This window comes from Cotesia glomerata, linkage group LG3, assembly GCF_020080835.1.
Source record: "Cotesia glomerata isolate CgM1 linkage group LG3, MPM_Cglom_v2.3, whole genome shotgun sequence".
NCBI classification, from domain to species: Eukaryota; Metazoa; Arthropoda; class Insecta; order Hymenoptera; family Braconidae; genus Cotesia; species Cotesia glomerata.
Genome location: NC_058160.1, coordinates 28,879,124 through 29,092,257, shown reverse-complemented (window position 1 = coordinate 29,092,257; position 213,134 = coordinate 28,879,124). Strand labels below are relative to the sequence as shown.

At 28.1% G+C, this 213,134-nt stretch overlaps 25 protein-coding genes across 60 annotated transcripts; 13 read left to right on the top strand and 12 right to left on the bottom strand.

Annotated features, from left to right (window-relative positions):
* Positions 1-560: 560 nt before the first annotated feature.
* On the bottom strand, positions 561-11,641 carry LOC123260490 (neuralized-like protein 4). Of its 4 annotated transcripts, none has more exons than XM_044721606.1 (10): positions 11,563-11,635; positions 10,972-11,507; positions 10,592-10,819; positions 7,873-9,317; positions 7,598-7,791; positions 6,101-6,390; positions 4,148-6,007; positions 3,342-4,048; positions 1,452-1,601; positions 561-1,372 (listed from the first exon to the last, which is right to left on the bottom strand). In XM_044721606.1, the coding sequence occupies exons 2-10, from the start codon at positions 11,116-11,118 to the stop codon at positions 1,180-1,182; spliced, it is 5,214 nt and encodes a 1,737-aa protein (XP_044577541.1). In that variant the 5' UTR covers positions 11,119-11,507; positions 11,563-11,635; the 3' UTR covers positions 561-1,179. The 4 variants fall into 4 exon arrangements, with proteins under 4 accessions (XP_044577541.1, XP_044577540.1, XP_044577538.1 ...); XM_044721605.1 differs by having other exon boundaries at positions 3,342-6,007; positions 10,972-11,096; positions 11,162-11,507; XM_044721603.1 differs by having other exon boundaries at positions 3,342-6,007; positions 11,563-11,641.
* A 131-nt stretch (positions 11,642-11,772) lies between these two features.
* Positions 11,773-16,465, top strand: LOC123261225 (phosphatidylinositol N-acetylglucosaminyltransferase subunit A). Of its 2 annotated transcripts, none has more exons than XM_044722771.1 (7): positions 11,773-11,921; positions 12,070-12,226; positions 12,841-13,020; positions 14,058-14,292; positions 14,381-14,678; positions 14,752-15,112; positions 16,022-16,465. In XM_044722771.1, exons 1-7 carry the CDS (start codon positions 11,896-11,898, stop codon positions 16,091-16,093), a joined length of 1,329 nt encoding a protein of 442 aa, XP_044578706.1. In that variant the 5' UTR covers positions 11,773-11,895; the 3' UTR covers positions 16,094-16,465. The 2 variants fall into 2 exon arrangements, with proteins under 2 accessions (XP_044578706.1, XP_044578707.1); XM_044722772.1 differs by having other exon boundaries at positions 11,901-11,938.
* A 1,753-nt stretch (positions 16,466-18,218) lies between these two features.
* On the bottom strand, positions 18,219-27,502 carry LOC123261617 (GIGYF family protein Gyf-like). Of its 4 annotated transcripts, XM_044723314.1 has the most exons (11): positions 27,364-27,502; positions 26,509-26,550; positions 25,713-25,944; positions 24,370-24,763; positions 24,064-24,283; positions 21,698-23,474; positions 21,175-21,267; positions 19,974-21,092; positions 19,709-19,910; positions 18,468-18,697; positions 18,219-18,388 (listed from the first exon to the last, which is right to left on the bottom strand). In XM_044723314.1, exons 2-11 carry the CDS (start codon positions 26,538-26,540, stop codon positions 18,263-18,265), a joined length of 4,425 nt encoding a protein of 1,474 aa, XP_044579249.1. In that variant the 5' UTR covers positions 26,541-26,550; positions 27,364-27,502; the 3' UTR covers positions 18,219-18,262. The 4 variants fall into 4 exon arrangements, with proteins under 4 accessions (XP_044579249.1, XP_044579246.1, XP_044579247.1 ...); XM_044723311.1 differs by having other exon boundaries at positions 19,709-21,092; XM_044723312.1 differs by lacking the exon at positions 27,364-27,502 and adding an exon at positions 27,125-27,310 and having other exon boundaries at positions 19,709-21,092.
* Positions 27,503-27,867: 365 nt separating this feature from the next.
* Positions 27,868-30,104, bottom strand: LOC123261616 (transcription initiation factor TFIID subunit 10-like). The gene is made up of 4 exons (XM_044723310.1): positions 29,953-30,104; positions 29,666-29,784; positions 29,436-29,500; positions 27,868-28,100 (listed from the first exon to the last, which is right to left on the bottom strand). The coding sequence occupies exons 2-4, from the start codon at positions 29,771-29,773 to the stop codon at positions 27,899-27,901; spliced, it is 375 nt and encodes a 124-aa protein (XP_044579245.1). The 5' UTR covers positions 29,774-29,784; positions 29,953-30,104; the 3' UTR covers positions 27,868-27,898.
* Positions 30,105-30,559: 455 nt separating this feature from the next.
* LOC123261615 (dynamin-like 120 kDa protein, mitochondrial) lies at positions 30,560-37,610 on the top strand. Of its 2 annotated transcripts, XM_044723308.1 has the most exons (14): positions 30,560-30,836; positions 31,050-31,296; positions 31,364-31,499; positions 32,014-32,148; positions 32,440-32,484; positions 32,840-32,923; positions 33,005-33,162; positions 33,540-33,703; positions 33,768-34,032; positions 34,108-34,299; positions 34,765-35,772; positions 36,454-36,654; positions 36,743-36,947; positions 37,020-37,610. In XM_044723308.1, exons 1-14 carry the CDS (start codon positions 30,808-30,810, stop codon positions 37,082-37,084), a joined length of 2,934 nt encoding a protein of 977 aa, XP_044579243.1. In that variant the 5' UTR covers positions 30,560-30,807; the 3' UTR covers positions 37,085-37,610. The 2 variants fall into 2 exon arrangements, with proteins under 2 accessions (XP_044579243.1, XP_044579244.1); XM_044723309.1 differs by lacking the exon at positions 32,440-32,484.
* Positions 37,611-38,427: 817 nt separating this feature from the next.
* On the top strand, positions 38,428-61,075 carry LOC123261614. 6 transcript variants are annotated; one of them, XR_006508699.1, is made up of 9 exons: positions 38,428-38,792; positions 44,800-44,925; positions 45,225-48,233; positions 48,969-49,265; positions 49,366-49,401; positions 50,523-50,695; positions 54,923-59,165; positions 60,826-60,969; positions 61,000-61,075. XR_006508699.1 is itself a non-coding variant. In XM_044723303.1 (9 exons), the coding sequence occupies exons 3-9, from the start codon at positions 44,828-44,830 to the stop codon at positions 60,896-60,898; spliced, it is 7,929 nt and encodes a 2,642-aa protein (XP_044579238.1). In that variant the 5' UTR covers positions 42,279-42,414; positions 42,600-42,848; positions 44,800-44,827; the 3' UTR covers positions 60,899-61,059. The 6 variants fall into 6 exon arrangements, 5 of the variants coding, with proteins under 5 accessions (XP_044579236.1, XP_044579242.1, XP_044579238.1 ...); XM_044723303.1 differs by lacking the exon at positions 38,428-38,792 and adding exons at positions 42,279-42,414; positions 42,600-42,848 and having other exon boundaries at positions 60,826-61,059; XM_044723302.1 differs by lacking the exon at positions 38,428-38,792 and adding exons at positions 42,279-42,522; positions 42,600-42,848 and having other exon boundaries at positions 60,826-61,059.
* A 1,150-nt stretch (positions 61,076-62,225) lies between these two features.
* Positions 62,226-63,631, top strand: LOC123260861. Its single transcript, XM_044722196.1, has 2 exons — positions 62,226-62,473; positions 63,261-63,631. The coding sequence occupies exons 1-2, from the start codon at positions 62,226-62,228 to the stop codon at positions 63,415-63,417; spliced, it is 405 nt and encodes a 134-aa protein (XP_044578131.1). The 3' UTR covers positions 63,418-63,631.
* A 128-nt stretch (positions 63,632-63,759) lies between these two features.
* LOC123260858 lies at positions 63,760-66,372 on the top strand. The gene is made up of 6 exons (XM_044722193.1): positions 63,760-63,808; positions 63,900-64,259; positions 64,322-64,438; positions 64,498-64,595; positions 65,783-66,127; positions 66,206-66,372. Exons 1-6 carry the CDS (start codon positions 63,761-63,763, stop codon positions 66,255-66,257), a joined length of 1,020 nt encoding a protein of 339 aa, XP_044578128.1. The 5' UTR covers position 63,760; the 3' UTR covers positions 66,258-66,372.
* A 1,607-nt stretch (positions 66,373-67,979) lies between these two features.
* Positions 67,980-70,956, bottom strand: LOC123260860 (ras-related protein Rab-30-like). Its single transcript, XM_044722195.1, has 5 exons — positions 70,345-70,956; positions 70,196-70,279; positions 69,644-69,827; positions 69,413-69,564; positions 67,980-68,471 (listed from the first exon to the last, which is right to left on the bottom strand). The coding sequence occupies exons 1-5, from the start codon at positions 70,429-70,431 to the stop codon at positions 68,361-68,363; spliced, it is 618 nt and encodes a 205-aa protein (XP_044578130.1). The 5' UTR covers positions 70,432-70,956; the 3' UTR covers positions 67,980-68,360.
* An 86-nt stretch (positions 70,957-71,042) lies between these two features.
* LOC123260859 (DNA-directed RNA polymerases I, II, and III subunit RPABC1) lies at positions 71,043-72,927 on the top strand. The gene is made up of 3 exons (XM_044722194.1): positions 71,043-71,204; positions 71,944-72,247; positions 72,509-72,927. Exons 2-3 carry the CDS (start codon positions 71,946-71,948, stop codon positions 72,837-72,839), a joined length of 633 nt encoding a protein of 210 aa, XP_044578129.1. The 5' UTR covers positions 71,043-71,204; positions 71,944-71,945; the 3' UTR covers positions 72,840-72,927.
* A 5,099-nt stretch (positions 72,928-78,026) lies between these two features.
* LOC123261152 (pre-mRNA-processing factor 19) lies at positions 78,027-82,264 on the top strand. Its single transcript, XM_044722667.1, has 5 exons — positions 78,027-78,185; positions 78,368-78,517; positions 79,977-80,836; positions 81,534-81,868; positions 81,951-82,264. Exons 1-5 carry the CDS (start codon positions 78,167-78,169, stop codon positions 82,093-82,095), a joined length of 1,509 nt encoding a protein of 502 aa, XP_044578602.1. The 5' UTR covers positions 78,027-78,166; the 3' UTR covers positions 82,096-82,264.
* Positions 82,265-83,344: 1,080 nt separating this feature from the next.
* On the top strand, positions 83,345-97,846 carry LOC123260376. 3 transcript variants are annotated; one of them, XM_044721436.1, is made up of 13 exons: positions 83,345-83,520; positions 84,359-84,605; positions 86,619-86,744; positions 87,071-87,250; positions 88,082-88,312; positions 88,398-88,487; positions 88,796-90,029; positions 90,163-90,283; positions 91,082-93,492; positions 93,978-94,219; positions 94,435-94,449; positions 94,658-95,168; positions 96,017-97,846. In XM_044721436.1, the coding sequence occupies exons 2-13, from the start codon at positions 84,432-84,434 to the stop codon at positions 96,352-96,354; spliced, it is 5,673 nt and encodes a 1,890-aa protein (XP_044577371.1). In that variant the 5' UTR covers positions 83,345-83,520; positions 84,359-84,431; the 3' UTR covers positions 96,355-97,846. The 3 variants fall into 3 exon arrangements, with proteins under 3 accessions (XP_044577371.1, XP_044577373.1, XP_044577372.1); XM_044721437.1 differs by lacking the exon at positions 83,345-83,520 and adding an exon at positions 83,555-83,775; XM_044721438.1 differs by lacking the exon at positions 94,435-94,449.
* Positions 97,847-98,106: 260 nt separating this feature from the next.
* On the bottom strand, positions 98,107-100,619 carry LOC123260381 (probable asparagine--tRNA ligase, mitochondrial). The gene is made up of 4 exons (XM_044721442.1): positions 100,394-100,619; positions 99,561-100,135; positions 98,493-98,940; positions 98,107-98,403 (listed from the first exon to the last, which is right to left on the bottom strand). The coding sequence occupies exons 1-4, from the start codon at positions 100,520-100,522 to the stop codon at positions 98,143-98,145; spliced, it is 1,413 nt and encodes a 470-aa protein (XP_044577377.1). The 5' UTR covers positions 100,523-100,619; the 3' UTR covers positions 98,107-98,142.
* Positions 100,620-100,638: 19 nt separating this feature from the next.
* On the bottom strand, positions 100,639-103,368 carry LOC123260384. Of its 4 annotated transcripts, XM_044721451.1 has the most exons (5): positions 102,345-102,464; positions 101,860-101,914; positions 101,609-101,762; positions 101,393-101,519; positions 100,639-101,129 (listed from the first exon to the last, which is right to left on the bottom strand). In XM_044721451.1, exons 3-5 carry the CDS (start codon positions 101,739-101,741, stop codon positions 100,811-100,813), a joined length of 579 nt encoding a protein of 192 aa, XP_044577386.1. In that variant the 5' UTR covers positions 101,742-101,762; positions 101,860-101,914; positions 102,345-102,464; the 3' UTR covers positions 100,639-100,810. The 4 variants fall into 4 exon arrangements, with proteins under 4 accessions (XP_044577386.1, XP_044577389.1, XP_044577388.1 ...); XM_044721454.1 differs by lacking the exons at positions 101,860-101,914; positions 102,345-102,464 and adding an exon at positions 103,345-103,368; XM_044721453.1 differs by lacking the exon at positions 101,860-101,914.
* LOC123260372 (protocadherin-like wing polarity protein stan) lies at positions 102,709-122,275 on the top strand. 4 transcript variants are annotated; one of them, XM_044721424.1, is made up of 5 exons: positions 102,709-102,798; positions 103,135-103,252; positions 110,047-120,228; positions 121,547-121,553; positions 121,646-122,275. In XM_044721424.1, exons 3-5 carry the CDS (start codon positions 110,207-110,209, stop codon positions 121,766-121,768), a joined length of 10,152 nt encoding a protein of 3,383 aa, XP_044577359.1. In that variant the 5' UTR covers positions 102,709-102,798; positions 103,135-103,252; positions 110,047-110,206; the 3' UTR covers positions 121,769-122,275. The 4 variants fall into 4 exon arrangements, with proteins under 4 accessions (XP_044577359.1, XP_044577358.1, XP_044577361.1 ...); XM_044721423.1 differs by having other exon boundaries at positions 102,742-103,044; XM_044721426.1 differs by having other exon boundaries at positions 102,743-103,044; positions 121,665-122,274.
* Positions 122,276-122,570: 295 nt separating this feature from the next.
* LOC123260375 (dedicator of cytokinesis protein 3) lies at positions 122,571-145,946 on the bottom strand. Of its 2 annotated transcripts, XM_044721434.1 has the most exons (15): positions 145,757-145,946; positions 142,926-143,009; positions 142,366-142,559; positions 141,836-141,984; positions 131,914-131,998; positions 131,372-131,830; positions 130,956-131,255; positions 129,796-130,000; positions 127,795-129,706; positions 127,681-127,698; positions 126,798-126,960; positions 126,084-126,521; positions 125,406-125,547; positions 123,753-125,320; positions 122,571-123,025 (listed from the first exon to the last, which is right to left on the bottom strand). In XM_044721434.1, exons 1-15 carry the CDS (start codon positions 145,791-145,793, stop codon positions 122,855-122,857), a joined length of 5,925 nt encoding a protein of 1,974 aa, XP_044577369.1. In that variant the 5' UTR covers positions 145,794-145,946; the 3' UTR covers positions 122,571-122,854. The 2 variants fall into 2 exon arrangements, with proteins under 2 accessions (XP_044577369.1, XP_044577370.1); XM_044721435.1 differs by lacking the exon at positions 127,681-127,698.
* On the top strand, positions 136,028-140,053 carry LOC123260382 (innexin inx3). Of its 3 annotated transcripts, none has more exons than XM_044721443.1 (5): positions 136,028-136,049; positions 137,924-138,093; positions 138,156-138,580; positions 139,296-139,691; positions 139,759-140,053. In XM_044721443.1, the coding sequence occupies exons 2-5, from the start codon at positions 137,931-137,933 to the stop codon at positions 139,963-139,965; spliced, it is 1,191 nt and encodes a 396-aa protein (XP_044577378.1). In that variant the 5' UTR covers positions 136,028-136,049; positions 137,924-137,930; the 3' UTR covers positions 139,966-140,053. The 3 variants fall into 3 exon arrangements, with proteins under 3 accessions (XP_044577378.1, XP_044577379.1, XP_044577380.1); XM_044721444.1 differs by lacking the exon at positions 136,028-136,049 and adding an exon at positions 136,418-136,436; XM_044721445.1 differs by lacking the exon at positions 136,028-136,049 and adding an exon at positions 137,436-137,454.
* Positions 145,138-160,017, top strand: LOC123260383 (putative protein TPRXL). Of its 4 annotated transcripts, none has more exons than XM_044721449.1 (7): positions 145,138-145,261; positions 150,476-150,496; positions 151,092-151,420; positions 157,013-157,073; positions 159,055-159,211; positions 159,290-159,458; positions 159,540-160,017. In XM_044721449.1, the coding sequence occupies exons 1-7, from the start codon at positions 145,153-145,155 to the stop codon at positions 159,618-159,620; spliced, it is 927 nt and encodes a 308-aa protein (XP_044577384.1). In that variant the 5' UTR covers positions 145,138-145,152; the 3' UTR covers positions 159,621-160,017. The 4 variants fall into 4 exon arrangements, with proteins under 4 accessions (XP_044577384.1, XP_044577383.1, XP_044577385.1 ...); XM_044721448.1 differs by having other exon boundaries at positions 145,138-145,264; XM_044721450.1 differs by lacking the exon at positions 145,138-145,261 and having other exon boundaries at positions 150,261-150,714; positions 150,791-151,231.
* Positions 146,501-149,848, bottom strand: LOC123260378 (dihydrolipoyl dehydrogenase, mitochondrial). Its single transcript, XM_044721440.1, has 7 exons — positions 149,687-149,848; positions 149,202-149,490; positions 148,517-148,883; positions 148,106-148,450; positions 147,912-148,003; positions 146,931-147,256; positions 146,501-146,843 (listed from the first exon to the last, which is right to left on the bottom strand). The coding sequence occupies exons 1-7, from the start codon at positions 149,723-149,725 to the stop codon at positions 146,778-146,780; spliced, it is 1,524 nt and encodes a 507-aa protein (XP_044577375.1). The 5' UTR covers positions 149,726-149,848; the 3' UTR covers positions 146,501-146,777.
* A 685-nt stretch (positions 160,018-160,702) lies between the features above and the next one.
* Positions 160,703-164,170, bottom strand: LOC123260379 (methionine aminopeptidase 2). Its single transcript, XM_044721441.1, has 4 exons — positions 163,919-164,170; positions 163,585-163,650; positions 161,777-162,778; positions 160,703-160,978 (listed from the first exon to the last, which is right to left on the bottom strand). Exons 1-4 carry the CDS (start codon positions 164,061-164,063, stop codon positions 160,773-160,775), a joined length of 1,419 nt encoding a protein of 472 aa, XP_044577376.1. The 5' UTR covers positions 164,064-164,170; the 3' UTR covers positions 160,703-160,772.
* A 740-nt stretch (positions 164,171-164,910) lies between these two features.
* Positions 164,911-169,106, bottom strand: LOC123260377 (coatomer subunit gamma). The gene is made up of 3 exons (XM_044721439.1): positions 168,917-169,106; positions 166,546-168,755; positions 164,911-165,478 (listed from the first exon to the last, which is right to left on the bottom strand). The coding sequence occupies exons 1-3, from the start codon at positions 168,954-168,956 to the stop codon at positions 165,092-165,094; spliced, it is 2,637 nt and encodes an 878-aa protein (XP_044577374.1). The 5' UTR covers positions 168,957-169,106; the 3' UTR covers positions 164,911-165,091.
* A 1,377-nt stretch (positions 169,107-170,483) lies between these two features.
* LOC123260385 (cytochrome c oxidase subunit 6B1-like) lies at positions 170,484-171,262 on the top strand. The gene is made up of 2 exons (XM_044721456.1): positions 170,484-170,731; positions 170,794-171,262. Exons 1-2 carry the CDS (start codon positions 170,628-170,630, stop codon positions 171,032-171,034), a joined length of 345 nt encoding a protein of 114 aa, XP_044577391.1. The 5' UTR covers positions 170,484-170,627; the 3' UTR covers positions 171,035-171,262.
* Positions 171,089-182,238, bottom strand: LOC123260373 (protein PF14_0175-like). 6 transcript variants are annotated; one of them, XM_044721430.1, is made up of 9 exons: positions 182,124-182,237; positions 181,615-181,755; positions 178,071-179,722; positions 176,541-178,037; positions 175,060-176,483; positions 174,208-174,486; positions 173,136-174,137; positions 171,923-172,070; positions 171,089-171,682 (listed from the first exon to the last, which is right to left on the bottom strand). In XM_044721430.1, the coding sequence occupies exons 2-8, from the start codon at positions 181,748-181,750 to the stop codon at positions 171,968-171,970; spliced, it is 6,093 nt and encodes a 2,030-aa protein (XP_044577365.1). In that variant the 5' UTR covers positions 181,751-181,755; positions 182,124-182,237; the 3' UTR covers positions 171,089-171,682; positions 171,923-171,967. The 6 variants fall into 6 exon arrangements, with proteins under 6 accessions (XP_044577365.1, XP_044577364.1, XP_044577362.1 ...); XM_044721429.1 differs by having other exon boundaries at positions 176,541-179,716; positions 182,124-182,238; XM_044721427.1 differs by having other exon boundaries at positions 176,541-179,722.
* A 4,851-nt stretch (positions 182,239-187,089) lies between these two features.
* On the bottom strand, positions 187,090-188,552 carry LOC123261070. The gene is made up of 2 exons (XM_044722546.1): positions 187,897-188,552; positions 187,090-187,825 (listed from the first exon to the last, which is right to left on the bottom strand). The coding sequence occupies exons 1-2, from the start codon at positions 188,424-188,426 to the stop codon at positions 187,651-187,653; spliced, it is 705 nt and encodes a 234-aa protein (XP_044578481.1). The 5' UTR covers positions 188,427-188,552; the 3' UTR covers positions 187,090-187,650.
* Positions 188,553-199,958: 11,406 nt separating this feature from the next.
* Positions 199,959-207,927, top strand: LOC123260660 (E3 ubiquitin-protein ligase SH3RF3). Of its 4 annotated transcripts, none has more exons than XM_044721894.1 (9): positions 199,959-200,526; positions 200,831-200,945; positions 201,033-201,131; positions 202,502-203,708; positions 204,829-205,019; positions 205,110-205,261; positions 205,573-205,740; positions 207,064-207,171; positions 207,333-207,927. In XM_044721894.1, the coding sequence occupies exons 1-9, from the start codon at positions 200,066-200,068 to the stop codon at positions 207,514-207,516; spliced, it is 2,685 nt and encodes an 894-aa protein (XP_044577829.1). In that variant the 5' UTR covers positions 199,959-200,065; the 3' UTR covers positions 207,517-207,927. The 4 variants fall into 4 exon arrangements, with proteins under 4 accessions (XP_044577829.1, XP_044577830.1, XP_044577831.1 ...); XM_044721893.1 differs by having other exon boundaries at positions 199,960-200,526; positions 204,829-205,025; XM_044721895.1 differs by lacking the exon at positions 205,573-205,740 and having other exon boundaries at positions 204,829-205,025.
* The last annotated feature ends 5,207 nt before the right edge of the window (positions 207,928-213,134 follow it).

Genomic DNA, 213,134 nt, shown 5'->3' with positions numbered 1-213,134 from the left:
TGGATAATCATTTAATAATATTAATAATATTATTAATATTTAATATTAAATATTTAATATTAAACATTTAATACTAAATATTAATAATATTTAAATAACATTAATATTAATAATAATAATTTATTAAATATGCCTTCTATCTACTGACAATATTTAATATTTTTATTAAAAAGTAATTCTATCTAATCGTAAGTAGCGGCTTAATCACATTTTCTTCTCATAAAAATGTCATTTAGTCCACAGGCCAATTTACATTTTTTTTTTATCAATTAATCCATTAATTATTAAATGAAAATATTAAAAAAATTAAATTACTTTTTACAATACTTAAAAATATATTTCAATGGAATTTATCTTTATCGTAATACATATTTTATTTAAATTAACTAGTTAATTAATTAGATGACTAGAAATGAGATTAATCTATAATTAAAATAGTTAAAATAAATGTACTCAGTTTTTTTTGTTGCATTGCAACGGCGGTACGAAGCACTTGATGCTATTTTTTTTTAAATTACATAATTTGAAAACTAAAAAGAATTTTGTTCGTATAAAAAAAGCAAAGTATAAATAAAATAGATTAATAATTAATACGATGATAAATAAAAATTTTATATCGTATAAATGGACCACAGTACGCTTGGCAAATGCGTTTGTTTTATTTTTTATTTTTATAATTAAATTATTTATCCGCGCTGTAATAAAAAGTATCACAGAAAAATACGTACAAAGTTAATAATCGACCGATTTTTTATATTAATTTTTTTTTTCAAAAGTATACTTATATGTATGTACATATTATATATTTTGGATTATTAAGATAAATAAAATTTCTTTTTCAAAGAAATACAAATATTTACTTTGCTATTTTTTTTTGTTCATGTTCCTACTTTTAGTGATAATTTTTTAGCAAAATAATCACAGATGTGTTTTCAAAATTGCATTGTTGTCTTATCCAAGGTTATATATTTAAATTTAACTTTACAATTGAGTGTATGTGTATGTTCATAATCATCTTTTATGAAACCAAAATAAAGCAAATTTTTTTTTTATTAATTGCCGTGTAAAAATAGTGACAATTAATCGTGTCGATGATTAACTTTACCAGCGATAATTAAAGATCAAGAGATTTTTAATTTAGATCATCTCAATAAGTTAGATAGTTATTGGTATTATAGATTAAAACTCATCGAGATTAATAAGAAGAGCTATGATAACTGTGGCACCAGCTTCTTTAGTAGCCCATTCCATAGGTTCAACTCCGTCTGCTCCGTGCTGTTTGTCTGAACCCATCGTGTAAGATCCAGGTCTCACTAGTAATTGAAACGCCGTTGAAGCATTTAATTTTTTATTTGATTGAGTGTCAATGTACCTAAAATAAAATAAAACATTTTTAATTATAAAAATCTTCATTATAAAAAAGGCTTAAAAAAAAATAATTTAAAACTTACGGATATTTTTTAATGCCTTCAGAAGCCACGTATTTGATATTCGGCGAGAATACAACCTGTGGATTTTGATCTTCACTATCGATAATTGTTGTTAAATTACTGGTATCCAATTGTTCCATGGGTAATAACTCTCCGCGATCGAGAATCCATCTTAAATAATTAGAAAAAAAATAATATAGTAAATAAACTAGCAACCTGCAGTCACTATGCGACTGCCGAGATTTATGAATTATGAATAAGAAAATTTATTTATTTATCTGGTAAGGAATTCTATCGAGGTGTAAAGACACCTGTGTATAGAACCAGTACAAAAATAACAATTTTATAATACATATACTTTTTACAAAATATTTGTCGATAATACATTGCAAAGAGATAATAAGTACAAAAAGTAATAAATTTATAGAGAAAGAAATACGAAATTATAAATAATTATCAGAAAAAGAAATATCCAATCAAATACTCGCATTTTCCATTACATTTTTTCAGCATGTAAACCATTAAGGTTTCTTATCCAGTAACTTGACTTTTTTTTTAACAATTTTTTACTACAGTCTATAGTTTTCATATCAGCAGGGAGTTTGTTATAATTTTGGATCAATGATTTTTTTATAATCACACTAATAGTTTGGGGACTTTTTAAATAAATTTAAAAAATACTAGTGCTGTCACAGGATCAATTAAAAATAATTTAATGGACAAATGTGACCGTAAAAATTTACAGAACCAAAAAACTATTAATAACTCCTCCAAAAACTTAACATAAAAAATTGACTAAAAAATATATAAAACCAAAAGGCACTAATTCTCATCAGGACCTTTCTCATGATACCAAATTAAACTATAAAAATTTCTTTAAAAATAATAATATGCTCGTCACAAAATTTTCCTTTCTCTCTCAATTTAAATCATAAATAACTACCGCTAAAAAATATCAAACCCAATTTACGATAAAGATATACCCGTTACTAAATTTTTCTCAGTCTCTTAATTATATAAATTAATTTTTGACATATTACCACATTGACTTGTACAAAACAAAATAAATAAATAAACAAATTTTGTTTATCGCTAAATTCGAATCTATTTATAACTACTTCGAAAACTTATCATAATAAATAAACTATTTTAGAAAAGCATATGAAACATTGAAAAGGCACAACTTCAGGTCTCGATCTTTCCAAAGATATCAAATTTACCCATAAAACCCCGTTTTATCATATAAATATACACTGGCCACTAAATTTCGCTTTATTAAATAATGACTTTTGTTAAATTACACTGTACTTTTTTAACTATTGACATTTTTAAAGATATAAGCTCATTCCGATGTTATACTCATCAAGACCTTTCATTTGAGTACCCACATGCATTTTGATATATTTTTCATATATACATATATATATTATATATAAAATATATGAAATATATGAAAAATTGATGTGGGTACTCAAATGAAAGGTCTTGATGAGTGTAACATCGAGATGAACTTATATCTTAAAAAATGTCAATAGTTAAAAAGGTACAGTGTATTAACAAATATCTTAGAACTATTGACATTTTTAAAGATACAAGCTCATTCCGATGTTATACTCATCAAGAGCTTTCATTTAAGTACCCACATGCATTTTGATATATTTTTCATGTATACATATATATATATATAATATATATAAATATATGAAAAATTGATGTAGGTACTCAAATGAAAGGTCTTGATGAGTGTAACATCGAGATGAGCTTATATCTTTAAAAATGTCAATAGTTGACAAGATACAAGTCCATTTCTTAATTATGTATCGAGAGATAGAGCATTTTCGAATACATCCTAAATATTCTCTTAATCACATAGATTAATAAGCAGAAAAAATAATATAATATAATTTTCACCTTATTGAGTCCAAACGTGTTCCGTAGTAAGCAACATGCCACTTATCAGTAGTACTCTGAGGAATTTGATTAGCATTGATTGTCTGCTTAAGAGGGAACCTAACCCACCCAATAGGAACCGCAAATTCTGCCGGAGGATCTCCTTTTTTACAAATAGCTCCATCACTGTCTACTTTATAACACGAATTGCAATAACAAGTAATTTCATCAAGCGAAAAAAATTCATCTGGCAGAACAAGCGACTTCTTCAATCTCTTACAAGCTTTTAAATATTCACATTTTTTCGAGGGTGATAAAATAATAGTCGAGTTCAACGGCGTAGGTGGTGAAGACGATGTCCTCGTAGAACTTAACGTAGATTGTTGCGAATTATGACTTGAAATTTGATTTTGATTGGGTAGTATGGCACTATTGGAATTTTGTTTACTCTGATGCTGCTGACGATTGATCGATTGGGATTCTTGAGACTGCAAAGTAATAGATGTATTGAACGACGTAGCAGCTAAATTACTCATAAGATTGCATTGAGAATTGTTATCCTGATTAATATTATTAAGATTAACATTGACATTTAAATTATTAGAATTTTGATGAAAACCAGGAATATTATTTAATTGGCCGTTAGACGCGATACTTTCATTAATTGCATTGTTGGCATTCATAGAATTAATAGCAGTATTTAAGCTAGACATATTGCTAGACGTAGCAGCTGAACCATTTTTAATATTTATATTCGTTGCATTGTTTATCTCTACATTTGTACAGTCATTATTTCTCAAGCCGCTCATCATCATGCCATTAGAAACTTGTTCATCTTGATTATCATTATCATTATCCAAATCGTTGTTAGACATAGTATTATTGTCATACGAATCATCTGGATGATTAATATTATTTTTAAATTTAAAACACTCTAGACCAGCAACAGCAGCACCAGCAGCAGCAGTATTAACAAGTGATGGTTCATTAGTAATTTCCAATTCACTTGTTGAATTATTGCTGTCAGAATTACAGCTGCTGGTCATCGACTTGCCAGGTAGATCATTATTAAAATGCGCAATATTATCAATTGATGCAGTTGAAGGGGCGGCTATATTAGCAGTAGCATTTTCTAACAAATTCCCCCGGGATGAAGTTGTCTGTATGGCGTTGAAGTTGGTCAATTCATCTTGAACAACCTGAATATTTAAAGGTAGACTGGACGGAATTTCAAGGACATTTTCCTTCTCATGACACTCTAGGTCAGCTTTTTCTCTGGAATTTTCAACGTCCTCAATTTCATCACTAACACGCTCAACATTATTGGCAATCGCCAAATTAATAGCGTCGTTGTTAGTAAGAACAGCTTCAGCAACAGGACCAATTATCGAAACTTGTTCAACCTGGCCATAAAGATCAATAACTCCGTAAACATACGGCGGAAGATCAGTAGCTGCTACTCCTTGATCAGATCCATTAACATAAAGATGCAATCTTGAATCTTCATCAATTAGCAAGCCTACAGTCGAGCCAGCTTGAACACTTTCCAAATTTCCACCGTAGCGAGTCTTAACTTTAGTGCCGTTGTGAGACATCCAGTCACTGCAAATAATCCACGAGTATTTTTTGAACCCCAAAGCCGTCAAAGGAAACGAAGCTTTCTCAGGCGAGATACAAGTTACGCCACATAGAATCCCAGACACCCAACGGTCGTTAACTTTCTCAATTTCCACTTGAAATATTTTCCCCTTTATTAACGGCCGGTTGGTCATCACAACGCCTTGATTGTAACTAGCGACTCTACGAGCTACAGTTTGACCTTCTAGTTCAACATTTCTTCCATGATTCTCGTGAAATTCGTAACACCAGTCCGTCTCACCGGTAGAGGTGACAATCGGTTGGGTAGGAGTTAGAATAATTTCCTGGAGTTTAGCTTCTGAAGCGTCGATTGACGTGTCCATTCCTCCGTCGTTTCTCATAGTTAGTGGTATTGGGTCCAGCAGAAGTTCCAGCGAGTCTTGCAGTCTTAAACTGGCATTAGGAGAAATTGCTGGAAGCTGCTGCTTGCTGCTGGTGATACTAACAGCTACTGTGCTTCCAAATAGTTCAACTACCACCCAAACCATCTCAGGAACATTAACTGCAGCAACTCCCATGTCTTCTCCGTTGATGTAAAATTTTAAATTGCCCTCGTGGCTCCTTTTTACACCTACTTTATCACCGACTCTTAGCCAGTCCAAACTGGGACAGTAATTAGAGCTGAGAACATTGCCCTTGTACCTGACTTCATTCCCGGTTAGGTACCAAGCGTCTATTGGAATTGAAGTCATTCCTGGAACTAAGTCCATCGAGGTCAGCCAATTTCCATTTGGATTTTCTACAACTCCTATTTTTAGCGAGCCACTCCATTCGCAAGCTACTTCTTGAATGGCTATTTCAAACAGTTCATTGTTTTCGAGGCCACTCTCACTCAATAAAACGGCATTATTGTACTCGCGACAACGCGCAGCGATAACTCGATCTGTGTTCAGTTGAATATTGAGCCCCACTGACTCGTGGAACTTGTGAGTGATCTCCATGGGAGCTTGCGGTTGTATCACCGAGGTCGGTTGCTGACTGATACTGTTCTCCGACGGCAAGTACTGCTGGGTTATCGTATCCCGTCGCTCCGGCTGAACAATGGTGACCTGTGATGGAATAATTTTTTTAAAAACGGTCATTGATCTTTGAAAGTGTTGTTGATAGGTGGTTAAATAATTTTTGGAGCCGGAAGCTCATACCTGAGCGCACTGCGCATACAAATCAATCACTGGGTAGACGTGAGGCGGAAGACCACTGCACGCAGTACCTTGGTCGACTCCGTCGAGGTAATAGTGGAGGCTTGAGTCTGCACATCGCATCATACCGATCCTATTTCCTTCGACGAGCTTATCTAGATCGCAGGAATAATGGTGGCGAAGAGTCACGCCGTCTCGCATCACTGTTGAGCCTGATAACATCCATGTGTCGTGGTCTATGTCGGTCATTGTTGATGGGAATTCTAATTCGTCTGGTCTTATTGCTGTCACGCCTGTTTTAGTGATTAATTATTGAATTATTAAATGGTTAATGTTAATTTAAAACCTTACACAAAAAAAAGCTTGATTTTTTTTGTTTTAAATAAATTTTACTTGATTCAAGAATTTTTTGTTTTAATTAAAAAAAAAAATGAAATTCTTCAAAAATTATTTGGTAAATATTTACAAGTTTAATTTTCAATTTTTGAACGAAATTTCTACTTGATTTTATTGATATATTTTTTTTTAAATACATGAAAAAATGAACAATTAAAAAAAAAAAAGTTTGTCACAATTTTAACAAATTTTAAAAACTTTAAAAAAAATTTTTTAGAAAATTTTGATATTCAAATTTTTTTTTTTTAATTATTCGTTTTTTTATGTATTTTTTAAAAAATATATAACAAAAATATCAAAAAAAGATAAAGTAGAAATTTTATCCAAAAAACATGAAAGCTAAAATTTTTTATAATTTTTGAAAATAAAAAAGCTATCGAAATCTTTATTTTTTTTTTCACAACATTTTTTATCATAAATGCGCCGTAAAAACAAGCAGAATCAAAAAAATTAAAAAATGTTAATTTTTCACTTATATATGGCCAAAAATAGAGATCCCACTTGTAAATAATAACCAAATTTTACTTGATTCAAGAATTTTTTGTCTTGATTCAAAAAAATGTAACTCCAAAAATTATTTGGTAAATATTTACAAGTGGGGTCAACCATTTTAATTTTCATTTTTTTGAACGAAATTTCTATTTGATTTTATTGATATATTTTTTTTGAGAAATACGTAAAAAAATGAACAATTAAAAAAAAAAAAAGGTTGATTATCACAACTTTAACAAATTTTCAAACAAATTTATCAATTTTTTAGAAAATTGTGATATTCAACTTTTCTTTTTAATTGTTCGTTTTTTTATGTACTTTTCAAAAAAAAAAAATATATCAAAAAAAGATAAAATATAAATTTTATCCAAAAACATGAAAGCCAAAATTTTTTCAAACTTTTCCAACAAGCAGAATCAAAAAAAAAAAAAAAATTAAAATTATTATTGTGGTGTTTTATTTGCATAACTTTATAATTTTATTTAATTGCCAGAAAAATGTTTAAACTAAAAAATTTTTCTTGTTTTAAGTAAATTTTACTTGATTAAAGAATTTTTCGTTTTGAATCAAATTAATTTTTTTTTTCTGTATAAAAAACGATATTTTAATTACCAGCTTCGATAGCACCAGACCACCGTCCAACCATTTTGTCAATAGAAACTTCAAAAAGTTCTCCATCACGTAAAGGTCGATTAGCGATCACGATAGCCTCATTAAATTCCCCCAAAGCTCGTATTCTCGAGGCTGTCAGTCCATTATTTGAAATCCTCGCGTGCTTGCCATGTACATGATGAAATCGTAAATCGCTTTAAAAAAAAAAAAACTAAATTAGCCAAGGCTCAACCAATTAAATTACCTAAAAAAAAAAGTAAATCATAAACTCTCACCTATACAAAGTCGTGTTGCTAAAACTAGAATTATTAGTAGTAGGACTGTAAAAATCAGTGTTATCAACAATAGTAGCCTGAGTAGCTTGGCCATACAAATCAATAACCCCGTAGACTCTTTCCGGGACACCAACAGCAGCAGCCCCCTGGTCCGTGCCATTAACAAAAAAATGCAGCGTCCCAGTGTCCTTTCTCATGACTCCAACACGATCACCAACTTGGAGGCGATCAAGATTCTGGCCATACTGATCAATAATAGACGTTCCGTTGTGCATAACTCCATTGCCAGTCATGATCCACGTGCCAGAGCGTACATTGGTCATCGTAAACGGAAATTCAAGTTCAGTCGGTGAGTGTGTGGTCACACCAATCTCAATAGAGCCCGCCCACTTGGTAACTATTTTATCCAGCCTCACTTCAAACAATTCGTTCGGTCTCAATGGTCTCATTGTAAGTACCACACCATTATTGAAGTCGTCCATAGCATTAGGCCGGTGTGCAGTACGCCCATTGTTTATTACATCCGCGTGAGTGCCACAGCACGGATGAAAGGTCAACCGGTCAAGAGTCTCCTCTTCTTCAACTTCTGTTAATCCCTGCAAATGTAAATTATTCCTCCGAGTAACAAGATTTTGTTCTTCGCGCTCGTCCCGATCAACAATTGTTACTTTTACAGTCATCCCGTAAAGCTCGACGACTCCCCAGATCCCAGGGGGTACTTTAGCAGCTACACCTTGGTCCAGACCATTTATTAAATAATGTAAATTACCATTGCACCTTCTAATCATTCCAACTCTGTCGCCTTCTCGTAGCTCATCTAAATTAATATCTCCGTACTCTCTTTGAATTCCCTTTCCGTTGGTTAGAATCCCGCAGCCGGACATCATCGTAGTGCCCGACCGCATATTCGTCATGGTCGCTGGAAATTTAAGCCCCGTTGGACTGTGGGTGGTTACGCCGACTTCAATGCTGCCCGACCACTTGTCCACCAATCTGTCAATACGGATTTCAAACAGCTCATTGTCTCTCAGCGGCCTGTGAGTCATCACCACTCCGTTGTTGAACTCATCTAATGGCCTGCGTCTTTCAGCGGTCCGAGCGTTGTTTGATAATTTTACCAAAGATCCAACGCGCTCGTGAAATCTCAGACGGTCCTCACGGATGGCAGCTGGGCTCGGATTTTTCGGTAAATTTACGTTCATATTGACATTAAGATTGACATTTAAATTAGCGACCATACTCGTAGACGTTCCTTCGCCCATTGAAAAATCATTGTTGATCTCCATCTCGTCTTTCGGCTCATTTGTTAAAAGTAATGGCTTTGGGTTTGTTATAGTTACTTGGACAAAGTCGAAGAACATTGCAACTACGGTGTACAAACGGGTTGGTACATTTGTTGCTGCTAGTCCTTGAGATACTCCGTTGATAAAAAATATCAGCTCGCTCTAAAAAAAATTTTATTTTACTTTTAAGTAATAAGTATGTACTAGCTATGTGACTGCTACGACTTGTGAACTATAAATAAGATTTTGCTTTATTGAATAATGAATTTTGTTAAATTGCACCGCACTTTCTTAAATATTGACGTTTTTCAAGATATAAGCTCATCCCGATATTACACTCATCAAGAGCTTTTATTTGAGTACCCACATGCATTTTCATATATACATATATATAATATATATAAATATATGAAAAATTGATGTGGGTACTCAAATGAAAGGTCTCGATGAGTGTGATGTCGGGATGAGCTTATCGACGGTCTAATTAGCAATTTGTCTAACTCCTTATTTTTTAGAGGGTGATTTTTTAACATTTTGATGTAGCCATAATCCAATTATAAATTATTTCAATGATTCAAACCTGAATATTATATCTCTATTAGATATTAATGATATTAAATGGTTTTTAAAGTGATAATAAATTTCGAACTAATTGTTTTTTTCGGACAAATAGGAGATTTTCTAAAATGGAGTTAGACAATTTGCTAATTAGAACGTCGTTATATCTTTAAAAATGTCAATAATTTACAAGGTATTTGTTAAATTGCACTGTACTTTCTTAAATATTGACATTTTTAAAGATATAAGCTCATCCTGATGTTACACTCATCAAGAGCTTTCATTTGAGTACCCACATGCATTTTGACATATTTTTTATATATACATATATATAAATATATAAAATATATGAAAAATTGATGTGGGTACTCAAATGAAAGGTCTCGATGAATGTAATGTCGAGATGAGCTTATATTTTTAAAAATATCAATAATTGACGAAATATTTGTTAAATTGCATTGTACTTTCGTAAATATTGACGTTTTTAAATACATAAGCTCATCCTGATGTTACAATCATCAAGAGCTTTCATTTGAGTACCCACATGCATTTTGATATATTTTTCATATTTACATATATGTAATATATATAAATATATGAAAAATTGATGTGGGTACTCAAATGAAAAGTCTCGATGAGAGTAACATCGGGATGAGCTTATATCTTTAAAAATTTCAATAGCTCACAAGATATAAGGTCATTTCTTATGTATCTAGAGATAGAGTATTTTCAAATGCAGCCTAAATACTTATCATTATATAAATTGACTATCGGTGAGAATGATATCTAATTTTGAAAATGCATAAATTCAAATTAAGACCTTTGCAATGACACTAAATTTAACTAAAAATATAGATTAGTTAATTAATAGGACTTACATTAGACGTTCTCATTACTCCAAGAGTGTGTCCCTCTTCCAAAGTATCAAGTGTACTTCCGTAAGTAGGTTCTGAAATAAGATGCTCCTTCAAATCATTAGTCGTGTGTATAATCCCAGCATTTGTCATCATCCAGATTTGCAAACTAGGTGTCCAACCCACTGTCCTCATTGTCTCCGGGTCATTTGTACATACTCCTATTTCAATCTTTCCGTATCGAGATCGTATCTAGGACATATCAAATTCAATTAATATTATTGTGGATTATTCACTCTTATTCAACTAACTACTAACTAATTTATAATTTATAATTAAATTACTTAATTACAGAGAGGGTTCATTCAGCTGTAGAGAAAAATATTCAATAAAATATTAAATACCTTTTTATCAATCCTGATCTCAAATAACTCGTCATCTTTGAGAGCTTCTGAACTCATGACACGTCCCTCGTCGGACATGGAGCAAATTCTCGACGCGGTGGAGTTGTTGTTCAACAAAATCACTCCTTCCCCACATATTTGAAACATCTCGACAATTAATGTTTTTTTTTTTTTTTTTTTTAATATTTACATAAAAGCAGTGAATAAAAATCGCTAGGCTGGATGATAAAAGTTTTCACCAGAAAACTTGGGTGTCTTGTTCACTTAAATGTAAGACCTTCACTAGGTCCTAAATAAAATAGTAACACAAAATGAAAATAGATTTCAGATAACTTCTTCGAGAGGCAAACTTGCCACTCCGTTTTGGAGCATCATCCGCTTGGAATAACTTGGAATAAACCTGTATGTAGTGTATGTTGATAATTGCTCATGCGCTTTTGGATATTTACAAATCTATAGCTTTTATAGATAAATATTAATCATGGCGTCAGAATTCAAACTTTAACCACTGATTTTTATTTTTTTATAATTTACACCTGAAAAATAAATATGTCTCATTAATTTATAAATATAAATACTTACTAACCTTACACTTGTTCATTCTCGTTTGACGTTTCAGATTATCAACATAAAATAACTTCAATTTTGATTTAAAAAATTATTTAAATAAAAATCACAACAAATTTTATAAAAGATATTTTAATATAATTAAAAATGTTTATTTTTTTTTTTTTTATTAATAATATTAATATTAATATATGTAATAAAAAAAGTAGAGATTAGAGAGGATCGATTTAATTTTATCTCATTTTAAAAATGGCGTGATCTAAGTCGCGGTGACAACAACAACTCTGTTATTAAAATGAATATATTTAACTGAAAATTATTCATTTTAATGATAAATATATTATTACTTTAATAAAAATGAACCAAGTGAAACATAAAATATGGTAAATAATTTGTGTTGGTAAAATTTAAAGTTTTTTATTTATATTTTTCATTCTTAACCTATCAAAGATTTTTTTCAATTTAAATTATTTAAATAAATTGTGATAATTTATAAAATTTATATATTAATTACTGTGTATATTTTTTCAGTATGGTGTCCGATTTTTTTTACCCTAATATGGGAGGCGTTGAGGAACATATATTTAATTTATCACAGTGTTTACTTGGTCGTGGACATAAAGTTGTGGTGATGACACATTCCTATGGAGATAGAGTTGGCATTCGTTATATGACCAACGGTCTCAAGGTATTTATCAAAATTTTTATTATTTTTTTATTAAAAATAAAATTTGACATGCAGAAAATTTTAAAAATTTCAACTGTAATTTTTAAAAAATTTATTTATAATTTTTAAAAAATTTATTTATAATTTTTAAAAAATTTATTTATAATTTTTAAAAAATTTATTTATAATTTTTAAAAAATTTATTTATAATTTTTAAAAAATTTATTTATAATTTTTAAAAAATTTATTTATAATTTTTAAAAAATTTATTTATAATTTTTAAAAAATTTATTTATAATTTTTAAAAAATTTATTTATAATTTTTATTAATTAAAAAATCAAAAATTGCCAAATGTCTGCTAATTTATGGAAATTAATTCAGCATATAATCAATATTTTTAAGAATTTTATAAAAAATAAATTATGGCAAAAAAAAATTGACATGTAGAAATTTTGAAAAATAAAAAATGCAATTTTTTAAAAATAATTTTTTGGAGCAGATTTTTTTGCCAAATAAAATTAAAAAATGCCAAAATGACTGCTAACTTTAACGTCATGCTAATTTTAGTATGATAAATTTTTAGAATTTTTTTTTTAATGATACTTAAAATTAAAAAATTTATTGTTTTTTCTAGGTGTACTATTTGCCAATAAAAGTATTTTATAATCAATGCGTTCTTCCAACAATGATATGCTCACTTCCATTGATAAGATATATATTTATAAGAGAACAAATTGAAATAGTCCACGGACATTCAGCATTTTCAGCTTTAGCACACGAAGGAATGCTTATTGGAAGACTTTTAGGTTTAAAAGTAAGTAAATTTATTTTAATAATTTTTATTTGTGTATTTTACTAATTCAATAATCATGAATGGATTTATTTATTTATTTATTTAACAATTTAGACCCTGAAGCCTAAGCTCCCTAAGGGCCTTACAATAGATGTACAAATAGTCTTAACATTTATAGCATTATATACTCTACAAGACAAAGAAGTATTTAATATTAATAAAAATTATTACAAAATGACAATCATATGGATTTATGATGGAACCTTATAGCTAAAGTCATTTAATAATTGTTTAATATATGATACTGAAATTGAGAAACATCTGATCATTTTTAGAATTCTTTTAACAAACAAATTATAGCAAGAAACTTTTATTTAAAAACTTCATCTTTAAAAGCTCCGAAAAATTATAAATGAGATTTTTATAAATAATTTTCTATGCCTAGTTTATTTTTAAAAAAGAATTAAAAAATTGTCAAGTGTCTGCTAACTTCAGTCTTATTTTAATATTGTTTTACTCTATTGTATAAAAATTTGGTATTTATTTTGGAGGGCCGCAAGGAGTCTTGACTCAATGGCCTTGATAAACAAATAAATAATAATAATAATAATAATTAAAGAGTTCTATATTTCAAAGCCATTATCCCCGATCCAAATTGATGTTAGACTAATTTTAAATTTTACATTAAATTTTTATTTATTAAATTTATTTTCTGAGTTATTATTTTTTCGGTGACCGAAAAAGTTTCACTGAGTAAAAAATTAACTTCTTTGCTTAATCTTAATTAAAAATAAAAAATTTTTAATTATTAGATATATACATCCGAATATGGTATTGAGTGCTCATACCAACAATAAAAGTGGTGAAAATAAATTTAATAAATAAAAATTTAATGTAAAATTTAAAATTAGTCTAACATCAATTTGGATCGCGGATAATGGCTTTGAAATATAGAACTCTTTAATTAGTAAAAACACCGATCTTCGGAAAAAATCGTAAATAATAATAATAATAATAATAATAATAATAATAATAATAAGCGGTTCTTCAACTTGTAGACAGTATTTACGGACCATTCCCTGTTTGGTTTTGCTGATACTTCAGCGGTATTGACAAATAAATGTCTTCAAATATCGCTAGCTGACTGCAATCATTGTATTTGTGTATCACACACTGGAAAGGAGAACACTGTCCTACGTGCCAAAGTTCACAAGGATAGGGTCTCAGTAATTCCAAATGCCGTCGACACGGCACTTTTTACTCCAGACATCAGCAAGAGGAAAAGTAATTGCAGTAAGTTGCATCATTCTTGTAAATAACAATAAAAATTACCAACAAGTCTTTGTAATTTAATGGATTAATTTTATTTTTTTATTTATAGTTACAATAGTCGTGGTATCTCGGCTGGTTTATCGCAAAGGTGTTGATTTATTAGCACAGATAATACCTAGAATTTGTTCGCGGCATCAAGACGTGCAATTTTTAATCGGCGGTGATGGTCCTAAACGCTGGCTTATTGAAGAGATAAGAGAACGTAATTTATTGCAGCATCGAGTTACTTTGTTAGGAAGCTTAGAACACTCTCAAGTGCGTCATGTTTTAAATAAAGGGCATATTTTTTTAAATACTAGTCTTACTGAGGCTTATTGTATGGCAATCGTTGAAGCTGCTTCGTGTGGGTAAGTATTTTTTTTTTTTTTTTTTTGTTGAGAAATTTTCTATCACGAAATAATTTAATAAATTTTATTAAAGGCTGCAAGTTGTATCAACAAAAGTCGGCGGAATACCAGAAGTATTACCGCCAGAATTAATTTATCTAGTCGAACCAAAGGTAGACGCTCTTGTGGAGGCTCTGGAACAAGCTATCAGTGACTACAGAACTGGCAATATAATTTGCCCTTATCAAGTACACGATAAAATTGTTTCTATTTATAATTGGTTCAATATTACCAAGAGAACAGAGATTATTTACGACTCAGTTCAGCAGGAGAGTAAAAAGACTATTGGCGAACAGTTGGCTAATTATTTATCAAGTGGAGTACTGCCGTATTTACTGATGGTCTCATTATGTTATATTGCGTTGCAAATATTAGAATACATCGTACCGAGAAAGGTAAGAAAAAAAATAGGTGAATATTTACAAGTGGGGTCAGCATTTTAATTTTAATTATTTGAACGAAATTTCTATTCGATTTTACTGATATATTTTTTTTTTTTAAATACATTAAAAAAAAAAAAAGTTTATTACCTAAAACTAAATTTAATTGATGTAAATCTAATTTATAAAGCTGATTGGCATTTGAATAAATAAATAAATAAATAAATTATCACAATTTTAACAAATTTTCAAAAAAATTTATAAATTTTTTAGAAAATTGTGATATTTAATTTTTTTTTTTAATTGTTTGTTTTTTCATGTACTTTAAAAAAAAAAAAAATATAAAAATAAAATAAAATAGAAATTTTTTCCAACTTTTGAAGGCAAAAAAACTATCGAAATCTTTATTTTTTTCTTTCACGACATTTTTTATCATAAAAAAAAACTAATTATTTATATAAAAACATTGTAAGAATAAAAAATAAGCATTGTTATAATACCAGATATGGCTGTTCAATTAATATAGCGCCAACCCGCACTCATTCGGCGGAAAAAAATAGTGTATAATGGTTTTGATTACTATAATAAATTGTCCGAAGCGATTACGAAAGAAAATAGATTAATAAGCTTTAAAAGAGTTTTGAAAGAATATATAAAAGAAAAAAATACTGACTAATTATTCATACGTAATTATAATTGAAAAAGATGTATTAATATTGATTCAATGTATAAAAAAATAGCTTGATGCTAATCAATAAAGATTATTATTATTATTATAAATGCGCCGTAAAAAAAGAAAAATAAAAAAATTTTTATTTTTCACTTAAATATGGCCAAAAATAGTTTTGACCTCACTTGTAAATAATTATACAAAAATAAATTAATTTTTTTATTTTATACTCATCTTCATTATTAATTTTTCAGTACATCGATATAGCGACCGATTACAACCGACCCGAGCCAAGTTTGAAGAATAAAAAAAATAGAAATACTTAATGATTATTAATCATTAATTTAGCAAATTTTAGGAAATTGTACATTGTTAATTTTTTTTTTTAGGCAAATCAACGGATCGAGCGTTTGTAATGATGTATATACTTGACGATTGAATTGTAATATTTGTTTTTACAAAAATTATTGCGATTGTTAGTTATTAATGATGCCATAAATGAACTTCTGATGAGTAGCTCTCATGGCTTATATCAACTGTTAAATACGCGACAAATTTTATACGTTAAAATAAGACAATATTTGAGTCTATTTAAAGATTTATCTGATTGAATTATTAGTAAAATTATTCAAAATTTTCGATTTTTAATAGGTAAAGTTTGTATTGAAGAGAATATTACGAGTATTATAAATTGTTAATCTAATACTGATCGTATTTTATTTACAGAAAAAATTAATGAGAAATAGAAATGTATACAATAATTATTATTATTAATTGATTCAGTATAATAGTGACTAATTAATTAAACTAATTAATTTAATTTATATACAATGCATATCTTAACTCTAATAATTATAATTAAAATTATAATAAATGTATTTTTTTCTCCATTTTTTTTTTGTAATTCAGCACAACTTTAATATTAAATTATTTACCAAAGATGTAATTATAATCACTGATAATGTTTGTATATAATTTATATTCATTTTAAAATTAATACTTTGTATTTAAATAATTTATCAAGCTTGTACGTACAATTGAGCTTAAAAATATGAGTTTGAATAATTAAAATTTGTAATAACGATTTATAAATATCTTAATAATTAATAATTGAATAATAATTAATGTGAAGAATATCATGCAGTATAAAATGTTGAAAAAATAAAATTTATGCGTCTCTATGTGCCTCGAAAATGTTAACAAAATTGTAAAGAAATAAAAATTTTATTAATAAATAATTCGATCAATTGAAAATATAATTACTTTTATTTTTTATCAATGTACGTTTTAATACAATAGTAGTCATACTGAATATCAACCAGCTGAATTATTGTACATTTATTTTAATTAATATTAATAAAACTTTCATTCAATTTCCCTGCAATAAAAACAAATTTTAGAATCATTTAAAAAAATTTTACGACAGTTAAAATATTTTTTATAATTTTTAATAATTGAGATTTAATTAACTACTGAACTATTTGAGCACTAAGATATTATTTTTATTTTTTAGAGTAATAAACAAGTAGAAAAAATTTTAATAAAATTTATCAACCAGTTAATTAAATCCTTAATAATTTTTTTTTAGTAAAAAAAATTTTAATTACATTTTTATTAAAGTTGAACTGAAGCGAATTATTTTAAAATGCTTAAAAAAAATTGTCAGAATATAAAAATATATCTGAATAATATTAAGGGGAAAAGAATAAAGGTATAAATAATAATATCTAATTTATTAATTGTTTGCTTTGTAATTTTGTATTTATCAAATTACCGAATTAATAATTGTGTTGGGTCCCTGCTGAAATAAGATGTCCATTGTTTAATTAATAACAATGTCACAAAATATTCTTACGTTCACTTATATGTATTTATAAATAATTGTGTGAACAATTTAAAATTATAAACTTGGTTTAATTTTAAAATTAATTCAATAATAAACGGGCCAAAAAATATAATAGGCAATTGTGAATAAAAAGAAAAGAACGATTAATATAACTTTAAACTGTGAAACGTTTTTTTTTTCTTTTCATTAACAGTGAGAAATACATATCCATATTATTATTATTATTATTGTTTAAGATCCTTATTCTTAAATTATATTTACATACATTTCATTCAATTATCATGCTTCCTCTTTATTTAAAACCACGCAACAATTTTTAACGTACGTAAGAATATATTTATATTTATATTTAATATAAATATTATTGCTAAACGCACAGTGTTTAATTATTGCGATTTCTGGTAATATTATTAAAGATCCGTGACAATTATAATCAAGTATTTTGGGAATTCACTTGCTGATGATATATATAATGAAAAATATATAAATAGCGAACCAATTGTTATAATTCAATTCGATAAATTTAGTGAATTCCAAATCTTTCTCTCCTCATAAATAATATTGTTTCAATTACTCGTTTTGTTTTTGTCTTGTTATTGATTTTCATTTTTATTGTTATTATTTACGTTTAAGAGCAAAGTAAAAAGATTCAGACGCCTTCTCCGTAATCACGGTCCCCAACATTAATACGATCGGTAGCAGCCGTTACACTGAAGCCAAGGATTCTGTTATCAACTTTGAACATTTTTCCTTTTTTCGGTTTCTTTGATTTGCCCTAAAAGCAAATGAAATATTTAATAAATATTTTTGTTAAACAATTAAATTTTTAATTAAAAAAAAAAAGTAAAATTTACCTTAACTTCTTGAAATTCAGTAGGAGCATTTGGATTAACAGCCGGAGCTGGCTTACAAAGATCATCGGCTTCAGTTTGTGGTCGTTGTGATGATCGCCACTTACTACGTTTTTCTAAAAATTGTTTTGCAAATTCTGTACACTGTTTATTATCACCCAAATACAATTTAATGTACTCTTTAACTTCGTATGCTGATTCGATGTCTCTTAAAAATCCAACAAACGTAGGAACTAAAAAAAAAAAAATTATAAATTATAAAATATTTAATATAAATAATAAATATTTATAATTTTTAAACCTATTTTAATAAAAATCTATATTATTAAGAGAATAAGCAAAATTTTGTTACTAGGATAGTGTGATATGATAAAATCGTTTTTTTTAGTAAATTTAGTATCATTGCAACGGTCTTGATTTGAATGTGTGCCTTTTCAAAGTTTCATATCATTCTCACCGATAGTCAATTTATTATAATAAGTATTTAGGCTGCATTTGAAAATACTCTATCTCTAGATAGATAATTAAGAAATGAGCCTGTATTTCGTGAACTATTGACATTTGTAAAGATATAAGCTCATCCCGATGTTACACTCATCGAGACCTTTCATTTGAGTACCCATATCAATTTTTCATATATTTTATATATTTATATATGAAAAATATATGAAAATGCATGTGGGTACTCAAATGAAAGCTCTTGATGAGTGTAACATCGGGATGAGTTTATATCTTTAAAAATATCAATAGTTAAGAAAGTACAGTGCAATTAAACAAATATCGTGTGAATTATTGACATTTTTTAAAGATATAAGCTCATCCCGATGTCACGTTCATCGAGACCTTTCATTTGAGTACCCACGTCAATTTTTCATATATTTATATATATTACATATATCTATATATGAAAAATATATCAAAAATGCATGTGGGTACTCAAATGAGAGCTCCTGATGAGCGTAACATCGGAATGAGCTTATATTTTTAAAATATATATTATATATGTATATATGAAAAATATATCAAAAATGCATGTGGGTACTCAAATGAAAGCTGTTGATGAGTGTAACATTAAGATGAGCTTATATCTTCAAAAACGTCAATATTTAAGAAAGTATAGTGCAATTTAACAAAATTCATTATTTAATGAAGCAAAATTTTTTTTTATTTTTAGTTCACGTCACGTCAACCACATAGTGACTGCAAGGTTGCTAGCAATATATAAAAATAAAAATAATAATTACCATCCACGGACACTTGAAGTCCAGACAATGTACGATTACACCACTGAGTAAAGTCATCCGTCTTGGCAGTGTTATTCTCGAAAAGTTTTTTCACAGTCTCTTCTTCCTTCTTAGCTTTGTTTTTAGTTGTTTTATTATTTTGCTGTTGCTGTTGTTGTTGTTGTTGTTGTTGTTGTTGTTGTTGTTGTTGTTGTTGTTGCTGCTGCTGCTGCTGTTGCTGCTGCTGTTGCTGTTGTTGTTGCTGATGCTGTTGCTGTTGTTGTTGATGCGACTGTTGCTGCTGATTTTGATTGGCAGTCTTGTTGACAGTCGTTGAATTTTTAGCGGGCTGTTTAACAGACGCAGCAGGTTTAACTGTAACAGGCTCATCCCAAAAACCACTGCCAGTCCAAGTTTTGGAGCTAAATTTAAAGGCATCACCAACTGAATTGACATTGGTAGTCCAATTGAGAGACTGGGATGCGCTGCCCCAGATACCAGCATTTTGCATAACAACTGCAGCTTCTTTTTGGCTAGTTTTTTCACTGCGTTCTTTTTCTTGCTGTTTAACTTTAACAATTCGTTCCTGCTCTTCTTGCTGAATTTGCGCCAAACTTTTAACCGGCTGACTAATAGTAGGAGCAGCTTTCTCAGCCCACTTGAAAGTTAGTCGTTTGTTAGATTCCGCAACAACCGCCGCTTCTTCAGCGACTTTAAGGGCTTTTTGCTGAGCCAGTTGTTGCTGCATTAATTGTTGAAGACGTAACTCCTCGGCTTTCTTTTCACGCTCTAGCCGCTGAATCTCAGCCAGAGAAGCATGAGTTGTCGGAGGAGGTGCGTGTGGAGCTTGTGCCCATGGAGCTTTACTTTTTTCTTGGAGTTTCTTTAAAGCCTCAGCTTCACGGCGCCGCTGCTCATTCCGTCTTGCTTGTTCTTCGGCCTCCGCTTTTTTACGAGCTTCTTCTTCTTCTTCTTCTCTTTTAAGTCTCTCTTCCTCGAGACGTTTCTGCTCCTCTTCAGCTTTCTTACGTTTTTCTTCTTCTTTTCTCAGCTTTTCTTCCTGTCTTTTGGCTTCCTCTCGCTTCTTTTTCTCCTCTTCCTGTTTCTTTTTATTATTTTCTTCATCCAGCTTGCGCTTTTCTTCCCGCTTTCTCTCTTCTTCCTTTCGTTTTTTATCCTCTTTCTTTTTTAATTCCTCCTCAATCTTGCGCTTTTCTTCCATCTTTAGTCTTTTTTCTTCTTCCTTTCGTTTTCGTTCCTCTTCTTTACGTTGTGCTTCTGCTAATTTTTTATTTTGTTCTTCTTCGAGTTTTCGTTTATTACTCGCGTCTTCAGCTTGCCTTTTCAATTCTTCTTGCTTACGAAGTTCTTCTTTTCGTTCTTGTATCCTAATATTTTGCTCTTCCTATTTAAAAAAAAAAAATCAATCAATAAAATAATTATTTTTTTCTTTAAATATTAAATTTTAATCTTTAAAAAATACGTACTAATATCTGTTGTTCAGTCTTAATGTCTTTAGTATGTAAATCCCACAATGAATTAGGCATTTGGCCTGGAGGCATTGCAGGCAATGGTCCGACCTGAAAACGAATTGTTAAAAATTATTGATCAATTAATTAACCGATTCATCTACATTGTTAAGAAAATAAGAAAAATTTTGTTTTTCTCTATCTCTAGATATATAATTGACATTTCTAAATATATAAGCTCATCCCGATGTTACACTCATCAAGACCTTTCATTTGAGTACCCACATCAATTTTTCATATATTTTATATATTTGTATATATGAATATATGAAAAATATATCAAAAATGCATGTGGGTACTCAAATGAAAGCTCTTGATGAGTGTAACATCAGGATGAGCTTATATCGTCAATATTTAAGAAAGCTTTAAAAACGTCAATATTTAAGAAAGTACAGTGCAATTTAACAAAAGTAATTATTCAATAAAGCAAAATTTTAATTTTTTGCTAGTAATAAAATAAAAATAATAAAAAGAAATTAACCTGAGCCAACCAATTTTGGGCATTGAACTGAGGGTTAATTTGTGGAGGTGGTTGCGGCCAGATAGAATCCATTTGATGCGATTGTGAATGTCCATTGGCGTTTATATGAAGTTGCCGTAATAATGACTTAATAGGATCTTCTTCAGGAGTCGATTGTTGTTGTTGTGGCTGTTGTTGTTGTTGTTGCATCGGCGAGGGATTAATACTAGGTTGCGGTCCAGGTAAATTTTGAATACCACCCATCTGCTGTATAAGCTGTTGAATAGGATCCAAAGCTGGGTTATGAACTGGTGGTGGTACCGAATGAGGATTTGACGGTAAATGACTGACGGTATCACTTTGAACCTTAGCCTGTTGCATTTGATTGAACAATTGCATAACTGGATTGGTTGCTGGGGGTGGAGGAGCAGCAAGTGGCGTCACAAAGGGATTTGTCGCTAATGATAAATCTCTGACCTCGGAATTTTGCATAACACATTGCATAACTAATTGATTTTGCTCAATAGGAGACAAACTAGACCAACTATCAGACTGTGAAAGTTTAGCAATTGCCGAATTTTTCATTTGTCGTAACAGTAATTGCTGATTTTGGATCATTTGCAATTGCTGATACTGTAGCAATAACAGCGGGTCTTCTATTCCTGGTTTGGGTAAGGCACTGCCAGGTAGTCCTGTGGGTACTGGAGGTGGTATGGTCGGTAACACCGGCTCCGATAGCTTCAACGGTGGGATCGGTGGACCCGGTGTGAATGGCACTCTACCACAGATTTTCATGAGATCTCCGAGAGTTGCGTATCTCTCGTCGCATGTTCTTCTTACCAATAAATTAGGCGTAAAATAACCAGCTTTACACCATTCAGCCATCTCACTAGCAATAAATGGTCCTTGGACCTCTCCTTGAGGATCTCGGTAGTACCATTTTTCCTGTGAAGTGGCATTGGCTAACGGTGGAACGTGATTTACCACCGATGGAAGCACATGACCCGTTTCTTCGCGGTGGCTCTCCTCATCAGCCATAAGCTTCGCCACTAAACTCTGCATGTCAGCTTCTTCTTTAAATCTCTCCAAATCATCATCAACTTTCTGCGGCGCCATAGCTCGTTGAGAAGTTGATATCGTAGCTTTTGTAGAAGCAATTGTTACGGTAGTATTTTTCATATTTTCTTGCAGTAAATCACTTTTTTGAATCGAGGCGTTGTTGGATCGAGAAACTGGATTTGTCTGCTGAGAATTAATAGGATGATTATTGTTACGGCTACTATTATTTTTACTCGGTAATTCTACGAAAGACTTTGAGCGTTGTGGAAGCTGAACTCTCTCCGACTCAGAATCTATTTTCGTTGGATTAATGGCGACGTTTGACACTTTTTTACCAGCTGCATTATTTAACGATGACATTGTTGTAGATTTAGATAATGGACTGTTGGTATTGTTACTGGATACAACCGATTGTTTTGAAGGCGAGTCAGTGCGACCTTGTTCGCCAGAATTATCTTTTTCAAAGGGATGAAGAGATTTAGGTCTCTCTCTGGATACCGTATGGCTTACAGAATCATTAATCATTTGCCGATGAGCATTCTGATTGATATTATTGCTATAGGACATCGATTTATTAGATTTAATGTTTGTACTGTTGGTGCCTTCGGATACACGTCGAGTACGATTACTCGAGTTATTACCACCTGTACCATCATCGTCGTCGTCAGAAAACATGCCACCGTGAAAGGCACCCGAGGCATCAAAACTTCCTCCACTCTCTGCGGGATTCTCGGTTACCCTAATTAAAAAAAAAAAGAAAAATTGTAATGGTTATTAATACGCCACAGGGAAATTAAGTTAATTTAATAATAAACTTACAAAATATTTTATGAAAGGATAAATAAATTAGTAATAAAAAAAAATAGACCCCGAAATAATTTTAAAGTTATGAAAAATTCATATGGTTTCATTAAAATTATTATAAAATAAAAATTATAATACTAATAATTTATCACTCCCACAATTTTCCTGAAAGATAAGTGATGTTACAAAAATAAATAATGTTACAAAAAAAAACATTATTATTATTATTATTATCATCATCATCATCATCATCATGATCATCATTATCATCATCATCATCATCATCATCATCATCATTTTATTACTATTACTATTACTATTATTATTATTATTATTATTATTATTATTATTATTATTATTGTTTCCGAATAATAATACTAATAATAATAATAATAATAATTATTATTATTATTTTTTTTTTTTATTTTAAAATAATTTTAATGAAATAATATGATTTTTTCATGACTTTAAAATTTTTTCCCGAATTCAAATAAATTAATGTATAATATTTAAATAATAATCACCATTCTGGTAAGTTATCATGATTGTCATGGTGATTAGAATCCCAAGTTCGAGCAGTACGGGTAGGATGAGGATGATGATGATGATGAGCCGAGTCATGAGAGGATCTATGACTTGTTCGAGCTTCCCAGCGTCCACTGATCCGATTATCATCCCCATCAGCATCCACTCTATCCAATCTATCTCTGTCCGAGCCACCCCCATCGCGCCAACTGCCCCGTACTAAAACACCAACAAATTTCCATGTAATTTACTTACTTATTTATTTATTTAAAAAATATATTAGATTATCTAAAAAATGAACTTACTCCACTTTTCACTGCGAGTGCTGTTAGATCTCCATCCGTCCTCGTCATCACCAGCACCCCGATGCCGTCTCCAATTACTTTCCATCAGAGAACTCCCACTGGGACCACGACTAAGCTCCTTACGGGGACTGGTCGAGCCGTTCCAGTCATTTGCGTCAATATTACCGTTCCGCTCGGACCAACCCCGCTCACTTTGTGACCTGTCGAAATTACGGTTTCTTCCTGGATAAGACTGTGCGTCGAGTCTACTCCCACCCTCGCCGGATTCGTCAAAACCACGTGAAAAATGAGACGTATACATTCCTCCACGTCCAGTTCTAATACGTCCACGATCGACACTTCCACCACGTCCACGTCCTCCAGCAGTGTTACTTAATCCACTGCTTCGTAAACGCTGAAATAATTTAAAAAAATAATCGTACATTTATTATCTTGTTGCCTTACGCTTACATATATTATTCTTTATGTTGACTTATGACTTTAATTTACTTCTTTGTAATGAAAATTAATTTAGCAAATAATTGATAATTTTTGTAACTAATAAACTTCAGCAAAAAAAATTGACATGTAGAAATTTTAAAAAAATAAAAAATGCAATTTTTTTAAAATAATTTTTTGGAACAAATTTATTTGTTAAAAAAAACTAAAAAAATAATCAAGTGACTGCTAACTTTAATATGAAAATTAATTTAGCATATATTTAGTAATTTTAAGAATTTTATAACAAATAAATTATGGCAAAAAAAATTGACATGTAGAAATTTTAAAAAATTAAAAATGCAATTTTTTAAAAACCATTTTTTGGAAGAAATTTTTTTGTTAAATAAAATTAAAAAATTGTGAAGTGACTGGTAACTTTAATGTCATTTTTTTGTATTAAATAAAATACCTCTATTTTATTAAAATTAAAAATTAAATTTGATTGTAAACCTCTAATTAATTAATTAAGTAATTTTTTTACTGAGTTACATTATAAAAAAGCAAACCAATGCATTAAATATCGATGGCTCTGAGGGAGATTACGTTCCAGAGTCAAATAAAATTTTCTATCTATCTATCCACACATATTCAAAACAATAACAATATTTACACATATATGTGTATCAATAAAATTAGTAATGCTAACAAGTCTGGCACAGGAGTGCTAAAATAGTATTATTTATAGATCAAAACTATCTATGACACACTTTCTACTATAAAACGCAACGCGATTATAATAACACATCCAATAGTTGTTGTATAATATTGTACAATTAACAGACAGCTAGCACGTGTTCTCGTCGCCGATGAGAATCGTGGCTCGATGTATAAACAAAAAAAAATCTTATTAATTAATTAGTTACCGTTTCATCTTCTGTTTCTGGTATAAACGCAAGTGGTAGTTGAGTCTTTTCAACGTAGAACATTTGCTGACCGATTATACTCTCCGGTGGCTTGCAATTACGGTCGAAGAGAGCCAACATCTCTTCCCGGCCGTATCTATGCTCCGCTAACTGATACCGGGGTGTAATCAGGTTTGCCGTCCCTCCACCGCTTCCTCCCGAATTGCAACTGTCTCCAGCTAGATTGCGCAACCTTGAGAAATTTCATTTTATTGTTTATGTAAACATAAATATTATTATACACTATATTTATTTTTATTTCTTAATCAACAATATTTTGCATTGTTGTTTTATACCAACAGTACTCTTTTTTATGAAAATTAAGTTAGCCGACACTAAAAAATTTTTTATTTTTTTTATTAATTAAAAATTAGAACTAAAAAACTATTTTTAAAAAATTCCACGTATAATTTTAAAAATTTTCTATTTGTGAAAATTTTTGTTTTAATTTATTAAAAATTATTTTTCAATAAAATAAATTATAATAATTTTTAAATGTCGGCTAATTTAATTTTCATTTCTTTTTTTATTATGATAATTGTTCCAATTAAATTAGAACAAAAAAATTATTTTTTAAAAATTGTACTCACAGTTTTTCAAGTTTCAAGTACTCACAGTTTAACAAATGACAATTTTTTTTCTTTTTTTTTGTGGTCATTTTTTCAATAAAAAAAAATCTTTTCAATTTTTAAATGTCGGCTAACTTAATTTTAATTTTTTTATTTATTAAAATTATTATTTATTTTAATTTACTCACCACTCAGGACCGAATTTCATGGAGTCCGTCATTCTGCACTATCTGTTGATAAAAATAAAACTTTTAGAATTTTTAAATTAAGTACAATTGAATCAACAAGTCAAAAAAATAACAGGAAAATTCTAAAGGCACGTTTATTGATAATTCACAAATTGTGCGACTTATTATATAAATAATGTAAAATAAAATGAATGTATATACTTTTGTTCTCAAGTACACGATGCAATGAAAGTTATTGAAGCAAATAAAAAAAAGTTCTACGTAATGAAGTTTAAATGTCGAATTAAATTTTTTAGTTTTTTTAACTGTTTAGAAAAATCATGAAAACAAAAATTCTTGGAAAACAATGAAGAAAAAAAATTTACACGAGTATAAACTAACACAAATGCTTATAATAATAATAATAATAATTAATTAGATAGATAGACAAAATGTGAACTATTCATGTGAACGTAAAACGAGATAAAGGAATGCGGATAGTGTCCAACAGACGGTAGACAAAGTAGCAATAAAATAATACTTAACAAATACTGTAATTGTTATTTAACACAATTGAAGCAGCAACAATTAGTTAAATAATTTAGATAATTAAATAAAACAATGGAATTATTATTACAATTGAAGATAGATCAGTCTTTTCTTTATTTACGACACACGTTTTTTTTAACGGGACTTTGAGTATAATAGCTCTCACTGACCAAAGACTGACGATATTAACCAAACATTTAGCATACGCGTTTGTCATTAATTATCAATCCAAGGCCTTAATTGATGACTTGTATTTTTATTCAGTTTTATTTATTATTTTATTTAGATACCCTTCACCATTAAACATTATTCTAATTTATAAAATACCTTATTTAACTTGAGAAATTACTGAGCGAACAATACAACACACCAATATGGCCGATGATTTTTTTTTAAGATGAAACGCATGCGAATTATTTGTGGTTGTGTTTCTGTGTTTTTTAAGCTACCAACCACTAGTGGCGCTACTTTATTACTAAAGTCCCTAAATTTTATCATAAACTTGTAAATTGTGTTTCTAAAAATTATTTCAATACTTAAATTTTATTTATTTAATTTAATTCATGGGATCTAAATTTTATGACTTAAATAACATGATACTGAAATTAAAAGACATCTGGTAATTTTTAGAATATATTTAATAAATCAATAAATTAATTATAGCAAGAAAAATTTTTAAAAAAAATTTCATCTGTAAAAAATTATAATTGCAATTTCTTAAAAATATTTTTCTAGACGTAGTTTTTTTTTAACAAAAAAAAAATTGTCAAGTGTCTGCTAATTTCAGTGCTATTAAATAACTTGTTATAACTTATTATTACTTAAATAAACAAAATAATGGGAAAAAAAGCATAAATTTTTTTTATACAAAATAATGCGGCTTTTTGACCACGATTCCATATTCAGCTACTGCAGGAATTAAATCTTCCATAGTCAGGGTGTACCGGCGATCTTTTCCCTTTGATTTTGTATTTTGATTTGCCCCTCGAGTTTTACAATGCTGAAGAGCGTCATTAGCTATCTCAGATATGAATTTCTGAGCAGCTAAAGATATCAATCGTACACTGAAACATTATACATTGGTTAAAATAATTACTGAATAATTTGTGTATTTATTGATACTAAAATTAGCCGACGTTCATAAATTTTTTTCAACAATTGGATTGCAAGTAAAAAAATTATTAAAAAAAAGTAAAAAAATTACTCAACTCTGCGACATACTGTACTCAATAAAAATAATCGAAAAACTTAAAAAAAAAAGACAACTTTACTCAATTCTTTCATTACTCTATGCTAACTTTATTCAACGCTAACTTTACTCAGTTCCAACTGTATTTCATGAAATCTTTATTCAATGGTATTTTATATGTGATAGCGCGCTTTAAACATCTCTATTCAATTATTTTTTGTTTAATAATATGTTTACTTTAAATAAGTTAAAAAAAAACTTTACTTAACAATTTTATTCTTAAAAAGTAAAATTCTATTGTTTTACAAACTTTATTCAATGTCAACTTTACTCAATTACATATAATTTATATATCTATATATAGTAAAAAAATTTTTTTTTAATTTATTAAATTATTTTATTGGAGTACAGATTGCACGGAGCTGAGAAATTTGGAGTAGTTTTGTTTTTGCCGAATAAAATATTATTAAATAAAAAAATATTGAATAGAGATTTTTAAAAGCGTGCTATCACTTATAAAATATTATTGAGTAAAGATTTCATTAAATAAAGTTGGAACTGAGTAAACTTAGCGTTGAGTAAAGTTAGCATTGAGTAGTGAATGAATTGAATAAAGTTTTTTTTTTTTTTTTGAAAGTTATTCAATTTTTTATTTTATTTATTTATTTATTTATTTATTTACTGATCATGGAGATAATTCTCCTTTTGACCACAAATCCAAATAATTACAAAATTGTTGAAAATACATAGGTAGTAAGAAACTGATATAATAATAATAACAATAATAATAAAACTATAAACAAAGTAATATTAGTGCAAAAGTAGCAAGTAATCACAGACATTTTCTTCGCATTCAAAATCAAAATCAGGTTTACAATCAAGTGCTTAAATCATACTGACTCTTTTCTAACTCTAACAAATACAAATAACATTTATGACGGAAATTATCTAGAGTCTCAGCTGATGTAATAACAACTGGTAGATTATTCCAAAAATTATTTTGAGTACAGTATGTCGCCGAGTTGAGTAATTTGGAGTAAAGATGTGTAACTGCCAAAAAATTATTTAAAAAAAAATTGCACGTTTAATTTTTAAAATCTTCTACATATAAAATTTTTTCTTTTATTTTTTTTTTGTGATATTTTTTCAATAAAAATAATTATAAAAATTTTCAGGTGTCGGCTAATTTAATTTGAATGTTATTACTTACATCCTTGGGTCTGCTGTGTTAAATCCTGCTGTCCGTAAATAATGTTCACTTACTGCATCAGGAATCTGTAAAAATAATTAAAAAAAAAAATACAGTTAATACACATTAAATTAATTGACAATTTAGTGAAGAATAAACTAATAATTATGCAATGACTTTGAGTAAAATGATGATAATAATAAATAATAAAATAATTATTTTAAATAAGTTATTAGGAGAGCATGACGTACCGTGGGTGTGTAATCTTCTAGTTGGAGAAGAAAGTCTGACAAAGGTTGTCCCGCAGTTTTGATCTCCTCATCATTAATCATTTCCATGTCATTGTTTTTTTGCGCCATTTTTTAATTATCTATCAAAAGATTTAACGATTAATAAATTATTTATTTTACAAGTGTAAGAACATAACCTATATGATTTGTATTTGTATATTTATCAAATTTATCAATGTTAAAAATAAAAAATCATTTTATTGACGAACTGACCAACAGTTTTAGACTAAAATTAATTTATTACTTACATTTGTTTGTTGGTGTTGTTATTAATGATAAATATTTAATATTCGGAGTAAATACGACGCAACAGTAGTAAGTTTGGCTGAGTTTGATTGATGGTCTTGAGCTTGATACTTGAGTGAAATGATACTGAAGTTAGCTGACACTTGTGATTTTTTTATTTTTTTTAATTTTTACAAAAAATCAAACAATAAAAAAAATTCTTTTAAAAGTTTGCACTAATAGTTTTTTTAAATTTTCACATGTGGAATTTTTTTTAAATAATTTTATTGCTATAAAATTATAAAAAAATTTACTAAGTCAGTTAACTTCAGTCTTTTGAGTGAATTATCAAAAAAATATGGCTTCCGATTTCTTATTGGTTTAAATTACGTATCACCTGTAGCGCGCAATTTAAATCTGCAAATAAATATAAAGATATTAGCACTTATTTGATATTTTTATTATTTATAAATAAACTTGAAAAAAAAATTTTGGATTCAAATAATTTGAAAAAAAATATTTAATCGCACAGTTTTTGTTGTTTTATTAAAGTTCGTTCAAATTCTGTCTGCGAACAGTAATAACTTAAATGATGACATGGTGGCGCTCAATCCAGTGAAAAAAATTTATGTAGCAAAATGCGTGCGGTTGATATGAGAGCATGAGCTATATAATATGAGCTAAATATTAAATAATGTGATCTGAAAAAGTAACTTCAATTATATATGCAATAAATAATTAATTGAAACACTTGTTACTCAAATATGAATTTACTGTCATAAATATTTTATAATTGTGATTTAATTTATTGTGTGGGTGCCATTGTGTTTAGATAGAAATTTTTTAAATAATTTATTTAGCCTAACTATTGAAATATCATGGAACAAATTTTACGAGGCAGATTTGGGTAATTTTTTATTATATATTAATTCTTTTAATTAATTTTATCTAGTTAATTATAAAGATTAATTAGCGTATGTTACAAAATTCTATCTAGGTTATTTTTTACAGTACTCCAAAAACTCCAATTTATTTTAACATTATTATTTAATTCTTCACCAGTCAAATAATAAATTAATTATAAATGTTTATAATTAATTTATAATTATTTTACTTTCAGCCACAGTGTCTTCATCATATCCAAGACCTACCGGCATCCAGTGTCTATGATAAATACCAGGAGTTTGATGACAAAAAAACTCAGTGTAATCTATCGACCTTTATTGTCAAATCCTCACACCCGGTATTTTATAAATCCATCTCGTGGAGCTCATCTCATGGTAATTGGTAAAGTTTTAAGAGGAGTTTTAAAAATACGTTACCTTTTACTTGGTGGCGCACTTGGAGGCGGTATATCGCTTCAAAAGGTATTGAATATACTTACAATTTACAATTTAATTTATTTAATTCCTTACTCTTATTTTTTAATTAAAGAAATATGAGGACTGGAAAGAAGGCTTACCAGGAACTGAGTGGATTAGAGATCTTATACCAAGTGATCAACAGTGGCAGGAATTTCGGAGTACTTTAATTGATTTTAAGGATACTTTTGCTAATAATTTAGAGCTTGGTAAGTTATCTTTAATCTTAAAATCTTGATCACGCCCAGAAAATGTAAATAACTTAAAGTTGGTCACAGGAATTCAGGACAATAATTTCAAACTATGATATTTTGATTCTAGTTGAACGTTTTGTCCTTTTATTAGGACTTCCTCAGCAACTAATCATACTCGTTCACAGTTTAAAATATATTATTGTTGAAACATATAAAGTATCAGTATGCATCTTATAAAAAATTTTTAAAAAAATTAACAACTTAAATTTTCTACCAATTATCACAGAATAATTCACTACATTCATAACGACATCAGCTGTCATACTTTACTATAATACAATAATATATTTAAAACTGTGAACTAGTATAATGAGTTGCTGAGGGAGTCCTAATAAAAGGACGAAACGTTCAACTAAAATCAATACATAGTTTGAAATTATTGTCCTGAATTCCTGTAACCAATTTTAAGTTATCTTTAATTTTTTTATCAAAAAGATTCAATAATTAATTATAACAACAAATTTATTAGATCCTCGGATTAAAGAATACGGCGAAGCTAAATTTAATGAGTATAAGTCGTGGCTTAGCCAAAGACTCGATGATGCAATCCAAGTCGCTGAAATTAGGCGATTAGAAGAAGAAGAAGATAATGGTGATTCTAAGAGTAAGTTAACAAGCTTAGAAGAGTCGATGCTTGATTATTAAATTTCTATTAATATTTCTTTCACAATGAGTCATTAATTTAGCTAGAAGATTCATCAACCTGCTTTATTTTTTTGTTTGTATTTTTTTCTCTTAATCAAACTGTATTTATTTATTTTTATAAGTAGACTTTTTAACTATTTATGAAAAAAATTTTTGACGGTTCATTAATCAAAAAGAAATTAAGGATTTGATGATAATTAACGGAAGTTGAGACCCCTTAATGATTTATGATTTGGTCTGTTCTGTTCAGGTGTATTCGAAGCAATCACAGCCGTTGCAAACCAAGTATATTCAGGTGTGTAATGAACAAAAAATACAAAAACATACGTCAGTCTGTCCATTCAGCATTTTTCCGTAGATTTTATCTGTAAATTTATTTTTATTTTGCCTTATTTTATATTTTTATTTATGTTTGAAATACTTTATTTAAGTCAGCATCGGCGATTAAATTTAGAATACTGAATGGAACAGATCGTTTTATTTAATTATTAAATTAAATTATTGGAATAGCGCGTTATTTCCTTATGAAAGTTAGAATTTTTCTCTTCAAGTTATTCATGGCGTTTTAATTATATCAAAGCACATTTCAAGCTTTTATTATATGGTTTAAGGGGTAATTTTTTATCAAAATTTTGATTTCTTTTTAAAAGATACAAAACACGGATTGACAAAACAAACAGTCGTATTTGCCCGTCCCTTGTCTAACGAATATGAAGAAGAAAGAAGAAAAGCTCGTACGTATATTTATTTCTTTTTTTTTTCCATTATTCAGTCAATGTTAGAAATATTTAAGTTAAAATTATTTATTTCTTAAGAATCATCGAAAGAACGTATGGATGCGATGCAGGAAGAAATGATGCAAACTCAAATGAAATATCAGCGTGAACTGGAGAGGCTGGAGCGTGAGAATAAAGAGCTTAGAAAACAAATGTTACTTCGAGGCAATCAGAAAGTCCAAAGTCGTAAAATTAAAGTATACAAATATTATTTTATTATAATTAAATTAATTTTTAATAAAATAATTACATTACAATAATTAATACAATAATACATTACAATAATTAATTAATACAATAATTAATTACAATTATTAATTAGTACAATAATTATCAATAATAATATTATTAATAAATATTACAATAATTAATTACAACAATCACATTGATAATTTCATAAAATAAAAGAGTTTATAAATGTCTATGAGATTGCTTATAATAATTATAAAATTGTTTTTATTAATATTTCTGAATTAGTAATTAAATGTATTTTTATTTTTTCTTGCCATTTAGCCATCAGGCTTTGGCATAAATAAATAAATAATCTAATCTAATTTGTAATTTTTGTTTACAGAAATCACTTATCGACATGTATAGCGATGTGTTGGATGAACTAAATGATTATGATAGTGCTTATTCGACGGCAGACCATTTACCTCGAGTTATCGTCGTAGGAGATCAAAGTTCTGGCAAAACCTCAGTGTTAGAAATGATTGCTCAAGCTAGAATATTCCCCAGGTATCTTCTTATAGTTTAAATAGTATTTAATTATTACTTTACTTAAAATTTATAAATTTTACAGAGGTGGTGGTGAAATGATGACTCGAGCACCAGTAAAAGTAACTTTAAGCGAGGGTCCTTATCATATTGCTCAGTTTAAAGACAGCTCTCGTGAATTTGATTTGACAAAAGAGTCTGAATTGGTGGACTTGAGACACGAAGTTGAGTTACGGATGAAAAATAGTGTAAAAAATGGAAAGACTGTTAGTCAGGATGTTATTTCAATGACAGTTAAAGGTCCAGGACTTCAGCGTATGGTTCTTGTTGATCTTCCTGGCATAATCAGCGTAAGCTTTTAATTATTTATATTTTATATTCAAAGTTAAATAATGTGCTAATAATAATTATTTAATCAATAACAGACAGTAACTGTAGACATGGCTGAAGATACTCGAGACGCTATTCGACAAATGACCCAACAGTACATGAGTAATCCAAATGCAATTATTCTTTGCATTCAAGATGGTTCAGTTGATGCTGAAAGGAGTAATGTAACTGATTTAGTTTCCCAAATGGACCCAAGTGGTAAACGAACAATATTCGTCCTCACAAAGGTTTAATTTTAATTAACAATTATTTTTATTCATAAATAATACACTGAATATTTTAAATTTATAAATATTTAAATAACTTAATCATGGGAATTTGGACAATAAATGAAGATGTTAAATTATAAGAATTGCAACGTTTCGCTGATTTATTTCAGCTTCATCAGGCGAATCTTATGGTTAGCATCCTCGTCTAGTTCTCACCAAGTCAATAGATGTAATAGAATTAAACAGCATATTCATAATCTCAAACATTTTTATCAACTTACAATATTGACAACTTGTTTGGATTTCTCTCAAATACTATTCAAATTAATTAATTAATAAATTAATAAGATAAAACAAAATTCAACAATTCCCAAAACAATTCAAACAAAATTCCCAAGATTAAGTTATTTAAATATTTTAAATATGGACGAGAATTTAAATATTAATTTTAAATTTATATTTGAATGTTAATTTTATTTACAGGTGGATATGGCTGAAGAAAATTTAACTAATCCAGAGAGAGTTAAAAAAATTTTATCTGGTCAATTGTTTCCAATGAAAGCTCTAGGATACTTTGCCGTAGTTACTGGACGTGGTAGAAAAGATGATAGTATTGAGACGATAAAACAGTACGAGGAGAAGTTTTTTAAAAACTCAAAATTATTTAAAGATGGTCTGGTAATGTCTGGACAAGTTACAACGAGAAATTTAAGTTTGGCAGTAGCTGATTGCTTTTGGAAAATGGTACGCGAAACAGTCGAGCAGCAAGCGGACGCATTTAAAGCTACGAGGTTCAATCTTGAGACTGAGTGGAAAAATAATTTTCCAAGGTTGCGTGAATTAGACCGTGATGAGTTGTTTGAGAAAGCACGTGGTGAAATACTCGATGAAATTGTCAATTTATCTCAATTATCACCACGTTATTGGGAAGAAACATTGATGAATAAAATTTGGGATAAAGTCAGTATGCATGTGTTTGAAAATATTTATCTACCAGCAGCTCAAACTGGCGATCAAGGTACCTTTAATACTGCAGTAGATATTAAATTGAAACAATGGGCTGAACAGCAATTACCGGCAAAGAGCGTTGAAAGTGGTTGGGAAACTTTGAAGCAAGAGCTTGAAAATTTTATGAAACAAGCTAAAAAGAGTCCTGATCATGATGATATTTTTGATGATCTTAAAAGTTCTGTAGTAAACGAAGCGGTTCGACGGCATTCTTGGGAAGATAAAGCATCGCAAATGTTACGAGTGATACAGTTAAATGCGCTAGAAGACAGGAATGTTAATGACAAGCGTGATTGGGACGAGGCTGTTAAATTTTTAGAGAATTCAGTTAAAGATAAATTACAGAGTACTGAACAAATTCTTTATGAAATGCTTGGACCTGGTAGAAAAGAGCGTATACTCTACTGGAAGTATCAGACTGATGAACAGAAAAAACGGATGGCTGTTAAGAATGAGCTGGATAAAATTTTATACGCTGACAAGGTACGAAATTTGAAATTAATTTTTATTCAAATTAATTAATTAACTAGCAACTTTGCAGTCACTTTGTGACTACCGTGTTTTTAAATATTGACGTTTTTAAAAGATATAAACTCATCCCGTTGTTACACTCATCAAGAGCTTTCATTTGAGTACCCACATGTGTTTTGATATATTTTTCATATATACATATTTATATAATATATAAATATATAAAAAATTGATGTGGGTACTCAAATGAAAGGTCTCGATGAGTGTAATGTCAGGGTGAGCTTATATCTTTAAAAATGTCAATATTTCACAAGATATTTGTTAAATTGCACTGTACTTTTTTAACTATTGACATTTTTTAAGATATAAGCTCATCCCGATGTTACACTCATCAAGAGCTTTCATTTGAGTACTCACATGCATTTTGACATATTTTTCATATATACATGTATATAAATATATGAAAAATTGATGTGGGTACTCAAATGAAAAGTCTTGATGAGTGTAACATCGGGATGAGCTTATATCTTTAAAAATGTCAATAGTTCACAAGATACAAGATCATTTCTTAATTATATATCTAGTGATAGAGCATTTTCGAATGCAGCTTAAATACTTATTATATAACTATCCCTGACACAAATTTTTTCTTATTCTCTTAATAATATAGATTATTTAATTTTACTATTGTAGAAGCATCCACCAACATTATCACAAGATGAATCAACTACAGTAAGGAAAAATTTACAACGTCATAATTACGACGTCGATAATGATTTTATTCGCACTACATGGCATCCTGTCTACAGAAGGTTCTTTTTACAGCAGAGCTTAGTGAAAGCTTATGACTGTAAAAAAGCATTTTACATGTATCACAATGGCCATGAAAGTGAGGTAAATTGATCATTTTATATTATTTATTTTACTGGATATGTCATTATTTATTATAAAAATTACTTATTATTTACTGTAATTTTTTTAGACTGAGTGTAATGACATAGTTCTTTTCTGGAGGATCCAACAAATGTTAAAAGTAACATCGAAAGCTCTGAGACAGCAAATAATGAATCGTGAAGCTCGTCGACTAGATAAAGAAATAAAAGAAGTCTTAGAAGATTATAGTCAAGATAATGAAGTAAAGCAAAAATTAATAACCGGAAGAAGAGTAGAATTAGCCGAAGAATTAAGTAAGTTTTTTTTTAACTATCAATTAAATTTTATAAAATATAAATATTCATATTTTTTTTAATTAATTACAGAGCGTGTCAGACAGATACAAGAAAAACTCGAGGAATTTATTCAAGCTCTCAATAAAGAAAAGTGAATAGAATAACCGGTGAATTGTGTGGAAAAAAATCTTATACCAAACAATTCTAAATAAATAAATAATTAGAAAACAATACTAAGTGATCGATTGTTTGACTCTTGTGCCTGTGTATTCATACTTGACACTTTAATTGAATTATATCCATGATGAGACCTGAAATAAATTCATTGAATGTGTCCTTGACATGTTGAAGTGAATCGTGTAAAAAGTATCCAACAGACATAACTTCAGTTTATTGTTAATAACGGTTAATAGACATTAAGTATCTAATTCGAATTTATTTAACAACTTAATACAGTTAGTGTGATATGGTGTTCACATCTAGATGATAAATTAAATAAAATCATTCTGGCGAATACACTGCGGGCAGTGCACTAATATTGTGCTGAGCTAAATTACAAATTGTATCATACCACGACGAACGTAGATATCTAATAAAAACATGTTTATTTTACTTTATTGTTTCTCATACGCACTTTGTTTTTAGAGAAGCTAACCAAATAAATAAAATTTTTCTTCAAAACTTTTCTTCACTTTTAATCCTATCAATTCATCAAACTAAAATTAGCCCACAGCGAAAAATTTTTATTAATTAAATTAGCAATAAAAAAATATTTTTAAAAAATTGCACTTATAGTTATTTTAATTTTATACAAGTGCAATTTTTTTGTAATAATTTTATTAATAAAAAAAATCTGAAAATTGTCAGCTGCTAATTTTATTTTCATTCATTTATGAAACTAAGTTAGCCGACAGTGAAAAATTTATTTTTATTAATTGAATTAGCAATAAAAAAATATTTTTAAAAAATTGCACTTATAGTTCTTTTAATTTTATACAAGTGCAATTTTTTCTTTTAATTTTTTTGTAATAATTTTATTAATAAAAAAAATTCTGAAAACTGTCAGCTGTTAGCTAATTTTATTTTCATTTATTTATGAAACTAAGTTAGCCGACGATGAAAATTTTTTTTTTATTAATTAAATTAGCAATAAAAAAATATTTTTAAAAAATTGCACTTATAGTTTTTTTGATTTTATATAAGTGCAATTTTTTCTTTTAATTTTTTTGTAATAATTTTATTAATAAAAAAAATTCTAAAAATTGTCAGTTGCTAATTTTATTTTCATATCAAGTCCTAAAAAATTTTTTACATTTATATTTAAATTGTTTTTTAAAAAAGAATTTTCTTCAGAATTTGCCGGCAGAAATTTGAATTGAAAAAATTAATTCGCGCTCCTTCTTGATAAAAGAGAGAGACAGCTAGAGATAAATTTCTCTCTCTCTCCCTCTCAGTTGCCTTCCTTCTTTCTCTGCGGACGTTCCTTTTTTAGTGATCCAAATTTAGTAAATAAAGATGGCGGCAAAGACGAAGTCGTGTTGTAGATCGCTCTCGTTGATAATTTCAATAAAATGATATTAAAAGGTGTAAAAAAATTATAAATTACCCTTAAAACACGGGTGTCGGATACCTGCTGTTTATTATTTATTTAAATAAAGAGTACTTTCAGTGTAAATACTGTGATTTTATAAATATATATCGGGTGTACCATATATTTAGTGGTCTGAAGAAAAAAAGGCATCTCGGGTAGAGTGAGGAAAAAAATAAAATAAAATTTATAAAAAGAAGAGAACGAGAGAGATAGAAGAGGAAGAAACGAGCAACTAAGACGAATAAGAAAATAATTTAGCTCCAGAGTTCACGGTAAGGATATAAATCTGTAACTATTTTTAGTTAAATATTTGAAAATTAATTTACCAGATATTTCATCATTTTTAGAACTTTTTTAACAAATAAATTATTTAAAAAATTGACCTGAAGAAATTTTAAAAAATTATAAATTTTTTAAAAATAATTTGTTAAAACTTAAAAAATGGTCGAGTTACTGCTAACTTTAATGTCATATATTTATAAAAATTAATTTACTAGAAATTTGATCATTTTTAGAATTTTTTAACAAATAAATTATACAAAAAAAAATTGAAGAAATTTTAAAAAATTATAAATGCAATTTTTTAAAAATAATTTTTTTGTTAAATAAACTTAAAAAATGGTCGAGTGACTGCTAACTTTAATGTCATTAAATAGGAGTGCCGACTAGATACTATTTTTATTTAAATTACTCTTCTGAGATCAAGATTAAAAACTCCTGGAGTATATTAATTATTTTTGCAATAATAATTTTTTATTGCCTAATAAAATTATGAAAATTAAGTTAGCCGATATTTAAAAACTTTTAGAATTTTTTTTATTAAAAAAAATCTTACAAAAAAAAGAAAATAAAAAATTTAATTCACAAAAAACTTTAAAGACTATAAGTGCAATTTTTTAAAAATATTTTTTAGTTCTTATTTAATAAATGACAAAAATTCAAACCGTCGGCTAACTTTAGTATTATAATAAAATTTGGGCTTTTCATCTGCTTTCAGTTCAAAATCTGTATTACAATTAAATTTCCATACATAAATATGTATATATCTTCTTTACATATAGGTTTTGAGAAAATTTAATTGCAACAGCAGCCGCGGAGGTAAAACGTCTTCTCTCTGTATGATAAAGTATATCTTGTCTCTCTGTTTCTGAGACATTGCCACCGGTAAAGGCTCAACCAAACTAAATATCAGAATGCTATTTTTATCCTCAAGAACCTACATACCAATCTTCACCGTCTTGTGTACTAACTGCAGCCTCAACTCATCATTAATTCACTCAAATAATTGACAGATTAATTTTTTAATCAATTTTTCAGAAGAGATAATGAATTATTCACTTGCTAAATAACTATCATCAAGCTTAAGCTTACAATTCAAAAACAAGATAAATCCAGACACGAATGAGCAATGTGTTATGCTTTTAAAATAAAACAGTACAAGCTTAAGCTGAGTACAATTGAAATTGTTGGACGACGTTCCAATTGTTCGCTTCAAGATCCTGCTGCTGCTGCTGCTGCTAAGTATTGGAGTAAAAAAAAAAGAAGGGATAAAAAAAAAGTCCCACATGTTTAATTTTATTTTATTTGATCAAGAGTGAGAATTCCAGTGTAATAATAACACGTGAATCATTACTACCTGACCGTTATGTATGACGTTTAGTCGGTGATGTCACAAATTATACTGACTCTTTGGGTTTCGTCATGCTTTAAGATAGAAGAGAGGACTGACCGGGTAGAGTATTGAGCAACCTTTAAATACGCCTTCTATTCTCCGTAGAGTAATGTCGTGTGCTCTACCATCAGCGCAATGCCAAAGAGATGACGTTTAATTAACAAAAGTTAAGTCTGTCAGTTAATTGGTAGCTTTGTGATGGGCTATTTCGATTTATTTGTAAAGCTAGATTTTATTTATTTTATTCTCAGAAAGTTTGCGGGCAAACTCCGTCGCAGTTGTTTAATAAATTGACTGACAGGTCCAGCGTATAAGAAAAACAGTTTAAGTCGATGACTTGAGACTGACGAGTGATCATTCATGACGGCTAAAACATCTGTACCGAGAATTTAAAATGCATCTGTCTTAAATGGAGTATATTTGCAAAAAAAAATATTGTACTGAAATTGAGAGACATTTGATCATTTAAAAAAATTTTTTAAGAGATGAATTATAGCAAGAAAAATTTATCTAAATAATTTCATTTTTAGAAGCTCTAAAAAATTATTTATTTATTCAAACGCTTTTAGGTTTACATACAAGTAAATTTTAGCTTTAGGCGAAAAAAAGGAAAAACAAAGCATTAACATTTTGTTAGAGTTTAATTAAAATTAAATTAATTTCATTTACTTTATAACTTTAACTTAGTAACAGTATAGAAACAATATTTTTGAGAGTAATTATTACAAAATGCAATTCGGTAATTATTTACAAGTGGGATCAACCCTATTTTTGACCATATCTAGGTGAAAAATTAACATTTACAAATTTTTTTTTATTCTGCTTGTTTTTACGGCGAATTTATGATGAAAAATGTCGTGAAAGAAAAAAATAAAGATTTTGATAGCTTTTTTGCCTTCGAAAATTGGAAAAAATTTTGGATCTCATGTTTTTAGATAAAATTTCTATTTTATCTTTTTTTAATATTTTTTTTTTGACAAGTACATAAAAAAACGAACAATTTAAAAAAAAAAGTTGAATATTACAATTTTCTAAAAAATTTATAAATTTTTTTTTTAATTGTTCATTTTTTCATGTATTTTTCAAAAAAAAAATTTATATCATTAAAATCAAATAAAAATTTCGTTTAAAAAAATGAAAATTAAAATAGTTGACCCTACTTGTAAATATTTACGGCTATTTTTTTAAATATATTTTTCTAGACCTAGTTTATTTAAAAAAAAAAATTGTCAAGTGTCTGCTAATTTCAATGTCAAAAAAAATTGTCAATTTATATTTTACATACGTCGAACTTTCTTAATCGAGAAAGCTCCAATTGTATTTCTATTCTCTTTATTTATGCCAAAAACAAAGTAAAGAGAAGAATTGAATACAAATGAACGCTAAGTAATAATTAACAATATATAAGAGGCTCGAATTTAACGTGATTCGTATTATTATGGTGAGACACACACGTTGCTCTAAAAATATCGACTACGATCAAATATCGAGTATACTACATACTTAAATAGATGTATTGTACATAAATATATATTTATTAATGTATGTAATACATGTAAGCATAGAAAACAAGATGTGCGCTACATGTGTCTATCCATTCGCGACGCGGAAAATGTTGCCAGGAAGCGATTGATCACAATCCCACGATCTCAGATATTAATCTCTTACGTAGAACGTCATACTTCTGGAACAAAGGCGCTAAATTGAGACAGAATTTTATTTCTTTTTTATAACCCAGAAAAATAAAGTAAATAAATATTGATTTGATTGACAGTCCAATAATAAAATTTATTAAATAAATTAAAGCAATAATACTAATTACAGTGACGTTTAATATGTTGATGAATGCTCAAGTTTTTTTAAAAAGTACCAACAGAAATATGTCTTCAATAAAACAGCTGCGAAGCCATATAATGTATTGTACATGTGCGTGCATAGCGCCTACTAGTATAGACTTTTAAAAAAATATTTCGAGCTCAAATCACACTCGGTAGACACGTAAAAATCGCAGACGAGTGAGAAATGTGAGACGTCTGGTTATTTTATATTTTTTACAGCTTTTTATATACGCTTTTAACGTTTTTAGTTTGAGAATGGCTTCCAGAAGATGTGGGAGTGAAAACTCGCGGATATAAAAGAAAAAATATCAAAAAGAAAATCAACTGAATGTTGTAGCTAAGAGCTATTGAGTGCAGCGTGGTTTCAATAATGAAGACTAGCATGTATGTGCTTTAAAATTTTTTTTATTTTATTTTCCGTAACCCGAGACACTTAAGTATTTTATTCATACGATGTAGAGAATTAAATGGAGTACTTAGAAGATGATAATGGTGATGTGATGATGATTATAATTATTATAGCAACTTTTTTTCTTGTATTTATTTATTTATTTATTTATAATTTGCAGATATGAGTAATTTGAGATGATAAAAAAAAGATGGCCTGGTTTTTGTAGTAGTGGGAGGATTAACTGCAAGCTGTTACGATAAGCAAAGCTATTAATGCCATTGCACTTTGAATACACACGTGCTCAATCTGAGGAAGTTGAGAGAGCTCAAGCGGGTCATGAGTGAGAGCAAGAAAGAAACGGATGGATAAAGGAAGAAATACTCATGTCAAGGAAGAAAAAAATAACCTGATGAATAAATTCTAGAAAGTAATAAGCAATAAAGATTACGATTTGGTAGCCGGTAGTATTTAAGCTACGGTCAAAAAGGGGTGAATGAAGCATAAGTTGGTTCATAATCATGCACGAGGCTGACTCATATTTTTCGAGTCAATGTCTCTTGAATACTAAATTACCACGCTTTATTTTACTACAATGAATATAAAAGTAATGAGGCTATTCAAAAAACTTAAACAATAATCGTGTTTATTTTATATTCATACTTCATTTTTGAGCGTAATTGTAAGCTTGCATCACTACTTCAGTTGTGCGGTCAAGTATTATATTTTTTAGCGGCTAGAGATTAAATTTTGTATTTGAGGAACAAATATTCCAAGGTTGGCCATTTGCCTTGGGCTTCAGCGTCATACTATTTCCGTTATTATCAAATGTGTATTGCTAAATATTCAATTTGTAAGCTGAAAAGTAATTTACGCTATTAATTATTTTTTTTGGTAAATATTTACAAGTGTAGTCAATAATTTTCATTTTCATTTTTTTGAACAAAATTTCTATTTGATTTTTTTGATATATTTTTTTTAAATACATAAAAAAATGAACAATTAAAAAAAAAAGAAAAAAAGTTGTTTATCACAATTTTAACAAATTTATAAATTTTTTAGAAAATTGTGATATTCAACTTTTTTTTTTTAAATTGTTCGTTTTTTTTTGTTTTTTTCAAAAAAAAAATATATTAAAAAAAGATAAAATAGAAATTTTATCTAAAAACATAAGAGTCAAAATTTTTTCCAACTTTTGAAGGCAAAAAAGCTATCGAAATCTTTATTTTGTTCTTTCACGACATTTTTTATCATAAACGCACCGTAAAAACAAGCAGAGTAAAAAAAATTAAAAAATTTTAATTTTTCATCTTGTTATGGCCCAAAATGGGGTTGACTCAGCTTGTAAATAATTACCATAATGGTAAATAATTACAAGTAGGGTCTACCATTTTAATTTTCATTTTTTTGAACAAAATTTTTATTTGATTTTTTTGATATATATTTTTTTTTTGAAAAATACATAAAAAAATGAACAAAAAAAAAGTTAATTTTCACAATTTTAACAAATTTTCAAAAAAATTTATAAGTTTTTTAGAAAATTGTGATATTCAACTTTTTTTTTTTTTAAACTGTTCGTTTTTTTATGTACTTTTAAAAAAAAAATATATCCAAAAAAGATAAAATAGAAATTTTATCCAAAAACATAAGAGCCAAAATTTTTTCCAACTTTTGAAGGCAAAAAAGCTATCAAAATCTTTATTTTTTCTTTCACGACATTTTGTATCATAAATACGCCGTAAAAACAAGCAAAATCAAAAAAAAAATTTGAAAACGGTTTACTTGTAAATAATTACCTATTTTTTTTATATCGAAATGATATCGATAGGTGTATATTATTAATTCATTCAAGAATTAGCGATAGCTTTAAAAAGGCTTCAGAGAATAGTAATAAAGTCTGTGAAGCTTAGAGTATGTGCTGAGATGTAAATGAAATAATAATTATTGTTGTTGTTGTGGTGTGTTGCATTGATGTTCTGTTTAACTAGCGGTTACTAGAATAAGTGAGAGAATTATCTGAGTTAGTGTGCTCGCGTAAGGAGTAGCGACAGTGTGGAAAAGCTGAAGACAGGGCGACACTCAGTGTTTTCAAGCCCAAAATAAACTTCGCCGCATTCTCGTTCTCTTTTCATCTATTCTTTATATACGATTAGAGTTACTCTTGTCCGGCATCGTGTTCCCAAAGTCGAATAAGTCAAGAGTGAGATGAAATCAGTTTAACAGTGGATTTAATAAAATAATTTATTTTATTTTTTAAAATAATAAAAATAGGAATTTGTCAAGCGTGTGTTCTTTTATTTTATAGCTCTAGATTAAAATTTTTAGAGTATACTACTTAAAAATTTATTTTTAATAGTATTTTTTTTTCTTTTCCGTTACAGATAGAAGAAAGTAATAAAATATTTAAAAATGGTTGTCGGAGAGCCAAGTATCCACAATATTATGAGTGGGATGGAGAGTACAGGAGGTGTACGACTGCACAATCACAAACGGAAATTGAAACAAAGGTAATATATTAAATATATTATATGACAATATTGATAATAAAATAACGTAAATTTAAAAGACCTATGACCCTCGGCTAATTTGACGTTGACATTCGGTCAAGTGGTTTTAATTCTAAGCCAAAATCATTAATTTGGCGCCTTCCTGTTGGCACGTCACATGTCTACTGATACAGTTTGAATATAAACGAAAAAAAAAACCAGTTGTAGTGGACTAACATAGACGATTTTACATTTAAACATACTAAAATAAACATAAAACCGTTGCCTAGATATTTAACAGAGGTTTGTTTTTGTATCAGGTTTGATATTATCAAGAAACTGGGTCAAGGTACCTACGGGAAAGTACAATTGGGAATAAACAAAGAGACTGGACAAGAGGTAGCTATTAAAACAATTAAAAAATGCAAAATTGAAACAGAAGCTGATCTGATAAGGATAAGACGTGAAATTCAAATTATGTCGAGTGTTCAGCACCCAAACATTATTCACATTTACGAAGTATTTGAGAATCGTGAGAAGATGGTACTTGTAATGGAGTATGCAGCAGGTGGTGAGCTTTACGACTACCTAAGTGAACGTAAAGTGCTCTCTGAGGAAGAAGCCCGTCGGATATTCCGTCAAATTTCAATAGCGGTGTTCTATTGTCATAAACATAAAATTTGTCACCGTGATTTAAAGTTAGAAAATATTCTATTGGATCATTTGGGGAATGCTAAAATTGCAGACTTTGGTTTGTCGAATGTTTTTGATGAACAACGACTGTTGAATACTTTTTGCGGTAGCCCTCTTTACGCTAGTCCTGAGATAGTTAAAGGTACACCGTACCACGGTCCAGAAGTTGACTGCTGGAGTCTCGGTGTTTTACTTTACACGCTAGTCTACGGTGCTATGCCGTTTGATGGTTCTAATTTCAAAAGACTTACAAGACAAATATCTGCATCTGATTATTTTGAGCCGAAAAATCCATCACCAGCTTCACCTTTAATCAGAGATATGTTAACTAAGTGTCCTGCTAGGAGGGCTGATATTGAAAGGATATGCTGTCATTGGTGGGTTAATGAGGGATATGAGCAAAATTGTCTTGATATTGCTGAAGATTTAGCCGCCCAGACGCCAGTTAGACTCGATTTATTGCTATCCTTGGTACCGCAATCGGCTAGCGCTGACAAATTAGTCGTCACGAATGATCAATCGCCTGAGACTGGTAGAAATATCGGCACGGACACGATACCGCCTACTCGGTGTCTTTCTGTTGGCAGCCTCATGGATCTCGATAGAAATAATTCGGATCGGATTCGAGAGATGGTGGCTGAAGAGGAATCTCCGAGGACAAATGCTAATGACACTAAGAGGAAATTGGAGAACACGCCTTCAATGGAAGAAAATGTTGAAGCAGGTGTTAAGAAGAAAGATCGGTCGAGAAGAAAAGAACGGACTGATGATAGAGAGCCAAGATCTTATAAGTCTACTTCAAGACATCATTCCGCTCCCATAACTAATGCTATTACTGAAGAGGCTATGGAAGTTGAACCCAGTGTTGAGTTGGATCTTCGAGACCCGGCTGCTGCTGCTGCTTGTTTAGAACTTATTCGTGAAGCTCAGTCGAAGTCGCCGAGCAAGGAACGAAGTAGAACTCCTGTTCCGTTGGAAGAAAAAGTTCAAACGAGTGAGCAACAAGTTTTTAAGGAAAATTTCAATGATAGTAATCAAGATGTTAAGCCAATTGCTAATAAATTGGATAATGTAGCGGATAATTCTGGAGAAAAACAATCTGTTGATCAGGTAATAAATAAAACTCAGGTTAAAAATAAGTCAGTAAAATCTAAAACTAATGATGTAGTGAAGAATATTAATGATAATGCTTCCAAACAAGATGTGCCAAGTAAAGACACTGAATTAACACAGAAAATAAATTCAGAAGGTGGTGAAAAAATTTCTACTCCTACGGAGGAAAAAGCTGAGATGAAGAATGAGAATAAAAAATTGAAACAAAAAGCACAGTCACTTGATGAAGAAGCGGTTGCTCCGACTAAGCCAACGGAAAGGAGACGTTCTAAAATATTTGAGACAGCTGAAAAGTTCAATCAACTTTTGTCAGGCAGTGAATCAGAAAAACCAAAGAAGATTTTTATACCTGGTGTTAACGTAGGTGGTGCTAAGCGAGCATTTGAGCGTAAAGCGAGTCTCTCTTCCGTTACAGTTCCACAGCCCGTTAAGTCAAATGCGTCTAAGGTAATAATAGATGTGCCTAATGATAAAAATGATAAAAAAAATGACAAGGAAGAAAAATTAACGACTGTAACCAAGTCAGAGTCTTCCTTGACAAAGAATGAAGAGGAGCGTCGCCGGGATGAAGAAAAGAAACGAGCTGTTGATATTATCACTGGTGCCTTAGGTAAACCTCCAGTCCAGAAAAAAGTCAATGGGTCGCCTCCAATGACTCCCCAGAGTCAAGAGTCGAAAAATCTTGGTCTGAAGATTCAATTGGGACCAAATGACTTGAGAAATGCTACGGTATCAGTGTCTACTCCCGTAGACACTAAGTATCCAGACTTTGAATCTTCTCCAGTGAAACCTGCTGCTGTAGCAAATTCAGTGCCAACTACTCCCGAGTCAAAGAGTGTCAATAATTCGTTCTCCGACGAGCCAACAATGTCAAGTAAGATGGAGATAAAACTCAAGAGTGCGACATTACCTCGACCGAGAAAGACTAGCAAAGCAGAAATTACATTGGCGGGAGTTAAAGCACCTGAGCCAGCATTCAAGTCGGAAGTTGAGGCCAAGATCGATGCTTTCCATCCTCAAAAATTGAGGACTCAAAAGTCTGAAGTCGCGTTCCCTGTAGCTGCGGTTACTTCTCAGGCAAACCGAAGCTCCAGCTTGGAGCCTGAAAGCAGTAAATCAAAGATTCTCGGAAAGGAGAGAATAATACCGATACACGTGGAGCCAGGTCATCAAATTCAGAACTCAGCGACTCCTCCGAAGCCACCGATGCCCCAGCGGTCCATGTCTCAGCGCTCGAATTCGTTATCGCGTCAGTCTACTGCAGATTCAGACACTGACAGCGCTCTTGGCTCAACGGTTGGCCCCGAGCCGATCAGAAAAAGTCCCAGGGAATATATTATTCCGATTGCCGTCGAAGGAGGTGGATATGTCACTCCAAGATCTGGCAGTGTAGAGCCCGAGAGTAAAACAAGCACACCAACCAGCACAAATCCACCACGAGCGAGGTTCGGAAGAGGCAGAAGAATGGGCTCTTTGCTTTCAGACGCCAGTGAAGACGAGTCGCCATTCTCTACACTCCATCGGTATGATTATAAATTATAATTCATGTTTCTGTAAAATTTTTAATCCATGATGTATATATTCTTGTCTTATTAATACTTTAATTCTTAGTGGGAAATAAGGACTACAATTTCTTTTTATTTTATCACCAACATTTTGTCAGTAATTCCTGACTTCTTCAGGGCTCAAAATTCAAAATTACTCTACAATTCGGCTGCCCAATTTTAAAACACAGTAACTGCAAAATTTTTATACCTAATTTTTTTTTTTAATATTGCTCCATTTTTTATAACTTTTAGATCTTAATGTCAAGTATTTTTTCTTAAAAATATTTATATTCAAGTATTTTCAATTCATAAATCAAATTTTTCATCAATTTGGCAGGCAAACTTTTTTTTAATAAGAAAAATTTTAAAAAATTTTTAAATGTTAGTTACTGTGTTTTGAAATTGGGCAGCCGAATTTTCATCAATGCAAATCTTAAAATGACCAGAATACAATTTTATACTGATAAATAAAAAATTACTTTGTAAAAACCTTATTGTAAACATACATACACACATTACTCAACTCAGTTATAATAATGAATTTTGAGCCCTGAAGAAGTCAGCAATTACTAACGAAACGTTGGCGATGAAATAAAAAATAGTCCACAAGAAATTGTAGTCCTTATTTCCCACTAAGAATTAAAGTATTAAAATTTTTAATATTTTACTTCCTGAAATTTTATTATTTTTTATTTTTTATTCTATCTCTAGGGACAGCGATGATTTACTCCAAAGACACATGCATCGGCTAAGAAGTTCAAGACCCTCTAGACAAGCTCCAGAGCATGCAGACAGTCTGTCATCCGGTGAGGATGACGATGATGATGGCTTTGAGCTTTTGACCGCTGAAAATTTATTCTCAACGCTTTTGTCGAGAGTTCGTAGTCTGACCCAACGGCTAAATGTTGATGATAATCGAGGAACTGGATTTCCTCGCAGCCGATTGTTGGATAGACTAGGTTCTAATTCCTCTCAAGGATTCTGGGGAATGTCCGAACCTCTTTCAAGGTATATTTAATAATAGTTTTCATAATTTTATTGTAAATTTAATTTTATTAAAAATGAATCTAGTTTAATTAATATTCTAATATTTGGCTCTTTGTGCAAGCTACGAGAGCCACGTTGAAACACAGACGATAACAACGTGAGTCCAGTCGTAAGAAAAAATCCACGAGTTTTTAGTTCTTTAATTAGTAATCTTGCTTACCACAATTGCCATAATTTATAAATCCACTCTTAAATTTGCACCGTTTAGATAACTACTGTAAATAATATATTTCTTTATTCTATATCTTTTAAATAATTATCTCAAGTATTACACTCGTATAAATCCTATTAGAACGTTAAATACATTACTTTGAGCACCTAATATCGAACAAGTGGTACAAAAATAATTTATACCTAAAATAAATTAAATGGCACACTTATATTCCTTTTATTTAGCACTGTTGCTAATAATTTATTTTTATTTAAGGGGTTACATGGGAAAAAATGGCCTATTTTCAACAATTTTTTTTAATATAAAAAATGAAATATTTTATTCAAACTTTTTACTGTCTTAAAGATACATGTTTAATAAGGGATTACTGAAATTAAAAAAAAAAATATTAAAAACTCTGCTAATGTGACGTAATTTCCGGCAAGCCTTCGGAAAAAAGATGTTTCCGCGTGGACAGCAGAACTCCTAGCAGGATTTTTTGAAGTAAAAAAAAAAATATGTGCTTTAGTTAAGACTTCAAACTAGGTCTTGAACGAAGGAAAAAGGAAAAAAATAAAAATTGGATTTTTGGCCGAGGTTTTTACAAAAAAATTAAAAATTTGGCTAAAATTTCACGAAATTTTTTTTTTTAATAGTTGTAATTAAAAAAGAAAAAAATCCTTCGTTCAAGACCTTGTAAATTATATCTCGAAGACCTGTCTAAAATTTCATCAAGATCGGTTGAGTAGTTCTCGAGAAATCTTGACCACCGTATTTGAAAACATAGTTTTGAGAAAAACGCATTTAAAGTTTTGCGCCTTGAGCGCGCAACTTTTTAAAACTATATCTCCGAAACTATTATTCGGATCGATTTTAAATTTTAGGACAATATTCTAGAGATGTTGTAGAATTTAATAAAACATTAAAAAAAAAAAAAAAAAAAAACGATTTTTTAAAACCCATGTAACCCCTTAACTTAAATTAGCTAGAATTTATTTTTTTTTTATTTGCTTTATCGTTAGTCAACAATACCAGTGATTAATTTTTGTAATAAAAATTTATTTTAGGCGATTGGCAGAGTCACCATTCAGACGATCTCTCAGTCGCGATACAGACCGATTTGGACGTAAGGATTCAGCAATGTCATCAAATCCTGGAACACCCACGAGCCTTGGAGCTCGAACTACGCCATCACATGAAAGTATTTTTGAATTAGGCAGCAGTAATACTTTACCACGAGGTAAGAATAAATAATAAATAAATTTATTTATAAATATTAGTAGTAATAATATTAATAATAAATTATACAAAGGAAAAACAAGAAACCAAAAAAAAAAAACACACACACACTTAATGTTGTATTGTGTTGATACACGCATTCGCAGAAGCTTAAAACTATTTTGTAGGCAGTAGTAAAATGCTTGGCATATGTTACAGACAATTGAACAAATCAATAACAAATAATAAATAAATTAATTAATTAATTAATAAAATTGATGAAAGAAAGACAGATCAAAAAGAAGCTTCTGCAGAGTCGTGAATGATCTTTTTCTTTCTTCTCTATCTCTAATCTGTCAACTCGGCGTTTTATTATCGTGTTTAATAAACTAACAAAGTTATTGCTCCATAAACACGTTAATACAACGTCGAAATATTTTAAATATGCATCTCCTAGTACACCTATAGCTGTTGTCGAGTCGTTGATAGACAAAGCACAATTTTCTTCCGTACTCTTTTAGTGGTTTACCTCTTTTACAACTTTATTTATTTATTTACTTATGTAATATTTATTTTTATTATTTATCTTTATAATAAATAATTACGTAAATTACTTCTTGCCTGACGGTGTTTTGCAACCTTTTTTTTATTTTTTACTAACGCATTACTTTTATTCCTGTTGAGACAGGTGGGTTAATCTTATATTAAATAAATTATTTTTTTGTCACCCACTCGAATTATATAAATATTTATAATATTAAATTTATAAGTAGTGTTTTAGAAAGCACTGAGTCACTTTTAAGCATGCACGTGATTGCACGTCGCGTTATCATGAGAATGCTCTATTTACTATTTTTAATGTTCAATGATTGGTATTGTCATAAATTAAGATACAAAGTATTAATTTAAAAATCTACAAATAAATTAAAAATAACACGATTAAGCTTGCTGAGAGATCTACTTGTAGACCCCTAGAATAATTAGATACACAATTAATTTTAAATTGGGAGTTAACCAATGAATCGCATATTTTTTCGGTTTTTTTTTTTAATTCTTTTCCTAGTAACTTATTATATAACAAAGTAGAATTCCTACTATTTAAAACCTAGCATTGAATATTTAGAGCATGAAAACACGTCCATATACAAAAATTCATCTAAAAAATATTTAAAAAAAATTATTAATAATAATAACGTATTTATAAAATTAAAAAACCACCTCTTGAATGATAAATTAATAAAAATTTAAATATCTATCTAAAGTCTATCGTCGACTCTTCAATCAGTTAAAAAGTCGATCGCTGTCTGATAATTTATGATTATATTTTCGGTAATTTTTTTTTAATAAATAAATAAATATATAAATAATCGCTTAAGCATTTATTATAGCTTGGCTTTTTAGTAATTAAATATAACAATAGTCTAATATTAAAAAAAAAATTTGTTTAATTAAAACAAAGTCTTCTTATTATTTTCTAAATTTAATTTATGTAAATAATTATAAAGGAGGCTTTGGGTTTTAATTATATTTTTTAAACAAACTAATACAAAAAAAAAAAAAAGCAACAAAAGTTGTGAAAAAAAAATACCGAAAATATTTTCAATAATTATCGCCGGCGCCGCTATTATTTTTGCAAAAAATAAATAATGTAAAAAAATAAAAATAATACGGTCTTTTATGACGGTTGTTGCAGCGACCGTGCGAGTGACTCTTCGTAGGCGGGCCGACGGTAATCCCCAGTAAAATAAAAATCTAATAAATCCAAATAAAGTTAGGTATTATTATATGGCTAATTAATCACCTGTCAACACTCAGCCATTTAAATCACTCAATTATATTAATACTCAATTGATTAATTATTTATAATAAATTATAATATTCAAGAGGCCATACTTCCATAAATATAAATCATTGTTAATAATCATTTGTAAATCATTTTAGTTTTAAAAATTTATGTAAAGAAGAAAACAAATCGATAGATAATAACTACTCAATATTTTTCATTTTTATTTAAATTCATCGATTTTTTGTTTACATCATTTTTTTTATTAAACTAAATTAATTGAATTAATATAAAAAAATAACGCTAGTTTGCTAATAAAGTGTGAATTAGTGTAGAAGCGCGATCAGTGTCAGGTTTAATTATTAATAAGTATGATTTATTGTTAATAATAAATTTTAATTTATTTGTATTTTGTCTTTATAACAATTGCTTATTAAATGAAGTTAAAAATTTTTTTTTAATAAAAAAAAAAATAGTAAATAATAAATAAATCATACTAAACCTGCTTTATAATAAAATAAAATAAAAAGCTGTTTGTTTTCTTGTATATAAGCTAATTGCGGTGTCTTGTCAAGTAAAACCAACTTTGTTATATGACAATTTTTGTATATGACGACGTTAGTGAGAATGATTTTTAAAATAAATAAAGAACACTCATAGTTTTTTACAATGCAGTAATTTGTATTAAACAGACAAAAAGTAAATTAATAATAATAATAATAATAAGCAAATACAATCAAAGACTAACCCGTGCCCGAAATGAACTAAGATTTGTTGTGTTTTGAAAGTTTAAATAACAAATTTTATATATTAAAAGAAAAATTAAAAGAAAAAACAATTATGTATAATAAATTTTTGTTCTTACTCGTGTGCGCTCGTTTTTGTCACGGAATGCTTTGTTTTTGCTATAATTGTACCTTAATATAATTGGTAATAATTAAAAATTAATCAAGATTAATAAATATAAAATAAATGCCTTTGGCATAAATTTTAGGTTTGCTCATTTAATAAATCTCATAAATTATAAAGCGAGCAGTAGTTAATGCTAAAAATATAACTTGATACTTTGGATTAAAAGTAAATACGTAATATTAATATTAATAAAATTGAAAGTGTTAATTATAAAGCATGGTAATTATTTAACGAATTAATGATGTAATGAAATTGTTAAATGAGTGTACCTTTATATTTTTCTGTTTCTTCTTAATAATTAATTTTATTGTATCTCTGGTAACTACTCGTGTCATTTAGATGTAGCGTAGCAAGTCTATGTGCTATCCCTGTAGTAAATTACAAATAATTGTATTAATCTTATCAATCATTCATTAAAATATGTCAAAATATATAAATTATTACAATTAATACAAGAGATCATTTCGTTGTAAAATTTTTTAAAAAACAAAATTGTCACTTACTAGAGTCCAGTAATTATTTTTTTTTTATTTTTTACTTTCAATATAATCTATATTATTAAGAGAATAAGCAAAATTTTGTGGCCAGTGTATTTATATAATAAGTATTTAGGCTGCATTCGATAATGCTCTATCTCTAAATACATAATTAAGAAATGACCTTTTATCTCGTGAACTATTGACATTTTTAAAGATATAAGCTCATCCAGATGTTACACTCATCAAGACCTTTTATTTGAGTACCCACATCAATTTTTCATATATTTATATATATTATATATATGTATATATGAAAAATATATCAAAATGCATGTGGGTACTCAAATGAAAGCTCTTGATGAATGTAACATCGGGATGACCTTATATCCTTAAAAATGTCAATAGTTAAGAAAGTACAGTGCAATTTAACATAATTAAGAAACGACCTTATATCTTGTGAAATATTGACATTTTTAAAGATATAAGCTCACCCCGACATTACACTCATCGAGACCTTTCATTTAAGTACCCACATCAATTTTTCATATATTTATATATATTATATATATGTATATATGAAAAATATATCAAAATGCATGTGGGTACTCAAATGAAAGCTCTTGATGAATGTAACATCAGGATGAGCTTATATCTTTAAAAACGTCAATAGGTAAAAAAGAACAGTGCAATTTAACAAAATTCATTATTTTATGAAGCAAAATTTTACTTATTTAAATTGACAAACAACGAAATGGACTCTAGAAAAATTAATACAGCTAAATCTTCCATTATATTAAGTCATAAAAACACATTTACAATTTACACACGTTACCTGCATATAAAATTTATTATTTATATCAGAATAATAATTTTTTCCATAAAAAACATTTTATACAATAAAAAAAAAAAATGATTAATAATTATGTAAAAAAAAAAAATTCAAATGAGTGTATAAATTTCTGAATTATAAAAAATAAATAAAAAAATAAAAATTAGATACCGAATATAATTATAAAAATTTCAAGCGCAGGTGGTGGCCCACCAAAAATTTTGGTTTGCCTAAATTATTTTCCAGATAAATCCCACGAGGTCGAACCACCGGAGTCACGAAAAAAGGATCAAGAGTCTGATTCGCGTCCCAATCCCTCAACAAGTAGCACCCGCGATAGCTTCACTCCAAGTCTTGCGCGTCGCCTCAGCAGACAGTTTATTGAACAAACAAGACAATCATTGCCAAGGTCACCGTCAATACCGCGCGACCGACTCTACAGGTCTTCGACAGAGGAGCCAGATTCTTTGTCATCGCTGCTGCCAGATCGTTCGATGTACCGCAGCAAGTCAAGCGATAGAAGCTTGAGAAGAACTAACAGTTTATTGGAGAACGATCGAGGGGAGAGACCTGAGCTTCGATGCAGGCGTAGCGTCAGTTTATTCGAAGATGATGATGATGAGACACTTCCACCGCTTCCTAGGCAAGTTATGACTCTTGGACGGAAGTACCGAGACACTGTCAAGGCTGCTGTTAATGGAATTCGCCGGGATAATATTTGCTTGGCTGAGAAAATCCAAGAGGAGCCTACTGATGAGCTGACATCACCTAAAAAAAATTCAATCCAAGTTCCTGAACAAGCTTCACCTTCTGAAGGAACTTCAGTCTGCAATTCTGCGACTAATTTAGGAGATACCACTTCTAGTTTGTCGACTAAGTCACAAGAAACTTCACCGGGAGATTCTTCATCAAATATCCAGCAGCAAGAAGAAGCTTTGAACTCTTTTCGCGCTGATGCTAAAGAATTTGAGTCCCGGCTTCTAGCTGCTGAGAATTTAATTAAAGAGTCAAAATTACGCAACCTGGGACTCAATAAATTTGACCCTAATTTGAGTTCTAGTTACAAAGAAACTGAAAAGTGTGATAAACAGTTACTGGGGTCTATGACTGATTTAACAAGTGGTGTTTTAAATAAACGACGTAGCTGCATACCGAGTTTAAGATTGCGCTCTGGGTCTTTGACTCGAGAAGCTATGGGTCGCAGGAGCACTTTGACTTCTCCTGAACCGGTTGATATTCGCGCTGCAACTCCTGAGAGATCTTTACTTAGTAAACTTTTCCGCTCTGGAAGTGTGAGTCGTGAGCGAGACTCTGAGAGTAAGGACAAGTCTCCTAAAACTAAGCGAAGGATTTCAAGATTTTTGAGGCCTGACTTTTTTGATACTCCTAGGGAAGAAAGTCAGTATGTTAAGGATAAGGAAGCTCAGAAGGCGGCTGAAAATGAAAGAAGAAAATCGAGGTTTATGAAGAGAAAGGAGAATAAAGATGTTGAAGATGTTAAAGAGAAAGAAGAAAAGCCTGAGAAAGAATTGAAGAATCAAGCTAATGAAATTACGAGGGATCAAAGTGATTTGATTAATTTTAATAAGATGAATAATTCTAATGTTGATAATTCAAGCGCGGATAAATTAGAAAGACAAAATTCTAAAAATAGTTTCTTCCAGACTTTAGAGAAGAAATTAGAAAAGCTTAGATCTAATGATGAGTCACAAAAGGTGGAAAGTGAGCCTTTGAAGGTACAAATAGAGGATGATTTGCAGAAAATTAATGGTGATGTTAAAGAAGAAATAAATAACGTTGTGGAGAATGTAAGTGAAGAAGTTATAAAAAAAGTAGCAAGTATGGAAGATTTAACGAGTGAGCCGGCTCCTGCGGTGAAATCAAAAGTTTCAAGTGTGCTGGGGCTTTTTAGAAATGATTCTAAGTCTGCAGTCAATGGGGGAAGACAACAAACTTTGCTGAGCAAGCTGAAGAAAAATGTTTATCGCGGGTCACGTTCTGACAGTGTATTGACTTCTGAAGCTTCTAGTAAAATTCCCAAGGCTAAAGCTGAAGTTAAAGCTGGAGAAATCAAGCCTAGGAGAAGTTTAGAGCTCAAAAGATCGCCTGAGAAAGTTGGGGATAAAAAATCTCCTCCGAAGGATAAGGAGAAGGATAAGGTTAAGGAAAAAAGTCCGGCTGAGAGAGCTAGTGTAGAGCGAAAGTCGCTTGAGAAGCAAATAAAGTCTCCGAAGAAATTGACTCCGGAAAAGTCGATTGAGATTGTTAAAACAGAGAAGACAAATTTACCGGAGAAGGAGGTGAGGAAGTCGAAATCTCCGGAAATTAAAGTTGATAAAACTTTGTCGAGTTCAAAGTTAGCTAAGAAAATATCTCCGGATAAGGTTGTTGATAATAAGAAAGTCGAGGGGAAGAGTATTGAAGCTGATGAGAAGAAATTGAAGAAGAAGAGTGTTAAGTCATTGAGTTCGGCTACGAAAAATGGGTCAGTTAAATTGGAGAAAGTTGACAAAGATGAGGATAAAAAATCTGATAAAGTTAAAAAGGTCGTGAAGAAAGAAGTCATTGAGAAAGATGCAGATGGAACTAAGAAGAAGAAAATAGTTAGGGTTGTTAAAAAGGTTGTTAAAAAATCAGAAAGTTCTTCTGAGAAACCTGAAGAAAAGGAAAAAGATAAAGAGAAGAAAACTTTGTTGAAAAAAATTACTTCGAGTGTGAAAAAAGAAACTAGTCCTGAAGCGGATAAAGGGAAGAAAATGGAAAATATTGATTCAGGATTGATAAATTGTGAAACTTCTTCAAATTGTCTTGAAAATCTTTCTAATAATATTAGTTCTGTAATTCCAAGCGTTAAAGATCACAGTGAGCAAGATAATTCTAAGATATCTTCTAATGATTTAAATCCAAACATTTCTAACAATTTAGATGGGAAGATACCCGTTAATAACATAGATAGCAAAATAATTAGCAAAAACTTTGATACAAAGTCGCTTAACAAAGATTTAGACCTAAATAGATGCGAAGAAAATACAAAAGTAATTGAGAAAAGTCCTGATTTAAAAGTTTCTAGCAAAGATTTGGATACAAAAATATTTTCTAATGATCAGGATACAAAAATAATAAGTCAGGATTGTAATATTAAGACACCTAGTGAAGTTTTGAATATAAATATTCCTAGTAATGGCTTGGATGTGATAATATCTAGTAATAATTTGGAAGAAGAAATGCTAAATAATGATTTAGTAAAAAAAATTTCTAATGATCAGGAAGAAATTAAAGATTTGGATAGCAAAGCACGAGCAAATAGAAGTAATTTGAAGCTGGATTTATCTAAAATACCTCAACATTCATTTAAAAATGGCGCTGCAAAAAAGGACATCAAGGATCCTGAATTTTCAGAAAAACCAGATAATTCTTTGAAGATTCAGTCTATTGTAGCGAAAGAAAAAGTTGTTACTGAAAAGCCACCTAAAGGAGCAGATTTTGTTCGCCAGCTGAGTTCCATTCGGCCTGAAGAAGACCCTAAGGTGGCTTTGAAGCCTGAGACTGAAAGAACAAAGCAAGAAAATTCAATTACATCAACTTATCCAACTGAAGACATTTTGTCGCCGATGGACGACGTGGAGAGCTTTGACTCCTGGTCAATCTGTTCCAACGACATGAATCACCGAAGCAGTTTAGACTTGTGTTCGCCTACTTCGCCGGTTTATTCTCCGTCAGTTCGCAGCGAGCATTCAGAGTCAATAATTGACCGAATTCGCAGAAAAAGTTTCTACTCCCGATTTAACGAGCGGAAACGCAAGAGTTCTTTGTCTGTACCTTCATCAGGACTTTCGCCGAGTTCAACTCTGCCTCGCAAATTTAGCTTCCACTCTCGAGATAGTAAAAATTTGAGCTACTCCTCGCCTTCGAGAAGAAATCCGGAGAGGACTCACAGTTTGTACAACGAAGACTTGCCCAGTATGAGAAAGTCGCCCGTAGAACGCGATAGGTACTCGGATGGTGCTTATCCCAGTGATTTAAAGTCTCCCGTAGATCATTACAATACTTCTTCTTCTTTGTACTATGATCCTCTGAGACGTTATAGAATGTCTCCTGGTAATTCGGCTAATCGAAAGTACCAGAGCACTGATTATGGGCTTGATAATGACTTGAATATGTACAAAAATCCTCAGAGCACTTCTTCTTCTTCCTCTTCAACTTTAAATGATGTCAGCGACTATCGCAGTAGTACCCTGAGAAAATACGGGAAAAATCAACACAAAACTGCTGATTATTATGAAGATCTTCTTGCTCCATCAAGGATTGACTATCTTTCAGCCCGAAAAACATCTCCTTTACCAACAGAATCACTGGGAAGAAATGAAAACGGACATTACAACGGGCATTTTCATCAGACATCAGATTCTGACAAATGGAGATACTCGGATAAAATTAGCAGTCCTGATTCTCCTGAAAACAGTGATAAAAGTTGCGGAGATGATCTTAAGTAAGTTTATAAAAGCTTTTTTGGTAATTATTTACAAGTAGTGGGGTCCATTATTTTAATTTTCATTTTTTTTAACAAAATTTTTTGTTGAAAATTTTGATATATTTTTTTTTTGAAAAATAAAAAAAAAAGTTGTTTATCAAAATTTTCAAAAAAATTTATAAATTTTTTAGAAAATTATGGTATTCTTTTTTTTTTTTAATTGTTCATTTTTTACATACTTTAAAAAAAAAAATTTATCAAAAAGTGATTATAAATCATAAATTATCAATTATCAATTATTAAAAATGAAAAAAATTTTTTTTTTATTTTTCTTTTCTCTTAAATCTCTTAAATTTATCTTCTCTTTGCAGATGTTATTTAATGTATATAAATATTAACTAAACATTCTACACATGAAAATGTAATCTATTGTTGTAAATTACCGAGAACGTTTCGTTTCAAATAAATAAAAAAAAAACATGAAAAAAAAGATAAAATAGAAATTTTATCCAAAAACATGAGAGCCAAAATTTTTTCCAACAATTTAAGGCAAAAAAGCAATCGAAATCTTTATTTTTTTCTTTCACGATATTTTTTATCATAAATGCGCCGTAAAAACAATCAGAATAAAAAAAATGCCATTCGGCCTCACCCGAAATGGAAGGTAGATTTCATGTGATATGAGATTTTCTTTATTCATGTTATTTTATTTGTTGAATAAAAAATGTTTATGTAATTTTTAAATTTTCAATCCGAAATAACTTTTAAACGAGTTAACCGATTATCACGTAGTTGACAACAGTCTATGCAGTTTTTTTTAATTCTATGATGAATTTCAAACCGTGAATTGATCAGATAAAAAATTTCGGAATTTGTTAAAAAAAAAAAAACGCTTTTTTCAATTTTTTTCGTCAACGATATCTCACAAACGAATCAAGCGATTTTGACCAGTCCAGCGGCGATCGACGTAATTTTTTTATGTTAAGAGCTGATTAGTTTTTGAAATCGGTCGGTAAAGCTGTTTAAAAGTCATTCTAAAAAAACGACATTTGAAAAAAAGTTTTCATTATTTTAATATTTTTGAATGGTCCATAAAATTAATAAAAATCTTCATAAAGTATAAGTGTTATAGGTCAAATTGAAGGTAATATAATCAGCTTTACCATAAAGTTTCCAGAAATGATCTCTTTTCTTTCAGTCAAAAGTTATTCACGGTTAAAGTTACAAAACTTGAAATTTACAAAATTTTGAAAAAATTTTAAATGACCGCCATTTCTAAACTAATTAACCGATTTTGCTCATCTTCGAACTTGACCTCGGTAATTACCCAAAGAATATGTGTACCAAGTTTCATCAAGATCGGTTGAAAACTTTTCGAGATATCCTGATGACAAGGCTGGTCATATTACATATATATAAATTTTTTAACCAATGGTGTTTTTGGAACTTATTTGACTAATTATGACATATGATAGCAAAATCAGGTGAAAATTTCACCATGAGGACTAATGCAATAGTTAGATTTCTAACAAAATCTACCTAAAAATAAAAAAATGTTAATTTTTCACCTAGATATGGCCAAAAATAGGGTGGACTCCACTTGTAAATAATTGACGCTTTTTTTTATCTTTATACTGATTAATAATGAAATTTTTATTTTAAAAATTATTTATTGCAGGAGTAATAGTCAAACAATTGAAGAATCTAAAGAATTATCAGCAGCTTGTCCTGACGCTGAGACAACGACTTAAAGAAGAAATGATAATTTATAAAACTCGTGCCAAAAAATCTAAACTAAGGCTTTAATTGCTTGCTACATAAAATTACCGATTATAATAAAATGATTATTATTATTTACGATAAATCAAATGGTGAAAAAAATCAAAAAGGACATTTTTTTCTATGTACTTAAAAGAAGAAACAAAAAATAAGTTATAGGAAAAAGATTTTTAAAAAGGCCTGAATAGATGAAAATATTGAATTAATTTTAAAAATAGTTATAAATAAATATATACATAAGTTTTTTTATACACATATATAAAAATATAAACAGAGTAATATTAATGGTAAATAATTATAATTGCAACGATAAAAAATACTGTTGTGCCTAGTCAATGGTAGATATACGTGATAATTCAATCTAATCATTTAATTATCAATATATAAAATAAAAATAAATATATGTATACATATAAAAATATGAGTTGAGAATAGAAATTTTTTTACATCGCGACTGAAAGAGTTTAATTGTTTTGCCTGCAAAGAGTGTATTATTTATAATTTTCTTTTCAATTAAAAAACAATCCAGTTTTTGTGCATTTTAATGCAGCTAGTCAGCCATAGTGTAGATTTATTATTATTATTATTATTATTATTATTATCAATGACTCAAATGGTTTGTATCATTATAAACTTTTTAATTTTGTAGTCATTGAAAATTTATATATTATAAATTATAAATAATTGTTAACAGCTAGACCAAGGTATAGAAAATATTTAAAAATAAATTAAGAAGAAATATAAATGCCAAAATGGTGCAAAAATAAAATACAATAATTAATTAATCAATAATGGTGCTTTTATTTTGAATTATGCGTTTATGCTTCCAGTTTGTCAGTCAATGAGCTTCCGGTATTTTGTTAAATAATTACAAAGCTTTTCCTTTATGGATTGGATTTTTTTTATAATTATAAATATTGCAATACATTAATGAAATATTTAGAAATGTATAAATATTATTTCGTTGCAAATGAAGATATTTAATTAATTTTATTAATAAGAGTAAATGGTAATGATTATAATATAAGATAATTGAGGTTTTATTTATTTGTAACAATATTGCCTTATTAAAAAATAGAATTTTGAAGGAAATGAAAAATGAGTAAAAGAAGAAAAGAAAGTTATTGAAAGTGAGCGATGCTCAATTTTTATTAAATCTCAATTTAACCAATATTTATCGTCATGTTATGTATGTGTTTTCTATTCATATACATATTTTAAAATAAAATATTAAAATTTACATTACTCTGATTTTTTTATTTATTTTATTAAAAACCTACCTTTAGAAGATTATAAATTATGGATTATAATAAATTACTTTTTTACACTGAAAAATATAACAAAGACAATAAAAATGTTAAAATTTTTGAGAATTTTGTTCCAGTGATAAAAGAAAAACCTATTACAGGTAAATTTTATTCAAAATATGACTCCTCTGAAGTTGATAGTTCAAAAGTTAAAGAAGAATATATTAAATTTATTGAAAGACGTACGGAGATGCTACCAAAAGATATTTATTCATACAAACCTCCTACTGTTAATATGGAGTGAGTATATTCAGATAAAATAAAAATTGTTTTATTAAAATAAATGTGAAAATTAATTTAGCAGTTATTTTATAATTTTAAGAATTTTTTCAACAAACAAATTATGTCAAAGAAAATGAGAAAAAAAAATTGACATTTAGAAAATTAAAAGAATAAAATATGCAATTTTTTAGAAATAATTTTTCGGAGCAACTTTATTTATAAAAAAAAAATTAAAAAATGGTCAAGCGACTGCTAACTTTAGTATCATTGAAAATTAAGTTAGCAGACGTCTAAAAATTTTTGATTTTTTTTTTTAAATTAAATTACAACTAAAAAAATTACACTTGTAGTTTTTCAAGTATTTTACATGTGAATTTTTTTTTTAATTGTTTAATTGAAATTTCTTCAATAAAAAATTTCTCAAAATTTTGAAATGTCAGCTAATTTCATTTTCATTTTTTTTTTGCAAAAAATTATTATAAAAAAATTTTCACTCGTAAAAAACTTGAAAAACTTTAAGTGCAATTTTAAATAAATATTTTTTTGTTCTAATTTAATAAATTAAAAAAAATTAGAAACGTTGACTAACTTTAGTATTATAAATAAATTGGTTAATTTTATGTTAGCTAACAGCTGTCAATTTTTTTTAATTTCATAACAATTCAATTACAATAAAAAAAATACTTCTAAAAATTTCCACTAATAATTTTTTTTAATTTTCACATGTGGAAATTTTTAATAAAATTTATTTTATTTTTATAAAGTTCTAAAAAAATTTTGTAATGTCTGTCAATTTAATTTTTAGGTACGGATGGTTTTCAGAGCCACTTGTACCGAGGTCAGAGGATCCGACACTGTACTTTCCATTGAAACAAAGTGACGTCGTTAAAATTGAAATGAGAATACGTGAAATAGATAAAAATTGGGACAAATGTCGCAGAAATACTTTTAAAAAAATTTGATATTTCTTCTTTTAAATTTTAACTATTTATTTTATTAAAATTTTTTAATTATTTATTTAATTTATATTATATAAAATATATAAGTGGAATAAATCAATTATCCGTCAGACAATTTATTCTTTGCACTGAAAGCACGTGTTATGACATTTGGTATCCAGGCAACAGATTTAATACAAGTCTTATTAAAAAATAAAGCACAAAGAATAAAATTCACCTATCATTTATTTATTTACATTAATGAATATAAATATAAATATAAATTTGTATTTTTAAAGTTAAAAATGAAGAAAATTAAATTTAAAATAAAATAATTATTAATTTTATTTAATAAAAAAATTAAAAGATGACAAGTAAAGGATTTTGTGTCAAAATTTATTTTGATCTTCACATTGTAAGTTATTTAAAATTAAATATTGAATTACTAAAGAAGAAATAAAATTTTTTCAATATTAATTTAATTAATTTAATTATATAAATTTTAGATAAATTGTCCAGGTGTTTGGTTGTGTCCGAATGGAACAGTAGCGTTGCAAATAAACAGCCTTAACTCTCACATAGAATCTCGAAAAGTCACACCAAGTTTTCCGCTTGTGCTTGACGAAAAGTTTCTCTTCAAAAAAATATTTACTGAAGTCGGTACACTGACGGAGCTCGAGTGTTGCCTAGAAAAGGAATTTTTTTACGCTGAGCTGATCCAATGGCCCTCTTCAGAGGACAAAGGAGTCATTTTAGCGACGTTTGAAACTAATCTGGTTGATCTTCTTTACCCAGCTCCTTGCTACAGGGGATTAATGTCTGGTGTTGACGTTGACTTACTCATGGAACCGACTAAATTTTTTCCTGCAAGTTTTAATCACTATTAATAAATTTTATTATAATTTATAGGAGTGAATTTTTTTTCCAGGGAATTATAGCGCCTAAGATAGAAGTTTCTACGCGGACAGTGATAGAAGAAATAGGAATCTGTGGAGTAGATGTTGCGAAGAATCATATTATCAATCCGAAATTAATAAATTCAAAAGTACTTACTGATTTTACTGTCTTGGAAATTGTAAAAAAAATAATAATTAATTTTCACAGGGAAGACCGTGTATTCACCGAAAACGACCTACTGAAGGTATTCTTCGCCAGAAGAAAGTTTGTCACACTCAGGGAAGAATAAAATCACCGACGCAGCTGTAAATAAAAATTTTTTTATTTTCTCTAGATACCTAATTAAGAAATTACCTTGTATCTTGTGAAATATTGACGTTTTTGAAGATATAAGCTCATCCTGGTATTACACTCATCAAGAGTTTTCATTTGAGTACCCACATCAATTTTTCATATATTTATATATTTATATATATGTATATTTGAAAAATATATGAAAATGCATGTGGGTACTCAAATGAAAGCTCTTGATGAGTGTAACGTCAGGATGAGCTTATATCTTTAAAAATTTCAATAGCTAAGAAAGTACAATGAAATTTAAGAAATATCTTGTGAAATATTGACATTTTTAAAGATATAAGCTCACCCTGGTGTTACATTTATCAAGAGCTTTCATTTGAGTACCCACATCAATTTTTCATATATTTTATATATTTATATATATGTATATATAAAAAATATGTCAAAATGCATGTGGGTACTCAAATGAAAGCTCTTGATGAGTGTAACATCGGAATGAGCTTATATCTTTAAAAATGTCAATAGTTAAGAAAATACAGTTAAATTTAAGAAATATCTTGTGAAATATTGATATTTTTAAAGATATAAGCTCATCCTGATGTTACACTCATCGAGACCTTTCATTTGAGTACCCACATCAATTTTTCATATATTTTATATATTTATATATATGTATATATAAAAAATATGTCAAAATGCAGGTGGGTACTCAAATGAAAGCTCTCGATGAGTGTAACATCGGGATGAGCTTATATCTTTAAAAACGTCAATATTTACGAAAGTACAGTGCAATTTAACAAATATCTTGTGAAATATTGACATTTCTAAAGATATAAGCTCACCTCGAGATTACACACATCGAGACCTTTCATTTGAGTACCTACATCAATTTTTCATATATTTATATATATATATATATATATATATATATATATATATATATATATATATATATATATATATATATATATATATGCTATATATATATATATATTTATATATATATATATATGTATATATGAAAAATATATCAAAAATGCATGTGGGTACTCAAATGAAAGCTCTTAATGAGTGTAACATCGGGATGAGCTTATATCTTCAAAAATGTCAATAGTTAAGATATTACAGTGCAATTTAACAATAGTCATTCTTTAAAGGTTGCTAGTTATTAATTAATTGAATAATATTTCAGATGCGCATGTAGACATCAAGAATATAGAGTTAATGAATTAGTAGCATGTCCATCAGCTACACAGAGTGAAACTCACGTAAATGACTGTTACCAAAGATCATTGCGAAGAAACATTAAGCAGACAATCTCTTATCCTTGTAAAGATTCAATTCTTGATTGCACTCCAATCCAGCAATTTCACGACTTGGATGACTGTCCAGTTTGCTCAAAATATCAGAATTACTTTTCCAAGGGTTCTCGAACAGATGCCACTCTGAGAAGTACTGATAGCCGCAAGGAGGCTTCTTATGGATCTTGCGACGTGGCTAATTGCACTGAACACTCTTCAGAGTCATCAATATCAGCGTAAATTTATTTTTTAATTAATAATTATTAAAGAGTTGATAAATAAATAAACTAATTGTTCAATTAATTAATTTTCAGGATACGAAAAAGAGTACAAAGTTTAAATAAAGAATATAAATTGCTTAATTAATTGCTTAAAAATTTTAATTAATACAATATTGACTTCAGGTAAATAAGTAAAACAATAACATTTATCAATTATTGTATAATTATTTTTTCTTCATTGTTACCAAACAATTTTTTCTATTTACTATTTAATATATATGTATAATAAAAAAAAGACACGTTACAGTACTTATAATTGATAATTTAGCGAATATTTATTATGTAATTTTTTAATTGTAAAAATTTGATAAGTTACATGGAAATTACAGTAAACAACATTTTTTATTTTTATTCGATGAATTGATATGTCTGAGATTAAATTATATTCCAGTCACAATTAAAATGTTTGTATTGCAGCTATTTAACTAGCACCAATTAATTCATCGATTTAAGTAATTAAACATGTAATATATAATAAATAAATAAATACCGGAATAAATGCACGGATGGAAATAATTTTTTTCTTTTAAATAAATTGCTAGTAATTAATTTATACCAACTACAATTACTGATTCAACTTTACAACATGAAGGCATTTTTATTTATCATTTATTTATGTATAAAATAATGTAGCAAAGCGCGAACAATTATTTTGCATTATTATTATTAATTATAATTTATAATAAATAAATAATTATAAATTGATGGACGAAGCAGCACCAGCTGTGATAGACGCACGTTTGATTTATAATTTTAATTACTATAAATTATATCCCCAACAAAAGACTAGAGTATCTTAGTACTTATTTTCAATTATATATTAATATTTTTTTTTGTTTGTCTGTTCGTTTAAATATTAAAAAAAAATGCATACATATAAATTATCTTACAGTAATTGTACAATTCAACGTAAATACTGCCTCATAACTGATAAAACAACAATAAACGATTTAAACATAACAAATTATTACTTTCTATACATATATTTGTGAAGCGATTATTTTTTTAATTGCTAAAAATATCTTAATGGTCGCTACAGTCCCAAATATTTTAATTTTTCATTATAAATTCGTTTTATATTGAATCAATATTATACATAAAATAAATATTTTTCTGAAATAAATTATCTTTCGATTTAGCCTCGAATTAACAGAACCAATTGAGTTTATATAATAAGTGGGATAATAAAAGCGGCTACTAATTTAACGAATCTCAGAAAAAATAGACCCGAAAAAAATTTTTAAGTTTTGAAAAATTTATATTATTTCATTAAAATTATTATATAATAAAAATTATAATAATAATATTTTTTTTTTAACAAAAAATGAAACGATTATTCTAAAAAATGAAAGATTTTAAAGTTCGAAAAATTTTTAAATGATGAAAAATTCATATTTTATTAAAATTATTATAAAATAAAAATTATAAATTTATTAAATTATTGTTCTTATTTTTATTATAATTATAATTTCATAATTGTTAAATTTATTATTAAATTTATTAAATATAATATAATAAATAATGAATTTATTAAATTATTTTTCTTATTTTTATTATAATTTTTATTTTATAATAATTTTAATGAAATAATATGAATTTTTCATAACTTAAAAATTTTTTCCAGGTCTATTTTTTCCGATTACCAATTCAACACAATAAATAAAAATTAAATTTAAGTATTAAATAATTAATAAATGAGTATCATTGGTCGTTAATTTGAACTAGATACTCGTTATCTAGATTCAGCGCTTGCAATCGACAAACGGAAGTAGATAACTAAAAATACAAGATATTGCACGTGTTATTATTTTTCAAGTTAGTCGGTCAAAATAGCAAAAAAACAATAAAGTCTTTATTTTCTCAATGGAGTATGATTTTTGGAGGTAAATGTATATATCTACTCAATATAAAAAATTAATTATATTTTACATTTACTAGGACACAAGACTACGCCTCCATATTTATGTTTATTAGTTTCTATACCATTGACTAAAATTCTAAATATGAAAAAATTACCATTGAGCTTGAAAATCATATCACTTGTATTATTTGTTGGTCAAATTAACCGAAGAGTCGGAATTATTTAAGTACCCGAAGAAATAAAATCTTCAGTATTACAAAATGAAAAATAATTTCTCACCCTTCGTTTAAATATTATATATAATTTTAATAGTTATATTTTTACTAATTAAGATAATCGACTACATGTACAGTTACCACTGTCACCAATTGATGTTGTTTTCCCGTTTATTGAAGTAGCATTTGTCTCGTATCTCGGTAATTCTTTACTTCGTGCTTGCTGTAATTATAAATTTAAAAAACACCATCATTATTTAGATAGATAATCAAGAAATGACCTTGTATCTTGTGAACTATTGACATTTTTAAAGATATAAGCTCATCCCGATGTTACACTCATCAAGACCTTTCATTTGAGTACCCACATCAATTTTTCATATATATATGAAAAATATACCAAAATACATGTGGGTACTCAAATGAAAGCTCTTGATGAGTATAACATCGGGATGAGCTTATATCTTCAAAAACGTCAATAGTTAAAAAAGTACAAGGCAATTTAACATAATCAAGAAACGACCTATTATCTTATGAAATATTGACATTTTTAAAAATATAAACTCATCCCAATGTTACACTCATCAAGACCTTTCATTTGAGTACCCACATCAATTTTTCATATATTTATATATATTACATATATGTATATATGAAAAATATATCAAAAATGCATGTGGGTACTCAAATGAAAGCTCTTGATGAGTGCAACATCGGGATGAGCTTATATCTTTAAAAACGTCAATAGTTAAGAAAGTACAGTGCAATTTAACAAAAATAATTAAGAAATGACTTTGTATCTCGTGAACTATCAATATTTTTAAAGATATAAGCTCACCCCGACATTACACTCATCGAGACCTTTCATTTGAGTACCCACATTAATTTTTCATATATTTATATATATTATATATATATGTATATATGAAAAATATATCAAAATGCATGTGGGTATTCAAATGAAAGCTCTTGATGAGTGTAACTTCGGGATGAGCTTATATTTTTAAAAATGTCAATATTTAAGAAAATCCAGTGCAATTTAACAAAAGTCATTATTTAATAAAGCATTTTAATTTTTTTTAGTTTACAAGTCACCTTGTTATATAGTGGCTACAAGGTTGCTAGTTTACTATTACAGACTGAATAATTTTATTGAGACATTACCTCCATAAGCTCAGCAGCTATTTCCATAAATAATCTCTCGACATTCTCAGCTTCTTTGGCAGAGGTCTCCAAAAAATACATCCCATGCCTTTGAGCAAAGTCTTCACCTACGTGAGTTGGAATTTCTCTGTCTTCGCGGTCAATTTTATTACCTAAATTTAATTAGTAATATTAAATTTAGCTAATACTGATTTTTGGAGTAAATATTAAAAAAAAAATTTTTTTACTTACCAACGAGTATCCTCAATACTTTATTACTCGCATACTCTTCAATTTCTCTTAACCAGTCAGGTAAACAATCAAATGTAGGCTGACAAGAGATGTCATACACAAGAATAAGTGCATGAGCAGATCTATAATAACTTTGAGTTATAGACCTGAAACGTTCTTGACCTGCAGTATCCCAAATTTGCAACTAAAATTATCAATAAATATTTTATCAGCATTTTGTTTACAGTATATAAATATACAATGAAAATTAAATTAGCCGACATCTGAAAATTTTTATTATTTATTTTATTGAAAAAATTGTTATAAAAATATTGAAAGAAAAATCTGACAAGTTAAAAATTTGAAAAATTATCTGTGTAATTTTTTTCAAGTATTTTTTTACGTATAATTTAATTGATGAAAAAAAAAATAAAAAATTGTTGAACGTCGGCTAATTTTAGCATCATAAATATACAATATATATTTTTGAGTTATTCAACACTTTCTCCAGTAAATCAAGCATTAAATAATTTATATGCATATTAATTATAATCGGAATCAAGGTTGAATTACCTTGACTTTCTCATTCTCTACTTCGACAGTCTTAATCATAAAATCTACTCCAATAGTAGCTCCTTGTCCAGGAGGAAATAATCCCTAAAAATAAAAAATATATTTAATATTTTAATAAATATTAATACTAATGTAATAATTAAAATTACCTGAGTAAATCGACGAACTAAACAAGTCTTTCCAACACCAGCATTCCCAACGAGCACAACTTTGAACAGAAATTTATAATCCTCCATCGCATTTAAGAATCTCCAAGACAATACCAGAAGACTTGGACTGCTCACAAAATAATTGTTTTATTTTTTTAATATTCAACTCTCTCGTTTTTTTTTTATTGCACCATTAAAGAACACTTTTCTTGTTTGTTAACCTTGACGGTGATCTCACTGGTTGTGAAATTTCCCCTTAAATGTGTGTTTGGAGTTATTTCTATCGCTCCTTCCAGAACAACAATAACAAAAATAAGACAATAATGTCATACAAAAATAACAACCACTTTCATGATTAATGACAGCTGATTTTATAATTTTATTTATTTAAATAACAACACACAATACATTCTGCTGTCATTTAATTATCGAATCACTGTCTTTACTATTATTATTATTATATATGTCAGTGTCTATTAAATTATAACAGTTTAACTATTATATCTACTGTATATTTTCGTATATGTAGGCCCAATCACTCCTACAACTCGTTACTGTGTTACTTGACGTTACCTGACTGTATATAGACGTCTTAGTAGTAATTTCTTCAGTTTTTTATATTTTTTTATTATCATCACCATTATTATTATTATTTTCAAGTTACTTGTGTCGAGTTTTCATTTAATGTTTGATATTCATGAAAATAAGTCCAAATTGTGGCGCCACTAGTGTGAGATGTGATGTGAGATTAGTTAAATACGTACTTAACCTATAATAATAGACAAATACAAGATAGAAGCCGTAGTACTAGCGTGTTTGCAATTAATTTCGCGAATATAAACAAAAATATTTATTGAAAAGTAAGTAGATTAATAATACTAAAGTTAGCCGACATTTTTTATTTTTTTTTATTTATTAAATTGGCACAAAAAAATATTTATTAAAAATTCCACTTAGAGCCATTTTTTCAATCCAGGATAAAATTTTATCCAATGATAAAATATATCTATATATTTTATATATATAAATATACTCACAATAATAATACTTTTATCCTGGATTGAAAACCTGGACCGTAAATTTTTTTAATTTATAAAAATTAACGTAGCAGATATTTAATAATTATTAGAATTTTTTTATGACATTAAAGTTAGCAGTCAACAATTTTTAAATTTTATTTATCAAAAAAATTTGTTCCAGAAAATTATTTTTCAAAAATTGAATTTTTTATTTTTTTTTAATTTCTTTGTCAATTTTTTTTGCCATAATTTATTTGTTATAAAATTTTTAAAATTATTAAATATATGCTAAATTAATTTTCATAATTTTTTTAAGAAATATATTAGTGCAAAAAAAAATTGACATGTAGAAATTAAAAAAAATAAGAAATACAATTTTTTTTAAATAATTTTTTGGAAGAAATTTTTTTGTTGAATAAAATTAAAAAATTGTAAAGTTACTGCTAATTTTAATGTGATTTTTAATTTTTTTACAAATGAAATTTTTTTGTAATAATTTTTTCAATAAAAGTAATTAATTTTAGTATTATAATAAAAAAAAAAAAAAAGTAAATATTTATTTAATGTTTTATTATTGCAGAAATGGATGACGAGGCAGAAACTTACAAATTATGGAGAATTAGAAAGACAATAATGCAACTTTGTCACGATCGAGGTTATTTGGTAACTCAAGATGAGTTGGATCAAACACTAGAGCAGTTTAAGGATCAGTTCGGTGACAAGCCCAGTGAAAAAAGACCCGCAAGAAGTGATTTGATTGTCTTGGTAGCGCACAACGATGATCCTACTGATCAGTTGTTTGTTTTCTTTCCCGATGAACCGAAGATTGGGATCAAGACCATAAAAACTTACTGTCAACGTATGCAGGAAGAAAAGATCCACAGGTACTTTGATTTAATTTAATGAAAATTAATTTAGCAGATATTTATTAAATTTTAATCATTTTTTTAACAAATGTTTTGGCAAAAAAAATGAAAAAAAAATTGACATGTAGAAATTTTAAAAGATTAAAAATGCAATTTTTAAATAATTATTTTTCGGACAAAATTTGTTTGTTAAAAAAAATTAAAAAATTATTAAGTGACTGCTAACTTTAACGTCATATCAATTCATAGTAAATTATTAAATTAATTTTATTATTTCAGAGCGATTATTGTTGTTCAGTCAGGAATGACCCCTTCTGCTAAACAGTCACTAAGTGACATGGCTCCGAAATACATTTTAGAGCAATTTTTAGAATCAGAACTTCTTATAAATATAACTGAGCACGAGTTGGTTCCTGAACACATTGTCCTGACTCCTGAAGAGAAAGAAGAATTGTTGAGTCGTTACAAGCTGAAAGAAAACCAACTGATGAGAATCCAAGCGGGTGATCCTGTTGCTAGATACTTTGGTCTTAAGAGAGGACAAGTCGTTAAAATTATTCGGCCATCGGAAACTGCTGGTCGTTATATTTCCTACCGACTTGTTTGTTAATCAATTTATTATTTCTTATATTAAATACCTTTTACTTGTAATTTAATTATAAAGATGATGTTCAATAAATATTTATAATTTTATACAAGACTTACTATTCCTTTTTTTAACTACCAAATATTATTTAAGATAAGTTCTATTTATCTATAGGAATTTTTTAATTGTAATTTATAATCAATAGATTAACAAGATGAAAAATAATTTTTTATGATGAATTATTATAAAAATTTTGAGGCATTTCCAAGTGACATGTCAATTTTTTTTGCAATATTTATTTGTTAAAAATATTCTTAAAATTATCAAATATTTGATAATTTAATTTTGCTAAATTAATTTTGATTATTTTCACTCAATTTTTATGCTAGTACTTTTAGTAAAATTTCGGTAGCTCATTTTAAAAATAATTATTTATTGATAAAATAAAAAATATCGTATTTTTTTGGGTCTGTCGCATATGCCCTGTGGGTATTTTTCTAATAAATTATTGTACAGTAATTTCTACATTTCTCAACCCTTGTCTTAGTCAATTAATTACTTTTGGGAATTTGCGCAAAGCAAATTTCCCAGTAAAATTATTTTAAATTCAAAATGAAACAGTTTAAAGTTCAGAGTGAGCTTCTAATGAGTATTTTAATTAGTTTATTATATTATTGTTTACTCAGCTTAAATTTTTTAAATTTGAATTTTTTTCTGTTGTACCATCAGCTGACATACAAAAACTCTTCGAAAAATACCCACTGGGCATATATGCGACAGAAGCGACAGAACCGTTGTGTCCTCCTCCTGGTGGACACCGATAGAAATCTTTATTTAAATTTAAAGTTACCGACGTGGTCCTTGATTCGCCCGGGAATATTGAAATACTTAACTTTATCAACGGGAACTTGTAGGATGAGGAAAATAATATTAAGTGAATATAAATTAAATAAATAATTGAACGGAATTGAGTTAACCGAATTGAAGTATGTATTCAAAAGACTTTACAAAAAATTAGAAACGACCCTGATAGCCACGCTTTGATTAAAAGTAGTTGCATTTCAGCAGTTACAGTTAACTTGACATCAAGTTTGCCGTAAATTTTTATAGTACAATAGTTGTAAACAAATTGAATGCAATCTACAGCCCCAATTTGAATACAAGTTAACACCGAACTTTTAGTTAAATTGTACTACAATTTTACTACAACTTGAATAAAATACTTGTACTGCAAGTCTTGACGTCAAATTGCACTGTAACTTGTAGACAACTTAAGTAAAAACGTTTGGTTTGCAACTTTTTTCATCAAGTTGGCTACAAATTTCGGCAGTAGATTGAATAAAAGTTTAAGTTAAGATGGCTATCAGGGGAGGTGATAAGTCTGAGCTCGAATACTATTCTGGTTCTTCACTAGAATTTTCTAAGTCCGACTCGCAGCAGGTCCTAGCTATACTCCTATTAGTCCACTCGCTGTATAGGGATGTGATTTGCAATTTGCATCTTATGAGGGTTAATGAGTGTTCTTTATGTTTTTTGATGCGTAGATTACGAATCTGCAAGTGATTTTTTTGTAAGTTTATGCACTCAAAACTTATTAACAATTAAATTGTTTAAAATGACTTTGGCAATAGAGACTTTAAAGATGATTTTTTTTTTTTACAGAAGTCTTCATTATTAAATAACGAACATTTTTTATTACGATAGTTTTTCAATATCTCTTATAGATTTAGAGATAATTAATTTTTTATAACAATGCACGTCCAGTGACTACTGTGCATGCGCACTCTTACTCAAACTTGCCCGGAAAGCGAGATACAGTCAACTTATACTAATTCTGCGATACGAAATTCTATTGTTTAATAAATTTCATCTTTTATATTTTGTTATTAATAGCAAAATTACTTCATGAGATACTATGCGTGACATTAATTTATCCCTGTTCGTGTTACTTTTGTATAATTGGAAATGTGTATTTTTGGACATTTAAATAAATGGATATGGAAATTTCTAAAAATGGACATTTGATTTTTTGGAAATAATAATAAAAGTACTTAAGTAAAATTAGACATTAATATAAATGGACATTAATAAAAAAGAAAATAATTATAGATGTACAACTGCACTTATGGCCAACTTAAAAAAATGAAATCCCTATTTTTGAAAATATCTCCAAATGGAAATAAAAGTATTTGGTAAAGAATTCAAGTGAACAAATGAATTAATGGACATTTTCTTAAATAGACATTTATGAAAATGGATAATAATATAAAAAGACATCAGTAAAAATGGTTAAAAATACAAATGTACAATTGAATAAATGGAATAGTCATTTAATGAACATATGATTTTATGAACAATTGAAAAAATGGATATTTAAATTTTAGGAAAAGTGAATAAATGGACATTTGTATAAATGCCCATCAATAAAAATGAACATTTAAATAAATGAACTTTGATAAAAAAATACTTACTTAAATGGACATTAGTAAAAATGGACATTCATAAAAATGTAAATTAGTAAAAATGGACATTCGTAAAAATGGAGATTTCTAAAAATGGATAAATGATTTAAATTTAATTATAAATAATTATGAAGTTGATAAATTATAAAATTATGGTTTTGGTGTGCGTAAAGGAAAAAAGATGTCAGAAGAGCTGGGAACTTGGCTACCAAGACATCTTCTTCGTAGGTTTTTTCGGAAAACGATAAAACATCAATTAGCTCATCAAATATTACACTTAAATGATGTTAAAAAAATGTCTTGGTAGCCGCGTTTCCAGCTCTTCTGACATCATTTAAGTGTAATGTTTAATGAGCTGATTGATGTTTTATCGTTTTCCGAAAAAACCTACGAAGAAGATGTCTTGGTAGCCAAGTTCCCAGCTCTTCTGACATCTTTTTTCCTTTACGCACACCAAAAACCATAATTTTATAATTTATCAACTTCATAATTATTTATAATTAAATTTAAATCATTTATCCATTTTTAGAAATCTCCATTTTTACTAATTTACATTTTTATGAATGTCCATTTTTACTAATTTCCATTTAAGTAAGTATTTTTTTATCGAAGTTCATTTATTTAAATGTTCATTTTTACAGAGTTCATTTTTATTGATGGGCATTTATACAAATGTCCATTTATTCACTTTTCCTAAAATTTAAATATCCATTTTTTCAATTGTTCATAAAATCATATGTTCATTAAATGACTATTCCATTTATTCGATTGTACATTTGTATTTTTAAAAATTTTTACTGATGTCTTTTTATATTATTATCCATTTTCATAAATGTCTATTTAAGAAAATGTCCATTAATCCATTTGTTCATTTGAACTCTTTACCAAATACTTTTATTTCCATTTGGAGATATTTTCAAAAATAGGGATTTCATTTTTTTAAGTTGGCCATAAGTGCAGTTGTACATTTATAATTATTTCCTTTTTTATTAATGTCCATTTATATTAATGTCTAATTTTACTTAAGTACTTTTATTATTATTTCCAAAAAATCAAATGGCAATTTTTAGAAATTTCCATATCCATTTATTCAAATGTCCAAAAATACACATTTCCAATAATACAAAAGTAACACGAACAGGGATAAATTAATGTCGCGCATATTATTATGATAATTAATTATTAGTATTAATAAAATACTAACGACAAATAATTTTTTCAAATATCGATTAACTAATTGAATTTTCAAGGTAATCTTCATTTTCATTCATTGAGTAATAAATTTTTACAACCATGGATTCACTTTATTTTTAATATTTTAATTATAAATAATTTAATTATTTTTTAATGCTTTAAATATCAACTATGTGTACTGCGAAGATATTTAGATTCTCTTATTTGTTCGCAGTAATTGAAAACCTTATAGCAACGTGTTATGTATTTTGGACGTCGTCTTTTGTCGATTTTAACTCTTCTTTGTTAAATATAAAAATACTAATAATTAATTATCATAATAAGGCATATGAAGCTAGCAGTGGCAGAGCCCATCTTGGACGGTCATTATTATTGTTTTTTCGGAATCTAAACAAACAACAATATTCTAAATAGAGCAACTAATTATCAATAAAAAAGCAACAAATTTAGCACCACAAATAAATTTTGTTGCTTGAATAATAAGTCAATGCCTGATGGACGAGTCTATGCTAGCTTGATAGACCTCATAATATTTCATAAAGTAATTTTGCGATAAATAACAAAATATAATAGATGAAATTTATTAAAAAATAAAATTTTGTATTGCAGAATTAGTATAAGTTGACTGTATCTCGCTTCCCGGGCAAGTTTGAGTGAGAGCGCGCATGCGCAGTAGTCACTTGACGCGCATTGTTATAAAAACTTAATTATCTCTAAATCTATAAGAGATATTGAAAAACTATCTTAATAAAAAATGTTCGTTTTATAATAATGAAGACTTCTGTAAAAAAAAAAAATCATTTTTAAAGTCCCTATTGCCAAAAAGTTATTTTAAACAATTAAATTATAAATAAATTTTGAGTACATAAACTTACAAAAAAATCACTTGCAGATTCGTAATCTACGCATCAAAAAATATGAAGAACACTCATTAACCCTCATTAGACAAAAATTGCAAATCACATCCCTATACAGCGAGTGGACTATACTCAGGTACTCGTCCTTTCCGGCCGTTATTGAACTACCTGGGCTCGCCAGCAGAGTTTGTCCGGTTTCATCATCCCTGGGAATTTACCGGACTAAGTGGTTGAACTGGACTCGTCATAAATGAGGGTCTCTAATCGGCTCAGACTATCTTCTCTTATTGTTTTTATACAATATTTTATATTCCTTAAGAGATTAAAATATATTTTCTAATATTTTTATAATTACTTATGTCGAGAGCAATTAGGTAGTAAATTGATATATTTATGGCTTAATCCTCTTTTCTATTTTATTATTCCTAGTCTATTGTGATAAATTTTCAGAGAGTAAAAATATATTTTAACAGTAACCTTTTTTACTAATAGCTAAAATTCTAGACCTAAGTTGTGGGGTTTTCCCAAAAGGTTTTCTTATAATTATAAATAAAATTTAATGTTAAATTTCGCGCTATCAAAGGGGTATCATCAGTCCTCGCGTGGCAGCGCTAGTCGCGATTCAACTAAACCGTGATATGACATCACAGCGTACTGTGAACGCTAGTGTCGTTTTTGGCTCTCCCTGCCAGTCCTGCCACAGGAGCTAATGCCTTTAGCAGACATAACCGAAACTGACCGAAACTCTGTATGGATTGTGTAAAACTGATAATATTTATTGACTAAGTTTTAAAGCTCGCTTTCATTCTATTACGTTTATATATTTTCATTTAAAAAAATGTCTCTTTCGTGTTCAAGTAAGTTTATTAAATTTTTTTATATCTTTTACATACAAAAGAAAAAAATCAAACACATCTTTTATCAATCTCTACGGAGAGTTTTATTATTTTATAAGCCGGCGTTATTTTATAACCTTAAAATTATTTAGCGGTTTTATCGCTAAATGAAATTAATATTTTTTTATTTTTTAAATTTTCAGTTTGCAATGAAGTACCAGAACATCCTGTAATTTCTCCAATATCGGGTCATATATTTGAAAAACGACTTATAGAAAAATATATTACTGAAAACGGAGTCGACCCAATAAATGGAAAAGAGTTGACCATTGAACAACTCATTGAAGTAAAAGGTTTGTACTTTAACAATGAAAATAAATTTAGCAGATATTTAATAATTTTTTTTTTTAAATAAATTATGGAAAAAAAAATTGACGTAAAAATTAAAAAAAAATAAAAAATGCAATTTTTTTAAAGTAATTTTTTTGAACAAATTTGTTTGTTAACCCGTCAGCACTCACGTTATGAGCATTTTGCTCACGCAACAACATCCGACTTATAGAGCGGCGTTGTAGTGCAAGTGAGACATTAAAATTCACGTGAGTTCTGACGGGTTAAAAAAATTTTTTTAATTCTCTAGTGACTGCTAACTTTAATTACATATTTTAACATTAAAGTTAGCATTTACTTCATCATTAAAAAAATTTTTAACTTCCCGCTACGAAAATCGAAGATTTTCAAAAATCGGGAAGTTATTGTTTTCACCCCGTTTTGCAAAAACCGAGTTTTCATCAGATCTCGACGTTTGAAGGTCACAGGAAGCTTCCCTGACTATCCCCGCGAGGTTGTCACGGCGTCTGTATGTGTGTGTGTGTGTGTGTGTGTGTGTGTGTGTGTGTGTGTGTGTGTGTGTGTGTGTGAAAGTATGTGAACCGCTTATAACTTTTGAACGGTTTGACCGATTTCATCGCGGTTGGTGCCATTCGAAAGGGCTTGACCAAACTTAGATTTTGAAAACTATTTGGACCGATTCAGATCAATAGATTTTGAGAAATCTTCAAAAAACTGAAAAAAAAAATTGTTTCAAATGTGGTTTTTTTGGAATAACTTTTAAACGGCTTAATAGTTCAATTCCAAAAACTAATCAGCTCTTAACCTCAAAAAACCACGTCGATCGCCACCAGTCCGGTCAAAATCGGTTAATTCGTTCGAGAGATATCGTGAACGAAAGAAAACCGAAAAAAGTGTTATTTCGGAATAACTCCAAAATTCCTAGCGCGATCAATCAAAAATTTGAGATTCTTTGTGAGGCTTGAAAAACTGCGTCAAATGCTGCCAACCGCGTGAAAATCGGTTTATTCATTCAAAAGTTATTGTGGTTTAAAAATTCAAAAAATAGTGTCTTATCAAATCCTTATCAGACTCTTCGAGCTCAAAAGCATAGGAAAACAATCTGAGCTTGGAGAGCTCAAAATAACCCATAAATTGTATTTTTGAACTCGAAGAGCTCAAAAACACCATTGGTGCAATTTTAAGCGCCTAAGTATGGAATTAGCGGGAAGTTGCAGGGATGGCCTTCAGGGTCAACCGTTTTCCTAATTTTTTTTAACAAAATTTACTCCAAAAAATTATTTTTAAAAAATTGCATTTTTAATTTTTTTTTGCAATTATTTATTTGTTACAAAATTTCTTAAAATTGTCAAATATCTGCTAAATTAATTTTCAAATTTTTCAAGAGTTTTTTCTGTAAAATTTATTGCTAAATATTTTTATAAAATTTATTTAAAAAAATAAAATTAATTTTTTATTCAGCTTCGCCAGTAGTAAAGCCGAAGCCTCCAAGTGCTACGTCGATTCCAGCGATCCTAAAAATATTGCAAGATGAATGGGACGCAGTGATGCTTAACTCATTTACAGTACGAGGACAATTACAGACAGCGAGACAGGAATTGTCTCATGCACTTTACCAACACGATGCGGCTTGTCGTGTTATTTCGCGATTAACTAAAGAAGTAACAGCGGCACGTGAAGCTCTGGCATCTCTGAAACCGCCCAGTGGAATTACTCAAGCGACAGCAATTCCACAGCCAGCTATTGCAGTTGAAGCTGGTGGAATAGCTGCACAGCCTGTTGAACAAGCGGGAATAACCGAGGATATTATTCACATTCTCCAAGAAAAGGCAACAGTATTAACCCAAGAACGAAAGCGACGAGGAAGATCAATCCCAGAAGATCTGTTGCCTGCTGAAAGGATCCGCGAGTTTCAAACGATTGCATCACATCCTAGTCTTCACTCGGCTAGTGTTCCTGGTATTTTGGCTCTAGACATTCACGCATCTGACACCAGTAAAATTCTGACTGGAGGCGCTGATAAAAATGCTACAGTATTTAACAAAGACACTGAACAAGTAGTGGCTATTTTGAAAGGACACACCAAGAAAGTTACGAAAGTTGTTTATCACCCTGAAGAAGATGTTGTGATGACCGCATCACCCGATACGACAATACGTATATGGAACGTTGGAACAAGTCAAACTACGTTGCTACTCCGCGCTCACGATGCTGCAGTTACTGGTTTGTCTTTGCATCCTACTGGTGATTATTTACTGAGTTCATCTTTAGACAACAATTGGGCTTTCTCCGACATACGTACTGGTAGATTACTGACCAAGGTAATGTTAAATGATAAATATAAGTATTTAGGCTGCATTCTAAAATGTTCTATCTCTAAATATATAATCTAGAAATTACCTTGTATCTTGTGAAATATTGACATTTTCAAAGATATAAGCTCATCCCGATGTTACACTCATCAAGACCTTTCATTTGAGTACCCACATCATTTTTTCATATATTTATATAGATTATATATATGTATATATGAAAAATATATGAAAATGCATGTGGGTACTCAAATTAAAGCTCTTGATGAGTGTAACATCGGGATGAGCTTATATCTTTAAAAATGTCAATAATTAAGAAATGAACTTCTATCTTGTGAACTTTTGAAATGTTTTAAGATATAAGCTCATCCCGACATTACACTCATCGAGATCTCTCATTTGAGTACCCACATCAATTTTTCATATAATTATATATTTATATATATGTATATTTGAAAAATATATGAAAATATGGGTTCTCTAATGAAAGCTCTTGATGAGTGTAACATCGAGATGAGCTTATATCTTTAAGAACATCAATAGTTAAAAAAAGTACAGTGCTATTTGACAAAACTCATTATTTAATGAAGCAAAATTCTATTAATTTATAGTTCACAAATCACCAAAGTCACATAGTGACTGCAAGGTTGCTAGTACTCTAATTATTTACCAAATCTACATTATTAATTTTTAATTTTTTTATTAGGTTGCAAGTCCAGAAGCATTAACAGCAGCACAATTTCACCCTGATGGTTTGATTTTTGGTACCGGAACCGCTGATTCTCAGATTAAAATCTGGGATCTCAAAGAACAGTCGAATGTAGCGAACTTCCCTGGACATGTTGGAGAAATAACTTCAATTACATTCTCAGAAAATGGTTACTATTTAGCAACCTCGGCTGAAGATTCCTGCGTCAAACTCTGGGATTTAAGAAAGTTGAAGAACTTCAAGACATTACAGCTCGATGACGGATACGACGTTAAAGATTTGGCTTTCGATAAAACTGGAACTTACCTAGCTGTCTCTGGTACAGATGTCAGGTAATGTATTTTATTATTTTCTTATTATTTATATTAGTCGATTTACAATTAATTTACTAATAAAATTAATAAATTGTTTCAGAGTTTATTTATGCAAGCAATGGCAAGAATTGAAGGTATTTAATGACCATACGGCTGCTGCAACTGGTGTGAGATTCGGCAAAAACGCCCAATACATTGCATCTACAAGTATGGATAGAACATTGAAATTGTACGGGCTTTCATAAAAAATATAATTTATATTTACAAAACATAAATTAACTTTAATCTTATTTGTTAATTGAGAATTAAATGAATTTAGATAATAAACCTTTTTTAATTCTTATACATAATTTACCTGTTGTTCTTATTTATCCAAAATATTAAACCTTGTAATAAAATTATTTAATTGCTTAATTGAAGTCACCAACCTGATGATACTAAAATTAGCTGACATTAAAAATTTTTTTAATTAAATTAAAACTAAAAAATATTTTTAAAAAAATTGCACTTATAGTTTTTCAAATTTTTAACATATGTTATTTTTTTTTTTAATAAAAAAAATTCTAAAAATCGTCAGATGTCTTCGTCAGATATCGTCAGATACTTCACAATTTTTTAATTTTATTAAATAAAAAAATTTGTTCCAAAAAATTATTTTTAAAAAATTGAATTTTTTATTTTTTTTTATTTTTTACTTGTTAATTTTTTTTTGCCATAATTTATTATGAATATAAAGTTAGCCGACATCTAAAAATTGTTATGATTTTTTTTATTAAAAAATTATTACAAAAAAATTTTTTTATTTGATAAAAACTTCAAAAACTATGTGCAATTTTTTAAAAATATTTCGTTATAATTTAATTAATTAAGCAAAATAAAAAAATCAAAAATGTTGGCTAATTTTATCATTATTAATTTATTTGTTATAAAATTCTATAAGTTATTCAATAAATGCTAAATTAATTTTCAAGCTGAAAATAAAAAATAAAAAAAATTCTTTAATTTAATTACATAGATTAACGTTCCTCATCAAATTGAAATATGACACAAGTTGGCAGTGATTAAAATTTTTTTAGAATATTTTGCAATAAAAAATTATAAAGCAAAAAGATGAAAATTAAGTTAGCCGACAATTAAAAATTTCTAGAATTTTTTTTTATTGAAAAAATTATTACAAAAATATAAAAAAAAAAATTCATTTGTAAAAAATTTAAAAAACTACACGTGCAATTTTTTAAAAATATTTTGTAGTTATAATTTAATAAATGAAAAAAACAATAAAAAATTAAAAACGTCGGCTAACTTTAATATTATAGCAAAAAGTTTAATTATAAAATTAAAAAAATTAACAATTGTTAGCTAATAATTTCAATTCTCCAAATGTTTAAAATAATTCCTTAAGGCAAGTGTTCAATCATACATCTTGTTGGTTATTAAAAATCGGAAAACGCCATGTTGAACAAAAAAGAGGGCGCCACTCACATCCTTGCTTGCTTGCTTGCTGAAAGAGTCCAAAGGGGAATGGTCGGGTCGACATTTTGAGTAGAGACTCAGTTAACAAGCAGTCGTCGCATTTAATATTTGTTAATTTCTTTTTTTTTTTTATACATCTCCTGGTGCAGTTTTTTTTACAACTCCAGTGCACATTATCAACAAAATGGATTATTAAGGTATTAGTCTATTTCATATCACTTTTAATAAATTATTTTGACTGTTTTTTTTATAAATAAATACGTTAAGAAAATGTGGTGTGACTATTTATATTTCGACTCGCTGTAGTGAAAGTGGTTACAAGTTACAACAACGAGCGTTAATATTTTTGATTTTATTGTACAAATCTATTTCTACGTAGTTGATGAAAAGTTTATAATAATTAAACGTGACTCAGATTTATAAATAATTGGTTGGTTTTAACGTTTATCGCTGTACGTATTATTTTTTTTTACGTCTACTATCACTGATAAAGTACAAGCTTGTTTCGAGGTTGCGCGGATCCGAACCAGCTGCTATTATATAAATATCTTATTACCTTTCTTATAATACCTTTTTTTTTACTCAATAATTTAGTTATCACATTTTTATTTATTTATTTTATTCACTTAAGAAATTTTTTTTTTGTCATTTAAAAATGTCGTATAATTTTTTAACGTGAAGTACGACAAAAATAATAATATACATTAGCCTAGGATTACTTAGAAATGCGTAACGACGCATAAGTGATTTAAAAAGTCAATTTTATCATTATTTTTTATTTTTTTTAACACTAAATAATATTATTCTGTAATTTAAGTAAATAAGATAACTTGCATTTGTTTTTTTTCCTTTCTTAATAACAATAATAATAATAATCAAAATAATTTGTGACGAAACGCATCACCACGTGTTTAATTAAAATACCAAATAATGATGCAACCTTGACTGGCATTGTAAAAAATTAATGAATGAATGAGTTTATTTATAATAAAAAAATTAAATTTAAATACTATTTTTATTTGTTTTTTAATTTAGATTTTCATCATAAATCCGGATACAGTTAAAGGATCATCGACTGCTTAAGTATATTAACCTTAAATATTTAAAAATGACTAGAATGGCGGCTAACAAGTCAAAGGAAATAATAGACGAGTACAGTTCGTCGCTTGCGGACTTGAAATTTAACAGCAAGCCTCTGATAAACATGCTCACGATGTTAGCAGATGACAACGTTGAGCATGCACCGGCCATCGTCCAAGCAATTGAGAACCACTTGTTACAGGTTATTAATCAACTGTAGTTAAATTTAAAAAAAAAAAAAAAAAAAAAAGCCATATATTTATTAATTAATAATTAAATAAAAAAAAAAATTGTCGCATGTCGATGCAAAAGACGGATTAAATGGATTTTCTATCAAGAGGGCTGTTTTATATCTTTATCCATAAATTTTTAAAATAATACCGAAACTAAAAGTCTTTCTTAATATTTTGTTGATAAGGTAAAGCACCCAGTAGTTGAACAAGTTTTAAAGTAAAACTTATTTGACCCTACTTTTAATATATAAATTAGTTGAAATTAGTGATTTTCATGAAAATATAAACAATTTTGAATTTATTAAAGCGCAAAATAACGCAGATAATTGATTATTTATATTTTGACAACGTTTTTAAAATAGACTATCAAAGGAGCAGTATAAACTAAGCAGTATAAACAACGAGCACTAGTTGAATTAATAAAATATATGGCAATAGGCACAGTAAAAATTTTCAACGTTTTATTGAAATCTCCAAAGAAATATAACATATTATTGAACAATATTAAAAATAATACTGTGAGTATTTAAAATGTTCATTTAAAAATGAAAAATATTTGTATTTAATTTTTTAATTACATTTTTTATTAATGACAAAGCAAATTTTCAATTGTAAATCAAAAAAACTCAATACAATAATTTTTAACTACACTAATTTTTAGTCATAAATCTTATTTAAATTACAGTAATGAATACTAATTACAATGCTAATTACTAGTCTATAAACCTATCAGAGATTATAGTGCTGTTAAAACTTACGGTCCCAGCCTGTTCAAGTTCTGGGTACCGCTTTTAAAATTTCGAGGTATAGTTAAACGCTAAAATTTAACATAAAAATTATAGTTTATGTTTTTGCAAAAAATATATTTTATTTAGAAAAGACTATTTCATTAGATGGTACAATTTTTTTTTCTCAAAATGATTACCGTTTTTTTTTACTGATTGTTCGATTTACGATTTAGTACCTTTTTCATGAAAAAAAATAGCAAAATATAATTGTTTTGATTAATAATTGCAAAAACTTACAGAAATCAATTACTGTATCATTTAATAATTATAATATGCGCATGTTACTGATAATAGATTTAGAAACTTGAAAGTCTGTTCAAGTATTGGTCCCATTTTTATAAGTGTTCAAGTACTGGGTACTTTACCTTACTTAAACTTTATACTGCACGTTATTACTGCGTTGTTATAGTTATTATTCAGTACATGATTTAAAAAAAAAACAAACGCGTGTACGGACTGATTTAACAGCTCCATTGTAAGAGAGACTGTTGTATACCTTTTGAGTCCGTTTGTGCCATGTACATTTTTATTTCTACATAAACTTTAAGTTAATTAATTGTTACTTTATGGATTAATATTATTAATTATTAAGTTCAGGATACAATAGTCTCTTCCAGTAACAACGGAGTACCTTTAATTATTATTTTATTGTCGATTATTTATTTAATATATTTATGGTACAGCGACATTAAAAAAAAAAAATCAATACATCACTGTGATATAATCAGTATTATGAATAAATAAATAATAAAGTACCATTTTGAAATCACCGACACTCCTATCGTTTGTTTTTAAATAATTTCTATTCTATGATTATTCTTTTACTATACTCTGTATTTACTGTCAATTAATCCGTCTGATATGCACGGATATATATATTAAAATAAGTTGCTTTGTATTTCTATATTATAAGAAAATATAATTTCCACATAAATATGATCTATATTTATATTTAAATATCTACTTATATATATATATATATATATGCGTTTTTTTTTTAAATTATTTTTTGGGGGAATGCGGTGGGGGCTTTTGGTGAAGTGACGCAATGAGAATATTTAAGAAGTGGTTCATTGGTCAGCTGTAGTGAAATGGATTTTCAAATATTCAAGTTGAAAAAAAAAATATTAATAAATAAATAAAAAAAACGAAAGCAAAAAAACAAAGTAGTAAGTTGTTGTGTTTTATTATTAGGTTTCAAGTGAAGTCAAACTGCCGGTCCTTTATCTCATCGACTCGATCGTCAAGAATGTCAGTGGAGCTTATTTAAAACTCTTCACTGATAAAATTGTTAATATATTTTGTAGTGTCTTTGAAAAGGTAATTGTTTTTTTTTTTTTTTTTTTTCTTTAGTGATAAATTGTAATAATAAATTATAAGAATCAAGGACAACAATTCGATGGAAACTTGTATTTTAAATCCGCTTTGTTCTGGTGATTATTCTGGAGTCCGCTATAAGATTCATTAAAAATTCAATGATTTATAAGATAATTAGAAGGCTCAAGAACGTCGACCTCTTCTTTTTCTAGAATCAATATAATTCTTTAGCTGACGAGTTACGATCGAATAGTTATCACTGGTTCTTAAACTTTATCTTTACACATATCTAAAGACTTAAATAAAAATGTGTATGTTTTTTCAAATAGGTCGATGAGAGTACAAGATTATGCATGTGGAAATTACGACAAACTTGGGGTGAAGTTTTTCCTGCTAAGAAATTATTTTCACTCGACATACATGTCCGTAATATAGACCCAGCGTGGCCAGTACCTAATTCATCTGTTTCATCGGGTTCTATTCACTTAAACCCACGTTTCTTAGCTGGGGTAATTATTTTTATATTTTATTAACAATTAGTATCACTTGATATATTTTGGTAATTATTTACAAGTGGGATCCATCCTATTTTTAATTATTTATTTATTAGATTTATATCCCAAGGCTTAGCCGGATGGCAATGATACAAAGTTTAGGTATAATTGATGAGCAATGACTAAATAGGGTAATTAAATAATAAAACAGAAATATTATAATACGATGCAATACAATGAATTATATGAGTAAATTCAAATAAGCTAAACTGGATAATTAATAGGGTTACAAACTTTTTGATAGTTCAAGATTGAGGAAAAATTCAAACGCTTTATTTTTAAAACTCTCGAGGAAATAAGAGTTGATTAATAATATCACTTGATAGCTTTTGCCATAAACGAATACTAGATACAATAAAAAAAAGTACTAATTTTTGGCCATATCTAAGAGAAAAATTAATATTTAAAAATTTTTTTTATTCTGCTTGTTTTTACGGCGCGTTTATGATAAAAAATGTAAAAGAAAAAAACAAAGATTTCAATAGCTTTTTTGTCTTCAAAAGTTGGAAAAAATTTTGGCTCATGTTTTTAGATAAAATTTCTATTTTATCTTTTTTTGATGTTTTTGATATACATATTTTTTTTAGATACATAAAAAAATGAGCTTAAAAAAAAAAAGTTAAATATCACAATTTTCTAAAAAATTTATAAATTAAAAAAAAATATATCAATAAAATCAAATAGAAATTTCGTTCAAAAAAATGAGAATTAAAATAATGGACCCCACTTGTAAATAATTACCATAAATTTTTGATGATAAATTATTATAATTATTTTTTTTTTTAGACTCCGACTACACCACCGACAACAGTCTCTACACCTAGCGTGATACCTTCTGTAAAAATTCCTCCTGGAGACCCAGTATCTGTCAACGAAGCTTTGATGCGGGAGCAATTACTTAAGAAACAGAAAGAACTTCTTGAGTTACAGAAACAGAAAGTAGAATTGGAGTTGATGCAAGCCAAGTCAAGTCTTGAACAGCAGCAGAAACAAACAGCTCTAGTCAAAGCTGAATCGGTACGTTTAGCCAAAAAAATTATCGCATGTGTATTAATAACAATAAAAATAAATAATTATAACAAAAAAAAAATTATTTGTCCAGTTGACATCATCAATCACCCTTAATGAAGTCAAACCGGATAAAGTTGTAGCTGCGGTGTCTAATCAAGTGAATAAACAAGTAGCGAAGCAGGTAAATATTTAAATAATTGTTTTTTAATAAAAATTAATGAAGAAAGAAATTTTTATTAATTGAATCAGGGAAAAAAATTTTAAAGTTATCAAAAATTCATATTATTTCATTAAAATTATTATAAAATAAAAAATATAATAATAATAATAATACTTTTTTTTGTAACAAAAAATCATTTTTATTATTATTATTATTTTTTTTTTTTTTTTTATATTAATTTTAATGAAATAATATGAATTTTTCATAATTTAAAAATTTTTTCCTGTCTATTTTTTACAATTACCATATTAATTGTATGATATGATTAGTTTCCAGCAGCGAATGCATCGTTATTAAAAAATGTGGGTGCTAACAACGGACCTCGGATAGCGCCAGCAAGCAGTCTTATGGTAGCTTCAGCGCGTCCAGTATCACGGGATCCTCGTCTTAAAATTTCTTCAGGAGCAGAGCTACAAAACTGTGATATAGAGTCTCGTCTACGTCAAGTAGCTGCGTTATCTTCATCGTCATTAACAAACGATATGCCGTCTAAAACACAATTATCAAAGAATCAACATCCCGCGTTAAACACTGTACTTTCAGATCACGCAATAAAACAGCAATTATTATTATCGAAACAAGCAATGAATCACATAAGTGAATCTAATCAAAGTGGTGGTGGCCTTAAGTCATCATCAATAACATCTTCTCTCGCGTCAAACAATTCTGCAATTCGTGGTGTTGGTAGTGGTGGAAGTGGAGGAAGCGAGGCCAAGTCTAAAGACGCTAAGAGCTCGTCGTCTTTACGCGGCGGTTCTTCAGCATCTTCGGCAAAAGATGAAAAGTCATTCGCTTCCTCAAAATCCTCCTCGTCACACAGAAAATTAAGCAACAGATCGCGGTCAAATTCAAAACAATCCCAAGTATTGCCCACAAAGGCTTCATCGTCATTATCTTCATCAATATCATCATCTTCATCATCATCAAAAATAGTCGATCGAGATGCAAGTCCTGTTAGGTCGAAGTCTCGTGAAAAAGATAACTCTGACAGCTCTCCAACCATATCCTCACGTACTTCACCCAATAAATCCTCATCACCTAACTCCAAGAGTCGTAAGAAGAGTAGTAGTAAATCGAGAAAACGTACTCCTAGTCCGCCTTATAAAATTCCGCGTAGAAATATTGATTCAAAAACATCTAATTTATCTACGAATTTAACTTCCTCTCTGCAATCATCTTCCTTGATTGGCGGTGGGGTTAATAGTGCTGCTGCTGCTGCTGCTGCTGGTCTTATTGAGGAAGAGCAGTCTGGTTCCTTGATTGTATCTCCTCCGCATCCGCCTACTTTTAAAGAAATACGACCAAACGCCAGACAGAGAAATTATATTAAACGCAACAACAAAGACATCGGCAGTCATAGTCCTGATAATAATTCTAGTCAGGATCTTTTGAGTACTCAGGTTACCGCAGATCTTTCAATCGAATCTGCAGCTAGTAAGGATGAAGATCTTCGGGCTGTACTACCACCGCCAGTCACCATCGTCCCGCCAATCACTGAAAAGAGTAAGTTGAATCATTTAAAATCTTTTTTTTTTTTTTCTAAAAATTGTTTTTTTTTTTTTTTTTTTTTTTTTTTTAATAGAACAAAAAACTTTTCTTAATGATTTTTATTTTTTTATTTTTTTTTATTTTTTAGAAGAAGACTTAGATCTACGCATATTAGCACCACCACCACCACCACCACCAACTAATAAAAGACAAAGCTCAGAGCACGGTGATTCAAATAGTAAAAAATCTAAAACAGAAAAATTCGATACGTAAGTATTTTTTTTTTTTCATTTTATTAAAATAATATATAATAACTTTTGTTAAATTGCGCTGTACTTTCTTAAATATTGACGTTTTTAAAGATATAAGGTCATCCCGATGTTTTACTCATCAAGAGCTTTCATTTGAGTACCTACATGCATTTTTGATATATTTTTCATATACACATATATATAATATATATAAATATATGAAAAAATTGATGTGGGTACTTAAATGAAAGGTCTCGATGAGTGTAACGTCGGGATGAGCTTATATCTTTAAAAATGTCAATATTTCACAAGACATTTCTTAAATTTCACTGTATTTTCTTAACTATTCCCTTTTTTAAAGATATAAGATCATCCCGATGTTACACTCATCAAGAGCTTTCATTTGAGTACCCACATGCATTTTGATATATTTTTCATATATACATATATATAATATATATAAATATATGAAAAATTGATGTGGGTACTCAAATGAAAGGTCTCGATGAGTGTAACATCGGGATGAGCTTATATCTTTAAAAATGTCAATATTTCATAAGATACAAGGTCATTTCTTAATTATGTATCTAGAGATAAAGTATTTTCGAATGCAGCCTAAATATCATAATAAATAGACTATCTATGAGAATGAAATGAAACCTTGAAAAGGCACAAATTCAAGTCAAGACCTTTGCAATGACACCAAAAAAAACTGATTTTATCATATGACTATCTTTGAAACAAAATTTTTCTTATTCCCTTAACGATATAGATTTAAAAAAAAATAACATATTTTATAATTATATATTATTACAGTTTATTTGGTAATGAAGATGTCGATTTAAGAACCTTGACGAACCCAAAAGCCGGACGACCACCAACTCCACCTCCACCAGTAATATCGGGTGAAGAAAATAAAACAAGCTGGGCTAAATTAAAAACAACATTTAAAAATGACCGTGATAAACCAACAATAAATGAAGATAAACGCGATCGAGATCGCAATAAAGATCGTTCTTCTAGAAGTCGACCTTACAATAAACCATCTGACGATCCAAAAGACCGTCGACGTCAATTTATCAACGACGATGATTCAAGGTCCAGCCGGAGAAACCGTGATTTCGACAAATTAGATCGTAATTCCGAGCGTAGCATTGAAATAATAATGAAGCAAGCTGAAGAAGAATTGAAGCAAGGTTCAATGACTAAAGCCGACTACCACACATTGATCCAGAATGTTTGGCAGATGAACGAGGTTCAAAAATTAAGAGTAGCCCAGAAAAAGGACAAAGAGACCGGTGCGAGTATTTGGGAAAAAGGAATTGACATAAGCGGCGGCTTCAGTCCGAAAGAAGACATGGGACACCGAGGCAAAGATCATCCACATTCAAGAAACGGACCAAGATGGCAACCCCCAGGTCCTTGGCAACCACCAGGCCCCTGGGCACCTCCACCTGGACCGGCTTTTGGAAATCCATTCAACCCCGACTTCCGACCAATTGGCCCCTGGCAAAACCCTCGACAATTCGGACCAATGCGGCCCGACTTCAATCAATTCCACGGCTTCAATTCTGGAATGGGTCCACGTATGGGCCCTGGTCCCGGTTTGATGGGCCCTATGGGTCCTAACGGGCCTATGATGCCTGGAATGATGCCCAATGGACCCATGGGACCAATGGGTGGAATGTCAAATCCCGGGATGGCTAATATTAATGGGCCACCGAGTCTTTTAATGAATGGCCCTCATCCACCTCACAATAATTTAATGACCCACGTTCCTCCACCTTCTCGGAACATCTCTCCCAACTCAATCTCCAGATTTGACAATGAAGAGACCCAGAACTTCATGGACAAGCTTACTAAAGAACACGGCGGTCCTAGTCGTGAGCTACCTCTGCCTGATCCAAAACTCCTGGAAGAAATAGCCAACGACACAATGAAATCGATTAACATCGACAATATACCTCGTGAAATTCGCTACTACGGTCAGACCGCGGTCGTGTTTATGAACTGGGACGACCCGAGAGAAATAGGTTTCCAAAATGGCTCGAGAAGAATTATGATTGACGAAAAAGACACTATCATTTGCTCTTTCAACGAACCTTACAAGGAATTTGTCTACGACGGAAAAATACACAGGATAAGACTTGGAGCGCCGACGAGAGAGTTGTTCGTCGATGACAAGTGGTACGAGTGTTACTTCGGTGGTCCACCGGTGCTTGTTGACTTAGGAAATAAAAAAGTTAATATTAATTTAGAAGGACCTCCTCCTCAAGTTAAAATTGGGACTGTTAAGCGAACTGATTTGGTGATAGGTAAAATAAATCTTATTATTAACGCTAAAAATATGACGCCGGTGTTTGTTGACGCTAAGCCACAAATGTTTGAAATTGACAATCAACCTCAGACTCTTGAGTTTGCTGATTCTCTGGAGACTATTTTACTTAATGGCAGATCATTTAAAGTTGAATTTGGTGGACTGCCTAAACCAATAATTGTTAGGGATAAAAAGCACTTTATCAGATTCACTGTGTTACCTAGAGGAGCTCATCCTGGGTCTGTTAAAATAGCTGGCATGAAAGGAAAGTGTCCGGAATCTCCAGCTAGTGATAATAACAACAAAGTAAGTGACTCTGCTGTTCCAATCTCTGGAGTGGGTCTTCCTGAACCAGACTCGACTTCTCAAGATGCGTCGGATGTTTCATTGGTGAAACCTGACTTGCAGTTGGACATGCTTTCATCGGCACTGTCTTCAGCTATGGCTCCCTCGTCTGGATTTTCTTACCAAGCTGAACCTATGGAGAAACCTCCTGCACTTACGCCAGTTCCTATTTTACCGCTTAATCTTAATCTTAATGAACTTTACCAAAAGTTGGTTGACACTGGGATAGTACCAAGACAAGGACCCAAGGTTGAGGTCAAAAAACCGGAGGAAGAAGTTGTTAAGAAAGAACCAGAGTTACCTCTTCCTAGCTTAGATAAACCTGAGACACTTAAAATTGTACGGCCTATTAATTCTACTTCGATGTATGGTGGTATGCAATGCAGTTCTTGCGGCGCGAGATTTGCTCCGGAATTAGCGACAAGGTACAGTCATCATCTTGATTGGCACTTCCGGCAAAATAGAAGAGGGAGAGATTCTATTAAGAAAGCTCAGTCGAGGGAAATTATGTATGAAATTAGTGACTGGAATCAGTTTGAAGAAATTGAAGATGTTGATGATAGAGGTAAATTATTTTCATTATTAATTAATTATACTAAAAATTAAAAAAATTAGAAATTAAATTAAAAAAAATAAATTAAAAAATTAAAAATTAAATTTAAAAATTATATAACTAAAAAATTAGAAATTAAATAAATAGTATATTACACACCTAGGGAAGTAAAGTAAGAAATGTCTCAGATCACATGTAATTGTTGGCCGAGGCGAAGCCGAGGTCAACAAACATGTGATCTGAGGCTTTCTTATTTACTTCCCGAGGAGTGTATACTATTTTTTTGTCCGACGAAGGCGGAAAGCGGCAACTTAGTTTAGCGCAGCGGGACGAAAGTTGCCACTTTCCGCCCGGAGGGCAAAAAAATTAATTAAAAAATTATATAACTAAAAAGTTACAAATTAAATTTTAAAAAATAAATTGAAAAATTACAAATTAAATTAAAAAAAAAAAAAAATTATATAACTAAAAAATTAAAATAATTTTTTTTTTTACAGCACAAAGTTGGTTTGAAACCGAAAAATTAACTGCAGAAACAGAAGCAGCTAATGGTGAAGATTCTTCACAAGATGCCATACAACCAAGTGTACCTGCAAGCAGTGATGATGATTGTCGCTGTCAAGTCTGTCATGACACTTTTGAACAATTTTATAACGAAGAAAAAGAAGAATGGCATTTAAGACCAGCTGTTAGCTTTGAAGATAAAAATTATCATCCTCTTTGTCTGGAAGATCATAAGGTATATTTCTTCTTTTTTTTTACCACTATCTAATAATAATAATTAAATTTATTTAATTAACTAATAATAATAATTAAATTTAATTAATCTACTAATAATTGTAACTAATTTTGGATTTATACTCGGTGGTTATATATTTTTTGATATAGTTAATACATGATATAATGGATATATCGAATAATATTTTTATTTTCTTCACATTCTTACACAAATAGGAAAAGTGTCTCGCGGTATGTTGCTCCTTATTAATTATCATGGTTAAACTTCCTGTTTGTAGATGATCATAAATCATGACTATTATTTTTCCATGACCATATATTCATCACGTTTGTTTTTGATTTTTAGAGTAGTGTAGAACCTATTATGTCCATTATTATTTTATTTAAATTATATTATTGAAGAATTAAATTTTTAATATGTGTTATTATTTTATTGTAGCGTGCTTTAGCAAAGTCAGCGTTGGACGATACGATAAATGAAGACGAAGAAAAGAAAGATGAGCATAATGATTCAGTTGAGTCTCCGGAATACATGGAAACGCCGATTGGTGATCTTCCAAGCAATGAAGAAACAGAAAGTGAAGAATTTAAATTAAATGAGAATGAAGAGTCAGAAGACAATAATATTTCTCAAGAAATATCTGAAGATATTAATGATAAAGATAATCTTGATGAAAAAATGATTACTCATAATACAGAAGATAGTATCAAAGATGAAGAAGATAAAGTAATTGATAATGTAAATGAAGAAACTAGTGATGAAACTAAAACTTGTGATCAATCAGAAGATCAAGAACTGGATAAACAATCGGATGATCTTGTTGAAGTGCCTGTGGAAACTGAATTTAAAATTAAAGAAGAACCTATGGAAGTCAATGATACAGAAACAGATTCAGAAATAAATTGGGACGATGTGAAAGTCAAAATTGAACCACTTGATCCTGAACCTGGTAAATTTACTTTTCTAATAATTCATTTATTTTTCTTTTAATTAATACGGCCCAATTTTAAAACAACTGCAAAATTTTTATACCTGATTTTTTTTTAGTACTGCTGCATTTCTTATCTTATAAATTTTAGAGCCTAATTTCAAGGATTTTTTCTTAAAAATGTTTATATTTAAGTATTTTCTATTCATAAATCAAATTTTTTATCAATTTGTTGCGCAAATTTTTTTTTAATAAAAGAAATTTTTAAATTGTCAGCTACTGTGTTTTGAAATTGGGCAACCGAATACACTTTAATTAATCGAGCAAGTGTAAATTTTTTTTGAATCAAATTTATCACTAATATATTTACTTTCATCCATAAATTTTTTAAAAATATTTACCGATAGTTTTACGAGAAAAATATAGAAATGTATATGACACTGAAGTTAGCAGACGTCTAAAAATTTTTGATTTTTTTTATTAATTAAATTACAACTAAAAAGATATTTCTAAAAAATTGCACTTATAGTTTTTTACATGTGAAATTTTGTTTTTAAATTTTTTAATAAAAATTTTTTCAATAAAAAATTTCTAAAAATTTTGAAATGTCGGCTAACTTAATTTTCATAAATTTATTAATGTTTGGAAGTTACCCGATAAAATCAATGTTAAATTGCTCAACTTCAAAGTTAATTATTTATTTAAATTCGGCAATTTCCTTCAAATTTTCGGAATTTATTTAGACATATTTAAACTTCGTATTAAAAAAAATCAAGCCTTTTATCAAAAATTGCTTTGATGCTTTAAAATAAATAAAATTTTGCTTGATTTATTATTGATAATTAATCTTTATTTTTTTTCTGTCTCAGATCCTGAAGAAATGAAAGTAGCGAACATTGCTGCACAGGTGGACACCACCCTGACGGCAGTGACCAGTTCACTGGACGGTAATGTTGAACTAGAGTCTACTCCCGCAACGCTGCCCACTGCATCCACGCGAATAAAGATAAATATTTCTAAGCCACTTGTTGTAAATAAAGAGCCAGAGGAACCTAAAGAAAAAATAGTGTTACCTGAAATGCCTAGCGAGGAAGAATTACCACTAAAGCCAGCATCCATTAAGTCAACACTAAAAGGTAGGAAACTTTCTATCCTGCCACCCGTTGAAAGAGGTCAAGAACTCTCGGGACTTTGTTCGATAATGTAAATAACAATAGCTATATAACTAATAATTGATTAATTATTTATTAATTTTTGGTATTGAAAATACTGCCGGATAAGTATCGCAAAGTCGTTTTAAAAATAATAAGTCACCAAGTATTTTGAATAGCTTACTCGCGTTTTGAATATACCAAATTAATTTGACTATTTGTTGTATATTGAATTAATTAATTAATTAATTAATATTCAATATATTTGTAATTTTTTTGTAAAACTTGTATGGTCTGATGTCTATTTTTATACATAATAATTGTTGATTTTTTCTATTTTTCTTTTTGCTTAATTGTCACCCACGTACAATTAATAACTTTTTTTAACTTTATTTAGTTAATTGACTGTTTCTTATTTTTTATTTTAATGTTTAATCAAAAAATGATACATCACGTCATACAAGTTGTTCACGAAAATAATCACTAATTATTATATTAGTGAGTATTTATTAATTATTTTTTTCTTATTTGTATTTATAATTGTATAAAAAAAAATTAGAGATTAATAATTGAAGCGAATGTGAGAGTAAATGCTTGTGAATGGTATTAGATTATTCGGATTGTTTCCGAATATTTAAGTATCTTGTACATAATTGAGTAATCAAATCTCGGTAGTGATGATCGAGATTTTAACAAATGAAGAGTAAAAAGATTAACAAAAAAAAAACCATTCCACATAAATAGTACATGTGCAATTTAAGTACTTGAAATATGCACAAATATTATTAATTAAAAATTTCATACTTTTTGTACTTTGTAAATTCATTGAAAAGTATGACAGAATTTCTTTTGTTTTTTTTAATTTTTACTTGGAATATTTTTTTCAAACAGTAAAAAAAAAATTCTAATGTAAGTGTTAAAAAAAAGTCTAAGTCCTTAGTCAAAAAAAATGAAATAGTAAAAGATTACTAAACTCATAGAATTATTTCTAAAATTAAAAAAAAAAACTGACTTAATTGTTTAATTTTGTTCTTCAAAAAGTTTAAATGTAAGAAAGTGTGATATATGATTGTTACGATATGTAAATACTTTTCAAGATGATTATAATGATGATGGAGAGAATATCTGTTAGTAATTTAATTTTGGTAAAAAAACAAACCATTGAATGATAAAAAAAAATATTTTGTTGTATAAAAAAAGAAAAAAAAAAGAAATTGTTGACCACCCGGTGGTTTGACTTTCAATTTCATTTATCATTTATCCTGTATGCTCACTCCAATTATCCTAAGGTAGAATTTAATGTTATAATTTTAATTAATACTATTATTACTGCTACTATTAATTATTAATTACTATAAAAAAAAAAAATTATAAAATGAAAAAAAAAATAGTTATAGTTTTTAAGTAGCATCATTGAAGAGATGCTGAATCCAAGGAACGTCTTTAATAAGCCTCCAGATTAATGGAATAATAATAAACTATTCAAAGGATTTTAAGTGTAGAAGAATCTTCGTCTAGTGTTTAATAAAGAAAAGTTAGTTTAAATTATGTCTTGATTTTAAACCTTAATTTATAAATCCTATCCTTCAGCTCTGTGCTCTAGAGTAAGTTTGTTAATCGACAAAATAAACCACAAGCGAATTAATCAACCACAAAAGATGATACAAGCTGGAAGATGTTGTTGGTGCATCAGCTACCTGAAATGAGCATATTTTTTTGGAATCCATCCTGTTGATGAGTCTTCTTTCTGAGAACTGGTAATTTTCTAAAACAGTTTGGCATTAAAGGCAATGGGGTGAAAAATCATAAACACAAAACCCTGAAAAGTTTATTTCTTAAAGATTTCATAGACTGCAGTTGTGTGGCCATCTAGGAAAAGGAATCACATCTCTGATGTTCGGAATCCCAAGTACTGTTTGAAGAAATCTCTCGTATCCCATCCCGAATCCGCCTGTTGGGACATTTCCATATCTTCTCAGATCTAAATACCACTCAAGATTTGCCTTGGGAGGTATTTTTTGTTTCAGTAGCTCATAATTGTCTTCTCTGAGACTCCCACCGAAAACTTCACCTACTACTGGCGCCAGTAGATCCATAGCAGCAACCTTTTTAATTATTAAATCAATAATAATAATTATTATTATTATTATTACTATTATTATTGTATTAAATTACACTGGCTTACTACTCATACCTTTGATGAATCATGAGAGCACTCTTTCATATAAAAGGGCTTAATTTCTTTCGGCCAGTTGATAACGAACGTCGGAATCCCGTCATTGTAATCAACTAGAAATAATTCATGCTCTTTGGACAGAGCTTGACCCCGTTTAGCTGGTATTGAAAGCTTGTCTGCGTGTTTATCGAGAATATCAATCGCGTCGTCGTAAGTCATATACCTAAAGTCTTTGTCAAGCCATTTGGGTGTCTCGGCTTTTATTGCACGCATGTCTGGAGCTCCTTCTTCTACCAGAGCTCGAGTAATTGCTTTAAATAATAACTCTGCTTCAGTTGTCAGCATTCTGATGTCCGTGACAAAAGCTTCTTCAGCTTCTATCATGTAAAATTCAGATAAATGCATCCTTGATTTTGAATTTTCGGCTCTGAAGGTTGGGCCAAATGTGTAGACCTTTGATAGTGTTCTAAAAAAATTAATAATAATTATTATTATTGTTCATGATAAAAGCATGGAAATTTAAATAATAAATAATAATGAAAATTAATTTACTAGATATTTAATAATTTTTAGAATTTTTTTAAGAAACAAATTATGGCAAAAAAAATTAGAAAAAAAAATTGAAATTTTAAAAATAAAAATTCAATTTTTTTGGTTAAAAAAAAATTAAAAATTGTCAAGTGTCTGCTAACTTTTAAGTCATATAATGAAAATTAATTTACCAGATTTTTATTATATGATAATTTTATTAAATTATCGCAAATAAAATTGACATTTAGAAAAGGAAAAAAAAATAACAATTCAATTTTTTTTTGTACAAATTTGTTGTTTAAAAAAAAAATTAAAAATTGTCAAGTGTCTGCTAACTTTAAAGTCATTAAATAATGAAAATTAATTTATCAGATATTTAATAATTTTTAGAATTTTTTTAATAAATAAATTATGGCAAAAAAAAATCAGAAAAAAAAATTGACATTTAGAAATTTAAAAAAATTAAAAATAATTTTTTTGTACAAATTTATTGGTTAATAAAAAATAAAAAATTGTCAAGTGTTTGCTAACTTAAAATTCGTTAAATAATATTACCTTGCCATTGTTTCTAGCTGTAACTGTCCAGACACAGTAAGATATGTAGGTGTGTCGAAGTAAATAGACTCTACCGACTGGTCTTTACTTTTCTTCATGCCGTCAAGCATCTTACGGGACTCTGGAACCACCGAAAATACTTCACCAGCACCCTCACAGTCATTGGAGGTTAAAATAGGCGTGTGAATATTTATAAACCCCCGTTTGTTCATGTGTTTACTGATTGCCAGTGAGGCTATACTCCTTAATCTAAGTAAACTAGAAAATTGAGCGGTTCTAGGTCTCAGGTGTAAAATTTGACGTAGATCGTCGAGTATATAATCTTTTTTAGAGGACAGTGGATAACTCCCGTCTACTTCACACGACCCGAGTATTCTTACTTCATCGGCGCGTATTTCATATCTACCATTTGGTGCGTACGCGACTTCACCCGCAGCAAATACTGAACAGTCGTAACTTAAATTTTTCGGGATGTCAGTCTTTTTAGCCACAACTTGGACATGCTCGAACGTCATTCCATTGTTGACTTCTAGAAATACTTTGTCCTTCATTTTTCTTATCACCTTAACCCAACCCTAAATTCATAAATTTTATTATTTTTACAATTAATACTAAAAATATTAATCACAATTAAATATTATTGCATGTAATAAATAAAATAAAATAAATTTAATCATTAAATATAATTATTAAGACATCAGATGTCTAGAAATTTATAATTTATTAACATTTATATTTTTTAATTTAATAGATAAATTATAGAATGAATAATTATATTAATAAAATAAAATCCTGTCCGCCATTTAATGTAATATGAGTTTAAAAAATCTAACCTGTATTTTGGTACGCTTTCCTGAGACTTTGTCAAATTTTTTTTCTAATTTATCAGCAACATTTAGTGGTTTTTGATTTTTAGACCCACTATTTGTTGAGAAGTAACGAAGAAAATGCCTTCGAAACATTTTAAAAAGTAATTACCTTGAAATAATTACTAAAACCTTGCTCAAGCCATGGATTTTCAGTTTCAATAGCGATTAACAATGAACGAGAGGAAATTATGTCATTGGAGATTTTTGGTACCATTTTCATGAACGCGACAATAGCGCTTCTGCGCGGAAAGCGAACGGAAGTATTTGCAAGTACTTTTTCTACCGGTAATGTAAAATATTTATTCAAAATTTTATAAATAGAAGAAATATAATTTTAGTTTATAAAAAATTTAATAATAAATAAGATAACAATTTAATAAGTTAATCACATTGAACTAATTTACCATCAGGCATTTTTTTATAATTAAAAACAGTCCCCTTTTGCCGTTCATTCCACGACATAACTTCCGATTTAGATAAAATAAATTGAGGATCAACAGCAGCTTGTTGACATTTTTCAGAATTTGAAATATTATTTTCACTTCTATCTCTTAGTTTTCTTTTTTTCTTCTTTGGTATAATTGACGATATTTCTTCTTCACAATTTATTACATCTATTGATTCATTAAGCAATTTTATTCCACCATCAATTGTCTTATTTTTACATTTTTTCGGAGTAATTTCTACCAGTTCAATTTCTCTAAAATTAAAAAATTTTTAATTAGAACTAACAAAATATAAATATGAGATTAAAGTTAGGAGTTACTTGACTATTCAAAAAATTTTTTTCAACAAACAAATTTTCTCCAAAAAAGTATTTTTAATCTTTTTAAATTTCTACGTCAATTTTTTTTTTATCATAATTTATTTGTTACAAAAATTCTTGGAATTGTCAAATATTTGCTGATTTAATTTTCATAATATAATTAACTTCTAGTTATTAATAATAAATTAATAACAAACCTATCAAGATACTCGGTTAATTTTTTACCGACAAACTCTTGAAAATGTACGGATACTCCAAAATTATAAAACTCTTGAGATTGTTGTTTTTCTTCTAATTTATCACTAACATTGTCAACTTTTTTTTCTATTGAAACAAATAAAAAGTTATTATTAAAAAAATAATTGTCAAAAATAAAATAAAATGTAAATTAAGTAGGTTATCTCAGTACTTGCCTTCTTCATCACTTTTATTTCCAGAAAAAAAAGAATTTTTAAATAAATCTTGATCGGTAGCTTCTCTCAATGCTTGTTTTATATTTTCATCCTCTTCTGAGGACGATGATGAATTATCCTTATAATTAGTCATTTTTTTTATTCCTTGTACAGTCTAGAAATAAACAAATCGTAAATTAATAAAAAAGAAAAAAACTTGAATGCGTTAATCAAGATCATCATCGCTCGCATCATAATTATGCGTTACTTACTTATCTTATAGGTAAGTTCATCAAGCTTTAATTTAAAAAAAGGAAAAATTAACACCTAAAAAAAAATCAATAATGATACAGTCAGCTGACTATCAATTTTTTGAACTCTTACAATAAAAATACTCTAAAAAAATTCTACTAATAATTTTTTTTAATTTTCACATGTGAAATTTTTTAATTAAATTTTTTTTATAATTATTAAATTATTTGATGTCATAATTAATAATTAACACTAAAGTTAGCCGACGTTTTTAATTTTTTGATGTTTTTAATTATTAAATTAGAACTAAAAAATATTTTTTTTAAATTGCACTTAGAGTTTTTCAAGGTTTTTACAAATGAAATTTTTTTTATAATTTTGCAATAATTTTTTTAATAAAAAAAAATTTTTGAAAATTTTTTAAATGTCGGCTAACTTAATTTTCATATTAATAAACACCTCAAAAACATGTGGTATATAATAAATAAAATAAGTATTTTCTCACTATAATAAATTATTTTTCCTCTGCAATTAATTACCAATTAATAGTGTGTTAAAGTTATAAATAATAAAAATACTATGATTTACCCATCATCAATGAATAAAAATGAAAAACAAAAATAAACAAAACCACGCAGGTATATTACATGCATACAATAAAAACGACAGAAAATATAACGTATTATAATCTATACTATATGTCATGTAAGTGCAGCTTAGCTATACAGCAGTACAGCAGCTGGAGAATAAAAAAGGATGAAAGATAGAAGATCCATAATAGAATAGAAAGAGAAGCAAGAAAGCAAGACAGAGTAAGAAATATAATATTTTTGTATGGAGAATCTTTAGAATCTTGGAGCAGTTGGAGCAGTCAGAGTCGGTATAGTAGTGTATCAGTGGACACTGAAGTGGAGACTGGAGCAGAGGAGCAGATTACAAGACCAGTTACTGTTTCGCGTGTATGTATATATGTCTATACACACATATATAAGTATATGATACGTTTCGCATATAATGTGGGTGAAATGTGTACTCTACACACGCGTTCTCTGGCATTCTCTCGGTAGTACTGAGCGTTGTGTAGTCTGTAGTAGTGGAAGGCACCGCATCGAATATTTCAAAGCCGATTTCTGATATTGATATTGATATTTATATTAAAAAAGAAAAAAAAAACTAAAATACACAACGAATAGTGAATATAAAAAGTAATATCTTTTAAACATAATATATATTTAAATTTATTGTTTAGTGAGTTTGTTTTTAATTTATAAAAAAAAATGTTTTTAAATTTCTAGGACTAACAAGTGGATTTAATATTTTGGAATTGTGAAACACTGGAAGTTATCGTTTGGATTAATAGTTTTTACTTGAACACCTGCATTTATTTTTTTATTAATCAACCTTGATAATACGGTGAGTGAACTTTAAAGGACGATTATTTTTTTTATTACGATTATTATTATCATTTTATTTTAGATATACATTTACAAGACGGAACTACTTACTTATAATATAAAGTATACGTTACATACTTATTTATATTAAAATATACATATGTATTGTGTATGTAATAGTATACAATTGACAATGAGATGCGCGATTCCATTCGCGGGTTTACGAGTTGGTTCGTTCAACGCCGGGAATTTTTCTCACGGTGGAAACTCGTTGCTTTATTAATTATAAATTATCTGCGTATATGTATTTATAATTACCACCATAAATTAACTATTGTGTTTTACTAAAAATAACTCTAATTTTTTTGCATTCGTTTTTGTTAATTTAATTATTTGTTTTAATTCGAGTTTTTATATTTATTTATTTATTTATTTATTTATTTATTAATCAACATACGCCTATCGGCAATATACATCAGAAGAAATTATTTAAAATTAAATAACATTTTAAATAATATTTTTCTTAATTAAACGGTTTTAAAATCTAAAATTACAATTTTTATGGATAAAAAATCATCAGTTGAAATTCAATAAGAAATAAAAAAAAATAATTTACATAAGTTTAATTTTGCCGACAGTAAAAACCTGATTCTACTCTTATAATTATGTCTTCATTCAAATCTTGATATTATAATAGTTATATTCTTTATCAAATATATATAAACCGGATTAAGAATAATAAATTTTATTTTATTTTGTGGCAAAAAATTATTGTATAAATTTTCATTTTTTATCTTTTGACAAATTGTAAAAAAAAATAATGATAGCTTTTTTTTGGATGGAATTATTTTTTTTTATACATGATGATTTAAGTATACGATTGTTCGTTGAGGACGCGTGTCTTTTAATTCATTGTGAAGATTCGTGACACACGTCCAGTCTCTATTCATCGAACTGGGCACTGGATGCTATTACTACTATTTTATTATATTACACACTGGACAGACGGGTTCGTCAACCGGCAACTGCTAGGGATGTCGTGTTGTTACGTATAAAGTTCAGAGTAGAGTTGACTCTTATATGTTTTAGATTTTTTTATTTTTATATTTATAGGTATACCTTAGTATATACTATAATAATATTATTGGATCGGTAATTCAGCTTTTATAAAACTGTTATAATTTATTACATACAATAATTTAATTTTTGGAGTGAAAAAAGAAAAAATAATTTTTTTAGGCTCCTTAAAAATTTTTTTTAAGGAAATTCATTGTATAAAATATTATGACATTGAAATTAACAGACAATTGACAATTTTTTTACTTTTTTATTAATAATTATTTTTTTACTTTCAATTTTTTTTTAAATCATAAACTAAGTCTAAAAAATTATTCATAAAAAATTGCACTTATAATTTTTTAAAGCCTCTAAAGATAAAATTTTTAAAAATAAATTCTTGCTATAATTTATTGATTAAAAAATTTCTAAAAATTATCAAATGTCTCTTAATTTGTTACATATAAAGTTCAGAGTAGAGTTATATGTTTTAGATTTTTTTATTTTTATATTTATAGGTATACCTTAGTATTTACTCTAATAATAATATTGGATCGATAATTCAGTTTTTATAAATCTGTTATAATTTATTATACACAATAATTTAATTTTTGGAGTGAAGAAAGGAAAAAAAATTTTTTCAAGCTCCTTAAAAATTTTTTTTAAGGAAAATCATTGCCTAAATTAATATTACACTTAAATTAACAGAGAATTGATGATTTTTTTACTTTTTTATTATTAATTATTTTTTTACTTACAATTTTTTTTAATAATAAATTGTCTAAAAAATTATTTTTTAAAGCCTCTAAAGATAAAATTTTTGAAATAAATTCTTACTATAATTTATAAATTAAAAAATTTCTAAAAATCATCAAATGTCTCTCAATTTTATTATTATAAAATAATAAATATATATAAATTTACAGTATATAAGTCGAGTTAAGTAGAGTAGACAGTATAAGCAAAGGTCTCTCTTATGTTGAAAGAAGAAAAAATCCACCCTTATTCGTTGATTCGTTGGCACAGTGAATCGATAGAGTAGAGTAGTCGTCGCCCTCTAGTCAACGGTGGCGTCGAATCTACGATAACATGAGTCACTCACCCTCTTCCTGTTCCTGTATTATACTTAGTCTTAGTGTGAGTTTCATTTATACATACATATATATATTGGTATACACCCCAAACCCCAACAAGTTTGTCCCTTGCCCCAAGCTTACCCTACTATACACGTTTCACCTCCCAACTCCCAACTCCCAACTCCCTACTTCCACCTACCAACGTTCCACGTTCACATAAAGCCTGTGAGATGCTTACCAATTTATACAAAATACACAACCCTCCTTTTATTTATGCTCCAACGCATCTTATAAATTATTGTACGTTATGTTAGTCATTAATATTATTATTATTATTGTTACTATTTTAGGCAAAGTAATTATAAAAAAAATTTTTTAAGCTATTTATTAAATTATACCGGCCAAGTCAAGTCTATTAAGTATTTCTTCTTTATTTTTATTATTAGGCCTAGAATTTTTTAATTAATTGAAAAATAATAATTAATAATTAATACTATCAAATTTTTAATATTACGGCAAAAATATTGGTCGTATAAAAAAATTTTTTAAATAAAAATTCAAAATTTAATTTTATAAAAAAAATATTTCTTATAATTTTTTTTTTTAAGACCAATAAAAAAGCCGCAATTTAAAAATTTTAATATAAATCTTACACGGAAAAAATAAACTTCTTGAGCTAAGAAAATTTTAAAGAAAACAAAATTTATTTTGGAGCAAGAAGAAATATTTTTGGCTCAAAAAACTTTGATTTTATTTAAGAAATTTTTAATCTTTCTTAATATTTTCTTGAGATTAGAAAATTTACAATCAAGAATTTTTTTTTTTCAGTGTAATTAAGAAATTATTGATCTTATTAAATAGAAATATTAAAATTTCAAAAAATTTAATTTCTACTGCTTAAATTTGAAGATAATTTAATAAATTATAAATTAATAATTAACAATTTAATAATTTAAATTTAATACATAATTCTTTTATTTTTATATATTTAAAAAATTTGAAGTTTATGTAAAAAAGCGAGAATTGTTTGAGCTCTTTAAATTTAAAGGTATTTAATTTTAGAATCTAAAAAAAAGTGTGGATAGCCAGTTGTTTGAAGATAAGCGGTGATGAAGACATCACCGGCATCATCTATTGAACTTTTTCATTAAAAAAAAAGTAATAAAAATGTAAGATTAAAGATTCGAAAAAAAGACATTCAAAGTCAATATGCATCTGCTAATTTATAATCTTTAAAAATGTCATCTGAGCGTGAAGCTTATGAAACTGAAACCTGTTTAACATTAAATTGGACATGTTGCTGGAGTATTTAAAGTATACTCATTATTACACTATCCAGAACATTTTTTTATATTAATATATAAATAAATGTGCGTAAGGATATAGATATAGATGTATGGTGAGAACAAGTTAAGTAAAACAAGTAAAATAAGGCACTCTTCCATGAAACCTTTATCTGCAGTGAACATCTTTCCTTTTTTATTCTTCCACCCCTCTCATTCTTATTCCCTCATTCCTTTAGCGCCAACTAAAGAGGATTCTATGGTATAATATACCATCCTTGTACTAGAACTTTAAAGTGAAACTTAGTCAGACACACTCACACCTTTACCTTAGTTTATTTGAGTTTAAATTTACAAGCACAAAAGGGATTTAGTTTCTTTCTTTTTCTTTTAAATATCTTCAAAGTCACACGACACAGTCGCTTTAACATTACTTAAGCTGTACAAGTACAACCTGCACAGGAAAAAACAATTATTATACTAGCGTACATATACATATATTAACACTTTAATACATACTTGTATTTATGTTGACTTTTAAATAATTAACGTGACTCCTTCATTAAAATTAATTTAGAAAATATTTGTAACAAATAAATTATATAAAAAAATTAGCTAGTGTTTAAAAATTTTTGGAATTTTTTTATAGAAAAAAATTTGAAAAATTTTAAGTGCAATTTTTTAATTTGTAATTTTTATTGATTAAAAAAATAAAAAATTGTTAAATGTCTGCTAATTTTATTATAATATATATTATGGCAAAAAAAAATGAGAAAAGAAAATTAATATAAAGAAATTTTTAAAAATTATAAATGCAAATTTTTAATAAGTTTTGGAACAAATTTTTTTGATAAATAAAATTAAAAAATTGTCAAGTGACTGCTAATTTTAATGTCATATTTTTATGAAAATTAATTTAGAAGATATTTGATAATTTTTAGAATTTTTTTAGCAAATAAATTATGGCAAAAATAAAATGAAAAAAGAAAATTGATATGAAGAAATTTTAAAAAATTATAAATGTAATTTTTTAATAATAATTTTTGGAGCAAATTTTTTTGATAAATAAAATTGAAAAATGGTCAAGTGATTGCTAATTTAAATGCCCTGACTAAATTTTAATTTATAAAAAAAATAAATTAATAATTAGATTTACAATCCCAAATACAATTAAATAATTTTTGGAGAATTTTTATTCCTAAATAACTTTATTATCGAAAGAACGTCCCTTGATTCGGTAAATAAGTAGATTGGTGTCTTGGCATTGCCGTTCCTAGTGATGATAATAATGATAACGTAAGGATAGTGTAGAGATGGTAGTGACGGTTAAGATGGTGGCGATACTGGTATTTCTGGCCTGTTCAATACACACGCACATTTAGTTAAATAAAAAAAAATTTACAAAAGGAGCAAAAACTATACCTTGAAAACCTAATATAATGCAATGTTGTAAAAGGGCCCAATCGCGGCTGTCGTCCTTGAAATTACACACACGAGAAAATAACACACTCTATATATGTATGTATCAGGATATACAGGATACAGTAATAAGCGATACCGGGTGTCTCAAAGACGCGTCTCTTCTGATTGCTCTTAATGTGGAGAAAAATTTTTTACTTTTTTAATTTTTCACCTACAATTTATTTTATCAAGAATAATATTAATCAAGAAAATAAAATGATATTGAAATTAACAGAGATATAAAAATTCTTTAAATTTATACAAAAAATTAATTATTATAAAAGAAACATTTTAAAAAATTTGCACTTGTAATTTTTTAAAATTTTTACATGTACAATTTTTTTGCTAAATTTTTTTTATTATAATTTTAAGTGTTATAAAAATTTTAATAATCATTAGATGTCTTCTAAATTCAGTATCATACAATAAAATAATATTAAAATTATTAGATGTATAAAAATTCTTGAAATTTCTATAAAAAAAATCATTTTAAAAAATTCACATTTGTAATTTTTAAAAATTTTTATGTGTAGAATTTTTTTGCTAAATTTTTTTCATTATTTTAATTGTTTTCTAAATAAGAATCATACAATAAAATGGTATAAAAATTCATAAATATCTAAAAATTATTGAAATTTCTGTGAAAAATTAATTATTATAGAAAAAACATTTTAGAAAATTCGTACTTGTAATTTTTTTAAATTTCTACTTGTGGAATTTTTTTCATTATAATTTAATTGTTATAAAAATTAAAAAAATAGGTGTCTGCTAAATTCAGTATCATAAAATAAAAAATAAAAATAAAAAAAGAGTAGAACCTTAGTCCGGCATGAAGGACTTAACTCTTGTGAGAAAGATGAAGAATAAAAAAAAAAAATGATAGCCAAAACTCGTGCCGTTAAAAAAAAATAATTGTAAATAGTCAGGCATATGTAAGATTGGCAGGTTATATATATGTATATGTATGTATATATATCAACAATACTGGTTCAAGCGGTTTGGTTGAACGCCTCTACTCTGTTGATAATTGGTATAACCGGATTCCGTACAAGTTTCACTCTATAGAGTATACTCACGTCAGTTGCTGTCTCTCCTCGTCTTGGTCTCGATATATCCACCAGTTGACTGCTCTTCTTATTATTATTCTTCTTGTAATTAATAGTTTTGCCAAGAACGTGGAGCGAACCCGACCTCCCGAACCGAAAATGATACCCTGAAGACTTTTAAAGTCCCTCATATTGCTAAAACCCTTCAAGAATACATTTTAGTTTTAGGATTTAGTCTAGGTATACTGATACTTGCAATTTAACTTTAATTTTTTTTTCAAATTGACCTTGTAAACTGGCTTATAGCTTGTCTTGTTCTTCTGTATAATTGCAGATTGTATTTTTATTTTCACATTTCATTTTAAAAATTAAAATGATAAATAAAAGTATCGTTGTCTGTAAATGTGATTGGTTTGAACTCACGTGCCTTTTAATACAACTGGTTGATGCTCTCAGTATAAAATATATCTTAGCGATGAACGAACCAACCGATCCGGTAAAATGATTCGAAGAAATTGAATATAAATACTTTATACAGTGGAATAATTTTTTTTTTAAACTGAAAGAAAAAATTTATTTACAAAAAAAATTAACAATTTTTTAAAATCAACAATTTTATTTCTTAGCTGAAGAAATAAATTTTTTCACAGTAAATTTCTTGAAAAAAAGTTTTCTAGATTTGGAAAAAAAAAATTTAGATAGACAACTTAAGAATTTTCATTAAAAATTATTTTTTTCCAAATCTAGAAAACTTTTTTTCAACAAGAAAATTATTAAGAAAAAAATTTTTTCTCTTAGTGTATGTTACAAAATATAAATTCTATATTTTATTAAGATAAAATATAAAAGTATTAAAACTCTATTTGTAATATTTTTTTTGTTGGATTTCAGGAAACCAAGGATGATAAATCCAGAGATGATGATCAAGATTATTAGATCGTGGACGTATCTACCGTCCTGTAAAAACCTAAAAAGCACACATTAAATCTCAAATAATGTTATGAAGAAATTAAGCTGAAAAAAAATGTTAAAAAAATGATATTATTGCGATATGGCGCGCATAGTATGGATCCTAGCAGTAATTTGTTGTTTAGCCGGAATATGCCAGGTGACGGAAGGTTATTTGGCAATAATATCCTCAAATTTATCACCTGGTACCCTGATATTCGAAGCAGGTGTACCACAGTTAGGTGGAAAAAGAAAATACGATGTATCAGGCGACCGTACAGCACGGTTCGCCCGTAAATTACTTAAAGTAAATCCACACAATGGCCGAGTTACCTTGGCTAGAAAACTCAATTGCGATGGATTGCAATATCCCCGTTTATTTACATTCTACATTGATTCCACAAGTTCACGTTTAGGTAGACCAAACATAGATTACTATAGTTTACCACTGCGTGTACTGATAACCGGCTGTGGTGATGAAAATCAAGATCTAGCTGCAACTAAAGGGTGGATGGCTGAAACATTAGCTTCATATGCAATGCCAAGTACTGAAAAATTTACAGAAATTTGTTTAAGAAGATCACAATTAGTTGCTGGATTGCGTGATTTTTTGCCTCATACTGCTCTTAAAGAATGTGAAACAAGATGGGACGGTGTAGCTGATTCGCGTTTTTTAATAGAAGGCACCGGAGGAGATCTTGTTTCAGCCTCCGAGCAGTGTCTTATTGATCCACTTTGGAAGATATCAGTATCAATGACACTCAGATGCAGCAGTTCGTTAACTCATCTAGTTGATACTGAGCACCGTTTAAAAATAGTATTTCATCATCAACAATTAGACGACACAGATCTTGGCAGACGTGTAAGAAGAGAATTAAAAAACCGATCACCATTTTTTGAGCACGGTCTTTACACAGCAGCCGTTGAAGAAGAAAAAGAACCCGGTGAATTGGTAACTATTGTACGAGCTCGTGATCCAGAAGGTGGAACAGTACATTATTCAATGCAATCACTATTAGATGCACGTTCTACCGCGTTATTTCTTCTAGATTCAATAACTGGTAAAGTAACAACTCGCGCTAAGCTTGACCGTGAAAGCGTTGAACTTCATTATTTTAAAGTACTAGCTGTTGATGATTCATTTCCTCCTAGAACAGGAACTACAACGTTGCAAATAAATGTCTTGGACGCAAATGATCATCCACCGACATTTGAATGGCCAGAATATGAAGCACCAATTCGCGAAACTGTTCCTTTAGGCTCGACAGTAATTGCTGTTAAAGCTACTGACAAAGATTCTGGCAGAAATGCTGAAGTTGAGTATAATATTTTATCAACTACTGGAGGCGGGACTACATCTATTGCTCAAGATTCAGAAACATTTCGGATTGATCAAAAATCTGGTGTTGTTACAACACGCATGTCGTTGGACAGAGAAAAAACTGAAGTGTATACGGTGTTAATAACTGCTTCTGATTTATCAAATACAGTATCTCTGCGTAAAACAGCAACAACGACTTTAATAGTCCGTATTTTGGATGATAATGATAACTATCCACAATTTTCAGAACGTTCTTATTCAACAACAATTCCTGAAGATATTGATTACACAACAAACCCAATAATAGCTCACATACAAGCAACTGACGCTGATAGTGGTCCTAATGCTGCGATTAGATACAATATTATTGGTGGCAATACCCAAAATACATTTTCAATAGATTCATTAAGCGGTGATGTTACACTAGTTAAGCCACTTGATTATGAAACAATTGATCTGTACCGTATTGTTGTCCGCGCTCAGGATGGTGGAGCTCCAGCACGTTCCAATACAACTCAATTATTGGTACATGTTGAAGATGTGAATGATAATGCTCCTAGATTTTTTACTAGCTTGTTACAAGAAACTGTATCTGAAGGAGTACCTATTGGTTATTCTGTTGTACGCGTTCAAGCTTATGACGGTGATAAAGGCTTGAATGCTTTAATTAAATATTACATTGGAGCTAGAGATATTAATGGAGGGTCTACGGAAAATATTCCAATATCTGTTAATCCAGAAACTGGTTGGATTCATACAACAAAACAATTAGATCGTGAAATCTGTTCGCGGTATCAATTTACAGTAGTAGCTATTGATTCTGGTGAACCACCCAAATCTGGAAGCGCGACTGTTGTAATTACAATTACAGATATTAATGACAATGATCCGAAGTTTGAGTCTAAAAATTATGAAGCTGTTGTGTCTGAAGATGATCCACCAGGTACTTCTGTGTCATTAGTAACAGCAACTGATCCAGATGAAGATTCTAAAATTCATTATGATATCACTGCTGGTAATTCAAGAGCTAGATTTTCTATAACTTCACAAAACGGTGGAGGATTAATCACAGTTGCTCAACCGCTTGATTATAAACAAGAAAAAAGATTTGTGTTAACTGTAACAGCTTCTGATTCTGGTGGAAGAATGGACACTGCATTAGTTTACATTAATATTTCTGATGCCAATAATTTTGCACCGATTTTTGAGAATGCTCCTTACTCAGTTTCAGTATTTGAAGATGCACCAATTGGCACAACAGTATTGGTAGTAAGTGCTACTGATTCAGACGTGGGACAAAATGCACAAGTAACATACAGCTTAGGTACTGACAGTGATGATGATGACGGTAATAATAAAAATAATGACAACAGTGAATTTACAATAAATCCACAAACAGGAGCTATAACAACAACACGTCCTTTAGACCGAGAACGAACTTCTGGGTATTTATTAACAGTCACTGCTAAGGATGGTGGTGTTCCAGGACTTTCTGATACTACAGACGTTGAAATCTCTGTAACAGATGTCAATGATAACCCACCAGTGTTTGAAGCTGCTCAATATACTGGTACTGTTCCAGAAGATGTGTTAGTTGGTACATCTGTCGTTCGTGTATCAGCGACTGATGCTGATCAGGGATTAAATGGACGAGTTAGATACACGCTTGATGATGATGGAGATGGTGCGTTTGCTATTGATTCAACGACTGGCATTGTAAGGACAGCTAAGCAACTAGATCGTGAATCTGTTATGAGGTATACTCTTAAAGCAATGGCTGTTGATAGGGGAATTCCTGCACTTTCTTCAATAGTACCTATTATAATTAAAATAGAGGACGTTAATGATTCACCTCCGGCATTTGAAAGTGATAAAATAATATTATACATACCTGAAAACTCACCAATTGGTTCAACTGTCGGTGAAATTTACGCCCATGATCCGGATGAAGGTTTAAATGCTGTTGTTCAGTATTCTATTATTGGAGGAGAGGATGCTAATAGTTTTACATTAAACACTCGTCCGGGTTCTGATAGAGCTGAATTGATAACACTTGAAGAACTAGATTATGAATCGCAGAAAAAAAAATATGAAATATTTGTACGTGCTGCTTCTCCACCATTACGCTCTGATGTACTGGTACAAATCATGATTACTGATATTAATGACAACGCACCAGTATTAAAAGACTTTCAAATAATATTTAATAATTTTAAAGATTTTTTTCCGACAAAATCTATTGGAAAAATTCCTGCAGTAGATGCTGATGTTACTGATAAACTTTATTACAATATATTATCTGGTAATAATGCTAATTTAATAACACTTAATAAAACAACTGGTGAAATAATTTTATCACCGCAATTAAATACAAATGTACCGAGAATAGCTACGATGGAAGTGTCTGTTAGTGATGGAGTTAATCAAGTTAAAGCAACTATGACTTTATCTGTAAGATTAATAACAGATAAAATTTTGTATAATTCAATAACAGTAAGGCTCGATGATATGACTGTTGAAGCATTTTTATCACCATTGTTAAATTATTTCATTGATGGTCTAGCTGCAATAATACCATGCCCTCGTGAAAATATATTTATATTCAGCGTGCAGCAGGATACTGACGTTAATGGAAAAATATTAAATGTCAGCTTTTCAGCGCGGAAAGTTGAACCTGGTAATATTGATGAATTTTATACATCTCAGTATCTTCAAGAGCGAGTTTATTTAAATCGTGGAATTTTAGCAAGATTATCAACTCTTGTAGTCCTACCATTTGATGACAATCTCTGTGTACGTGAGCCGTGTTTAAATTTTGAAGATTGTATTACTGTGTTAAAATTCGGCAATGCTTCAGGATTTGCAACTAGCAACACAATATTATTTCGTCCTATTTATCCAGTCACAACATTTTCATGTCAGTGTCCTCGTGGATTTACTGGAAGCAAAGAATCATATTTATGTGACATGGAAGTTAATTTATGCTTTTCAAATCCTTGTAAAAATGGTGGGACTTGTAAACGTAAAGAAGGTGGCTATACTTGTATTTGTGATGATAATTACACTGGTGATAATTGTCAATTATCATTGAATCAAAGTAATATTTGTGCTGCATCTCATACGACGGATAATAATAATTATAATGTATGTAAAAATAATGCTAAATGTATAGACAAATTAGACGGTGGTTTTACATGTGAATCTTGTCCAATTATTCCTTTAAATACTGTAACGCAATTTTGTGAACTACGAGCTCGTAGTTTTGGACCATCAACATTCTTAACATTTCCGTCACTTAAACAACGACATCGTTTAAATATCAAATTAAAATTTGCAACAGAATCTTCACAAGGGTTACTACTTTACAATGGACGTTACAATGAAAAGCATGATTTTATAGCGTTAGAAATAATAAATTCAGAGTTACAATTTAGTTTTTCACTGGGTGATAAAATAACAAGAGCAACTGCTGCTATTCCCGGTGGAGTTTCTGATGGACAGTGGCACACTGTTAATGTTAATTACATCAATCGTACTGTTACAATAACAATAGATGATTGTGATATTGGATTAGCATTGCATTACGGTAAAAAACTAGGTGATAAATGGTCCTGTGCTGGTACAGGTGAACAAATTCTTGAACCACGTTGCAATTTAATCACAGAAACTTGTCACCGTTTTCTAGATCTCACTGGACCAATGCAACTAGGAGGATTACCATCTATCCCCTCTGACTTTCAAATCACAAATAAAGACTTTATAGGCTGCATAAGTGACCTATATATTGACTACAAATTCATTGATTTAAATTCATATGTTGCAGATAATGGAACAATTGTCGGATGTCCTGAAAAATATGAATTTTGTTTATCTTCTCCGTGCAATAATAATGGAAAATGTCGTGAAATTTGGTCGGGGTATATATGTGAGTGCCAGGAAGGTTTTTCCGGTCCACAATGCAGTGAAGAAATAAGCAAACCTTGGCGATTTCACGGAGATGGCTTATTAAGCTTTAATCCACTGTTAAGACCAATTCAATTACCTTGGATGACTGCTTTTAGCTTACGTACGAGAGCTGTTAATTCTTTTATTATGAACATCCAAATAGGACAAAATAGTTCAGCATTGTTTTATTTAAAAGATGGAAAATTAGCAACTTCGTTAGATGGAATTGAAATAATAAAAACAAAAGTGCCGATTAATAATGGCGAGTGGCAGAGAATTGAAATTATTTGGCAAACTGGTTTAGTATCTTTGGATATTAATTACCGAAATAATCCATTAATATCATCACTGCCAGCTAAGCTTCAAGGATTGTATGTGGGAAGAATATTATTAGGCGGACCAGATCAGTCAATTGTAAGTAGCAGCAGCAGCAGCAGCAGCAGTACTACTACTGCTAATACCAATACAATTATTTCTTCTGGAATTGGTGAATTACAATTTTATGAAGGATGTATTCAAGATTTGCGTATTGGTACCAATCAAAGTATTTTACAACGTCCTACAGTCCAGGAAAATATTGGAATTGGTTGCACAGATGATAGTGAATGCAGCGTAAAGTGTCCTGAAAAATCAAGCTGTATTAAAAAATGGCAAGCCAGCGAGTGCGTATGCGACCCTGGGTATGTTGGAGAACATTGCGAAGCTATTTGTGACATCAATCCTTGTCACAGTGATTCAGGAATTTGTCTAGAAGAAAACAGTTCAAAGCGCGGGTATAAATGTCAATGCAACAGTGAAGAATATACTGGAGAGTATTGTGAAGTAAGAGTTGACCAATCATGTCCAACAACCTGGTGGGGTTCTCCAGTGTGTGGTCCTTGTTACTGTGATGAGTCAAAAGGCTACGATCCGTCTTGTAATAAAACAAATGGAGAATGTTACTGTAAAAAAAATCACTATCAGCCGCCAAATGGTGAAAAAGATCAATGCATACCTTGTAATTGTTACACAGTTGGGAGTCGCGGACCACGTTGTGATCCTGTTACTGGACAATGCAGGTGTTTAGAAGGTGTTATTGGTCGCGCTTGTACGGATTGTGCTAATCCTTATGCAGAAGTTACTTCAACTGGGTGCCAAGTTATTTATAATGGCTGTCCTAAGTCATACGCTGGGGGATTATGGTGGCCGCAAACTTTGTTTAATAAAACGGGAGATTCTCCTGTGGTTGTTGTGGTTTTTGAAAACTGTCCTGGTACTGCTCAAGGTATGGCTTCTAGACAGTGTGATAGCGAATCTGGTGGGTGGCAATCGCCAGATTTATTTAATTGCACATCGGATATATTTATCCAGCAAAGATATAATCTAGCGGCTATTGAAAATTCAGAAATGATACTAAATCGGGATATTGCGGTTAAAATAGCGCGTGATCTTAATTTTGCGGTTAAAAATATTAAAAATATGTATGGCGCGGATGTACTTATAGCGGAATCATTGTTTAAGTTGTTACTTAAGTATGAAGAAAGTCAAGCTGATTTGCATCTTACTCACAATCAAGATAAAGATTATGTACCTAATTTAGTTGGAATTGCCGGAGGAATTCTTAATAAAAAATATAAAGACACTTGGCTGAGAATTGAGGAGTTAAATGGTGATAGTACTGATAAGATACTTGATGCAATGGCTAGGTATTTAAAAATATTAACTAATTCACAGCACAATACTTTTACAGATCCGTTTGAAGTCGTTGATCCTTTTGTAATAATGGGAATGGACACTGTTACATCTGAAAGTTTGTTTGGATATGAATCTACAGTAAATAATGGTGAAATATTTAAATCTGCTATTGAAGAAATAGACAAAAAAGTTATCTTACCTGACACTTCATCATTTTTATCAACACCAACTCACCTAGAATCTTACATTAGTTTCCCAAAGTACAATAATTACATTGCTGATCCACGACGTTTTGATCCTTATTCTAAAATAAGAGTACCTTTAAGTTTACTGGGTATAAAAGGAGTCAGTCCTGGAGAGATAAAAAATAATGAAAATGAAGATAATAATGAGAAAGCTGTACTGAGTTATGTACAGTACAAAGAATTGGGAAGTTTGTTGCCTAAAAAATTTGACGATTCTGTTAATGTAAGATGGGGCGTAGAAGTTGCTGTCGGATCTCCTGTAATAACAATTTCAATATTAATACCTTCAGACAATGGTACAAAATTATTATCCAACAATCCTCAATCTCCAGTACAAATTCAACTTTGGATAAGTGAAGATGATGGTACTAAAATAAGAATAAATCCTCAGTGCGTTCATTGGAGCACAGCGCGTAATTCTGGAGAATGGAGCAGAATTGGTTGTACAACAGATATTGATGACTCGACAATTGATTATTATTATTTAAATCCCGATAATAACAACAACAACAACAACTTGGAACGTCGTAAAATGATTAATTGTTCTTGTCAAGGTGTGATTTTACAAGTTAAGAATCTTCAATTAGCAACGTTTGCTGTATTAACAGACGTACTTGATCTTGAGTATGTACCCGAGCCATCATTACTAGAAGATGTAACAAGTTACAGTGCATTTATGCTTTCACTACCCTTATTACTCTCAGCATTATTAATATTAACATTAATTCGCGGAAGTGCAACAAATTCAAACAGTATTCACAAAAATTTAGTACTTTGCGTATTTATGGGTGAATTATTGTACTTAATAGCATTAAAAGCAAGAAGTCCATTAGTTTCCAATGAATTTACTTGTAAATTAACAGCCATTGGCTTGCATTATTCATGGCTGAGTGCATTTGCTTGGACTTTAGTTGACTCTATTCATCTGTACCGAATGTTAACTGAAATGCGTGATGTTAATCATGGACAGATGCGATTTTATTACACAATTGGTTACGCAATCCCAGCTATAATTGTTGGTCTGACAATAGGTGTCCGGGCAGATCAATACGGCAATTTTTATTTCTGCTGGTTGTCAATTTATGAGACAGTTGTCTGGTCATTAATCGGACCAATATGTCTAGCAGTTGTGATTAATTTTTTGATATTAATAATATCAGTAAAAGCAGCATTTACATTAAAGGAACATATTATGGGATTTGGTAATTTAAGAACATTATTATGGCTATCTGTTGCATCATTACCACTACTGGGAGCCACTTGGACACTTGCTGTGCTAAGTGCTTCCGAAAATTCTCCTATTTTGTCATATTTATTGAGCGTATCAATAGTAGTACACTCTTCATTTAGCTTAATTGGATATTGCTTCATAAATGGACGAGTAAGAAGAAATTTTTACCTTAGTTTATTGAGATGCTTTGGTAAAAAATCACCATTATTAGAAAGCAGCATGATGGTCAATGGAAGCAGCAGCCAAAATATTAATGGACAATCTCGCTCAGCTCTGGCTTATAATTCTAATTACATTTCTAATGGCAGTGGTATGATTACAAATGTCGGGACAACAACTGGAACTTGCAGAAGGGTTCACGTTGGAGTATCAACTAGTAGCACCACTTCAAGAAGCACCAATAAAACGGGATCAAGTCCTTATCGCAGTGATGTCCACTTAAGACATACTTCCACTTCAACGAGCAATTACAACAGTGATCGTGATCCTTATATGATGTCTTCAACTCGCAGTAAAAAAAATAGAAATACTCAACATTCTTCAGTGAATAATCCTAATAGGAACAGTAATAAAATAATCTTACGTAATTCAAGACGTGATTCTGAATCTGATGAATCGGATGGTTCGCACAATGATGATGATACCACTGGAGGTCGTGGCAGTGCTGGAAGAAGTCTGGATCTTGCTAGCTCTCACAGTTCTGATGATGATGATGTAACTTCTAATCCTACTGGGACTGATAGTAATAATATTAATAATAAAAATAATAAAAGAAAAATAGGATTAAAAACTGTTGGAGTGTCTACTCAACAGCAGCAACAAGTTACGCACAATTATTTGCCAAATATTCATCAGCAAAATTCATTAGTTGGTGACAATGGCAGTGGTACTGATCATTTAAATATTCTTTGCTCAAATACTGATTTGTTTCCAAATATAAAACCAATTTACGCTCCAAGGTGGAGCTCGCAATTACCTGAGGCGTATTTGCCGACTAATATTGATATTCGCAGCAGCCAATGGTCCGGTGGGACAATTTCAGACAATGAAATTGCTTCTAATAAAACTTCAAGTCCAAATCCTTTGCCTTATCCTCCGGATGATATCAGTTCTCCGTTAAAATTTGGAGGCGCGGGTGAACATGATAATAATTATTCTGAGGGTGAGGATAAAATTTCTTCTAATCAAAATTACAATCATATTGGTGGGAGTTATAGTGGAGGAGGAGGAGGAGGAGGAGGAGGAGAGAAGTATCTATTTCCTTATACAGCTGAAGAGGATCATACAGTTTCACCGACTCCATACTTATTATCAATGTCATCGAGGATTCTTGGTTCCAGTTTGAGCCATCATTCGCATAATTCAAATCAAGATAATCACAGTGGATCGGAGAGATACGGAAGTTTGAAACGCGGCCAGAGTCAAAGTCTTCATGGTTCACTGCACGATAATCTAAACGCGGTTGATAGATACGGTAGTTTGAAAAGAGGGAAAATTACACCAACTGTGCTTGAAGATATGCCCGAGTACATTTTACCGATCACCGGAAGAATATTATCCAGTTCGTTGACTCACGATCTTCATCATAGCAATGAATTAGCTGCTTTGAGACATCATCATCAGTTACAACAACAGCAGCAGCAACAACTGTTACAGCAACAACAACAACAACAACAGCAACATTATGAACAGACTATCACTGAGACTGAGTAAGTCATATTATATTTTTTTTAAGTTTTTTTTATAATTGCAGAGAAAAAATTTATTTTTCAAAAAAATTAATTTTTTATGATACAGTTAGCCGACTTTTTTTTAACTTTTTGACTATTTATGGTTTATTAAATTAAAACTAAAAATTTTTTTTTAAATGCACTAATAGTTTTTCAAGTTTTTTACTAATGAAAATTTTTTTTAATAATTTTTTTAATAATCTATATGTATTTAGGCTGCATTTGAAAATTCTCTATCTCTAGATACATAATTGAGAAATGACCTTGTATCTTGTGAACTATTGACATTTTTAAAGATATAAGCTCATCTTGATGTTACACTCATCGAGACCTTTCATTTGAGTACCCACATCAATTTTTCATATATTTATATATATTATATATATGTATATATGAAAAATATATCAAAAATGCATGTGGGTACTCAAATGAAAGCTCTTGATGAGTGTAACGTCGAGATTAGCTTATATCTTTAAAAACGTCAATAGTTAAAAAAATACAGTGCAATTTAACAAATATCTTGTGAAATATTGATATTTTTAAAGATATAAGCTCATCCTGATGTTACACTCATCGAGGCCTTTCATTTGAGTACCCACATCAATTTTTCATATATTTTATATATTTATATATATGAAAAATATATCAAAATGCATGTGGGTACTCAAATGAAAGCTCTTGATGAGTGTAACGTCGAGATTAGCTTATATCTTTAAAAACGTCAATAGTTAAGAAAGTACAGTGCAATTTAACAAAATTCATTATTCATTAAAGAAAAATTTTATTTATTTATAGTTCACAAGTACAGCAGTCACATAGTGACTGCAAGGTTGTTAGTAAAAAAATTATAAAAATTTTTAGATGTTGGCTAACTAAATTTTCATAAATCTTTTTGTGAAAAAATTAATTTGTTGGAAATTTTATTTCTTCCCTGAAGAAATAACTATTTTTTTCTAAATAATTTTCTTGTTGGAAAAAAATTTTCTAAATTAAAAAAAAAACAATTTTAGTTAGACAACTTAAGAATTTTTATCAAAAATTTGTTTATTTTTTTAAATATTGAAAATTTTTTCAAGAAAATTATTTTGAAAAAAATTGTTATTTCTTCAAAGAAGAAATAAAATTTTTAAAAATTCCCAACAAATTAATTTTTTACAAAAAAGTTTATTTTTTTCAAAAGAAATTTTTTCTCTCAGTGTGTAAATAATAATAATAATAAATATATTTTCTGATTTCTGCTTACTCTTTGGTGATGGTAACTTTTATTGGATTCAAATTAACAAAATTAATAAAACAGCGAAGAGGTGAGATTATTAATACATTATTATATTAACCCCATAATACCCTTATTCAATAATATTGAGTTAAGAATATTATTACACAAAATTAAATAAAGTATCCTTATGCATTTACAGGAAGGATATTAACGCCGAGACACCCGTTTGAAGGACTCCGTCTACAAGAAAATAACGTACAAAATAAATACCTTAGATATAATAATCATTTTCATAAAATCTAAAATCTAAAATATAAATATAAATATTTATAAATTTTATATATTTAAATTGTAATAAATAGTGTATTAAAATTTTCAATTATTTTTAGCCGTGGCCATGACTATATATGTTTACTATTAAATAATATAGTAATAATTGATAAGTTTGTATGTGTGAGTGCCTGTTAATATGCCTAAAATAATTAATTATTTAATTCGATGTAATAGCTTTTGATAAATATTTATTATACCGGGTTCATTATGTCAATTGTCAATTTTTTTAAATAATAATTATTATTATTATATAAACGCGATGATTGTTACGACTGAATAATCAATTATACCCGGAAATAATGATCTCTTGCTCATTTTATTTATCATTTATACTTATGTCGTACTATTTTATAAACTATGTACTTAATAATTATTATTATTGTTATTGTAATGTATCTTATTGTGCAATGTAAAACATTCCATTTTTTTTTTTTTAATTTTTTATACAAATTTTATGTGACGTAAAAATTAATGTCTACACAAGATAATACTCAAATTTTTGTATATATTTATACGAAGAAATATGATGACAAAATACATAATTTATATATATCAATCTTATAATTATTCATTATTTTAATACATTGACCCTTTTATTAATAATATATATATTATATAAATAATTTTGTATACAAGCTACTTCTAAAAAATTTTCTTGTATAAATATGTTTGTTAAAAAATACTATTTTAAAAAAATCTGACAGCGCATTTTTGAATTAAAAAAAATTGTTTTAAACATAATTATTAATGATCAATTTACCACAAGCGGCCGTAGCGGAGCATTGAATTAATCTAACTTGAAGTAAAATCTATTGTCTTAATCTCTGGCAGCAAATAAAAATTTCAGATAATATATATATTTTTTTTTCATATTAAAAGGAGTTAATCCCACGATAGTTAAAAAATACATAAATACATATTCTTCCTTTCAGTATACGATGTTAAAATATTAATTATATAATTATAAATAGAATAATAATTAATAGTAATAACTAATGCTAAGACTAGGATGAGATTTCATTCTTATTAATTAAATGATTTTTTTTTTTTTTTTATTTATACAGTACTCTCGCCATCAGTTGCGACAGACAGAGTTTGTAATTTGGGAACTGAGTAATTTTCAACATGGCCAGATCCTCCGTGAATTCGTGAATTAGTCCGTTCTAAGGTAGAAGGTGCTGACGGAGTATCTTGATTTACTTTTGGCGGAATTGGCGGTGGACTAGTCTGTATAAATAATTAATAATTAGCAATTATCTATATTAAGAGAATAAGAAAAATTTTGTGTCCAGGATAGTCATATTTAGGCTGCATTTGAAAATGCTCTATCTCTAGATACATAATTAAGAAATGACCTTGTATCTTGTGAACTATTGAATTTTTTAAAGATATAAGCTCACTCCGACATTACATTCATCGAGACCTTTCATTTGAGTACCCACATGCATTTTGATATATTTTCCATATATACATATATAAATATATAAAATATATGAAAAATTGATGTGGGTACTCAAATGAAAGGCCTCGATGAGTGTAACTTCGGGATGAGCTTATATCTTTAAAAAATTCAATAGTTAAGAGAGTACAGTGAAATTTAACAAATATCTTGTGAAATATTGACATTTTTAAAGATATAAGCTCACTCCGACATTACTCTCATCGAGACCTTTCATTTGAGTACCCACATCAATTTTTCATATATTTTATATATTTATATATATGTATATATGAAAAATATATGAAAATGCATGTGGGTACTCAAATGAAAGCTCTTGATGAGTGTATCATCGGGATGAGCTTATATCTTTAAAAACGTCAATATTTTAAAAAATACAGTGCAATTTAATAAAATTCATTATTTAATAAAGCAAAATTTTAATCATTTATAGTATTCATAGTATTGCAAGGTTGCTAGTTATTATTTAAAAATATTAAAAATAAATAAAATTACCTCTTGATCTAATATAGTTTGGGACCCTTGGAATGTAGTTGTTCTACAACTGATAAAGCTGCTAGTAGAAATATTCAGAGATTGATTTATCACAGAAGGCGGTGAAATATTCATAATATCATTAGTCCTCGATCTAGGCTCAAAATCTTCGTAGCTAAGATTATTTAAATTAGACAAGTGTTGTTGAAAATCTAAAAGGCTGGTTGTCGAAATACCCGAATCTCTCAAATCATTAGTGTCCCTTAAATTGGAAGAATCATTCGAATTACTATCAATAATATCATCCTCAGTGCTCCAATCAGTATTCCGTCGCTGAGTAGCTAATCTTTTAGGAGGAGCTGGAGGTGCGGGTATCCCAACAACAGTAGTTGCATTATTTGATTCACGTTTATCTGGAGTACAACCACGAGGTGGTAGAGGCGGTGCTTGTTCAGGTGAGGTTGATTCTATGTTAATTGTCGTGGTTGTAGTAGCTGTTGTTGTTATTATTGTTTCTGTTGTTGATGGGGGTCCAGGTTCACTCCAAGAGATTCTTATATTAGCTATAGACCCTCCATCTTGCCCATCAGTCGGCGTAGGCAACGAATGTCGAAGAGGTAACTTTGGACTTAGAGGCTTACTGAGTGTCCTGTGATGAGTGAGTCTTGGTGGTGTTGATCCGTAACCAACAGATCGGGGCCGCACTTCACGTTGTGGTATTGGAGGTGGTGTTCCATCAACTCTTGTATAAAATCCCTCATCTTCTGGCAATCCATCACTGTCAGCATGTGATAATCTTGATCCTATAGTATCTAAAGTTGCTGGTCGTTGTTTATCATTATTACTATTATTATTACTATAACTACTACCATTATTATTGGTGTTATTTATCGGCAATGGTGGCAACGGTGAATTAATAATACTGTCTTGATGAATAGTACGTTGTCTTGTTAAATTACCCAGACTTTGTTTCAACTGTGTGAACCTTTCAATCAATCTTTTGTGAAGTGGTTGAACTCCTGGTGGTGCTATTTGTCCATGAAGGACAAGACCTGATTCGAGGACACTTATTTGATCAAGAATTAAATTTTTTAATTTATTAACATGTGGTAGCATTTCAGGATTTTGTCGAGAAAATTCACCAGTCAAAAATGCCTCTTGATATTTTGTTATTCCTCCCATAACATTAGCATCTATTATTCCCTGCAATCTCATGCTGAATGGATTAATATTACGATGTGGCTCGGCGGTATATTGAGCGACCAAACGACGCAATTCATTTTCAACGTTTTGCATTGTTTCACATGCATACTGGACTGGGGCCAATAATTCAGAGCGCCTTTCAATTACTTCAAACCAACGTAATATACCTGGTAATTTAGCTTCTGTGGTTAATGTTGTGCGTTCTATCCACAGTGATTTAAATTCATTTTCACGGTCAACTGGACCTCGGTGGAGCGGTCGATCAAATGTAAATTTACGTACATCATTTACTAAATAAAATGCTACAACACGCTCTGGTATTTCTCCAACTGTACATGCTAAACTACCTTCCTCTGGTATTGGTTTGACATTACAAATTTGAATATCTACGATAATAAATAACTTATTAATTAATTTATTTAATTTATTAAATAATATATTATTAATAATAATTATATTGAGACAACTTACATTGACCTTCAGCTGTTATAATACTCTCATCCGGTGGGGAATTTTTCATTAGTATTTGCGCACTTGGAAATTCTGTTTGAAGTCTTTGAGTAAAGGCACCTATTCTCTCATACTCCAAACCACGATAAATAAATAATTTATTCTGTAATTTAATATTAAACAAAAGGTAAGTATTTATAAGTGGAGTCAACGATTTTAATTTTTATTTTTTTGAATGAAATTTTTATTTGATTTTATTGATATATTTTTTTTGAAAAATGCATAAAAAAATGAGCAATTAAAAAAAAAAAAGTTGATTATCACAATTTTAACAAATTTTCAAAAAAATTTATACATTTTTTAGAAAATTGTGATATTCAACTTTTTTTTTTAATTGTAAATTTTTTTGTGTACTTTAAAAAAAAAAATATATCAAAATATCAAAAAAAGATAAAATATAAATTTTATCCAAAAACATGAAAGCCAAAATTTTTTCCAACTTTCAAAGATAATTTTTTAATTGAAATATTAATTTTTTGATATTTTCAATATCACCGCCATAAATCCACCGTAAAAATAAAGAAATTAAAAAAAAAATTATGATGATCCATCAATTCATCTATTTTTTATGGCCAAAAATAGGTCTGACCCTAAATTATTATTTAATTATAATAAATAATTAATAATTAATAAACTTACCCGAACAAATAGTGGAAAACTAAGACCATAAAATCCAACCCGAAAATATTCTGGTTCAGGTCTTAATTGTGTTAATATATTATCCAAAAATTTAGCTTGCATCTTCAAAATTTGACTGAGCTTTGCATAATCATATAACCGGGTTTCATAAAGCCCAGCTAGCTCTTTACAAAGTGGAATCCCTTTTTCCCAACACTTACCACGATCAAAATAATGAATTATTTGATAATAGAGGAGTTCCTTCCTTTGCCACTCGGCTTGTTGAGGATGTGCATGATCAGCAGGTAGTATAGTTCCGTCCCAACTTAATTGATCAGCATAAAGTTTCATCGTGAATCCCGCTTCGGTGTAATTTTCAGCTGCCAAATGGAGATCATGAAGCTTGTAAATGTATCGTAAATACATTTCCTTGCGGTTGAATTCATTCTTGTAAAAATTCTGCAGAAACAATGAAATAGGTCCCATGAATATTTATTATTTCATCAATATTGATATAAAAACAATAAATTTATTAAACCACACTGAACAAGTATCTATTTAATAATAATCCTCTTTATATACTAACTGTGAAGAAACAAACACCTATATATAGTTTCTTTTCACGGTCAATTATCACTCGTAATAATAAAATGAATTTAATGATCAGAGAAATAATATCTATATTATTAACGTTAACATGATAATTGATAATAAATAAGAATATTATTTTCTTACCAATAAATTGACCGTGCATGACATCCGTTTGTCACGGTTCTCGTCACCTTGTATAACACTTCGATAGTCTAAAAGTCGTTCGAGAAGCCTCGTAACTGAAGTAATAAATGCTGTTCCACTGTCTTTCCACGTTGGATCTTCTGATTGTACGCGATCTAATAGCCTTTGTATGAAAAAGAAAAAAAAATTAATATAAATAATTAATATAAAATTTTTTTTCTTTTAAATTGAAGATTGATATTGACATTTTTGGAGAACCAGCAGATAAGATAAAAAGTGAAGCAAAAAGGCTGATTCTAAAATAATATTACAGGTTTACAAATAGTGATTATAAATTGTTAATTATCAATTATTAAAAATTTTTTTTTGTTTTTCTCTTCTCTCAAATCTCTTAAATCAATCTTTACAGATTTTATTTTCTGTTTCTGTTGAAAAATATTGATTGAAAAGAATTAAAAATGATGAAATTCGAATTCTTTTCAATAATTTCAATTCTTTTGTTTGTAAGGTAAAGGACCCAATTATTGACACTGACCTAGTTGTTTGACACTTGAAATTTTGTTCTAATTAAAAAAATAAAATGTTCTCAAAAAATCAATTATCTTAAAATTTATAACTCAAAAAATATATTTATTAATTTATTAGAGTTGACTTGTTTTTTTTAATTAAAATAAAATTGCAAGTGTCAATAACTAGGTCTTGTACTTTACATATAGATATACAGTTTGCATGGAGTGACCGCTTTTCAATTCTTTTCTATCAGTTTTTTTAACTAAGGGTTTATAAATATTAACTAAACATTCTACACATAAAAATGTAAGATATTGTTGTGAATTCCCGAAGGCGTTTCTTTTCAAATAAATATAAATATAAATTAACTTACACAGCGCTAAGATGCTCCCTTCAAGCAGCATTAAAATTTTAATAAGCAAAATTAACCAAATGCAAGGTGATTAATAAATGAATTATTAAAATAAATTTAATAAATAATACTCACATTGTATTGAATAATTGGCGGTATTCATCATCTCCTTTATTTTCGCTTATCAAAATATCTAATTTATCAATAAGCTCAGATTCAACAGACTTAAAGCTGCCTCTAGCTCGCTGCTCGCACTCCATCATGTCGAAAAAAATATGCAGAGTTGCTTTACGTAGCTCACTTTCAGGAACAAGGGTAACTTCGAGAAATGGTCCAACCATACCCGGTATAAATTCTAATTTACGTTCACCCAAGTGGGACCACATTGACAATATTTGAAATCCCATAAGTACTCTCATATCACCGTATCTTTCAACAATTTTTTCCCGTTTTACTTCAGAAAATTTTTCCAATTGAAGTGATGGTTGTGTTAAATAATTAACAGCTAAATTAAAATAGGTAGACCACAGTTGAGAATCAAAATTACCATGAAGAAATTTAAATGCCAATGGTTGTGCCAATTCTTGTAATGATTTTAAAATAACATTATTAGCTTGCATTCTCATAACTAACCAATCTGGTGAAAATATTTCTTGACGTACAAGATCTTTTAATACTAAAAACACACGTAATAAAAAATCTTTAAGCGGTTTACGATCATTATTATGAGTTGTTAATTCTTCCCATAATCTTGCATAGTGATACTCGTCTAATTGTTGAATAAGCCCTATTAAACAGGCCACTAGAGATCCTAATACAGGACCACTTGCATTTATAATAATTAATATTGTTTGTATTAAAACATCTAATATAGACAGACAAATTATTTCAATGTCATGGTGAATACAATTATTCACCTTATTATTATCAAATCCACGTTTATATAAAAAACTTAATATTTCACCAAGTATATCTGTACAAGATCTTAATTCTTCTCTTCTGGCTAAATGTATTCTTAAATGACGGCAAATAGTTATTAATAATAAATTTCTACTTTCATCATCTTGAAATAATATTGAAGTAACAAAATTTTTTATAGCTGTTAATTTTGCTTGAAGTAATTGTGGTGGTGGATCACGTGGTACTGAATCAAGCATTGTACATGATAATTTAGCCACTTCTAGTACCGGTAATACTACTTCTAATTGTTCAAATACTGAAGATATTGATAATAATAATGCTACTTGAGAATATAATACAGTATCATATGTTAATTGAAGCATTTTATTTAATGCTGAAAATACACAGTATAAATCACGCTTGAAACTGTCCTCAAATTGTCCAGCAGTAGCACGTGCAAATAATAATCTACTTTGTATTATAAATTTAAATATATACTCAAGTGAACGAAAACATTTCATAATAGGCTCTTGTTTTTCAGCAGCAGTAACCCAATCAGCGCAATGTTGAACACTGCTCAGTAAACCTTTATAAACTAACGCTGCTGCAAAATGTCCAGATATATAAGCATCTATAACTGGCTTGAAATGTTGAAATTTAGAATCCTCTAAATGACTAAAAATTGAAACCAATACTTGGAATACTAATCCTGAGTGGGCTGTTGAATTACCATCCTCAGTATGAAACATTGCAAATAATGCATCAAGTATGTCTTGTAAAAATTTAACAAGCTCTTCACCGTCTAAACGTAACACACGTCCCAAAGCTTCTGATATTTTTTCTGGATGTGCTTTCCATTGTAATAAACTCAATAAATCAACATTTTGAGTTAACTTTGTGCTACACAATAATGTTTTTATAAATACAGCTTCTTTTGATGATCTTGTAAATCCTGTTACACTTTGATTATTTGATTCTCGGGCGTTTGATGGTAATGATAGGTAACTCAATGAATCTAATTTACTCTTTTCTTCGCATTTATATAAATAAAGCTCGTGTAGGCCGTCTTGAATAGTAGCACCACCATCTGGTTCCATTAAACGGACAAATGCAAAATCAAATAATTTTTTGTCACTTTTTTCACGAGCTAAAATTTTATAAAAATAATTTATATTTAATATTTTTTTACTATATATACATGTAGTGGAAAAAAATTTTTGTTTTTTCAAAACTTACTGGAACAATGACGAAATTCAAATCTTATATGGCTACCGTAAAATTTTTCAATTGGCACAGCTAATCTTACAGTTTCGCCCCAATAAGGACTATTGTGATGATATATTACTAAACTTTGGTATTCTGAACTACCTTCCATACCAGCAGCCCCAAATAGACAGCCTTCCAGTGGTTTTCCTTCAGCATCAAGTACCAACATTGTTACCTACATACAAATTAATAAATTGATAAAAATAATTATTATTATTGTATTTATCTCTAGATACACAATTAAGAAATGACCATCTATCTTGTGAACTATTGAGATTTTTAAAGATATAAGCTCATCCCGATGTTAAACTCATCAATACCTTTTATTTGAGTACCCACATCAATTTTTAATATATTTTATATAATTATATATATGAATATATGAAAAATATATGAAAATGCATTTGGGTACTCAAATGAAAGCTCTTGATGAGTGTATCATCGGGATGAGCTTGTATCTTTAAAAAAGTAAATAGTTAAGAAATTACAATGTAATTTAACAAATATCTTGTGAAATATTGACATTTTTAAAGATATAAGCTCATCCCGACATTACACTCATCGAGACCTTTCATTTTATTCGAGTATCCACATCAATTTTTCATATATTTTATATATTTATATATATTATATATATGAATATATGAAAAATATATCAAAATGCATGTGGGTACTCAAATGAAAGCTCTTGACGAGTGTAACATCAAGATGAGCTTAGATCTTTAACAATGTCAATAGTTAAGAAAGTACAGTGCAATTTAATAAATATCTTGTGAACTAATGACATTTTTAAAGATATAAGCTCATCCCGATGTTACACTCATCGAGACCTTTCATTTGAGTACCCACATCAATTTTTCATATATTTTATATATTATATATATATATGAATATATGAAAAATATATAAAAATGCATGTGGGTACTCAAATGAAAGCTCTTGATGAGTGTAACATCAAAATGAGCTTATATCTTTAAAAATGTAAATATTCAAGAAAGTACAGTGCAATTTAACAGAATTCATTATTTAATAAAGCAAAATTTCATTTTTTTTAGTTTACAAATCACGGCAGTCACATAGTGACTGCAAGGTTGTTATTTATTATTATTTATTGATAAAAATAAATTTACCTCAATATTTTTACCAGTAGATTTACCACCACGCTCAAATTCTCCGCGTTCTAGTCTCAGGTACAAATCATTTCTCACATCACCCGGCATTATGACATCAGAAAAACCAAGTTTACGCGTTAAACATAAATTTTTAAATAAATGTGGATGTTCATCACGAACTTGAGATAGTTCTCCATGTAAAACTCGAAGAGACACTACTATTCCATAATTTGGTTGGCCCGGTAACGGTGAACATTTATTATTTTTTATTATTTGTTCATGTAATTGATGAAATTCTTTTTCTTCTCCTTGATAAACCTTAAAAAAAAATAAAAACAATTAATTATTAATTTAGTTAATTAATTAATTATTATTACTTTTATTTATTTAATTCTGAATGGCTGATAAATAAATAAATGAGTAAATAATGAAACCTTGAATGTCATTTCAAGTTCTTCAGTATGATCCTGAGCAGCTTCAGCTAGAGATAAAACTCCAACTCCATGTGGTCGGCGATAGACAACTCCACCAGATTTATTTTTATTAGAATCAGAGTAAAGCATACGACCACAACGCATAACATGAGCAATTACGTATAAATCACGACTTAGATCTGCGTTACCAAGATCAGTAAAAATAGTACAATTGCTGTGAAGTTTTTCAACATAATTTGAAAAACCCTCTTTGGAAATTCTAACGAGAAATCTTTCACTTAAATATTCATTGCGGCGAGAATCCCACAGGGAAAAATATATTTCAGTGTCCTCTCCCACTGAATGTCCGAAATCTCGCATGCAAAAATAAAGATGATGAGTTAAAACTTTTTTTTGCTCTTTCCGACGAAGGGTTCCACGTGCTGATGCACCTTGAGAATTTTCAGCGCTTTGTAAGTGCTAAAAAAAAAGAAAGAATAATAATTATTATAATCATTATTTATAGTATAAGAACATATTCTTATCATTATCATAATAATTACCACATGGTAAAGTTCCACTACTGACATAGAGTCTGGTTCGACCATGTGCGCTCCTTGACGTGGAACCAAATCTAATCCAAGTTTTCTTAAACATAAGAATTTTTAAAATTACATATAATAAATATAAAATATTTTCTTTAAATCTACATAGAATTTTTTTTTATTCATTTAATCAGATGGTTTTTAAAATTATTTTATTTACTTAAAGACACCTATTTAAACTGTAGATAGTTATGTATGTATTTAATAATGTAGTGGGCGGAATAAAACTGTTATAATATATATCGTGACGCATTCATATTTCTTGGAAGATATTCAACCATTAAGAAAGTGCATTGATATATATACTTGCAATTTATGTATATTTTTATGATAGAGAAATTGAAATTCATCTGACAATTTTTAAGAAATTTTTTAACTAATAAATTGTACCAAGAAAAATTTATTTTAAAAATTCTAGTTTTAGAAACTCTAAAAAATTACAAGTGCAATTTTTTATAAATAATTTTCTAGTCCTAGTTTTTTATTAAAAAAATTATCAAGTGTTTGCTAATTTCAATGTAATATTTTTAATAATAATTAAGTTAGCAGATATCTAAAAATTAAAAAATTTTCTTTACCGAATAAATTATGACAAAAAAATTTCATTTGTAAAAAATTTGAAAAGCTTTAAGTAGAATTTAAAAAAAAAATTTTTTTTGCTCCAATTTAATAAATGAAAAAAATTAAAAATATTAGCTAACTTTTTAGTATTATAAATTTATAACAATATATATGAATTGCTGTATAGAATCATAATATATAGTATTTTTTAATTAATAAACTATAAAGGACAATTTCGGGTGATTTAAAAATTTTTTTTTATCATTTTTACTGTGTATTAAAAAGAAGATAAGAGACTCTTCTGGTTGATGGAATGTCTCAAAACCAATGTTAGTTATAGGTATATCAATGGCAATAGATACACTCCAACACATATATATGCATATACATATATACATATAAAAATTTATATATAAAAATGATTGGTAAGAGATAATTGATAAAAGAGTAAGAGTGTAAGAATGTAAGAGACTTTAATGCGTGGATCAGAGACTGGAAAGTTCACCTAATGTTATATCTTCTATCCTATTCTTTTATACAGTTTACACTTAAGATATTAGTAAGTATCTTTCAGTTAAGTGCCTGGGTTATATCTTGGTGTCTTGGTGTCTTGGTGTCTTGCTGTTTTGGACCTATGTCCCTTTCCAAAGATATCGGTTATATTATTCTTATTATTTTTTTTTCGCTGGTTTTTGCTGGTACCTGCTGTAAATATATATGTACATACTTAACATTTTTTCGCGCTTACTGTACTACTATAACAATAATAGTTACAGAATTAAAAAAAAAACATATTCTTCTTAAATTTTATCAGCATTAACCATCACTTTTACATAAATTAAGAGTTGTATTTTATTTAATTAAATGATATTGAAATTAGCAGACTTCTGATAATTTTTCTAACAAATTAATTATTAGAAAAAAAATATTTAAAAAAATTCTCACTTATAATTTTTTTAAATTTCTAAATGTGGAATTATTTTGCTAAATTTATTTGTTATAAAAATCTAAAATTTGTTAATTTCAGTATCATTAAATTAAAATTTTTCTCATTAAACAAAAAATTATAGAAAATTCGCTTATTAAATATTAACAGTTGTAGTGATCTAATACAATATATTTTTATATAATAAGTAATAAAGATGTTACGAAATTAATTACAACTGATATTATAATATAAATTATCATTATTATTAAATCGGTTTAAATGTAATAACTCGAATTGTATCAACGACCTTAATCACAGTTCAAGGTGTAAAAGATATTAAATGTACTTTAGATATAAGTATTAGTTACAATTTGCAGTATGTATTAGAGTAATAAACCTAAGTAATTTTTTTTTATTTTAACAAATTATAAATTTGAAATTAAAAATTAAACTTATGATAATCAGTGCACGGAATTTTCCAATGCAACAACGAAATAATAATTATAATATCATAATATAATATAATAGATGTCAGGGTTAAATCTCGCGAGTTGCAAGTTACAATACGAGTCAAGTCCTCTCTCCTCAATTACAATTAGTCCCATAATACCAATCCTACATTACGTATTATTAAATGTACTTTACCTTCCGCTTTACTCAATACATACAAAAATATTTTTTATATTTGTACATATATTATAATAATAATACATGATATAATTTAATAATAGGTTGTTCGTTTTATAATTTTGAGTTTTTTATTAAACTCCAATATGAATATATAGAATAAATAAAATATTCTTTTATATTTCTTCTCCATAATGTATAATATTATTATTATATTAAATATGATATTATAATGACAACTAATTGTTTAAAATTTTCCATTAAACATTAAATATTTATACTAGTACAGTACAATAGTATTTATATTAAAACGGAGAATAATAAAAAAAAAAGAAGAAATATTAATTAAAATCTAAAAGCTTGATAAAATTAGCTTTAGTTTTAAGCTTAATACACTATTTGCATAAAACACATTACGCTTAAATCTAAATTTTCATTTCCATCTCCAACAGCAGCAGCAACAATTTTAAATCTCCAGCAATCTTGAGAATGGGTAAAAGTTAAGCAAAGGTAAAGGAGAAACAGGTTCTTGTTCTCGTTTTCATTCTCAGCATGGTATTCACCGTGCTGCAAACCTTGGCTTACCCATCTAACACCATCCAGTACTCCACCATATAATATACCTATTTCATGTTATATTATGTATAGCTTTGTCTGATCGGTCTCTTCGAGTCTGTTCAACTCATCCGGTATATACAATTTTCTTGGTGTGAGTACATATTAAGAATTCAGCTTTCTATATATATATTCAACTATTCAACCACATATTGGCAGTGGTTACTGCATTCTATTTATTTATCATTCCAAGATGATGATAATGATCTTGATGGTATAGTTGAACAAAGTAAATGCAGAAAACAAAAAATCTTTTATTAACTTGGGTACTTGTGTGTACATACATACTGTCTAAGTATGTAATATTAAGATGGCTGAAGATTTTGTTTTCATTGAAGAATCATAAAACATTTGTACACCTTGAAAATGTAAATTTAAACATAAATATTAACAAATACATCTCAAAAAAATATATCTACAATAATATCCAAATTAAGAGACATCTGGTAATTTTTAGAATTTTTTTAATAAATAAATTATAAAGAAGAAAAATTTATTTAAAAAATTTCTTCTTTAGAAGCTATAAAAAATTACAAGGGCAATTTTTTATAAATTATTTTCTAGTCCTAGTTTTTTTATTAAAAAAAAAAATAAAATAAAATTTCATTTGTAAAAAATTTGAAAAACTAAGTGCAATTTTTTATAAATAATTTTCTAGCCTTAGTTTTTTATTAAAAAAAAAATAAAATTTAATTTGTAAAAAACTTGAAAAACTTCAAGTGCAATTTAAAATTTTAAGAAGCTCTAAAAAATTATAAATGCAATTTTTTAAAAACGATTTTTTAGACTTAATTTATATTTATAAAAAATTAAAAAATTGTCAAGTGTCTGCTAATTTAAATGTCATTGTGTGTATTGGTATTTTTTGAAGCATAATGTAGTACTTACATATTTAATATAAAAGAAGAAATGGAAGAAATAATATGTAAGTATATGTGTACGTATATGGCGGGTGGTGGGGCCCACGCAACTTCACCAGCAAACTAATAGAAAGAGAGATACAATAATTCCAGGCACTAGCACATATGTACAGCATACAGGCACAGCCAGTTGATTCTCAGTCCAGTCACTCAGAGTCGCTTTTCGGGCCCTGAGTTGGCGCGACGCGCGTCTTTTATAACCGCTATTTCTTTTTTCTTTTTTTTTTCTGTTCTTCGTTGAGTCGAGTTGTTGAGCCCTGAAGCCTGAGTCTGCCCAAGCCCCCAAGCATCGAGTGCTTTTTTCTTTTATTCAGTGTTGTTTTTTTTTTTTTTTTTAATTATTATTTAACAAAAATATATTCAACTAATTATTAATAATAATTAGAAGAAAAAAATTAAATAATTTTGTGATAATTTAAAATTTGGAGTTTTATAAAAATTAGGTGAGGTGATTTACTCTTAAATTGTGATTGTTATTATTATTTTAAGAATTAAAGTTTGAAAGTGAATGTTTAATGTGATTGTTGTTACATCTGATTCAAAATAACGGGGAAAAAAAAAAAGAAATTGAAATTGTTTATTTAATAATCGGAGCATTATGTTCGTTAATGAGTAATTAAAAGTTGTTATATACACTATCAACATTATACAAGATACATACGCAATTGTTTATCTATTTAATACATATATTAAATACATCTGAGAGTAATAAAATGAGTCTTTATAGTTAACAATCTAGCCTCGAGCTAGAACTATTACGTCAAGCAATTTCTGTAAAGTTTTCATACACCATAATTTAAAAAACTAGATAAAATAGTTTTTTACATGCGGTATTATTATTTTTAATATGATAATAATATTTTAAATAAATAAAAAAGGCACTCAAGTAAATCGAGTTTTGCTTTCACAGCCTTTCATTATTATTTATGAAAATTAAGATAATAATAAAGTAAGCCGACAATTTTTATTTTTTGATTTTGCTTAATTTATTAAATTAGAACTGAAAAAGTTTTTTTTTTTAATAGCACAGTTTTTCAAACTTTTTACAAATGAAATTAAAAAAAATTTTTTTTAATAATTTTTTCAGTAAGAAAAATTCTAAAAAAAAAATGTCATTTTTAAAAAACTTGAAAAAATGCAAGTGCAATTTTAAAAAAATATTTTTTTGCTCTAATTTAATTGAAAAAAAATTAAAAACGTCGGCTAACTTTAGTATTATTATTATTTAATTAAATATCTACACTTTATAAAATTGCATACTCATTATGATAAATAGATTTAAATAAATTACTCAATTATCGTAATCATGTTTTAAAATCTTATTTTAAAATATTTTTGTTATCAAATCTTTTGAAAATAATCTAAACTATATAGCAAAAGAATATAGTTTAAATTTTTTGATAAATTAACACGTTTAACTATGAATTTTGGTTTTTTTTGTATTTATTTATATTTTTTTAATTCAACTCCAATATTTAAATTGATCAAAACTCATAAGTAATTTAAATAATGTATAATGAATTACTTATTATATGATGACGTTAAATTGAATCAGAGATTAATTAGTAATCTAATCTTTAAATTGTGACAATTTTTTTATTAGTCATTTCATTGTTAATAATTACTACTTTTATATCCTTTATCTAGTGTAATATAGTTAGTAAAATAAATTATGAGTGAGTGATTATTATTTAACTCATCCGGCATGAATTATAAAGCTGAGTGCACACTGCACCAACTTTAATTTTTAAATAAAATAATAGTTATAAATTATATTTTACTATAAAAAAAAATCAACATTACTGACGGTCTAAATAATTAAAATTTTTTAAATTTAATTGTTAAAAAGCAAGTAGACAGTAATGTATAAATAAAAAGAAATTTCTTCTTATGTTAAAAATAAATTCTTTCAATAATTAAAATAAATCTAGCATTTAAGACATTTGTAATGAATTTTATTCGTTTAAATTGAGTCAAATGAACTCAAGGACGTCAGTAGTTAATATCAGTATTATTTGTAACTATTGTTTAAATTAGAATATTTAAAAATGAATTTTAGTTATCAAATAATATTTTGTCAATGATTAATTTAGTTTAAATTATTATTGTTAAATTTTATTTGATAATATGGAGAATTTATCTGATAAATAATTTTTAAGAAGAGTTTCTTAGTAAAAAATTTAATTGACAACTGACCTCTTAGTTATATCACTCAATCAATTGGTTAATAACCCCCAATAAATGTACATACTATACTATTTAACAAAAACATATTTCTAACTTGTTTTTAAAAGCAAAATAAATTTTTATGTTATAGCTAAAAAATGGCAGTTTTTGGTCTTTTGTCAGCGGTCGCTGGTTTTGTGAAAGTGAGGTTCCTAATTGACAAGGCCATAATTGATAATATGATATTCAGAGCTCATTATAGAATCACATCGGCAATTTTATTTGCCTGTTGCATCATGGTCACAGCCAATAATTTGATTGGTAAATATATAAATAAAATATGATTAATTATCTTAATATTTAAATATTATATTTTATTTCAGGTGATCCTATCAACTGCATCGCTGATTCAGCAGTAACGGAACATGTAATAAACACCTTTTGTTGGATAACGTACACATATACTCTTCCAGACAATGCATTAAAACCAGTCGGTACTCATGTAGCAGGGCCTGGGCTTGGAACAGATATTGGAGAAAAAAAATATCATTCATATTATCAATGGGTTCCCTTTTTACTATTCTTACAAGGAATACTCTTTTATTTGCCTCACTGGATGTGGAAGCAGTGGGAAGACGGCAAAATTAGAATGATTTCTGATGGCATGCGTGGTCCACTTATTGAAACTAAGCAAGAACGTCAACAACGTACATCAAGACTTATTCAGTATATTCTTGATACGTTACATTTACACAACAGTTATGCTGCTGGTTATTTCTTCTGTGAGGCATTGAATTTTGTCAATGTTGTAAGTATTTTTAATTTTTAATTATTAATTAAAAAATATATTTTAGGGTGTGCAAAAATTCAACTTCCGTGCACTGAGAAAAAAAAAATTTTTGTCTGGAAAAAAATTTCTTGGCTCAAGAATCGTTTAAAACAAATTTTGGTTTTTTGACAAAAGAATATTAATATCTATCATGGTAATAAAATATTGGCATTAATTTTGATAGATTAACAAGCGAATAGGTTCACTTGAATTAAAAAAAAAAAATAATTCGATCAATTCTTGAGACAAGAAAATATATTCTTGAAAATTATCAATATATATTCTTGTGACAAAAAAATTTTTTCAAGAGTCGTACTTTTTTTTTCTCAGTGTAATGGATCTCTTAAAATTGAAATTTTGAATTCTGCTTTTAACAAGAATTGTGTTAGGACATTTTCTGAGATATTTTGAGGGTAAGGAATTTATTTGATTTTTATAGAATTTTTTAACAGGAGTTTTGTTGGGCCAAATTTTGAAATTTTAAAATTTCAGCAAAAATTCCTAAACAAAACTGTTGTTAAAAAATTTTATGAAAATCAAATAAATCCTTTACCCTCAAAAAATCTCAAGAAATGCCCAAACACAACTCTTGTTAAAAGCGGAACTAAAAATTCCAATTTAAAGAGCTTCCTCACGGAAGTTGAATTTTGGCACACCCTTATTATATTTATTATTAATCATTATCATTATCCAGGTTGGTAATATGTTCTTCATTGATACATTCCTGGGTGGTGCTTTTCTTACATACGGAACAGAAGTTGTTAAATTCAGCCAGATGAATCAAGACGAACGTAGTGATCCAATGGTTGAAATATTCCCACGTTTGACCAAATGTACATTCCACAAATATGGTGCTTCCGGATCCATACAAAAACTGGACGCTCTTTGTGTGCTTGCTTTAAATATCATTAATGAAAAAATATTCATATTTTTGTGGTTTTGGTTTATCATACTGGCTATTATGTCGGGTGTTGCGTTGCTATACAGTATGGCTGTTGTTTTATTACCCAGTACAAGGGAAACCATTCTTAAAAAACGATTCAAGTTCAGCACAGCATCCGGAGCTGGTAATCTTGTTCGTGAAACACAAGTAAGTGTATTTTCATTTTTATTTATAATAATAATTATCATTATTTTGATAAATTCTTTTTTTATAGGTTGGAGATTTTCTTTTACTTCATTTGTTGGGTCAAAATATGAACATGATGGTATTTAATGAAGTATTGGATGAATTATGCCGTCGTCTTCATGTTGGTTCAAGCAGTGGTGCGTCACCGGCTTCTGTACCGTCGGCACCTAGCACTTTAGAAATGTCACCAATTTATCCGCAAATGGAAAAGTTTTCAAAGGATACCGAGATTTAAATAACATAATTATTAGTTGCTATTTGTGATAATACACTGGTGCCTTAATTATTCGATTTAAATAATTGGTATAGTAATTTTTTTTTTTTTTTTAACAAAATAAATAACAATAAAATTTATTGTTCAAGGCACTTACTCGTTTTGAGCAATAATTTTTTTCCGTGTTAAATGATCTAGGAAAAACTGTTAAAACTTGAATAATTTTTATTTTATTTTAATTGTAAAAAAAAGTGTAATTATTATGCATTATTCAGTTTGATTATATGTTATAAAATTTTACAATTAATGCTAAAGGTAAATTAGAAATTAAAATGAAAAAAAGACATGTTTTGAATCAGTACAATAGTGTTATGTATGATTCAATCGATTCTTATTGCAAAAAGAATAACGAACAAAGATAACCTTTGATCAATATCAGTGACATATTGTCACAAACAATAATTTAATTGACAAAAATGCATTTGCACTTTAGAATTATTACATATAAACTTTAAATCTATTTAGTAATTAATTAATATTGTTCTTATTAATTAATTGACGGAAATATATCATTTGTTCCTCATTTTTATATAAAATCGTTCAACTAAATATTATTATAATTATAATGTTTAGTTTTTTAATGGAAATATTCCGTCCAGGGCATATTGTATGTTATTGTGTTCAGTATATCATCGAATTTTTACTCATCAATTTTTATAAATTAATTTATGTAGAAATAGTTGCTCAAATTATTAAAATATTTAAGTGCCAAAATTATTTATCGATTATTGTAACAATTGATGGAATAAAATCTATAAAATTTTATAATTATTTCTTCTTTGTACTTTTTCATAATTAGCTCTTTGATAAATGTCCTTGAGCATAGGCAATTATTTTTTCAATAACTAAATAAATATATGAATAAGCTTACTTTGTGTTATATATTATTTTATATAATCAAGTAGACAATAAAAGGAATAAAAAGTTGTTTTTCTTTTTTAATTCATCAGAAAAAAATAAAATAAAAAATTAAACCATAAGTATTTACCATAAGATATATCAACAGTTTTATTAAATTTTAAAATTGAGCTAGTGCCCTGGAACTATTTTTTTAACAATTAAATATTTTTGTGAATTGAAATTTAGTAAACTATTTATAAGTTTTAGTATATAGTTTACTTATTCATTTATTCACAAAGCTTATTTGTACTTGTATTAAATAATAAATAAAATAATAAGTAGCCTCTCAGTATCGAATTGCTTTATAAGAGATAAGAAGTAGCTTTGTATTTTTATAATGAAAAAATATGTCATAGCATGTTCTTAAGTGATATATACTAATCATAATTATATGCTATAAGTTCATATATTTATGCGTATCAAAATATCTGTTATTTTTAAATAATAATGGGATGAGTAATGTCAAATAAAAAAAATTTTTTTAATTGTATATGATTATTATTGATGATTTTTTTAGTTATTTTAATTTAATTATATATTTTATTATTATTATTTTTCGTCATTAAAGTCTGTATGAATAATGATGAATAATACGAATACGATTTCATCAGTTGAGCATTTGTAACAAAACATTAACAGTATGACTATAAAGCACAAGTTGAATTATTTATTTGAAAATTATTTTATATTAATTAAATATTGTTAAAAATATGATAAAAAAATAGAATTTAAATTTATAACTAAGTACAATTTTTGGAAGAAAATAAACTGCTTAGAAATTTGTAAAAAAAATTCCAAGACCACTATATATTTTATAATACTTTACCCAATATATTTTGGTAACTTATTAAAATAAAAAATTCATTACGATTGGTAAAGACCCTGAGATTAAAATTAGTAATAATTTAACTGATCATGCTGCTAAACTTACCGGTTTCCCCAGTCGACTTTGTTGATGATTCTCAATTTCAATTCTCTCGTTTGATCTGTGGTCAACGTACCACCTAGAAGTTGTCTCCGCCACTCCAACAGCTCTCTCATTACTTTTCTCAGAGTATTGAACTTGTAAATTTCTCGTTCCTATAAAAAAAAAAAAAAAAAAAAAAAAAAAAAAAATATATATATATATATAAATATATATATAATAAAATAAATAAATAAATAGAAAAAACTATTATACATTATTCATAATAGATAAAATTAATGTGTCATGATAAATATTAATTAAAAAATACTTAAAATGATGAAAGAACATTAAAAATAAATAATAAACATCAAAGTAGACAAAAAAAAAGATAAGATATATGGTAGGTGGGAGTATGACTACATTGGTGATTCACGAGTAAGTCTGAGTGTACTTGTGTACTTGCTTGGCCCGAGAAGGCCATTCTTTAATATAACATCCGGAGATTGAACAGAGAAGAGAAAATAATAATAAAAAGTTGGCAGACATTTACTTACCACATAAAGTCTTTTCCAGATTCCACCCCATTCTCGCAGAACTAGAGTAACTTCGCGTACAACAGGATCTTCTTCTGGTATCACTGACTCAAAAAGTCCTTCATTTTCGATTTTACATGGTTTAAGATGAATATAAGAACTCGGAAATATTCCTTTAACCGCTCGGTTTTTGGTTGAAAAGCCTCGATACCATCCTAAAAATAAAAATAACAAATTAATTAATTAAAAAAAAATAAAAAAAAAGGAATTATTTACAAGTGGGATCAAAGCTATTTTTGGCCATATCTAAATGAAAAATTAATATTTTTTAATTTTTTCTCCGTTTAAAAAAACGAACAATTTAAAAAAAAAGTTGAATATCACAATTTTCAAAAAAATGTATAAATTTTTTTGAAAATTTATAAAATTGTGATCAGCTTTTTTTTTTTAATTTTTCTTTTTTTTATGTATTTAAAAAAAAATATATCAATAAAATCAAATAGAAATTTCGTTCAAAAAAATGAAAATTAAAATACTTGACCCCACTTGTAAATATTTACCAAAAAAAAAAAAACAATTACCTGCACACTCTTCTAAAATGTGGAGCGTATCTCCAATTTCCAGTGGTAATCCATATCGAGTATCTCCTCGCCAATTATAAACGGCTTAAATCATAAAAAATTTTATTATTAACAAACTAACTTATTAATTGATTAACACTAAAATAAATTAATAGAGTAAAAAAGAGATTTATATATTTATAAATTCATATTATGAACTTTGGACGCCGGATGTCGGTTGACAATGTGTGTATGATACAGGCTTCCGGTTAAAGCTAGAAACATTACAAGAGAACGAGAGATGCATCTCAATGAGCCTCTACTCCCTCTTATTTCATTTATATTTATATTTATATTACATTATATTATATTATGCCTGATGTATTACAAAGTGTAGTTATACTGGATGATTATTCTTGGCTGTTGGTTTGTTGGTTGTCGCATCCTTCTTTTTACTCCTAAAAAGTCTCTATATATACTGCTGCTCTTGAGTGTAGCTTGCAGTCTCTTATACAGCTCTTTATTTGTATTTTACTTGCTGAATAGTCTATGGTATATGCAATCTTCATCACTAAGTACTCTTGTTATTACTATTAGTGTTTAAGTATATCTATATGCAGATATATACACTATCGCCTCGATGGTTCCTCTATTGAAGACGTCTGTATTCTCTAGACTTATTTTTCTTCTCTCGTCTGACACATGTTTTTCTTTTTTACAAATTTTTTTTCATCATTATTTTTGTTACATACATTAAATACATTAACCCATATTAATTTAATAACCAATTATATATTTTATATTATTTATATAAAATTAATGGACATAGTATTAGTTTGGCAGTAATAGTAGTAATAAAACACGGATAAAAATAAAAAGAAAAAAAAGATTTGAGGGTGATTCTCTAATACTACTACTACTACTATTGTCCTATTCTATATAATAATAACAACAACAATAATAATTTTATCTTTCTTTAACTCACTGGTTTCCCTTACCAGGTTTTCCCGGGGATTCGAATCAATAGCTCTCCCTTTTGGTATATAAAACATTATTTTCGAGGGACGTACGCGGGTACACAACTTCTTCATACTCTGTATATGTTTGGAATAGAAATAGCAAAAAAAAATGGAGTAGTAATAATTTGTCATCAAGATTTTAAAATTTTTAACTAAAAAATATTTTTTGCCTACGGAATAAATAATATTTTTTAACTTAATAATATTTAAAAAAAATTTCCAATATGTTATTTATATTTAAATTAATTTTAAATCTTGTTATATTACAGAGAAAGTTTCAATTATTACTGTATAAAAATTTTAATATAATTTGTTTTATTCGTAACGATAATTACCTATAATAAAATATGAATAAGAGTTAATTTTTTTAATCTTAAAATGTCAAACAATATGTAATAATCTTTATTTTATTATTTAAAATATTTTGCAGTTAAAGCAAAAAAAAATTTCACGCATACTTCATTTTTATTATTAAATATTTCAACATTTTATTTAAGAAAAAAAAATTAAAACCAAGTAATTTAAATACACAGTTGCGGTTTATAAATTTATATACTCGATATTATACTTTAGTAAAGTACATATCTTAAAAAACAGTTATTATTTTTGTTTACCAACTTGCGTGGCACCCGGAACGTTTTTAGGTATATAATAACGCGAAAGCAGTAATTTAACATTACAGTTTCAAGTACAAACATCAAATTTACTTTGAAAAAGTAATATCAATTTAAAAATAACAAAAAAAAATTTTTTTTTTAATTCTTCATCAATTCTCAAACAATATTCTAATTTTTTAATTAAAAATAATTTTGAGAAACTAATATAAAATAAATAATGCGTGAGAATATGTGACATGAAAGTTTCAATTACTAAATTACTTATAACATGTTAAGTACGAATTTATTCAAGCGTATAATACTCTATAAGTGGATCCTGTTTCAAGTGCTATCCGATCCACCTGATCTATACAATTTTTTTTTTTTTTTTTTTTTTAAATAACTTACTGTACTCTACTATGCCCATTACCCTAAACACTACCATATGTAACAAAATTAATCATTCTGCATTTTTAAAAATTCTTTGAAATAATAAATATGTAATTATTTATTGACTTGATTGGATTAATCATAATCAGTTATCTGTATTAAATAAAAATAAAAAAGATTTTTATTTAAAGCTAAATAAAATCTTTAAAGAAATCTCAAGGGGTTTTTATTTAGAACCAATTGATGATTGTTGAGTCTTTAAAAGACTGGCCCGGTACTTGTTGTTACATGCCATATCAAATACCCGTTCCTACATTACATTTACTTTATGTAATTATTATTATTATTATTATTAATGGTGTATGTAGATATGTTATATACATCATTGTTAGGTAGTATATACTCGAATACGATCAATGCATGAATGGACCAATACATGAGAGTAGCAAAATATACGCGCGCGCACACGTTGAAACCAGCGTGTTCACGTTTACGGAGCACGTTCCTTTTTGTCCATCCTGTCTAATTGGCATTTAAAATCATTGATCATTTTATATTATTTAAACACTACAGTTCGTATCTCATAATTAAATAAATCAAACAAATTAAATAAATCGGGATCTGAAAAAATAATTTTTAAAAATATTTACATATTTTTATTTAAAAAAATGTTTCCTCAAGCACTCACACACACAACAATAAAATTAAAAAAAATAATACTAATACTAATAATGGTTGTATTGATTAATTTTTGACAGATGAGGGCCATGGTATATTACAAAAAATGAATAAAAATCTAGAAAGGTACTTTAAATATATTTAATTAATGATGATGTTTAAATCTTACCAACGCCGTATTTAGTTGTCTTAGTGGTGGTCCACATTTTAATATTATTATTACTTTGTCTACATATTTAATTATTATTATTATATTCGTAAAATGTTTATCATCATGTTAAATATGAAAACAACACAAACATTAGAACTAAGAACACTGGGTGTGTTGCTGCACACCAAATACAAGTGCCACACGCGCAGCCACACGATTTTTACTTAACTAAAACTAAATAGCGTTGCCGTGGTGCGACACCACTCGACTAAAAGAGCTATCACTTTTGATCACGTGGTCATTTACAAATTCAGAAACAATTGTCAAAATCAATTTTTATAATTTTAATTTAAGGCTCTTTTAAATTTATTAATTTTTTAATATACATAAATATTATGATATTAAAGATAGCTGTCACTTGACCATTTTTAAATTTTTTTTAACAAATAAATTTGTTCAAAAAAATTATTTTAAAAAATGCATTTTAAAATTTTTACTTGTCAATTTTTTTTGCTATAATTTATTTGTTACAAAAATTCTTAAAATTATTGAGTATCTGCTAAATTAATTTTCATATAAATATTATTTTTTAGCGTGTGAAAAAATAAATTTTCAATTTTTTTTAAATACTTAATCAAAATTAAAAAAATAAATTTTTTAAATTAACAACTTATAAAATTTAATTTTTTTTAAATCAATATTTTTAATAAAAATGTCATCTATTGTCAATATAATTATATTTTTAATAATAAATGTTCGATATTTAAATTATTTTTATTAAATTTATTATTACTTTTAAAATAATTACAATTATCGTACATATTTATACGATGTGACGTATTTAATTGGTTTGATATTTACAATCCTCAAATAATATTTAATAAATATGGTGCAATGACTGTTGGATCAAGTACTGCATCTAAATGTTTTCTTTATTAATAAAATTTTTATTTTTTTTTTAAGTTGTTTGGTTTACTAGATACAAGCTAGATAAACTTGCTGATCGCTGCATCAAAAGCAGATGTAGATAATGAATTATTTAAAAGTTTATGGGCTTGCCAAAGTAAGCAGCTAAATGAGCTTCTCTCAAAGCTTCCGCACATGTCTGAAAAAAATAACAACAATAACAATAACAATAATAATGATAATGATAATAATAATAATAATAAAGTTATAGTAGTAATATACATACTGGATGTGCGTGGCATACTCGTGCAACATCTTCAGCACTAGCTCCGTATTCCATAGCAAGAACAGCTTCATTGATAAGCTCTCCAGCACCTGGACCAACCATATGTACTCCTAAAATTTTGTCTGTCTTCTGACAAGCTAATACTTTCACGAAACCATCAGTCTCAAGGTTTGTTTTAGCTCTTGAGTTTGCCATGAATGGGAATTTACCGATTTTAAAATCGATACTTTCTTTCTTCAAATCTTCTTCAGTTTTTCCAACCCAAGCTACTTCCGGGTGTGTGTAAACGACACTTGGGACGCAGTTGTAATCAATATGTACAGCGCCTAATTAAAATATAAATTTCATTAATAAAAATTGTTCAATAACAACATCGATACTTATTAATGAAAAATTACATTAAAGTTAGCAGCCACTTAACCATTTTTTAATTTTTTTCAATACATTTTTTCCAAAAAATTATTTTTAAAAAATTGCATTTTTTATTTTTTAAAATTTCCACATGTCAATTTGTTTTTCTACTTTTTTTTTGTCATAATTTATTTGTTTAGAAAATTCTTAAAACTATTAAATAAATAAATTATGGCAAAAAAAAAATTATAAAAAAATTGACATGTAGAAATTTAAAAAAATTAAAAATGCAATTTTTTAAAAATAATTGTTTCGGACAAATTTGTTTGTTAAAAAAAAATTTTAAAATTGTAAAGTGATAGCTGAATTTAATGTTATTAATTATTATCAATAAAAAATATATTGATTAATTAATATATTGAATTATAAATTATCAATTATCAATTTAAAAAAAAAATTTTTTTTTTGGTTTTCTCTTCTCTCAAATCTCTTAAATCTGTCTTCTCTTTACAGGTGTTATTTATTGTATATAAATATTAACTAAACATTCAACACATGAAAATGTAATATATTATTGTAAATTGTCAAGGGCGTTTCTTTTCAAATAAATAAATAAATAAATAAATATACCTCCAGCTATACCCTCAACAGTGATAATTCCTTCATCTTCAGCTTTATGCGCCAACATTGGTCCGTGGATACAATCACCAATAGCATAAATACTTAAAAAAAGAAACACCATAATTTTACAGGTAAATTTTTTATATGAATATAATTAAGAATTAATTTCTGTTGAAAAAAAAAAAAAAAGTAGTAAAACTTACTTAGGTACAACAGTTTGGAATCGATTATTTACAGGAACTCTACCTTTTTCATCTCTTTCGATACCCATATCTTCCAATCCCAAATTTTGAGTATAGGGCCTTCTACCAACACAAACTAAAAGTACATCACAACCCAATGTTTCTTTTTTACTGGGATCTTTAGCATCCTCAATTGAAACTTTTATTTCTGATCCAGTTTTTTCAGCCCCAGTAACTTTAGTACTGAGTTTAAAATTCAAACCTTGTTTGGTGAATATTTTTTGCATTGTTTTACTGACTTCTCCATCAATGCCAGCACCTCCGATCGTTGGCATAAATTCAACGGCTGTTACTTCAGATCCCAATCTATTAAATTAAATATCAATAAAATATCTAAGTATTTAAAATATTATTGTCAAAAAAATTAATTACCTTTGCCATACGGATCCTAACTCCAAACCAATGACACCAGCTCCAATTACAATCAATCTCTTGGGAACTGGATTTAAAGACAAAGCACCTGTTGATGATACTATTTGTTTTTCATCAATTTCTAGCCCACCAAATGGTGTTACCTCGCTACCAGTAGCAATTAAAATATTTTTAGTATTTATTGTAGTAGCAACTGATCCATCTGGACCTAATGCAGACACCTGATTCTTTCCAGTTATTTTACCGTGGCCCTTTACCCATTCAACTTTATTTTTTTTAAACAAACCGGCGATACCACCAGTTAGAGCTTTAACAACATTATCTTTTTGTTCTAATAATTTATCTAGATTAAGTTTTACATCACCAACTGCAAAAAAAAAATTTAATTAAAATTACAGATAAATTTCTATACAATAATATCAATATTTTGCAATATTATTAATAATATTATTAGAATTTAGAAACATATTTTGCAATATTATAAATAACACTGTTAATTTTTTAATTTTTTCCAGGCATTACCAAATAAATTTATTTCTGTCAAATTTTCGAGCCAAAATTTCAGAATTAAAAAATTTATAATTTATATTTTATAATTTAAGGAATATATTAATTGTTGTATGACGCCGATTGGCGTTCAAATGAATAAATAAATAAATATTATTAATGATTTATTATTATTTACCAACAACTCCTCTATTAGTTAAATCACCACTATGAGCCATGTGATAATAATGAGAATTATTTAAAAGTGATTTTGATGGAATGCATCCTACATTAAGACAAGTACCACCAAGAGTTGGACTTTTTTCAACACATACAGTTTTCATTCCTAGCTGTGCTGCTTTGATAGCGGCAACATAACCACCTGGGCCAGCACCAATAACCACAATATCAGCATCTAGGGTACTTGCGTATCTTCTCTGCTGTAGAACTGATAGTGTTGGATTTATGACACGTTTAATGCTTCCAGGCTATAAAAATATGTAACAATTGAATTTATTTTTTTAAATGATCATAACAATTTGACTATTATGAAAATAAAAATAATTATGACAATAATGATAATTAAATTTGATAGCTGTTCTTGTAAATTAAAAATTATTCAGAAAAGGTTAACCTACACCCCATGCAAGTTAATTAAAAAAAAAATAAATAACAATAACGTACCTTAACTGTCGCCACTAAATTCCATAAATTAGCCTGCATTGTGTCTTTTTTAAATAATCTTTTATTTTAAACGAATAAATTTATTTTACAGATGTTTCAACCAGATTATTAAAAAAAAAAGTCAGGCAGTGAACATCAAAAATTACTAAAATTTTTTTCAGGCTATTGTTTCATAATCTTCTAGGTTTTAATTATCGAAATCTCGAAAATATACTATCGATATTGGTTTCCGTTTGAAATAAAGATGGCGCCAGCTGTTGTGTTATTGATGCGCAATTGAGAACGTAAAAGTTGAATGACATATCAAAAATCAAAAAATAAATTATAAATACGTATCAATAATTTATGTAATAATTTAATAATTATTTAATGATGACGTAATAATTTTAATAAGCTTTTTTTACATCATAATTTTTTAAAAAATATTATAATTAACTTTTTTTTAGTAAATTTATTTAAATAATTATTTTACTTGATAATATGTTAAAAAAAGTCATGATTATTGAAATATTGAAATATATACGTAGTTATGGGTCATTTTAAACAAATAAACGAAAAAAAAATAAACCGTAGGATAATATTGAGTAAGTGGGAGCAAAAACGCATGCAAGTAAAGTACGACAGGCGACAGATGTCCTTTCGATGACGCATCACAACATGGAGAATAAAGAAATTTCTCCCACTTGTTTAAAAATCACCCCAAACTCCCCAACGCAGAGATAGCAAAAATATTACAGGCTATTATAGTGACGGTCGAAGTTTAGTTGCTGCTGTTGTTGTTGTTGTTATTACTGATCGTTTTTACAGTATGTAAGTACGTCACGCTCAGTCATACGTATACACTTATCTTGAGACAAATGAAAAAAGACCACCTACAACTTTAATTCAAGATTAAATGTGTCTGTGATCCTGTCATTGATAATTATTTTTTTATTTTAAAATCTTAGCATTAAAAAATTGATTTACAAACTCTTTAAATTGTTCAATATTATACAACATACTGAAAAATTGTCAATTTTGTTTTATAAGTATGAAAATATTTAATGTATATGTATTTATTTTATTTTAAGAATAATTATAATTATTTTAATCTTAAAATTTTAGTTTTTGTGAAAAAAGAATTTAAATTGAAAGACTTTGGTACTCTGGACCCGTGAGTACTTATAATCTCCGATCTACTGGTCTATATTGTTGCGAGTATAAAAAAGTAAAAGTAACAAAATAAACAGACCAGAATATACTCATATATATTTATATAAAAAATAAAAAATGTGCGAAATATCAAAAAGCCAGCGGAGGACATATCGTGATCAAGATCCACCACGGATTATTAAAGACAATGATAGTGAAACCAGTAACGGGAAAAATGATTTTTCACCGAGTTCAGAAAATATATCTACTGCAGTTTTCAGGAAGCATCAGCAACATCAGCAACATCAGCAACATCAGCAGCAGAGGTGGGAAGAGGCGTCGATCTCAGCCAAACTCGCTCCCAACCGAGTTGTGGATTCCACAGTCAGTTTGAAGCGAGACAACAACGCGAGTGTAAGTGTTGTTAATAACGTTGCTTCAGTAAAAGTGCCTTCCTTATCATTACTATCATCATCATCATCATCATCGTCGTCTTCATCCTCATCTTCTCCACTATCACCGTTATCATCATTACCAATACCTCCACCACTACCGAGTGTTGCTGGAGCTACAGCTACAACATCCGGAACTACTTTTAAAGAGGTATGTTGCTATTTTCAATATTATTATTATTATTAATAATTATTATTAATAATGATACACAGAAAAAAATACTAACTTGAGTGAAGAGAAAAATTCTTGAACCAAGAAAATAATTTTGAAGATTTTGTTGCCTCGAATGAAGACGAAAATTTCTTGAATTAAGTAAAATTTACTTGAATCGAGAAAAATTTCTTAGCTTAAGAATTATTCTACTCAAATCAAGAAAATGAAGTTCTTCAAAATTATTTACTTGATTCAACTTAATTTTTTTTTTTTGTGTACTTATAATAATAATAATAACCATTTTTAAAACACAATTACTGACTAGACGTATGGTTATAATTGTTAGAGTTAAAGAAAGTACTAAAGAATATTTAAAATCCTTTTATCTTTAATTTTTAAGGTTCATTAAGCCTTTTCATCACAGATACAACAGAAATTGTATAAGTTTAACCCTTTGTTGTTATATAGATATTATTTTTAAAGAACTAAGGGAGTAACCAGTTAAATTGACCATGAAATACACATATAGACAATGAAGTAACAATGAGAACGAAGGGTTGAGTGTGCTTACACGTATATTGGCCGGTCTATATAGTTTAGTTACATTTAAAAAGAAAAAAAAAATAAAAGCAGCATGGCTATGTGGTAGGTCCACTATATCTACATGTGTTAGACTTGTATGTTGTAATGAATATATCTATTATATGACAAAAAGAGTGAATTAAATTTATGATGTATCTCGTTGGGTCAATCAATGAGAGATGACGCAGCTGCTATGGCTATATACTCTGCTATCTAAGTTTTTAATTTATTTTTTGACATTTCTTGGAGCTTTATGACTGTCATTAAGACCCGGATGCCATGGACAATGGATCATCGTTTTCTAAGAAAAATAATGATCCACTGAATTTTTTTTTGTCTTTCATCTTTATCTTGCCCAGGGATAATATTTTTTTTTTTTTTAGTTATGCTGGCTCTCTTTTTCTTAATCTTTTTTTCCACTGATGCACTCTAGTGTCTTGGTTTAAAATCCCAGGCCTCCAGGGCTCTTCTTGTCATTTGATCCTGTTGAGGATGAAGGTTCATCCCTGTACTCTACTCTACTCATGAGTTTCCATTTTATATTTTTTTTAAATAAACTTTTACTATTTATGAGTATATAATTTGATTTAAAATAAATGTTAAGATTATTTTATTTTATTTCTTTTTTATTACTTGTTCGTCACATAATTTAACGCTACTTATTATTATATTTTTTTGTAGACAGTATTTTAAATTTAATAGTCGTGAAAGATGCTAATTCTAACGTGCAATTAAGAAAAAATAGCGAAAGTCATAATTAAAATGTACACTTCCGTATCATATTGTTAGTACCACAGATGTGAAAAAAAATAATTATTAAAATTCATATATTTATAAAACTATCATCTTAATCAGAATTAATTGCTAAAAAAAAATTTTTTTTTCTAATGTTATAAATTTTATTGTTTAAAATTTAATCAACATTAATTATAAAATTACATAAAATAATTTTCTATCATATAATATTTTATTGAGAAATATTACATACCTTGATAAGATTTTTTTTTAACATTTCACTCAACGGTTAATAATTATTGCATTATCAGCAATAAATAATTAATTATCATACATTTCAACATTTGCGGATGTGAATAAATAAACAATTGTAAATTATATTTTTCTATTTATTAATCGTAATTCTTGAAATAAAAAAATTTCTCTTAAAAAAAAAAATAAATATGAAACAGTTAAATTTATTTCCATAACATTTTGCTAATTTTTATGAGACAAGTGTCATTAGAGAAACGAAAGTTCCTCGCGGGTTCGGTGATACGGAAACAAAATAAGAGCCACTTCCATGTCATTGAATTCAGAAAGTGTATTTATTTGTCTATTAGTTATTTTTTTTTTTTTTTTTTTATTATGTATTTTCTGACAATTTAGGATATGTCCAAGTTTAATATAAAATAATTTTTTAAAGAGTAAAATTATTAAAAAATTGAGAAATTAAAAAAAAATATGTATTATTTTGGCTGGTAAATAATTTGTATGACAAGATATAATATTCCTCAATTGAAAAATTTTTTTTTAACGTGTTCTTTATGATACTGAAATTTTATTAAAAATCAATTATTATTAAAAAAAATATTGTAAAAAATACCCAATTACATTTTGTTAAAATTTCTGCATATGGAATTTTTTTTATTGTAATTTTATTGTTATAAAATTTGTAAAATTGCTAGAGATCTGCTAAATTCAATATCATTGTTCTTTAAATAGAAAATGAAAATTTTTATTGGACATTTCTAAATATCAATACTAAATTTTACAGAGTAATTATTTTAGCATCCACTGACGAAATTTTATCAAAGTAAATAATTTTAATTTTATATGAATCTAACAAAATTATAATTTATTGCTTATTGTACAAGTATTAATGATAATTATCATTTATCATATTACTATTATTATTATTACAACATAGTTTCATTATTATATAATAATGTTATTTGCTTAAATTATTGTTCTATTATTAAATTATAAATTAAAGAGTTATTGTGACATAGAAAAAAATTTAATACATATTTTTTTTTTCGGAAAATTATCCACGTAATACTAATTTAAAAAATTAAATCATTAATAAATGATAAATGTATATAATAATATAATATATAGTCCATTGTAGTACATGCTTTTGATTGAGTCAGATTGTTAGATTATTATGATTACAAGTGAAAGTCCTCGTGGTTATTCTTGCTACATTCAGTAACTGACATGCTCTTGAGCTGAGAGCTTCAATACACTGCGAGCGAACTTGTACATAGTAAATGAAATATATTTATTTAATAGTTTGTCGATAAAACGATTTTATTTTTCTATACACGTAATTGTTGAAATATTTTTTTATAAATTTAAATGACATATTGTCGATATATTTGGTGTGAATAAGTGAGTAGCTCTTCATGACTATATACGTGTACAAGGAATAATAACATGAAAAACATCTGTTGGTTAAATTACTGGTAATTTTTTATTCTATTAATTTTATGATAAATTATAATATCATATATTTTATAAAATATTAGAGATAAAAAATCTTAAAAGTACCAAAAATTTTATATATATATTATTTACTTTAAAAAACCATTTTTTTTCTTTTTTAATAAGTAACATAAATATTAATTCTCTTTCCATTTTTAAACTCTATAAAATTAAAATACAGTTAAATTATGTCCACTAATAAAATAAAAAATAATAATAATATAAAATAAAAATATTTTTATTACCATAAAAGTAACTTACTTTTATAATATAAATTTATTTCATTTTTATTTTGCATGTGTCTAAAAATAAAAAATAATTTATAATTTAATTTATAACTTTTACTTACCGCGTGCATAAAGATAAAGAAAAATATTACATTAATTATCAATTCATATAAATGAAGATTAAGATCTGGTGGCACATATATGTATATCTACTAAGTAAATATAAATCTGAACTATCAGACATTTATTTTTTTATATAAAATTGCTTGCTGTTGTGTAGTAGTGCAGTATTAACAGTTATAATTTCAAGCACGTACACACATATGAAGCGTATGTAGCATAAATGAAATAAATCGACATAAAAATAAAAAAGTAACAAACAAATCTAATTCAGGGGCGGGGTACTCCGTTATATTACATATAATAGGTCACACACTACTCAAATGATGAGTAAGTCGTCTGGTTTCCTTATTATAATATACACAACATATTTTTTATAATGATACTGAAATTAGCAAGCATTCCACAATTTTTTTTATTTTTATAAAAAATTATCTTAGAAAATTTACACTTAGATTTTTTTTTAATTTCTACATGTGGAATTTTTTCAATTTAATTGTTATAAAAATCAATAAAATTTTTAAATGTCTCTTGACTTCAGTGTAATTTTTTATAATGACAATTTAACTATTTTAGTCACTAATTTGCATCATTATTAAATGTATTGTAAATTAAAATTGAAAAAAAAAATTATAAATTACAACATATAGTGATGTAATTGCATACTTTTAGAATAGATAAAAATAACTTATTACATTGTACAAAAATTACTTATTCAAATGAAATAATAGTACTGATAAGTTAAATTGTGTTACGCTTATAATTATTATTTATTATATACATACAATACTAATTTACTTCCTGGTGTTTTAATATATCAGTAATACGTTAAATTACTTAATACTTTTTAATTTGTGTATTGTATAAAATGAAATTAATTATGTTACAGCATCAGTATATAAAATATTAATACTTTATTTGTTTTGTAGGAATAAAATTTAAAAAAAATTTATGAATTATATATTCTAATAAATCTCAGTTATTTATTTAGTTTATTTGGAAAATTATTTATTTTTATACAATATAATTAATAGGTACAGATAGCTACTGTTGTAAAAAACTATTATAGTTTTATTTTAATAAAATAAATTGTTTAAAAATTTAATTTTAATAAGAAAAAACAATTAAATAATTTTATTTAAATTTTAAAATAAAATTTAATATTAAAAAAAATATAATTACTTATTTATAAGTGTAGCTATATAATTAGGTATCAAGTATATTACTTATATATTCCCATTATTAACTGATAAATGATGAATAATTATAATAACCATAATCATTGATCGTTTTAATCTCTAATTTATAAGAAATATAAAAATTTAATAATTATAGGCTCTTAAAATATTTGAGTGACATTAAATGCAACTCCTATCTGGTAGTAACATTAATATTTATATACTGATGACTAAATAAATTTATTTATACGATAATGATTTGTATAAAAAATTTACAATGTTTTTTTTTAAAGAAAAAAAATTTATCACTAAGTATAAAAAATTATTAATTATATTTTTTTTTCAAAATAATATTTATTGAAATAATTTATAAACAAATACTAGTAAAGAGTTGCAATGTTAAAAAAAATGCACTCATACTCAACTTCCTTCCGGCAAATATATTATATACATATGTTTTAACTCAGATAAAAATAAGAGTTGAGTATTATAATCTACATGATAGTATTTCGTTGAAAAGTATAAATTATACTTTCGTTTCTTATTCCACTGAGTGATCAGTTAAACGGACAACGCACCTTACACTCTCGTTCCTGTTTCCCATATCTAATCATATTTATACTCTAACTCAGAGTGATACTATAATGCTATAATATTCTATACTCTATAAGTACATATTTCGATTTTTATAGCTATCTCAATCGCTTCAACCATAAAAAAAAATAAATAAATAATAATATACGTATAAAAATAAATAAAACAAGATTATAAATTAAATATACATATATTTTTTTTTTAATTCTTAAATTATTTTATAAAAAATAATTAATAATTAATTACTCTATACACTAACATTTTTTAATTATATTTTCAAATTTTTTTGTTTATTTATTCATTTACCATAAAACTATTATCATTAGCATTGTTTATTTAGTTATTACTTATTTACTTAAATTTCAATGATTAAAATTTATTCTAATATTTTTTTTTTTTTATATTAGATAATCAGAAACAACGACGGCCTTCAGAAAAATCCCGAAAGCTGTGAGTCTATAATAAATGGTAAGTTTTACTTTATTATATTACTAAAATTATTTTCTTATTAAAAATAAATGTAATTATTTATTTATATTGATATTATTGAATTTCTTTGTTTACTTTTAATTAAATTGTTACTGGTATTGAAAAAAAAAGTAATGATAATAATAAAAAAAGCAAAGTTTCACTTTTGTTTCATAAAACAAATCATCTAAAACGTTGTCTAGAGTTTACGATTTTCTTACACAGAAACAACACCAATGTGATCAAATTATTAGTGTTTTTTTAACGATTTATCTTCTAACACTTTCATTTTATAAAAAACTTTGTTTTAAATGACTAAAGTACTTTTTTATACTCTTGAACAATAATAATAGTAAATAGCTGTCGATTATTCTACGGTTCGTTTAAAAATAATGTCAGAATATATTTTAAATACTTTCTAAACTTAATAAAATTATTGTTATTTTTTTTTTAATTTATAAATACACGCAAAAAAAAATCTTTATATTTATAAATCTATAAGATCAATATCAAATCATATCTCTTTGCAATTCATCACAATCATATTGAATTCAATTGATAAATATGAAAGCCATTATGTATCAATAGTTATCAATTGAATAAGGGATTAAATTATTATTTAATTTCACAAAATAAATTATTGAACTAGCATCAAAGAATTCGAGGGAAAGCGTTACATTAAATGACATACATCATTATTATTTACCTTGACATCGCGAGACTAATAAAATAAATAAGATAATAAATATATTTATTATTATTAATATTAATTTATTTCATTGATTTCAAAATAAATTCATGAGTAATAAATTTGATTTAATATTGAAGCTCTCAAAATTTCAATTTAAAAAAAAAAAGAGATTTTATTTTAGAAAATCTTATAATTAAATTTTATTATAATTATTAAACAATAAAAAAATGAAATTATAAATAATTAACGTATAAATAGATGCAAATAATAAAAATAAAACTTCAAGTACAGCCTACGATGATTGATTAATCCTATCCTCCCACGGTTGTAGTTTGCCTTGACTGACCCACGTACATCATATCACTTATTTATCTTATTATATTAGTACATGAAGCCCTATATTAATAATATATATTAGCTATTTATTATAATCGGGGGCCGGTCGGTATGCTGAGTAGTCAGTAGAGTATTTTATTTGTTCAGTAAACTTTTATATTATATATTATATAAATTAAAATTCTAAAATAATGTCAGAAAATAATTCTGTTAAAGCGCGAATTGCGATTTTAGAATCTAAATTTGGTGATAAAAAATTTTGTAATTTTAGTGAAAATTTAGAACAAGGTTTTATTTTTTAATTAATATTTTATTATCTGGCCTCGTTAAAGTTAACTAAGTTCTTAGCTGGACTGAACTTGAAGTACACCTTACATTTTTTTCTCAAAGATATTTAATTCTTTAAAGGTAATAATGCAAGGTAAAATACCCAGGTATTGACACTGGCCTAGTTGTTTGACATTTGCAATTTTATTCTAATAAAAAAAATAAAATGTTCTTAAAAAAAACAATTGTCTTAAAAATTTATAGCTTAAAAATTATATTTATTAATTTATTAAAGTTGATTTCTTTTTTTTAAACTAAAATAAAATTGCAAGTGTCAATAACTAGGCCAGTGTCAATAACTGGGTCTTTTATCTTAGTCATTTTTAATTTTTGGTGCAAAATTTGCTAAGAGCTTAATAAACTTTAATAAGATATGAAAATTAAGTTAGCCGACATCTAAAAATTTTTAGAATTTTTTTTTTATTAAAAAAAATAATTAAAAAAAAATTTCATTTGTAAAAAACTCGAAAAACTGAAAGTGCAATTTTTAAAAAATATTTTTTAGTTCTAATTTAATAATTAAAAAAAAAAATTAAAAACGTCGGCTATCTTTAGTGTTATTAATAAGATCACTGATTTAATTATTTAATAATTTAATTTTTTAATTATTTATTTTTTTTTGTTTAGGTAAAGAAATGTCTCCAGTGATGGGAGTACCTCCACCTCCACCTGCTCCTCACATGAGTCCAGATGGTTTAATTTTACCCCGGAAGCCTTATAATCCGTGCCTCATATCTAATAATCACAAAGACCTTCGCAAAGAACTATTATTTAACCAAAAAATGTAAATTATTTATATTAATTATATTTATAAATTATTATTTATTATTAATATTATTTATACATCTATTACTTGTTTTAGTGGTAAAAGTGTTTTGAATCAGAAAAGTGAACTTCAGAGAGCTTTAGAAAAACGTGAAGCCGTATTAAGACGAGAGACCGTCAAAAAATGTGAAGAAAATTATAAAGACGATCCAAGAACGGCATTACAAAGAGCACTTGAACAAAGAGCGCGACAAATTGAGCTTATGGTAAATAATATAATATTTTTTTTTATACAAATTAATAAATTACAAACTATAAGTTAATTAATATTTTTTTTTAATTTTCAGGAACATCCTCCTGCAGCTGAACCACCGAATCCATTAGTAACTGCGAGAGCAAAATTACGGACACGCACGGATTCACAGTGATGAGTAGTGATGTGATGAGAAAGGAATAATAAAGGCCAATTGTCGATTTGATTGAATTGTTACACTCTCTCCTAAGGTAGAGAGAACTATCGAACAAATCGACGATTTATAACGCGTTAATGTGGTTATTACAATTTAAATAAGTATATTAACTTAATTGAAAATAACATTTTTCTACACGCAACATTTTAAAATGTATATAATATAATATATGACAGTAGAAATAAGTACTAAGACCAAGATGGTACTCTACTAAATTTTCAACTAAAAAAAATGAAAATATCTTTTTTGATAAAAAAATAATAAAGATAATGCTATATGTATATTACTATATTCTTAGTAACAATTATATCGTATGCAGATTTAGCTTTTAACAAAGTTTTTTTTTTTTTTTTTTTTCATTTTAAAATAAACTTGTTCATTAAAAAAAAATAATTTTTTGTATTTTAAACGCATGGGACCACTTTTACAGTGTGTGGTGCTGTATACTAACTAAAAGCTCAACAATTTTAATTTTGTTAAAAATGTTTAAAATTGATTTATTTTATTTAAAAAAAATAATCTGAATGATTATTATTTTGTATTATATATTTTAATTAATGTCAAATAAGAAATTAATAATTTCATTGTAATTAAATAGAATTATGTTATTTTACTTATTTTTAAGATTAAATTTAAAAAAGTGAATTAATAATTAAGAATAACAAAGAAAAAATATAAAAAGAAATAATATACTTTATAAAGTAGTATTAATCTCATTTTTTATCGTTATGTCGATAAACAAAATATTTTTATGTATAAGAAAATGATGTTAGTAAAAATTACACATTTTTTTTCTGAATTTTTATATTCTAGTATTATTTAAACGGATAATTAATTAATTACCAGATAAAGAAAATAAAAAAAAAATACATTTCAAAAGCAAAAAAATATCTTATATGTATAAAACAAAACCACTGAATTAATATCTGCGAAAATGGAAGATTGTAAATACAGATTATGTTTGCAGTATTTGACAATCCAAAAAATGTTCAATACGTAAAAAATACGTGTTGAAAAATAAATATTAATCAGTAGCATTATTATGATAATTATTTTTCGTTACAGTGTATTTGAGAGTTTAAAAAATGACCCATACAGTGTATAATATAATTAGTAGTCATCACCACGTGAAATAACTTCTTTACAAGTAGGACGCAATACCAGAGTATGTTCAAACTGAGCAGTATAGCAGCCTTTTATATCAACCAACGGGGGATAAGCTTCAACAGCACCTTTATCGCAAAGATCCTTTAATGCCATTTGATATTTAGTGCATCCCACACGATCCAGCCAACGTTTACAAAATGCCAAAGTACCTATGAAAATAAAAAATAATATTAATATTAAAAATTTTTTTAACGAAATACTCCAAAAGAACAAGATGACACTAGGGTAATCGGAAAAAATAGACCTGGAAAAAATATTAAAGTTATGATAAATTCATATTATTTCATTAAAATTATTATAAAATAAAAATTGTAATAATAATGATTGTATCACACCCACAATTTTCCTGAAAAACAAACACCCCTATAATGATCGCTCCATTTTTTGTTACAAAATAAAATATTATTATTATTATAATTTTTATTATTATCATAATTTTTGTTTTATAATAATTTTAATGAAATAATACGAATTTTTCATAACTTTAATATTTTTTCCAGGTCTATTTTTTCCGTAATTCTGGACATCATACCAGATTATACTGAGTGAAAAAAATTTTTAGATAGTAGCTAGTATAATGCAGATTACAATGAGTATAATTTAGATATCACGCAGTATAATCTGGATTTTTCAAGCTACTATCTGAAAATTTTTTTTCACCGCAGATATCACTGAGTATAATCTGGGATGATATCCAGTGTCGAATCCCGGAAAAAATAGACTCAGTGATATCTGTGGTGAAAAAAAATTTTCATATAGTAGCTCGAAAAATCCAGATTATACTACGTGATATCTAGATTATATTCATTGTAATCTGGATTATACTAGCTACTATCTAAAAAATTTTTTCACTCAGTATAATCTGGGATGATGTCTAGTGTCATCTTGTTCTTTCCGTATAGAATAATGATTTTATTTATTATTTTTTTTTTTTTATGAATACTTACTGAAATTTTTGTTAATAGTATTTAACAATGATTTACTACTTTGTAATCTCAATGGTACAAAACCAGCTTCAAAGCTCTTCATATAATGAGAACAATCAGCATCATCATGTACCACACCTCTGCCAGTGGATCCAAACGTTTCAATAGCATAAAATTCATTTTCTTCCATCCTTGTAGCCTCACCACCACGTACAATAGGAACAGTTTTACCAGCATGAATACGATAAGGCGCAATAGAATGACCATTTAAATTTCTTATAGATTTAACTTGATAAGTTTTACCATCAATTTCAACCTCATAAGACTCCATAACTTCTTGAATTGCAGCACCTACTTCGCACAACTGTACATCAATACCAGCAGCTTTTATCCCAGTATTAGTTGCATCTCGTACTGCTTCAATAAGCTTATCATACTTTGGATTAAATGATAGAGTAAAAGCACAATCAATTATTCTGCCATTGATGTGAGTACCAAAATCAATTTTAGTTACGTCATCATATTCAAGAACGGTTTCATCACCAGCATTTGGAGTATAATGAGCAGCGCAATGATTTCGTGAGCAACCTGTTGGAAATGCTAAACCAGCTTTTAATCCATTTTCACCAATTAATTTTCTCGCAGTATTTTCAAGCTCATTACAAATTTCAATCATAGTCATGCCGGGTTTTACCCACTTCATAATGTGTTTACGTGTTTGTCGATGAGCCTCAGCAGCTTGTCGTGCTTCATTATATATATCATTGTGCATTCTATCAAGTGCACGTGCCTCTTCAGTGGTAAATCTGAATAATGCTGTTTTTTCATCAACTCCTGATGGTACTGGATGATCCATTATCTGTCCAATTGGAAAATTACCGTCTGGATATAAATCTCCAATTGGTATACTCGGTGGATCTGTTTGTTGTTTACCACCACCTTGTTTTCCTCTTGGCTTACGTTTCTTCTTTTTCTTCTTTCCATCTTCTGTAGTATCTCCTTGATTATCAGCATTCACTGCACCTAAATAATTATCATCATCATCATTATCATTATTAATGATAAAATATTTATTTTTTTAAAAATAATTTATTATCATTATTGTTATTATTATTATTATAATAAAAGGTTAAGAAAGCATATTGTGAGGTGGATTAGATCAATTATACTTTAATTGATGATAAGTGGTATTTTGTAAAAATTTTTAAAATTATTCTTACTATACTTTGTACACTACTTACTTAGTTAATCTAATATTTTGTATTAATTTTATAAATGTATTATATTTTTCTGGTGTCTATGCACAGGTGCTTTTTGCACCTCTATAGAATGTTTTTACCAGAAGTAAATAAATAAATTATTGTTATTACAGAAATAATGATTATCATTATTTTTATTTATTATTATTATTATTATTATTATTATTATAGAAATAATGATAATAAATCATTATCGGACATTGTTGCATAAAGAACTTTTGAAGAATTAAAAATTTCTGCCTTTAATTTGATTTTTAATAAAGATATATAATGCTTAGATTCAATAATAGCTTATAGTCGATTAAATTAAATCAAATGAATAAATAAATAAATAGCCTACCTTAATCCTACCTCATCTAAATCTTTAATCGAATTCGTATTATAATTATTATAATCATATTATAATTATACCATAATTAATAATTAACAAACTTAAGAATTTTATACTTTAATTTATATAAAATTACTCACTATTAATGTAATACTCTCTAATTTACGGCCCTTAGGAAACACTTGTTCTAGGGTCGATTGAATTAAATAAATAAATAAATAAATAAATATTAATTTTACCATCAACATTTTCATTGTCATCTTCTTTTTTATCATCGGTGCCATCTACTCCAGCATTTTCTCCAGCTAATAAAATATAAGAAAAAAATAAATATATTTTAAGAAATAAAGTAACCTAAAAATAAGAGCTCCTTTTGATAATTAAAATATATCCTTTAATTATTTTATTGAGTTTGATTAGGAACCAACACATTGTATTATTTTTTATAATGATCAAGTTGTAAATTTAATTAACTGATTATTTAATTATATTTTGGTATTAAAAGGATTAAAATACCGGAAAACAAGCATGCTAGAAAATATCACTCTACAGAAATAAAAAAAAAATACTTACCAGGCTTTTTCTTCTTTTTCTTTTTTTTCTTCTTTTTAGTAGCGTCAATGGGGCTGCTTTCATCTTCATCATCAACAATATCGTCAGGATCTTCGTCAACTAATTTAATAGCGGATTTGCCGACTTCTTCGAGCACTGCAGCCATTTTTTATAATAAATATATAACCTTGTTCTTATATAGGAATTTGTATAGGTAAGTAAGTTACTTATTCACCAGACGCCATTACTACACTACCGTCAACTATACTACTTACTATACTATACTAAATGTGTTGCGCGTTCTTTATTCGTTGCTACTGTTGATTGATGTTGAAAAGAGACATGATAATAATTCTTCTTCCTCTTGTATGTAATTTCGATGTGTATAAAAAAAAAAAAAAGTAATTTATACTTTTTTTTTTGCTAAAATATGAATATTTACAAATGCACAATATGATGATACTGAAATTAGCAGACATTAGACAATTTTTAATTTTTTGAATAAATAAAAATGAAAAGTAAAAAATTTTTTTTAAATTGCACTTGGAATTTTTCAAATTTTCAAAATGTCAATTTTTTTTTCTTTTTAAAATAATTATTTTAACAAAAAAATTATAAAAATTTTTCGATGTCGGCTAATTTAATTCTTGTACAGTATAACTAAAATCAGCTGGCACTTGCTAATTATTTATTTTTTTTAAATACATAAATTAATTCTAAAAAATTATTTAAAAATTTTAACATGTCAATTTTCTTCCTCACATTTTTATTGCAATAGTTTATTTCATATAAAAATTATAAGTATCACCAATAAAACATTGTTTATAATGTCAATAATGAATTGTTGGATCAGTAAAAATTGTAATTATGTTTTATATTTTTTTTTTTTCATTAATCTAAATGAATTTAAATGATTAAATACAATTTTTTTTTTTTTTTTTTTGTTGATATATTTATTAGTACTCATAAGTATATAATATATATTTTATTATAATAAATTGTCGATAATACGAATAATAAAATAATAAAAATAGGAAATGAAGTAAAATCAGAGTAATAATAGTATTGATTACTAATTAACCAATATTTTCTGTACAATAATTACCTATTTTTGTTATTGTAATTATTATTAATCACTTATCATATAAATTGATTCGTAATGTGTTGTATATAATAATTGATGATAAAAAAAATTTAACCAACAGATGCAAGAACAAGTGCCGCGACATCAGGATCTTGAGAACGTACGGACAATTGCATTGTAACTTGTGATTCAGCAAGAGCTAATCTAGCGCGTGAAAATATTTCCTTTCCACCACGGAAATAACCATGGAGGAATAATACATGAGATGTAGCTCCTGGAGAAACTTTATCGGTTCGGTCTGCTGGTTCAAGAGCCAAGAAACCAATAAGACTCTGTACAGCTGATTCTAAAGTGGTAACATTGGCTCCTAGAGCAAATGTATCTTCCATACAAGTGAATCCACGTGTTGGAGCTGCTTCCCAGGCAGCATTTATGTCTATTCCTCTTGTTCCTGATCCGCGCATTTGATCAGACAGAGTAACTTCAAGATCTTCAAGCTGTGAAAATAAATATTTATATAAATAGTAATAATATTTTAATTAGCAACCTTGCAGTCACTATGTGACTGCCATAAGTTGTAAACTATAAATAAATAAAATTTTGCTTTATTAAATAATGAATTTTGTAAAATTGCACTGTACTTTCTTAAATATTGACGTTTTTAAAGATATAAGCTTATCCCGATGTTATACTCATCAAGAGCTTTCATTGAGTACCCACATGCATTTTGATATATTTTTCATATATACATATATATAAAATATATATGAAAAATTGATGTGGGTACCCAAAAGAAAGGTCTCGATGAGTGTAATGTCAGGGTGAGCTAAGATCTTTAAAAATGTCATTAGTTGACAAGATACAATGTCATTTCTTAATTATTAACATTTTTTAAGATAAAAACTCATTTCGATGTTACACTCGTCGAGACCTTTCATTTAAGTACCCACATGGCATTTTTTATATATTTTATATATATGGTATTTGTGAAATATATATAATATAAAAAATATATGAAAAATTGATGTGGGTACTCAAATGAAAGGTCTCGATGAGTGTAATATCGGGGTGAGCTTATATCTTTAAAAATGTCAATATTTTACAAGATATTTGTTAAATTGCTCTGTACTTTCTTAATTATTAACATTTTTAAAGATATAAGCTCATCCCGATGTTACACTCATCAAGAGCTTTCATTTGAGTACCCACATGCATTTTTTATATATTTTTCATACATACATATATGTAATATATATAAATATATAAAATATATGAAAAATTCGCGTGGGTACTCAAATGAAAGGTCTCGATGAGTGGAACATCGGGATGAACTTATATCTTTAAAAATGTCAATAGTTCACAAGATAAAATGTCATTTCTTAATTATGTACCTAGAGATAGAGCATTTCCGAATGCAGCCTAAATATTTATCATAATAAATTGACTATCAGTGATAATGATATGAAACCTTGAAAAGGTACAAATTCAAATCAAGACCTTTGCAATGGCACAAAATTTTTCTTATTCTCTCAACAATATAGATAACAATAATAACAATACAAACCATATATTCATCTTGATATCCTTGATCAGCTTCAGGTAAACCAGTTGTAGGATCACAATCCCGTGCGATAAATTTAAGTGTAGCTGGCGTTGACATAACACTTGAATTAATATCCTCTGGATATTGTAAAATAGTGTAAGTTGTACCCGGTTCATTGTATGTCAATCTCGGACAAGGAATTTCCCCAATAATAGTATAACCTTCAGGTGGTTCTATAGCAACACTAACATCCTCCAATACTAAATCAGATAACGTATTCAAGCAATCAAATTGTAGAATAAGAAAATCACCACAAGAGTGTTTAATACACTTGACATTGTACTCAGTTTCAGACTCAGTAAGTTCAAATGTAGCTGATGATTTAAACAGCGGTGATTTTTTAAGAATCATCATCAATTGCGGAACTTGGGACAATTTTTCAGTGAAATGTTCTTCACGTGTCAATCTCGGCTGAGCCGGTCTTGTAATTAATTTTATCTCCGCAGGATTTGGTTCTTGAATAGTCTGACCAGGTGGAATTTGACTTATATCAAACGGTTGATCCATAGGCGATTGAATGTAATTATGTAAAGCGCGTTCTAGACTTGGAATAGATAATTGCGGTGGATGAATTAGCGTAGATAACGATGAAGAATCTTCACGTTCTTTAAGAATTTTACAGTAATAGGCAGCACGATCACGTACTTCATCATCAGAATCTAATTGACAGCGTGATAATAAAACAAGTACATTAGGAAGTAAATCCGGACAGACTGCTGCAAAATGAGCAAGCGCAGCTACAGCAGCAGCTCTAACACTGGCGCTTTCCAGAATAACTCGATTGTAAATAAAACGAATGTGCCTAGAAGGATTTTTTGATGTAGGTCCTTCTTGTCCTAGAAGATGCAGAATTCTAACAGCAAGTGAAGTATGCTCACAGTCTTCAATAAATTCACACAAATGAGCAAGACCAGCTTCTTTAGCTTCAGCATTGCCTTCCATGACTGCAATAATTGTGTCAGCAATAGCCGCTTTATATTCCAGCCCACCTTCATCTCTCAGCATTGCCGACAAGAAGTTCATTAGAACAGAATGTTTCCGAGGAAACTTTTGACACAATGCTCTAATTGCTTGTACCACAACAACTTTAAATTCATCTGAGATTTCTGATACAAATGTTGCAATTTGTTTCATCAAACGATCAACAGAGCTCTCAGCGCCTGTTTTTAATAATGTAGTAATCGCCAGGGTTGCTATAGAACGATTTGAATCAGTGATCAAATTTTCAAGGTCTAAATTACAAGCTGTTACAGCCGCTGGATGAGTCATGGCTACTTTATTTAATGTACGTACAGCAGCAAATCTAAGTGCAGCTTTTGGAGAACCACAGAATAATTGAAGCACGCTTATTGCAGGTGCAATTTCACGAATTCCGCTCTGACTTAAATTAACCAAAGCATGAGCGGCTTCATAGACAACCATTTCTGATTTATGTCTCAAACACGCTTCTATAAATTCAAGCAATTCAGTATTCTCATTATTTGTCTCGTCTAATAATTTACAAGCCATTCTTATCAACATACAAGTTGCGTACGGACTTTTTTGGACATTTTTTATTAATTTAGCAACTAATTTAATAACTGCGTGTTTATCTGATTTTCTGGCTTGGTATAAAACACCAAGAGCGTGATATTGTACCATAACATTGTCGGAATTAAGCGCCTCTTGGGCTTCATTAGCCCATCTGCGAGCAATGTCACCAGAAACATTGCTTAAATGAAGGGATGATACTAAAGCAGCGCTTGACACTGCTGGTGATTTATCAACAATTGCTTGCTTCATATATCTTTCAATTGCAGCCAACATTCCACCATCTGTTATGGTACACAAAGCACGTATTGCTGCTGCTCGGTATAAATCCTCTTTGCCAGTCATGTCTTTAGTTAAACTAGATGTTACTATTATTACATCTTCAGCTACTTGGCTTAATTCTTTGATTCCCAGATAAACTAAGCGACGTAAAATTACATCTCGTGATTGAAATAATTTTGTCATTGCAAAAAATGCTTCTGTTGCTTCCGTGGTACCAAGCTGCTCGCCTTGGTTTAATAGATACAATATTTTTGTTAGTATATGAGCACATTTTCGGGGATTCACGGGTGTGTCATTGAATGTTCGAGCTTCTTGGAGCACTGTTGTTTTTTCCAAATTTTGAAACGGATTTCCACCTCCTAAAAATTGTTATTATTAATATTACATAAAAATTTATGTTTCATAATTTTTATTTTAATTATAATATATTTCATCATTCATGCTGACAGAAATGTCAAACAGACGTGGATTAATTTATAATATATTTTATAGGTAATAACTATTGAATAAATAAACTTACCATCTTCCTCTTCTTTTTTATCACGTTTAAAAGCATTCATCTTTGATTTTTTTATGTTAAACAATTATATTTATTATTACTTTTTTTGCTAATTTAAAAACATTGCCACGTCACCTCAGTGGTACAAATATTCAACATTTAACAGCCGACAGCCATTATCGTTGCATTTCAGTTTCTATCTTTTTTTTATGTCATCAGTTTACTGTTGAGGAGTGGGAATTGTTTATCTATTTGAAAGGGTTCGTAGCGCGCTCTATAGTTAGAATTGAACAATAAACCAACTTATCTGCTGCCGAAAATAAAGTCAGCTATCATTTAACAATTTTTTCATTTTATTTAATAAATTTGTTCTATAAAATTGCATTTTTTATTTCTTTTAATTTCTACATGTCAATTTTTTTGTGAAAATTAAGTTAGCCGACATTTAAAAATTTTTAGTTTTTTTTTTATTTCATTTGTAAAAAATTTGAAAAACTATAAGTGCAATTTAAAAAAAATATTTTTGATTTTTAATTTATTAAATTAAGCAAAATCAAAAAACTTAAAATAACTGAAAGAATAGCCGCCAAATATAACAATAATTTCAAAATCCCAAACTTCACCAGCTTAGTCTATGAACACTCTTTTGTGGTATCCGCTATCCGACTTTGGAGGGAATTACCAATTGAAATAACTAACTTACTGAGTCTTGATACTTTCAAGACCAGTTCCTATGAATTTTTTCTTCACAAGGAACGAGAAGGCCAACCATGAACGTCTCACAAATTACCTAGCTCAGTTTAATTTTTGGATCAACTTACTTACTAAAAAACTATTTTCTTTTGTGTTTGCTATCAAGAAATCTACCTGCTATCAGTCTTAAACAACAAATTAATCATATATACAAATTAAATTATTTCGTCTATCTACATAAATTATTCTTGTAAAGATTTGTTGAGTATATTACATACTAAAGTTTTCATTTTTCAAATTTTTAATATTAAACCACTGTCAGAAAAATATTCTAAATGAAATTGTAAAACAATATAATTATATCTTTATTGCTCATTACGTGTACTTTAATAAAATTGAAATGTATACTTTGCCATTTGGCCATTGCCTTGGCATTAAATCATAAATAAATAAATAAATAAATAAATAAAATATCGGCTAACTTTATTATCTTTTTTTGCACTAATTTATGTTTTAAAAAAATTCTAAAAATTATTAAACATCTGCTACTTTAATTTTCATGCTGCTAAATAGTTTCTAATCTTGAAGATTTAATTAAAAATCCAAAAATCTGAAGAAATAAAAAAGTAATCAACTCTTTAGTATAAAAACTTTGTAAAGAATGCGAAAACAATCAAATCTATATACATATATATAGTTATAAAAAAAAAAAATTGTTTTTATTTTCAATTTATAAAAAAATTATCAGATATCTGTTGTTTTATCTGTCAAAATTTATTTACAAATATTACTAAGTTGTAAAAATTTTTTTTATGAAACTAATGAAGATAAAATTGATAAATATAATTTAATGGATAGAAAAATATTAACTATTGCAATAATTTTTCATATTCTTTCATGGAGTACTTCTATATACTTGTATTATTATTATTTTAAAACTTATATGAGTCAATCAAAAAATTCCTGCTTCCTTGAAAAATTTATTTAAAATACGACAAAAAATAATTATTATAATTACACATTTCTGAATTAATACCAAATGTCAAATTCATCTAATAAAACTTCAACAGATCCCGATGAAAAAGAAGACAAAGTTAAGAAAAAAATTATTAAATTCAGACCAACTCCTGGTCATGATCCAAGGTAATTATTTTAATTACTTTAACAATTAATTTTTTAAAAATACTTATAATAATATTTCAAAGGTTCCAACAAACAAATCAATCACTTAGATGCTACGTAATGTATACAGATTTTTATCGATGTGAAAAAATTCTTGGAGAAAATGAAAAAGCTTGTCAATGGTTTAAAGATACTTTCCAAGCTTTGTGTCCAAAAGCTTGGATTGAACAGTGGGACAGTCTTAGAGCGCTAAATCCTCCCAAATTTCATTGGCATAAAGAAAGAACTCAAGGAAAATTTCCAGGAAGGTCTTATGCGAATTAATAAATATTAAATTAATTCCTTACTAAAATCTAAATAAATAAATAAATAAACATATTTTAAAAAAAAAATATTCAACTTTATTACACACAGGTACAGAACGTGTATTTATATGAGGTATATATGTCTGATATTAACACTATTCAAAAACACTATTTCTTTCCAACGAGTTTAATTAAGTTGATATTTATCAATATAATTTTTAGTCATTTTTTTTATCTTGAAAAATTTTTTACCGTTTCATTTTCGTTTTTTTTTTTTTTACTTTCTACTCTTTCTGATTCTAATTATATTGACATTTACGTTGATTTATAAATTATATATAATACACACGAACGTCTTCTATAAAAGATCTTTTCACATTTTGTTAAACAAAAAAAAATATTTTTTAAAATTAATAATCAGCACGTTTCAAAAAAAAAAAACTAAAAATTAAATAATAATTAACGTAAAACGAAACATATTTTTTTTTTATTAATTTCTAAATATTAGTTTATATTTCCACTGAATATAAACCCGGGAAAAAATCCGAAGTTATTTTTTTGTTCCTGAAAAAAACAACTTACCATCCGTAGACAGATGGATGAGTCAGTATCGCCGGATTATCATCAAGTATAAAACTCTCTTCTATAATTAAATTCACTAATGTATCTGAAATAAATTAATTACAGAAAAAAAACCATTAAGTATTAATTATAGTATCAAAAATTAGTAAACAACTAATAAATAAGCTTAATAATTAATTTAAATCATTCAAATAAAATTCATCAATTACTAAATTAAATAAAAAAATGTGAAGAAGATATCTAAGATTTTAAGTGATTATAAAATAATAATAATATTAATAAATTAAAGATTGTTGATATAATTTAGACTATAGAACCATCTTACGTATCAAAAAATAGTTGAAATCTTGGATAATTGTAGCAATAAATGCTACGTCGTAGACCTATGATTGAGATGAGCATATGTACAAGCGTCGTCCTTACACGTCCCTTTTAATTCAAACGGACACAAAACAGCATTTGGATCCAAATTTCTGTATAAAAGCAATAAAAAAAGACGAGACATGTCCTCAGACCAATAAACAATACAATAATATTCAAATAAAATTAAAATAGTTTGGAAAATCCAAAAGTGCACGACTCATAATGCTCATTTAATTATGAAATATTAATAAAATAAAGAATGTGAAAAAAAAAACAACATAAAACAGCTAAAATAGCACGATAATGGACAAGCGCTTCTAGTGGGATAAATGTATACAATATATATAGATATACAGTTGGGTGTGCCAATATGTAACTTTCATGAGGAACCTTTCAAAATTGGAATTTTGAGTTCCGCTTTTAACAGCAGTTGTGTTTAGACATTTTCTGAGATATTTCGGGGTGAGAGGATTTATTTGATTTTCATAGAATTTTTAACAGGAGATTCAATTGGGCACTTCTGGCCAAATTTTGAATTTTCAGCGGAAATCCCCAAACTAAGCTCCTGTTAATGAATTCTATGGAAATCAAATTTATTGTCTCACCCCAAAATATCTCAGGAAACGCTCAAACACAGCCTCTGTTAAAAGCGAAACTCAAAATTCTAATTTTAAAAGGTTCTTCACGGAAGTTACATTTTGGCGCACCCTAATATACAGTCTTCTGGTTTTTGTTTTATTTTATTAATTGTACATAAACGACACTGAATTACCTAGCCATTCGAATTCGGTGACCTACAATTCTTCCAAAGAATTAAAAAAAAAAATTTTAACTCAATTAATGGATTTTTTAGCAAGTTACAGTGTTTCCGGAGTTTCATACATGACGGACAGGAAATTTTTTTGACCTATTTTGATGTTTTTTTCCGTTTCTATTGTACTAAATCAATTTTTTAAAAGTATCAAATTAATCTCTATTAAATTATCTTGACAATAGTATTCAAAATATATTTATTCGGTGAACTAACAAGACTTTAATAATAAAAATAGTTGCCGAAATAAGGCGAAAAAAATTTTTCGATCGTAAAGCACTCTCTGATGCTTGGCATCATGAGTCGTGCAAAAATAAATAATGTTATTTGAAATTTTTAATTCAAGTGTATGTACTTTACTCACCTGGTTGGATTTAAAGCTGGTAAAATAGACTCATAAGATTTTACTGGTTGAGATAGTTTAATTTTTTTTTCACATTCTTTCCGTCTAGTTGATAAATTATCTCCCAGTATTTTTGATAAGCTATCAGTAATATCTACACTGGAATTACCACCAGAGGAAGAACTGAGCTGAGAAGTTTGTACAGTCGGTTGTATTAATGAAGAAATATCATTAACAGGCGGTGCATTGGTAAACACTGGTAATGTTAAATTATTATCATTATCATTTTCAGTCTTAGGTTCAATGGAATTAATATTATCATCTTGTTGCATTGGTTCTGTCATTGGATACGATTCTTCAGGTAATGTTGGATCTATTGGAGTCAAACGTGACTCCAGTTCATTAAGATCATCTTGTTCGTTTTTGGCAATACACTCCATTTCTATTTGGTTCAATTCACTCTCTAAATTTGGATAAGATATTGTAAATTCTGAATCAACTGGTAATGATTCTAATTCAATATCTATTATTTCTTGCTTAACAGCTACTTCTGTTTCAATCCCTTCTGGATTATTTTTTTTATTATTATTACTATTATTTATTTCTTTTTCTGGTCTAGAATTTGAAGTACCAGATGTTGTTTCTGTTCTGTCATTTTCAACATTTTCAGTTTTAATAACTATTGTCTTATCATTACCTGATTGACCGTCAACACTTGTTACTGTATTAGTAACATTAGTCGAATCTTTTTCATTAGATAATAAATTAACTTGTAATGGCTCAGTACTATTTTCAATTTTCACTTCCCCTAATTGTTCATTCAATTGATTATTTATTTTTAAATTATACAAATCATCAGTATTACAAGTGTCTTTAGATGATACTGATGATTGATCATCATTAGACTGCTGATCACTATTATTACCAATATCAACCGACCCGGCTTTTTTTCTTAATCGTTTAATACGATTTGCAACTTCTTTCATTGCCTCTCTAGACAACTGATTTCCAACTGGTGGTATTCTAAAATAATAAAAAAAAATTTTAATAAAAAAAATAACTATATAAATAAATAAATAAAACAATACTGTACTTGTAATCTTTTCCTACAACAATCAATCCCATTTCAGTACAAATGCGCGCATGATTATTACACTCATTTCGTCGATCATTAACAAAATTTTTATTCGTCATTATTTTACCAGATATACCAGTTAATTTTTCTTGTTGTACTTTCAACCGTTCTTCTGCTAATTTTAACTCAGCTCTTAATCTTTTAACTTGAGTAGACAAATCCAATTGAATTTGACGCTCTGTTTCTAATTCTTGCAAATTTTCAGTTAAAATATTGTACGCATCCAGCTCCATTTGTCTAAAATAAAAAAAAAAAATACTAATCAAATACTTATTTAAAATACATATTTAATTATTATAATAATTAAATATTAATAGGACAGCCTATGGCGTTAATTTGTCTACAATTACTCAAATTTTCTCCTTACAAATTTATTACTTTTTCTTTTATTTTTATGTTTAACTACTCGAGTAATTATGAAGGGATTGATGCAATCCAAATATGTTATTTAATTTTTTTTTTAGTTATCTTGTCAATATAACACTGTTCATTTATTAGTTTTTTAATTTTTTTTAAGCATCGCCAAATAAATTTATTATTTTTATTTTTGTTTAATTTTCGAGCCAAAATTTCAGAATTAAAAAATTTATAATTTATATATTATAATTTAAGAAATATATTAATTGTTGTATAATGCCGATTTGCGTTCAAATGAATAAATAAATAAATATAAAAATAATTTTAAGACTAATTATTTTATAAAGATTATTAACCCTGTTAATAGCTACGGCTGTTGGGTTTGGTTGTTTATTTAATAAAATTAAAATAAAATTAAATTAAAATTAAAAAAAAAAAAAAAAAAAAACTTACTTTTTTTCCGTAAATTTACTTTCCATCGTAGTTAATTTACTTTGTTGCTCCTCAGAAGAAAGTAATTTATAATCATCAATAACTATTTTTATTTCAGCATTAATTCTTTCTGATGGACTCTCTGTTGACTCTGAAGAAGTACCAGTAGCAGTATTTACTGTATTATTTACTGTATCATTTTTAGAAACTTGACTTGAATTATCAATTGATAATTCCGAAATATTTGTTCTATTATCAGAGTTCAAACTCTCTGAAATTACCACAATACTTGCATCAAATTTATTTTCTTCTTCTTCTTCTATTGTCATTTCATTAATTAAATTATTATTATCACAAGTGTGCAATATTTTTTTATTGTAATTGAGCATAACATTGTCATGTTTTCGTTCTTGACTACTAGTCACTGTTTCTGTAATTCCCGTTACTGTCGCTGTAGTCATCGTCGTCGTTGTCTCTATTGTCACTGATTGATCAGTCCGCATATTAAGCTGATCAGCAGTTAATATTCTCAAAGTTGGAGCAGCTACTTTTCCCCTCATATTAACCTGATCAGCAGTTAAAATTCTTAAAGTCGGTCCAGCTACTTTTTCTTGAGGCTTAACAGGCTCTGATTTTTTATCCTGATCCTTTTTAATAACATTTACTTGTCTACGTGGTAATACATCAATATCACGAGTATTAGAAATTTGAATAACAAGTTTATCAAATTTATTATTCCCTGATAGATCATCAGCAGAAACTCTTGGCCAATTAATAACATTTGAATTATTTTTAACGACGTGAGATTCTGAAATACTAGCTATAATATTTGGATCAACTTTCTCTTCTTCAATAATAAATGACTCAATTACAGAATCATGCATATATTCAAACGAATCACTACTAGCTGTTGTTCCAATAGCTTCAATTATTTCATCAGATGATTTAACATTTACATTAACATTTTGAGCAATAGTTTCATCTGTTCTCTCATCATTCAAATTATCATTAGCTTTACGTATTAAATTAATTTTTCTATTTGTTTTAGGAATGATCTTCAAGATTTCTTGGCTACAATTGGCTAATACTTTCAGTCGATTTTCCTCTCTTTTCGATGATAATTCACTATTACTATTAGTATTTGAAATATCATTGTTGATACTAAAACTAATTGATTTATCGGCAGATAAAGTCTTGGCACTGACACTGGTACTGGTACTGGCAGCATTAACAAAAGAACTTGTTTTTTCAACTCCAGGTTTAATTATTTTCTTCGGTAGACTCTTAGTGGGATTTGGAATTGCCTCTGTAGGTTTAACAGCAGAGTTTGGCTTGTCTGGATTTCGTTTACGTTTATCATTAGTGATACTTTTTTCCAACTCAGCAGCTCGTTGTTTAAGACGTCGATATTCTTCTAACTTATCAGGTGGCATATGACGCATAGCCTGAAAAAATTCAAATTATTATTAACCATAAATTAAAAATAAAAAAATTATATTTACCTGGGGTGTTTTACTGAAATCTGATGAATTAGTAGTTGCACTTGATTTAGATGCACTTGATTCTGTTTTTTCTCTCTGAGATCGTAACAAGTCCTCAAGTCTTTTTTCAAAGTCTGTATCAGGTACAGTCAAAGGATTATTAGATCTAGTAGCAGGAATTTTGAAATTAGATCTACATACTGATGCTAATTGCTCAAATTCAGAATCAGTATCTGAATCTTCCCCAAGATTTATCACCATTCGTTGTATTTTCTTTGTTGACGTTATCTTTGAAGTCAACGAGTCAATTGGATCGTTTGTCTTATTAACTGTATTAATATTACTATTATTATTATTATTAACAACAGGATTTGACTGGGGCACTAATGTTGGTACTTTCTTTTTATTTTGAACAAACTTTTGCGGAATTATGCTTTGAATAGCTTTAGGAACTCTTTCAGTTGGTTTTATTGATTTTTTAATTATTTTTTTAGGTGGTCCTTGAGAATCTGCTGAAATTGGACGTTTTTTATTATTATTAGATGTAATTCCTGATGAAGTTGATGGAATACCATCAGATGGTGTAATAGTCTTGGACATTGCTGGTTTTTGTGCGTTATTTTTAACAAATCGTACATTATTTGTTGCAGATTCTTTAGAATTAGAATCTTTATTACTAGACCCAGATGGTTTTAGCCGTTTAGATAACGACGCAAGTGCTAGTGCACGAAGTTCTTCTTCCTCGAAACTCGATCTTCGTTTATTGTCATTTGTTTCACTAGTACTTGCCAAAGATTCTGGTTTTTTTGTATTTTTTATTTTCGACACTTTACCCAACAAACTATCTTTCTTTTGCTTTAAAATTTGATCAATTTTACAATTATTGTCTAATTTATTCGTAATTATAGAAAGCTCTTTTATTGATTCTGATTTTCCAGTTTCGTCATTTAATCGATCAGTTTTTTGTTCTTTCTTATTAATATTTTTATCGGTCAAAGTTTTCGCTTTATTACAAGTAACTTTTGAATTTTTATTAGTAGCAACAGTAGTAGTAGTTATTTTTTTAGAAGGAGTTTTAGGCCGTCCAGGTTTTCTTTTAACCTGATCAGAAGTTGTTACAGATTCTTTTTCCGTAACATTATTTGATGAATCATCAGGAGTTATATTTGAACAGTTAGTAGTAGATTCATCAATAGAACTATCAAAAGCTTCAGCAGAAGTAGAAGCTAATGATTTTTTAACCGGCTGTGGAATTTTAATAGGTTTAAATGTTGTATTAGTTTTAACAAATTGATTATTAATATCAACAGGTTTCATTTCTGCACTTTTAAATACTTTAACTGGATTATCAACTTGTTTTAACGGCAATGTTTTTTGCAAATGTTTATTTATCCTCAGAATAGGAGCTGGTACCAATTTGCTGGTAACATTAACCGTATTATTAATTTCATTTTCACGAATAATAGGTCCATAATCTTCTTCAAGATCTCGAAGAACTTCATCGTACAATGCATCTTTTTTCGCAGCTCTACGAGCAGAAGAATTAACAACTGTTTCGTTAAATTTCACTTGCTCTGTCGGTTCTAATACTTTATTATTATTAGATAAATTTTTATTACCTAACATAGAATTATTTAATTGTTCTAATGGTGATAAATTTAAAGAAGATACATTTAGGCTTCCATATAACGTTGAAATATTATTTAACTCAACATTGTTAAGAGGCATATGTACAGACAGTGTTGGTACCACATTATAATCCATAAAATTCGAAGTATTAGGTAAATAAGACTTATCAGAATCAGAAATTGGATAATTATACTGATTGCTTTTTGGTGAGGCTAATTTACTAGCTGGAATATCAGACGGCGAATAAGGAGCTTCCAGATCAAGCATTTCTTGATTTTTATTATCTTCTAATAAATCGGTAGTTAAATATGAATCTCCAAAAGTATCTCCTACTTCATCTGTCGGCGAATAAGGAGAATAAGCTTGTGAATTTATTTTCTCTCGTTCTACATCGGAGTCCAATTCCATATCAGCAACATCACTTCCTTTGTTGTAATGTACAGAAAAAGCTCCCGGAGAATAAGCACTATTTTCTTCAATGTTTTCAATAACATCATTCAAAAGACTGTCATTATACGTAGCTTCATCTTTAATAACTTTATCCCTTTTTTTAATAAATAATCCTTTATTCTTACATTTGTTCATCACTGCTGTCTTAAGTGCTTGAGCACGTAATTGCAATTCTTCAACATTATGATTACTGTCATTGAAAAGAACAGTTTGTGTATTATCCGAATTTGTTGAATTGTTATCATTATTATTATTACTATTTTGTTGTTGTTCGTCTTCATCTTGTCTAGATTGTTGGGTATCTAAAGCAAGACGTCTTAAAGTATCAAGATCTTCATCATCAAGATTCTCTATTTTTATTGACTCATTATTATTATCTTTACTATTATTATTATCACCTCCTTTAAAATCTGAATGCAATTTAGTCATATTATTTAATTTCTCCTTCAATGAAGATTCTTTGTAACGATTTTGTCTCGCTGGAATTACTGCTGTAGTATCATACTCTTTAACTTTTTTAAGTAACGAAGAAGTATATGCCTCATCATGACGCTTATTTTGATATAAAGTTTTGTGGGAACAATGTTTAGTGGGTACTGACGAAGAAGTTGATGGTTTTCCGGGAGGTAAAAATTTACGAGGTGATCTTCGCCGTGAAGATGGCGACCGTGGATTTTCGGGAGGTGATCTATGTGATCTTACAGGCGAACTGTAATGTTGTCTTGTAGATTTTTGCGACCGTGATTGGTGATTTGTTGTTGTTATTGTTATTGTTTCGCGTACCTCGTTGTAAATAATAGGAGCTGATGCATAAGTCATGGGTTGTGTTGAAATAAAGCTCTTATCATCGGGACGAAAATCACTAACCACGTCAGATTCTAAATCATCCATGGTTAACATTCTTGGTCCGGCTTTTTTTTTCTTTTTTTTTTTACGTCTCTTTTTTTGACCTGTTTTAATTTCGATTTGTTGAGAAGATCCTGGTACACTGACATATTCAATTTCTTCACCACTAGATATTGGTGTAAGTCCATTTTTTGAGTCTTCTTGATTTAGTAATGTCCTATGCTCTGTTCCAATAAATCCATTTGAAAATTTACGATTCTCTTTTCCCCAAGCTGCATCTTAAAAATGAATAAAATATAAAAATCATATATTAACAATAATCCTAACTAGCAACCTTGCAGTCACTATGTGACTGCCGTGACTTATGAACTATAAATATATGAAAAATTGATGTGGACACTCAAATGAAAGGTCCCAATGAGTGTAATGTCGGGGTGAGCTTATATCTTTAAAAATGTCAATATTTCAAAAGATATTTGTTAAATTGCACTATACTTTCTTAACTATTGACTTTTTTAAAGATATAAGTTCATTTCGATGTTACACTCATCAAGAGCTTTCATTTGAGTACCCACATGCATTTTTGATATATTTTTCATATGTACATATATGTAATATATATAAATATATGATATATGAAAAATTCGTGTGGGTACTCAAATGAAAGGTCTCGATGAGCGTGACATCGGGATGAGCTTATATCTTTAAAAATGTCCATAGTTCACAAGATACAAGGCCATTTCTTAATTATGTATCTAGAGATAGAGCATTTTCGAATGCAGCCTAAATACTTATCATAATAAATTGACTATTGGTGAGAATGATATGAAACCTTAAAAAGGCACAAATTCAAATCAAGACCTGAGCAATGACATTAAATTTCATTAAAAAAACCAATTTTATCATATGACTCTCCTGTACACAAAATTTTTCTTATTCTCTTAATAATATAGATTAAAATTAAAATAATAAATTTTGAGGTTGTTTTTTTTGTGCCAAAAATTTTTTTGTTATTTAAAATTTAAGTTCAAAAGCACTAATTCATTTTTATAAATAAGTCTGAAACAATTGTATCAAAAGCAATTAGAATATTAATAGATAAAAAAAAAATTACAGTTGTACCTGAAGCGTCCATTTCGGTTCTTCTCATTGAAAACATATTATTTATTGTGTTTCAATTTTTTAAATATTTTATAAATCAATCTAAATTCTACGATACAAATCAATAAATCGATATCAATTTTTTACTTAGTTAATTGAATATAATTATATTTAATTTACTAAAATTAATATCTACGTGTTAATGTTAGACCAGCTAGAATACTATATAATAACTTTTTGGAATTGTTCGTAGAGACGCTACTTGTATTTACACAAAAGCGACACAATTTATTTACACAAAAGCGACACAATGATAAAGAAAATGCTGATGCGTAGAAGAATGAAAAAAAATTTTTTAGCGATGACGTCATAAGTATTTCACTGATAATTTTTCTAAATTTTACTTTATGGTTTCTTTTCAATCGATACAGCAGTAATTGTTTCAACAGACAAATTATAAAATCAGCAAGACAATAATAAATTAAATAAATTTAATTATTGTAAATTATTTCAATGGTACAATAATAAAGAAAGTTAAATTTCAATGTTAAAAAAAGTATCATATAGATTTTTAGATACCCAGAAATATAGTGCTGTAAATATAATAAAATATATCAATTTTCAATACTTTGTGTAATTGCAGCAAAAGTAGGTAACTGATATCTACATTATTTAATCATTGCGTGTTTATAACTCAGTTTTTTTTTCTTATCTCAATCTCAAATATTTTCTTATTAATTTATTCTGTCTTGAAAATACTGACGATAAAATTAAAAAAAAAAAAAAACCTGTCAGTGCAGATGATTTTAAAAGTTGAGTTACTGATAATAAAAAAAAAAATGTGTGTTTATTTAAAAATTAATTAGTTATTCCGCAAAATGCTGTTTAATTAAATATGCATATAATTAATCAGCATGGTATATAATTAAATGTTTTAATATAAATATATATATATATATATATATATATATATATATATATATATATATATATATTGTATCTATACACAAGTGTGTGTTATAAACCAATAATTGTATTGGTAAATTTTAGAAAAATAATAAAGAATTACCACGTTTATCATTCATGTTGTTTTTCAATTTAATTTTACGTGATCTTGATTTTTTTTTTCTATGGTTGTTTATACTGAGATCTTCTGATGAGCTCACATCTTCCAATGAAATTTCACCTTCTTCTTTCTCATCCATTCCTCCTAAAAATTAATATGATACAAAGAGATTTTTTTATCCAGATATAACCTAATTATTAAACTCTCTGAATTCGAATAAATAATAGCTCAAAAAAATTTTTTAACCACAATAATTAATTTTACGTATAAAAAAAAAGAAAATAAAATTAAACCACGTTTAAAACATTACGTCAAACACGAGTTTTCAGTACAATGCTGTCTATCTCAATAAATGACAACACCAAGGTTAATTAATATTTAATTATTAAATTGTAATAACTAATTTGTGAATATTATGAACTTGAATTAATTTAAAGATTAAAATATTTTTATGTGCACAGAACACAATAATAGAAAATGCTTAAAAAATAAATAAATAATTAAGTACTCACAATGTGTATATAGTTGATTCAATTCACGCAACTTGCGCTCTTGCACAATAAAACGCCATTTTGTATAATTTTGTACAGTATATATTCTGTGAAATGTACAGTGTTATGTCGTGAATTAATTTTATTGAGTCTAGATTACCGACGTGGTCGTAATTCGCCCGGGAATATTGAAATACTCAACTTTGAAATAGCAGGAATGAATAAATATTAATAGATGACTGGGTTTTTAACATTAAAAATAACGGCGAAGAAAATTATTAGTTTAAATTGATTTAAGATAGATTTATTTTTACTTGTATCACTGTTACAATCTGTGTTTTACAAGGAATTTTCTTATACAGTGTTGTTTTCTCCATACCCTACTATAAAAAAAAAAGTACTAGCTACTATTTATTGCACTCTCTGCATTTAGAATTTTTACATTCTCTATTTTCGCTGATACCTTTATTGTACAGTGCATTCCTTTATTTCATACTTTCCATACTTCCTCACTCATTCTTTCATTTCCATTCATTTCTTTCCACTCCTTCTTATCCTTTTCTATTACATTATCCCATCTCTCTTTCACTTTCTTTTAAAACATTTTCTATTTCCCTCACTACCTTACATATCCTTACATATCCTTGCCTCTATTTTTCCCTTGAATATCCCTACAATTCTTTCCCATATCTGTTCCTCCTTCTCAGTTTCATCCCACCACCTCTCCATTTCCACTTTACATTCTTCACTTATCTTTTCTCTTATTTTTGCACATGTTAATACATGCACTAGCGTTTCTTCTTTTTTCCTTGCATTTTCTACACATCCAATTTCTTTCCCCTTTCTTTCCAGCTTTAGTCAGGTTTCCACACCTTACTCTTGCCCATATTTCCTTATTTTCTCTTCCTATTTTTTTATTTTCCCAGTATTTTACATCGGCTCTTTCTTCCACCGTTCTCTTGTATATTTCGCTATAATTTGATGCTCTAATCCTTTCCTCTTCCTTGTCTGACATTTTTCTCGCTAAGCATTCTATTCCTGCTCTTATTTCTTCGCTTATTTCTTCTATTTCTTTTCCTTTGTATATTTTTTCTAGTACACTCTCACAATTCATCTTCTTTGCACTTTCTTCTATCTTTTTTCCCCATTTTGTTGGGTTCCCATTTAATATCCCTCTGATCTCTTCCCTTAGGCATATTTTTGGCCACCTTGTATCCTCCATTCCTGCTATTTCTATAATGTATCTCCATACCCTTTCCTTTGCTATTACTTCTATCACTTCACTTCCTGCTTCTCTTCTCACTATGCCTCCTGGTGTGTTCCTTGCCACTCCTAGCGCCATTCTGTTGATTTTATTTTGCAACACTTCTATCTTCTTTACCTCTCCACTTCCCCATACCTCTACTCCGTACATGCACCCTGATCTCACCAGCGTGTTGTATAAATACATCCTGTCCTTTATATTGTTTCTTTTCGTTCTTCTTATTAGCCCCCACGTTGCATTCACCATTCTATTCGCTTTATCCTTCATATTATTCAAATGCATTTCCTGGCTATTTCTGGTTGTGAATGTATACCCCAGATACTTGAAGCTTTTTACCACTTCTAATTTTTCTCCTTTATACTCCCATTTTTCTTTTTCATTCCTCCCTCCGTTCTTGAAAATCACTATCTTTGTCTTCTTTGCATTTATTTTCAGTTTATTTTTGTCCGCATATTTTTCCAACTCTTTTATCATTAAATTGATTTAAATATATTGTTGGATAAAGACTTTACACAAAATTAAATTATCGGACCATTACAGTATTTAATAAGATATAAGATCAGTCTGAGAGTCTGAGAGTCTGAGGGCTGAGGGTATTCTGATCTTCCGAGTTTGGTCTCGAGTCCGAAGTGAAGTAGAAGGGATGGTGGGGCAGCTTCCCCTACTGCACTAGAGTCCCACAGTTGAGAATGATGATGACCTCGATTGGCTGCTCTCCTCTCAGGTAGACTTCAGCTCGAAGCGTTGGCCACGTGCTCGCTCTTTCCGACCATGCTGGATACCTGAGTCTGGCAGGAGAATTTCCCAACTCCCTAATGACTGGGAAGACTGGGAACCTTTTTAGAGACCTGGCGGCCAGACAATATTGTCCTCAAATAAGGGTCAATAATCCGCCCAGTCTGTCTTTCATAAATACTTAACCCTTCAGCACTCTCGCAAAACGATTTACTATCATTACTCGCGCGATGAGAAAAACTCTCACGCCTTTTGTAGAATCGCACGTATGCTTATAGCCCCTTTTATTTAAAAATCTCAAACAAGATAAATTTTTAAAACAAAAAAATTGAGTTATTTAAAAATAATATTTAATAATAATACATCCAAACACGAATGCACTCTTAAGGGAACTTCCGAACTGTACCGATCAGACCCGATTTTTAAATTCTGACCCCTACTTTACTATTGCGATGAGAAAATATCTCACAGAGTTAATAAAATTTATTTTATTTTTTATAGTATAGAACAATTAAAATAATAATATTGCAATCTGAAATAATATTAATTTTTGAAAGATAAAAAATCACATAGTCATTCCATTTGAAATTTGAAAGAAAATTTGAGTTATTGATGAGCGTGAGAGAAAATCTCATAGCGAGAGTACTGAAGGGTTAAAACGTAAAATATAGTACTTAAGGTATAATTTGTAATAAGTCTAATAAACCTTATAAGCCTATAACACTTGAGGAGTATCTCTAATACTAAACTTATAGCTATATATTTTACTCTAATCCTATTACAATAGTATTCTATCTTTTTACGATACTTATTCTAATTACAACGGATGGGAAATTTCTAGAGAGTGACCAGACGACCAAAATATTAATGGGATTTTCCTTAGCGTGCTATAAACCATTTTATAGGTTTCTGAATTTCTCGCGCTATAACTTGTCATAATTTATTCTCGCGTGATGGCGCCTCCAGCGACCAGGTAAGCCGTGATATTACATCACAACAGTATATTTTAAGAGTGACATTTAAGATGAAAATGAAGTTAGCTGACATTTAAAAATTTTTAGAATTTTTTTTTATTGAAAAAATGATTAGGAAAAAATAAAAAAAAAATTTCACTTGTAAAAAACTTTAAAAACTGTATTTACTAATTTACTATTACTATAAATTTACTATTATTAAAAATATTTTTAAGTCAAAAATTAATAATAATAATCAAAATTTTATTATTATTAATAATAAAAAATTAAGTTAGCTGACATCTAAAAATTTTTTTAATTGAAAAAATTATTACAAAAAAATTTCATTTGTAAAAAATTTGAAATTTTTTAAAATTATTTTTTAATTCTAATAAATGAAAATTAAATTAGCCGACATCTGAAAATTTTTATAATTATTTTTATTGAAAAAATTGATAATAATAAAGTTAGCTTATTAGTTTTTTTTAGTTTATTAAATTAAAATTAAAAAAATTTTTTTTAAATTGCACTTACAGTTTTTCAAATTTTTTGCAAATGAAATTAAAAAGAAAAATTTTTTTGTAATGATTTTTTCAATAAAAAAAATTCTAAAAATTTTTAAATGTCGGCTAACTTTATTGTCATAAAAAATTATTAATCTAAAATTAAAAGAAAAAATTGCACATGCAGAAAATTTTAAAAATTATACGAGCAATTTTTTTAAAGTATTTTTTTACTTGCAATTTAATTGTTAAAAAAAATAGAAAAATTTTTGAACGTCGGCTAACTTTAGTATCATTTCTAATAAAGTGATTAAATAAAAAATGTCGGCTAACTTTAGGCTCTCTTAAGTTGGCGGGGGGAAATTAATTTTTTGCACTTTTTTTTGGCTCTATCAACTGTTCGTTAATTGTTCTTCATTGTTCTATCAAAAATTTTGTTCGTTTTTTTTTTTTTTTAATTATAAAAAATTGACCCTCAAGTTAGCACAAACTATAGATATTTTGATGTTTTTTTTATAATAGTTTAGAACTATTCAATAACTGTTCGTTCAAAATAAACAACTGTTCGGCTTTCATTATCCTGTAATTTAATAATTAACTTTTTTTTATAAATCTTAATTAAATGTTATTGCGCATGCGCAGTATCAATGCGCATAGTTCTCATAAATTATGCGCGGCCTATTTGAATTCGATTCAAAGAGACAACACAACAATAAAAGCAACAACAAAATCATCATCATCACCCGGTTTTTACTTTCATTTATATTTTGTTATTTTATACCTTCCTGATTAAATATATTGATTGAGAAAAATAGAAAAGGATTAGTCCCATGCAAACTGTATATTTATATGTATATTTATATATTGATACAATATATTCTAGAACCAATTTCTTTTTCATTCTCTCAGTCAATATTTTTAATCTAGGATATTTAAATAATAAACTTTTCGATTATTGGTGATAATTATTTTTAATTATTCATTTAAAGTAGATGATAATATAATTTCATTTTCGAATACGAAAACTTTAACAAATTTTTTCTTTACTACTTACGTTATAAGTTGACTTAGATTTTTACTTCAAAATTAATATAACAGAATTTTAATTTAAAATTAATATAAAAATCTAATAAAAATAAACTTTGCAAATGGAAAGTAAATTATGTATATTAAGTAAAACAATAAAGTTTAATGATACGATACTTTTAATAGTTAAAAAAAAAAATATTATTTATCGATAATAACATTTTCCTCAGCATACTATTTATTAACAAAAAATATTGTCGTTTTTCTATTACTCTCATCAATACATGTTAACAACATTTTAATTATAACGTAAACGATGCGTAACATTAAGTTATTTCCGTATTAACGATTCATCTCGAATGACAGTCTTCATATTATACGACTATTTTATAAAGTAGCATATGGATATTTCTTATTTTGTGAATAAACAAATCAGAAAAAATACACAATTACTGAATAATCTATTATACTTTTTTATCAGATAGAAGAAATAACATGAAAAGTTCTTTGTTATCAATACACCTTTTATTGTTGTTGAAAATAATCACATCGTAAGCTCTTATTACAAATTATTCATCATTATGTGAAAAATATAGCAAAAATCAGCTGGTTTTGAATAGAGTTTAAAATGCTGTACACCGATGCACTTACACTAGCCAAAGAACAATCATTAAATAACGATAGATCTATTAGTAAACTAAACACTTAAGATATTAACTTTATAATAAATAACTATGACAAATAACATTACTGAATTAATCAAATAATTAAATTTTTATGAACTTTTCTGTTCATTTTTTGACCTAAGCATATATTTGAGTATAAAATAATATTTTTAATAGTCATGCAGAAAAATAATCTAAGAAATTAAATTTTTAATATACTTTTGATAAGATATATCAATAAAATTTTTTGAAAATTGAAGAACTCTGCTTTAACAATACTACCATTACAAATATAAAAATTTTTTAAAAATAACATTTAACATTAAATAGTATGTTTTTGGTAAAATAATAAAAATCATTTTGACATCGTAATAACAAAACATAAAATTGCAATAAAATTACTTATTCGTCTACTGAATTTTCTCGTAAATAAAGTACTCCATGTGGCACAATTTCAGTATGGTCACCTATTATTTGTGATGCTGGTAACATATCGTTATAGAATCGCCAAATTCCTGACAATCTTCGACAATATGCAATATAATGATTCACATTATGACCAATAACTCCACACAAACTGAAATAGAAATTAATATCAATATAAACATTTTTGTATTTTTACAAAAAATATAATAAAATTATACTTACCGATACCGTAGGACTTTAGTTTGACTTTCTTTGATATTTAAAATAATGGGAAAATTTCTTAGTTTACATGATAAGCCTTTAATATCGTTACGCAACCGTATGTCTAGCTCAATATAAATATACATGTTGAGTTTTTGTTCACAAGTTTGTATACTTTTACAAACCGGACAAAGCTTTTTAAAAGAACCGCGAAATATCAACGCAGACTGCAAATCCTGAATTCCATTTTTCAGTAGAACATGATAATCTACACCTATTGCTGGTTTACTCAATTGAAAATTACACTGTTGTGATTCACATAGAAAATTTTCGAATAAACTAGGCTCGTCTTGAAACAAATTATTCCATAATCTAGTCACATTGTCATTACAGTCAATTACACGTGATATGACAAGAGCTTTACTTTTTTTTTTGTCAGATGTGGATGTCCACTGCATTTTTTGCCTTGGTTCTATTTCCTTATAAAATTTATACAAAATAGAAAATCGTTCATTGTATATTTTCGGGTTCTTCGTAACGCCATTTTTCATTAAATTTAAAGCAAGTTTAAAACTCAAATTTTCGGATCCATTTGCATATTCTCTGAAGCTTTCATTTTCCAGTACTCCATTAAAAAGTAATTGAATTATAGAATCGAATGGACATGTGTCTTGAATTAAAAATGCATATTTTTATAAACAATTGGTCCACTTTTATTTCCATTTATTAATAAGTAAGTTTCTTTACGAATTCCTTTTTTTTTAATAGCTGAAGCATTTTCTTTGTTATTTTCAGACTTAATCATATTATTTACCAATTTTAATTCAGGACAGTCTTGGAAATATTTACCTTCTTTTTTGATTTTTCGACTAATTTTTTCAAGAGCGACATCTAATGTATTATCTTCATAAATTTTATCACTTAATGGAGTATTAGCTGTTGCATCATAATCGTGGTCATTATTTATAGATTTCATCAGAATGTCGTTATCACTAATGTCCATACTTGTAATAGATTTTTTCTCACTAGCCATATCATCTTCAAAATTTTCGTCTAAACCACGTTGATCAGGAAAATTTACATCGTTTTCATAATTCATCCACTCTTTATTAGCATGTTTCGGATCATTTCCTAATCCTCGCCAATTTTCGTTCTGTAAAATGTCCTGAAACGTATCATTATTGTTTAATTTCTCTTCAGACTTTTTATCATGGCAATTTAAATTTTCAACTGATATTGATGATTTATTAAGATTATCATCAACAAATTTTGTAATTTTATTTTGAAGTACAACGACCCCGCCTAAAAGATTTTTGAGATGAGCCTTTACGAAAATATCTACACGTGCTGGTAAAGTGATTTGTTTATTCAACATAACCTTCAAGTCCTTGAAATCCTCTTCGATATATGAAGACGTTGGGCGTAACTTTTTATTTGGGACACAAACTTTGGTCCATAAAGGGAATTCTTTGGCTATATGTATCAATGGTTCTTTAAATAATGGAACATAAAAACAATTTAATATGGTACCAATATTTTGAATGTTGTCTGAATGCGAAGCAAGATTATCTGCCCATAATTTAATAGTAACATTATTGTCACATGGGCTTTCAAAACAAGTATCATTTAAGATGTCACTTTTATCCGTACTAAAATCCATAGTTTTTATTTTTTCTTCCATGTCATCTATTAAAATTTTAGTTTTTCTGTTGCTGATAAGATTTTCCAACTCAACTCGAGCATCTAGAGGAGTAATAAATTTATTATTATAACAAATCATGGAATCTTCGTACTCAGTATTGCAAATGATTAATGTTAATATCAAAATCTTTTCTAGATCTTTCCACTGATCACATTCAATGAGTAGTGCAATACAGTACAAGTAAAATGACTTAACATTTTTATGGATTACTGACTTCCAACACTTCCAATTACTAGCTGCATGAATAAAATGAGCCGTGTCCAAGCGAATATATGTGTTTGGCTGGGTTGTAGTGACACATTTAACGTTGTTAAAACATAATTCTATGTAATCAGATAATGATCGACTATTAAATGCTAAAGATACGGCATTAAGAAGAGCTCGTGAACCGTCACACACAACTTCATGAGGATAGTGTGGGGTCGTGTTATTGGATACTTCCCGCACCCATTTTCTTAACCAAAGTGTGATGGTATCGGCATCGTGAGCTTCTGACAGCATTTGAAACACTGATAAGGAAGTACCATCAAAATTTATTACTATTGAATATAAGAAAATTGCGCTTGTACGTCCGTTGATGAGATCAGTGAATTTCTTGACAACTCCTCCAGTTGCGTCAATACAAATTCTTGAACATTTTCTATGCAAACGATAATACTCTCTAAAACAATGAATTTGGGATGGAGTAGCATAAAATACCCAAAACGGTTTCAAACATACGGTTATCACAGAGCTTTGATAAATTGGTGTTTCATTGATAGACAGTAGCGCATTTACAAGATTTTTTCTATCTTCTGGACGTACATCAAAATTATCTTCGATACTCTCTTTTTTCAATTGGTATAAGACATTGGCTCTACTCATAACCGGACATTGAGTATCACCTGGCTGAAGAAGTTTTTGAGCAGCATCAAGATTACTTCCTTTCACACCTTTTTCCTTCACTTCTTTCTTCATTTCGTCTCTTCTTTTTCCTTGAAGGGGTCGTTTACAGTCTTCATGTTTCTCGAATCTTGTATCTCGGCAGTTGATTTTAATTATGACATCACCATAGTCCCCTGGATTTTCTTCTACATATCCAAATAAAAAATTTTTACATGTTTTGGCTTTACAACGTCCGAAGATTGTTACATAATAATTTCCATATTCCTGAATTGTAGCTTTTTTAAAAACAAAGGCACATTTTAGTCGATATTGTTTCCAGAACTCTAATGCTAATACATCTGTCCACACTTTAGGCTGCAATCCAAGAGTATTAGGTTTATTTTCCACGATAGGAGCTATTTTACTTATTGAATTCCATAAATGTCTAGAAAATTTCACGTCAAAAGTATCATGATTCTTTTGTTGCTTAGAATATACATAATTAAAGTAATCTGGATCACGTTTTTCATCATCTTCTTCATCTTCATCATCATCCCAGTCATCATCGTCATAATCCGTGTTTTTATTGTTAGTTGAATGAAAATATTCACATTGTTCGCGTGCTTTGGTTAGAATCTCTCTTCGATTTTCTTTAACATTCGTCCTAATACATTGAACGTTCCATTTACCTACAAATTCAGGTTCTTTTGACATAATGTGCCATATGTCTGATGACCAGTCCGGCAATTGGTCAGACGCAAAATAACTGATGTACCTAAGTAACACATTAACTGCATCTTCAACTGATACTCTTGATTTTGGAGGCATAATGATTTAAAAAAAGAATTACCTGAAAAAATGATATAGCCAATAAAATAATTTCGATACTTTATTCTAGTAAACTTACTTTAATTATTCTTTTATTTAAATGATACTTCGTTAAATTTATAGGTTTTTTTTTAAATATTTTGAAGAATTATAATTTTCTTAACATTAATCAAAATCAGATAATTTTGTCTTTTTAAGTTCCTCGAATTTCTCTAAAAATACGTTTCACACTGATTTTCATTTGTTTCAATATAATAATAATAATAATAATAATGCCTACAATGATAATACCAATAATATAAAGTTAAAAAAAAAATTAATATCGTCCATACCCATAAATAAATAACGCTATAGGTGAAAAAATTTGCCAATATAAATAACAGATAAATATTATTATTTATGTTTAGCATAAATATTGTGATTAAAATAACGAATTTAATTAATTATTTTGACTCATAAGAACGTAATCAAAAGATTATCTACTTTATCGATTAATAATAAAACAATCATAATAATCGTATACTGAAAAGATGATAACTAGCTAACCAGTGCCATAAATATAGTTTTATTATTTTATTGAAAATGAGTTTCTTGTTTTTACTTAGATTTCTACTAAGGCGTGAATTTAATTTTTTTAATTATTGTTTATTTATATCAATTTTTTGGTGAAGATTTCAATAGTTTGTTGATTTTACAAGTTTATTCCTTTATTTTATAAGTTTGTTAATTTTATAAGTTTGTTCATTAAATTTTTGATAATTGATCCTGCCATAGCAATATTATTTTTTTTTAATTTATTTCAAAAGTACTCAAAATTATTAAATATGAATTTTGATTAAAAATACTGACAAATTACTAAGCCCAAGTTCTTTAATCCCTGATTCGTAATTCTGTGTAGTCATTTTCTCACTGCAGATTGCTGATAATTAATAATTAAGTATCATAATAATTGGGACAAGAGAGCAATAAAAACAATTCCAATAATAATTACCTTGCATTGTAGTAATACATTTATGATTTATAACAAGATGAGACATGACTTTCTCTAATAAGTCTTTCAACTTGAATCAAGCATTAGGGCACGGACGACTATAAGGACGGAATTCGCATGCATCTTCGTAGTCCAGCTTCTCTATATATACCATAAACATTGTACATCCTGGTGTTTAATATTTGCACGGAAAAATGACGTCATTCACAACTTTCTCTATCAAAAGGTCCAAATATTATCTAAACAAATAAAGAAATTGAATTATTACGAGAAGTTTATCATCGTTTGTTTTTAATTCTTACGCTTAATTATTAATAATTACCTCTGACAACTAATGATAGTACCACCTACTAATACTGACCTTATGGATCTCGATAAGTATGACAGCAAGTCAATTTGACAGACCTAGCGAACAGGCTCGCTAGGTCTGTCAAGCTGTTGGAGGCAGATAATGTGGCTGCAGAAGTACTCGCAACTTCTCTGCCAATTTTTTCACTGTATACATTTATCTGCGACATCTTTTTGTTGGTTTGATGAATGATTTGTCAGACCTGTTTTTGTTCCTTAATTTATAACTATTGAGTTTTTTTTTGGATTCACTGACTTAGGGTTTCAAATCTAAAATAATCAGTACACTTCATTAATACAATAATTCTGATATTAATATTAACATTTAATTATAAAATTAAATATTTGTTAAACTTATAAGACCAATGATTAAACGATATCTAGCTTCGATGTATATTATTTTTTACTCATTTATTTAAATAAAATAACTAAATTATATCACAATCAGTAGATATTTGACAATGTCTTGAATTTTTGTAACAAATTAGTTAGATGAAGAAATTGATATTGAAACTAACAGGCATATGACAACTTTAAAATTTTTTTTTGTCATCAACTGAGTAATTATAACCGAAATTTTGTGAAAAATTCCGCCCGTAAAAATTAAAAAATACTACAAGTATAAATTTAAAAAGGATATTTCCTGAGTACAAATTAATTGTTTACATAATATTTTTAAAAAATGGTTAGATGTCTACTGATTTCAAATATAAATAAAAAAAAATATTTTTAAAAGTTGCATAATTTTTTTTTACTTTGTGCTGGTGGAATTTTCATGAAACTGAAATTAACCAGTATCTGATAATTTTTCAATATTTTTATAAGGTTTGCTTTACTAAAAAGGTCCCACTCAAAATTTTAGTTACACACAATCTACACAAGTAAGTAATATGAATTGTAACTTACAATTAATTAAAACTGGCCAAGCAATTTTAAGTAAAAAATTGTGGAAGCACGTGGTCCCAAAATTACCAAAGAAATATGTAGAAATATGTCATAGTTGCTTCACGAAATTCATTTTGGATTAAATCACTGAAGAGTTTCATTAAAAAAAAATTTAATGAAATACATTCCATTGTCTAAAAAAAATAATAATATATTTTTCATTAAAATTGCGAAAGTAAATAAAAAAGAGTATTATGCTACAATATTATTATATCAATATTATCAACATTTCATACGAACTTTCTCAGAAGAAACGATGAATGTTTGTTTATTAACTGTGTTAATTACTTTTAGTGAAATGAAACAATAAATTTTTTAAATAATACTAATGTATAAATTGGAGTATTTTGTTTATTATCTCTCCATACTCCATACATATATCCACGTCATGGTTAAAATCTCGAGAAACTATTAATTAATATGAATTTTCATGAAAGCGATAATCAACAGACAAAAAATTTAAAAATTTGCCTTGATGAATTAAATGTGTAGTTTTGTAAAAGGCTAAATAACTAGCTAATTAGCGAGTCAAATATCTGGTTAAATAACTGCTGCTACTTTATACACATATCCAAGCAAATGAACCAGGTAATTAACTGGCTACAATAGTAATAATAATGAAAAAAAAAAAAAAAAAAAAAAAAAAAAATGGTAATTTTTCATGATACTGAAGTTGGTGGAAGACATCTAGCAATTTTTAATATTTTTACAATAAATTAAAATCATTGTGAAAAAATTTAGTAAAAAAACTCACATGTAGAAATTAAAAAAAATGAAAAGTGAAAATTTTTTAAAATATTTTTTTCATTGTAGGTAGTTAATTTTTTATGAAATTTTTGAAATTGTCAGATGTCCGCTGATTTTCAGTATCATAATTTTTCATCACTACACGTACTGTTTATTACTCAACAACCACTAGTGCTAAATATAAAAATTTTATTATATATGTTATATTTATACAAGAAATCAAAATATGCAGTTAACATAAGTGATATTTTTTATTAGTAAAAAAAAATATAGTTAATAAATAAATAAATAAATAAACAAATAATAAATATTAATTTCATTCTAAGTTCTGTAAAAAATAAAGGAATAATTTATATTTTATTATTCATTAACTTATTTCCATAACTAATATGAAAATACTTATTTAATTTATAAATAAGAAAATTACTATAATATTTACAATCAAAACGGCATGTTTGCAAAACACTTCCACGTGCCGATATGAAGAGGAGAAAAAAGATAGGTTAAGGGTCCACGGAATGTAAACAATAAATAGGTATATAAATATTTTATTATTTATTTCGATTCAAAGAAATAAGCACTCATTAATATTTAAATCAGTGATAAACTGTGATACGAGGATTATCATTCACCCTGAATTATTTAAGAGTGATGAACATCTCATTAGTTTTGACACGCTGAAGTATCTTCGATGGACACAATAAAAGTTAATTAATTTTTACGTTTAAAAATTCTAATAATAAATCACTTTTAAAAAAATTTTAACAATTCAAAGTATCTCAAAAATTTTTAAAATGTTACATTTTTTTTTACAATTTATCATGCAAAATTTAATGAATTGATTTGTAGGAAATGTTTTATTTACAGGCGTCGTTAGGACTCTACCTAATATATTAATCATTATTATTATTTAGATATACCTTATATATTAATCATTACAAATTAGACGGACGTACTTAATGCTTGAAAATGTCTATTTTGATTATTTTCCTAAAAGTGGTCAGTAACAATATGATTTTAGTTAATTTTAAATCTGGTAAATATATTTATAAAAAAATAACCACGTGGTAACTATAACCTACGAAGCGTATCATTTAATCAAAAGTAAAAGAAATAATTTATACTAAAAAAAAACACGTATCACTTTAATCGTAATAAGTAAAACTTTTTTACATTAAGTATTTAAATTTGAGAAAATATACCTTTATTGATATTTTGCTTTTTAATTATTATCTAGCTATCAAACGATTTTCTAAGAATTTTTTCAAGGTTTCTAATTAGTAATAACTTTTCCTCCTGGTACTAATAGTTAAGTTGGTGTTTAATAATTTTGACTACTTATTGTTTGAAATAACGTAGTTTTACAACTACGTACGAAAATTTAAATGAATGACCTGTTTCAATCATTGGCGTAGTTATACTCTGCCTATTGTGTTTAATATAAATATTAATTAATGTTTATAATTCAAATATATGACCAATATATTTCAAAGTTTTGATTATAGTAATTTAAATAGCTACAATATTTACATATTTAGCTAAGTTTAGAACTGGAAAATCAGTTATTCTATATAAAGTAAAAACAACCACGTGGCTGCCATAACCTATGCGGCTTCGTATCTAATTATTTATAATTAAATAATTTCAGTGTGAAATCCTTGGTCATTAATTACATTATAATGAATAAAATATTTCTGCATAAATTATCTTTTATTGAAGAATTGTATATTCTTTGATATTTTTATTTTTTCTATTATTATCTATGAGTGTGAATCTACCAGACATTGATGAAATTTTTAATAACAAATGAATACATAATTAATGAAAAAAACCTTAATTTAAAAAAATGCTCAGATAGATTTTTTAATTTTCTGAATGCGCATTTTTTGTTTTTTCAATTTAATAATATGTTACATATTTTTGTTAATTATGAAAATTAATTAAGGTCGTCTGCTAGATTTACACTCATTATTATTTATTGTCTTAGATTGACGATAAATTAATTTTAATAATGTTTGAAAATCTAATTCTTTTGAGACACTCAACAAAAAGAAAAAAAGATTTAAAACATAAAACGATGTCGGGATTGATGTCGCTAAGGATAACATAAAGGAAAAATTAAAAAAATAATAACTGGAGAAAACAAAAACTCTTGTACTAAACGATTGTACTAAACTCTTCAAATTTAATAACTCTTAACGACACAGTATTTGAACATCAACTATTTTTTTATACCAATGGATTTAATTTTGACATCACGGATAATATAAAAAGTAAATAATGTTATTATTTAATTATAAACTAATGTATAATTTTGCCATTCGGCTATTGCCTTGGCATTAAAATTGAATAAATAAATAAATAAAATAAATATGTTTATAATTTAACATATAAATACTACTTTTCTTTTTTTTTTTTAGATGTAAATACTATTTTTATTATAAAAAGAACGCATATTCATATCAATATAGTGTATGATAAATTCAGTTATTGATAATAAATTTTCAAAGAAACATTATTATAAAAAAATAATATTTTATCAATAGATTCAATTATTTTTTTTTACTGATTGACTCTAAAACAATAAGGACAGGTTTTTCAATCCGGGATAAAAATAAAATTATTATTGCCAGTATATTTATATATCTGACATATATATATAGGTATATTTTAGCATCGGATAAAATTTTTATCCCTGTTTGAAAAATTGGCCCTAAATGATATATAATGTTTTAGACAATTAATCAAGACGTTTGTTGCTCAAAGATTAGCGAAGTCATTAATAGCAATTCGTACTCATAAACTAACATTTTTATTTAAAGAAACATTTTATTAATTTTTTAGTAATTGCAAATTTAATTTGTCTATTAGAATTGGAGATTTCTAATTTTTTTTCAATCTAAAAATATTTATAATTTAAAAATCATAATAAAAAGTATATCAGGGATTAAAATAAAATCATACGTGTATGTTATTGAAAAAATTTCAAAAAAGTAAGTTATTGTTTGAAAAGCTATAGTAAATTATAATGTTCTCGTATTATTTTCAGCATAACACTTTAGAAGCAGTATTACAAAAAGGCGAAAAATTGGATGATTTGGTTCAAAAATCAGAACATCTGAGCATTCAGTCCAAAACTTTTTTCTTAGTAGCGATCGAATAGCTTTCAGTTATTCGATTTACTAATAGTTTATTTAGATGCACTGAACTTTTTATAAACAGTAGATAATTCTTTATTTTTTATCATCGTGAGGTATTAGTAAAAAAAATTATTTTGATAGTATTAATTGAATTGGAATTCGCTACCGGCTAAAATTACATTAATTGACAATTTCGAACAATTTCAACAAGCTTGCTATGACTTCTTCTTACAATCTATGTAAATACTATTATTCCTATGTTAATATGTTACTACTTTAAAAATTAATATGTCCTTACTTTTTTAATTAATATTAAATATTCAAACTGTATTAAAAACACTGTATCAAATGTATACATGTAAATGATTAACTCTATGTATTGTTGATGGTCCTGAAGGAGCTTAGAACTCTAGGATCAAATAAATTTTTCTATCTATCTATCTATCTATCTATCTATCTATCTATAAAGATCTATTATTTATATATTTAAGTATGTTTATAAATTGAAAAACATTTTTGTATTTGTAGGTGGCAATTTTATCTTACTTATAATTTTTTGAAGACATACTTTACATCATAATGACTAACTTAAAATGTAAGATTATAGAGAGGTGAATTTAATGAAAAAAAAATATTTATTCTCTCGAATGATTTAATGAATTTTACAATGAATTACGTCGATCACCGTTTTCTTTATGAACGAAGATTTAAGAAGATCCAGATCTTCACCAACATCTACCTACGAAGATTTAAATGAATTAAAAATATTGTTTTATCAGTTCCTCTATTTTTACTCAATTACATAAGATGTAATCACAGAACTCCGTTGAAAAGGAGAAAAAATATTGTATATCAATAATTACGAACATTTTTATCAGAATTTAAAATATGAAATTTAAAGAAGACATCAAATTCCATTTAGGCTGCCGAATGATATTTATTATTATTATTATTATTATTAATGATGATGATGATGATTTTGTTGTTGTTGCTGTTATTGTTGTGTTGTCTCTTTGAATCGAATTCAAATAGGCCGCGCATAATTTATGAGAACTATGCGCATTGATACTGCGCATGCGCAATAACATTTAATTAAGATTTATAAAAAAAAGTTAATTATTAAATTACAGGATAATGAAAGCCGAACAGTTGTTTATTTTGAACGAACAGTTATTGAATAGTTCTAAACTATTAGAAAAAAAAAAAAAACATCAAAATATCTATAGTTTGTGCTAACTTGAGGGTCAATTTTTTTATAATTAAAAAAAAAAAACGAACAAAAAAATTTTTGATAGAACAATGAAGAACAATTAACGAACAGTTGATAGAGCCAAAAAAGTGCAAAAATTAATTTCCCCCGCCAACTTAAGAGAGCCCTAACTTTAGTATTATAATTTATTAAGTACAATTTTCATAAAGATACAATTTTGCCGCAATCTAGAGCAGCAGCCAATGAGAGCTCGCCGCGATCTTCTTGAATCGCGACACTTTCATGAGTACTCACTGAATTAATAAAGTACGTAAGAGAAAGAGGGGGCGAGATAGAGACAAAAAAAGGTATTTAACCGGAAATGGCGGAGCGTGATTGATTTAATAAAATAAAATCAGCGATGAGGTGTGTGTGTTATCGCAATTACCCGGGCACTCTCAAAGTTGCGTGATAATGTCATCGAGCACATGGAGGAGATTATTGATCATCCATTGCAACAATGATAATGTTATTATATTATTAAATAGTGTAATCTGGGAAAAATGATACTAAGAGTGCCGCAATTTATATTGTCGCGCTGACAGTGCGTTGGTCGTTGCTAACAGTAATACAGACTAAGATTTTTATATACTCATTATCTGGAGATGCTGATCATCAAGACAAGCTGTGATCTGTGATGTGTGATGATTGTCTATGAACACGTAGTACATAAGGGTGGAAATTTATTTCCCAGGAGGAAACATAAATAGCCGTTTGGTTGGATTGAGACTCCAGAGAAAGAAGATTGTTGTGGATCCTCGTGGGGGTTTTGAGACAGCGCCATGGATATAACTCTTTTTTTCTTGGTTTAGTTTAACGACCGCCCCCGTGTCCATGCAGCGAAAGTGATGAGAGAGTGATTGTGCGACGAGGTTCGAGGAACTCGACAAAAGTTGTTAAATAAAGTGAGATTTATTGCTAGTGCCTAGTTTTATCATCTATTAAAAATTATAAATATTATTATTATTATTATTATTATTATAGATAGTAAAATTATTAATAGATATTGATAATAACTTGACATCTTAGCAACTAACATCCTACACCATAAATTCACATTTAAAATGTAATAATAATATCAATATTAATAATGGTAGACAATAAATAAATAAATGATAAAATATTAAATAAAAATTATGAAAATTTAAGCAGCAGATATTTAATAAATTTTAGAATTTTTTAAAGAAATAAATTAGTGCAAAAAAAAAATTATAAAAAAAAATTGACATGTAGAAATTAAAAAAAATTAAAAATGCAATTTTTTGGAAGAAATTTTTTTGTTAAATAAAATTAAAAAATTGTGAAGTGACTGCTAACTTTAATGTCGTATAAAAATTAGAGCGTAGAGTGTTGACAATAAATAACTAAACGTCAAGATGGATGAATGTATGTTGAATGATTTGTTGGAGTGCTCCGTCTGTCTGGAGAGGTTGGACACCTCGAGCAAAGTTCTGCCATGTCAGCACACCTTTTGTAAAAAATGTCTCGAGGAAATAGTCAGCACTCATCGAGAACTGAGATGTCCGGAGTGTCGTGTTCTGGTGGAGGCAAAAGTAGACGATTTACCGCCAAATGTTCTGCTGATGAGGATACTGGAGGGAATGAGAAACGCGACTCCAAAAAGTGGAAAACCGTATTCTAGAATTACTCCAGGACCGCAGAGACTTTTTGGCGGTCATCAGGTGACACCGACGCCTGCTGCTGTCACTACGACCATGGCACCAGTTGTACTCGCAGCTGATCCCGCTAGACATGCTAACGCCTCGGCTAAGCAGGTGCATCTTCACAACCAACCCTACGGAAGGGCTATTTATGATTACATCTCCAAAGTCCCTGGGTAATTTAAATTTTAAATATACTTTCATGTTTATTTTTAGTATTGGGTGTAAGGTTTATGAAAATGAAGTTAGTCGAGATTAAAAAGCTTTTAGAAATTTTTTATTGAAAAAATTTCAGTTAAAAAATTAAAAAAAAAAATTCACATGTAAAAAACTTGAAAAACTATAAGTGCAATTTTTTAGAAATATCTTTTGAGTTGTAATTTAATTAATAAAAAAAAAAACAAAAATTTTTAGACGCCTGCTAACTTCAGTGTCATTAAGGTTTATGTTTTTACTGATTTAAAAAATATTTTTTTTCAGGGATTTGAGCTTTAAAAAGGGAGATATTGTGATTTTAAGAAAGAAAATTGATAATAATTGGTACTTTGGCGAGTGTGGAAATAATCATGGTGTCTTTCCGCTTTCTTATGTCCAGGTAATGACCTCTTATAATTATATTTATGTTATTTGAGTCGTTTTATTTTTAAGGTATAAATAATTGGTTTTATTTATTATTTATCAGGTGATGACTCCTCTGCCTCCACATGTTCCACAGTGTAAAGCCTTGTACGATTTTAGAATGACTAATGACGAAGAGGATGGATGTCTTACATTCAACAAAGTAAGTTTAATATTTTTATTTTTATTTTTTTATAGTTAATAAAACCATTGATCCGGTGAGGTATAATTGTAATTTCCTTTTTCAATTACTTTATGTCTTATTAGGCAATTTCCTGATCTTTGTTTCTTTTTTTATATGGTATTGTTGGACAAATAGCTACTGAGTACGACAATACATACTTATGTCATCATTTTAAAAGCAAGAATGGAAATTTTTTGTTTTATTAATACGGAAAACTGGTGACTTTAATAAACATTTGAGAGCATTAAAAATAACCAATCGCTGCTTTTTTTTTTTTTTATTTTTATCTTCACAAGTCACTCTTAAATATAAAGTTCAGGAAATGATATAAATAATTATTTATTTTTTTCTTTTAGAATTAAATATTTAATAATTAAAAACTAGCAACTTTGAGTGCCGTGACTTGTGAACTATAAATAAATAAAATTTTGCTTTATTGAATAATGATTTTTGTTAAATTGCACTGTACTTTCTTAAATATTGACGTTTTTAAAGATATAAGCTCATACCGATGTAACACTCGTCAAGAGCTTTCATTTGAGTACCCACATGCATTTTGATATATTTTTCATATATATATATATATATATATATATATATATATATAAATATATAAATATATGAGAAAATTGATGTGGGTACTCAAATGAACGGTCTCGATGAGTGTAATGTCTAGGTGAGCTTATATCTTTAAAAATGTCAATATTTAACAAGATATTTGTTAAATTTCATTGAACTATCTTAACTATTGACTTTTTTAAAGATATAAGCTCATCCCGATGTTATACTCATCAAGAGCTTTCATTTGAGTACCCACATGCATTTTGATATATTTTTCATATATACATATATATAAATATATCAAATATATGAAAAAATGATGTAGGTACTCAAATGAAAGGTCTCAATGAGTGTAATGGCAGGGTGAGCTTATATCTTTAAAAATGTCAATAGTTCACAAGATACAATGTCATTTCTTAATTATTGACATTTTTTAAGATATAAACTTATTTCGATGTTATACTCATCGAGACCTTTCATTTAAGTACCCACATGGCATTTTCATATATATTTCATATATTCATATATACAAATACATATATATAATATATGTAAATATATGAAAAATTGATGTGGGTACCCAAATGAAAGGTCTTGATGAGCGTGACATCAAGATGAGCTTATATCTTTAAAAATATCAATAATTCTCAAGATACAAGGTCATTTCTTAAATATGTATCTAGAGATAGAGCATTTTCAAATGCAGTCTAAATACTTATCATCATAAATTAACTATCTTATAAAAATTTCTTTTATTCTCTTAATAATACAGATTATTTTTATTAAAGGGTGAAGTGATAAGTGTTATAAGAAGAGTGGACGAGAATTGGGCAGAAGGAAAATTACTTGACCGTATTGGAATATTTCCATTGGCATTTGTCGAATTGAACAGCGTGGCTCGTGCTCTGATGAAATTATCGACCAACGTCCAACCCGGACCATCAAGAGTAGCGCCTCCGACTCCAACAAACGAAGAGACAACACCATTGATCCCAACAGACCATACCAGAAATGTTCAGACGACCAGTAGTCAGCCTCAGCGACCACAAACAGCTCCAGCAGCAGTACTGCCCGTCTCAGACTCAAGTTCCACAGTTTCTTCGGGTGGCAGCTCGACAACCACCACTCCAAACACACCAAACAGTTCAACGACCTCTAGCAGCTCCAGCACGGCGCCAAGCAGTCCCAGCAGTCCAGCGACTTCCCCACCAGCAGTCGGAGGCAGACACAGCGCCAAGCGTCACAGTTTCACGGCAGTAAATGCCGGTCATCACCCACATCCTCATCACAGACACAGCGCCGAGATTCTCAGCCCACCAGCTGCAGAAGCAAATGTCAGCGGAAGCAGCAACAACGCTAGCAGTACCACTGAGCCCTTTTCAGCCTCGCAACCCACCTCAGGAACTCAAGAACACAATTTACGTCATCGCAGAAGCGGAAGTAGCGACCTTGTTCTCTCCCAGCCCTCTTCCAGCTTACCCGCTAATTCAACGACAAATCTGCCTGCTGCCTACGTCGCGCTCTACCCTTACAAGCCTCAGAAAGCTGACGAACTCGAGCTACGCAAGGGTGGGATCTACATGGTGACCGAACGCTGTCAGGATGGTTGGTTTAAAGGAACGTCGAATCGCACACAAAAATGCGGAGTTTTTCCGGGGAATTATGTGACACCTGCTAAATGCCAGCGAGGAATTTGCCGGGTCACTTTGACCACCACGCACCAAACTGCGACGCTGACTACTGCCCAAGCTTCTAATGATTCACGAATGACCATTAGCTATGCGAAGAACAAAGGCGCGACTGCACAGCCGTACAGTCCGCGGTCTCTTCCGCCTCCGGAGTTACCACCACGTGCTATTAGTCCCTCACCGGCTGTTTCTGCGTCTTGGCATGGCCAGGGACAAGCACAGGGACAAAGCCCTCCACGGCTTGCTGAGCAAGCTGCTGCTAATCCACTTGGTCGAAGTCACAGCGCTGTTATGACTCCAAATATCGGTTTGTTAATAATTTATTCTTGATAAGGGTATTTTGAGATAACTACCTACTTTTTTTAATATATTCAATAACCTTTTAATGTCATAGGAATTATTATTATTTTATTAGTTGAGGGGGAAATTTCATTGAAAGTTTTATAAAATAGTAGGAAATATCTTTGGAAAAGTTTTTCCTTTTTCTGTAATAATTTGAAATTTTAGGATTGTTTTTTTATTTTTAATGAAAGAATTATTAATTTTTTTTATTGAATAAAAATAAAAAATAGTTATTAATTAAAAAATCACAAGATTTAAAAATTAATATAATTTTTTTTTTTAGTTTTATCTAAAAAATAAATTTTGAAATTTTTATAAATTTCATAAATATTTTTTTTTTATTTTTACAAATAGAATTTTTGGTAATTATTTACAAGTGGGGTACACTTTATTTTTGGCCATATCTAGGTGAAAAATTAATATTTTTTAATTTTTTGATTCTGTTTGTTTTTACGGCGCATTTATGATAAAAAATGTGAAAAAAATAAAAATTTTGATAGTTTTTTTGCCTTCAAAAGTTGGAAAAAATTTTGGCTCATGTTTTTGGATAAAATTTCTATTTTATCTTTTTTTGATGTTTTTAATATATTTTTTTTTTTTTAAATAAATAAAAAAAAGAACAGTTGAAAAAAAAAAATGATATTAAAGTTAGCTGTCACTTGATTAATTTTCAATTTTATTTAACAAAAAAATTTGTTCGAAAAATTTTTTTTTAAAAAATTGCATTTTTAGTTTATTAAATTTTCTAAATTTCAATTTTTTTCTCATTTTTTTATCCAGTAATTTATTTATTAGGAAAATTCTTAAAATTATTAAATATCTGCTAAATTTTCATTAAAAAAAAAATTGAATATAACAATTTTCTAAAAAATTTATAAATTTTGTTGAAAATTGTTAAAATTGTGATAAAATTTTTTTTTTTTTAATTGCTTATTTTTTTTATGTATTTAAAAAAAAATATATATCAAAATCAAATAGAAATTTCGTTCAAAAAAATTAAAATTAAAATGGAAAAACCCCACCTGTAAATAATTACCATATCTTTTCATTTTATAATTAAAAATTAATCTTGAATTTTATTAAAGCTTCACCAGGTAAAACAATGCTGTCACCGCCTTCAAATGTAATTTCACCCGGGACTACCAGCTCTGACATGAACCGAAGCCCAAGCAATACTCTTCGGGTAACTGGTGGAGTAACACCTCCTCCAAATGTCTCAGTTGCCGCGGCTGTTGCTGCAGCTACTAGTGCTACCGCTTCCAAGTCTAGCGAAAAAGTAAAGGTTCTAAATCGTTCATTTTTAAAATAATAATTATTATATAAAAGTAATTTAATATTAGATTAAATTTCTAAATAATTATTTCAGCCAAAAGAGAAAAAAGAGAAAGGCGTGTCATTAATGCGTCGTTTAACAAACATTAAAAAATCAAAATCACCTCCGCCGGCAACGTACTCAATGGACAATCCTGTCTTTGAAGACGGGAATTTCGTGGCTTCCTCAGACGCCGTACACGTACGGTATGAATGACTTTCTTTATTACATTACTTTATATATAAAAAGTTTTATCGTATTAGTTTCACATGATTGCGCTTGTATTTAATGTTCCAACAAAATATGCAATATTCAGCACGTTGTGTCTAGAGTTTTGTTTGTTTGTTTTAATCACAACTAAGCATCATTATGATTATTATTATTATTATTTATTATTAAATGCCATGTTAGTAATTTAATACCACTAACGCCTAAACCGGATCTAATCATTGCATTATCGAATAACAAAAAGGTAAATATTTGTGACTTGTGACATGTATGAATATTGAAAAATTAGATCGGGATCATGCCCGAGCCAATTGTTAGAAATCGGAACGAATCAAGAAAGAACGAGTCCAAGCAATCAGCAGCGAATGTATCCAGGAACTGTTCAAGGTACATTAACAACATCACAAAGGGCTAAACCCAAGGAAAGGCCCTCACTGCCCATTACCTTTCTACCGAGGTTAGTTAATGCTCGCTGAATTAATATTTATTTATTTATTTATTTATTTGTAAAGAAACGCCCTCGGCAATTTACAACATGTTACATTTTCATGTGTAGAATGTTTAGTTAATGTTTTTATACAATTAATAGCATCTGTAAAAAGAAGATAGATTTAAGGGGAAACGTTATTGTGACGGTCGAAAAATAAGGTGATTTTCGGGAATTTTTTTGACAGGGAAAATAAAGGAATTTGGGAATCGGATTTTTTTTATTTTATTAAGGGTACATTAACGATTATTTCCCTAAATTTTTATTGAAAAATATTTAATTATTACAAAGTTATTAACAATTTCGTAGAGCATTAGAAAAAATTTCCTCTTCCATGTTCGCATCGATAACTCAAAAGCGAATCTGAAAATAAAAACCCACATTGCTCTTTAATCAGTAAGGATGAAGTTATCGTTGCACGTATGGAATTTTGAAAATTTTAATTTTCAAAAAAAGCGACTAATTGAAAATTTTCTCATTATTTTAAATAATACTGAAGTTAGCCGATGATACTAAAGTTAGCCGACGTTTTTAATGTTTTGATTTTTTTTTTTAATAATTTTATTAGAACAAAAAAATATTTTTAAAAAATTACGCTTACAATTTTTAAAGTTTTTTACAAATGAAAATTTTTTTTTATTTTTTTGTAATCATTTTTTCAATAAAAAAAAATTCTAAAAATTTTTAAATGTCGGCTAACTTAATTTTCATAGTTAGCCGTCAGCTGTCAATTAAAAAGGTTTTTTTAACAAATCAATTACAATAAAAAAATTCTTCTAAAAATTTTCACTTGTAATTTTTATTAATTTTCATGTGTGGAATTTTTTTTATAATAATTTAATTGTTATAAAATTCTAAAAAAATTTCTAATGTCTGTCAACTTCAGTGGCATTTATTTTTACTTTTTTTTTTTTTTTTACAACAAATTGTAACCCGGCTCAAAAAATCTTTAAAATCAAAATTTTAAAAATTGATAGCATTTTTAATATTGAATATAATATTGATAGTGATTTGTCTCTCTACCGCGACAGTATTTAACTTCAATCTGTTAAGTTGACACCAATTTAATAATTTGAATATTAAATTGATAAATAAATAAATAATTTATTTCTTTACTAATGATAATAATTAAATTGAATGCCTGCATGTAATGAGTTTGTGCTCTAATTGCACCTAAAAGCGCTTGTCTATGTAATTTTGTAAATAGAATTTAATTAGCCAACAAAACGACATGTATAATATTATTTTTGTTGTTTTTTTGACTTTGATTGAAGTTGAAATAAATTTTGATAGATCCGGAGAAGCCGGGGTTATTGCAGCGGGAAATCACCATCGCAAAAGCAACTCCCTGGACGCTGGAATGGGAAAGCAAAGCAAACAGCAACCGACGATGCGTGAACGGTAACTTTGAATCTTTGCCTTTACCTTTGACTTTGCATTGAGTTCTATTAGTACAGTAAATAATTAACTCTGGTTTATTTACTCCAGTTTCATTTACTTGTTTGTAATTTATTTATTTATTTATTTATTTATTTATTTGTTGTATTTTATTTTTGATACAGCGAACGAGTAAACAGATTCCGTTGCATCGTACCCTATCCACCGAACAGCGAATTCGAGCTAGAACTCAGGATCGGTGATATTATTTACGTACACAAGAAACGTGATGATGGTTGGTACAAAGGTACTCAGCAGCGTACTGGCCGCACTGGACTATTTCCAGCGAGCTTCGTCGAAGCTTTCTGAGATACAACGCAAGGTCGTCTTGTCTTAGAGACTTGCATTTGAATCAAGCCGTTCTAAGAAGAGACAACCTAAAAAATACATGTCGTTCATTTTTTTTATTTAATTTTATTTTTGTTTTTTTTTTTTTAATGATTTTTTTTTTATCACTAGTTCCCTTTTATTGCTAGTGAATAATTATTAGGAAGAATAAATGATAGCATCACAATTGACTGAGATACTGCCATGGCAAAAATAAAGTATAAAGTTTAACTAGTAAGCGAAACGAGAAACTAGATATTATTGACTCGTGTATGCTGAACTCGCGTGCAATGTATTATAACTGCCATCGGTGTAGTGAAAGTTTTTTTCCGGTTGTTTTTTATAGAAAAAAAAAGAAATTTCATTATTAGCTGTAACGCTAATAATAATAATTATAATTATTATTATTATTATAAAATAATTTTAAGCTGTTAGACGTTTACTCAGTAATTTTTTAATGTAATATTGTAGCTTAAAATTGCTGAGTTAGACAAAAAAATTAATTATAATAATATACCACGTAAAACGTTGGTTTTGGATGTTTAAAATAATATTTACCGATAAGACTAATTTCATTGAGACTTATAAATGCCATTTGTATAGTTAGAACTTTAGATAACTAAATAACTCGCTTATTTTATCATCACATTTCTTCTTACTCATATTTACGTAAAAATTGACTGAAATAATTTTATTGTTTTACATATCGCGTGCCTAATGCCAAAAGGGCGTATAATTTTTTTTTTGGTGCCAATTGTTTTGTAAATATGTTCTAAGGCTAAAAATGAATATAAAATTTCCAAAGCCAAAAGGGCGTATGTCTTAACGTATGTTATACGCCCTTTTGGCTTTAGAACACTGAAAATTTAGTGATCTAAAACCAAAAGGGCGTATAATTTTTAACTTCCCGTTAAGGCGTTTTTCATTCTATACATACATATTATGGATTTTAACTCCAATTTTACGCAACGGAATCGGTGGTTTGAATTTTTAGGCGAGTAGAGCATACCTACGCTCGCGCTAAAAGTATACAATTAAACAAAAATATATCTTTTATTGCAGCTATAGCGGGCAAGAAATTATTATAATAATCCGAAGTTAAAAAATACTAGAAAAAACTAATATAAAAAGACGGGAAGATTATTGGGGTATGATTCCTGCACCTTCTCTATGTACATCTTCTACATTTTCGTCTGAAAAAAAAGAAATTTATAAAAAATATGAACATTCTAGTACGCGAAAAAATTTTTAATTCATATACTTTTTTAAACATTGGTCTGTCCAAGATGATGAAAATTCAAAGTTACTACCATCGAAAATGTTGACTTTTTAAAAATTTTTTTTATACAAACCTTCTCCGGACAATTTTGAAGACTGTTTTTTGAAATTTTGAAAAAATCCTGATTTTTTTTTATAAGCCCTTTTGGCTTTAGACCGATAATTTCCTAAGGCTAAAAGAGCGTATATAGGAATAATACGGATCATTGAGTTACGCGCCAAAAGCTTTACCAGTTGAGCTATCTGAGACACTATCCGTAACTATTTATTCAGTCACCTAATAAGACCCACCGAGTAATAAACATCACCGCCCATCTTATGGTAGAAATCATTATATCTTTAATTATATCAGTATAAACTCGGCAGAATTGCAGCATATCTTCAGTATTTTTACCGTAGAAATACGATTTTATTATTGTAAAATTATATTAATATTATAGTTAATACATAGATTTTTTACGGTAAAAGTTATAGAGTTTTACGGTAATTTTATCGTATTATTCCTAAGAGCCTATATCTTAAGATACGCCCTTTTGGCGTTAGTACGTCAAAAATTTTTTTTCTGTAGATCTTCACGTTTCGAGCGATTCTAGAAAGAATGGCAAAAAAACACTATCTAACTGCTGTAATACGCCCTTTTGGTATTAGGCACGCGATATTTTTAAACAAGTCTTTGGTATTAATTTTTTTTAATGCTTTTTATTTAAATGTACTCTAGCAGTTTCCGTGACCTTTACTTAAATTTTTTTTTTTTTGACTATAATAAATATTTTTTATGTGCGTCCTATTATTAGATAACAGGACAAGTTTTTATAAATTTTTAATTTTTTTTTTACTTTTAAAATAATAGAGGAAATTGAGTGTCAGCACAGATAGAGTAAACATATGTTTTTTTTTAAAGTGCTTCCAATTTTTTTATTCAGTATTCGCATAAAATTTTATTATATTTTTTTGACCACAAATTCGCAAGCAAGCACAAAATTTTATTTATTTTCGGAATAAATACGAATAGCGTACTTATAACTTTAGAGTTCTATTTATATTTTTATTGAATTATTATGATTATTATTACTATCATTATCGTCATTACTGAAAATAGTAATAATAATGGTAATAAATATGAAAAAAAAAAATGAACGTTAGCACAAATGACGTATACGTTAAAATAAATAGATAATAACAATAGCATAATAACATTTAATAATTCACCACTTGTACCTAATGATTTTTTCTCAGCTCCCGATAAGTCTTTACTCAAAGTCGATCAATTATTTTTTATAATCATAATTAATTTTAATAATAACCCTTTCAATCTAAAGATTTTTCTTCTCTTATAAAAATAAAAAAATTGTCATTTTATTAATTAATGACAAATGTTTACAAATACGTTTTTAAAAACGTAAAAATTTTGTGTTCATATTTAAGAATAAAATAAGTACTAAAATAAAAAAAAGCACAAGATATTTATAATTAATAATTATGAATTATAAATAATTTTTAAAAACTGTTTCTAAGTCTTATTCTATACTAGGGCACCAATCTTAATCTTCGCACAATGTCAAATGTAACTTAACTTAATCATGACAAACTTTGTAATCTTCAATTGCACTAATTATCACTGACTACGAAATGTTTTTTAATCATCTAACAATGACCACTTGATACGCTTTTTTTTTATTAATTATAATTTTTAATTTTAATATTAACTATGAATTGTTAATATTTTATTATTTATGTTGTATTATTTAAAATATTTATACTCATTTTTTACAACTTGTTAATGAGATAAATCACGTATTATAAAAAATAGTTTATAATAATAATAACAGTGGCAAAAATGAGTAATCGTGTAAGATAAGTCCTGGCAGTTGAATATTTTTTTTTTACTATGTTTTCTATTGAAATACATAAAACTATTGTTTATAGTCATAGGATGCCTTGTAATGACGAATAATGTAATTATTTAATTGTCTTGGTACAATTTTAGCGGTGCCCCGATTCCATTGTTATGATTCGTACCAAAAAAATAATCAGTTGAATTTATTTGATTAATTAAAATATAAAAATTGTCATGCAGATTGTAGGGAAAATATCTTGTCAATAGACTAGCATTAATCAGTATAAATAAATAATTAATTATTAAAATTGTAGCTATGGATATTTTTATGTTGTTTATTACTTAACAAAATCGATAATCGATATCAGGATGAATATCAATAGTAACCAGTTTGAAAGTTTTGTGTAAATTAAATTTGTGATTTTTATATTTTATTTGGCTGTTTTTTTTTGTTTATTAACATTGTATTAATATATTTACTCATAAATATCGTCGCAAAGACTAAAATAATCACAGATTAAATTTCCGAGTGAAAGAAAAAAAAACAGACATGAGGATGATTAATTGCTAATTGTAATCACTGAAAAAAAAAGATAATAAATACTTAAACAATATCTCAAACTATAAATGCAAAAAAAAATCTGAATGTTTTGACTAATGTAATTAAAAACTCGTAATGTCTAGTGAATGTAATAAAGATGAGAATGCGAGAGAAAAATAATTGCTTAGTTTTTTCACCTTTTTTGTAAATAATTTTACTTAAATCTTCTTTACTTTTTTTATCTTAGTAAATTTTAGAAAAATCTAATTATTGCATTAATCTTAAAATAAGTTTAATTATATACTAGCAACCTTGCAGTCACTATGTGACTATCGTGACTTGTAGACTATAAATAAATAAAATTTTCATTTGTTAAAGAATGATTTTGGTTAAATTGCACTGTACTTTCTTAAATATTGACGTTTTTAAAGATATAAGCTCATCCCGATGTTACACTCATCAAGAGCTTTCATTTGAGTACCCACATGCATTTTCATATATTTTTCATATATTCATATATATAATAGATATAAATATATGAAAAATTGATACAGGTACTCAAATGAAAGGTCTCGATGAGTGTAACATCGGGATGAGCTTATATCTTTAAAAATGTCAATAGTTCTCAAGATACAAAGTCGTTTCTTAATTATGTTAAATTACACTGTACTTTCTTAACTATTGACAATTTTAAAGATATAAGCTCATCTCGATGTTACACTCATCAAGAGCTTTCATTTGAATACCCACATGCATTTTCATATATTTTTCATACATACATATATATAATATATATAAATATATGAAAAATTGATGTGGGTACTCAAATGAAAGGTCTCGACGAGTGTAATGTTGGAATGAGCTTATATCTTTAAAAATGTCAATATTTGACAAGATATCTGTTAAATTGCACTGTACTATTAACTATTGACGTTTTTAAAAATATAAGCTCATCCCGATGTTACACTCATCAAGAGCTTTCATTTGAGTACCCACATGCATTTTCATATATTTTTCATATATTCATATATATAATAGATATAAATATATGAAAAATTGATGTGGGTACTCAAATGAAAGCTCTTGATAAGTGTAACATCGGAATGAGCTTATATCTTCAAAAATATCAATAGTTCTCAAGGTGCAAAGTCGTTTCTTAATTATGTTGAATTGCACTGTACTTTCTTAACTATTGACAATTTTTAAGATATAAGCTCATCCTGATGTTACATTCATCAAGACCTTTCATTTGAGTACCCACATCAATTTTTCATATATTTTATATATTTATATATATAATAGATATAAATATATGAAAAATTGATACAGGTACTCAAATGAAAGGTCTCGATGAGTGTAACATCGGGATGAGCTTATATCTTTAAAAATGTCAATAGTTCTCAAGATACAAAGTCGTTTCTTAATTATGTTAAATTACACTGTACTTTCTTAACTATTGACAATTTTAAAGATATAAGCTCATCTCGATGTTACACTCATCAAGAGCTTTCATTTGAATACCCACATGCATTTTCATATATTTTTCATACATACATATATATAATATATATAAATATATGAAAAATTGATGTGGGTACTCAAATGAAAGGTCTCGACGAGTGTAATGTTGGAATGAGCTTATATCTTTAAAAATGTCAATATTTGACAAGATATCTGTTAAATTGCACTGTACTATTAACTATTGACGTTTTTAAAAATATAAGCTCATCCCGATGTTACACTCATCAAGAGCTTTCATTTGAGTACCCACATGCATTTTCATATATACATATATATAATATATATAAATATATGAAAAATTGATGTGGGTACTCAAATGAAAGGTCTCAATGAGTGGAACATCCGAATGAGCTTATATCTTTAAAAATGTCAATAGTTCACTAGATACAAGGTCATTTCTTAATTATGTAATTAAAGATAGAG

Bases quoted from the DNA above. Each gene is read 5' to 3' on its own strand.
- LOC123260660 (XM_044721893.1), top strand. From the start codon at position 200,066: ATGGATGAATGTATGTTGAATGATTTGTTGGAGTGCTCCGTCTGTCTG. The intron at 203,709-204,828 runs GTTTGTTAATAA...ATTTTATTAAAG, and splicing joins TGTTATGACTCCAAATATCG to CTTCACCAGGTAAAACAATG. The intron at 205,262-205,572 runs GTATGAATGACT...TTGAAAAATTAG, and splicing joins TCAGACGCCGTACACGTACG to ATCGGGATCATGCCCGAGCC.
- LOC123260490 (XM_044721603.1), bottom strand. From the start codon at position 11,118: ATGTTTCAAATATGTGGGGAAGGAGTGATTTTGTTGAACAACAACTCC. The intron at 6,391-7,597 runs GTAATTAAAATA...TCACTAAAACAG, and splicing joins GTCTGGTGCTATCGAAGCTG to GCGTGACAGCAATAAGACCA. The intron at 1,373-1,451 runs GTAAGTTTTAAA...ATTTTATTTTAG, and splicing joins GAAGGCATTAAAAAATATCC to GTACATTGACACTCAATCAA.
- LOC123260385 (XM_044721456.1), top strand. From the start codon at position 170,628: ATGTCAAATTCATCTAATAAAACTTCAACAGATCCCGATGAAAAAGAA. The intron at 170,732-170,793 runs GTAATTATTTTA...AATATTTCAAAG, and splicing joins ACTCCTGGTCATGATCCAAG to GTTCCAACAAACAAATCAAT.
- LOC123260378 (XM_044721440.1), bottom strand. From the start codon at position 149,725: ATGCAGGCTAATTTATGGAATTTAGTGGCGACAGTTAAG. The intron at 148,004-148,105 runs GTAAGTTTTACT...TCTTTTTTTAAG, and splicing joins TTCCAAACTGTTGTACCTAA to TATTTATGCTATTGGTGATT. The intron at 146,844-146,930 runs GTATGTATATTA...TATTTTTTTCAG, and splicing joins GAGTATGCCACGCACATCCA to ACATGTGCGGAAGCTTTGAG.
- LOC123260377 (XM_044721439.1), bottom strand. From the start codon at position 168,956: ATGAATGCTTTTAAACGTGATAAAAAAGAAGAGGAAGATG. The intron at 168,756-168,916 runs GTAAGTTTATTT...AACAATTTTTAG, and splicing joins TAAAAAAGAAGAGGAAGATG to GAGGTGGAAATCCGTTTCAA. The intron at 165,479-166,545 runs GTTTGTATTGTT...TTATTTTCACAG, and splicing joins GATATCAAGATGAATATATG to CTTGAAGATCTTGAAGTTAC.
- LOC123260379 (XM_044721441.1), bottom strand. From the start codon at position 164,063: ATGGCTGCAGTGCTCGAAGAAGTCGGCAAATCCGCTATTAAATTAGTT. The intron at 162,779-163,584 runs GTAAAATTAATA...ATAATTATTTAG, and splicing joins TGACAATGAAAATGTTGATG to GTGCAGTGAATGCTGATAAT. The intron at 160,979-161,776 runs GTAAGTATTCAT...TTATTTTCATAG, and splicing joins TACTATTAACAAAAATTTCA to GTACTTTGGCATTTTGTAAA.
- LOC123261617 (XM_044723311.1), bottom strand. From the start codon at position 26,540: ATGACGGACTCCATGAAATTCGGTCCTGAGTG. The intron at 24,764-25,712 runs GTAACTAATTAA...AAATTATTTCAG, and splicing joins CAGAAACAGAAGATGAAACG to CGTTTACGAAGCAGTGGATT. The intron at 24,284-24,369 runs GTAAGTTCATTT...TTGGTGTTTTAG, and splicing joins CACTCGCAGTGAAAAGTGGA to TACGGGGCAGTTGGCGCGAT.
- LOC123261614 (XM_044723301.1), top strand. From the start codon at position 44,828: ATGGTTGTCGGAGAGCCAAGTATCCACAATATTATGAGTGGGATGGAG. The intron at 44,926-45,224 runs GTAATATATTAA...TTTTTGTATCAG, and splicing joins AAACGGAAATTGAAACAAAG to GTTTGATATTATCAAGAAAC. The intron at 49,266-49,365 runs GTATATTTAATA...TCTTTGTGCAAG, and splicing joins ATGTCCGAACCTCTTTCAAG to CTACGAGAGCCACGTTGAAA.
- LOC123260382 (XM_044721443.1), top strand. From the start codon at position 137,931: ATGGCAGTTTTTGGTCTTTTGTCAGCGGTCGCTGGTTTTGTGAAAGTG. The intron at 138,094-138,155 runs GTAAATATATAA...ATTTTATTTCAG, and splicing joins CACAGCCAATAATTTGATTG to GTGATCCTATCAACTGCATC. The intron at 138,581-139,295 runs GTAAGTATTTTT...ATCATTATCCAG, and splicing joins CATTGAATTTTGTCAATGTT to GTTGGTAATATGTTCTTCAT.
- LOC123261152 (XM_044722667.1), top strand. The intron at 80,837-81,533 runs GTAATGTTAAAT...TTTTTTTATTAG, and splicing joins CTGGTAGATTACTGACCAAG to GTTGCAAGTCCAGAAGCATT. The intron at 81,869-81,950 runs GTAATGTATTTT...AAATTGTTTCAG, and splicing joins GTCTCTGGTACAGATGTCAG to AGTTTATTTATGCAAGCAAT.
- LOC123260383 (XM_044721447.1), top strand. From the start codon at position 150,956: ATGTGCGAAATATCAAAAAGCCAGCGGAGGACATATCGTGATCAAGAT. The intron at 157,074-159,054 runs GTAAGTTTTACT...TTTTTTGTTTAG, and splicing joins CTGTGAGTCTATAATAAATG to GTAAAGAAATGTCTCCAGTG. The intron at 159,212-159,289 runs GTAAATTATTTA...TACTTGTTTTAG, and splicing joins CTATTATTTAACCAAAAAAT to TGGTAAAAGTGTTTTGAATC.
- LOC123260375 (XM_044721434.1), bottom strand. From the start codon at position 145,793: ATGTGGACCACCACTAAGACAACTAAATACGGCGTTG. The intron at 143,010-145,756 runs GTAAGATTTAAA...TTATGATTTAAG, and splicing joins GACAACTAAATACGGCGTTG to CCGTTTATAATTGGCGAGGA. The intron at 125,548-126,083 runs GTAAGTTTATTA...ATTAAATTACAG, and splicing joins GTTTTCCACTATTTGTTCGG to AATAAATTATTTATTTATCG.
- LOC123260859 (XM_044722194.1), top strand. From the start codon at position 71,946: ATGGATGACGAGGCAGAAACTTACAAATTATGGAGAATTAGAAAGACA. The intron at 72,248-72,508 runs GTACTTTGATTT...TTATTATTTCAG, and splicing joins CAGGAAGAAAAGATCCACAG to AGCGATTATTGTTGTTCAGT.
- LOC123260372 (XM_044721424.1), top strand. From the start codon at position 110,207: ATGGCGCGCATAGTATGGATCCTAGCAGTAATTTGTTGTTTAGCCGGA.
- LOC123261616 (XM_044723310.1), bottom strand. From the start codon at position 29,773: ATGGCGCAAAAAAACAATGACATGGAAATGATTAATGATGAGGAGATC. The intron at 29,501-29,665 runs GTACGTCATGCT...TTATTTTTACAG, and splicing joins TAGAAGATTACACACCCACG to ATTCCTGATGCAGTAAGTGA. The intron at 28,101-29,435 runs GTAAGTAATAAC...ATAATGTTTCAG, and splicing joins AACACAGCAGACCCAAGGAT to TGTACGATTGATATCTTTAG.
- LOC123260860 (XM_044722195.1), bottom strand. From the start codon at position 70,431: ATGGAGGATTATAAATTTCTGTTCAAAGTTGTGCTCGTTGGGAATGCT. The intron at 70,280-70,344 runs GTAATTTTAATT...TTTTATTTTTAG, and splicing joins TAGTTCGTCGATTTACTCAG to GGATTATTTCCTCCTGGACA. The intron at 69,565-69,643 runs GTAAGTAAAAAA...AATTAAATTTAG, and splicing joins AGTATTGAGGATACTCGTTG to GTAATAAAATTGACCGCGAA.
- LOC123260381 (XM_044721442.1), bottom strand. From the start codon at position 100,522: ATGTTTCGAAGGCATTTTCTTCGTTACTTCTCAACAAATAGTGGGTCT. The intron at 100,136-100,393 runs GTTAGATTTTTT...TTATGAATTTAG, and splicing joins GAAAGCGTACCAAAATACAG to GGTTGGGTTAAGGTGATAAG. The intron at 98,941-99,560 runs GTAATATTATTT...TAATTTTTTTAG, and splicing joins CAGCTAGAAACAATGGCAAG to AACACTATCAAAGGTCTACA.
- LOC123261070 (XM_044722546.1), bottom strand. From the start codon at position 188,426: ATGAAAAATGGCGTTACGAAGAACCCGAAAATATACAATGAACGATTT. The intron at 187,826-187,896 runs GTAAGTATAATT...TTTCTATTTCAG, and splicing joins ACTAAAGTCCTACGGTATCG to TTTGTGTGGAGTTATTGGTC.
- LOC123260858 (XM_044722193.1), top strand. From the start codon at position 63,761: ATGACAAGTAAAGGATTTTGTGTCAAAATTTATTTTGATCTTCACATT. The intron at 64,260-64,321 runs GCAAGTTTTAAT...TTTTTTTTCCAG, and splicing joins AACCGACTAAATTTTTTCCT to GGAATTATAGCGCCTAAGAT. The intron at 64,596-65,782 runs GTAAATAAAAAT...ATAATATTTCAG, and splicing joins ATAAAATCACCGACGCAGCT to ATGCGCATGTAGACATCAAG.
- LOC123260861 (XM_044722196.1), top strand. From the start codon at position 62,226: ATGGATTATAATAAATTACTTTTTTACACTGAAAAATATAACAAAGAC. The intron at 62,474-63,260 runs GTGAGTATATTC...TTTAATTTTTAG, and splicing joins CCTCCTACTGTTAATATGGA to GTACGGATGGTTTTCAGAGC.
- LOC123261615 (XM_044723308.1), top strand. From the start codon at position 30,808: ATGGAACAAATTTTACGAGGCAGATTTGG. The intron at 32,149-32,439 runs GTAAGTTAACAA...TGTTCTGTTCAG, and splicing joins AGATAATGGTGATTCTAAGA to GTGTATTCGAAGCAATCACA. The intron at 36,655-36,742 runs GTAAATTGATCA...TAATTTTTTTAG, and splicing joins ACAATGGCCATGAAAGTGAG to ACTGAGTGTAATGACATAGT.
- LOC123261225 (XM_044722771.1), top strand. From the start codon at position 11,896: ATGAACCAAGTGAAACATAAAATATG. The intron at 11,922-12,069 runs GTAAATAATTTG...ATATTTTTTCAG, and splicing joins CAAGTGAAACATAAAATATG to TATGGTGTCCGATTTTTTTT. The intron at 12,227-12,840 runs GTATTTATCAAA...TGTTTTTTCTAG, and splicing joins ATATGACCAACGGTCTCAAG to GTGTACTATTTGCCAATAAA.
- LOC123260373 (XM_044721427.1), bottom strand. From the start codon at position 181,750: ATGGATGAGAAAGAAGAAGGTGAAATTTCATTGGAAGATGTGAGCTCA. The intron at 176,484-176,540 runs GTAAATATAATT...GAATTTTTTCAG, and splicing joins ATTTCAGTAAAACACCCCAG to GCTATGCGTCATATGCCACC. The intron at 174,138-174,207 runs GTACAGTATTGT...TTATTATTTTAG, and splicing joins GTTGTAGGAAAAGATTACAA to AATACCACCAGTTGGAAATC.
- LOC123260384 (XM_044721454.1), bottom strand. From the start codon at position 101,741: ATGACTAATTATAAGGATAATTCATCATCGTCCTCAGAAGAGGATGAA. The intron at 101,520-101,608 runs GCAAGTACTGAG...TTGTTTCAATAG, and splicing joins AAATAAAAGTGATGAAGAAG to AAAAAAAAGTTGACAATGTT. The intron at 101,130-101,392 runs GTTTGTTATTAA...TTTTAATTTTAG, and splicing joins TTAACCGAGTATCTTGATAG to AGAAATTGAACTGGTAGAAA.
- LOC123260376 (XM_044721436.1), top strand. From the start codon at position 84,432: ATGACTAGAATGGCGGCTAACAAGTCAAAGGAAATAATAGACGAGTAC. The intron at 84,606-86,618 runs GTTATTAATCAA...TTTTATTATTAG, and splicing joins TTGAGAACCACTTGTTACAG to GTTTCAAGTGAAGTCAAACT. The intron at 88,488-88,795 runs GTAAATATTTAA...TGATATGATTAG, and splicing joins ATAAACAAGTAGCGAAGCAG to TTTCCAGCAGCGAATGCATC.